Below are 288358 nucleotides of genomic sequence, written 5' to 3' on the forward strand. Positions count from 1 at the left end.
CCCTCCACAACCAGTTATGAAACGCTATTGTCAAAAGGTGTGAACGAGCTTAGATCGAGAAACAGTGCGTGTTTCAGCCTTCCAGCTGAAGTTATGACGTCATAGTTCACGCTGAAGTGCTCACACTGAGGTCGGTCGTTGGTCGAGTCAGAGAAATCAACGTAGTGTAATAGTTTCTTCAAATATATTTCGTAATTGACGCTATTATTCGAGTTTATTTAGTTGTCAGGAACATCTTGAGTGAATATTAGGTTGTGTGTGTCGTTTTTATCCGAGGTATCAAATGATTTGTGACTGGGAACTTCAGGGGCAGTTTTAGAATCGGTCATTGCATTTGTGTTATGACGATGTCGGTAGTTTTGACCTAAATTGTTGACACTTTATCGAATATATAATGATAATTTTTCGAATTATTTTAAAATTGAATAGGATTTTACCAGGTTAATTAATTCAGTTTATTGCATTATAGGACATATATTAAAATTGAAATTGTTTATTTCGCAACTCGTTTGTTTTTTTGTGTGTAAAACAAAATGGCTGCCACTCGGTAGATCGGTTTCATTTTCAAAACGTCGTGATTTCGTAGCTGATTATATACATATATTCATCAATACTTACTGATAGACAGTAATGCTAGTTTTCTGCTCAAATTTATTCTTATTTTGTGTATATTGTTTCCTGAAACGACAGCGATTTTGTATAGTCGCCCGTCATTGCTTCGTCCACTGTTGGCTCGTAATCTAAATTAGACTCTACATCACGGCTTTCCTCCTCTAAATCTGATGGCCAATCAACATTTTCATCGTCAAAATCGACGAAATCATCGTAGGATTTTCACATTACAGTAATATTTTAGAGTGATCACGGAAGTAAAAACTATGTTGACACGAATGAAAACATTGAAAGTACGCATGCGCACTAAAGAAACGCAATGCTTTGTGGGAGAAATTACATCATCGAATATGCTAATTTTATGTTAATGTTGGGGAAACGTCCGTATTTTACCGTTGGCAAAATAAACAACGATTAAGCTGTTAAATAAACAACGGATTAACCGAAACACGCATTGTAACAATAGATATCTGACTGTTTCATAACCGGTTGTGGAGGGACTGTGGTTGAAACTATACCAGTGTCACTTGACTTTTGAGACTGGTTGAAATTATTCTAGTATCATTGACTCCCTAGACTGGTTGAAATTATTCCAGTATCATTGACTACCTAGACTGGTTGAAATTATTCCAGTATCATTGGTGTCCTATTTTTAATGTATCCCCAAAAGTGTTATAATGAGTACATACCACCCTCAGAGTTGGTGACTGTAAGTTCTTCAACACTAACATCTTGTTGACATAACTCGTTATATAATTGACCATCGTAAGATACAAGTACCGATATAGTGTAACTACCAGGTTGATAGTCGTGTGTTATAGATTCTTGTTCGGATAGCAGGTCAGTGACTGAAAACAAACACAAGATAAATGTACATTCAGTAAGTGTAGCGATATTATTCATATCCCGAATACGAGAAGAAGGAATATCTCAATCATACATAGGTAACAAATATTTTGATGCAAGCTTTAAATTAATCAAACAATAAAATTTGTGTGAACTGGAAATCTGTCTTTACCCTGGGTAAACTGGAAACCTGTCTAAACCAAACCCTGTGTAAACTGAAAAACTGCTAAACCAAACCCTGTGTAAACTGAAAAACTGCTAAACCAAACCCTGTGTAAACTGAAAAACTGTCTAAACCAAACCCTGAGTAAACTGAAAAACTGTCTCAACTAAACCCTGAGTAAACTGAAAAACTGTCTAAAGCAAATCCTGAGTAAACTGAAAAACTGTCTAAACCAAACCCTGAGTAAACTGAAAACCTGTCTAAACCAAACCCTGAGTAAACTGAAAAACTGTCTCAACCAAACCCTGTGTAAACTGAAAAACTGTCTAAACCAAACCCTGAGTAAACTGAAAAACTGTCTCAACCAAACCCTGAGTAAACTGAAAAACTGTCTAAACCAAACCCTGAGTAAACTGAAAAACTGTCTCAACCAAACCCTGAGTAAACTGAAAAACTGTCTAAACCAAACCCTGAGTAAACTGAAAACCTGTCTAAACCAAACCCTGAGTAAACTGAAAAACTGTCTAAAGCAAATCCTGTGTAAACTGAAAAACTGTCTAAACCAAACCCTGTGTAAACTGAAACCCTGTGTAAACTGAAAAACTGTCTAAACTAAACCCTGAGTAAACTGAAAACCTGTCTAAACCAAACCCTGTGTAAACTTAAAACCTGTCTAAACCAAACTGTGTAAACTTGATACGTATTGTCAGGATTGCACAACATATAATACCCTGGATAAATTCTGATCTCATTTTTTCAGGCATCTTCAATGTGTTGTGAATGTTCAAATGACATGTGAATAGCTCTACTATGCACAAGAGTAACAATCATTTAAATTGAAACCCATATTGAAAGTAACCACCACCAAGACAACATACTCAGTAGGACTTATTAGAAAGTAACTGCACATTTGTCACTAAATAGAACACATGCACGTTATGTTGTTGCAAATCGTCTCCTGACAATATATATGTACTCACCTTGCTCGTCACCAAAATCTACACGATAATACAGCTCGTCATTATACTGATCAAAAGATACATAAATTTCTGCCATGCCTGGGGGGTATCCAACGACTGGAATGTCACTAATCATACATGGTGTTTCTTCAGTGTCTATTAAAACACAAAACAAATTACATGTATTCTGGTTGAAATTATTCTAGTATCATTGACTCCCTAGACTGGTTGAAATTATTCCAGTATCATTGACTACCTAGACTGGTTGAAATTATTCCAGTATCATTGGTGTCCTATTTTTAATGTATCCCCAAAAGTGTTATAATGAGTACATACCACCCTCAGAGTTGGTGACTGTAAGTTCTTCAACACTAACATCTTGTTGACATAACTCGTTATATAATTGACCATCGTAAGATACAAGTACCGATATAGTGTAACTACCAGGTTGATAGTCGTGTGTTATAGATTCTTGTTCGGATAGCAGGTCAGTGACTGAAAACAAACACAAGATAAATGTACATTCAGTAAGTGTAGCGATATTATTCATATCCCGAATACGAGAAGAAGGAATATCTCAATCATACATGGGTAACAAATATTTTGATGCAAGCTTTAAATTAATCAAACAATAAAATTTGTGTGAACTGGAAATCTGTCTTTACCCTGGGTAAACTGGAAACCTGTCTAAACCAAACCCTGTGTAAACTGAAAAACTGCTAAACCAAACCCTGTGTAAACTGAAAAACTGCTAAACCAAACCCTGTGTAAACTGAAAAACTGTCTAAACCAAACCCTGAGTAAACTGAAAACCTGTCTAAACCAAACCCTGAGTAAACTGAAAAACTGTCTCAACTAAACCCTGTGTAAACTGAAAAACTGCTAAACCAAACCCTGTGTAAACTGAAAAACTGTCTAAACCAAACCCTGAGTAAACTGAAAACCTGTCTAAACCAAACCCTGTGTAAACTGAAAAACTGTCTCAACTAAACCCTGAGTAAACTGAAAAACTGTCTAAAGCAAATCCTGAGTAAACTGAAAAACTGTCTAAACCAAACCCTGAGTAAACTGAAAAACTGTCTAAACCAAACCCTGAGTAAACTGAAAATCTGTCTAAACCAAACCCTGAGTAAACTGAAAAACTGTCTCAACCAAACCCTGTGTAAACTGAAAAACTGTCTAAACCAAACCCTGAGTACCGGTAAACTGAAAAACTGTCTCAACCAAACCCTGAGTAAACTGAAAAACTGTCTAAACCAAACCCTGAGTAAACTGAAAACCTGTCTAAACCAAACCCTGAGTAAACTGAAAAACTGTCTCAACCAAACCCTGAGTAAACTGAAAAACTGTCTAAACCAAACCCTGAGTAAACTGAAAACCTGTCTAAACCAAACCCTGAGTAAACTGAAAAACTGTCTAAAGCAAATCCTGTGTAAACTGAAAAACTGTCTAAACCAAACCCTGTGTAAACTGAAACCCTGTGTAAACTGAAAAACTGTCTAAACTAAACCCTGAGTAAACTGAAAACCTGTCTAAACCAAACCCTGTGTAAACTTAAAACCTGTCTAAACCAAACCCTGTGTAAACTTAAAACCTGTCTAAACCAAACCCTGTGTAAACTGAAAACCTGTCTAAACCAAACCCTGTGTAAACTTAAAACCTGTCTAAACCAAACTGTGTAAACTTGATACGTATTGTCAGGATTGCACAACATATAATACCCTGGATAAATTCTGATCTCATTTTTTCAGGCATCTTCAATGTGTTGTGAATGTTCAAATGACATGTGAATAGCTCTACTATGCACAAGAGTAACAATCATTTAAATTGAAACCCATATTGAAAGTAACCACCACCAAGACAACATACTCAATAGGACTTATTAGAAAGTAACTGCACATTTGTCACTAAATAGAACACATGCACGTTATGTTGTTGCAAATCGTCTCCTGACAATATATATGTACTCACCTTGCTCGTCACCAAAATCTACACGATAATACAGCTCGTCATTATACTGATCAAAAGATACATAAATTTCTGCCGTGCCTGGGGGGTATCCAACGACTGGAATGTCACTAATCATACATGGTGTTTCTTCAGTGTCTATTAAAACACAAAACAAATTACATGTATTTACGGTACTCTCAGCGTTGTTTGAAAACATTCCAATGTTATTCAATCGGACAAAAGAAATCTTGTTTCAATTTGAATTGGGAAAGTTATAAATATTTATAAAGATGAAGAGAATGCCTTTGTTGCAGCAAGAGTAGTAAATAATACAAATTTTGTTTTACTGGTTCAACTGGGTAATGTAATTTGTTTCACAATGGACTTGTCACCCACTGAGTCATTACAGAAGGACATCCTGATGGTTCAGCACTTCATGGCGCACTTGACCAGAACTGGGCCTCCCATTATGGAGGAATTTGTTTGTTAATACTACAGAATCAGTACGTAACAATGCAGTCTGTTACATTTCATGTAGTTCTTTTTAAATGGCCATACCTTCATCACATGTTTTTGTTGAACAGCCTTTATAGGAACCACTTAATTTTTGTTTGGCTTAAAGGGCGGCAGTCGTCATGCCACGTCCTGTTCGATATGGGACTCATAGCGACGTATTAACGCATGTAAAATACATTGTTTATTTACATGAAATTGGAACACACGCTGCGCGAAGACCACCCTGCTTTAATTATAAAATACAAGCACAATCGCTTGTGCCCCGAGGTGTGATGTTGTTTTTTATGTTATGTAATTTCACTGCTATCCCCCAAACTTATTACATGTACACCGTAAAAATAAACATTTTTAAAATACAAAATTAAAATCTTAACGAGTCAACAAACTTTTATTGGTTGTTGCCTGAAAAGAAACATTTTTTAAACTGTTATTTCAAATATTTCATGGCCAGAAAGTTAACATCATAAGAAAATTGATGAGTGAAAGTAACAAACAGACCTGTCATCTGTTATCTTCGTGACAAATATTACAAATAATTACATGGTCGCCTTTTTAAGAGAGCAAAATTTTAGAAAAAGGGAACATGGACTGTGTTGTATTTTGAGTAGAATTACAGACAGATGGCTCCGTGGATATCCATGTCCAAATGATCGATAATCAAGAGTGAAGGCTGAATGGACAAACCTTAGTCTAAGCGCATATGACTACATTACTAGGTAATCGAAAACAGTACGTACAAAATACTGAGGACGTGTGCTGCACCACGACATAATCCATTCATCAGGCACAACTTTTCAAACAGGCGATATAACAGTGCTTATAGAACAATTCTGTCAACAGATTGATTTTTACTCTTTTTACCCTTACCTAGGTTTACCCTTTTGGCCGGGTCATGACTAACAAGAAACATTATAGCGCCATCGTGTGGGTTAGAAAAAAATAATTCATGTCTCCGAAAATACCAGTCATAGCATAATATGTAATTTCATTTAAAAATGGTATAATAGATTATTTATACACGGAAAATCAAATGATACCACACACCGTGTGATATTTACCTGCACCATTTTTAGCTCCGGTGAAACGGAGCTTATGCGGTACCGGTGTCTGTGACTCTGTGACTAAAATTTGTTCCACTGATAACTCAAGATCTACAATTTCAATTCAAATGAAATTTGGCACACAGCTAATATATGATGAGTAGATGCGCTGATTAGATTTTGGTGCAATTCCATGCATATTAATTAGTCAATTATTGCATTAATTAATTTATAACTTAGAGTCTTTAAAGTTTCTTAACAAATATTTGACTAGGGTGAGTAGCCTAATTTGCATATTGCAATAACGTATTCTGTCGCAAAAAAAAAAACTGGTAATATTTCATTGGAAGGTCTGCAAATTTGCGAATTTTAGTATATAATGATTTATTATATCATGATGGATGTTATTTGAGCATGTCATGTTATTTAAAAACATCAAACAAATAGTAAATATGCGAGTTTTTTGTTTTTGCCGAACAAGGACAAGGAAGACAAAATGGCGGTAGTTTTGTGTAGGGTCGATCGCGATCTTCAGTTTGTATCAAAAGCACGTCTCACAAATGAAATTTTTTTTTCAAGCGATAATTTGATAGCAATTAAACAGATTTCAATCGTTGCATGGCGTATGTAAGGGCTGGATCAGTTACTTTCAAGGGCTCAAAGTTCGGACGAACATACGATGTTTTTATTTATCTGTTCTAAGTATGTTGTACAGACTTTTTAGTTGTACTATTTTGATGATTTAATTTCAAGAATCTGTCAAGGAAACAATCTGTTGTTACTTTACATGTTCATGTAGGTTTAATTTAGCAGATTTTACTTGTCAGCGAAAATAGCGAAATTTGCCCATTGCGTCAGGAAGATCTATTCTGATTTGCTGCACTGAGGTTAATTGCGGTTTTTACTACTCCATCACTAATGACACTAATTACCAAGAATTAAAAAAAACAAGTGAAATTAAGTCGCATTGGGAAAAAAGCCCATAAGAAAATCAAAGCAAAAATTATTCAACTGCAGACGAGACAAACCCCGACCTCTAGAAATACCTCATTCATAGAGTGCCTCATTAGTGCCCTTTGTTTACAAGTATAGTGTCCTTGCATGTTTTTCAAAATGCCCATATCAAAATTATGTGTTTCCATATACAGTATGTCATAGATTCTCAGACATCTTGATCAATTCTATTGATGGATTGACCTACATGTACATGCAATTACATTCACTTATTAGGCAAAGCCTATACCTTTATAATACATGCTCTGATCACACGGGAGCTATTTACAGTTTTACTTTGATTCATTCTAAGACTTGTTCTACTACCGGTAGAAGGTTATTTTCTGTCCAGGGCACATGACAACAATTAACACTAAGTCCATGTGTTTTCTTCACATGTGCACATGGGAAACTTTACTCTTCTTTTTCAAACTACCAAATCACTACAATCATTTTGTCGTGACATGATTACCATTTATAGTTGATCAAAAGACAGAGAAATCATTGCATACTTTTGGGGTTAAAAAAACATTGTGATTCAAAGTCTGCTCGACCAAAGACTTCTGTTTGATGTCATGATATTAGCCACGGTTTTGTGTCAATTTGGGTCCAGATTGTTTCTGGTCTGTTAGTATACTAAAAGTACACTGCAGCATCGGACCGGCTTCAGGCTGCACACCAACGCTACTGTGTACACTGACAGAAGAAATCCAATCCGGACCCCAAAACCAGACCTAAAACAAAGCGAAATCACGGGTAGGTTCATGCAGTCGATCGCATGGGTACCAGGAAGAAAAGACCTAGATAAAACACATTTGATCAGTGACCATACTAGTTTTCATGATTACCGGTACCAATATATACAAAATGACGTGAATGGCTCAAAATGTGATATATATTGTGTCATACATAGTTAGAAAAAATTTTAGACATATTTTGGATGTACCGTATTTCTTTTTTTTTTTAAATTGTACTAATTGCAGATGAACGTTGCAATTATAATTGTTATATGTTTAAAATACCAGCAACGTTACAATTGATTCTATATTGCTATAGAGAGTCACACGGGAACGTGGCCTGGAAAGACAAATGTACCATGACATTATGTAATTATATTTAATTCAATGGGGCTGGGCAATAATTGTATTCAAAATTGCTTGTCTTAGATGGCGTACTAGAAATGTTACATTCCATGTACATATTTCATGTAAATGACATGATACACGAATCAACTTTGATTGACAACAAAAGTTGACTCGTGCTTCATGCAATGTTGCAAGTTGCATATTGCAACAAGTTGAAATAGAGACGTACTTTCTTGGTTGTTGATTGACAATAACCAATCAACCTCTTCCATATACTGTATTATACTGTATTATATACTGTACGCTATTTTCGCTAAAGGGATAATTCCGTGAAAAAGTAAAACCCAGCGAATATACTTTTTTTCCTATATTTCACATCAAATTCATCAAAAATCAGTGAAAATAAATTCCATACAAAACACCCAAAAAGCCTTTTCAGCGAATATAATTCCAAGGAAAGTATTAAAGTATTCCACAGTATTAGAAAATATTTATAGAGTGTATTTGATTGATAAGATATAAAGTAAAATTTAATATTTCTATTTGGGCTATACATGTCAATGAATTTTTATGTGAGTATGGTGGTTAACAGGGGAATTTGTAAATATCACGATGGTGTGATTAGAATACTCTGTATTAAAAGTTAATATTTCACACCTATCATTCAATAGTTTCACTTCTTATGTTATTATATATGTCACACTTTATTTCAAATCCTATTACATTTCGATACAATAATCATATAGTTATAGCAAAATAGCAAAGTGTAACAACGAGGATTTCACTAAGAAGTATGGCATTCCTCGTATTTAATAATGGGTGCAAATAATTGAAGTAGCTTTTCAAACGTTGTTGTATTCATTCTGGAACAACTTCTATAGCTGGACTAGAAGGTTAATATAAGCTCTGTTGGTTCTTCCATCAACAAGATCCAACTCTTGTTGTCAGCAAGCTGATTCGCGTATCATGGTCTGTCGCGCCCTCTGATGGTCAAGTATCTTTATTTATTTATTTTATTTTTATTTATTTATTTCACCAGTTACATAAGGAAATTAAATAAATACTAATGTACAGAAATGCATATATAAATAAAATGTTGCTTTGTAGGAATGCAACTGGTGAGGGACACGGAAATAGTTCGATATTGAACTAGTCTAGTCCATGTCCCCGCCTAGCGTTATACACAGAAAGTGTCTGCATGACTGAAAAATATAATTAAATATAATTAAATAAGTGAAATAATGTAAAGTAAAATAAAAAACTGTTGATGAAATATTTTATCAATTATTTGATCAATTAGTAAATAACTGAATGAATAGATAAATAAATAACTGGATAACTGAACAAATAAATAAATAAATAAATAAATAACTAAGTTGATGAATAAATGAATGAATGAGTGAATGAATGTTACTCATTTAGTAGGAGGGATTTTAATGTACTTTTAAACATGTGTCTATGTGTAATATTTTTAAAGTGATTGGGAAGTGCATTCCAGTGCTTTGTAACTGCGTATTTGATATTATGTTTACTTTGAGTTAAATGCACTTTTGGAATGTAAAAATTGTTTTCAAGGGAGAGTCGGTTTGGGTAGTTATGTGGAAGGGGATCTAAGTAGTGATTCACATCATGTGAGAAGCGATTTTTAAGAAGGTCAAAGGTGAACAGGCAAGTATTGAATTTAGAGAGTTTGTGAATGTCAAGAATACCAAGTCGTTTAAATAAAGGGGCAGTATGGGCGCGGTAGTTTGAAAAAGTTATAAGACGAACAATTTTCTTTTGAAGCAAAAGTAATGGCTGCAGGAAGGTAGTATAAGTGTTCCCCCAAATTTCAATTCAATAGGAAAGGTGTGGTAGAATTAAAGAGTTGTAAAATAAAATAAGAGTTGATTTAGGTAAGTAATGTCTGAGCCGAGATATAATTTCCACCTTACAGGCAATGGATTTTACAACTTTTCGAATGTGAGACTTCCAATTGAAATGCTGATCAATGGATACTCCAAGGTAAATGGCCGATGGGACACCCTCTATTTGGTTACCGTCAATACCCAAGCTGCCCTCTACGTTCACTATTTTTTGGGATGTTTTAATAATCATGTAGTTGGTCTTTTCAGCACTGAAAGTGAGCTTGTTAGCATGACACCATTCACAAACATGCTTCAGGTCAGAGTTTATATGGGAAAGATTAATATTATTTTCTTTGATAAATTTGAATAAATTGGTGTCATCAGCAAACAGTCGAAATTGAAAAGAGTTGGTGGAATTTGCAATGTCATTAATGTAGACTAGAAATAGAACGGGGCCTAGAATCGATCCCTGTGGGACACCACATTGTATGTTCACGTATGGCGATGTAATGTTGTTAATGAAAACTGACTGTTGGCGGTGGTAGAGGTAGTTTTGAAACCAGTTTAATGGAAGGCCTCTGATACCATAATGTTTTAATTTATTCAATAAGATATCATGATTAATAGTATCAAAGGCCTTTTTGAGGTCAATGAATACCCCAAAAGTAAGAAACCCATTATCGAGCTGCTCACCTATATCAGACACCTGCAGGTCTGCCAGGGCTAGTTTAGTGCTACAATTTTTCCGAAATCCAAATTGTGTATCTAAAAGTATATGTTTTGTTTCTAGGTAATTTATAAATTGCTTGTTAACAATTGATTCGATAATTTTACTGAAAATGGGAAGAATTGAAATTGGTCTGTAGTTGCTGGGTTCAGTGGTGGCCCCCTTTTTATAAATTGGGATTATTTTGGCTATTTTAAGTGCATCTGGAAATATTCCTTGGCTCAGTGAACAATTGATAATGTGGGTTAACGGGCGAGAGATAACATTTGCAGCTTGTATGACTAATTTGGGGTGGATTTTGTCAACACCAACGGATTTACGTGGGTCTAAATGTTTAATTTCATTCGACACATCTTGCTCACAGACTGGGTGGACAAAGAAAGAATTAGGGTAATTACCATCTAGATACTTTGCATAATTGCTGCCAGATATTATTTTCGAGGCAAGATTGGAGCCAATGTTAGTGAAGAACTTGTTAAATTCTTCCGCAATATCAGAATTATTTGTTAAAGGGGGTTTGTTAGGATTACTTGAATGTAAGATACGGGGTATTAATTTGCTTGGTGTTTTGTTAAGTATATCATTGATCACTTGCCATGTTTTGTTTGTGTTACCTTGAGCCAATCGTACTCTATTTGAATAATGACGTTTTTTTGTTGACTTCGTGAGTTTTAACAGAATATTTCTGTAGGTTTTGTATTTAGTTTTATAATACTCACTGCATGGATTATTTTTCATTATTGAAAACAACTTATGTTTTGTGCAGACTGACTTGGCAAGTCCATAAGACATCCAGGGTTTGCGTATATTTTTAGACTGACGAAATGTTTTTGTACGAAGATGATTGGACGAGATGTTATAAAATATCTCACAGAAAGTTGTGTATGCATCATTCGGGTCCAAACAGTCGTAGACCGGCTGCCATGTTATGGTATGGAAGTCAGATAAGAAGGCGTTGGCATTATAGTTTTTGAAATCATAGCTTTCAACTGTATTTTCTAATTTTAGCTTATGTTTGAGGTGATTAATAACAGAAAAGATTGGATAATGATCAGTGATATCAGATTGAATTGTACCACAATCAATAAAATACTTGGTAATATTTGTAAGACAGTGATCAATGATTGTAGCCGAAATGTCCGAAACTCTAGTGGGAGTGTTAATAATCTGGCTGAAATTATAGGAATTTAGAGTAATTTTGTACTGAAGGGCGGGGGTAGTGTCTATGGACGTAAGGATTATGCAGCTTTTCCTCGTGGCAGACAACTGGTCAAGACACAAATCTAAACTATGGAGGAATTCGGGATGGGGTGTATTGGGTTTTCTATAAATAACACCTATAATGAATGCTTTGTTATTCATGAGGGTCTCCACAAAGATCAATTCGCAGTGCATAATGTGAATGGTGTTAATACGTGTAAATGGTAATGAGTTGTGAACGTAGAGTGCCACGCCCCCTCCTCTTGAATTTTCCCAATTAGAAGTAATGAGATTATATAATGACAAATTATAAAGGGCAGAATATGAACTAGAATTTAACCAAGTTTCCGAAAGCCCTAAGAAATGAAAACGATGCTCTATAGTGTTGAGGAATGATATAAACTCGTCATAATGTTTAACTAGCGATCTGGCATTTAAGTGCAAAAAGGAAAACGAATTTTGACAGAAAATAGTACTTAAATTGAACTGGTCAACAGAGTAGGAGACACAAGTAGTCTTATCTGGTATTGCTGAGTCCGTGTCTATATCCATGATACGTACAGGTGAGATTCACCAGATACGCATGGTAATGTTATTAAACAATCTTGCCAATATCACCAAGTTTAGCTATGCGTATGGCTGGGTGTCCGGCTTCTTTCCTTGTGTAGATCTTGCCGTTGGTGGTCCAAATGAATTTCCATCTTTTTTCGTTTCGGCGTTGGTTTGCCTCAAAGAAAATCTGTTTATTTGTTGGTGTTAAATTTTCATTGATGTAGATTCGGTTGTTGCTTGCAAATTCAATATTGCAGGCAGATCTGTTCTTCAGATGTTTTTTTGACTTATATAACTCATTGCGGATGGTCCGTCTTACAAATTTGACAATAATGGATGTCGGCTGGTGATTACGGCTATTGGATCGACGGGGTAAGCGATGGGATATGTCAATATCGTTAGGTGATATAGTAACACCTGCAGCCGCAGCCACTTTCACAACGATGTCATCTGTGTTTTCGTTTTCTTCTTCAATTATTCCAGCTATTTCTAGATTATTTCTGCGGGTGTATTGTTGGAGTTCGTTAGTTTCGTTGTTTGATTTGGCAAGCTGTTCTCTTAGGTCATCGTTCTCTCTTCTCATATCACATAATTGTTCGTTCAAACCATCAAAAAAGTTACTCACATATTCAACACATTTACGCATGTCTTCTAGCTTGTCTTCCACTCTGTTCAGTTTATCCATCTTTGCCGTTAGTGTAAGTAGTGTTGCCTGTATCTCATCAAGTTTTGAATCACCCGCCTCATTCTTACTGTCAGCCATCTTGGATTGGTTGGGTGGCAGTGGTGGTGGAAAACGAACATTTTTGCAACGCTTGCAGAGCTGAGTATCGCCGTTACAAAGTTTTGTACACGATTGTCCACAGTCCTGGCAATTCATATTTCTAACTTGAAGTAAAGAACACGTCTAACATTTGTAAAATAAACAGGAAATTTGTTGTTTTTCCCGAGCGATGTGTTGATGGTGCAGTCATGCAGTCATGCGCAATAGTAGACATACTAGAGTGACACGAATGCCGTTCAAAGCGTTGATCAATGGAAATTATATTTTTTAAAAACGTTACTACATTGTAGATGATGAACAACTACACAACCAAACATAGTTATCAATTTAATAACATTGGTTTGATCCATTAACCCCATTTTGACGTCACAAAAGCGTTCTGTCACCAGAGGGCGCAAGTTATGGGAATGATGTTTGGTACATCGGTTTAAGGTAGAGATGCAGTTTACCTGACAGGTATTTTAATTAGTTAATTAGGGAACCAAGATGACCTCCATTGTCCACAAAACTATATATTTTCGGAAAGCTTATTGTCTGAATTTTGAAATTTTGTTAGTATTTTTTTTCTATGGACACTGTAGTTTGAAATATGCACAAAAATGTGCTTTTTTGGTCAAAAGTGATTTAAAAAAAATTTGCTTCTAAACCATGCTTCTGTTTCCTGTCCATATTGGTATATGTGTACATCTATTTACTATGAAGAAAGTGCCGTCTTGAAAATTGTCTACCAGTTTTCAATTTTGCAGGGCCGCAGCTCAAATTTCACTACTTCAAGTTTATGCATAAATTAACACCCAGAATAGTTGTCTGTACGATTGTTGTAACACTGTTCAACTAAAAACAATGACCCGGCGGCGTTTTGAAGATAAACACATTGTCAATCATTTGTGAAAATTTCAAAACGAAAGGTCAAAGCGTCTAGGAGCTATTTTTTATTAAAGTTCTGGGATGTGCACTCAAAAGAAGCTGAGATAATTGCTAATTTGCATAACAATTCACTCAGTAAGAAGTTTGCTAATGCTCATAATTAAAATGGCTGTAGCAGTTCCAAATTTAAATGTATTATCGTTTTGTTAAAAGTTAAATATAGTGCATAATATGGAGATCCCGTCATTTCTTTTTTTCACCATGTTTCTTTATTATTATTTATGTACAGCCTTGCTAAGTATTCAAAAGAAAGAATGTTTGCACCTGTTATCTATATTTTAAAATCGTTTTTTGAGTATGTTCCACTATTCACAATTGTACAAAATTGTAACAGTCTATAGCCAAGACTGTTTGGATAATAAAAAGCCAAAAAAAAAAATTTAACTCCCAAGTGCCCACGAACCTGCATCTCTACCTTAAAAACGTAAAATACGCTAGAGAACGCACTACCTGAGTTCGCATACTGGCATATAAACCTGGACTTTGTATTACAGGAAAGGTCATTCCACTTATATTCATCATGTTTCTGTACAAGGACACAGTCCTTATTTTGAGCTCCACGACTATTTGGTTCATTATCTTGGAAATATTCATACACCAGTTCTGAACCATCCAACCAACGAAATACACCTATAATATAAAAAGATGGATGTTGACGTGTTAAGATGATGTTAAGACGTTGACTTTGATTGCTATTTGGTTATTTTTCTCCCAAAATATTTTTGGATTCTAAGGGCTGGACTATTACAAACTCTGGATGGGGTGATGGCAGAAAACAATGGACACAATTTGTTTTCCTTCACTTAGCTTTGTGCAAATTTTTTCCATTTTTTAATTTTCACAATGTGTAACATTTTTTTTTTAGAAAATTTCTTTCTTCAGTTATTGATTGCTGTAGGATCTTTGCGCGATTTTTTTCTGTGCATTTTTTTTTCAATTCTGCCATCGCCCCAGAGTTTCTAACTTAAGGTACAAGAAGCCTACTCATCATTTTTGAGAAAGTTGGTCATAAATCGCATGACAATGTTCATTGGTTTATTAAAGTCACAAAGGTATTGTCCAATGGCACCATAAAATAGCATTCTTTTGTGTGTTACAGTGATGTATTTTGAGTAACTTGTCCTAATATTTTTCAAAAATCGCTTTTTTTAGAACAATTACATAGAGCACAATGTTAAACAAAAACAATATATTATTTTGTCAGCCTATGTCACCAGCCCACAATTTGAGATATGGCATAATATCTCTTCCATAGAAACCTATGGTGAAAGCACTATAATACTACCAGAATGGCCGCTACCCACTAAAATACAACCATGATTTTCTCAAAAACTTAACCTGGTGATCCCCAGCTTTTTTAAGTCAATAGTCTAATATTGCCCGGAAGTACAATTTATCAAAAAATTAATAAATTCTGGGTATTTGAAATCATGAGTAGGCTTCTACCTTAAGATATATCAGTATGATAAAATAGACGAAACAGAGAGGACTGGTGGATTGGCACTTATTGATCATTTAGCTTTGAGCTCTCATTCTTCTGTACATCCGTATATAGATGCTATATGTGAAGGAGTACAGTTATGACTGCCTGAAATTAGCCTTTTATTTATAAAAAGGGTGGTGGTCGTCGCGCCGGGTCCTGTTGATACAAGACTCATAGCGACATATACAACGCATGTAAAATACATTGTTTATTTACATAAAACTGAACACGCGCTGCGCGAAGACCACGGCCCTTTAAATGCCTACCTTCCGTTTCCCTGTCCGTTAGGCCAATCCACCACTCATCAAATTCAGCTTGCACATTTGTCGCAGCGTTAACAACAAACTCCTGTGTCTCTTGGTCGGTGACGAATATAAGATGGCCACCCAGATCGGCGCAATATAACTCTGCATCGCCAAAACGCTTCTCATGAGTGACGAATTCCAAACACGACGATCTAAACTCGACTTTATTCTCATCGCACGAGTTTCCTATTTAAAATAGAAATATAGACATTCTCAAAATAAACTGAAGAGTCAAAATGGGAACAAATACAGAAAGTACGAAATAAAAGTAATCTGTGTTTTTGTATTCAGACATCACGTAATTTACACACAAACACACATATGTCTTAACCATCGTTTTAGGTGAGCATCAGCGGGAATTGAGACGATAACGATGGAATTTCAATTTGATAACATTACACGTAAACAAGAATTAAATACGAATCAGAGCTTACCTGTGGTTGGTGGCGCTATCACTGTCAGTACAACGTTCACAGCCACCCAGACCGATAAGTACTGTGAGCTGGCAATACAAAATGACCGCTTTGACGACTCCATGATCTGTTTATCCTATTCAATATCAACTACGAACCGACCACGTCTAAAGTGCCACAGCTTTCTGTGTTGTTATGAAATATGCGCGAAAAGGCACATGATTTCATCGCGGATAACGAACATCTCGACCGGCGATATTTTGAAAAAGGCGCGTTCTGCACATTATCGAATACTTCGAACTCAGCCTCGTGACATGTACCGTTCGATATGCCCAACCTAAAGAAACCACCAACTTCAAACGTTTTGTTTACAGATGTTTCTCATAGCATTAAACTGAAATACTAGTAACACAAATGAGTATAGTTATAAGGCGACGACGTTCAGCCGTCACGGTTGAGGTTAAAAGGCGACGACTTTCAGCCGTCACGGTTGAGGTTACCCAGACGAGTGTAGCTCAGTTGGCGCGTTCACGTGAGAATACGTTCTATCGTACGCGTCTCACAGAATACGTTCTCGATCAAATGCATTTATTCAGGCTGTGTGTATTTGTAATGTGATGTATTGAATGTGGTAGGTGATAATAGTAGTCATATTTTTCAGCATAACCCGACGTTTTAGGTAATAGCCATCAGTGGAATTTACAAAGGTATTATGCCACGTGATAGACGAGCACGTACACATTGGGTCTCACGCCGCCAACGCTTGGATTTGTTGACTAAAATGGCAAGACGATATTTACATGCGCAGTCTGTCGGACAAAAGCCGCAAATTAAAATGCATATGTAACAGTGACATTAAAAGCAGTAAGTGCCATATACCAAATCAAATCAAAATTTGGTGTGACGCATTCTCTTAGAAACGTTTTGCGATGAACACCCGTATCTTATCATGTTCTTCTATACCTGTACTTGTTCATGTCAAAAATTATTATAAAATTGATATTATATTTAGTAGGTTTTAAATAATGATTTATTATTATTATTTTTGTTTATGGGAATCGCTGCTAAATTGTCATTGTATGTAAGTTGTTTATAAAATGTAATGCTCAAAAAACAAATGAACAGTGACTCAGTCCAGATACGTACGTGTAATTAGGCCAAAGAAAATTGTTTTGTTGCCCTCAGCGACCGACCGAAAAATATGAAATATCGGGTCGCGTTTTTTTCCCATATACCTCGGCTATTTGCGATACCCTTAGTTTTCACGAGTTTAAAAAAAAATCCGACCGACCGACCCAATTTTTCAGTTTTCCGACTTGAGGGCAACATAAGTTTTTTTTTTTTGCCTTATAAAGACGGATAATGACACGAAACATCGTCACTGATATATGCGCTCAAATATGCCAAAAACACACGAGTGGCACCGAGAAAGAATAAAACCCGACCCGTCTTTTTTTTTTCTGGATTAGACCGTCGTGAGACAGGTTAGTTTTACCCTACTGATGAGGGTAGTCATGCGCAATAGTAGACATACTAGAGTGACACGAATGCCGTTCAAAGCGTTGATCAATGGAAATTATATTTTTTAAAAACGTTACTACATCGTAGATGATGAACAACTACGCAACCAAACATAGTTATCGATTTAATAACATTGATTTGATCCATTTACCCCATTTTGACGTCACAAAAGCGTTCTGTCACCAGAGGGCGCAAGTTATGGGAATGATGTTTGGTACATCGGTACAACGTAAAATACGCTAGAGAACGCACTACCTGAGTTCGCATACTGGCATATAAACCTGGACATCCTATTACAGGAAAGGTCATTCCACTTATATTCATCATGTTTCTGTACAAGGACACAGTCCTTATTTTCGGCTTCCCGACTATTTGGTTCGTCATCTTGGAAATATTCATACACCAGTTCTGAACCATCCAACCAACGAAATACACCTATAATATAAAAAGATGGATGTTGACGTGTTAAGATGATGTTAAGACGTTGACTTTGATTGCTATTTGGTTATTTTTCTCCCAAAATATTTTTTGATTCCAAGGGCTGGACTATTACAAACTCTGGATGGGGTGATGGCAGAAAACAATGGACACAATTTGTTTTCCTTCACTTAGCTTTGTGCAAATTATTTCCATTTTTTAATTTTCACAATGTGTAACATTTTTTTTTAGAAAATTTCTTTCTTCAGTTATTGATTGCTGTAGGATCTTTGCGTGATTTTTTTCTGTGCATTTTTTTTTTCAATTCTGCCATCGCCCCAGAGTTTCTAACTTAAGGTAGAAGAAACCTACTCATCATTTTTGAGAAAGTTGGTCATAAATCGCATGACAGTGTTCATTGGTTTATTATGTAAAATCATGAAGCTATTGTCCCATTGCACCATAAAATAGCATTCTTTTGTGTGTTACAGTGATGTATTTTGAGTAACTTGTCCTAATATTTTTCAAAAATCGCTTTTTTTACAACAATTACATAGAGCACAATGTTAAACAAAAACAATATATTATTTTGTCAGCCTATGTCACCAGCCCACAATTTGAGATATGGCATAATATCTCTTCCATAGAAACCTATGGTGAAAGCACTATAATACTACCAGAATGGCCGCTACCCACTAAAATACAACCATGATTTTCTCAAAAACTTAACCTGGTGATCCCCAGCTTTTTTAAGTCAATAGTCTAATATTACCCGGAAGTACAATTTATCAAAAAATTAATAAATTCTGAGTATTTGAAATCATGAGTAGGCTTCTACCTTAAGATATATCGGTATGATAAAATAGACGAAACAGAGAGGATTGGTGGATTGGCACTTATTGATCATTTAGCTTTGAGCTCTCATTCTTCTGTACATCCGTATATAGATGCTATATGTGAAGGAGTACACAGTTATGACTGCCTGAAATTAGCCTTTTATTTAAAGGGTGGTGGTCGTCGCGCCGGGTCCTGTTGATACAAGACTCATAGCGACGTATACAACGCATGTAAAATACATTGTTTATTTACATAAAACTGAACACGCGCTGCGCGAAGACCACGGCCCTTTAAATGCCTACCTTCCGTTTCCCTGTCCGTTAGGCCAATCCACCACTCATCAAATTCAGCTTGTACATTTGTCGCAGCGCTAACAACAAACTCCTGTGTCTCTTGGTCGGTGACGAATATAAGATGGCCACCCAGATCGGCGCAATATAACTCTGCATCGCCAAAACGCTTCTCATGGGTGACGAATTCCAAACACGACGATCTAAACTCGATTTTATTCTCATCGCACGAGTTTCCTATTTAAAGCAGAAATACAGACATTCTCAAACTAAACTGAAGAGTCAAAATGGGAACAAATACAGAAAGTACGAAATAAAAGTAATCTGTGTTTTTGTATTCAGACATCACGTAATTTACACACACAAACACACATATGTCTTAACCATCGTATTAGGTGAGCATCAGCGGGAATTGAGACGATAACAATGGAATTTCAATTTGATAACATTACACGTAAAATAAGAATTAAATACGAATCAGAGCTTACCTGTGGTTGGTGGCGCTATCACTGTTAGTACAACGTTCACAGCCACCCAGACCGGTAAGTACCGTGAGCTGGCAATACAAAATGACCGCTTTGACGACTCCATGATCTGTTTATCCTATTCAATATCAACTACGAACCGACCACGTCTAAAGTGCCACAGCTTTCTGTGTTGTTATGAAATATGCGCGAAAAGGCACATGATTCAATCGCGGATAACGAACATCTCGAAGTTTCAATCGGCGATATTTTGAAAAAGGCGCGTTCTGCACATTATCGAATACTTCGAACCCAGCTTCGTGACATGTTTCGTTCGATATGCCCAACCGCAGTCCCTCAGGTGTTGAGGGACTGTGGTTAGAATCACAAAAAATTCCCCAATAGAACAAATAACGCGCCTTAGTGGACATAATATTACAGATATGTCTATTTCTGGTGTATGTGTTGTCAATGGCAACGAAAATCAGCTCAGGCGTGTCGAGGAGGAAACTATATTCCGCCTTGGAACTAAAGAACCCCATGGTATTAACAAACAGTTCAACTCATTTGTTGAGCTCACTACCTAAGGCGCGTTATTTGTTCTATTGGGGAATTTTTTGTGATTCTAACTTATAGTTCATGCGCGTTCTTACGTTCCTATGTTCTACCTGTACGTTATCACACTTGCTTCTATGCTATCGATAAAGAGCCATTGCTCGAAACGTCTAGCTATTTTTAATAGTTATTTAGGACTACGATTACCAAATATTATCTTCAATATATCATACTTATCAGTCCGAGCAGCGTTTATTTATTTATAACCTTTATTCAGGCTGTGTGTATTTGTAATGTCAGGGGGGGGGGGGGGATTGGCACGAGAGGGCGCCATCCGATCTGAATGGAACGTTTCGACGTCAGTCGCCCGTAGCCCATCGTCAAAGCAACAACGTCCCGTTTTCAAACAGATGAAATAATGTCAGCAATTTCTTTACAGAATAATCCACAACAAAACTTAGAAACATTTCATAGACAAATACAGGCTCCAAAATTATGTCTATTGCAAAACAATTCAACCAACAACCAGTTTGACGCCACAATTTATTGCTGGAGCCCGAGTTCTACGCGTGATTTTATTGCGTTCAAAACTGCTCCATTTCAAACTGCGCATGCACACACACTGTGGTTTCTCGAAATGCATACTAATTAAGTAACTTGTCACTGATAAAAGTCACCGAAAACATTTTGAGCAATTTTGAGCAATAGTACTAGAGTGAAATTTAAACGTGCCTCTGCATTCTCTATGAATATCGCAACTTGCTATGATCAGGGTAAAGAGAAAATCTGTGCGTACTTTCAACAGTTAGCTGGAGTCCGATAGAAAACGTGTCTCAAAAAATACCTTTACATCATTTTTCCGATAATTTTTCCAGCTCGTAACGATATAATCAGTCAATTTAGAACTAACATGTATGCTATCGGAAAGCATTTTGGCACAATTTTACTGAAAAGACGAGTTTTTCATTACTCATGAATATTAATTTATGCAAATTAGACGATTATTTCAACCAATCGTGTCATGCAACTCTCCCTCTGTGTAATGTGATGTATTGAATGTGGTAGGTGATAATAGTAGTCATATTTTTCAGCATAACCCGACGTTTTAGGTAATAGCCGTCAGTAGAATTTACAAAGGTATTATGCCACGTGATAGACGAGCACGTACACATTGGGTCTCACGCCACCAACGCTTGGATTTGTTGACTAAAATGGCAATGACGATATTTACATGCGCAGTCTGTGGGAGAAAAGCCGCAAATTAAAATGCATATGTAACAGTACCATTTAAAGCAGTAAGTGCCATATACCAAATCAAATCAAAATTTGGTGTGACGCATTCTCTTAGAAACGTTTTGCGATGAACAACCGCATCTTATCATGTTCTTCTATACCTGTACTTGTTCATGTCAAAAATTATTATAAAATTGATATTATATATTTAGTAGGTTTTAAATAATGATTTTTTATTATTATTTTTGTTTATGGGAATCGCTGCTAAATTGTCATTGTATGTAAGTTGTTTATAAAATGTAATGCTCAAAAAACAAATGGACAGTGACTCAGTCCAGATACGTACGTGTAATTAGGCCAAAGAAAATTGTTTTGTTGCCCTCAGCGACCGACCGCAAAATATGAAATATCGGGTCGCGTTTTTTCCCATATACCTCGGCTATTTGCGATACCCTTAGTTTTCACGAGTTTTAAAAAAAAAATCCGACCGACGACCCAATTTTTCAGTTTTCCGACTTGAGGGCAACATAAGTTGGTTTTTTTTTGCCTTATAAAGACGGATATTGACACGAAACATCGTCACTGATATATGCGCTCAAATATGCCAAAAACACACGAGTGGCACCGAGAAAGAATAAAACCCGACCCGTCTTTTTTTTTTTAAACTAGAGATAAAAAAAAATGTGTTGGAAACTATATCTAAAAAATAAACAAGGGGGTCACGGACATATTTAAAGTGTGTGACACTGGTATGCTTCATATATTGGAAGTAAAACGTTCACATCGAAGCCATCCCCATTCGTCCACAGACCTTAGAAAACATTCGTCAGACTGCATTGAAATACTTGATGATAATTCATATAATTCATGGAGCTGCATGGCCCCATTGGGGTTGATAATCGCCAAAGTCACCAACTCGTTAAAATGCAGAACATTCGAAGCGCCACAATTTCTCACATGACTTACATTTATTTTGAAAAAACCTAACATTTAAAAGCCTAACAGAAATGTTAATATGATCGTAAACACGTGGTTTACTATTTAAATTACTAGTAGTTAAAACACCCAAATCACGTGTAAATACGACTATGTTAACAACTACCTGTAAAATAGGATTACACTTAATGTTAAAAGATATTTTATTAATTTTATTAAAGTTGCCGTATTGTCGGCAAAACCTAGTTGAAAGCCCTTTCAAGTCGTTTCACCTGAAACATTTCAGTTAGAACAAAACTGTTGCAATAGCATGGCAAGAAAGTTAACATCATAAAAAAATGTGTCAATTAACTGTTGGTAAAATACACACCTTTTATCTGCCAAATAATTACGTGGCTGCCTTCTTACTGTGACCGTAGGCTTGCATACCTCTTGTTTATTTGTTAAGGTAGAAGCCTACTCATAAATTATAAAACCCAGAATTTATTCATTTTGCAATAAATTGTACTCAAAGGTAATATAAGGATATTGACCTAAAATAGTTGGGGGTAACCAGCCTTTTTTTCGAGAAATTGATGGGTGTATTTTAGTGGAAAGTCGCCATTTTGACACTATTATAACATTTTTTACCACAGGTTCCTATGGCAGAGATATTATGAAATATCTCAAAATCTAGCCTGGTGACATAGGCTGAAAAAAATCATATATTGATAATGGTGGAGTACCTTTTGTTGTTCTGAATTATTTCAATAATCTGGGTTTTAAAAAGTGTGAACAAATACAATTTTTCTTTAACATTGTGTTCTATGGAATTGTTCTAAAAATAGCAATTTTCAAGAAATATTAGGACACATTTCTCAAAAAGCATAACTGTAAAACACAAAATATTGCTATTTCATTGTACCATGGGACATTAGCTTCATCATTGAACATAATAAACTAATGAACGTTGTCATGCGAGCCATTTCCCCCTGTGGTAACACTTTGTGTAATATAATGCTTATATTGTTAGCAAAACTGTGTCTCATTCTGCAATATCGTCGTTTCATTCTTTCTTGCGGTCACAGTTTTCACTAAAAAAAATTATGACTTCACAAGGAACACGAACTGTGTATTTTAGGCAGAGTCATGCGGAGATGAGGCCCGGAGTTTCCGGAAAATTCATTCATCAGTCACGTGAGCTTATCAAACGGGCGATATACTGTACTGTACTTCTAGACCGATCACAGTCCGATTTTTTTTTACCGGGTCATGAATAACAAGAAACGTTAGAGCGCCACCGCGCGGGATAGAAAAGAAAAATCTGTCCTCGAAAATACCAGTTGTAGTGTCTTATGTAATTTAATTTTAAAAAATTGAATAATAGATAGTCGAGTGTTACCTGGACGATACCGCGCGCCGTACGGCGTTTACCGGAATCGTATTCCATTTTCATTTGTATGTACTAGAAGGTCATATGCTGTCCAGGACAATGAAGACGAACTGCGACGAAAACACGAAGTCGATGTGTTTTTTTCAGATGTGTTGTCAACAAATGCATCTTGTTGATCGGTGTATCATGTCGGTAGTCGCGCCCTCTATTGATGAAGTACTTCTAAGATATACATGGGGAATATGAAAACCGTTCGAAGCGTTGATCATCCACCAAAGATTATATTTTTGAGAGACGTTACTATATTGTAGACGACGAACGACTACACAACCAAACAGTTATCGATTTGAAGGGCGGTGGTCGTCGCGCCGCGTCAATGTGGGGTCCATAGTGACATACTCAACACGTGTAAACACATTGTTTTACATGACAATCGAACCCATGTTGCGCAGCGACCACCACCATTTAACAAAATTGCTTTCCTCCATTTGCGTTATTTTGACGTCACAGGAGCGTTTCGAATCTACGAAGTGCCGCTTATGGGAATTGATATTGTTTGGCTTTCGCCTCAAATGTCATGGTGCAAGCACACTCACTCTACTAGGAGTATAGTGATTGTGGTGCAAACCAAAAAAGGTAACTATAGGCGGGATTGACACGAGAGGGCGCCGTCCGATCTGGATGGAACGAAGCAACAACGTAACTTTTACGAATAGATGAAATCATTTCAGCGATATCTTTACAGAATAATCCTCAACAAAACTTTACATAGGCTTTACAGACCCTACAATTTTGTCTAATGCAAAACAATTCAACCGACGACCGATTTGGTGTTACTAATTTCTTACAGGAATGACTAAGTTCTACGCGTGGTTTTATGATTGCAATCAGAATTGTTCAAACTGCGCATGAATAAGTGATTTCTCATAATGCATATTAATTAGGCAACTTGTCACTGGTAAAAAATAATGAAAACAGTATGGGCAATTTTGAGCAATATCACTGGAGTAAAATATCAACGTGCCTCTTCAATCTTTTTATGAATTTCGTAACTTGCTACGATCACATTAAAGAATAAATCTGTGTTTACTATGATGAATTTGTTTTTCCAGTATCTGTTGACCGACTTATTTAGTTGATTACTAGCGAATTCCTGTGTTATGTCTGTCATCGTTTAGGCAGGCGAGGTCCTGGACGGAACTCGACTCAGTGATTTGGAACTAATTACGAGATAACCGTCGCTATTCGGACTACTATTTCTGACAGTTAGTATTCGCAATTATTAATGTAGTGAACGATTAATCAAAAGAGCCTTGAGGCAGTCCAGTCTTGGGCTAGTCTTGGGTCAGCCTTGCGATAGTCTTGGGGACTGTTCCCCAGGGCGCTGTGTCTTATAGAGTACTCGAATGTCCGACTAAGACGAGAGTTAGAACGTATTTCGTTGTGTGTGTCTTATTTGACTGTAAAGCTTAAGTGACTTTCCCGATCCCATACCTCAAGGGGACGCGATAGAGAGACGAGACGAGATTCCCCCTGACACGTGTGGAGAACCCCAGAGAAAAGATTTCCCCCCTCATATTACTTTCAAAATTATATTGGAATCTGATCACAACCTTGTCTACACTAGTTTTTTGATTATTTTTTTCAACGATAGAATCAGCGGATTTAAGATTACCATGTTGGCTATCGGAAGGCATTTTGGCACAGTTTTACTGATTAGGTCACATGCTCACGTGCTTTTGGGTCGGAATCCCAGCCCAGTCGAACAATATAGCGATTACTAGTTGCCTGCGTCCTGCCTGCCATTGGCAAGGGACGCCGGAACCAGCGAATGGTGATGTTGTGAGTACTGATTTACAAACGTAAAATACGTTAGAGAATCTTATTACCTGAATTATCGTACTGGCAAATAAAAGCGGATTTCGAACTACAGGAAAGGTCGTCCCACTTATATCCATTAGATTTTCGTACATGGATACAGTCCTGATTTCCATCATCGTTTGGCTCGTTACCCTGGAAATATTCATAGACCTGTTCTGAACCATCCAACCAACGAAATACACCTATAATATTAAAATATCGATCAAGACGTCAACTTTGATTGGTCACGGTGTTTGGTTATTTTTGGTTTTTAAAGAGGTCCGGACCATTAGGGGTGGGCGGTGGCAGAAAAAAAAGCAAAATTGCTGTTTTCCTTCACTAAGCTTTGTTTTCCATGGTTATTTTTTATTTCCACTTTGTAATACATTTTTTCTCAAATAAAAAGGAATATCTGCGCTCTTCATATCTATGAGTCCATAGCTCTCCATGCACTCATTCTCGTCATCTGTTCCCATTTGTCTGAGAGATTTGGGACTTTGTATCAAAAAGTCCCAAATCGCGTGGAAAAGGACGAAAATTGGTACAAAATAGAGCTATAAGTCCATGTCAAGGTTCTTTATGGAATAAGTTTTTTTTAAATGCGTACCTTCCGTTTCCCTGTCCTTGAGGCCAATCCACCACTCATCGAATTCAGCTGGTACATTTGTCGCAGCGCTAACAACAAACTCCTGTGTCTCTTGGTCGGTGACGAATATAAGATGGCCACCCATATCGGCGCAATATAACTCTGCATCGCCAAAACGCTTCTCATGGGTGACGAATTCCAAACACGACGATTTAAACCCTACATTATTCTCATCGCACGAGTTTCCTATTTAAAGCAGAAATACAAACATTCTCAAAATAAACTGAAGAGTCAAAATGGGAACAAATACAGAAAGTACGAAATAAGAGTATCCTGCATTTTTGTATTCAGACATCACGTATACACACAGACACACATGTATCTTAATTATCGTATTTGGTGAGCATCATCGAAAATCGAGACGATAACGATTGAATTTCAATTTGATAACATTACATGTAAACAAGAATTAAAAACGAAGTAGAGCTTATCTGTGGTTGGTGGCGCTACCACTGTTAGTACAACGCTCACAGCCACCCAAGCTGACCAGACTAGGCTGCCAATACAAAACGACCGTTTTGACGACTCCATGTTTTGTTTTATCTAATACAATATCAACCACGAACCGACCACGACTAGAGTGGCGCAACTTTCTGTGTTGTTATGAAATGTGCGCGAAAAGATACATGATTTCATCGCGGATAACGAACATCTCGAAGTTTCAATCGCGATATTTTGAAAAAGGCGCGTTCTGCACATTATCGAATACGTCGAACCCGGCTTCTTGACATGTTCCGTCCGATATGCCCAACCTAAAGAGACCACCCATTAAAGGCCCAGTAGCTGGAATGAAAACGTCTCTAACGGCGTTCTAAATAACTATTTTGGGTTGAAAACTTGTTGCATTTATCTTTGAAATTGCTTATCTCCTATTATAATAAAATTTACATAGATATCTGTGCGGATACGAATGCGGAAAAAATGCTCACAATCGAACTCAACGCCATATTTCTAGGTGGTCTGACTGATCACGAGATGAAGAACTCCAACAATGTTACGTCATAACTACCGCATGAAATGGATGTTATCGCGACATTTCACATTCTAAAATGGATCCCACGGCAACGCACTCTGACATCGACGTAAGTATTGCATATTTATTAGGACGTAAACAAATACACGTGGTTTTTATTGATCGAACGTTTTCCATGTAGTTCTGTCTGTGTTGTTTCGAGAAATTATTTTAGCGAACTTATTCATTGCTGTATTCTTATGTTTTACGTTGTAGCGACAAGAGGTATTTTGTCTTAGGCAGACGACGTGGTGACCACTTCGGCTTTTAGTTTTTACTACTTTTTTGTTTTTTTTATTTTACAAACATTGATTTGCTTTTCGAAAATGTAATTTGGAATATAAACATTGAAATTTGCCTAAAAATTAAGATCGAATCAATGTGGTTTTGACATTGTACAAAAATCAAACACAGTATGTTTTATTTCCGGTGTCATAGTTTCTAAGCCGGGAAAAGTTCGTGTGAATCTCGCCGCAGGTCTGTAGCTCACGATTCCCGGGTCTTCGGGGTTCCTCCATAACCGTTAGAAATCGTTATCGGGAATCGTTAGCTACAGAACTGCGACTAGTGTAAATCATGATAAACTACTAGTAAACGGAAGTCTGCCATGCATGTTACCGTTCTCATGTTATTATTTTTTCTCTTGCTAAATACAGTTTAAAAAAAAATATGCAAAAGTTTTGTTCATGTTGAAAAAAAAAATATTTGTAAAGTAAAACTATAGTTAGGGGTTTACTAAAAAGATGAATTTAGCACATTGGAAAACTTTAGTTATAAATTAGCCATAGTGCTATACTTGTAATTCAAAGTAAATGCAGTAAAATAAATAGTACCCTAATTGTGTCTTTGATACAAGCAAGTTTTTATTTTCAACATTTCTTGTTGAGTTTTTCATTTGTTTAAGGTTACAACTTATTTTTATGTATGGCTATTTGTTTTGTTCAAAATGTTTAAATTGCCTCAGCAGAAAAAGTCATAGGGTTTCTGCTTGTTTGAGCTTGTTTGGGGTACCCTGCTCCATTCATGGCAGAGATGTTTGAATACTTTTTTATTTTCCTTAGACTTCAAGTTCGGATGAAGCTGACAAAATAATTTCTAGAAGGGGAGGGACTGGCAGGGGAAGAGGCAGCAGAGGGAGAACCAGTAACAGCAGCGGGAGGCCCAGTACCTCCAGAGGTACAAGTGGCAGAGGAAGATCTAGTAGAGGTGGAGGTGGCAGAACATTGAATATACTTAAAAAAGGAAAACAAGACTTCGTGTAAGTACAATATATATATTTTTTCATACCTAGTACAGTCATTGTGGACTTCTTGGTATGCAAGACAATAAGCTTGAGCAGATAATTTTTGTTGACAATCTAGGAAATATCCGTATTAGATTAATAATAATTTTCCTTATCTTTTTTTAAATATACATGCAATGAAAGCATACTTTTGGAAAAGCATCACTAGTATAAATAAGTATTCCACATTAATGAAATTACATGTACCAGTGTTCCCACATGTTAGGGAAATTAGTGAAAAATTTTAAAAAAAAACCTGCATGGAAAAATCAGGGAATTTGAAAAGAAATCATAGAATCAGGGAAAATGCAGGGAATTTGAGATAGAGTTGTAAATATTTTTCAAGGCCTGAAAAAGAACCTGCGTAAAAAGCATGTACATGGTTTAGTTTTCATCACTTATTGGCTTCAAAATTGCATAATTTGTTGAATGGAAGTGTAATCAACATATTCATTTTGTTTGCATCAAAATGAAGGCCAACATGTATGTAGAAATGAAAATTGTGTTGTTCGATGCCTATTTGATTGGGGGCTGTACAAGTTAAGGATCAGGGAAATTGTGTACTATATCAGGGAAATGTCATGGAAAAATCAGGAAATCTTGTTTTTCAATTTCTGTGGGAACCATGATGTACATTACATATGTGGTAATCATGTATAATTTTTTAGATGTACAAAATCATAACAGAAATGCCAATAAAATCAAAAGACAAGATTTTGATGCAAATGGTGGATAACCAGCCAAGTTTTGTTTTTAATTTAGTTGAGGAAAGATCAGCCCAGTTGGGAGGCTATCGTCCATCATCATCCACTAACAATCCTGAATGGTGTATCTGCAGGAATTGCCGGCAGATGCCCACACAAGCGGAGAGGAGATGTTGTGGGAGGCAACCAGAAAGCTGCATTTCAGGACTACCAGTAAATGTAGTTGAAAAATCAATCATGTCAATAATATGACACATATGACCACATGTAGGACTGAATTATTGAAACAATGAACTGCTTCATATTTGTAATCTACGTTTGCCTGTTTTTGCGTGTTTTGATGGAAGGGGAGTTACAGGTTTGTGAGGATATCAAACTCTCATCATTTTTATGGGCGATTTATTTTTATTTGCGGGGGGGGGGGCTCATCCCCAAAACAGGTCTACAGGAAACCTTGCATGCTGTAGTGCATACTTTACAGGAAATGCATGGGACAATCAGTGCAAGAACAGTTTGCTGTACCATGTTAATCTAATTCTATTTTTCTCTAGGATTTTCAGCTACTTATCCTTAATGAAGCTGTCCTTGCATTAGCAAGGACATATAGAAGAGATATCCTCGCTGTGGATGATGGGGATAATCTGAACAGGTCCAACCACATTATAAATTGTCTGTATGCAGCATGGACGGTTGAGCGCTGGCGACAGGGGGATCATTCCTAGCTGTTGTGTATGGGGACTAAGAGATAAGTACCCCGACGAATTTGGGCAGTACACTGGATTTCTACCATCACGACTAGCATAAGAGCGGTGCAATAATTTATATTTTTCAAAAAGCCAAACTTCTTTTATATATACCATTGTTTGTTTTTACAAAGAGATGTCAAAAAACAATGTGTTATACTTCCACTGTATTTTTTTACTTGGGTTTTGAATATTCACAAATGTTTATACTGTACTGTTTATTTAAAATAAAATTTATGAAAACATTGTTGTTTCTTTCATGACTTGTCCAATAGCAACCATATATAATGAAGGTGAATTCCTGCTTTTACAGTTTCTGTATATATAAGAGCTCCTCCAAAGCATGTAAATGCAAAATGACATTTTCTATTCCAAAAACAAAATAATATTGTATTTGGACTATATACAAACACTTCATTGTCAAATGAAGAGGAACACGTAATGAGGACATACTATGGTGCTCCTAAATTTAATTTCCATAAAGCACAACATACAAAGTTTTTATATAACAAAATGTACATGTTTTATTTACATTATCTATACACTAACACAAGTAATTGAATAATTTGAGAGTGGTACAGAACTACACCAAATGGACAAATTTGAGAGAGGACTTTCCACGTATATACATCATGAATCTCAAAGCAATCTGGCAGACGATGGTTTGGAGAAAATGTGCATAAAAATTATCACATAAAATAGACACCTGTGTATGGTGGGGGGGGGCAGTTCTAGAACATTCATGACAAATATCAGAGCAATCTGACAAGATGTTGTTGAAAATAGTCATCTTTGACTGTTCCCTCAAAATAGTGATTTACATGCGATATGAAATGCAACAGATGACCATCTCAGGTAACTGTGGTACGAATAGCAAAGCAATCTAGCTCTCGGTTTCTGATAAGTCATTTAAATGAAACAAGTCATTGAAAATGTCACAGTCCCCGTTAATTTTTTGAAAGTTCTCTTTGTGCTCGTCATATTAAAGCGGAGGGGTTGTCGTGAGCGTGTCCTTGAAACTTGAGTTCCAAGTGGCGTATACAACATATTGTTTATATACATCAAAACATGTGTTCCGTGTAGTAGTAAAATAACCAAAAATAAAAACAACCGTTATTCGGCCATCTTTGATCTGATTATGAAACACACTGATATGTATGATGTATGTGCCAAATACGAATGAAAATGGTACATAAATTGTGGAAATATAGTAATAAGGCCAAAAAATCAGATGGCTGTCAATCGGCCATCCTTGACCAGATTTTGAAACAAATTGTCATGGACATGCATCCTAACATGTATAAAGTACATGTATGTGCCAAATTTGAATGAAAACTGATAGAGCACGTCAAAAATACAACATTTTCAAAAAACAAGACGGCTGCCAGCCAACCATGTTGAATCGAATCACTAAACCACTGCATGCGCATATGTCCCACATAAGGTACTAGACACATGCAAAGAATGAACGGAATCGGTCCACAGGATTCTGAAATATGACTCTGGACAGACTGACACACGGACGGACAGACACACGGAGGGACAGACACACGGAGGGACAGTCAGACTCAGGAACTCACGAACGGTCAGGGACATGTATCCTAACATGTATGATCTATGTACTAAATTTGAATGAAAACTGACAAAGCATGTCCAAAATAAGACATTTTCAAAAAAAAGATGTCTGCCAGTCGGCCATCTTTGATCCAATTGTGAAATAAATCGTCATGGACATGTATCCTAACATGTATAATCTATGTATCAAGTTTGAATAAAAACTGACAAAGCATGTCCAAAATACAACCTTTTCAAAAAACAAGATGGCTGCCAGTTTGCCATTTTAAATCGAATCTCTAAACCACTGCATGTGCATATGTACCACATAAAGTATTAGACACATGCAAAAAATGAACGGAATTGGTCCAAGGGATTCTTAGATATTAGTCTGGATGGACGGAGACCGAAATTAACTGACAAATGTACAACAGACAAACATCAACAGGTCTGGTCATCTTTGATGATAGTGGAGCTAATCATGTCCTGCGGAATACATGTTGTTCTACAAGAACACTTGTAGACGGCGGCGAGATTGGGGAGTATTTGACAGCCTTCTTGGGTCACTTGGCTCCAGGTCCTTCTTTCTTTGCATTCCAGTCTTGTCTGATAATCTTGTACTGACAATAAACTTCTTCAAATCTCTTATGTGAGGGTACGTTTTCTCAACTTTCTCTGGTGACACGGACCATCTGTTGCTTTTTTTGTTGAACTTCCTGTGGTATCTACAAAAAATAAAAAATATGCATTATTGGCAATCTGCGTCGCTAGGATTGCCCTTATAATCTCTTTTGTGTGTGTGTGTCTGTGTGATTTCCAGTGTTTTCAGGTATTATGACTTCTGTGACAATATGGAAAAAAACAAATTTGGCCCATCGTTGTCATAGTAACAGCCCCAAAACTGATTTTTGAATACTTTCACCTCAAATTTATTATCTCCTACCAGTCTTGTAATAGCAGTGTTCAAATGATCATGCTTTCTATTTTGGCTGAACTGTAAATTCTGTTTTCAATCTAGAAAATACTATCGCAAAACAGTTGGAAATAATAAATTTAACAACAGAATATGTCCTAACAATAAAATAAAGTAACTTGTAAAGACTGACCGTTTTTTGCGATCTTCATATACAAGACTCGGCTTTAGTTATAAACCGACGTTAGCTTCACGTTCATGTCCTACCGTGACAACAGCAGAAAACATGTTGCTTGCTTCTTGAGCGGAGTGAATTACCAACCAGCCTACCGGCTTGTAATTTTATTAGTTGGTTTGTAGCTACAGATGTTGTGATATACGATATTCAGCCACATCACATTTAGACAATTGATAAACACTATGATTTGAAAAGGTCACAATAATTGTCAGTCTGTGTGCTTCAAGGAAATCCCCACAAATGACAATACTCTGAATGCATGTATTTGTGTGAACAATTAAATTCTTAACAGAACTCACATGATTTCACCTTTCTTGTTTCTTTTCAACTCCCTACTATGATGCATATTGTGATCGAGGGCTGCCAATAAATTTCTCGCTCTGTATACAGGTGGTGAGTATGCAAATCTTTTGCTTGCGTGCATCAGTATTTGCTGCTGAAATGTTTCGAGTTCAGCTGTACTTCTGAAAAGAAATACAGTAAAACATACAATTACTATTTTTAGAACCATTACCATTATCAGAAATTATTTGCTATATTATATTTAAACACGGATTCTGCTGTCATGAATTTTGGTCTATCAAATTGCCTTAATTTCCTCAAATGACAAAGCTGATTAACTGACCAATCCTGCGTCAATATTTTCTCACTTTTAACCAATTAGATCAGCTGTTTGAGAAGGAGTACTTTTGTTTTAACAAGCCGGGGGGGGGGGTCAAAGTAGTTAGTTTTGTTTTGTGGTTAACAATGTTCGCCTTGCACTTGTTTTGAAGTTCATGTTATCATGTTATGTTGTGCCCAGTGGCTACAGGTATCACACATGTATAGTTTGCTTATTAGTGTAATAAAAACATACCATACTCTCGTCGTTTCTGGTATAGTTACAAAACCTTAGTTTATCCTACGAGCAGAGTCAAACTTATCTACTGGAAAATAAATACAATCTGGAAAACTATCAGGTCATGGGAATGTATACTGTGCATTAGATTAAACTACAATGCTAAAGGCATTTTCCTACCTAAAGTTCAAGTAATAATGAATGTTTTTTAAGACACGTTTATCCAGGACAATCTTTCTGAGTGCCACATGTGCTGGATCACCCTCCTTCAGCCATTCAGTGTCCCTAGCATCTGTGAGAGGTCCATGGTCACATTCATTTTTACCCTGAACATACGTCAAGGTCCATTCATGCTCATCGACAACATGATGAAGCACTCCACACTATATTCCCTGTGGAGAAAAACAAGACATTACTATCACAAATTCATGTCACTACAGTTTTGTCATACTTTGCAATATAATATATATTGCAATATATGTTAGAACAAGCATTATATTTTCACGATAAGTTGGATGATTGGTGTTCACCAAATTACTGTATCAACTGATAGCACAGTGATAATAACAGTTAATCTATTTATTTAGAAAATCGTGCTGGAAAAATAACATGCTGAATGCATTTGTACTTTCCACTTGTTTTCAAACACTCAATGCAATTATTGATATTTACTGTGGGGGTGTTTTTGATGTCTCTGATTATTATTGTATTTAGATTACATTTTTTGCTAACAAGTTTATAAGGAAAACAACAACAATGTTACCAAAATTTCTTCATATGTTGGTGCAGTTTTACAGTAGTGCCAACAATGATTAACAATATGCTTGCTCCATTTTAGTAATGGTCTGCACTGTTTAGCCTGCCCTGCCTACAAAAGAAAGAATCAAAACAGTCAGTGGTCTTGTCATACCAACTCTACACTTAACACTAATTCACTTTCAATGTGGATATCCAAGGAAATAAGTACCATTTTTTCTGAACTAACCCTTTCATTGTCAGTCAACTTTTCACCAAACAGATTTGTAGAAAATCCTTCCAATTTACATTTAATTTGGCCCAAAAAGAGAAAGTATAAGAATTTTTGTATGAAAATTTTGGTTTGAAAATAGTGGCAGTAAAATTATAAATATTTTTCTTTAACTTACCTTAATAATTTTCTTTCCTAAATTCTTAGCCGCATGCCATATATCATGTGAATGCTTTATATCTTTAAACGTATTTTCTGTAAAATGTAACAATTTCAAAAATCTATTAATTTCATAAGGAAAACAGAATAAATTCATTTGTTGGTACTTTAACAGCATATGATACATTATGAACTTAAGGGTACACACTTATTGTACAAATCAGCTGACTTGTTGTGCAGGGTTTGTGCTAGCATCTCAACAAGAATTCCAATTCACAAAATTAAAGGAAACACCAGCTTGCCTGAAAACCCTGGGCCATTTTCTCAATAATTGGAGTACTGTGTTGATAATTCCTGGTTTCTAATTTATTTCATGTTTATGCATTAATCACACGTTATTTCACTTACTCATCAGTGCTCCTATTTGCATATGTGCATCTGTTACAATTTCCTCAATCATCATATCTTTTTCTTGTAGGTGCGTGATACTTTTTTTGGAAACAAGCCTTTTCCATATTCATTGACTTTCTTTCCGTCTCCCTCTTGTCCATTGTCTGAAGAGACAAAATATCTTTGGAAATATTTTCCATCAGCGTGTAGGAGCAGAACTGAGCACAGTACACAGGAGAATCATTTCTCCCATCACCTAAAAATACATTTCATTACAAATTAACAATATAAAGATATGTGTGTTCTCCATTGTCTAGATAATTTTATTTTACAGTAAGGGGTGGCTATACATGTAAGACAACAACACGGTCGACACTGACTGTTTAGACATTGTCAAAAGATCAAGGTCCATATTAAAACATTTTTGAAGCATGACAAAGAAAGAGTAAACTGTGTCAAAAGTAGTATCAGCATTAATTAACACGTACAAAGATTCACTGTAGTTACAACAAAGATAAAATGTTAGTTACAAAAGACAGAAAAATATAAATGGGGTGTAGATATCTGCTTACCAAGTAGTACAACTTCATGATCTTTGTGCTTTGTAAGTAGGTCCTCGTGATGCTTCAGCCAAAACTGATCCACACAAGGAACAAGATAGTGTCTTTGTATTTTATGGAAAGTTGATGAAGACACAATTTTCATGTTCATCATTTTTGAGAACAGAGCAATTTTATTATAATTGTTACCAGAAAGTAGGATTGCTGCAGATGTCATAACATCTCCACTGTGAACTCTTCTATTGAGAATAGGCTGGGAGCAACATTTAAAATCAATGTGCCCACTCGGACAAACCTTAAAATAAAAAAAAGTTGATTGTTTTATTTATAAATATGTACTGCCAAGACATGAGTATTTGCATGATATAACTGAAACAACAACATATGAGAATGCAGTCATTTCAAATTGAAGAAGCAACAAAAAACAATAACATTGTGGTAAACAGGAAAAGTAGACCACAAATTAAATCAGTATGTTTCTCCAATGAGATAGAATGTTGCATCAATGAAAAGATAATTAACAACCAGGATGGGCCACAATACCCTTGTAACATTCATAGTATGGATACCATAATTTCTTTATTAGAAACACATTTAAACCTAAAATATTATTTATTGCTGTTGAAACAACAAAATAATTAATATTTCATTTTGATCATACAAACACTTTTGTCAAATTACATAAGTGCATGCGCTGATAATAAAGGAAACGCGATATAGTACTGCTATATAACCAATAGCTGAACATACCCATTTCAGATACACGGCGGATCCTACAAATACAGGAGGAATTTGCTCTACAGGTTTCTTGCACCAACCTACTTGACACACAGCATTAATTGTTGTTTTAGCCGGGACCATTAGCAGACTCAAATATGTTAAATACATATTATCATCTAACAAGGCTGTGACATCTTCCTCAGTTTTCACCCTGTTCATTCCACTACCTATATCATCTGTTTGTTCAATGCCTTCGTCTTCATCTTCTTCGTCACCTTCACTGTCAGACTGACACTCAAATGGAACATCTTCCAAATTCACACAGTCTGGTCTAGGATGAAATTTAAAAGATCAGTCTGAAAGGGCTTATGGAAATAAATAAAATCTTGTGGGTGTAGTTGGCAGGTCAAAGAACTGTTGTAAGGGTTGAATAATTCATCATCTTATAGTTGCTAAAAATATGCATGTTTATATTGGTTAAACAGTCAAGTAAATAAGAAATCTTTATAATATAGATAATAAATACAATTATGAAATATGAGAAGTTACTCACTGAATAGTAATATTGAAACTTGGTTCATAATCAGGATCATCAATATGATTATCTAAATCATCTTCATCAAATGTCACATCTATACTTAAGCTGTAAAAAGAATGTCAAAATGTCTTGATTACAAAATGCTTATACCCAAAATATGAACTATTCATCATTTTACATGTGCATGCAAGCAAGGGAAAAATGAAAATACTTGTCAACTGAAAGAATTTCTAAAAGTCTCAAAAGTGAACCAGTATAAATTTTTCTGGAACTAATTTTAATAGAATCACTTACTCAAATGGGTCAACAAAAGACTGCGACAATGTTTTTTTTTTTACTCTTCTTCTATATTCTTGATTCCTGCAGATTTAAAATACAAGTACAGGAGGTAATCATATGTTATAAGCAGAATGCTTCAATGACTGCACACATTTTAAAAAGCAATGATAACTTCATCTAACTTCATTGTTTTGTATTCTTGTTAGTTTATTAATAGATTCTGCTATAAATTTCTATTTCTAAAGAGGGAATAGAATGAAGTATATTATTATATATTCAAACATTGCTAAGAATTATACGTCTATAAGTCAAATGAGTATGAGCAAGTAAACTGTTTTGCACAATGCTAATTAGGTCTGAGAATGCCTCCATTCAGAGTAGTCCATTGTTATTCCAATAGCTTTTATCACCCCTTTTATATTAATAAATTCTATATATATATATCTGATAATTTTCTATAAGGATGGCCATTTGTCTTCATTATAAAATTAAATCATAAATAAAATGCTAGCATACATTATAAGTACAGAAACAAAAATTTTACACATGTTCACATACCTTTCATTTCCTGTTGCACTACTGTTTGTTGGTTCATCTGCATCTCTTCAATCCCTGACATACCGTCTCTAACATCAAAAATAAAATAGTAGGTGTGTGAAAAAAGTTGTTTTTTGAAAAAAAATTAAAAATGTTCAGCAAGTATTATTCATATGTACATGTATCAGTATGAAAGAAATGGTTTAGTAAAAAAAAAGTGCAATATAAAGTTAATCAAACACTGACCCTGAGTAGAATTTATCTGTAGTTAGCGCTAAGACAATATGATATAGCAACGGAAGTACAACATCGACACTTAACAGATATTGCTGTTGTGAAGTAAACTCGGATTTGACCAAGCAAACATTTTACTATCTTTTCAGTCATTCTTTGAACGATTATGTTCAACTAAGTATTGCTACACTACAGCAAGTTATTATCAACATTGTCGGTAAATGTACAGCAATTGCTTCCAATGTTGTTGAAGTTGTTTTGCTACAATACAGTTTGTTTTGATACATTTGCGACGCACCCAGACTTCAGCTCGCCGCTCTACTTTCCAACCACTACTTGTTGACTGTGACTGTGACTGTGACATTCACAGTCAACATGTTGCGGAGTAAACAAGGATTACCGAATCCAACTGCGATTCGCGAAAAGATAGTTGAGCTGTATTTAGAAGGAATTTCTATTGATGACATAGCGAAATGGGTTGGTGTGACAAAATTTACTACGTATAATATATGCAAAAAAATTATCTCAACTGGTGATATTGAACATAATACTGGCGGTCCACAGCAATGCCCGAAACGTGTTACATCGAATTATACAAGAAGACTAAGCCAAGTATTTATTTGAGGGAGATTAGAAAAAATGTAATTGCCGAAAATGTGTGTACCATCGATACTGTCCCGTGCTTGTCGACTATTCATTGTGCTATTACTAAATATTTGGGGATGAGCCGAAAGAAGTTGACCAGTGTTGCCACAGAGTCTAGGACGGAACGCAACGAAGAGTGGACTCTGGATTTCATAGATAATGTTACCAACTATGATGTCGAACAACTACATTGGTTTGATGAATCATCCGTTATTAAAACTACTGAAAATCGCGTGTATGATCACACTGAAAGTGGAGCGGCGAGCTGAAGTCTGGGTGCGTCGCAAAAGTATCAAAACAAACTTTATTGTAACAAAACAAATTCAACAACATTGGAAGCAATTGCTGTTACATTTACCGACAATGTTGTTAATAACTTGCTGTAGTGTAGCAATATTTAGTTGAACATAATCGTTCAAAGAATGACTCACAATAGTAAACATTTATTATATAATATGAAATGCTGTCAAAAGAAAAACTTCAGGGATGCAGAAAAGAAACCCAGTCACCTCCAGTAAAACTAAAATACAATGACATTGCAATTTCCACTCTTACCTGATAATAAGAAATTCTGCTACCGCTGCATGGGGAGATAAATGCATGTCTTCTTTTATTTTTTTCCATGGCTCAATTTGTTCGAATATATTTACCTTTCCCGCATTCCGCTTGGCTATCGACCGTTTTTTGGCAGAGTCGGTTGCTCTCAGCCGACCTTTAACCCGCTTCGGCGGAGTCGCCATTTTGATCTGAGTACTCGGAATTGCGCACGCACAAACAATCAGTAACGACGTATGATGGTTTAAAAAACGGAGCTTAGGGTACGTACAATAAACACTTCACGATGTTGATTCAGTGCTTTTAGCGAGCTTATAAAGCATACAGAAGGGCCCGGTACCTAATAATTGAACTAGTTTCAGCTAATAGAACGGAAATAATTGCTATTCATGTAGAACACGTTTGCAATACAAAAAACTAGGTCGTTACAGCTAGTGTATCCTTAAATCAAACGTTTTGTTTACAGACGTTTCTCATAGCATTTAATTGAAATAACACAAATGAGTATAGAAAGGCGACGACGTCAAACGTTGCGGTTAATCAGCGTATTGCAGTTGGCGCGTTCACGTGAGAATACGCTCTACCGTATACGTATGTTTTTAAAAGCAGACGTATTACTAGTATCAGATAAGCAGAAGTATTACTAGTATCAGATATATTTGTTTGTATTTTTTTACATTTGAAGCAGTAGGTGCCATAAACCAAATCAAATCAGAATTCGATGTGACACATTTTCATGGAAACGCTTTGCGATGAACACCCACGTCTCATGTTACCCTATACCTGTACTTGTTCATATCTAAAATTATCATAAAATTGGTATTATTTTTTGTAGATCTTTAATGGTGAAATGTGTTTTCATTGTGGTTTATGGAATCCGCCATAAAATTTCCATTGTATGCATGCTTTTTCCATTTTCCCCTCAAAAACAAGGAGATCACGGGTCATTATTGAAGTGATTGACACTGGTAGTTTGTCCTATACTAAATACGCTCACGTCGAACCCTTCTTTGTTTGTCAAACTTTGACATAGAGCTGTATCTGGATCTATGAACTATTATACGTGGGGGATAATCGCCATTGTCACCAAATTGTTTAAATGCAGAACATTTGAAAGCGCCACTAATTCTAGAATTTTTTTCCATCAAATAATCAAAATGAGGAGGACGAACTTATTTCTCTGTCGACAACTTAATAATTCCCCCCATAGCCTTAAACTCGAGCTTTGGCAGCCCAACGAATAGTTTGTGTATCGTAAGTTTTGGTTTTGAACTTTTTGAGCTAGTCAACCAATCACAAGAATTAATTTACCAGTAGCAAAGTTTCAGGCCGAAATTCTTGTACCAGAAATCATTAAAGCTGCAGGTCGGCGTATTTTCAACACCGTCTGTGCTGACACAGCGCTTCCTGTGACGACACAACGACCAGAAGTGTGTCGTTGCTCCGCGCGCGTCGTGTTCGATACGTGGATATGGGTTCCAATTGACGCACATGCACACGATGAGCTTATAATAGGGGCTCTCGAATCCCGAATACGTACATATGAACTTGAATACTAAAGCTGTCACAGTGACTGTTCACGAATAAATATGCAAATTAAACAAACCAGAGACATTCGATCTATAAAATAAATGTTTTTGTTTCTTTTAATCAAATAAGTAGATAAAGTAAAATAGGATTATCATGGTTGAAGCCTACTCATGAATGCAAATAATCAGAATCTATTTATCTCCCAATAAATTGTACTTCAAGGCATTATAAGGATATACGTGATTTGCGTTAGAAAAGTGCAGTCCCTTCAATAATGCCAAAGCATTACATCACACATACCATTTCACTACAGTAACATTACTTTGCTCATTAACCTAGTTCCCGATAAAATTGTTCTTATTTGCGCTTTGGCTAAAATAGCTCTCCGCTGCCTTTTTACACTAGTGTTTATACACGGAACTTCATAAATTTTGTTTACAACTTAAGTTAGTAATATTCATATTTCAGTGAAATATTGTTTAGTAATTGGCATATTAATACAATACATAATTAAATCTTTGAAACAGCAGAAATTAACAAATAAAAAGCCAATAAAATGTGTGTTTGAAGTTCAAAAGTTTCAATTATTTTGAAGTAGATCGTCCTTTAACGCAATACAGCAGTGTAAACTGATTGTCAATTAAACAATTTTACGACCACCTTATTTCTACAAAAGTTTCATCTATCATTCAGTAAAACAATGACTGAATAAGCGAAATGCCTATAAAATGGAAAATAAAACACATTATGCGTGTATTTTTTTAGTCTACATACAAATGAAATTGACTTAGCAACGCGTAGCGACAGTATGGTGTTGTTCGGCCTTACTGACAGGGTTTTCTTCAAATATTTCACGCTGTTATTATGGCTTACTTCATGACAATTATAACTACTCAGTCTAGAGCGGAGGTACCTATGATGATTTTTTTCTCACTATAAACAAACGCTTTGCAGTGCGGAAACAATTGACTGCCGAACCGCCGAATTTATGAACAATTTATCTGTGAAAAAGTAGACCAACAGCACAAAATCAAATCACAGTGTAAAATCTGCTTTTTGTCTTTTTGTGAGAATTGTGACACAGCTCGTGTTTGATTGTTACGAAGTGACGCGTGTTTGGAATGCGGCCTCGTAAAATACTCTAACCCAGCCACAGATTGTTTATAGGAGGTGAGTTGAGCCTACACCTGCCAGACAAATAAATTATCATGTGATTGGTCAAAGTGTTGAATACCTGGGTTGAATACTAGTCCAGCAACCAATGGGAAGGAAGTGCGTAGTTAAACACATTCGACAGACCATATATGGTGTCCCATAAATCCCTCGGGGGGATAATACGTGAATAATTAGTTCCATACAATGACGATTCTTGTCATCGCATGCGGTAAGGTTGTTTCGCTTATTCCTCGGTGAATGAAAGTGTCTCAGTATCGGTGTCCTGCACAGAGAGCTACAGTAGCCTACACAATTAACTACGTATACTTCGTACACTTCGTACAGCAGTATTCTTGCATCCACACACTCTCTATTCCAGCAACCGTTCGTAACGTTCAAACATACGTATTGGATTGCCCCATAAAAAATGTTTGGTAGAATTGCGACTTTTATTTCAACACGTACTGTACAAACTTTTAAGGTGAGTTTTTCTTTAGTCGTTCATATTAATTAAATCTAATCTGGTATTATTCTATAGTTACCCAAGCAGATAATTCTGAAGAAAGCAAACTCCGTATTAACACGCTATATGAATGAAATCACTCCACTCGCTGCGCAGGACTATAATAACAATGTTTCAACCCGTACCAAAAAATATTCCGGTACGACTGAACTTGCATTTTGTATGACCTTGTTGTAATGCATCAATTAATTGTTTAACGTTATTTTATTCAAAATAAAAATGACGGTTTCGAACTGCCTGTATTCTGAGAATTCTGCCGGTATCTGGACACGCCCAGTCAGACGCAGCAAAAATATACCCCTTTTATTATAGTATTAAGGAAAAGTGCGACGCCCATATTTGACAAACAATTGTTTCATTTGTACTTAGACAACCAATTATTAGTTATCTGAGATTTGATCCATTACTACCACCAAATACTTGTACCGAAAACTTGTCTAATAATTCACGTCATTCATTTTTTTTATTCCTTCCTTTCTTCCAGACAAGGCGCAACATGTTCGCTACTATACCCGGAATGTGCTTATTTGGCGTGCCAGTGTGGGTTGCTGTTGGACTGCCATCTTCAGAAGGACATACCAAGAAGCCGGATATTGACAGAGCAACTACAAACGACCAGGACACTTGCTAACAGTAAATGGACTCAAAGGATTTGGCGTGTTCGGCGATTATGAAACATTGACCGAGTCAACATACAAATGTTATTCAATATATTTAAGTCGCACATTAACATCCAATGACAAGCGCAAGTTTACCCACACGACTTCCTTCATTTACACATCGCACTTGATAGCTTGCTTGATATCCGAATTTCAGTTTATATCGACACGTGTCTTAGTGTATCAAAATCAGCGAGTCTGATTCTTAGATTGGCATTATATACGCTTAAACGTTGGCTGGTTTTCCAACGGATTTTAGAAAGTCAAAACTACGCAGGCAGAGTTTTCATTGATGGCATTTTGATAATGTAGAAAGTTGAGAAAAGTTTGCAAAGTGAGCTGAAACTAGTGCTCTCCTTGAGTGAGAAACTCTCTTAATCATAATTGTTCGAATAATTTGAAAATAAATCGATGAATTGAATGTACGCAAATTATGTTGACTGACTAAATACTGCACATTTTGTGATTGTTTTTTTTCTATTAATTTAAATTGCAAGAAATAATAAAAAAAATGTTTCAATTAATAATGTAGTGTCACGTTTTATTTTGTTCGTGAATTGAATAGATAACGCTGATAACTGGTAGAGGACCATGTGCATACCGTGACATAATGCGATATAATACATTGAAATTGTTGGTGACTAGAATCGTCCCGGGGGGGGGGGGTTGCATGACACGATTGGTTGAAATAATAGTCTCATTTGCATACGTTAATATTCGTGAGCAATGAAAAACTCGTTTTTTCAGTAATATTGTGCCAAAATGCTTTCCGATAGCATATATGTTAGTTCTAAATTGACCTGATTCTATCGTTACGAGCAGAAAAAATAATCGGAAAAATGATGTAAATGTATTTTTTGAGTCACGTTTTCGATCAGATTCCAGCTAACTGTTGAAAAAACTCATAGCTTTTCTCTTTACCATGATCAAAGCAAGTTACGAAATTCATGGAGAATGCAAAGGCACGTTTAAATTTCACTCTAGTACAATTGCTCAAAATGTTTTCGGTGACTTTTATCCGTGACAAGTTACCTAATTAGTATGCATTGCGAGAAAACAGTGTGTGCATGCGCAGTTTGAAATGGAACAGTTTTGAACGCAATATAATCACGCGTATAACTCGGGCTCCAGCAAGAAATTGTGGCGTCAAACTGGTTGTCGGTTGACTTGTTTTGCAATAGACAATAATTTTGGAGCCAATTTTTGTCTATGAAATGTTTCTAAGTTTTGTTGAGGATTATTCTGTAAAGAAATTGCTGAAATTATTTCATCTGTTCGTAAACGGGACGTTGTTGCTTTGACGATGGGCTACGGACGACTGACGTCGAAACGTTCCATTCAGATCGGATGGCGCCCTCTCGTGCCAATCCCCCCTCACTCGTCCTAGCTCATTTACAATGCCACAACTACCACTGTGACCGATATTTGAATGTTACTTTGTGCAGTGATAACGTGGTTTACTATTTAAATTACTAGTAGTTAAAACACCCAAATCACGTGTAAATACGACTATGTTAACAACTACCTGTAAGATAGGATTACACTTAATCTTATAAGATATTTACAGATTCAGAAGTTAATTTTATTAAAGTTGCCGCATTGTCGGCAAAACCGAGTTGAAAGCCCTTTCAACTTGATTTTGATGAGTTACGGTGTTCGCGAGTTATACTGATCGAGATTATGTACACTGGGCCGCAAAAATCCCCGGATGTCCCTATTCTAAAGTGTGTTTGATTGGCGGTGGATGAAGGCATGTATTGAATGACGCATTGCCCAGTTTTGGACTCAGTTATTTATTGTCTTCACTGCAATAAATCCCGCCACAAAAACTTCCAAATATTTTTTTAAAACGGTCACGTTTTTAAAACACAAATATTAAATATTGACCAGAGTCAAAAAACGATGGCTGACAACAAGGTACATTAGTTGTTTTCACCTGAAAAATTTCAGTTAAAACCAAACTGTTGTAATATACCATGGCCAGAAAGTTAACATCATAAACAAATTGCGTCAGTGAATTAACTGAAGTAACAAAAACAATTTTCATCTGCCAAATTATTACGTGGCTGCCTTTTTCTGCGACCGTAGACTTGTATACCTCTTGTTTATTTGTTGATGTGTTTTTTTCAATAGATTGTATGAAAGTCTACTGTGACCGCAAAAAAAGAATAGAATGCTCACAATGTAGCCATTTCTCCCCTTATACTTTGTGTAATATAATGCTTATATTGTTAGCAAAACTTGTCTCATTCTGCAATATCGCCGTTTCATTCTTTCTTGAGGTCACAGTAAATAATTTTTGAGTTTTTACTAAAATATTATTATGACTCCACAAGGAACTCGGACTGTGTGTTTTAAGCAGAGTCATACGGAGAGGAGGACCGGAGTTTTGTGATAACCGTGCCGAATGATCGATAATCCTAAAGGTTGAATGGACAAACCTTTGTTTAGACGTAGGGCTACATTGTATCGTGATAGAAACGTACACAATACGGAGGACTTGTACCGCAGCTAGTCGACCACAACAAAATTCATTCCGCAGTCACATCTTATCAAACGGGCGATATACACAGTACTTCTAAACCGATCACAGTCCGATTTCCTATGACCGGGTCATGAGTAACAAGTGACGTTATAGCGCCACCGCGCGGGATAGAAAAGTAAAATCTGTCTCCGAAAATACCAGTTGTAGCGTCTTATGTAATTTAATTTAAAAAAATTGAATAATAGATTGTCGAGTGTTACCTGGACAATACCGCGCGCTGTACGGCGTTTACCGGAATCGTATTCCATTTTCATTTCTATGTACTAGAAGGTCATGCGCTGTGCAGGACAATGAAGACGAACTGCGACGAAAACACGAAGTCGATGTGTTTTTTTCAGATGTGTTGTCAACAAATGCAGCTTGTTGATGGGTGTATCATGTCGGTAGTCGCGCCCTCTATTGATGAAGTACTTCTATTATATACATGGGGAATATGAAAACCGTTCGAAGCGTTGATCATCCACCAAAGATTATATTTTTGAGAGTCGTTACTATATTGTAGACGACGAACGACTACACAACCAAACAATTATCGATTTGAAGGGCGGTGGTCGTCGCGCCGCGTCGATGTGGGGTCCATAGTGACATACACAACACGTGTAAAAACATTGTTTTACATGACAATCGAACACATGTTGCGCGGCGACCACCACCATTTAACAAAATTGCTTTCCTCCATTTGCGTTATTTTGACGTCACAGGAGCGTTTCGAATCTACGAAGTGCCACTTATGGGAATTGATATTGTTTGGCTATCGCCTCAAATGTCATGGTGCAAGCACAGTCACTCTACTTGGAGTAGAGTGACTGTGGTGCAAGTCAAAAAAGGTAACTACAGGCGGGATTGGCACGAGAGGGCGCCGTCTGATCTGGATGGAACGAAGCAACAACGTAACTTTTACGAATAGATGAAATCATTTCAGCGATATCTTTACAGAATAATCCTCAACAAAACTTTACATAGGCTTTACAGGCCCTACAATTTTGTCTAATGCAAAACAATTCAACCGACGACCGATTTGGTGTTACTAATTTCTTACAGGAATGACTAAGTAACGCGTGGTTTTATTGCGATCAGAATTGTTCAAACTGCGCATGGACCTACACAGTGATTTCTCGTAATGCATATTAATTAGGTAACTTGTTACTGATAAAAAGTAATGAAAACAGTATGGGAAATTTTGAGCAATATCACTGGAGTAAAATATCAACGTGCCTCTTCATTCTTTTTATGAATTTCGTAACGTGCTACGATCATATTAAAGAATAAATCTGTGTCTACTTTCAAAATTATATTGGAATCTGATCACAACATTGTCTACACTAGTTTTTTGATTATTTTTTTCAACGATAGAATCAGCGGATTTAAGATTACCATGTTGGCTATCGGAAGGCATTTTGGCACAGTTTTACTGATTAGGTCACATGGTCACGTGCTTTTGGGTCGGAATCCCAGCCCAGTCGAACAATATAGCGATTACTGGTTGCCTGCGTCCTGCCTGCCATTGGCAAGGGACGCCGGAACCAGCGAATGGTGATGTTGTGAGTACTGATTTACAAACGTAAAATACGTTAGAGAATCTTATTACCTGAATTATCGTACTGGCAATTAAAAGCGGATTTCGAACTACAGGAAAGGTCGTCCCACTTATATCCATTAGATTTTCGTACATGGATACAGTCCTGATTTCCATCATCGTTTGGCTCGTTACCCTGGAAATATTCATAGACCAGTTCTGAACCATCCAACCAACGAAATACACCTATAATATTAAAATATCGATCAAGACGTCAACTTTGATTGGTGTTTGGTTATTTTTGGATTTTAAAGAGGTCCGGACCATTAGGGGTGGGCGATGGCTGAACACAAAAGCAAAATGACTGTTTTCCTTAACTAAGCTTTGTTTTCCATGGTTATTTTTTTATTTCCACTTTGTAATACATTTTTTCTCTAATAAAAAGGAATATCTGCGCTCTTTATATCTATGAGTCCATAGCTCTGCATGTACTCATTCTCGTCATCTGTTCCCATTTGTATGAGAGATGTCGGACTTTGTATCAAAGAGTCCCAAATCTCGCGGAAAAGGACGAAAATTGGTACAAAATAGAGCTATAAGTCCATGGCATGGTTCTTTATGGAATAAGATTTTTTTAAATGCGTACCTTCCGTTTCCCTGTCCGTGAGGCCAATCCACCACTCATCGAATTCAGCTGGTACATTTATCGCAGCGCTAACAACAAACTCCTGTGTCTCTTGGTCGGTGACGAATATAAGATGGCCACCCAGATCGGCGCAATATAACTCTGCATCGCCAAAACGCTTCTCATGGGTGACGAATTCAAAACACGACGATCTGAATTCGACTTTATTCTCATCGCACGAGTTTCCTATTTAAAGCAGAAATACAGACATTCTCAAAATAAACGTGAGAATACGCTCTACCGTATACGTATGTTTTTAAAAGAAGACGTATTACTAGTATCAGATAGGCAGACGTATTACTAGTATCAGATATATTAGTTTGGATTTTTTTTTACATTTGAAGCAGTAGGTGCCATAAACCAAATCAAATCAAAATTCGATGTGACACATTTTCATGGAAACGCTTTGCGATGAACACCCACGTCTCATGTTACCCTATACCTGTACTTGTTCATATCTAAAATTATCGTAAAATTGGTATTATTTTTTGTAGATTTTTAATGGTGAAATGTGTTTTCATTGTGGTTTATGGAATCCACCGTAAAATTTCCATTGTATGCATGCTTTTTCTATTTCCCCTCGAAAACAAGGAGATCACGGGTCATTATTGAAGTGATTTACACTGGTAGTTTGTGCTATACTTAATACGCTCACGTCGAACCCTTCTTTGTTTGTCAAACTTTGACATAGAGCTGTATCGGGATCTATGAACTATTATACGTGGGGGGATAATCGCCATTGTCACCAAATTGTTAAAATGCAGAACATTTGAAAGCACCACTAATTCTAGAATTTTTTTTCCCATCAAATAATTAAAATGAGGGTGAACTTATTTCTCTGTCGACAACTTAATAATTCCCCCCATAGCCTTAAACGCAAGCTTTGGCAGCCCAACAAATAGTTTGTGTATCGTAAGTTTTGTTTTTGAACTTTTTGAGCTAGTCAACCAATCACAAGAATTAATTTACCAGTAGCAAAGAAATATTTCAATATCTTTCAATTATTTCAGCATTATTTCAATATCTTTCAATTCTTTTACCATTATTTCATCATCATCATCATCATCAGCATCACGATCATCATGATCATGATCATGATCATGATGATCATCATCATCATCATCATCATCATCATCATAATATCGAAAAAAGGTGACTTGTATTTGTATTTATATATTTACATATTATATGTACAAACATAGAATTAGAAATTAACTTCAAGTTCATTGTTCGTTACTGTGCATAGTGAATTGTTGATATCCCATATATCACAGAAAGTTTGTATATCTTGTTCAAGTTTGTAGTATTCATATTCCAGCTGTATTCTTGATCGCAGTCTGGTTTTAAATATTTCGAGTGGGTCTACAATTGTCTGGTGCTGCATTTTGTTTCTTCTGCTCAGGTGTATTGCCATCTTAACTGTACTGGTGATATAAACGAATTGGTGAAGAGCATGTTTGTTAACAAATGTCCTGCACTTAGGTGGTGGGTTAATAAAGTACCAGGATACTGGAATGATTTTGTCTGGCTTAATTAGGTGTGCCGTCAGTTGTGTCAGGAAAGTGAGTAAGGGTTGGATTGCCTGACATACAAAAAAGATATGTAATAGGGAGTCGTCGTCCCCGCAAAGGGGGCAAGTGTCCGTGGGGTGGAAGCCGTCGTTGTAAAGATAAGTAGCTGTTGTATACGCACCGTGGATAATCCGCCACTGGAGGTCGCCCTCTCGCTTAGTATTTGGGGGGTAGTAGCATGCTCTAAAATTGGGTGTTGTACAGTCCTGCAAGCTGAGCAAGTCTCTCCATACGGTGTCTAATCTTTCGGGTAGGCGATTTGCGTAGTTTACAAGGGTTATGTATCTATATATGGCTCCCTTTTCCAGTTTGTATAAGGGGAGGTTTAAGTCCGTTGAATGGTGTAGTTCGAATGTATACCGTGCACTTGGTGTGTCGATTGGTTGTTCGCCTCTAAAGTGGTTATTAATAATTGTTTTCAAGCCCATGGGTATTGCATTGTGGGTGGTTTTGAGCATAAGGTCGAGAATACGTAGGGATTTAATTCTTATTTTTTCCACGAAGTCCGCAGTACCTAGCCATCTTTTTTCCTCCATGTTGACAAGGTCTCCGATTTTGGTGATACCGGCGTCGGCTAGATGTGTTAGAGTAAAAGGGCAGCCACGTATTGGGTGTAAAATCATGGGGTTTTGGAAGAGCGGTTCATTAAGGGCAGCTACGAGGTTAGTGGGTTTGTCTTTACGTATTTTTTCTAACGCGTTCCAGCATTGTAGTAATTCAAAATAATAGTCAGGTATTTTATTTTTGCAGTAGTCTATTCCTGTTGTAAGCAAGAGTTCTTTCTTGTAGTGTAAGTCTCGGACCAGGCTGAAGTAGTAGTCCGTGAAGTGAAAAATGGGATGATGAGAGTCCAGGTACAGGTATCGTTGAATGAAGCCTAACCGGAGTGACGTAATGCGTGATTGCAGGTGAACTAATCCTTGGCCCCCTTTGTCTAGCGGTAGGTAGAGTGTTTCTGCAGGCGTCCAGTGTCGGCCCTGCCAGACAAAATTGTTAAACAGTGACTGTAGGTGCAGGATGATTGGCTTAGGTGGGGAGAAACATGCAAGACGGTGATAGAGTTTCGAGGCAATCAGTTGATTTATCACAAGAACACGCCCTCTATAGGACATGGATGGAGCAAACGCGGACCAACTTTTTACTTTTTCCTCAATGTTTTGTGATAGTTGTGACCAGTTTTGTTGAGCAAAGGTGTCGTTGTTACCTAGGAAAACCCCTAGAACTTTGAGTCCTTCTGTACTTCACGATATTCCCAGTGGGTTGTCTGTGCGTCTGCACCAGCTACCAGACAACCTTGTGATTTTTCGAGATTGACTTTCGCGTTTGATGCTTTTTCGTATACTTTGAGGCAGTCTTTTAACTTGTCGAAGTTGTCATTTTTTGTCAGTAGAACTTCAACGTCGTCTGCGTACGCGGCTAAACTTGAGTTGGCTTTAGGCGAAGTGGGTATTGTTGGTGCGGAGATTTGTTTTCTTATGTTGTTTAGAAGTGGTTCCAATGCGATGACGTATAGTTGGCCCGAGAGAGAGCATCCCTGGCGTATTCCTCGATGAATGTTAAGCGGCGATGTAAGTGAGCAATTAATGCGGATGAGCGATTCTATATCTGTATATAGTATCTTGATGAAATTAATAAAATTATGTCTGAAGCCAAAAGCTGCGAGGGTATTGAACAGGTAATGGTGCACACGCGATCGAAAGCCTTTCTCTGATCCAAAGCTAGAATTGCGAGGGATGTATTGTTGGTATTGGCGCAGTATATGTTGTCCCGTAGTGTAGTGAAAGGGCTTTTGCCAGTATCTTGTAGTCGCTGCATAATAGACTAATTGGTCGCCAGTTTTTGACTAAAGTGTTGCCTCCTATCTTTGGGTGTAAGCAAATGACTGCTCGTCTGCTAGACAGTGGGAGTTTTCCGTTTTTAATTGACTGGATGAGAACTTTATGTAAGTCCGTGCCTATGATAGGCCAGAAAGTTTGGTAAAATTCACACGGTAAGCCGTCGATGCCGGGGGTGCGGTCTGTTGAGAGTTGGCTAAGGGCTTTGGTAAGTTCGTCATACGTAATTTCGCTTTCGAGATTTTCGCGGTCGGTTTGATCGAGTTGTGGTAATTGGTTCAAGAGTTGTGTTTGGCATGTGTCGTCAACGATATCTGAGGTGTACAAGGATTGATAGAAGTTGTATATTATATTGCGTATTTCATGTGGGTCTTCTGATAGAGTGCCGTCGGATTTTTTTAGGTGAATGATAGGTTTTGATTTTGCTCTTATACATTCGAGGTTGAAGAAAAATTTGTTGGAAATATCACTGTTCTCAAGTAGTTAATGGCGGGCCCGTACGGCCGCTCCTTTGCTTTCTGTTTGGATTATTTGTGTAAGAGTTCTTTTCTTTTCGTTGTATTCGTTAAGTATCTCATTATTCAGGTGAATGTTTTTTTCAAGCTATTGGATCTCTTCTTCAAGTACGTTTTTTTTCTCCTTTAAGTCGGTAAGTCGGTGTGCTTAGATGTGCAGTATTGCTGGGTAAGCAGTTTAATTTTCCACTTTCCGATTTCACACCACGTAATTAAATTATCATGGTTGCCTTCCTCCTTGCGACATTGTGCCCAGAAATGTTTAATAATATCTCTGTATTCTTTGTGTTTCAAGATATGTATATTCATGCACCAGATTGGGCTGCGGGTTTTTATTTGCTTTTGTGACAGTACTAGTTTAACAAGTGAGTGATCGGAGAATGCGAGTGACGAGTTTTTAATTGCCACTGTCTTAATGCGTGTTTTCATCCAGGTGTTTATGTGGATTCTGTCGAGGCGTGCTTTGCTATTGTCCCTATGCCAGGTATAGTTTCTGTTGTTGCCATGGTGATAGCGCCAGCTGTCCGTGAGTTTATGTTTACTTATGAGGTTGGATAAATATCGTGCTGTGCGAGGTGCGGGTTCGGTGCCGTGAATTCTGTCTTGGTCTGATTTAATAGTGCAGTTGAAATCTCCGCCGATAATTATTGGATCTTCGTTCAAGCCGGAGAGGAGTGTAGAAAGTTTAGTGAAGCAAGCAATGCGTTCACCAGGGTCCGTCGGTGCGTATGTGTTGATGATGTTGGTTTGAATATCGTTGATCATTACATTAGCGTGTATTAAGTGTCCGGGGATTGGTTCAGATTTGCTGGTTATTTCTATGTTGGAATTTGGAGCGAATACAATAGCTGCCCCCGCACTGTACGTAGTGGCGTGCGATAGAATGCATTTTCCCCTCCATATCAACGGCCAAGTTGCCTCATCTCTAGGATTCGTGTGAGTTTTTTGTAATAGGTAGACGTCTGCAGTGTTGTTATGTTTTAAAAACTCAAAGATTTGGAAACGTTTGAGTGAGTCCCTACATCCACGCACGTTAAGGGTTAACACGACAGAGCCATGGACGTGACTAAAAGTATGATGTAAACTTTGTGTATTAACATGTTGGTTGTAAAGGTGGCGTGTTGTCCTTGACTGCGGTGGCTCTTCCGGTTGATTTCAGGTGGCTTCTTATTTTAGTGATCATTTTGTAGATTCGAGCTTGTTTTGATTTGATTAGTGACTGTGATGATCGGTATTTCATTAGTTGTTTTGACAGTTCTCTGAGGTTTGGGTTGTATTCCATGTATGAACTTTTTTGAATGTTCGACGTCTTCCAGAAATTCCTTAATCGATGTAATAGATGCTTCGCAAGATTGTGATATTTCTGGCAAATCGGACATTACTGATTCGTTGTCGTCTGTTTCCTGGGTTGTGTTCTCAGATAGAGTTGCGATGTTCTGTGTCGTAAGCGGCGAGTATGGAGTACTGCCGATACTGTCCGGTACAAACCCAGGCTCTACCAGTGGTGGCGTGGCAGGGGGCGGTGGTGATGGAGGCAATGGTGAATCGAAAAGGAAAGGTGTAGAGGGGGTGTTGGAGTAGGGGTTAGTACCCTATCTCTTTTGTCATCATCATCATCATCACGGTGGTTATTTTGGGTATCAGTATCGTTGCTAGTGGGTTGTTGTTTGTAGTCAGTGTTGTCGTTGTTGTTGGTTGCTCTTTCGGTGTCAATACTAGTATCCATTGGTTGTTGATCAGTGTCAGGTTGTTCGTTTTCGGTGTGTACGTCCGGGGTGTTGTTGTGTTCATTTGGCTCGTGTGTTATAATAGCCTGATCGGTTACGTCATTTGGTGTGCTTTCGTTGCTGTTGATTGGCTCGGTGTTTACTTTGTTGGTTATCTCATTGTTGCTCATAGGTTCCGAAGTTAGTACACGGTCATTGGTTGGCTGTTGATCTACGTGGGAAGATGTTTTGTTGTTCGGGTGCTCAGTGGCGTCAATGGTAGTATTGTTGTCAGGTATTTCAATTGACTGTCGTATGTTTGGACAGTTTCGTTGTATGTGACCTGTTTGCTGGCATTTAAAACATCTCATTTGGTCTGCTGACAAATAAACTTTGTAGCTTTTTTCTTGGAATTGTATATCCGTTTGTCCATATAGTTTACCCCGTAAGTCAGAAATCAGTAGTACAAATGCGTATCTCCGGAAAGATTTTACATGTTTTAGGGCCTTGTTCTTACATCCCAGTGGTATAGATCGAATAGTGCTTATAACTTTACCAAATCGTGACAATTCATTATGAATAAGCGCGTCAGGTATAAACGGTAGTACACCGGAGACAACGATCTTTGTTGCAGGGTTTAATTAGTGGTTCTACGTGTATTGAATATTAGCTGTGGGTCCATAGCTCTGCTTGTGTCGATCTGATGTTATAATAAACGTACTTGAAATTTGTATGGTATTGTCGACACAGTAGAGCTATGGCGACAGCCATAGAGTACCATCCATGTTGACGCCGCAATGAAACCATTGCGCAAATAAACGATTAAAAATCATGCAATGTCTTGTGAAAAACGACTCCAAACTAAGGTCGATAGATTGTACATTTATTAAATACTCACCACAGGAGGAATTGAAACTTAATAATTTCAAATAAAGCCCATTCACCAGAGTATTCTTGGACAGTCACGCTAAAACACAGCTTGTTGCCATCTTACACACACTGGACGAGGTCGGTATCACATGATCAATATGACGTCACGTTGTTGTCATTACGTAATGCGGTTAGAGATTCCCCAAGAATGTACACAACATGTCCGGCATTGCGTAAATAACGTGTGTTCATTGCAACCAACCTTTTCAGAAACGAAATAAAGGTTTGAAACGATATGGAATTGGCACAAATGTTTGTGCCAATTTCACTGTTTATGACAATCTAGTTGAATTGTCCAAGGAACCACAAAATGGTGGTTTTGTTTGCCAAACATGTTACAGTCTAATCTGTAGGTTTGGCAAACTAAGAGAAAAGGCTCAATGTGTTAAAGACGAGCTCAGCGAACGATGTTTTTCTCCCTGTGTTGGATTTAAAAGAAAATCCAGCGAAGAAGAGGCTTCAGGGGCAACGTCTGCCAAACAAGTGGTTTTTTAACTTCTACCAAAAGTTACGGCATCAATGCAACCGCTAGTAGAGAAAACAGACGCAGAGGTATGTATTTAGATAATTCTTTATATAGTTCTAATTTACATTTATCAACCTATATTCAAAGCCATGATTATTTTCTCATTCAATTTTTTTCATATTGAAAAATATTGCATACTTGGTTCATCTACTAATTTTAATATTATTTCATCATTTACAGAAGTCTACTTTTATAGATGTTGCTATCAATCACATCAAGAAATATAATTATTGGTCGGGAATTAAACATCTTCTGAAAAACAGTCGTAAATTTAGAGATGTTTATCACCGTCTTCTGGTACATGAATCTCGACAGGAAGTTTCGTTTTATTGGAAAAAAGTCGAATACCGTCCCAAGAAACCACAATTGAAAACATAAAGAAGTTTCAATGGTTTCGCTTTTTAAATGAAACTAGGAAGCACCTGCCAATATTACATGCTGTAATTGAAGGTTCCCTGTCAAACCGATTGTCCGCTGATAAGATTTGTATGTGAGTAATTTAAATAATTATCTAAATATCTTCGAAATCCTGATACAAATATAAAAATGTTCGTATTCACGAAAAACATTTCAAATAATGCCCTTTAAACCCATGAATGTACATACGGTTTTGTAATATTGAATTTATACCTGTTAGGATAAGTGTCAACCTAATGAGCGAATATTATATTATTCTATGTGTAATTTTTTTTCAAAACAATCGAATTTGCATAATCATAATGAATAATCATAAATAGTGAAATATGTATTTGGATTCCTGATATGTTTTAAAATTCAGTTTGACACAATTCAGATGTACGAATATAGTGACTTTTTATTGTTTCTTTTTACCAGTGACGATGATGGGAAGTGTGGCTCCTTAGTTCCCGGCTTAGGTTTTACAATTGGTACCATACTAAACTTGCAAAAACCCAGGAAATTTAATTTTCTACAAAATATTAACGCACTTCAAATGTACCGATGTGGCTGCAATCAAAAGGTTAGTTGCTAAACAAAATAATAGTAGCAAATATTACAGTTTCACATAATATACACTTTCCGTTTTTTGTATTAATATTCAGTCATCAAGTTGAGATGTTCCGAATCATTCAACAGTATACCAACTTTTTATTCGTAATAATACAATATCAATGTTTCTGAGTGTTACGTTGCGAAGTACATATAGTACGCAATACTATTTGAATCAATGAAATTGTGTTCATAACATCTTTTGCGCAGATTTTTAAATGGTTTAACAAGATTGGACTGAGCATTGGGATACATGCCACAAGAAACTCTGTTGACCGTTTACGTAAAAGATTTGATAGTGAAATAATGATCTGGAAACAACATATTCAGGTTTGTGTTTTCGTCTTTTTATAATTATAGTCTTAGTTTCGTATGTTAGTACCGCCTGGTTTTTGTGTTACAGTACGCCCCTCTTATCACCAGTAATATCACTCTTATTATCCATATTTTCTTTAGCATGAACTCTCTGCAAACTGTGACAGCAGTGTGCACACCGACGATAGCGTACATTCTTCCTTGACCTCAGAGTTTGACGTATCGGCAGTGAGCGATCATACCAAATCAACTAACGGATCCGATGGCGACTCTGTTTCAATGAGCCCAGATGGGGCCAATGATATTGAAGATGACGTAGAAACGTGCGCATGCTTGGGTCTCTGCTTCAAAATATCCGCGTAGATGGATTTGTCCTTTTTGCTCTGGGGTTTTGATTTTCACAGGATTTAACCCGTTTTAATTCGATTAAAGGTAATATAAGTCGATCGATAGTTTCTACTGATATCATGCTTGAGTTATGTGAAGCGGATCGAAATATAATTTCGAAAATCGTGTTATTTTTGGGAAATTTCGATGTCATGGTGTCAACGCTTCCCTACCTTGTGTTATTATAAAATAAGATAACTTTATTGACATTATTCTTTCTATAGAAGATGAACATAGTCAAGTGAAATAAAAAAAAGGATAATCAAAAAATTTAAATAACAGATTAATTAAAAGGCAATTACAAGGTAGTACAGAATCAGGTGTTTTATTAATACACACCTGTTTGCATTATAAACACACCAAGCTTAATGTGGCAGTTTGTCATAATGTAAATAAATTTATCGGGATGATCCATTGAAGTAAAATTAGGATTATCCTTACGTAAGTCTGTACAAAGTATCTGCCTCATTTCATTGTGCTGTGTGCAGTCCATAACGTAATGGTACTCATCCTCAACTGAGTTATTGTCACATCTTGTGCAGATCCTGCATGTGTTCCAGTTTTGTTTTTGGTCTAGTCACTAATTCTTAATTTACAAATATATTTTCTATATTTTGAATTATTCACATCCATCAAATACATTTCCATTTTGAAGTTTGTTTTCAACTTCCTGTAGGTGCGAAGTTTGTTGAGCTCTCCAATATGAGTATATGAGTGGTAGGGGAATGTGCCGGCGACTGACTAACTATGCCGATACTACTTTAAGTCATTTTTTATTATCCAAGAAACGTTCCGAGCGCCTGTGATTGAACGTGTTCTTCCATGAACAAACTATATCATTTAATGTTGCCATTACATATAGTTTATCGGGTGTACCGACAAGTCTAACATGAAAGGGCTCCTTTCTTACGCAAGTATTTTTGGGGAATCCTTAACCGCATTACGTAATGACAACAACGTGACGTCATATTGATCATGTGATACCGACCTCGTCCAGTGTGTGTAAGATGGCAACAAGCTGTGTTTTAGCGTGACCGTCCAAGAATACTCGGGTGAATGGGCTTTATTTGAAATTATTAAGTTTCAATCCCTGCTGTGGTAAGTATTTAATAAATGTACAATCTATCGACCTTTGTTTGGAGTCGTTTTTCACAAGACATTGCATGATTTTTAATCGTTTATTTGCGCAATGGTTTCATTGCGGCGTCAACATGGACGGTACTCTATGGCTGTCACCATAGCTCTACTGTGTCGACAATACCATACAAATTTCAAGTACGTTTATTATAACATCAGATCGACACAAGCAGAGCTATGGACCCACAGCTAATTGAATATCCACTCACCTCCAAACCTCTAGTGCAGATGTCATTCACCCAGGTGACCGAGCTAAGAAAAACAATCACGGAACCGTTTACTCTTGATGTCACTACAATATTTTTAGGTCCAGTAATCCCGGCAATAGCTTCTAAGTAAATTTCAATCCTAGTCCCATCAATCGATTCGCACTTAATGGCGTATTTTCTTGTTAAGCCAGCAAGCGACTGGGTTGGTTGCTTTTTGCCAGCACCGAGTTGGGACTCGGTAGCCAAAAAAGTTGATTTTTCTCTTTTGGAAATCAATAAAAATGTCAATGTAGCTCATCTATGCAGAGTAGTTGTATTCACAAGTATACTATCGCTATGTTTTAGCGTGTACGAGTTCTACAAACTTCGGAAAGGCTTGTAAAGCGAGAGCACTGTGACGCCACGTCCTACTCGGGTGACATCATCACCATCATCATCAATATTTCGATATCTTTCAATTATTTTACCATTATTTTAATATCTTTCAATTATTTCGTCATTATTTCAATATCTTTCAATTATTTTATCATTATGTCAATATCTTTCAATTATTTCACCATTATTTTATCATTATTTCAATATCTTTCAATTATTTCGTCATTATTTCAATATCTTTCAATTATTTTACATTATTTCAATATCCTTCAATTATTTCACCATTATTTCATCATTATTTCAATATCTTTCAATTATTTTACCAATATTTCAATATCTTTCAATTATTTCACCATTATTACAATATCTTTCAATTATTTCACCATTATTACACCATTATTTCATCATTATGTCAATATCTTTCAATTATCTCACTATTATTTCAATATCTTTCAATTATTTCACCTATATTTTAACATCTTTCAAATATTTCACAATTATTTTTATTTAAATTTCTTTCCACTCATGTTACGGGGCACATTCCTTGCATGCACTATTTTGGATATTGTGAAGATCATTGTCCTGGGTAATATCGTTCGAGTTAGGAGATTCCTCTCATTTATTGTAGAAAATAGCCATTATACATCGATTCAATCCAGTATCCACAAAAACTTCCAAATATTTGTTTTAAAACGGTCACGTTTTTAAAACACAAATATTAAATATTGACCAGAGTCAAAAAACGATGGCTGATAACATGGTACATTAGTTGTTTTCACCTGAAAAATTTCAGTTAAAACAAAACTGTTGTAATATACCATGGCCATAAACAAATTGCGTAACAGAAACACCCTCATCTGCCAAATTATTACGTGGCTGCCTTTTTACTGTGACCGTAGACTTGTATACCTCTTGTTATTTGTTGATGTGTTTTTTTTTTCAATAGACTGTATGAAAGTCTACTGTGACCGCAAAAAAGAATAGAATATTCACAATGTAGCCATTTCCCCCCTTATACTTTGTGTAATACAATGCTTATATTGTTAGCAAAACTGTGTCTCATTCTGCAATATCGCCGTTTCATTCTTTCTTGCGGTCACAGTAAATAGAGCGAAATTTTTGAGTTTTTACTAAAAAATTATTATGACTCCACAAGGAACTCGGACTGTGTGTTTTAAGCAGAGTCATACGGAGAGGAGGACCGGAGTTTTGTGATAACCGTGCCGAATGATCGATAATCCTAAAGGTTGAACGGACAAACCTTAGTCTAGACGTAGGACTACATTGTATCGTGCTAGAAACGTACACATTACCAGGGACTTGTGCCGCAGCTAGTCGACCACGACAAAATTCATTCCTCAGTCACAACTTATCAAACGGACGATATACACAGTACTTCTAAACCGATCACAGTCCGATTTCCTTTGACCGGGTCATGAATAACAAGAGACGTTATAGCGCCACCGCGCGGGATAGAAAGGAAAAATCTGTCTCCGAAAATACCAGTTGTAGCGTCTTATGTAATTTAATTTTAAAAAATTGAATAATAGATAGTCGAGTGTTACCTGGACGATACCGCGCGCCGTACGGCGTTTACCGGAATCGTATTCCATTTTCATTTGTATGTACTAGAAGGTCATGTGCTGTCCAGGACAATGAAGACGAACTGCGACGAAAACACGAAGTCGATGTGTTTTCTTCAGATGTGTTGTCAACAAATGCAGCTTGTTGATGGGTGTATCATGTCGGTAGTTGCGCCCTCTATTGATGAAGTACTTCTATGATATACATGGGGAATATGAAAACCGTTCGAAGCGTTGATCATCCACCAAAGATTATATTTTTGAGAGACGTTACTATATTGTAGACGACGAACGACTACACAACCAAACAATTATCGATTTGAAGGGCGGTGGTCGTCGCGCCGCGTCGATGTGGGGTCCATAGTGACATACACAACACGTGTAAAAACATTATTTTACATGACAATCGAACCCATGTTGCGCAGCGACCACCGCCATTTAACAAAATTGCTTTCCTCCATTTGCGTTATTTTGACGTCACAGGAGCGTTTCGAATCTACGAAGTGCCGCTTATGGGAGTTGATATTGTTTGGCTTTCGCCTCAAATGTCATGGTGCAAGCACAGTCACTCTACTCGGAGTATAGTGACTGTGGTGCAAACCAAAAAAAGGTAACTACAGACGGGATTGGCACGAGAGGGCGCCGTCCGATCTGGATAGAACGAAGCAACAACGTAACTTTTACGAATAGATGAAATCATTTCAGCGATATCTTTACAGAATAATCCTCAACAAAACTTTACATAGGCTTTACAGGCCCTACAATTTTGTCTAATGCAAAACAATTCAACCGACGACCGATTTGGTGTTACTAATTTCTTACAGGAATGACTAAGTAACGCGTGGTTTTATGATTGCGATCAGAATTGTTCAAACTGCGCGTGGACCTACACAGTGATTTCTCGTAATGCATATTAATTAGGTAACTTGTTACTGATAAAAAGTAATGAAAACAGTATGGGAAATTTTGAGCAATATCACTGGAGTAAAATATCAACGTGCCTCTTCATTCTTTTTATGAATTTCGTAACGTGCTACGATCATATTAAAGAATAAATCTGTGTCTACTTTCAAAATTATATTGGAATCTGATCACAACATTGTCTACACTAGTTTTTTGATTATTTTTTTCAACGATAGAATCAGCGGATTTAAGATTACCATGTTGGCTATCGGAAGGCATTTTGGCACAGTTTTACTGATTAGATCACATGATCACGTGCTTTTGGGTCGGAATCCCAGCCCTGTCGAACAATATAGCGATTACTAGTTGCCTGCGTCCTGCCTGCTGTTGGCAAGAGACGCCGGAACCAGCGAATGGTGATGTTGTGAGTACTGATTTACAAACGTAAAATACGTTAGAGAATCTTATTACCTGAATTGTCGTACTGGCAAATAAAAGCGGATTTCGAACTACAGGAAAGGTCATTCAACTTATATCCATTAGATTTTCGTACATGGATACAGTCCTGATTTCCATCATCGTTTGGCTCGTTATCCTGGAAATATTCATAGACCAGTTCTGAACCATCCAACCAACGAAATACACCTATAATATTAAAATATCGATCAAGACGTCAACTTTGATTGGTGTTTGGTTATTTTTGGATTTTAAAGAGGTCCGGACCATTAGGGGTGGGCGATGGCTGAACAAAAAAGCAAAATGACTGTTTTCCTTAACTAAGCTTTGTTTTCCATGGTTATTTTTTTATTTCCAATTTGTAATACATTTTTTCTCTAATAAAAAGTAATATCTGCGCTCTTTATATATATGAGTCCATAGCTCTGCATGTACTCATTCTCGTCATCTGTTCCCATTTGTCTGAGAGATGTCGGACTTTGTATCAAAGAGTCCCAAATCTCGCGGAAAAGGACGAAAATTGGTACAAAATAGAGCTATAAGTCCATGGCATGGTTCTTTATGGAATAAGATTTTTTTAAATGCGTACCTTCCGTTTCCCTGTCCGTGAGGCCAATCCACCACTCATCGAATTCAGCTGGTACATTTATCGCAGCGTTAACAACAAACTCCTGTGTCTCTTGGTCGGTGACGAATATAAGATGGCCACCCAGATCGGCGCAATATAACTCTGCATCGCCAAAACGCTTCTCATGGGTGACGAATTCAAAACACGACGATCTGAATTCGACTTTATTCTCATCGCACGAGTTTCCTATTTAAAGCAGAAATACAGACATTCTCAAAATAAACGTGAGAATACGCTCTACCGTATACGTATGTTTTTAAAAGAAGACGTATTACTAGTATCAGATAGGCAGACGTATTACTAGTATCAGATATATTAGTTTGGATTTTTTTTTACATTTGAAGCAGTAGGTGCCATAAACCAAATCAAATCAAAATTCGATGTGACACATTTTCATGGAAACGCTTTGCGATGAACACCCACGTCTCATGTTACCCTATACCTGTACTTGTTCATATCTAAAATTATCGTAAAATTGGTATTATTTTTTGTAGATTTTTAATGGTGAAATGTGTTTTCATTGTGGTTTATGGAATCCACCGTAAAATTTCCATTGTATGCATGCTTTTTCTATTTCCCCTCAAAAACAAGGAGATCACGGGTCATTATTGAAGTGATTTACACTGGTAGTTTGTGCTATACTTAATACGCTCACGTCGAACCCTTCTTTGTTTGTCAAACTTTGACATAGAGCTGTATCGGGATCTATGAACTATTATACGTGGGGGGATAATCGCCATTGTCACCAAATTGTTATAATGCAGAACATTTGAAAGCACCACTAATTCTAGAATTTTTTTCCATCAAATAATTAAAATGAGGAGGGTGAACTTATTTCCCTGTCGACAACTTAATAATTCCCCCCATAGCCTTAAACCCGAGCTTTGGCAGCCCAACAAATAGTTTGTGTATCGTAAGTTTTGTTTTTGAACTTTTTGAGCTAGTCAACCAATCACAAGAATTAATTTACCAGTAGCAAAGAAATATTTCAATATCTTTCAATTATTTCAGCATTATTTCAATATCTTTCAATTCTTTTACCATTATTTCATCATCATCATCAGCATCATGATCATCATCATATCGAAAAAAAGGTGACTTGTATTTGTATTTATATATTTACATATTATATGTACAAACATAGAATTAGAAATTAACTTCAAATTCATTGTTCGTTACTGTGCATAGTGAATTGTTGATATCCCATATATCACAGAAAGTTTGTATATCTTGTTCAAGTTTGTAGTATTCATATTCAACTGTATTCTTGATCGCAGTCTGGTTTTAAATATTTCGAGTGGGTCTACAATTGTCTGGTGCTGCATTTTGTTTCTTCTGCTCAGGTGTATTGCCATCTTAACTGTACTGGTGATATAAACGAATTGGTGAAGAGCATGTTTGTTAACAAATGTCCTGCACTTAGGTGGTGGGTTAATAAAGTACCAGGATACTGGAATGATTTTGTCTGGCTTAATTAGGTGTGCCGTCAGTTGTGTCAGGAAAGTGAGTAAGGGTTGGATTGCCTGACATACAAAAAAGATATGTAATAGGGAGTCGTCGTCCCCGCAAAGGGGGCAAGTGTCCGTGGGGTGGAAGCCGTCGTTGTAAAGATAGGTAGCTGTTGTATACGCACCGTGGATAATCCGCCACTGGAGGTCGCCCTCTCGCTTAGTATTTGGGGGGTAGTAGCATGCTCTAAAATTGGGTGTTGTACAGTCCTGCAAGCTGAGCAAGTCTCTCCATACGGTGTCTAATCTTTCGGGTAGGCGATTTGCGTAGTTTACAAGGGTTATGTATTTATATATGGCTCCCTTTTCCAGTTTGTATAAGGGGAGGTTTAAGTCCGTTGAATGGTGTAGTTCGAATGTATACCGTGCACTTGGTGTGTCGATTGGTTGTTCGCCTCTAAAGTGGTTATTAATAATTGTTTTCAAGCCCATGGGTATTGCATTGTGGGTGGTTTTGAGCGTAAGGTCGAGAATACGTAGGGATTTAATTCTTATTTTTTCTACGAAGTCCGCAGTACCTAGCCATCTTTTTTCCTCCATGTTGACAAGGTCTCCGATTTTGGTGATACCGGCGTCGGCTAGATGTGTTAGAGTAAAAGGGCAGCCACGTATTGGGTGTAAAATCATGGGGTTTTGGAAGAGCGGTTCATTAAGGGCAGCTACGAGGTTAGTGGGTTTGTCTTTACGTATTTTTTCTAACGCGTTCCAGCATTGTAGTAATTCAAAATAATAGTCAGGTGTTTTATTTTTGCAGTAGTCTATTCCTGTTGTAAGCAAGAGTTCTTTCTTGTAGTGTAAGTCTCGGACCAGGCTGAAGTAGTAGTCCGTGAAGTGAAAAATGGGATGATGAGAGTCCAGGTACAGGTATCGTTGAATAAAGCCTAACCGGAGTGACGTAATGCGAGATTGCAGGTGAACTAATCCTTGGCCCCCTTTGTCTAGCGGTAGGTAGAGTGTTTCTACAGGCGTCCAGTGTCGGCCCTGCCAGACAAAATTGTTAAACAGTGACTGTAGGTGCAGGATGATTGGCTTAGGTGGGGAGAAACATGCAAGACGGTGATAGAGTTTCGAGGCAATCAGTTGATTTATCACAAGAACACGCCCTCTATAGGACATGGATGGAGCAAACGCGGACCAACTTTTTACTTTTTCCTCAATGTTTTGTGATAGTTGTGACCAGTTTTGTTGAGCAAAGGTGTCGTTGTTACCTAGGAAAACCCCTAGAACTTTGAGTCCTTCTGTACTTCACGATATTCCCAGTGGGTTGTCTGTGCGTCTGCACCAGCTACCAGACCACCTTGTGATTTTTCGAGATTGACTTTCGCGTTTGATGCTTTTTCGTATACTTTGAGGCAGTCTTTTAACTTGTCGAAGTGGTCATTTTTTGTCAGTAGAACTTCAACGTCGTCTGCGTACGCGGCTAAACTTGAGTTGGCTTTAGGCGAAGTGGGTATTGTTGGTGCGGAGATTTGTTTTCTTATGTTGTTTAGAAGTGGTTCCAATGCGATGACGTATAGTTGGCCCGAGAGAGAGCATCCCTGGCGTATTCCTCGATGAATGTTAAGCGGCGATGTAAGTGAGCAATTAATGCGGATGAGCGATTCTATATCTGTATATAGTATCTTGATGAAATTAATAAAATTATGTCTGAAGCCAAAAGCTGCGAGGGTATTGAACAGGTAATGGTGCACACGCGATCGAAAGCCTTTCTCTGATCCAAAGCTAGAATTGCGAGGGATGTATTGTTGGTATTGGCGCAGTATATGTTGTCCCGTAGTGTAGTGAAAGGGCTTTTGCCAGTATCTTGTAGTCGCTGCATAATAGACTAATTGGTCGCCAGTTTTTGACTAAAGTGTTGCCTCCTATCTTTGGGTGTAAGCAAATGACTGCTCGTCTGCTAGACAGTGGGAGTTTTCCGTTTTTAATTGACTGGATGAGAACTTTACGTAAGTCCGTGCCTATGATAGGCCAGAAAGTTTGGTAAAATTCACACGGTAAGCCGTCGATGCCGGGGGTGCGGTCTGTTGAGAGTTGGCTAAGGGCTTTGGTAAGTTCGCCATACGTAATTTCGCTTTCGAGATTTTCGCGGTCGGTTTGATCGAGTTGTGGTAATTGGTTCAAGAGTTGTGTTTGGCATGTGTCGTCAACGATATCTGAGGTGTACAAGGATTGATAGAAGTTGTATATTATATTGCGTATTTCATGTGGGTCTTCTGATAGAGTGCCGTCGGATTTTTTTAGGTGAATGATAGGTTTTGATTTTGCTCTTATACATTCGAGGTTGAAGAAAAAATTGTTGGAAATATCACTGTTCTCAAGTAGTTGATGGCGGGCCCGTACGGCCGCTCCTTTGCTTTCTGTTTGGATTATTTGTGTAAGAGTTCTTTTCTTTTCGTTGTATTCGTTAAGTATCTCATTATTCAGGTGAATGTTTTTTTCAAGCTATTGGATCTCTTCTTCGAGCACGTTTTTTTTCTCCTTTAAGTCGGTGTGCTTAGATGTGCAGTATTGCTGGGTAAGCAGTTTAATTTTCCACTTTCCGATTTCACACCACGTAATTAAATTATCATGGTTGCCTTCCTCCTTGCGCCATTGTGCCCAGAAATGTTTAATAATATCTCTGTATTCTTTGTGTTTCAAGATATGTATATTCATGCACCAGATTGGGCTGCGGGTTTTTATTTGCTTTTGTGACAGTACTAGTTTAACAAGTGAGTGATCGGAGAATGCGAGTGACGAGTTTTTAATTGCCACTGTCTTAATGCGTGTTTTCATCAAGGTGTTTATGTAGATTCTGTCGAGGCGTGCTTTGCTATTGTCCCTATGCCAGGTATAGTTTCTGTTGTTGCCATGGTGATAGCGCCAGCTGTCCGTGAGTTTATGTTTACTTATGAGGTTGGATAAATATCGTGCTGTGCGAGGTGCGGGTTCGGTGCCGTGAATTCTGTCTTGGTCTGATTTAATAGTGCAGTTGAAATCTCCGCCGATAATTATTGGATCTTCGTTCAAGCCGGAGAGGAGTGTAGAAAGTTTAGTGAAGCAAGCAATGCGTTCACCAGGGTCCGTCGGTGCGTATATGTTGATGATGTTGGTTTGAATATCGTTGATCATTACAATAGCGTGTATTAAGTGTCCGGGGATTGGTTCAGATTTGCTGGTTATTTCTATGTTGGAATTTGGAGCGAATACAATAGCTGCCCCCGCACTGTACGTAGTGGCGTGCGATAGAATGCATTTTCCCCTCCATATCAACGGCCAAGTTGCCTCATCTCTAGGATTCGTGTGAGTTTTTTGTAATAGGTAGACGTCTGCAGTGTTGTTATGTTTTAAAAACTCAAAGATTTGGAAACGTTTGAGTGAGTCCCTACATCCACGCACGTTAAGGGTTAACACGACAGAGCCATGGACGTGACTAATTAGTATGATGTAAACTTTGTGTATTAACATGTTGGTTGTAAAGGTGGCGTGTTGTCCTTGACTGCGGTGGCTCTTCCGGTTGATTTCAGGTGGCTTCTTATTTTAGTGATCATTTTGTAGATTCAAGCTTGTTGTGATTTTATTAGTGACTGTGATGATCGGTATTTCATTAGTTGTTTTGACAGTTCTCTGAGGTTTGGGTTGTATTCCATGTATGAACTTTTTTGAATGTTCGACGTCTTCCAGAAATTCCCTAATCGATGTAATAGATGCTTCGCAAGATTGTGATATTTCTGGCAAATCGGACATTACTGATTCGTTGTCGTCTGTTTCCTGGGTTGTGTTCTCAGATAGAGTTGCGATGTTCTGTGTCGTAAGCGGCGAGTATGGAGTACTGCCGATACTGTCCGGTACAAACCCAGGCTCTACCAGTGGTGGCGTGGCAGGGGGCGGTGGTGATGGAGGCAATGGTGAATCGAAAAGGAAAGGTGTAGAGGGGGTGTTGGAGTAGGGGTTAGTACCCTATCTCTTTTGTCATCATCATCATCATCACGGTGGTTATTTTGGGTATCAGTATCGTTGCTAGTGGGTTGTTGTTTGTAGTCAGTGTTGTTGTTGTTGTTGGTTGCTCTTTCGGTGTCAATACTAGTATCCATTGGTTGTTGATCAGTGTCAGGTTGTTCGTTTTCGGTGTGTACGTCCGGGGTGTTGTTGTGTTCATTTGGCTCGTGTGTTATAATAGCCTGATCGGTTACGTCATTTGGTGTGCTTTCGTTGCTGTTGATTGGCTCGGTGTTTACTTTGTTGGTTATCTCATTGTTGCTCATAGGTTCCGAAGTTAGTACACGGTCATTGGTTGGCTGTTGATCTACGTGGGAAGATGTTTTGTTGTTCGGGTGCTCAGTGGCGTCAATGGTAGTATTGTTGTCAGGTATTTCAATTGACTGTCGTATGTTTGGACAGTTTCGTTGTATGTGACCTGTTTGCTGGCATTTAAAACATCTCATTTGGTCTGCTGACAAATAAACTTTGTAGCTTTTTTCTTGGAATTGTATATCCGTTTGTCCATATAGTTTACCCCGTAAGTCAGAAATCAGTAGTACAAATGCGTATCTCCGGAAAGATTTTACATGTTTTAGGGCCTTGTTCTTACATCCCAGTGGTATAGATCGAATAGTGCTTATAACTTTACCAAATCGTGACAATTCATTATGAATAAGCGCGTCAGGTATAAACGGTAGTACACCGGAGACAACGATCTTTGTTGCAGGGTTTAATTAGTGGTTCTACGTGTATTGAATATCCACTCACCTCCAAACCTCTAGTGCAGATGTCATTCATCCAGGTGACCGAGCTAAGAAAAACAATCACGGAACCGTTTACTCTTGATGTCACTACAATATTTTTAGGTCCAGTAATCCCGGCAATAGCTTCTAAGTAAATTTCAATCCTAGTCCCATCAATCGATTCGCACTTAATGGCGTATTTTCTTGTTAAGCCAGCAAGCGACTGGGTTGGTTGCTTTTTGCCAGCACCGAGTTGGCACTCGGTAGCCAAAAAAGTTGATTTTTCTCTTTTGGAAATCAATAAAAATGTCAATGAAGCTCACCTATGCAGAGTAGTTGTATTCACAAGTATACTATCGCTATGTTTTAGCGTGTACGAGTTCTACAAACTTCGGAAAGGCTGGTAAAGCGAGAGCACTGTGACGCCACGTCCTACTCGGGTGACATCATCACCATCATCATCAATATTTCGATATCTTTCAATTATTTTACCATTATTTTAATATCTTTCAATTATTTCGTCATTATTTCAATATCTTTCAATTATTTTATCATTATGTCAATATCTTTCAATTATTTCACCATTATTTTATCATTATTTCAATATCTTTCAATTATTTCGTCATTATTTCAATATCTTTCAATTATTTTACATTATTTCAATATCTTTCAATTATTTCACCATTATTTCATCATTATTTCAATATCTTTCAGTTATTTTACCAATATTTCAATATCTTTCAATTATTTCACCATTATTAAAATATCTTTCAATTATTTCACCATTATTACACCATTATTTCATCATTATGTCAATATCTTTCAATTATCTCACTATTATTTCAATATCTTTCAATTATTTCACCTATATTTTAACATCTTTCAAATATTTCACAATTATTTTTATTTAAATTTCTTTCCACTCATGTTACGGGGCACATTCCTTGCATGCACTATTTTGGATATTGTGAAGATCATTGTCCTGGGTAATATCGTTCGAGTTAGGAGATTCCTCTCATTTATTGTAGAAAATAGCCATTATACATCGATTCAATCCAGTATTCAAGTGTCAATGGACGAAAGTTTTTGGGTCCATGTTCCGGGGCCTAACCCCCACTGTTCTTTGCGCACCAAAGATGAAACACGATGGCGGAAAGGTTACACAGGGAAGAAGTGTGCGCGTAGTGGAAGCCTTCGCGAAGCCGTGGATCCAGCCTCGAGCATTTACGACAGTGTCGCTGGTCATCGTGACCGTGATCGTGGTCCATCGCTGACATCAAGTCCTGCCATCGCGGAGCAATTCAGGCAAACATCAATCGAGATATAATATCAAGTGGGGTAGACGTTTTCCTGTCGCCATACCTAACAACATTAGGGACATTACTTTTAGATTTGATGTGACTCCCACCTACGGTTATTATTTATGCACTCCTCAATATTAGCTTCATATTTCCATGGCTTGGCCGACAGCAATGTGAAAGCTTTTATGTGCATCAGCAAACTTGTCGTAAGATGCACCGTAAACCGATGATAAAATTCATTGTATTTTTCTTCTTCTTCAATGTTACGTTACGCGAGTGATGAATCCGTATTCAATATTACCAAAAATACTCATTGCACACTTAAAACTGTTTGGAAATGATTACTACTATTTATTCCATCAATCCGCAGTTGATGGGAGGAAGAATGTCGATGAAAATATAACGTATCAATTTTATGTTTTGTTAAAAGTGTGAACCTAACTACATGTAATCACTCGAGTACATTCGTACGTATTATTGTAATCACAATGTGTATAATGAAAGTGTTAATTACAAATATGTTATAGCAATTAACAAAAGTCAATTTATGTTTAACAGGTGGAAATTGGATCTAGGTGTTTTTGCACCCCGACGACAACTACAGTGTATTGTCCTGGTAGCTAAATCGTTGTTGATATCTCGATATAGTGCGAACCTAACTACAATAATAATAATAATAATAATAATAATAATAATAATAATAATAATAATAATAATAATAATAATTATAACTTTATTACGCCGTATTGTGAAACTACATTGCAATTTTAACTACATGTAATCACAATGTGTATAATGAAAGTGTTAATTACAAATATGTTATAGCAATTAATAAAAGTCAACCCAACAACCTTTGTCCATAGACACTTGAATTCTGGATTGAATCGATGTATAATGCCTTTTTTTACAATAAATGAGAGGAATCTCCTAACTCGAACGATATTACCCAGGACAATGATCTTCACAAAGCACAATATCCAAAATAGTGTATGCCGGGAATGTGCCCCGTAACATGAGTGGAAAGAAATTGAAATACATTGAAATAATAGCGAGATATTTGAAAGATGTTGAAATAATGGTGAGATAATGGTGAAATAATTGAAAGATATTGAAATAATTGAAAGATATTGAAATAATGGCGAGATATTTGAAAGATGTTGAAATAAAGGTGAGATAATTGAAAGATATTGAAATAATATTAAGATAATTGAAAGATAAATAAAGGTGAAATAATGATGAAATAATTTAAAGATATTGAAATAATGGTGAGATAATGGTGAAATAATTGAAAGATATTGAAATAATGATGAAATAATTGAAAGATATTGAAATAATGGTGAAATAATTGAAATATATTGAAATAATGGTAAAATAAATGAACGATACTGAAATAATGGTAAAATAATTGAAAGATATTGAAATAATGGTGAAATAATTGAAATATATTGAAATAATGGTAAAATAAATGAAAGATATTGAAATAATGGTTAAAATAATTGAAATATATTGAAATAATGGTAAAATAATTGAAATATATTGAAATAATGGTGAAATAATTGAAATATATTGAAATAATGGTAACATAAAAGAAAGATATTGAAATAATGGTAAAATTAATGAAAGATATTGAAATAATGGTGAAATAATTGAAATATATTGAAATAATGGTAAAATAATTGAAAGATATTGAAATAATGGTGAGATAATTGAATGATATTGAAATAATGGTGAGATAATTGAAAGATATTGAAATAATTCTATTTTGGCGGTGATCTCACGCCATAAGTTTCAGGCCGAAAATTTTGTACCAGAAGTCATTAAAGCTGCAGGTCGGCGTTTTTTCAACACCGTCTGTGTTGAGACAGCGCTTCCTGCGACGACACAACGACCAGAAGTGTGTTGTTGCTCCGCGCGGGTCGTGTTCGATACGTGGATATGGGTTCCAATTAACGCACACGCACACGATGAGCGTATAATAGGGGCTCTCGAATCCCGAATACGTACATATGAACTTGAATACTAAAGCTGTCACAGTGACTGTTCACGAATAAATATGCAAATGAAACAAACCAGAGACATTCGATCTATTAAATAAATGTTTTTGTTTCTTTTAATCAAATACAATAGATAAAGTAAAATAGGATTGTCATGGTAGGAGCCTACTCATGAATGCAAATAATCAGAATTTATTTATCTCCCAATAAATTGTACTTCAAGGCATTATAAGGATATACGTGATTTGCGTTAGAAAAGTGCAGTCCCTTCAATAATGCCAAAGCATTACATCACACATACCATTTCACTACAGTAACATTACTTTGCTCATTAACCTAGTTCCCGAAAAAATTGTTCTTATTTGCGCTTTGGCTAAAATAGCGCTCCGTTGCCTTTTTACACTAGTGTATATACACGGAACTTCATATATTTTTTTTTACAACTTAAGTTAGTAATATTCATATTTCAGTGAAATATTGTTCAGTAAATGGCATATTAATAAAATACATAATTAAATATTTGAAACAGCAGAAATTAACAAATAAAAAGCCAATAAAATGTGTGTTTGAAGTTCAAAAGTTTCAACTATTTTGAAGTAGATCGTCCTTTAACGCAATACAGCAGTGTAAACTGATTGTCAATTAAACAATTTTACGACTACCTTATTTCTACAAAAATTTCATCTATCATTCAGTAAAACAATGACCAAATAAGCGAAATGCCTATCAAATGGAAAATAAAACACATTATGCGTGTATTTTTTTTAGTCTACATACAAATGAAATTGCACTTAGCAACGCGTAGCGACAGTATGGTGTTGTTCGGCCTTACTGACAGTGTTTTCTTCAAATATTTCTCGCTGTTATTATGGCTTACTTCATGACAATTATAACTACTCAGTCTAGAGCGGAGGTACCTATGATGATTTTTTTCTCACTAAAAACAAACGCTTAGCAGTGCGGAAACAATTGACTGCCGAACCGCCGTTTTTATGAACAATTTATCTGTGAAAAAGTAGACCAACAGCACAAAATCAAACCACAGTGTAAAATCTGCTTTTTGTCTTTTTGTGAGAATTGTGACACATCTCGTGTTTGATTGTTACGAAGTGACACGTGACTGGAATGCGGCCTCGTAAAATATTCTAACCCAGCCACAGATTGTTTATAGGAGGTGAGTTGAGCCTACACCTGCCAGACAAATAAATTATCCTGTGATTGGTCAAAGTGTTGAATATCTGGGTTGAATACAAGTCCAGCAACCAATGGGAAGGAAGTGCGTAGTTAAACACATTCGACAGACCATATATGGTGTCCCATAAATCCCTCGGGGGATAATACGTGAATAATTAGTTCCATACAATGACGATTCTTGTCATCGCATGCGGTAAGGTTGTTTCGCTTATTCCTCGGTGAATGAAAGTGTCTCAGTATCGGTGTCCTGCACAGAGAGCTACAGTAGCCTACACAATTAACTACGTATACTTCGTACAGCAGTATTCTTGCATCCACAAACTCTCTATTCCAGCAACCGTTCGTAACGTTCAAACATACGTATTGGATTGCCCCATAAAAAATGTTTGGTAGAATTGCGACTTTTATTTCAACACGTACTGTACAAACTTTTAAGGTGAGTTTATCTTTAGTCGTTCATATTAATTAAATCTAATCTGGTATTATTCTATAGTTACCCGAGCGGATAACTCTGAAGAAAGCAAACTCCGTATTAACACGCTATATGAATGAAATCACTCCACTCGCTGCGGAGGACTATAATAACAATGTTTCAACCTGTACCTAAAAATATTCCGGTACGACTGAACTTGCATTTTGTATGACCTTGTTGGAATGCATCAATTAATTATTTAACGTTTTTTTATTCAAAATAAAAATAACTGTTCCGAACTGCCTGTATTCTGAGAATGGAACGTCCGTGGAATTAACTAGCTGTCACCGGTATCTGGACACGCCCAGTCAGACGCAGCAAAAATATACCCCTTTTATTATAGTATTAAGGAAAAGTTGATTCGACGCCCATATTTGACAAACAATTGTTTCATTAGTACTTAGACGACCAATTATTAGTTATCTGAGATTTGATCCATTACTACCACCAAATACTTGTACCGAAAACTTGTCTAATAATTCACGTCATTCATTTTTTTATTCCTTCCTTTCTTCCAGACAAGGCGCAACATGTTCGCTACTATACCCGGAATGTGCTTATTTGGCGTGCCAGTGTGGGTAGCTGTTGGACTGCCATCATCAGAAGGACATACCAAGAAGCCGGATATTGACAGAGCAACTACAAACGACCAGGACACTTGCTAACAGTAAATGGACTCAAAGGATTTGGCGTGTTCGGCGATTTTGAAATATTGACTGAGTCAACATATAAACATTATTGAATATATTTAAGTCACACATTAACATCCAATGACAAGCGGAAGTTTACCCACACGACTTCCTTCATTTACACATCGCACTTGATAGCTTGCTTGATATCCGAATTTCAGTTTATATCGACACTTGTCTTAGTGTATCAAAATCAGCGAGTCTGATTCTTAGATGGGCATTATATACGCTTAAACGTTGGCTGGTTTTCCAACGGATTTTAGAAAGTCAAAACTATGCAGGCAGAGTTTTCATTGATGACATTTTGATAATGTAGAAAGTTGAGAAAAGTTTGCAAAGTGAGCTAAAACTAGTGCTCTCCTTGAGTGAGAAACTCTCTTAATCATAATTTGAAAATAAATCGATGAATTGAATGTAGACAAATTATGTTGACTGACTAAATACTGCACATTTTGTGATTGTTTTTTTTCTATTAATTTAAATTGCATGAAATAATAAAAAAATGTTTTCAATTAATAATGTAGTGTAACGTTTTATTTTGTTTGTGAATTGAATAGATAACGCATGATAACTGGTAGAGGACCATGTGCATACCGTGACATAATGCGATATAATACATTGAAATTGTTCGTGACAAGACTCGTCCCGGGGGGGGGGGGTTGCATGACACGTTTGGTTGAAATAATCATCTAATTTGCATAAATTAATATTCATGAGTAATGAAAAACCTTTTTTCAGTAATATTGTGCCAAAATGCTTTCCGATAGCATACATGTTTGTTCTAAATTGACTTGATTCTATCGTTACGAGCTGAAAAAATAATCGGAAAAATGATGTAAATGTATTTTTTAAGTCGCGTTTCCGATCAGACTCCAGCTAACTGTTGAAAATAAGCATAGGTTTTCTCTTTACCATGATCATAGCAAGTTACGAAATTCATGGAGAATGCAGAGGCACGTTTAAATTTCACTCTAGTACAATTGCTCAAAATATTTTCGGTGACTTTTATCAGTGACAAGTTACCTAATTAGTATGCATTTCGAGAAATCAGTGTGTGCATGCGCAGTTTGAAATGGAGCAGTTTTGAACGGAATAAAATCACGCGTAGTACTCAGGCTCCAGCAAGAAATTGTGGCGTGAAACTGGTTGTCGGTTGAATTGTTTTGCAATAGACAATAATTTTGGAGCCTGTAGTTGTCTATGAAATGTTTCTAAGTTTTGTTGAGGATTATTCTGTAAAGAAATTGCTGAAATTATTTCATCTGTTCGTAAACGGTACGTTGTTGCTTTGACGATGGGCTACCGACGACTGACGTCGAAACGTTCCATTCAGATCGGATGGCGCCCTCTCGTGCCAATCCCCCCGACTCATCCTAGCTCATTTACAATGCCACAACTACCACCGTGACCGATATTTGAATGTTACTTTATGCAGTGATAACGTGGTTTACTATTTAAATTACTAGTAGTTAAAACACCCAAATCACGTGTAAATACGACTATGTTAACAACTACCTGTAAGATAGGATTTAATCTTAAAAGATACTTACAGATTCAGAAGTTAATTTCATTAAAGTTGCCGCATTGTCGGCAAAACCTAGTTGAAAGCCCCTTCAACTTGATTTTGATGAGTTACGGTGTTCGCGAATTATACTGATCGAGATTATGTACACTGGGCCGCAAAAATCCCCGGATGCTCCTATTCTAAAGTGTGTGTTTGATTGGCGGGCGGATGAAGGCATGTATTAAATGACGCATTGTCCAGTTTTCGACTCAGTTATATTTATTGTTTTCACTGCAATAAATCCCGCCACAAAAACTTCCAAATATTTGTTTTTAAACGGTCACGTTTTTAAAACACAAATATTAAATATTAACCAGAGTCAAAAAACGATGGCTGATAACAAGGTACATTAGTTGTTTTCACCTGAAAAATTTCAGTTAAAACAAAACTGTTGTAATATACCATGGCCAGAAAGTTAACATCATAAACAAATTGCGTAACAGAAACACCTTTCATCTGCCAAATTATTACGTGGCTGCCTTTTTACTGTGACCGTAGGCTTGTATACCTCTTGTTTATTTGTTGATGTGTTTTTTTTTTTCAATAGACTGTATGAAAGTCTACTGTGACCGCAAAAAAGAATAGAATATTCACAATGTAGCCATTTCCCCCCTTATACTTTGTGTAATACAATGCTTATATTGTTAGCAAAACTGTGTCTCATTCTGCAATATCGCCGTTTCATTCTTTCTTGCGGTCACAGTAAATAGAGCGAAATTTTTGAGTTTTTACTAAAGAATTATTATGACTCCACAAGGAACTCGGACTGTGTGTTTTAAGCAGAGTCATACGGAGAGGAGGACCGGAGTTTTGTGATAACCGTGCCGAATGATCGATAATCGTAAAGGTTGAACGGACAAACCTTAGTTTAGACGTAGGGCTACATTGTATCGTGATAGAAACGTACACAATACCAGGGACTTGTACCGCAGCTAGTCGACCACGACAAAATTCATTCCTCAGTCACAACTTATCAAACGGGCGATATACACAGTACTTCTAAACCGATCACAGTCCGATTTCCTTTGACCGGGTCATGAATAACAAGTGACGTTATAGCGCCACCGCGCGGGATAGAAAAGAAAAATCTGTCTCCGAAAATACCAGTTTTAGCGTCTTATGTAATTTACTTAAAAAAAATTGAATAATAGATAGTCGAGTGTTACCTGGACGATACCGCGCGCCGTACGGCGTTTACCGGAATCGTATTCCACTTTCATTTGTATGTACTAGAAGGTCATGTGCTGTCCAGGACAATGATGACGAACTGCGACGAAAACACGAAGTCGATGTGTTTTCTTCAGATGTGTTGTCAACAAATGCAGCTTGTTGATGGGTGTATCATGTCGGTAGTTGCGCCCTCTATTGATGAAGTACTTCTATGATATACATGGGGAATATGAAAACCGTTCGAAGCGTTGATCATCCACCAAAGATTATATTTTTGAGAGACGTTACTATATTGTAGATGACGAACGACTACACAACCAAACAGTTATCGATTTGAAGGGCGGTGGTCGTCGCGCCGCGTCAATGTGGGATCCATAGTGACATACACAACGCATGTAAAAACATTGTTTTACATGACAATCGAACACATGTTGCGCGGCGACCACCACCATTTAACAAAATTGCTTTCCTCCATTTACGTTATTTTGACGTCACAGGAGGGTTTCGAATCTACGAAGTGCCGCTTATGGGAGTTGATATTGTTTGGCTATCGCCTCAAATGTCATGGTGCAAGCACAGTCACTCTACTAGGAGTATAGTGACTGTGGTGCAAACCAAAAAAAGGTAACTACAGACGGGATTGGCACGAGAGGGCGCCGTCCGATCTGGATAGAACGAAGCAACAACGTAACTTTTACGAATAGATGAAATCATTTCAGCGATATCTTTACAGAATAATCCTCAACAAAACTTTACATAGGCTTTACAGACCCTACAATTTTGTCTAATGCAAAACAATTCAACCGACGACCGATTTGGTGTTACTAATTTCTTACAGGAATGACTAAGTTCCACGCGTGGTTTTATGATTGCGATCAGAATTGTTCAAACTGTGCATGAATAAGTGATTTCTCGTAATGCATATTAATTAGGTAACTTGTTACTGGTAAAAAATAATGGGCAATTTTGAGCAATATCATTGGAGTAAAATATCAACGTGCCTCTTCATTCTTTTTATGAATTTCGTAACTTGCTACGATCACATTAAAGAATAAATCTGTGTTTACTATGATGAATTTGTTTTTCCCGTATCTGTTGACCAACTTATTTAGTTGATTACTAGCGAATTGCTGTGTTATGTCTGTCATCGTTTAGGCAGGCGAGGTCCTGGACGGAACTCGACTCAGTGATTTGGAACTAATTACAAGATAACCATCGCTATTCGGACTACTATTTCTGACAGTTAGTATTCGCAATTATTAATGTAGTGAACGATTAATCAAAAGATATGACGTATTCAGTACTTAGTATGATTGGCTTTATGATTGAAGGTTACGCCCTAGAGTCTTTTTACTGCTTTGTAATTGGTTAATGTTTTGAAAATTAATAAAGAGAGTTTGAGTTGGTCTTGGCGAGTACAGCACGACAGACGCAGTCCAGTCCTAGAGAGCCTTGAGGCAGTCCAGTCTTGGGCTAGTCTTGGGTCAGCCTTGCGATAGTCTTCGGGACTTTTCCCCAGGGCGCTGTGTCTTATAGAGTACTCGACTGTCCGACTAAGACTAGAGTTGAAACGTATTTCGTTGTGTTTGTCTTATTTGACTGTTAAGCTTAAGTGACTTTCCCGATCCCATACATCAAGGGGACGCGATAGAGAGACGAGACGAGATTCCCCCCTGACACATGTGGAGAACCCCAGAGAAAAGATTTCCCCCCTCATACGTGAGTGGAGATCCCGGGCAGGTGTTTAACACACATTGACATCCTGTGAAGAATAGTGAAATGGCGAAGGTGCGTCTTTCTTGCGAACAGAACTAACAGCTCGACCACAGAGACAAAACCGTGCTTGACGACTAACACCGTTAACAGTATGGCACCGATGTACAACGCTGAAGAGATGAAGACTTCGGAACCCCTTATGAAGGACGAGTATCGAATAGGACAGTATAATCAAGAATTGAGTGACATTAAAGACAAGATGAAGAGAAAGAACGATCTGTACTAACGCGACGAAAAGAGATGAGACGCTTAGACTTCAATTAGAACTTTAGCTATTTGTGTATTGCTTAGAGAATCGCTCGCTGGACACTGTAACGGACACTGTGTAACTCAAGACGTTGAACTCTTTTCCAGAATCCTAACACTATTGTTCAGTAATGTAATGTATTGCTTGCTTTTCCTATCGTTTTTAACGTTTTTTGTGGTATTGACTTGTATGTTATGTAAGCGCCAAGATCTTTGTTTGAACTGATATTTAGTGACGTGCGAGGTCCTTTATAACGATTTAAGCGTGCTTCAGAGGACAAGTATTTGCAACACAGTATTTTGAGTTTTGTGAAGTTTTATTGAGTTTTAAAGAGTTTATGAGTACGGAATATGATGGGAGGAATAATTCCCCCACGTGTTTTTAAGAGTTTTGTAATTTTTCGATGTACAGAGATATCGACGTTTTAAGAGTTGTTTTTGTTTATGTGTTGTTTCCGGAATACTTCTGACGCTTTTTGAGTTGAGAGCACCTTTGTAACGTTTTGTGATGTCTTTTGAAATGAGAAGTGGTGCGCTTATATACGTATTGTTTGATAACGCAAGCTTTTGTTCATGGTTGACAGGATTATATGTGACTTAGTAGATCTATCGTTTTAGCCTGTCCCTGTCTTTATTGCCAGAAGAGTAATGTGTTATGATAGCTTTATCTTTGCATTCCGTTTCCACGCCGTATGACTTTTGTTTAGATTAACGACTTTTGAGTTCAGTTGAAGTTTATAAGCGTATATGACAGGAGTTTGAATAATAGCTTTTTATTCATTGTTTATTAGTTACCGCTTTGCAATGCTTTAACCGAGAGACGCATCCCTGGTAATCATGTGATCGTGCTGTCGACGGCCGCGATTGGCCGATCGCTTGGTTACACCGCCACGCCTTAGATTTTTTTGACCTTTTGATATAGAGTATGTAACCTTAGTAATGGAGACAGTGCAGCGAAGGGTTGCCATCGGCGGACCGTTTGAGAAAAGCGAGTCGATTGGTAGCCTTTCCCTTGTTTTTGATTTATAATCGTTGATATTTGTGACTTTATAACCATTGTATTTAGACTTATAATCAGTTTATTAATCAGTGTGTTTTATTCTTTTTGATTTATACCTTTTATTAGTATTGTATTTAACCTGTATGACGACGAGTAGATGATGGTATATTTGATTTATGAACGTGTTATGCCGGGAGGCATGACTCAGTTTGAGTGAAGGGATGTATGATGAATTTGTTTTTCCCGTATCTGTTGACCGACTTATTTAGTTGATTACTAGCGAATTGCTGTGTTATGTTCGTCATCGTTTAGGCAGGCGAGGACCTGGACGGAACTCGACTCAGTGATTTGGAACTAATTACGAGATAACCGTCGCTATTCGGACTACTATTTCTGACAGTTAGTATTCGCAATTATTAATGTAGTGAACGATTAATCAAAAGATATGACGTATTCAGTACTTAGTATGATTGGCTTTATGATTGAAGGTTACGCCCTAGAGTCTTTTTACTGCTTTGTAGTTGGTTAATGTTTTGAAAATGAATAAAGAGAGTTTGAGTTGGTCTTGGCGAGTACAGCACGACAGACGCAGTCCAGTCCTATAGAGCCTTGAGGCAGTCCAGTCTTGGGCTAGTCTTGGGTCAGCCTTGCGATAGTCTTCGGGACTTATCCCCAGGGCGCTGTGTCTTATAGAGTACTCGACTGTCCGACTAAGACGAGAGTTGAAACGTATTTCGTTGTGTGTGTCTTATTTGACTGTAAAGCTTAAGTGACTTTCCCGATCCCATACCTCAAGGGGACGTGATAGAGAGACGAGACGAGATTCCCCCCTGACACGTGTGGAGAACCCCTGAGAAAAGATTTCCCCCCTCATATTACTTTCAAAATTATATTGGAATCTGATCACAACCTTGTCTACACTAGTTTTTTGATTATTTTTTTCAACGATAGAATCAGCGGATTTAAGCTTACCATGTTGGCTATCGGAAGGCATTTTGGCACAGTTTTACTGATTAGGTCACATGGTCACGTGCTTTTGGGTCGGAATCCCAGCCCAGTCGAACAATATAGCGATTAAGGTTGCCTGCGTCCTGCCTGCCATTGGCAAGAGACGCCGGAACCAGCGAATGGTAATGTTGTGAGTACTGATTTACAAACGTAAAATACGTTAGAGAATCTTATTACCTGAATTGTCGTACTGGCAAATAAAAGCGGATTTCGAACTACAGGAAAGGTCGTCCCACTTATATCCATTAGAGTTTCGTACATGGATACAGTCCTGATTTCCATCATCGTTTGGCTCGTTATCCTGGAAATATTCATAGACCAGTTCTGAACCATCGAACCAACGAAATACACATATAATATTAAAATATCGATCAAGACATCAACTTTGATTGGTGTTATTTTTGGTTTTTAAAGAGGTGTGGACCATTAGGGGTGGGCGATGGCAGACAAAAAAAGCAAAATTACTGTTTTCCTTCACTAAGCTTTGTTTTCCATGGTTATTTTTTTATTTCCACTTTGTAATATATTTTTTCTCCAATAAAAAGGAATATCTGCGCTCTTTATATCTATGAGTCCATAGCTCTGCATGTACTCCTTCTCGTCATCTGTTCCCATTTGTCTGAGAGATTTGGGACTTTGTACCAAAAAGTCCCAATTCTCGTTGAAAAGGACGAAAATTGGTACAAAATAGAGCTATAAGTCCATGGCAAGGTTCTTTATGGAATACGCTTTTTTTAAATGCGTGCCTTCCGTTTCCCTGTCCGTGAGGCCAATCCACCACTCATCGAATTCAGCTGGTACATTTGTTGCAGAGCTAACAACAAACTCCTGTGTCTCTTGGTCGGTGACGAATATAAGATGGCCACCCAGATCGGCGCAATATAACTCTGCATCGCCAAAACGCTTCTCATGGGTGACGAATTCCAAACACGACAATCTAAACTCGACATTATTCTCATCGCACGAGTTTCCTATTTAAAGCAGAAATACAGACATTCTCAAAATAAACTAAAGAGTCAAAATGGGAACAAATACAGAAAGTACGAAATAAGAGTGTCCTGCGTTTTTGTATTCAGACATCACGTATACACACAAACACACATGTATCTTAATTATCGTATTTGGTGAGCATCATCGAAAATTGAGACGATAACGATGTAATTTCAATTTGATAACATTACATGTAAACAAGAATTAAAAACGAAGTAGAGCTTACCTGTGGTTGGTGGCGCTACCACTGTTAGTACAACGCTCACAGCCGACAGGGGGGAATAACATTAATGAACACTTGGGGCGCACTTCTCTGCTACTATTTATTTACACGGGCGGGTTAGTATTTTTGGAAAAAGGATGAAATATGCGTAAAAGGGATTCCTGTAAATTCACATATGTGTTCTTTGAAACTTTTCAACAAATCTTGGCCATGAACCAATGTGATCCAGGTATGAGCCCAACAAGATATCCGTGATTGTTTACATCGACGCGAAATGTGAGCATGTATTGCTTGTATTTCTGGTTTCCAAAATTGAACCTGTGTCATTAAAACATACATGTAATAAAAAACACTTGTCTCTCTTTATTTCAATACAAAAATAAACAAATATCGTTCTTACACTGCCATTACTTCTCGGTATTACTTCAGGTGCACGTTGTATATGCCCCGATAATATGACGCCCTTTTCCGGGTGCAGACTATAAAATAATTGGCGCGAAATTATGAGCAAAATTTATTATATGACAACGACAGTGGTGCCAAGATGGCAGAGTGTATCTTGGATGGTAAAACACGGTCACAGTCTCGTTGTAACGGGTCGTTACGTCTAGTAACCGGTGAAATTGTACGCTGTTGTCAATGTGAAAAAAGTGAAACCCTCTGGATTTGCAAATTTCATTTCCAATCCGTAAGGAAAGCAAACTCTCGGCGATGCTCCTGTCCAGCAACATTGCCTCACAGTATGAAGCTGAGCGACAGACCGATTCCAAGCAGGTTGTATGCAGTGTTTGACGACATTGGTCACAATGACCCGACATATAAACCAAGTACTCGGTGGTGTAATCGTTGCAAGACAACTGCCGATGATGAGTTTTCCTCCATAATTGCTAAACTACACAACACGAACAGGGAGGACGATCGACATCAAACCAACGTGACAGATCACCTCTGGTAAGTATTTACACCAGAGAAAATATAAACACAATGTGCCTCCACTATATATTGTTCTACTTCCGGTTCATAGTAACCCGTAAACGAACGCCACAGTGTTTTTATTGATCAGTGCTATTGTTTTTTTTGTTTTCTTTGAGGGCGCCTACCAATGAGTTTTAGAATTTCAATTCTCACTTCTAATTACATGATCTCGTTTTAAGTCTTGGCATAACTAGTTACTGCATACTTGTTTATACTATGAATTTACAATTTAAGTACATGCATCTTAATTTTGTTTTTGTTGAAACAAATTAGTATAAGGTAAATGTTTTATATACACAGAAAAAAAAGTGCACAACATTTTACCAAGTTGAATCAAAACAATGCGGTACAGTGTTGGTCAATGATGAGGGAAATGTACTGTTGACAAAAGATCAGTGGAACACAATAATCTCAAAACTAAAATGTAGGTTTCTTTATTGTTATTAAATTTGTACTGTGTGATTAACTTTTATATTGAGTTTGAGTCAAGAAATGTAAGTAAAGGATTTCCACTAACAATTGTATAACCAGCCAACATGTCATTAGTAGTTTTGAATTGGTAAACTATTTTCAGAGATGACATTATTTTTTTTTATTATCTGTAAATGATTATCTATCATTATAAAATGTATGCATCATAATAGATAAATACATTTTATATCAGCCATATTTTCTCAATATTGTTATAATTTGTATTCTGTCCCGTCCCTATATTCTCAGATCAAATCAGAAAGCTTCAAGACGTTTCGTATCACAACCAAAAAAGTGAAACATTAAATACTGTGTAAAGTATCCAGAACTTGGCAATGAATGAAGTCCCACAACTTTATGATGAAATTTATGCCTCTATTGTTGACAAACATACAAGTGTAAGAAGACAAATACAGCAGGAAAAGAGGATAGTGGCAGTTTTGATGTTATTAGCCTTTTACAGGTAATGATCACTAGCAAAACTGCAGGTAAAAAAGGGGGGGTGATACAAGTGTGACGTAACAGTTTAATAATACTGTACTGTGTTTACAGTGAAGAGTAGCTTTCTAAGATTTCACAGTTTAAAACTGCAATATGGACAAAAAATGTGTATATTTGTAGACTGATATTGCAATTTAATTACATGCTACATGTTGCTTTAAAGTGACTTTTTTTAAGGATATTGGTTTTACATTTTGTGTATTATGTTATAATAGGTCTCAAAAGACGAACATATTTCAAGAATCTGTGGGCTTGTATATGAACATGCAAGGTCTGTCACAAGAAGCCCAAGATCTATGTAGGCTAATTGGCTTTTCGTTACATTCTAAGACTATACTAAAAAAAAGAAAGAAATAACCGATGGACACTCAATCAGTAAACAGTAAACTTTATTTTTATATATAATCTCACAAGTTGTATGCCCTTTTCATGGATGAAAGATTAATACAAAACAATAATATTATATGTTACTCTATTATATTTGTTACTCTATTATATTTACTATACAACTGTCATCATCAATAAAATGTAATATTTCAGGTCAAAAACAAACCCCTTATAATCGCATTGCATGATGATTTTCATAACATTCATGGCTTTCGCTCAGTGTCATCTGGATATAAAGAACTGAAAACCAGCCAGGTGGTGCACATGACAACATCTTTATTGGACATCTTACTATTGAACCCGCTATCTATACCACAGGATGGCCCAACATCAATACATCGGTAAGGATAAATTGCTACTACAATGGTAACACACCACAGTTCATTAAATTTACCATCAACCAATAACTGTCAGTCTTAACTTATAGTTGATTACAGGCTTCATGTACACACCTGTGGATAACAAATATTGCTAACTGTTATGATATGCAGTGAATAAACTACAATTATTATTATCTTTATGTTAATTATTTTCAGGCCTATATACATCTACAAAAATGGACAACAAACCTTGGTGAGAGGTGGGATTGCTGGACAAATAATGAGTCATATGTTTAGAAAATTTATGAGCAATTACAGTTTAAGTTTTTTAGCAACACTACCATTACCTTTTCACAAATTAGATCAATCACATGCTAATCAATGCCTTAGGAATATGAGGTAAGTACAGTGAGCTTTAATTGTTGTATAATGTCACTCCTAGATTATACATTTAGTACAGTTCATGGGGAATAACCAGACATATGTGTATTGTTGTATTGGTGTACCAAATTGTGTTCAGGCAATCAGTGAAACAAGCAAAGAGAAATAATTTACAAAATATTACTAAAACATAATTTCAAAATGGCTTATAGTAGAAGCACACATAAGCCAACTGTATGCTGTATTATTAAAACATTACTGTTTTTTTTTAAATTAGCATAAAATTATATATATCTAACTACCAAATGTACTCCTTAAATTGAAACATAATATGATTAACACAAATTTTCTTTTAATACTTTGTAGACCATACACAGATGTAGATTCTGAAGAGCTGCACAACCTGGACACAACTATTTTAGTTGATGAAATAGAGCAACCACTCAAGAATACAGAACAGCTGTGGAAATGGTGATAAATATACCATCCATCAAAGAGTATATATTACAGCATGCTATTTTGGCCCCAGGTGATTGGCCAGTTTGGTATTTTGGAAAAAAATAATCGCTTGTTATAATATCACTGATATTACACAAGATGTTTTATCCCCACTGTTGGTCAATTCCACATTACTCTGAATGCATCTAAAGATATAGTTACATCATGGAATTTTTTCTTTCAATTACTTTGCAATGGTGTTTTTGGTAAACATTTTATTTTATCAACAAAACCCAAGCCTTACAAAGTGTCATTGGGCATTTATTTAGCCTACTGTGGATGGATGTACATCAAACCTCATGTAATAGGAAAGATGAATTCATGCAAGTCTGTTGAAGTCAGTTGTTTACTTATTCTTTTAGATGAATTAGTGCCACTTCTTTATTACCATTACCCTGTATTTGTTCAAGGTCATGACCATGATATGTTGCTTGATGTTATAAAGCGCATTGAAATTTATTTCATAATTTCAAATAGGCATCATTATAACAAGTCTCTCCTTAGTTTACTTTCTGTTGACCTTTATCACACACATCACTTGCCTGGATATTCCAATCTTTCACAAAACCATCAAGATCTTATAACTGAGAAGAAAGTTGAGATATTCCATTCATCACTACGACACCACATTAAACCACATGACAATGCAACCACTATACAAATACAAGCACACACATTACATTACACCAAACACAACATGTTAATCAAAGACTTGTTACAACATCACACTCATGGAAAGAATGACTATGAGTGACGCTTCTTGCAGGAAGAAGTGCGCAAACACTGTTGTAATCATAAAACAAGTGATGAAGACAGCACAAAAACAACAACCTACACCATACAAAGATGGATTCTATCATTTACCCACATTCAACACAAACATAACGCCAATATTATTGCCTTTAGGATTCCGATACCCAGATCATCATCCCAATGAAGATCTTGCATGTGATAACCAAAGCTGTGTAATCACATCAGACATAAATATAAGACGTCTCACGTGTGGCCATACTTATCACGTTTGTTGTTTACCAGAGTCTGGATGTACCAGCTGCTCAAAGTTTCTCTCAGCTGAAATTTTAAAACTTGCAGACTCATGGAATGAAGGATTACTAAAGGAAACATTACATCGCACATCACAAACTGACGACACCAGTGATGAGACTGGCACATTGCCACAACCACCAACAGTAATGCAGCAGTATTATAAATCAGAACAGTTTAGGAATGAGATGAGAATTAGTGCTGTATCCATTCCTTCTGTATCAACAACAAGATTTATAAACAGGCAGCAGAAAGAAGAAATGGCATCACAATGTACAGACACAATACATTCAACAACAACCAATAACACGCAGCCAAGTACACCTATTATTTGCAGCACAGTCATCAACTAATCACACACGGCCTAGTACACATATGCTGCATGTTACAAACAGCACAGCTTCAACAGTAGCACTTTCTAAACCCACATCATCAAACAAAACACAATTAAACACAACAATTCACAGACATTCCCATTTACGACATCTAACACATTTAAAACCACTCTCACAGACGCATGAAAATATAAGCTACTGGACCTGCAACTCTGTCCTTTCACAAGCAACACTTCACACAATACCATTAAGATCAGGTAGTAATGCTTGCACATTAATTTGTTTGCTTTTTGTAAACTGGTATTACAATGATTGTGAAGAATCTTTAGTACCATCACCTTACTTACCAGAGGACTGGTTAGTTGGGCTGATCATTTCATGTATTTCTGGTAACACTGTTCATGATATATACCGACTCAATTCTCCATCGGCTTCTCTCAACTTAACACCATTGGAAGCATTCAAACTGCTTGAAACTAAGATCAGCATCAAATCTCATTCCATAGAGATTGGTCCAGTATACACACAGCATCATACGGAGACTGGTAGAGCGTTATTATAATTTTATTTTCAGCACTGTATGGCAAAGCAAAGAATGGCATTATTATTTGTAAGATGTGGAGTGACAGTTGCCATTATATTTGATAATAATCATTTTATCCTTTTTGATTCACACAGTCATTATAATGATACTCAGGGTGCAATAATTGCATAGACAGAATATAATGATTGCAATCAACTACTTCAATGGTATGACATCATAATGATTACAGATGGACAATGTACAGTGGGAGCAGTCACGTTATTTACATTTTAACTCTCTATTGCAATAATTGACAACTCATTATGTTCAGCTTGAATTTTATGACTGAGTAGTCAGTCATGTTGTATCAATGCAATAGATTTATAATCACAAACTTTGTGTATATACTGTATCTGCCAGCATGTTCTCATGGTCCTCATGGTCCGCTTTTTTAAACGTTTAGTAATTGTCATAAAATAATGTTTGTTGGTCACATGAGATAGATGTCAATTATAAATAAAATTATTTATCAAACCAATACAAATTTTATAGTTTCAATTATTTCAGAATTTGAACACTAGTCAATTCAGCATGCATTTTTGTCAACGAATCACATAGAAAATGTAAATACTTTATATGAAAGTCCAGTTATGATATCAAACAAGCACTGGATCGATTTACACAAATCCTAATGTGTACGGGGTATTACTACAGTCGCAATTGACAGTGAAATTGAAAACAAAATGTCACCCTTGATACACGTGAATTTTGTGGTATCACTATCGCGTCAAGTCTCGGATAACAATGCAGTCGCCGTTTCGTCATTTTATTATTATCGACAACTGATTTTTTTCTTGTATTTACTTATCCCAGTACCGTCCTGACGTTCTCTTCATCGTATTTCCCCGATACTTCATGCCTCAAAGTATGAATATGAAAAGACAATAAATATATCCGGTTACATGGAACGATGACCAATGCCGTGAAAAACTCCCAATTTACGCCATATTCAAAAAGATAACGTCATAATTCATCATTTAAAAACAAACAAAATATTTTACCTATAACATAGTATAAGTTGCGTTATCAAAAACTCATACGAACAAGTCCAAGTAATAAAAACGATCTCCAAATCATAGATGCGCCGGGAAGAAACGCAGGAAAATAGTATTCCAGCTGATTACACGCCTACAATACCCGCGCATGCGCACATATTATTCTCCCCTGTCTTCACAGCCACCCAGGCTGACCAGACTAGGCTGCCAATACAAAACGACCGTTTTGACGACTCCATGTTTTTTTTTTATCTAATACAATATCAACCACGAACCGACCACGTCTAGAGTGGCGCAGCTTTCTGTGTTGTTATGAAATGTGCGCGAACATCTCGAAGTTTCAATCGCGATATTTTGAAAAAGGCGCGTTCTGCACATTATCGACTACTTCGAACCCGGCTTCGTGACATGTTCCGTTCGATATGCCCAACCTAAAGAGACCACCCATTAAATCAAACGTTTTGTTTACAGAAGTTTCTCATAGCATTTAATTGAAATAACACATATGAGTACAGAAAAGCGACGACGTCAAACGTTGCGGTTAATCAGCGTATTGCAGTTGGCGCGTTCACGTGACAATACGCTCTACCGTATACGTATGTTTTTAAAAGAAGGCGTATTACTAGTATCAGATAAGCAGACGTATTACTAGTATCAGATATATTTGTTTGGTTTTTTTTTACATTTGAAGCAGTAGGTGCCATAAACCAAATCAAATCAAAATTCGATGTGACACATTTTCATGGAAACGCTTTGCGATGAACACCCACGTCTCATGTTACCCTATACCTGTACTTGTTCATATCTAAAATTATCGTAAAATTGGTATTAATTTTTGTAGATTTTTAATGGTGAAATGTGTTTTCATTGTGGTTTATGGAATCCGCCGTAAAATTTCCATTGTATGCATGCTTTTTCCATTTCCCCCTCAAAAACAAGGAGATCACGGGTCATTATTGAAGTGATTGACACTGGTAGTTTGTCTTATACTAAATACGCTCACGTCGAACCCTTCTTTGTTTGTCAAACATTGACATAGAGCTGTATCGGGATCTATGAACTATTATACGTGGGGCGATAATCGCCATTGTCACCAAATTGTTAAAATGCAGAACATTTGAAAGCGCCACTAATTCTAGATTTTTTTCCATCAAATAATTAAAATGAGGAGGGTGAACTTATTTCCCTGTCGACAACTTAATAATTCCCCCCATAGCCTTAAACCCGAGCTTTGGCAGCCCAACAAATAGTTTGTGTATCGTAAGTTTTGTTTTTGAACTTTTTGAGCTAGTCAACCAATCACAAGAATTAATTTACTAGTAGCAAAGTTTCAGGCCGAAATTCGTGTACCAGAAGTCATTAAAGCTGCATGTCGGCGTTTTTCCAACACCGCCTGTGCTGAGACAGCGCTTCCAGCGACGACACAACGACCAGAAGTGTGTCGTTGCTCCGCGCGCGTCGTGTTTGATACGTGGATATGGGTTCCAATTGACGCACATGCACACGATGAGCGTATAATAGGGGCTCTCGAATCCCGAATACGTATATATGAACTTGAATACTAAAGCTGACACAGTGACTGTTCACGAATAAATATGCAAATTAAACAAACCAGAGACATTCGATCCATTAAATAAATGTTTTTGTTTCTTTTAATCAAATACAATAGATAAAGTAAAATAGGATTGTCATGGTAGGAGCCTACTCATGAATGCAAATAATCAGAATTTATTTATCTCCCAATAAATTGTACTTCAAGGCATTATAAGGATATACGTGATTTGCGTTAGAAAAGTGCAGTCCCTTCAATAATGCCAAAGCATTACATCACACATACCATTTCACTACAGTAACATTACTTTGCTCATTAACCTAGTTCCCGAAAAAATTGTTCTTATTTGCGCTTTGGCTAAAATAGCGCTCCGTTGCCTTTTTACACTAGTGTATATACACGGAACTTCATATATTTTTTTTTACAACTTAAGTTAGTAATATTCATATTTCAGTGAAATATTGTTCAGTAATTGGCATATTAATAAAATACATAATTAAATATTTGAAACAGCAGAAATTAACAAAGAAAAAGCCAATAAAATGTGTGTTCGAAGTTCAAAAGTTTCAACTCTTTTGAAGTAGATCGTCCTTTAAGGCAATACAGCAGTGTAAACTGATTGTCAATTAAACAATTTTATGACCACCTTATTTCTACAAAAATTTCATCTATCATTCAGTAAAACAATGACCGAATAAGCGAAATGCCTATCAAATGGAAAATAAAACACATTATGCGTGTATTTTTTTTAGTCTACATACAAATGAAATTGCACTTAGCAACGCGTAGCGACAGTATGGTGTTGTTCGGCCTTACTGACAGTGTTTTCTTCAAATATTTCTCGCTGTTATTATGGCTTACTTCATGACAATTATAACTACTCAGTCTAGAGCGGAGGTACCTATGATGATTTTTTTCTCACTAAAAACAAACGCTTAGCAGTGCGGAAACAATTGACTGCCGAACCGCCGTTTTTATGAACAATTTATCTGTGAAAAAGTAGACCAACAGCACAAAATCAAACCACAGTGTAAAATCTGCTTTTTGTCTTTTTGTGAGAATTGTGACACATCTCGTGTTTGATTGTTACGAAGTGACACGTGACTGGAATGCGGCCTCGTAAAATATTCTAACCCAGCCACAGATTGTTTATAGGAGGTGAGTTAAGCCTACACCTGCCAGACAAATAAATTATCCTGTGATTGGTCAAAGTGTTGAATACCTGGGTTGAATACAAGTCCAGCAACCAATGGAAAGGAAGTGCGTAGTTAAACACATTCGACAGACCATATATGGTGTCCCATAAATCCCTCGGGGGGATAATACGTGAATAATTAGTTCCATACAATGACGATTCTTGTCATCGCATGCGGTAAGTTTGTTTCGCTTATTCCTCGGTGAATGAAAGTGTCTCAGTATCGGTGTCCTGCACAGAGAGCTACAGTAGCCCACATAATTAACTACGTATACTTCGTACAGCAGTATTCTTGCATCCACAAACTCTCTATTCCAGCAACCGTTCGTAACGTTCAAACGTACGTATTGGATTGCCCCATAAAAAATGTTTGGTAGAATTGCGACTTTTATTTCAACACGTACTGTACAAACTTTTAAGGTGAGTTTATCTTTAGTCGTTCATATTAATTAAATCTAATCTGGTATTATTCTATAGTTACCCGAGCGGATAACTCTGAAGAAAGCAAACTCCGTATTAACACGCTATATGAATGAAATCACTCCACTCGCTGCGGAAGAATATAATAACAATGTTTCAACCTGTACCTAAAAATATTCCGGTACGACTGAACTTGCATTTTGTATGACCTTATTGGAATGCATCAATTAATTATTTAACGTTTTTTATTCAAAATAAAAAAATAACTGTTACGAACTGACTGTATTCTGAGAATTCTGCCGGTATCTGGACACGCCCAGTCAGACGCAGCAAAAAATATACCCCTTTTATTATAGTATTAAGGAAAAGTTGATTCGACGCCCATATTTGACAAATAATTGTTTCATTTGTACTTAGACAACCAATTATTAGTTATCTGAGATTTGATCCATTAATACCACCAAATAGTTGTACCGAAAACTTGTCTAATAATTCACGTCATTCATTTTTTTATTCCTTCCTTTCTTCCAGACAAGGCGCAACATGTTCGCTACTATACACGGAATGTGCTTATTTGGCGTGCCAGTGTGGGTAGCTGTTGGACTGCCATCATCAGAAGGACATACCAAGAAGCCGGATATTGACAGAGCAACTACAAACGACCAGGACACTTGCTAACAGTAAATGGACTCGAAGGATTTGGCGTACGCGTGTTCGGCGATTTTGAAACATTGACTGAGTCAACATACAAACGTTATTCAATATATTTAAGTCGCACATTAACATTCAATGACAAGCGCAAGTTTACCCACACGACTTCCTTCATTTACACATCGCACTTGATAGCTTCCTTGATATCCGAACTTCAGTTTATATCGACACTTGTCTTAGTGTATCAAAATCAGCGAGTCTGATTCTTAGATGGGCATTATATACGCTTAAACGTTGGCTGGTTTTCCAACGGATTTTAGAAAGTCAAAACTACGCAGGCAGAGTTTTCATTGATGACATTTTGATAATATAGAAAGTTGAAAAAAGTTTGCAAAGTGAGCTAAAATTAGTGCTCTCCTTGAGTGAGAAACTCTCTTAATCATGATTGTTCGAATAATTTGAAAATAAATCGATGAATTGAATGTAGACAAATTATGTTGACTGACTAAATACTGCACATTTTGTGATTGTTTTTTTTCTATTAATTTAAAAATTGCATGAAATAATAAAAAAATGTTTTCAATTAATAATGTAGTGTAACGTTTTATTTTGTTTGTGAATTGAATAGATAACGCATAACTGGTAGAGGACCATGTGCATACCGTGACATAATGCGATATAATACATTGAAATTGTTGGTGACTAGACTCGTCCCGGGGGGGGGGGGGGTTGCATGACACGATTGGTTGAAATAATCGTCTAATTTGCATAAATTAATATTCATGAGTAATGAAAAACTCGTTTTTTCAGTAATATGTGCCAAAATGCTTTGCGATAGCATGCATGTTAGTTCTAAATTGACTTGATTCTACCGTTACGAGCTGAAAAAATAATCGGAAAAATGATGTAAATGTATTTTTTGAGTCACGTTTTCGATCAGACTCCAGCTAACTGTTGAAAGTAAGCATAGGTTTTCTCTTTACCATGATCATAGCAAGTTACGAAATTCATGGAGAATGCAGAGGCACGTTTAAATTTCACTCTAGTACAATTGCTCAAAATGTTTTCTGTGACTTTTATCAATGACAAGTTACCTAATTAGTGTGCATCGCGAGAAACCAGTGTGTGTGTGTGCATGCGCAGTTTGAAATGGAGCAGTTTTGAACGCAATAAAATCACGCGTAGAACTCTGGCTCCAGCAAGAAATTTTGGCGTCTAACTGGTCGGTTGAATTGTTTTGCAATAGACAATAATTTTGGAGCCTGTAGTTGTCTATGAAATGTTTCTAAGTTTTGTTGAGGATTATTCTGTAAAGAAATTGCTGAAATTATTTCATCTGTTCGTAAACGGTACGTTGTTGCTTTGACGATGGGCTACGGACGACTGACGTCGAAACGTTCCATTCTCATCGGATGGCGCCCTCTCGTGCCAATCCCCCCTGACTCGTCCTAGCTCATTTACAATGCCACAACTACCACCGTGACCGATATTTGAATGTTATTTTATGCAGTGATAACGTGGTTTACTATTTAAATTACTAGTAGTTAAAACACCCAAATCACGTGTGAATACGACTATGTTAACAACTACCTGTAAGATAGGATTACACTTAATCTTAAAAGATATTTACAAATTCAGAAGTTAATTTTATTAAAGTTGCCGCATTGTCGGAAAAACCTAGTTGAAAACCCTTTCAACTTGATTTTGATGAGTTACGGTGTTCGCGAGTTGTACTGATCGAGATTATGTACACTGGGCCGCAAAAATTCCCGGATGTTCCTATTCTAAAGTGTGTGTTTGATTGGCGGGCGGATGAAGGCATGTATTAAATGACGCATTGCTCAGTTTTCGACTCAGTTATTTATTGTCTTCACTGCAATAAATCCCGCCATAGAGTCAAAAAACGATGGCTGACAACAAAGTACATTAGTTGTTTTCACCTGAAAAATTTCAGTTAAAACAAAACTGTTGTAATATACCAACAAATTGCGTCAGTGAATTAACTGATCAGAAGTAACAAAAACACCTTTCATCTGCCAAATTATTACGTGGCTGCCTTTTTACTGTGACCGTAGACTTGTATACCTCTTGTTTATTTGTTGATGTGTTTTTTTTTCAATAGACTGTATGAAAGTCTACTGTGGCCGCAAAAAAGAATAGAATGCTCACAATGTAGCCATTTCCCCCCTTATACTTTGTGTAATATAATGCTTGTATTGTTAGCAAAACTGTGTCTCATTCTGCATTATCGCCGTTTCATTCTTTCTTGCGGTCACAGTAAATAGAGCGAAATTTTTGAGTTTTTACTTAAAAATTATTATGACTCCACAAGGAACTCGGACTGTGTGTTTTAAGCAGAGTCATACGGAGAGGAGGACCGGAGTTTTGTGATAACCGTGCCGAATGATCGATAATCCTAAAGGTTGAACGGACAAACCTTAGTCTAGACGTAGGACTACATTGTATCGTGCTAGAAACGTACACATTACCAGGGACTTGTACCGCAGCTAGTCGACCACGACAAAATTCATTCCTCAGTCACAACTTATCAAACGGACGATATACACAGTACTTCTAAACCGATCACAGTTCGATTTCCTTTGACCGGGTCATGAATAACAAGAGACGTTATAGCGCCACCGCGCGGGATAGAAAGGAAAAATCTGTCTCCGAAAATACCAGTTGTAGCGTCTTATGTAATTTAATTTTAAAAAATTGAATAATAGATAGTCGAGTGTTACCTGGACGATACCGCGCGCCGTACGGCGTTTACCGGAATCGTATTCCATTTTCATTTGTATGTACTAGAAGGTCATATGCTGTCCAGGACAATGAAGACGAACTGCGACGAAAACACGAAGTCGATGTGTTTTCTTCAGATGTGTTGTCAACAAATGCATCTTGTTGATCGGTGTATCATGTCGGTAGTCGCGCCCTCTATTGATGAAGTACTTCTATGATATACATGGGGAATATGAAAACCGTTCGAAGCGTTGATCATCCACCAAAGATTATATTTTTGAGAGACGTTACTATATTGTAGACGACGAATGACTACACAACCAAACAGTTATCGATTTGAAGGGCGGTGGTCGTCGCGCCGCGTCGATGTAGGGTCCATAGTGACATACACAACACGTGTAAAAACATTGTTTTACATGACAATCGAACCCATGTTGCGCAGCGACCACCGCCATTTAACAAAATTGCTTTCTTCCATTTGCGTTATTTTGACGTCACAGGAGCGTTTCGAATCTACGAAGTGCCGCTTATGGGAGTTGATATTGTTTGGCTTTCGCCTCAAATGTCATGGTGCAAGCACAGTCACTCTACTAGGAGTATAGTGATTGTGGTGCAAGCCAAAAAAGGTAACTACAGGCGGGATTGGCACGAGAGGGCGCCGTCTGATCTGGATAGAACGAAGCAACAACGTAACTTTTACGAATAGATGAAATCATTTCAGCGATATCTTTACAGAATAATCCTCAACAAAACTTTACATAGGCTTTACAGACCCTACAATTTTGTCTAATGCAAAACAATTCAACCGACGACCGATTTGGTGTTACTAATTTCTCACAGGAATGACTAAGTAACGCGTGGTTTTATGATTGCAATCAGAATTGTTCAAACTGCGCACCAAATTGTTAAAATGCAGAACATTTGAAAGCACCACTAATTCTAGAATTTTTTTTCCCATGAAATAATTAAAATGAGGGTGAACTTATTTCTCTGTCGACAACTTAATAATTCCCCCATAGCCTTAAACGCAAGCTTTGGCAGCCCAACAAATAGTTTGTGTATCGTAAGTTTTGTTTTTGAACTTTTTGAGCTAGTCAACCAATCACAAGAATTAATTTACCAGTAGCAAAGAAATATTTCAATATCTTTCAATTATTTCAGCATTATTTCAATATCTTTCAATTCTTTTACCATTATTTCATCATCATCATCATCATCATCAGCATCATGATCATCATCATATCGAAAAAAAGGTGACTTGTATTTGTATTTATATATTTACATATTATATGTACAAACATAGAATTAGAAATTAACTTCAAGTTCATTGTTCGTTACTGTGCATAGTGAATTGTTGATATCCCATATATCACAGAAAGTTTGTATATCTTGTTCAAGTTTGTAGTATTCATATTCAACTGTATTCTTGATCGCAGTCTGGTTTTAAATATTTCGAGTGGGTCTACAATTGTCTGGTGCTGCATTTTGTTTCTTCTGCTCAGGTGTATTGCCATCTTAACTGTACTGGTGATATAAACGAATTGGTGAAGAGCATGTTTGTTAACAAATGTCCTGCACTTAGGTGGTGGGTTAATAAAGTACCAGGATACTGGAATGATTTTGTCTGGCTTAATTAGGTGTGCCGTCAGTTGTGTCAGGAAAGTGAGTAAGGGTTGGATTGCCTGACATACAAAAAAGATATGTAATAGGGAGTCGTCGTCCCCGCAAAGGGGGCAAGTGTCCGTGGGGTGGAAGCCGTCGTTGTAAAGATAAGTAGCTGTTGTATACGCACCGTGGATAATCCGCCACTGGAGGTCGCCCTCTCGCTTAGTATTTGGGGGTAGTAGCATGCTCTAAAATTGGGTGTTGTACAGTCCTGCAAGCTGAGCAAGTCTCTCCATACGGTGTCTAATCTTTCGGGTAGGCGATTTGCGTAGTTTACAAGGGTTATGTATTTATATATGGCTCCCTTTTCCAGTTTGTATAAGGGGAGGTTTAAGTCCGTTGAATGGTGTAGTTCGAATGTATACCGTGCACTTGGTGTGTCGATTGGTTGTTCGCCTCTAAAGTGGTTATTAATAATTGTTTTCAAGCCCATGGGTATTGCATTGTGGGTGGTTTTGAGCGTAAGGTCGAGAATACGTAGGGATTTAATTCTTATTTTTTCTACGAAGTCCGCAGTACCTAGCCATCTTTTTTCCTCCATGTTGACAAGGTCTCCGATTTTGGTGATACCGGCGTCGGCTAGATGTGTTAGAGTAAAAGGGCAGCCACGTATTGGGTGTAAAATCATGGGGTTTTGGAAGAGCGGTTCATTAAGGGCAGCTACGAGGTTAGTGGGTTTGTCTTTACGTATTTTTTCTAACGCGTTCCAGCATTGTAGTAATTCAAAATAATAGTCAGGTATTTTATTTTTGTAGTAGTCTATTCCTGTTGTAAGCAAGAGTTCTTTCTTGTAGTGTAAGTCTCGGACCAGGCTGAAGTAGTAGTCCGTGAAGTGAAAAATGGGATGATGAGAGTCCAGGTACAGGTATCGTTGAATAAAGCCTAACCGGAGTGACGTAATGCGTGATTGCAGGTGAACTAATCCTTGGCCCCCTTTGTCTAGCGGTAGGTAGAGTGTTTCTGCAGGCGTCCAGTGTCGGCCCTGCCAGACAAAATTGTTAAACAGTGACTGTAGGTGCAGGATGATTGGCTTAGGTGGGGAGAAACATGCAAGACGGTGATAGAGTTTCCAGGCAATCAGTTGATTTATCACAAGAACACGCCCTCTATAGGACATGGATGGAGCAAACGCGGACCAACTTTTTACTTTTTCCTCAATGTTTTGTGATAGTTGTGACCAGTTTTGTTGAGCAAAGGTGTCATTGTTACCTAGGAAAACCCCTAGAACTTTGAGTCCTTCTGTACTTCACGATATTCCCAGTGGGTTGTCTGTGCGTCTGCACCAGCTACCAGACCACCTTGTGATTTTTCGAGATTGACTTTCGCGTTTGATGCTTTTTCGTATACTTTGAGGCAGTCTTTTAACTTGTCGAAGTGGTCATTTTTTGTCAGTAGAACTTCAACGTCGTCTGCGTACGCGGCTAAACTTGAGTTGGCTTTAGGCGAAGTGGGTATTGTTGGTGCGGAGATTTGTTTTCTTATGTTGTTTAGAAGTGGTTCCAATGCGATGACGTATAGTTGGCCCGAGAGAGAGCATCCCTGGCGTATTCCTCGATGAATGTTAAGCGGCGATGTAAGTGAGCAATTAATGCGGATGAGCGATTCTATATCTGTATATAGTATCTTGATGAAATTAATAAAATTATGTCTGAAGCCAAAAGCTGCGAGGGTATTGAACAGGTAATGGTGCACACGCGATCGAAAGCCTTTCTCTGATCCAAAGCTAGAATTGCGAGGGATGTATTGTTGGTATTGGCGCAGTATATGTTGTCCCGTAGTGTAGTGAAAGGGCTTTTGCCAGTATCTTGTAGTCGCTGCATAATAGACTAATTGGTCGCCAGTTTTTGACTAAAGTGTTGCCTCCTATCTTTGGGTGTAAGCAAATGACTGCTCGTCTGCTAGACAGTGGGAGTTTTCCGTTTTTAATTGACTGGATGAGAACTTTACGTAAGTCCGTGCCTATGATAGGCCAGAAAGTTTGGTAAAATTCACATGGTAAGCCGTCGATGCCGGGGGTGCGGTCTGTTGAGAGTTGGCTAAGGGCTTTGGTAAGTTCGTCATACGTAATTTCGCTTTCGAGATTTTCGCGGTCGGTTTGATCGAGTTGTGGTAATTGGTTCAAGAGTTGTGTTTGGCATGTGTCGTCAACGATATCTGAGGTGTACAAGGATTGATAGAAGTTGTATATTATATTGCGTATTTCATGTGGGTCTTCTGATAGAGTGCCGTCGGATTTTTTTAGGTGAATGATAGGTTTTGATTTTGCTCTTATACATTCGAGGTTGAAGAAAAATTTGTTGGAAATATCACTGTTCTCAAGTAGTTGATGGCGGGCCCGTACGGCCGCTCCTTTGCTTTCTGTTTGGATTATTTGTGTAAGAGTTCTTTTCTTTTCGTTGTATTCGTTAAGTATCTCATTATTCAGGTGAATGTTTTTTTCAAGCTATTGGATCTCTTCTTCGAGCACGTTTTTTTTCTCCTTTAAGTCGGTGTGCTTAGATGTGCAGTATTGCTGGGTAAGCAGTTTAATTTTCCACTTTCCGATTTCACACCACGTAATTAAATTATCATGGTTGCCTTCCTCCTTGCGACATTGTGCCCAGAAATGTTTAATAATATCTCTGTATTCTTTGTGTTTCAAGATATGTATATTCATGCACCAGATTGGGCTGCGGGTTTTTATTTGCTTTTGTGACAGTACTAGTTTAACAAGTGAGTGATCGGAGAATGCGAGTGACGAGTTTTTAATTGCCACTGTCTTAATGCGTGTTTTCATCCAGGTGTTTATGTGGATTCTGTCGAGGCGTGCTTTGCTATTGTCCCTATGCCAGGTATAGTTTCTGTTGTTGCCATGGTGATAGCGCCAGCTGTCCGTGAGTTTATGTTTACTTATGAGGTTGGATAAATATCGTGCTGTGCGAGGTGCGGGTTCGGTGCCGTGAATTCTGTCTTGGTCTGATTTAATAGTGCAGTTGAAATCTCCGCCGATAATTATTGGATCTTCGTTCAAGCCGGAGAGGAGTGTAGAAAGTTTAGTGAAGCAAGCAATGCGTTCACCAGGGTCCGTCGGTGCGTATGTGTTGATGATGTTGGTTTGAATATCGTTGATCATTACATTAGCGTGTATTAAGTGTCCGGGGATTGGTTCAGATTTGCTGGTTATTTCTATGTTGGAATTTGGAGCGAATACAATAGCTGCCCCCGCACTGTACGTAGTGGCGTGCGATAGAATGCATTTTCCCCTCCATATCAACGGCCAAGTTGCCTCATCTCTAGGATTCGTGTGAGTTTTTTGTAATAGGTAGACGTCTGCAGTGTTGTTATGTTTTAAAAACTCAAAGATTTGGAAACGTTTGAGTGAGTCCCTACATCCACGCACGTTAAGGGTTAACACGACAGAGCCATGGACGTGACTAAAAGTATGATGTAAACTTTGTGTATTAACATGTTGGTTGTAAAGGTGGCGTGTTGTCCTTGACTGCGGTGGCTCTTCCGGTTGATTTCAGGTGGCTTCTTATTTTAGTGATCATTTTGTAGATTCGAGCTTGTTTTGATTTGATTAGTGACTGTGATGATCGGTATTTCATTAGTTGTTTTGACAGTTCTCTGAGGTTTGGGTTGTATTCCATGTATGAACTTTTTTGAATGTTCGACGTCTTCCAGAAATTCCTTAATCGATGTAATAGATGCTTCGCAAGATTGTGATATTTCTGGCAAATCGGACATTACTGATTCGTTGTCGTCTGTTTCCTGGGTTGTGTTCTCAGATAGAGTTGCGATGTTCTGTGTCGTAAGCGGCGAGTATGGAGTACTGCCGATACTGTCCGGTACAAACCCAGGCTCTACCAGTGGTGGCGTGGCAGGGGGCGGTGGTGATGGAGGCAATGGTGAATCGAAAAGGAAAGGTGTAGAGGGGGTGTTGGAGTAGGGGTTAGTACCCTATCTCTTTTGTCATCATCATCATCATCACGGTGGTTATTTTGGGTATCAGTATCGTTGCTAGTGGGTTGTTGTTTGTAGTCAGTGTTGTCGTTGTTGTTGGTTGCTCTTTCGGTGTCAATACTAGTATCCATTGGTTGTTGATCAGTGTCAGGTTGTTCGTTTTCGGTGTGTACGTCCGGGGTGTTGTTGTGTTCATTTGGCTCGTGTGTTATAATAGCCTGATCGGTTACGTCATTTGGTGTGCTTTCGTTGCTGTTGATTGGCTCGGTGTTTACTTTGTTGGTTATCTCATTGTTGCTCATAGGTTCCGAAGTTAGTACACGGTCATTGGTTGGCTGTTGATCTACGTGGGAAGATGTTTTGTTGTTCGGGTGCTCAGTGGCGTCAATGGTAGTATTGTTGTCAGGTATTTCAATTGACTGTCGTATGTTTGGACAGTTTCGTTGTATGTGTCCTGTTTGCTGGCATTTAAAACATCTCATTTGGTCTGCTGACAAATAAACTTTGTAGCTTTTTTCTTGGAATTGTATATCCGTTTGTCCATATAGTTTACCCCGTAAGTCAGAAATCAGTAGTACAAATGCGTATCTCCGGAAAGATTTTACATGTTTTAGGGCCTTGTTCTTACATCCCAGTGGTATAGATCGAATAGTGCTTATAACTTTACCAAATCGTGACAATTCATTATGAATAAGCGCGTCAGGTATAAACGGTAGTACACCGGAGACAACGATCTTTGTTGCAGGGTTTAATTAGTGGTTCTACGTGTATTGAATATCCACTCACCTCCAAACCTCTAGTGCAGATGTCATTCACCCAGGTGACCGAGCTAAGAAAAACAATCACGGAACCGTTTACTCTTGATGTCACTACAATATTTTTAGGTCCAGTAATCCCGGCAATAGCTTCTAAGTAAATTTCAATCCTAGTCCCATCAATCGATTCGCACTTAATGGCGTATTTTCTTGTTAAGCCAGCAAGCGACTGGGTTGGTTGCTTTTTGCCAGCACCGAGTTGGCACTCGGTAGCCAAAAAAGTTGATTTTTCTCTTTTGGAAATCAATAAAAATGTCAATGAAGCTCACCTATGCAGAGTAGTTGTATTCACAAGTATACTATCGCTATGTTTTAGCGTGTACGAGTTCTACAAACTTCGGAAAGGCTGGTAAAGCGAGAGCACTGTGACGCCACGTCCTACTCGGGTGACATCATCACCATCATCATCAATATTTCGATATCTTTCAATTATTTTACCATTATTTTAATATCTTTCAATTATTTCGTCATTATTTCAATATCTTTCAATTATTTTATCATTATGTCAATATCTTTCAATTATTTCACCATTATTTTATCATTATTTCAATATCTTTCAATTATTTCGTCATTATTTCAATATCTTTCAATTATTTTACATTATTTCAATATCTTTCAATTATTTCACCATTATTTCATCATTATTTCAATATCTTTCAATTATTTTACCAATATTTCAATATCTTTCAATTATTTCACCATTATTACAATATCTTTCAATTATTTCACCATTATTACACCATTATTTCATCATTATGTCAATATCTTTCAATTATCTCACTATTATTTCAATATCTTTCAATTATTTCACCTATATTTTAACATCTTTCAAATATTTCACAATTATTTTTAGTTAAATTTCTTTCCACTCATGTTACGGGGCACATTCCTTGCATGCACTATTTTGGATATTGTGAAGATCATTATCCTGGGTAATATCGTTCGAGTTAGGAGATTCCTCTCATTTATTGTAGAAAATAGCCATTATACATCGATTCAATCCTGTATTCAAGTGTCAATGGACGAAAGTGTTTGGGTCCATGTTCCGGGGCCTAACCCCCACTGTTCTTTGCGCACCAAAGATGAAACACGATGGCGGAAAGGTTACACAGGGAAGAAGTGTGCGCGTAGTGGAAGCCTTCGCCAAGCCGTGGATCCAGCCTCGAGCATTTACGACAGTGTCGCTGGTCATCGTGACCGTGATCGTGGTCCATCGCTGACATCAAGTCCTGCCATCGCGGAGCAATTCAGGCAAACATCAATCGAGATATAATATCAAGTGGGGTAGACGTTTTCCTGTCGCCATACCTAACAACATTAGGGACATTACTTTTAGATTTGATGTGACTCCCACCTACGGTTATTATTTATGCACTCCTCAATATTAGCTTCATATTTCCATGGCTTGGCCGACAGCAATGTGAAAGCTTTTATGTGCATCAGCAAACTTGTCGTAAGATGCACCGTAAACCGATGATAAAATTCATTGTATTTTTCTTCTTCTTCAATGTTACGTTACGCGAGTGATGAATCCGTATTTAATATTACCAAAAATACTCATTGCACACTTAAAACTGTTTGGAAATGATTACTACTATTTATTCCATCAATCCGCAGTTGATGGGAGGAAGAATGTCGATGAAAATATAACGTATCAATTTTATGTTTTGTTAAAAGTGTGAACCTAACTACATGTAATCACTCGAGTACATTCGTACGTATTATTGTAATCACAATGTGTATAATGAAAGTGTTAATTACAAATATGTTATAGCAATTAACAAAAGTCAATTTATGTTTAACAGGTGGAAATTGGATCTAGGTGTTTTTGCACCCCGACGACAACTACAGTGTATTGTCCTGGTAGCTAAATCGTTGTTGATATCTCGATATAGTGCGAACCTAACTACAATAATAATAATAATAATAATAATAATAATAATAATAATAATAATAATAATAATAATAATAATAATAATAATAATTATAACTTTATTACGCCGTATTGTGAAACTACATTGCAATTTTAACTACATGTAATCACAATGTGTATAATGAAAGTGTTAATTACAAATATGTTATAGCAATTAATAAAAGTCAACCCAACAACCTTTGTCCATAGACACTTGAATTCTGGATTGAATCGATGTATAATGCCTTTTTTTACAATAAATGAGAGGAATCTCCTAACTCGAACGATATTACCCAGGACAATGATCTTCACAAAGCACAATATCCAAAATAGTGTATGCCGGGAATGTGCCCCGTAACATGAGTGGAAAGAAATTGAAATACATTGAAATAATAGCGAGATATTTGAAAGATGTTGAAATAATGGTGAGATAATGGTGAAATAATTGAAAGATATTGAAATAATTGAAAGATATTGAAATAATGGCGAGATATTTGAAAGATGTTGAAATAAAGGTGAGATAATTGAAAGATATTGAAATAATATTAAGATAATTGAAAGATAAATAAAGGTGAAATAATGATGAAATAATTTAAAGATATTGAAATAATGGTGAGATAATGGTGAAATAATTGAAAGATATTGAAATAATGATGAAATAATTGAAAGATATTGAATTAATGGTGAAATAATTGAAATATATTGAAATAATGGTAAAATAAATGAACGATACTGAAATAATGGTAAAATAATTGAAAGATATTGAAATAATGGTGAAATAATTGAAATATATTGAAATAATGGTAAAATAAATGAAAGATATTGAAATAATGGTTAAAATAATTGAAATATATTGAAATAATGGTAAAATAATTGAAATATATTGAAATAATGGTGAAATAATTGAAATATATTGAAATAATGGTAACATAAAAGAAAGATATTGAAATAATGGTAAAATTAATGAAAGATATTGAAATAATGGTGAAATAATTGAAATATATTGAAATAATGGTAAAATAATTGAAAGATATTGAAATAATGGTGAGATAATTGAATGATATTGAAATAATGGTGAGATAATTGAAAGATATAGAAATAATTCTATTTTGGCGGTGATCTCACGCCATAAGTTTCAGGCCGAAAATCTTGTACCAGAAGTCATTAAAGCTGCAGGTCGGCGTTTTTTCAACACCGTCTGTGTTGAGACAGCGCTTCCTGCGACGACACAACGACCAGAAGTGTGTTGTTGCTCCGCGCGGGTCGTGTTCGATACGTGGATATGGGTTCCAATTAACGCACACGCACACGATGAGCGTATAATAGGGGCTCTCGAATCCCGAATACGTACATATGAACTTGAATACTAAAGCTGTCACAGTGACTGTTCACGAATAAATATGCAAATGAAACAAACCAGAGACATTCGATCTATTAAATAAATGTTTTTGTTTCTTTTAATCAAATACAATAGATAAAGTAAAATAGGATTGTCATGGTAGGAGCCTACTCATGAATGCAAATAATCAGAATTTATTTATCTCCCAATAAATTGTACTTCAAGGCATTATAAGGATATACGTGATTTGCGTTAGAAAAGTGCAGTCCCTTCAATAATGCCAAAGCATTACATCACACATACCATTTCACTACAGTAACATTACTTTGCTCATTAACCTAGTTCCCGAAAAAATTGTTCTTATTTGCGCTTTGGCTAAAATAGCGCTCCGTTGCCTTTTTACACTAGTGTATATACACGGAACTTCATATATTTTTTTTACAACTTAAGTTAGTAATATTCATATTTCAGTGAAATATTGTTCAGTAATTGGCATATTAATAAAATACATAATTAAATATTTGAAACAGCAGAAATTAACAAATAAAAAGCCAATAAAATGTGTGTTTGAAGTTCAAAAGTTTCAACTATTTTGAAGTAGATCGTCCTTTAACGCAATACAGCAGTGTAAACTGATTGTCAATTAAACAATTTTACGACCACCTTATTTCTACAAAAATTTCATCTATCATTCAGTAAAACAATGACCAAATAAGCGAAATGCCTATCAAATGGAAAATAAAACACATTATGCGTGTATTTTTTTTAGTCTACATACAAATGAAATTGCACTTAGCAACGCGTAGCGACAGTATGGTGTTGTTCGGCCTTACTGACAGTGTTTTCTTCAAATATTTCTCGCTGTTATTATGGCTTACTTCATGACAATTATAACTACTCAGTCTAGAGTGGAGGTACCTATGATGATTTTTTTCTCACTAAAAACAAACGCTTAGCAGTGCGGAAACAATTGACTGCCGAACCGCCGTAGACCAACAGCACAAAATCAAAATCAAACCACAGTGTAAAATCTGCTTTTTGTCTTTTTGTGAGAATTGTGACACATCTCGTGTTTGATTGTTACGAAGTGACACGTGACTGGAATGCGGCCTCGTAAAATATTCTAACCCAGCCACAGATTGTTTATAGGAGGTGAGTTGAGCCTACACCTGCCAGACAAATGAATTATCCTGTGATTGGTCAAAGTGTTGAATATCTGGGTTGAATACAAGTCCAGCAACCAATGGGAAGGAAGTGCGTAGTTAAACACATTCGACAGACCATATATGGTGTCCCATAAATCCCTCGGGGGGATAATACGTGAATAATTAGTTCCATACAATGACGATTCTTGTCATCGCATGCGGTAAGGTTGTTTCGCTTATTCCTCGGTGAATGAAAGTGTCTCAGTATCGGTGTCCTGCACAGAGAGCTACAGTAGCCTACACAATTAACTACGTATACTTCGTACAGCAGTATTCTTGCATCCACACACTCTCTATTCCAGCAACCGTTCGTAACGTTCAAACATACGTATTGGATTGCCCCATAAAAAATGTTTGGTAGAATTGCGACTTTTATTTCAACACGTACTGTACAAACTTTTAAGGTGAGTTTATCTTTAGTCGTTCATATTAATTAAATCTAATCTGGTATTATTCTATAGTTACCCGAGCGGATAACTCTGAAGAAAGCAAACTCCGTATTAACACGCTATATGAATGAAATCACTCCACTCGCTGCGGAGGACTATAATAACAATGTTTCAACCTGTACCTAAAAATATTCCGGTACGACTGAACTTGCATTTTGTATGACCTTGTTGGAATGCATCAATTAATTATTTAACGTTTTTTTATTCAAAATAAAAATAACTGTTCCGAACTGCCTGTATTCTGAGAATGGAACGTCCGTGGAATTAACTAGCTGTCACCGGTATCTGGACACGCCCAGTCAGACGCAGCAAAAATATACCCCTTTTATTATAGTATTAAGGAAAAGTTGATTCGACGCCCATATTTGACAAACAATTGTTTCATTTGTACTTAGACAACCAATTATTAGTTATCTGAGATTTGATCCATTACTACCACCAAATACTTGTACCCAAAACTTGTCTAATAATTCACGCCATTCATTTTTTTTTATTCCTTCCTTGCTTCCAGACAAGGCGCAACATGTTCGCTACTATACCCGGAATGTGCTTATTTGGCGTGCCAGTGTGGGTAGCTGTTGGACTGCCATCATCAGAAGGACATACCAAGAAGCCGGATATTGACAGAGCAACTACAAACGACCAGGACACTTGCTAACAGTAAATGGACTCAAAGGATTTGGCGTGTTCGGCGATTTTGAAACATTGACCGAGTCAACATACAAACGTTATTCAATATATTTAAGTCGCACATTAACATCCAATGACAAGCGGAAGTTTACCCACACGACTTCCTTCATTTACACATCGCACTTGATAGCTTGCTTGATATCCGAATTTCAGTTTATATCGACACTTGTCTTAGTGTATCAAAATCAGCGAGTCTGATTCTTAGATGGGCATTATATACGCTTAAACGTTGGCTGGTTTTCCAACGGATTTTAGAAAGTCAAAACTACGCAGGCAGAGTTTTCATTGATGACATTTTGATAATGTAGAAAGTTGAAAAAAGTTTGCAAAGTGAGCTAAAACTAGTGCTCTCCTTGAGTGAGAAACTCTTTTAATCATGATTGTTCGAATAATTTGAAAATAAATCGATGAATTGAATGTAGACAAATTATGTTGACTGACTAAATACTGCACATTTTGTGATTGTTTTTTTCAATTAATTTAAATTGCATGAAATAATAAAAAAATGTTTTCAATTAATAATGTAGTGTAACGTTTTATTTTGTTTGTGAATTGAATAGATAACTCATGATAACTGGTAGAGGACCATGTGCATACTGTGACATAATGCGATATAATACATTGAAATTGTTCGTGACTAGACTCGTCCCGGGGGGGTGCATGACACGTTTGGTTGAAATAATCGTCTAATTTGCATAAATTAATATTCATGAGTAATGAAAAACTTTTTTTCAGTAATATTGTGCCAAAATGCTTTCCGATAGCATACATGTTTGTTCTAAATTGACTTGATTCTATCGTTACGAGCTGAATAAATAATCGGAAAAATGATGTAAATGTATTTTTGAGACACGTTTTCGATCAGACTCCAGCTAACTGTTGAAAATAAGCATAGGTTTTCTCTTTACCATGATCATAGCAAGTTACGAAATTCATGGAGAATGCAGAGGCACGTTTAAATTTCACTCTAGTACAATTGCTCAAAATATTTTCGGTGACTTTTATCAGTGACAAGTTACCTAATTAGTATGCATTTCGAGAAATCAGTGTGTGTGCATGCGCAGTTTGAAATGGAGCAGTTTTGAACGCAATAAAATCACGCGTAGAACTCAGGCTCCAGCAAGAAATTGTAGCGTGAAACTGGTTGTCGGTTGAATTGTTTTGCAATAGACAATAATTTTGGAGCCTGTAGTTGTCTATGAAATGTTTCTAAGTTGTGTTGAGGATTATTCTGTAAAGAAATTGCTGAAATTATTTCATCTGTTCGTAAACGGTACGTTGTTGCTTTGACGATGGGCTACCGACGACTGACGTCGAAACGTTCCATTCAGATCGGATGGCGCCCTCTCGTGCCAATCCCCCCTGACTCATCCTAGCTCATTTACAATGCCACAACTACCACCGTGACCGATATTTGAATGTTACTTTATGCAGTGATAACGTGGTTTACTATTTAAATTACTAGTAGTTAAAATACCCAAATCACGTGTAAATACGACTATGTTAACAACTACCTGTAAGATAGGATTTAATCTTAAAAGATACTTACAGATTCAGAAGTTAATTTCATTAAAGTTGCCGCATTGTCTGCAAAACCTAGTTGAAAGACCCTTCAACTTGATGTTGATGAGTTACGGTGTTCGCGAATTATACTGATCGAGATTATGTACACTGGGCCGCAAAAATCCCCGGATGCTCCTATTCTAAAGTGTGTGTTTGATTGGCGGGCGGATGAAGGCATGTATTAAATGACGCATTGTCCAGTTTTTGACTCAGTTATTTATTGTTTTCACTGCAATAAATCCCGCCACAAAAACTTCCAAATATTTGTTTTAAAACGGTCACGTTTTTAAAATACAAATATTAAATATTGACTAGAGTCAAAAAACGATGGCTGACAACAAGGTACATTAGTTGTTTTCACCTGAAAAATTTCAGTTAAAACAAAACTGTTGTAATATACCATGGCCAGAAAGTTAACATCATAAACAAATTGCGTAACAGAAACACCTTTCATCTGCCAAATTATTACGTGGCTGCCTTTTTACTGTGACCGTAGACTTGTATACCTCTTGTTTATTTGTTGATGTGTTTTTTTTCAATAGACTGTATGAAAGTCTACTGTGACCGCAAAAAAGAATAGAATATTCACAATGTAGCCATTTCCCCCCTTATACTTTGTGTAATACAATGCTTATATTGTTAGCAAAACTGTGTCTCATTCTGCAATATCGCCGTTTCATTCTTTCTTGCGGTCACAGTAAATAGAGCGAAATTTTTGAGTTTTTACTAAAAAATTATTATGACTCCACAAGGAACTCGGACTGTGTGTTTTAAGCAGAGTCATACGGAGAGGAGGACCGGAGTTTTGTGATAACCGTGCCGAATGATCGATAATCCTAAAGGTTGAACGGACAAACCTTAGTCTAGACGTAGGACTACATTGTATCGTGCTAGAAACGTACACATTACCAGGGACTTGTACCGCAGCTAGTCGTCCACGACAAAATTCATTCCTCAGTCACAACGTATCAAACGGGCGATATACACAGTACTTCTAAACCGATCATAGTCCGATTTCCTTTGACCAGGTCATGAATAACAAGTGACGTTATAGCGCCACCGCGCGGGATAGAAAAGAAAAATCTGTCTCCGAAAATACCAGTTTTAGCGTCTTATGTAATTTAATTAAAAAAATTGAATAATAGATAGTCGAGTGTTACCTGGACGATACCGCGCGCCGTACGGCGTTTACCGGAATCGTATTCCATTTTCATTTGTATGTACTAGAAGGTCATGTGCTGTCCAGGACAATGATGACGAACTGCGACGAAAACACGAAGTCGATGTGTTTTCTTCAGATGTGTTGTCAACAAATGCAGCTTGTTGATGGGTGTATCATGTCGGTAGTTGCGCCCTCTATTGATGAAGTACTTCTATGATATACATGGGGAATATGAAAACCGTTCGAAGCGTTGATCATCCACCAAAGATTATATTTTTGAGAGACGTTACTATATTGTAGATGACAAACGACTACACAACCAAACAGTTATTGATTTGAATGGCGGTGGTCGTCGCGCCGCGTCGATGTGGGATCCATAGTGACATACACAACGCGTGTAAAAACATTGTTTTTCATGACAATCGAACACATGTTGCGCGGCGACCACCACCATTTAACAAAATTGCTTTCCTCCATTTACGTTATTTTAATGTCACAGGAGTGTTTCGAATCTACGAAGTGCCGCTTATGGGAATTGATATTGTTTGGCTTTCGCCTCAAATGTCATGGTGCAAGCACAGTCACTCTACTAGGAGTATAGTGATTGTGGTGCAAACCAAAAAAAGGTAACTACAGACGGGATTGGCACGAGAGGGCGCCGTCCGATCTGGATAGAACGAAGCAACAACGTAACTTTTACGAATAGATGAAATCATTTCAGCGATATCTTTACAGAATAATCCTCAACAAAACTTTACATAGGCTTTACAGACCCTACAATTTTGTCTAATGCAAAACAATTCAACCGACGACCGATTTGGTGTTACTAATTTCTTACAGGAATGACTAAGTTCCACGCGTGGTTTTATGATTGCGATCAGAATTGTTCAAACTGCGCATGAATAAGTGATTTCTCGTAATGCATATTAATTAGGCAACTTGTCACTGGTAAAAAATAATGAAAACAGTATGGGCAATTTTGAGCAATATCACTGGAGTAAAATATCAACGTGCCTCTTCAATCTTTTTATGAATTTCGTAACTTGCTACGATCACATTAACGAATAAATCTGTGTTTACTATGATAAATTTGTTTTTCCAGTATCTGTTGACCGACTTATTTAGTTGATTACTAGCGAATTGCTGTGTTATGTCTGTCATTGTTTAGGCAGGCGAGGTCCTGGATGGAACTCGACTCAGTGATTTGGAACTAATTACGAGATAACCGTCGCTATTCGGACTACTATTTCTGACAGTTAGTATTCGCAATTATTAATGTAGTGGACGATTAATCAAAAGATATGACGTATTCAGTACTTAGTATGATTGGCTTTATGATTGAAGGTTACGCCCTAGAGTCTTTTTACAGCTTTGTAATTGGTCAATGTTTTGAAAATGAATAAAGAGAGTTTGAGTTGGTCTTGGCGAGTACAGCACGACAGACGCAGTTCAGTCCTAGAGAGCCTTGAGGCAGTCCAGTCTTGGGCTAGTCTTGGGTCAGCCTTGTGAGAGTCTTGGGGACTTTTCCCCAGGGCGATTTGTCTTATAGAGTACTCGACTGTCCGACTAAGACGAGAGTTGAAACGTATTTCGTTGTGTGTGTCTTATTTGACTGTAAAGTTTAAGTGACTTTCCCGATCCCACACCTCAAGGGGACGCGATAGAGAGACGAGACGAGATTCCCCCCTGACCTGTGTGGAGAACCCCAGAGAAAAGATTTCTCCCCTCATATTACTTTCAAAATTATATTGGAATCTGATCACAACCTTGTCTACACTAGTTTTTTGATTATTTTTTTCAACGATAGAATCAGCAGATTTAAGATTACCATGTTGGCTATCGGAAGGCATTTTGGCACAGATTTACTGATTAGGTCACATGGTCACGTGCTTTTGGGTCGGAATTCCAGCCCAGTCGAACAATATAGCGATTACTGGTTGCCTGCGTCCTGCCTGCCGTTGGCAAGGGACGCCGGAACCAGCGAATGGTGATGTTGTGAGTACTGATTTACAAACGTAAAATACGTTAGTGAATCTTATTACCTGTATTGTAGTACATCGCCAGAAATGAGTGGACAAGATGGCCGACTTCCGCCCTGGCCAGTGTTTCCCAGTCAAATAAACATCACAGGATGTGCCATAGAGAATGCATTGCATAAACATATATTAAAACAAAATTTAATTTTGAGTTTATATTTTTCATTTTTTCACTTTTGTGTGCTTCGTAATAGACAGGTGACGTTCCAAGCTTTCGATATGTTATAGATGTTTCCATTAAATCTCCACCATTAAATGCCCAACTTGCCGTAAAACCTGATGATAAATTCTACACTGGCCCAGTGTATTACCAATGGACGATATGTAATTGTGTGCCAGACTCTATTTTTAAAAATAGGAAAATGCAGTAACGCAGGTGACTGTTCAAGTTTGTTTGCTTCGTTCTGGATACTCTCTGGTTCAATGAACACGGCGACGCAGCTGACGCAGTTGTAGACGCAGTATTCGCTGCCCAAATTAGAGTTAAAATTCATGCATTTTTTACACAGATGTACGATCCAGTTGTTAGCAAATATAACTGTTTTTATCCAATTAACAACAGGAAGTAACCTGAATCAAGATTTATTTTATGTCCGTTATTTCATGTTAAAAATTATCCCACTTTTCGAACGTGAACTACTATCGCCATACTGCTTTTGATGCTGAAGGTCAGACCACAAGATCAATATATTGTATCAGCCGTTTTTCCTCTTTATAAAGAAGGGGTTTCATCACACTGTCTGTCCGTGAGTTGTGTATTATTCCACGACAGTCTCGACTTTTGTATTATAATGCGTCAGACAAACGTAATTTGCATACCAATCGCCATTGACAACCACAATGATATTAACAAGATTAGTCTGTCCACATATTTTTGTATAAAGTATATAACAGGTGACTGTCTTCAATGCCATCTTAAGAGTGTACCTAAGGGTATATTGTCTTCTGGTAACCACAACCATTTATTACATGGCTTCATATGATCAGCTGACAAATACAAGTATGCACTGAACAAATGAAACAAAAGATTACCTCACTTACTATTGTTTCCAACCCCAAGCTGTGAACTACTTAATGTAACAATAGACTCTCAATTAGGCTAAACAATAGACCTTTAAAGTCTATGACATCATCCGTTGTCTTGAATAATTTTGCATGTAATTATAGTCACTGCAATTGGATAGACACAGGGTGGATAGACAGGAAATCTCTACTTGACCAGATTCTATTGTCTATTTCTGGCAATGCTGGCAAATAAAAGCGGATTTCGAACTACAGGAAAGGTCGTCCCACTTATATCCATTAGATTTTCGTACATGGATACAGTCCTGATTTCCATCATCGTTTGGCTTGTTATCCTGGAAATATTCATAGACAAGTTCTGAACCATCGAACCAACGAAATACACCTATAATATTAAAATATCGATCAAGACGTCAACTTTGATTGGTGTTTGGTTATTTTTGGTTTTTAAAGAGGTCCGGACCATTAGAGGTGGGCGATGGCAGAAAAAAAGCAAAATTACTGCTTTCCTTCACTAAGCTTTGTTTTCCATGGTTATTTTTTTATTTCCACTTTGTAATACATTTTTTCTCCAATAAAAAGGAATATCTGCGCTCTTTATATCTATGAGTTCATAGCTCTGCATGTACTCATTCTCGTCATATGTTCCCATTTGTCTGAGAGATTTGGGACTTTGTACCAAAAAGTCCCAAATCTCGTGGAAAAGGACGAAAATAGAGCTATAAGTCCAGGGCAAGGTTCCTTATGGAATACGCTTTTTCTAAATGCGTACCTACCGTTTCCCTGTCCGTGAGGCCAATCCACCACTCATCGAATTCAGCTGGTACATTTGTCGCAGCGCTAACAACAAACTCCTGTGTCTCTTGGTCGTTGACAAAAATAAGATGGCCACCCAGATCGGCGCAATATAACTCTGCATCGCCAAAACGCTTCTCATGGGTGACGAATTCCAAACACGACGATCTAAACTCGATATTATTCTCATCGCACGAGTTTCTTATTTAAAGCAGAAATACAGACATTCTCAAAATAAACTGAAGGGTCAAAATGGGAACAAATACAGAAAGTACGGAATAAGAGTATCCTGCGTTTTTGTATTCAGACATCACGTATACACACAAACACACATGTATCTTAATTATTGTATTTGGTGAGCATCATGGAAAGATGAGACGATAACGATGGAATTTCAATTTGATAACATTACATGTAAACAAGAATTATAAACGAAGTAGAGCTTACCTGTGGTTGGTGGCGCTACCACTGTTGGTACAACGCTCACAGCCACCCAGGCTGACCAGACTAGGCTGCCAATACAAAACGACCGTTTTGACGACTCCATATTTTTTTTTTATCTAATACAATATCAACCACGAACCGACCACGTCTAGAGTGGCGCAGCTTTCTGTGTTGTTATGAAATGTGCGCGAACATCTCGTAGTTTCAATCGCGATATTTTGAAAAAGGCGCGTTCTGCACATTATCGAATACTTCGAACCCGGCTTCGTGACATGTTCCGTTCGATATTCCCAACCTAAAGAGAACACCCATTAAATCAAACTTTTTGTTTACAGAAGTTACTCATAGCATTTAATTGAAATAACACAAATGAGTACAGAAAAGCGACGACGTTAATCGTTGCGGTTAATCAGCGTATTGTAGTTGGCGCGTTCACTTGAGAATACGCTCTACCGTATACGTATGTTTTCGAAAGCAGACGTATTACTAGTATCAGATAAGCAGACGTATTACTAGTATCAGATATATTTGTTTGGTTTGTTTTTACATTTGAAGCAGTAGGTGCCATAAACCAAATCAAATCAAAATTCGATGTGACACATTTTCATGGAAACGCTTTGCGATGAACACCCACGTCTCATGTTACCCTATACCTGTACTTGTTCATATCTAAAATTATCATAAAATTGGTATTATTTTTTGTAGATTTTTAATGGTGAAATGTGTTTTCATTGTGGTTTATGGAATCCGCCGTAAAATTTCCATTGTATGCATGCTTTTTCCATTTCCCCTCAAAAACAAGGAGATCACGGGTCATTATTGAAGTGATTGACACTGGTAGTTTGTCCTATACTAAATACGCTCACGTCGAACCCTTCTTTGTTTGTCAAACTTTGACATATATAGAGCTGTATCGGGCTCTATGAACTATTATACGTGAGGGGATAATCGCCATTGTCACCAAATTGTTAAAATGCAGAACATTTGAAAGCGCCACTAATTCTAGAATTTTTTTTCCCATCAAATAATTAAAATGAGGAGGGCGAAATTATTTCTCTGTCGACAACTTAATAATTCCCCCCCCCCATAGACTTAAACTCGAGCTTCGGCAGCCCAACAAACAGTTTGTGTATCGTAAGTTTTGTTTTTGAACTTTTTGAGCTAGTCACCAATCACAATAATTAATTTACCAGTAGCAAATTTCCATGCCGAAATTCGTGTACCCGAAGTCACTGAAGCTGCAGGTCGGCGTTTTTTTAACACCGTCTGTGCTGGGCCAGCGCTTCCTGCGACGACACAACGACCAGAAGTGTGTCGTTGCTCCGCGCGCGTCGTGTTCGATACGTGTATATGGGTTCCAATTGACGCACACGCACACGATGAGCGTATAATAGGGGCTCTCGAATCCCGAATACGTACATATGAACTTGAATACTAAAGCTGTCACAGTGACTGTTCACGAATAAATATGCAAATTAAACAAACCAGAGACATTCGATCTATAAAATAAATGTTTTTGTTTCTTTTAATCAAATAAGTAGATAAAGTAAAATAGGATTATCATGGTAGAAGCCTACTCATGAATGCAAATAATCAGAATCTATTTATCTCCCAATAAATTGTACTTCAAGGCATTATAAGGATATACGTGATTTGCGTTAGAAAAGTGCAGTCCCTTCAATAATGCCAAAGCATTACATCACACATACCATTTCACTACAGTAACATTACTTTGCTCATTAACCTAGTTCCCGATAAAATTGTTCTTATTTGCGCTTTGGCTAAAATAGCGCTCCGCTGCCTTTTTACACTAGTGTTTATACACAGAACTTCATATATTTTGTTTACAACTTAAGTTAGTAATATTCATATTTCAGTGAAATATTGTTTAGTAATTGGCATATTAATACAATACATAATTAAATCTTTGAAACAGCAGAAATTAACAAATAAAAAGCCAATAAAATGTGTGTTTGAAGTTCAAAAGTTTCAACTTTCTTGAAGTAGATCGTCCTTTAACGCAATACAGCAGTGTAAACTGATTGTCAATTAAACAATTTTACGACCACCTTATTTCTACAAAAGTTTCATCTATCATTCAGTAAAACAATGACTGAATAAGCGAAATGCATATAATTTATTAATGGAAAATAAAACACATTATGCGTGTATTTTTTTTAGTCTACATACAAATGAAATTGCACTTAGCATCGCGTAGCGACAGTATGGTGTTGTTCGGCCTTACTGACAGGGTTTTCTTCAAATATTTCACGCTGTTATTATGGCTTACTTCATGAAAATTATAACTACTCAGTCTAGAGCGGAGGTACATATGATGATTTTTTTCTCACTAAAAACAAACGCTTAGCAGTGCGGAAACAATTGACTGCCGAACCGCCGTTTTTATGAACAATTTATCTGTGAAAAAGTAGACCAACTGCACAAAATCAAACCACAGTGTAAAATCTGCTTTTTGTCTTTTTGTGAGAATTGTGACACAGCTCGTGTTTGATTGTTACGAAGTGACGCGTGACTGGAATGCGGCCTCGTAAAATACTCTAACCCAGCCACAGATTGTTTATTGGAGGTGAGTTGAGCCTACACCTGCCAGACAAATACATTATCCTGTGATTGGTCAAAATGTTGAATACCTGGGTTGAATACTAGTCCAGCAACCAATGGGAGGGAAGTGCGTAGTTAAACACATTCGACAGACCATATATGGTGTCCCATAGTCTCGGGGGGGGGGGATAATACGTGAATAATTAGTTCCATACAATGACGATTCTTGTCATCGCATGCAGTAAGGTTGTTTCGCTTATTCCTCAGTGAATGAAAGTGTCTCAGTATCGGTGTCCTGCACAGAGAGCTACAGTAGCCTACATAATTAACTACGTATACTTCGTACAGCAGTATTCTTGCATCCACGTGCACACACTCTCTATTCCAGCAACCGTTCGTAACGTTCAAACATACGTATTGGATTGCCCCATAACAAATGTTTGGTAGAATTGCGACTTTTATTTCAACACGTACTGTACAAACTTTTAAGGTGAGTTTATCTTTAGTCGTTCATATTAATTAAATCTAATCTGGTATTATTCAATAGTTACTCGAGCGGATAACTCTGAAGAAAGCAAACTCCGTATTAACACCCTATATGAATGAAATCACTCCACTCGCTGCGCAGGACTATAATAACAATGTTTCAACCCGTACCTAAAAATATTCCGGTACGACTGAACTTGCATTTTGTCAATCTCCTTCCCAGAGGCCTTTGCGTTTTACGCAATAGTGTCTGTGCCACAGGCAGCCTTCAATTTTGTGGTCAATCACCTCACTACGCACGGCCATTTTGCTGTAGCTGTTACATTTGAAAACGTACTACAAAAAGTGGAAAAAAACGTATGTGACATCCGAACTATTTATTAATGTCAGACTTCAGTAAAAACGTAAATACGGACCATTTTATCGCGAACTATGTTTTGCGAGGTAATGTTATAGTGGTGAAATGGCGCACGTGGTACACTAAAACTTGGAGGAAAAAACCGTTCTGTTAACGTATATATAGTTGGGAAAGAAACATTGAAGATTAATTTCACTGAAAGGGGTTTCCTAACATTTCCGTTTATCTTGTATTCTGGTGAATATTTCAATACTATTTCTGGCTTGACCGGGTTCAATTTTCCGCGTCTAACAGTCATAGAACACAAAGATTCTAGAAAATGTATGAAGTTATTCATTTATTGTACATTATAATGCTTTGGCATTTAGCAAATGAAAATTTGTGCTTACAACTGGTTTTTAATCCGTGTCGAAAACGTGCACAGAATGGTCGTTTTGTGCACGTTTTCGACACGGCTTATCAGCTACCTCAAGTGCCAAATCCATGAAATAAACAACCAATGTCAATAGAGTACCCTAGGTGTTAAAAATGGATTAAGTACTGGCAAACCAACTTCTGCATAGGTATGTTGCTAAACGCTTGCTTTTTAGCTGATTTAGTCATCATTTTTGAACTCAGAAGCCCGCAAAACCTAATATTACATGTGAGTACGAAACAAATCCGTCGAGATTTCACGTTTTCCCGTAAAAGGGATGCTGGCTGTTCCCTTTCTGGACTCCCTACCCGCGTATACTAGTATTGGTACTACCATGGATTAGTACCTTCCATGGTACTACCAACTCTAACCATGTCCCCATTTGATGACGCATGTCAAGCTATAAATGGGCATCAATACTCATTTCGCCCAATATTTCGCTTTTATAACATTTTATAACATATCACTTAATTTCCGACCGGAAACACGACCATGTTTTTATCCTTTTTTTTCCTCACTCGCTTATTAAAAACACTGACCGCTTGTTCAAACACTGAACACTGAACACTGAACACTGGCACATGAGTTGTCGAAATGGTTGTTTTAGTGCTAAAGTTTGAGGATTCAATGAGTATTAACCATTATTTAATTTCGAACGACACTTCCAAACCATCATACTTTGTTTCGTTCGCGAACGTACAGCGGGACTGTGTTCCGTTTGAATCCAGGGCTGCTATATCGTTTCAACAACATGATTATCGAGACAATTACGTGATACAGGCAATGCTAACTCTTTAGGGCAGAGAGCAGATACACCAGGAACATATTGATGCCACGGCCATGTATTTAAAATGCGAGCATGCAGACGGGCGATATTTCTGGGTTCGCGCGCTCGAAAAAATAAGCGAAAATTATTCAACAGGCGGTTGCAAAAGCGATTAAAAATGATAATCGAAATGCAGAAGCGAGCAGGAGGTTGGGTGAAATTAGTGCTGTACATTCAGGTCCTTTGTAAAAATACGATCGGCCAAGATCTATATCATTATGAGGCACGCTAGAGACAGACAAAATGCAGTTTTAAATATTGACACCGTTCGTATTTTTTAAATGAGTCAAACAATAAATAAATTGTATGCTGCTTAAGCGATGATGGATCGAAACAGGCTCGTTTTGCAAGTTTTAACGGCTACGTTCTGCTAAAGATATAAGACTTCACTTTCGGAGTTATTACCGAAGATAATGTACAACAGCAAAAAACATTTGGTTATGTGAAATAGAGTAACATTCATGTAGGTCCAATCAGTACTGTTGTATCGTCTATTTCGTCAACCGAACGTTACTACCCGGACCTGCTCGTCGATTATTATTGCAAATGTCATTTTTTTCCAGAATCAATTGGGTATAAGTACGTTATTTTAGAATGATTTTCATTTGGTTTCACCAAAGACAATTGTCTTTGGTTTCACGTGATAGTTAATCTGATTTATCATATAGTTCTACAAACAGGAAGTCCTCGGCATGGGTCAGAGTACTAGTATACCCCAGACCACTCGTTTTGGTGAATGGTCTGGGTGTGGCTTGTGGGTAAGAATAGAAAATGAATTTCGGTGAGGTTGTGATTATTTGGATTTTTGAGAACGGATTTTTACTATTGAAATGAAATTATCACGTCTAGGGGTGAATTGTTAATAGATGAAGTGATGTTAAAAACATAAGTAGTTCATCTTCTTGCGTACACCGCAACAACAAAGATTTATTTTCTAACACAGATCTCCAGTCAAGAGGGTGGCGTTTGGACGTAACCCCGGAGTTAAACCATAGACAATATAGTAGGAAGGACAAGCAACTCCAGCGATTCTATTGTAGCAGGGTAGGCTGGAAAAAAGTTAAGCTGATTTAAACTAACCGTTAACATAAACTAAATATTTATTTCGATTTCTCGTTAAGGTAGAGATGCCTGACAGGTATTTAAATTAGTTAATTAGGCAACCAAGATGACCTCCCTTGTCCACAAAACTATATACAGCCAAAACAAAGTCAGCTTGGACATTCAGTTGTGAGACATGACATAATAAACGGTGCCAGTGATAGATTTCGCGAATGAAAGAACAAAATAAACGCAATCAAAGGCGCCGACCACGCGCGTTCGAAATAAATAGAACTGACGAGAAATTTCGCCAGCATCTTTCACTCACGCAAACGCACACACGTGCTATTTCCGTATATTGAATACGTTGGTAACGGAAGGGAAAGTTTAAATCATCTTTGTATTAACACAACTTGAAAGCAACAGTCTCACACTGAATATATGTTTATAAATTATCAAACTAAACAATCAATGAAGCGGACTGCGTAATTTCGTTGATGAGAGTCGCCTACGGTATTCCATGGGTATTCTAAATGGCCGTTGCTGATCACGAGTTCCCGTGTGTAGATGATTTGCTCGATGTTTTTTTTTCGGATTTTGATGACGGTGGAAATGATAGTGAAGATGATCCAAACGCAGTAGACACAGCAATTCATGTTAACAACTATGTGTGTGTGATTCAGAGCCCGGGCATCAACATCGAAAATAGCGAAGATTTGCGTTTTCTTGATCGTCACGTAAAAGAAACCCTTTGAAACGCTAACAAAAAACCGAAAATAGTGAAAATAGAATAATAAAGACAATCGTGCCTCATTTATACACAAGTATTCGAGTTATTTTGTTGAAATTATTAATAAAAACAGGGTATAACGTAGGTAGACGTGCATTCAGGCTGAAAGACTGGACGTGTAGTCAAGATGGCGACAGACGTGAAAACGGGAAAACGGAATGAAAGTCTATTAAAAAATGCGAGACGGACAACAACAAAAAACAAGTGTAGTCAGTGAAAATAACAAAATTTGACGATTCATGCATCATGAAAACAATAATATTCGTGTATTTTGTCGAATACGGGGTACACACTTACACATGCATTCCGTTTGAAAGAGTGTGAATAAGTAGTCAAGATGACGACAGACATGAAAACGGACGGATTGAAAGTTAATTTCAAAATAAGTGCAAGACAGAGAACAACAAAAAACGAGCACAGTCGGTGGAAAATAACATAAGAAGATTCATGCATCATGAAAACTAAAATATTCGAGTATTTTGTTGAAAACGGGGTACAACCTTAGACATGAGTGTGAGCTATTGTCAAGATGGTGACAGACGAGAGAACATACGGATTCAAAGTCTGTTTGAAAAAAAAATGCGTGGCAGAGAAAAATAAAAAACGAGCATAGTCGGTAAACAATAACATAATAAGATTCATGCACCATGAAAACAAATATTCAAATATTTTGTCGAAAACGGGGTACAGACTGAATATAACATGTACGGAAACATTACTGCCGTCTGAAACTAACTTTTAATTTTATTCAATTAAACAGGAACATGTATATTAAAAGTAATATTTTTTACTAGTGAACCACGTTCACGAGAACATAACTGATAACTATTGTGTGTTCGGAAGATGCGCATTGCGGAAAGATACTTGTAGTTTGATACGAAAGTAGTGACATCGCATGGAAGTAAATATGACGTTATTGTTTACTTGCTCATCATAATATTCCAGCCCTGCTTACGTTGGGCATACGGCGTTTGACATTGGTGTTGCTATATTACTATACTGTTTATGGTTAAACAGGGCCCAAATTGATAGGGAGTAAAACACGGAAGTGGAAGAGCTGTCCATGCATTGACCAATCACACAAGAGCTCACAAACACCAACGAAATATTTGTTGTTGTACTTAACAAAGGGGTTTGGCACAAAAAACAATGGAACGTTTATAGGCTTAACGTTGGATTTAGATCGTGTTATAATCCAAATCCCCCACTAAGACTTGTAAGCACCAATTTTCATATGAGGAAATTATTGCAGTTTTCTAAAGCAAGTCTTGTGTATTTTATTCTAATTACTAAACATTTTATTCGGATTCAGGGCGTGAAACGTCTTATTAAAAAGTGATTAAAGTAACCAAGTGACTTTCGCATAACATTGTTAACCGCCAAGGTCTTGTAGTTCGAACATATTCGAGTATGCAAATGAGTTCTATGCAAATCTGCTTTGTGCAGTGATGATAAGTAACGCGTATCGAACTGTGCGGAGTTCGGCATTTTGTATGACCTTGTTGGAATGCATAAATTAATTATTTAACGTTTTTTTATTCAAAATAAAAATAACGGTTTCGAACTGCCCGTGTTCTGAGAATGGAACGTCCGTGGAATTAACTAGCTGTCACCGGTATCTGGACACGCCCAGTCAGACGCAGCAAAAAATATACCCCTTTTATTATAGTATTAAGGAAAAGTTAATTCTTCGGCCATATTTGACAAACAATTGTTTCATTTGTACTCGGACAAACATTTATTAGTTGTCTGAGATTTGATCCATTACTACCACCAAATACTTGTACCCCAAACTTGTCTAATAATTCACGTCATTCATTTTTTTATTCCTTCCTTTCTTCCAGACAAGGCGCAACATGTTCGCCACTATACCCGGAATGTGCTTACTTGGCGTGCCAGTGTGGGTAGCTGTTGGACTGCCATCATCAGAAGGACATACCAAGAAGCCGGATATTGACAGAGCAACTACAAACGACCAGGACACTTGCTAACAGTAAATGGACTCAAGGATTTGGCGTGTTTGGCGATTTTGAAACATTGACTGAGTCAACATACAAACGTTATTCAATATATTTAAGTCACACTGCACCAACGACTCCTATTTGTTATAAAAATACACTCCTAATCGCCATTTACAGTCCCTCACGAGAAGATCTGAAAGGGTGGTGGTCGTCGCCGGGGACTGCATTGTTAGATATGGGTTCTATTCGATGTATACAGCTCACGCTCTTATCAAAGGGGTAGTGTGGGTAACTTAAGCACGTGTTACTTGATGCATGTTGCACGCATTTACACGTATTTTTAATATTCACTCCTTTTAGGTCGCGTACAATATCGCATTGATTAAATAATGAACCACGACAGTGTGCATTTGGGTTGCTTAATAAATCAAAGCGCAGATAATTCACACAATAATTGCGTCGAGTGCTCAAAAGGATGGTGTACATTTCTCTATCAATTGTGCTCATTAACATCCAATGACAATCGCAAAATTACCCACACGACTTCCTTCATTTACACATCGCACTTGATAGCTTGCTTGATATACGAATTTTAGTTTATATCGACACTTGTCTTAGTGTATCAAAATCAGCGAGTCTGATTCTTTGATGGGCATTATATACGCTTAAACGTTGGCTGGTTTTCCAACGGATTTTAGAAAGTCAAAACTACGCAGGCAGTTTTCATTGATGGCATTTTGATAATGTAGAAAGTTGAGAAGTTGGCAAAATGAGCTAAAACTAGTGCTCTCCTCGAGTGAGAAACTCTCTTAATCATGATTGTTCGAATAATTTGAAAATAAATCGATGAATTGAATGTAGACAAATTGTGTTGACTGACTAAATACTGCATATTTTGTGATTGTTTTTTTTTCTATTAATTTAAATTGCATGAAATAATAAAAAAAATGTTTTCAATTAATAATGTAGTGTAACGTTTTATTTTGTTTGTGAATTGAATTGATAACGCATGATAACTGGTAGAGGACCATGTGCATACCGTGACATAATGCGATAAAATACATTGAAATTGTTGGTGACTAGACTCGTCCGGGGGGGGGGGTGCATGTCACGATTGGGTGAAATAATCGTCTCATTTGCAAAAATTTATATTCATGTGTAATGAAAAACTCGTTTTTTCAGTAATATTGTGCCAAAATGCTTTCCGATAGCATACATGTTAGATCTAAATTGACTTGATTCTATCGTTACGAGCTGAAAAAATAATCGGAAAAATGATGTAAATGTATTTTTTGAGTCGCGTTTTCGATCAGACTCCAGCTAACTGTTGAAAATAAGCATAGGTTTTCTCTTTACCATTATCATAGCAAGTTACGAAATTCATGGAGAATGCAGAGGCATGTTTAAATTTCACTCTAGTACAATTGCTCAAAATGTTTTCGGTGACTTTTATCAGTTACAAGTTACCAATTAGTGTGCATTTCGAGAAACCACAGTGTGTGTGCATGCGCAGTTTGAAATGGAGCAGTTTTGTACGCAATAAAATCACGCGTAGAACTCGGGCTCCAGCATGAAATTGTGGCGTCAAACTGGTTGTCGGTTGAATTGTTTTGTAAACAAGAATTAAAAACGAAGTAGAGCTTACCTGTGGTTGGTGGCGCTACCACTGTTAGTACAACGCTCACAGCCACCCAGGCTTACCAGGCTGACCAGACTAGGCTGCCAATACAAAACGACCGTTTTGACGACTCCATGTTTTTTTTTATCTAATACAATATCAACCACAAACCGACCACGTCTAGAGTGGCGCAGCTTTCTTTGTTATGAAATGTGCGCGAACATCTCGAAGTTTCAATCGCGATATTTTGAAAAAGGCGCGTTCTGCACATTATCCGAGTCGAATACTTCGAACCCGGCTTCGCAACATGTTCCGTTCGATATGCCCAAGCTAAAGGGAACACCCATTAAATCAAACGTTTTGTTTACAGAAGTTTCTCATAGCATTTAATTGAAATAACACAAATGAGTACAGAAAAGCGACGACGTCAAACGTTGCGGTTAATCAGCGTATTGCAGTTGGCGCATTCACGTGAGAATACGCTCTACCGCATACGTATGTTTTTAAAAGCAGACGTATTACTAGTATCAGATAAGCAGACGTATTACTAGTATCAGATATATTTGTTTGGTTTTTTTTTTTACATTTGAAGCAGTAGGTGCCATAAACCAAATCAAATCAAGATTCGATGTGACACATTTTTATGGAAACGCTTTGCGATGAACACCCACGTATTATGTTACCCTATACCTGTACTTGTTCATATCTAAAATTATCATAAAATTGATATTATTTTTTGTAGATTTTTAATGGTGAAATGTGTTTTCATTGTGGTTTATGGAATCCGCCGTAAAATTTCCATTGTATGCATGCTTTTTCCATTTCCCCCTCAAAAACAAGGAGATCACGGGTCATTATTGAAGTGATTGACACTGGTAGTTTGTCCTATACTTAATACGCTCACGTCGAACCCTTCTTTGTTTGTCAAACTTTGACATAGAGCTGTATCGGGATCTATGAACTATTATACGTGGGGGGATAATCGCCATTGTCACCAAATCGTTAAAATGCAAAACATTTGAAAGCGCCACTAATTCTAGATTTTTTTTCCATCGAATAATTAAAATGAGGAGGGTGAACATATTTCTTCGTCGACAACTTAATAATTCCCCCTCCATAGCCTTAAACTCGAGCTTTGGCAGCCCAACAAATAGTTTGTGTATCGTAAGTTTTGTTTTTGAACTTTTTGAGCTAGTCATCCAATCACAAGAATTAATTTACCAGTAGCAAAGTTTCAGGCCGAAATTCGTGTACCAGAAGTCATTAAAGCTGCAGGTCGGCGTTTTTTCAACACCGTCTGTGCTGAGACAGCGCTTCCTGCGACGACACAACGACCAGAAGTGTGTCGTTGCTCCGCGCGCGTCGTGTTCGATACGTGGATATGGGTTCCAATTGACGCACACGCACACGATGAGCGTATAATAGGGGCTCTCGAATCCCGAATACGTACATATGAACTTGAATACTAAAGCTGACACAGTGACTGTTCACGAATAAATATGCAAATTAAACAAACCAGAGACATTCGATCTATAAAATAAATGTTTTTGTTACTTTTAATCAAATAAGTAGATAAAGTAAAATAGGATTATCATGGTAGAAGCCTACTCATGAATGCAAATAATCAGAATCTATTTATCTCCCAATAAATTGTACTTCAAGGCATTATAAGGATATACGTGATTTGCGTTAGAAAAGTGCAGTCCCTTCAATAATGCCAAAGCATTACATCACACATACCATTTTACTACAGTAACATTACTTTGCCCATTAAGCTAGTTCCCGATAACATTGTTTTTATTTGCGCTTTGGCTAAAATAGCGCTCCGCTGCCTTTTTACACTAGTGTTTATACACGGAACTTCATATATTTTTTTTACAACTTAAGTTAGTAATATTCATATTTCATTGAAATATTGTTCAGTAATTAGCACAAAATCAAACCACAGTGTAAAATCTGCTTTTTGTCTTTTTGTGAGAATTGTGACACAGCTCGTGTTTAATTGTTTACGAAGTGACACGTGACTGGAATGCGGCCTCGTAAAATACTCTAACCCAGCCCCAGATTGTTTATAGGAGGTGAGTTGAGCCTACACCTGCCAGACAAATAAATTATCCTGTGATTGGTCAAAGTGTTGAATACCTGGGTTGAATACTAGTCCAGCAACCAATGGGAGGGAAGTGCGTAGTTAAACACATTCGACAGACCATATATGGTGTCCCATAGTCTCGGGGGGGGGGATAATACGTGAATAATTAGTTCCATACAATGACGATTCTTGTCATCGCATGCGGTAAGGTTGTTTCGCTTATTCCTCGGTGAATGAAAGTGTCTCAGTATCGGTGTCCTGCACAGAGAGCTACAGTAGCCTACATAATTAACTACGTATACTTCGTACAGCAGTATTCTTGCATCCACAAACTCTCTATTCCTGCAACCGTTCGTAACGTTCAAATATACATATTGGATTGCCCCATAACAAATGTTTGGTAGAATTGCGACTTTCATTTCAACACGTACTGTACAAACTTTTAAGGTGAGTTTATCTTTAGTCGTTCATATTAATTAAATCTAATCTGGTATTATTCTATAGTTACCCGAGCGGATAACTCTGAAGAAAGCAAACTCCGTATTAACACGCTATATGAATGAAATCACTCCACTCGCTGCGCAGGACTATAATAACAATGTTTCAACCCGTACCTAAAAATATTCCTGTACGACTGAACTTGCATTTTGTATGACCTTGTTGGAATGCATCAATTAATTATTTAACGTATTTTTTATTCAAAATAAAAATAACTGTTTCGAACTGCCTGTATTCTGAGAATGGAACGTCCGTGGAATTAACTAGCTGTCACCGGTATATGGACACGCCCAGTCAGACGCAGCAACAAATATACCCTTTTTATTATAGTATTAAGGAAAAGTTGATTCGACGCCCATATTTGACAAACAATTGTTTCATTTGTACTTAGACGACCAATTATTAGTTATCTGAGATTTGATCCATTACTACCACCAAATACTTGTACCGAAAACTTGTCTAATAATTCACGTCATTCATTTTTTTATTCCTTCCTTTCTTCCAGACGAGGCGCAACATGTTCGCTACTATACCCGGAATGTGCTTATTTGGCGTGCCAGTGTGGGTAGCTGTTGGACTGCCATCATCAGAAGGACATACCAAGAAGCCGGATATTGACAGAGCAACTACAAACGACCAGGACACTTGCTAACAGTAAATGGACTCAAAGGATTTGGCGTGTTCGGCGATTTTGAAATATTGACTGAGTCAACATACAAATGTTATTCAATATATTTAGATGGGCATTATATACGCTTAAACGTTGGCTGGTTTTCCAACGGATTTTAGAAAGTCAAAACTATGCAGGCAGAGTTTTCATTGATGACATTTTGATAATGTAGAAAGTTGAGAAAAGTTTGCAAAGTGAGCTAAAACTAGTGCTCTCCTTGAGTGAGAAACTCTCTTAATCATGATTGTTCGAATGATTTGTAAATAAATCGATGAATTGAATGTAAACAAATTATGTTGACTGACTAAATACTGCACATTTTGTGATTGTTTTTTTTCTATTAATTTAAATTGCATGAAATAATAAAAAAAAATGTTTTCAATTAATAATGTAGTGTAACGTTTTATTTTGTTTGTGAATTGAATTGATAACGCATGATAACTGGTAGAGGACCATGTGCATACCGTGACATAATGCGATATAATACATTGAAATTGTTCGTGACTAGACTCGTCCCGGGGGTCGTCCCGGGGGGGGGGGGGTTGCATGACACGTTTGGTTGAAATAATCATCTAATTTGCATAAATTAATATTCATGAGTAATGAAAAACCTTTTTTCAGTAATATTGTGCCAAAATGATTTCCGATAGCATACATGTTTGTTCTAAATTGACTTGATTCTATCGTTACGAGCTGAACAAATAATCGGAAAAATGATGTAAATGTATTTTTTAAGTCACGTTTTCGATCAGACTCCAGCTAACTGTTGAAAATAAGCATAGGTTTTCTCTTTACCATGATCATAGCAAGTTACGAAATTCATGGAGAATGCAGAGGCACGTTTAAATTTCACTCTAGTACAATTGCTCAAAATATTTTCGGTGACTTTTATCAGTGACAAGTTACCTAATTAGTATGCATTTCGAGAAATCAGTGTGTGCATGCGCAGTTTGAAATGGAGCAGTTTTGAACGGAATAAAATCACGCGTAGTACTCAGGCTCCAGCAAGAAATTGTGGCGTGAAACTGGTTGTCGGTTGAATTGTTTTGCAATAGACAATAATTTTGGAGCCTGTAGTTGTCTATGAAATGTTTCTAAGTTTTGTTGAGGATTATTCTGTAAAGAAATTGCTGAAATTATTTCATCTGTTCGTAAACGGTACGTTGTTGCTTTGACGATGGGCTACCGACGACTGACGTCGAAACGTTCCATTCAGATCGGATGGCGCCCTCTCGTGCCAATCCCCCCGACTCATCCTAGCTCATTTACAATGCCACAACTACCACCGTGACCGATATTTGAATGTTACTTTATGCAGTGATAACGTGGTTTACTATTTAAATTACTAGTAGTTAAAACACCCAAATCACGTGTAAATACGACTATGTTAACAACTACCTGTAAGATAGGATTTAATCTTAAAAGATACTTACAGATTCAGAAGTTAATTTCATTAAAGTTGCCGCATTGTCGGCAAAACCTAGTTGAAAGCCCCTTCAACTTGATTTTGATGAGTTACGGTGTTCGCGAATTATACTGATCGAGATTATGTACACTGGGCCGCAAAAATCCCCGGATGCTCCTATTCTAAAGTGTGTGTTTGATTGGCGGGCGGATGAAGGCATGTATTAAATGACGCATTGTCCAGTTTTCGACTCAGTTATATTTATTGTTTTCACTGCAATAAATCCCGCCACCAAAACTTCCAAATATTTGTTTTAAAACGGTCACGTTTTTAAAACACAAATATTAAATATTAACCAGAGTCAAAAAACGATGGCTGATAACAAGGTACATTAGTTGTTTTCACCTGAAAAATTTCAGTTAAAACAAAACTGTTGTAATATACCATGGCCAGAAAGTTAACATCATAAACAAATTGCGTAACAGAAACACCTTTCATCTGCCAAATTATTACGTGGCTGCCTTTTTACTGTGACCGTAGACTTGTATACCTCTTGTTTATTTGTTGATGTGTTTTTTTTTCAATAGACTGTATGAAAGTCTACTGTGACCGCAAAAAAGAATAGAATATTCACAATGTAGCCATTTCCCCCCTTAAACTTTGTGTAATACAATGCTTATATTGTTAGCAAAACTGTGTCTCATTCTGCAATATCGCCGTTTCATTCTTTCTTGCGGTCACAGTAAATAGAGCGAAATTTTTGAGTTTTTACTAAAGAATTATTATGACTCCACAAGGAACTCGGACTGTGTGTTTTAAGCAGAGTCATACGGAGAGGAGGACCGGAGTTTTGTGATAACCGTGCCGAATGATCGATAATCGTAAAGGTTGAACGGACAAACATTAGTTTAGACGTAGGGCTACATTGTATCGTGATAGAAACGTACACAATACCAGGGACTTGTACCGCAGCTAGTCGACCACGACAAAATTCATTCCTCAGTCACAACTTATCAAACGGGCGATATACACAGTACTTCTAAACCGATCACAGTCCGATTTCCTTTGACCGGGTCATGAATAACAAGTGACGTTATAGCGCCACTGCGCGGGATAGAAAAGAAAAATCTGTCTCCGAAAATACCAGTTTTAGCGTCTTATGTAATTTACTTAAAAAAAATTGAATAATAGATAGTCGAGTGTTACCTGGACGATACCGCGCGCCGTACGGCGTTTACCGGAATCGTATTCCACTTTCATTTGTATGTACTAGAAGGTCATGTGCTGTCCAGGACAATGATGACGAACTGCGACGAAAACACGAAGTCGATGTGTTTTCTTCAGATGTGTTGTCAACAAATGCAGCTTGTTGATGGGTGTATCATGTCGGTAGTTGCGCCCTCTATTGATGAAGTACTTCTATGATATACATGGGGAATATGAAAACCGTTCGAAGCGTTGATCATCCACCAAAGATTATATTTTTGAGAGACGTTACTATATTGTAGATGACGGACGACTACACAACCAAACAGTTATCGATTTGAAGGGCGGTGGTCGTCGCGCCGCGTCGATGTGGGATCCATAGTGACATACACAACGCATGTAAAAACATTGTTTTTCATGACAATCGAACACATGTTGCGCGGCGACTACCACCATTTAACAAAATTGCTTTCCTCCATTTACGTTATTTTAATGTCACAGGAGTGTTTCGAATCTACGAAGTGCCACTTATGGGAACTGATATTGTTTGGCTTTCGCCTCAAATGTCATGGTGCAAGCACAGTCACTCTACTAGGAATATAGTGACTGTGGTGCAAGCCAAAAAAAAGGCGGGATTGGCACGAGAGGGCGCCGTCCGATCTGGATGGAACGAAGCAACAACGTAACTTTTACGAATAGATGAAATCATTTCAGCGATATCTTTACAGAATAATCCTCAACAAAACTTTACATAGGCTTTACAGGCCCTACAATTTTGTCTAATGCAAAACAATTCAACCGACGACCGATTTGGTGTTACTAATTTCTTACAGGAATGACTAAGTTCTACGCGTGGTTTTATTGCGATCAGAATTGTTCAAACTGCGCATGAATAAGTGATTTCTCGTAATGCATATTAATTAGGTAACTTGTTACTGGTAAAAAATAATGGGCAATTTTGAGCAATATCACTGGAGTAAAATATCAATGTGCCTCTTCATTCTTTTTATGAATTTCGTAACTTGCTACGATCACATTAAAGAATAAATCTGTGTTTACTATGATGAATTTGTTTTTCCCGTATCTGTTGACCGACTTATTTAGTTGATTACTAGCGAATTGCTGTGTTATGTTTGTCATCGTTTAGGCAGGCGAGGTCCTGGACGGAACTTGACTCAGTGATTTGGAACTAATTACGAGATAACCGTCGCTATTCGGACTACTATTTCTGACAGTTAATATTCGCAATTATTAATGTAGTGAACGATTAATCAAAAGATATGACGTATTCAGTACTTAGTATGATTGGCTTTATGATTGAAGGTTACGCCCTAGAGTCTTTTTACTGCTTTGTAATTGGTTAATGTTTTGAAAATTAATAAAGAGAGTTTGAGTTGGTCTTGGCGAGTACAGCACGACAGACGCAGTCCAGTCCTAGAGAGCCTTGAGGCAGTCCAGTCTTGGGCTAGTCTTGGGTCAGCCTTGCGATAGTCTTCGGGACTTTTCCCCAGGGCGCTGTGTCTTATAGAGTACTCGACTGTCCGACTAAGACGAGAGTTGAAACGTATTTCGTTGTGTTTGTCTTATTTGACTGTAAAGCTTAAGTGACTTTCCCGATCCCATACATCAAGGGGACGCGATAGACAGACGAGACGAGATTCCCCCCTGACACGTGTGGAGAACCCCAAAGAAAAGATTTCCCCCCTCATACGTGAGTGGAGATCCCGGGCAGGTGTTTAACACACATTGACATCCTGTGAAGAATAGTGAAATGGCGAAGGTGCGTCTTTCTTGCGAACCGAACTAACAGCTCGACCACAGAGACAAAACCGTGCTTGACGACTAACACCGTTAACAGTATGGCACCGATGTACAACGCTGAAGAGATGAAGACTTCGGAACCCCTTATGAAGGACGAGTATCGAATAGGACAGTATAATCAAGAATTGAGTGACATTAAAGACAAGATGAAGAGAAAGAACGATCTGTACTAACGCGACGAAAAGAGATGAGACGCTTAGACTTCAATTAGAACTTTAGCTATTTGTGTATTGCTTAGAGAATCGCTCGCTGGACACTGTAACGGACACTGTGTAATTCAAGACGTTGAACTCTTTTCCAGAATCCTAACACTATTGTTCAGTAATGTAATGTATTGCTTGCTTTTCCTATCGTTTTTAACGTTTTTTTGTGGTATTGACTTATATGTTATGTAAGCTCCCAGATCTTTGTTTGAACTGATATTTAGTGACGTGCGAGGTCTTTTATAACGATTTAAGCGTGCTTCAGAGGACAAGTATTTGCAACACAGTATTTTGAGTTTTGTGAAGTTTTATTGAGTTTTAAAGAGTTTATGAGTACGGAATATGATGGGAGGAATAATTCCCCCACGTGTTTTTAAGAGTTTTGTAATTTTTCGATGTACAGAGATATCGACGTTTTAAGAGTTGTTTTTGTTTATGTGTTGTTTCCGGAATACTTCTGACGCTTTTTGAGTTGAGAGCACCTTTGTAACGTTTTGTGATGTCTTTTGAAATGAGAAGTGGTGCGCTTATATACGTATTGTTTGATAACGCAAGCTTTTGTTCATGATTGACAGGATTATATGTGACTTAGTAGATCTATCGTTTTAGCCTGTCCCCGTCTTTATTGCCAGAAGAGTAACGTGTTATGATAGCTTTATCTTTGCATTCCGTTTCCACGCCGTATGACTTTTGTTTAGATTAACGACTTTTGAGTTCAGTTGAAGTTTATAAGCGTATATGACAGGAGTTTGAATAATAGCTTTTTATTCATTGTTTATTAGTTACCGCTTTGCAATGCTTTAACCGAGAGACGCATCCCTGGTAATCACGTGATCGTGCTGTCGACGGCCGCGATTGGCCGATCGCTTGGTTACACCGCCACACCTTAGATTTTTTTGACCTTTTGATATAGAGTTTGTAACCTTAGTAACGGAGACAGTGCAGCGAAGGGTTACCATCGGCGGACCGTTTGAGAAAAGCGAGTCGATTGGTAGCCTTTCCCTTGTTTTTGATTTATAATCGTTGATATTTGTGACTTTATAACCATTGTATTTAGACTTATAATCAGTTTATTAATCAGTGTGTTTTATTCTTTTTGATTTATACCTTTTATTAGTATTGTATTTAACCTGTATGACGACGAGTAGATGATGGTATCTTTGATTTATGAACGTGTTATGCCGGGAGGCATGACTCAGTTTGAGTGAAGGGGTGTATGATGAATTTGTTTTTCCCGTATCTGTTGACCGACTTATTTAGTTGATTACTAGCGAATTGCTGTGTTATGTTTGTCATCGTTTAGGCAGGCGAGGTCCTGGACGGAACTCGACTCAGTGATTTGGAACTAATTACGAGATAACCGTCGCTATTCGGACTACTATTTCTGACAGTTAGTATTCGCAATTATTAATGTAGTGAACGATTAATCAAAAGATATGACGTATTCAGTACTTAGTATGATTGGCTTTATGATTGAAGGTTACGCCCTAGAGTCTTTTTACTGCTTTGTAGTTGGTTAATGTTTTGAAAATGAATAAAGAGAGTTTGAGATGGTCTTGGCGAGTACAGCACGACAGACGCAGTCCAGTCCTATAGAGCCTTGAGGCAGTCCAGTCTTGGGCTAGTCTTGGGTCAGCCTTGCGATAGACTTGGGGACTTATCCCCAGGGCGCTGTGTCTTACAGAGTACTCGACTGTCCGACTAAGACGAGAGTTGAAACGTATTTCGTTGTGTGTGTCTTATTTGACTGTAAAGCTTAAGTGACTTTCCCGATCCCATACCTCAAGGGGACGTGATAGAGAGACAAGACGAGATTCCCCCCTGACACGTGTGGAGAACCCCTGAGAAAAGATTTCCCCCCTCATATGACTTTCAAAATTATATTGGAATCTGATCACAACCTTGTCTACACTAGTTTTTTGATTATTTTTTTCAACGATAGAATCAGCGGATTTAAGCTTACCATGTTGGCTATTGAAAGGCATTTTGGCACAGTTTTACTGATTAGGTCACATGGTCACGTGCTTTTGGGTCGGAATCCCAGCCCAGTCGAACAATATAGCGATTAAGGTTGCCTGCGTCCTGCCTGCCGTTGGCAAGGGACGCCGGAACCAGCGAATGGTAATGTTGTGAGTACTGATTTACAAACGTAAAATACGTTAGAGAATCTTATTACCTGAATTGTCGTACTGGCAAATAAAAGCGGATTTCGAACTACAGGAAAGGTCGTCCCACTTATATCTATTAGAGTTTCGTACATGGATACAGTCCTGATTTCCATCATCGTTTGGCTCGTTATCCTGGAAATATTCATAGACCAGTTCTGAACCATCCAACCAACGAAATACACCTATAATATTAAAATATCGATCAAGACATCAACTTTGATTGGTGTTATTTTTGGTTTTTAAAGAGGTGCGGACCATTAGGGGTGGGCGATGGCAGACAAAAAAAGCAAAATTACTGTTTTCCTTCACTAAGCTTTGTTTTCCATGGTTATTTTTTTATTTCCACTTTGTAATATATTTTTTCTCCAATAAAAAGGAATATCTGCGCTCTTTATATATATGAGTCTATAGCTCTGCATGTACTCATTCTCGTCATCTGTTCCCATTTGTCTGAGAGATTTGGGACTTTGTACTAAAAAGTCCCAAATCTCGTTGAAAAGGACGAAAATTGGTACAAAATAGAGCTATAAGTCCATGGCAAGGTTCTTTATGGAATAAGCTTTTTTTTAAATGCGTACCTTCCGTTTCCCTGTCCGTGAGGCCAATCCACCACTCATCGAATTCAGCTGGTACATTTGTCGCAGCGCTAACAACAAACTCCTGTGTCTCTTGGTCGGTGACGAATATAAGATGGCCACCCAGATCAGCGCAATATAACTCTGCATCGCCAAAACGCTTCTCATGGGTGACGAATTCTAAACACGACAATCTAAACTCGACATTATTCTCATCGCACGAGTTTCCTATTTAAAGCAGAAATACAGACATTCTCAAAATAAACTAAAGAGTCAAAATGGGAACATGTACAAATACAGAAAGTACGAAATAAGAGTATCCTGCGTTTTTGTATTCAGACATCACGTATACACACAAACACACATGTATCTTAATTATCGTATTTGGTGAGCATCATCGAAAATTGAGACGATAACGATGAAATTTCAATTTGATAACATTACATGTAAACAAGAATTAAAAACGAAGTAGAGCTTACCTGTGGTTGGTGGCGCTACCACTGTTAGTACAACGCTCACAGCCGACAGGGGGGAATAACATTTATGAACACTTGGGGCGCACTTCTCTGCTACTATTTATTTACACGGCGCCCAATGGGCGGGTTAGTATTTTTGGAAAAAGGATGAAATATGCGTAAAAGGGATTCCTGTAAATTCACATATGTGTTCTTTGAAACTTTTCAACAAATCTTGGCCATGAACCAATGTGATCCAGGTATGAGCCCAACAAGATATCCGTGATTGTTTACATCGACGCGAAATGTGAGCATGTATTGCTTGTATTTCTGGTTTCCAAAATTGAACCTGTGTCATTAAAACATACATGTAATAAAAAACACTTGTCTCTCTTTATTTCAATACAAAAATAAACAAATATCGTTCTTACACTGCCATTACTTCTCGGTATTACTTCAGGTGCAAGTTGTATATGCCCCGATAATATGCTGCCCTTTTCCGGGTGCAGACTATAAAACAATTGGCGCGAAATTATGAGCAAAATTTATTATATGACAACGACAGTGGTGCCAAGATGGCAGAGTGTATCTTGGTTGGTAAAACACGGTCACAGTCTCGTTGTAACGGGTCGTTGCGTCTAGTAACCGGTGAAAGTGTACGCTGTTGTCAATGTGAAAAAAGTGAAACCCTCTGGATTTGCAAATTTCATTTCCAATACGTAACGAGAGCAAACTCTCGGCGATGCTCCTGTCCAGCAACATGGTCTCACAGTATGAAGCTGAGCGACAGACCGATTCCAAGCAGGTTGTATGCAGTGTTTGACGACATTGGTCACAATGACCCGACATATAAACCAGGTACTCGGTGGTGTAATCGTTGCAAGACAACTGCCGATGATGAGTTTTCCTCCATAATTGCTAAACTACACAACACGAACAGGGAGGACGATCGACATCAAACCGACCAACGTGACAGATCACCTCTGGTAAGTATTTACACCAGAGAAAATATAAACACAATGTGCCTCCACTATATATTGTTCTACTTCCGGTTCATAGTAACCCGTAAACGAACGCCACAGTGTTTTTATCGATCAGTGCTATTGTTTTTTTTTGTTTTCTTTGAGGGCGCCTACCAATGAGTTTTAGAATTTCAATTCTCACTTCTAATTACATGATCTCGTTTTAAGTCTTGGCATAACTAGTTACTGCATACTTGTTTATACTATGAATTTATAATTTAAGTACATGCATCTTAATTTTGTTTTTGTTGAAACAAAATAGAATAAGGTAAATGTTTTATATACACAGAAAAAAAAGTGCACAACATTTTACCAAGTTGAATCAAAACAATGCGGTACAGTGTTGGTCAATGATGAGGGAAATGTACTGTTGACACAAGATCAGTGGAACACAATAACCTCAAAACTAAAAGGTAGGTTTCTTTATTGTTATTAAATTTGTACTGTGTGATTAAGTTAATCACACAGTATATTGAATTTGAGTCAAGAAATGTAAGTAAAGGATTTCCACTAACAATTGTATAACCAGCCAACATGTCATTAGTAGTTTTGAATTGGTAAACTATTTTCAGAGATGACATTATTTTTTTTTATTATCTGTAAATGATTATCTATCATTATAAAATGTATGCATCATAATAGATAAATACATTTTATATCAGCCAGATTTTCTCAATATTGTTATAATTTGTATTCTGTCCAGTCCCTAGATTCTCAGATCAAATCAGAAAGCTTCAAGACGTTTTGTACCACAACTAAAAAAGTGAAACATTAAATACTGTGCAAAGTATCCAGAACTTGGCAATGAATGAAGTCCCACAACTTTATGATGAAATTTATGCCTCTATTGTTGACAAACATACAAGTGTAAGAAGACAAAAACAGCAGGAAAAGAGGATAGTGGCAGTTTTGATGTTATTAGCCTTTTACAGGTAATGATCACTAGCAAAACTGCAGGTAAAAAAGGGGGGGTGATACAAGTGTGACGTAACAGTTTAATAATACTGTACTGTGTTTACAGTGAAGAGTAGCTTTCTAAGATTTCACAGTTTAAAACTGCAATATGGACAAAAAATGTGTATATTTGTAGACTGATATTGCAATTTAATTACATGCTACATGTTGCTTTAAAGTGACTTTTTTTAAGGATATTGGTTTTACATTTGTGTATTATGTTATAATAGGTCTCAAAAGACGAACATATTTCAAGAAGCTGTGGGCTTGTATATGAACATGCAAGGTCTGTCACAAGAAGCCCAAGATCTATGTAGGCTAATTGGCTTTTCGTTACATTCCAAGACTATACTAAAAAAGAAAGAAATAACCGATGAACACTCAAAAGGAATTCAATCAGACATACAGAAAAAATTACAGGTACAGTAAAATTTATTTTTATATATAATCTCACAAGTTGTATGCCCTTTTCATAGATGAAAGATTAATACAAAACACTAATATTATCTGTTACTCTATTATAGTTGTTACTCTATTATATTTACTATACAACTGTCATCATCAATAAAATGTAATATTTCAGGTCAAAAACAAACCCCTGATAATCGCATTGCATGATGATTTTCATAACATTCATGGCTTTTGCTCAATGTCATCTGGATATAAAGAACTGAAAACCAGCCAGGTGGTGCACATGACAACATCTTTATTGGACATCTTACCATTGAGACCGCTATCTATACCACAGGATGGCCCAACATCAATACATCGGTAAGGATAAATTGCTACTACAATGGTAACACACCACAGTTCATTAAATTTACCATCAACCAATAACTGTCAGTCTTAACTTATAGTTGATTACAGGCTTCATGTACACACCTGTGGATAACAAATATTGCTAACTGTTATGATATGCAGTGAATAAACTACAATTATTATTATCTTTATGTTGATTATTTTCAGGCCTATATACATCTACAAAAATGGACAACAATGCTTGGTGAGAGGTGGGATTGCTGGACAAATAATGAGTCATATGTTTAGGAAATTTATGAGCAATTACAGTTTAGGTTTTTTAGCAACACTACCATTACCATTTCACAAATTAGATCAATCACAAGCTAATCAATGCCTTAGGAATATGAGGTAAGTACAGTGAGCTTTAATTGTTGTATAATGTCACTCCTAGATTATACATTTAGTACAGTTCATGGGGAATATCCAGAAATATGTGTATTGTCTCAAAGTATTGGTGTACCAAATTGTGTTCAGGCAATCAGTGAAACAAGCAAAGATAAATAAATTACAAAATATTACTAAAACATAATTTCAAAATGGCTTATAGTAGTAGCACACATAAGCCAACTGTATGCTGTATTATTAAAACATTACTGTTTTTTTTTAAATTAGCATAAAATTATATATATCTAACTACCAAATGTACTCCTTAAATTGAAACATAATATGAGTAACACAAATTTTCTTTTAATACTTTGTAGACCATACACAGATGTAGATTCTGAAGAGCTGCACAACCTGGACACAACTATTTTAGTTGATGAAATAGAGCAACCACTCAAGAATACAGAACAGCTGTACAAGTTGTGGGAAATGGTGATAAATATACCATCCATCAAAGAGTATATATTACAGCATGCTATTTTGGCCCCAGGTGATTGGCCAGTTTGGTATTTTGGAAAAAAAATAATCGCTAGCACTGATATTACACAAGATGTTTTATTTTTTATCCCCACTGTTGGTCAATTCCACATTACTCTGAATGCATCTAAAGATATAGTTACATCATGGAATTTTTTCTTTCAATTACTTTGCAATGGTGTTTTTGGTAAACATTTTATTTTATCAACAAAACCCAAGCCTTACAAAGTGTCATTGTGCATTTATTTAGCCTACAGTGGATGGATGTACATCAGACCTCATGTAATAGGAAAGATGAATTCATGCAAGTCTGTAGAAGTCAGTTGTTTACTTATTCTTTTAGATGAATTAGTGCCACTTCTTTATTACCATTACCCTGTATTTGTTCAAGGTCATGACCATGATATGTTGCTTGATGTTATAAAGCGCATTGAAATTTATTTCATAATTTCAAATAGGCATCATTATAACAAGTCTCTCCTTAGTTTACTTTCTGATGACCTTTATCACACACATCACTTGCCTGGATATTCCAATCTTTCACAAAACCATCAAGATGTTATAACTGAGAAGAAAGTTGAGATATTCCATTCATCACTACAACACCACATTAAATCACATGACAATGCAACCACTATACAAATACAAGCACACACATTACATTACACCAAACACAACATGTTAATCAAAGACTTGTTACAACATCACACTCATGGAAAGAATGACTATGAGTGACGCTTCTTGCAGGAAGAAGTGCGCAAACACTGTTAAAGATCATAAAACAAGTGATGCAGACAGCACAAAAACAACAACCTACACCATAAAAAGATGGATTATATCATTTACCCACATTCAACACAAACATAACGCCAATATTATTGCATTTAGGATTCCGATACCCAGATCATCATCCCAATGAAGATCTTGCATGTGATAACCAAAGCTGTGTAATCACATCAGACATAAATATAAGGCGTCTCACGTGTGGCCATACTTATCACGTTTGTTGTTTACCAGAGTCTGGATGTACCAGCTGCTCAAAGTTTCTCTCAGCTGAAATTTTAAAACTTGCAGACTCATGGAATGAAGGATTACTAAAGGAAACATTACATCGCACATCACAAACTGACGACACCAGTGATGAGACTGGCACATTGCCACAACAACCAACAGTAATGCAGCAGTATTATAAATCAGAACAGTTTAGGGATGAGATGAGAATTAGTGCTGTATCCATTCCTTCTGTATCAACAACAAGATTTATAAACAGGCAGCAGAAAGAAGAAATGGCATCACAATGTACAGACACACACAGATATACCGACTTCTCCATCGGCTTCTCTCAACTTAACACCATTGGAAGCATTCAAACTGCTTGAAACTAAGATCAGCATCAAATCTCATTCCATAGAGATTGGTCCAGTATACACACAGCATCATACGGAGACTGGTAGAGCGTTATTACAATTTTATTTTCAGCACTGTATGGCAAAGCAAAGAATGGCATTATTATTTGTAAGATGTGGAGTGACAGTTGCTTTTATTTTTGATAATAATCATTTTATCCTTTTTGATTCACACAGTCATTATAATGATACTCAGGGTGCAATAATTGCATAGACAGAATATAATGACTGCAATCAACTACTTCAATGGTATGACATCATAATGATTACAGATGGACAATGTACAGTGGGAGCAGTCACGTTATTTACATTTTAACTCTCTATTGCAATAATAGACAATTCATTATGTTCAGCTTGAATTTTATGACTGAGTAGTCAGTCATGTTGTATCAATGCAATAGATTTATAATCACAAACTTTGTGTATATACTGTATCTGCCAGCATGTTCTCATGGTCCTCATGGTCCGCTTTATTAAACGTTTAGTAATTGTCATAAAATAATGTTTGTTGGTCACATGAGATAGATGTCAATTATAAATAAAATTATTTATCGAACCAATACAAATTTTATAGTTTTAATTATTTCAGAATTTGAACACTAGTCAATTCAGCATGCATTTTTGTCAACGAACCACATAGAAAATGTAAATACTTTATATGAAAGTCCAGTTATGATATCAAACAAGCAATGGATCGATTTACACAAATCCGAATGTGTACGGGGTATTACTACAGTCGCAATTGACAGTGAAATTGACAACAAAATGTCACCCTTGATACACTTGAATGTGGTGGTATCACTATCGCGTCAAGCTGACATGATCTCAGTCTCGGATAACAATGCAGTCGCCGTTTCGTCATTTTATTATTATCGACAACTGATTTGTTTCTTGTATTTACTTATCCCAGTACCGTCCTGACGTTCTCTTCATCGTATTTCCCCGATACTTCATGCCCCAAAGTATGAATATGACAAGACAATAAATATATCCGGTTACATGGAACGATGACCAATGTCGTGAAAAACTCCCAATTTACGCCATATTCAAAAAGATAACGTCATAATTCACCATTTAAAAACAAACAAAATATTTTACCTATAACATAATATAAGTTGCGTTATCAAAAACTCATACGAAAAAGTCCAAGTAATAAAATCGATCTCCAAATCATAGATGCGCCGGGAAGAAACGCAGGAAAATAGTATTCCAGCTGATTACACGCCTACAATACCCGCGCATGCGCACATATTATTCTCCCCTGTCCTCACAGCCACCCAGGCTGAACAGACTAGGCTGCCAATACAAAACGACCGTTTTGACGACTCCATGTTTTTTTTATATTTTTTTATATTGTTCATTAATTGGCATATTAATACAATACATAATTAAATCTTTGAAACAGCAGAAATTATCAAATAAAAAGCCAATAAAATGTGTGTTTGAAGTTCAAAAGTTTCAACTATTTTGAAGTAGATCGTCCTTTAACGCAATACAGCAGTGTAAACTGATTGTCAATTAAACAATTTTACGACCACCTTATTTCTACAAAAGTTTCATCTATCATTCAGTAAAACAATGACTGAATAAGCGAAATGCATATCAAATGGAAAATAAAACACATTATGCGTGTATTTTTTTAGTCTACATACAAATGAAATTGACTTAGCAACGCTTAGCGACAGTATGGTGTTGCTCGGCCTTACTGACAGGGTTTTCTTCAAATATTTCACGCTGTTATTATGGCTTACTTCATGACAATTATAACTACTCAGTCTAGAGCGGAGGTACATATGATGATTTTGTTCTCACTAAAAACAAACGCTTAGCAGTGCGGAAACAATTGACTGCCGAACCGCCGTTTTTATGAACAATTTATCTGTGAAAAAGTAGACCAACAGCACAAAATCAAACCACAGTGTAAAATCTGCTTTTTGTCTTTTTGTGAGAATTGTGACACAGCTCGTGTTTGATTGTTACGAAGTGACGCGTGACTGGAATGCGGCCTCGTAAAATACTCTAACCCAGACACAGATTGTTTATAGGAGGTGAGTTGAGCCTACACCTGCCAGACAAATACATTATCCTGTGATTGGTCAAAATGTTGAATACGTGGTTGAATACTAGTCCAGCAACCAATGGGAGGGAAGTGCGTAGTTAAACACATTCGACAGACCATATATGGTGTCCCATAGTCTCGGGGGGGGGATAATACGTGAATAATTAGTTCCATACAATGACGATTCTTGTCATCGCATGCGGTAAGGTTGTTTCGCTTATTCCTCGGTGAATGAAAGTGTCTCAGTATCGGTGTCCTGCACAAAGAGCTACAGTAGCCTACATAATTAACTACGTATACTTCGTACAGCAGTATTCTTGCATCCACACACTCTCAATTCCAGCAACCGTTCGTAACGTTCAAACGTACGTATTGGATTGCCCCATAACAAATGTTTGGTAGAATTGCGACTTTTATTTCAACACGTACTGTACAAACTTTTAAGGTGAGTTTATCTTTAGTCGTTCATATTAATTAAATCTAATCTGGTATTATTCAATAGTTACTCGAGCGGATAACTCTGAAGAAAGCAAACTCCGTATTAACACGCTATATGAATGAAATCACTCCACTCGCTGCGCAGGACTATAATAACAATGTTTCAACCCGTACCTAAAAATATTCCGGTACGACTGAACTTGCATTTTGTCAATCTCCTTCCCAGACACCTTTGCGTTTTACGCAATAGTGTCTGTGCCACAGGCAGCCTTCAATTTTGTGGTCAATCACCTCACTACGCACGGCCATTTTCCTGTAGCTGTTACATTTGTTACTACAACAAGTGGAAAAAACGTATGTGACATCCGAACTATTTATTAATGTCAGACTTCAGTAAAAACGTAAATACGGACCATTTTATCGCGAACTAGGTTTTGCGAGGTAATGTTATAGTGGTGAAATGGCGCACGTGGTACACTAAAACTTGGAGGAAAAAACGTTCTGTTAACGTATATAGTTGGGAAAGAAACATTGAAGATTAATTTCACTGAAAGGGGTTTCCTAACATTTCCGTTTATCTTGTATTCTGGTGAATATTTCAATACTATTTCTGGCTTGACCGGGTTCAATTTCCGCGTCTAACAGTCATAGAACACAAAGATTCTAGAAAATTTATGAAGTTATTCATTTATTGTACATTATAATGCTTTGGCATCTAGGAAATTATTGCAGTTTTCTAAAGCAAGTCTTGTATATTTTATTCTAATTACTAAACATTTTATTCTGATTCAGGGCGTGAAACGTCTTATTAAAAAGTGATTAAAGTAACCAAGTGACTTTCGCATAACTTTGTTAACCGCCAAGGTCTTGTAGTTCGAACATATTCGAGTATGCAAATGAGTTCTATGCAAATCTGCTTCGTGCAGTGATGATAAATAACGCGTATCGAACTGTGCGGAGTTCGGCATTTTGTATGACCTTGTTGGAATGCATAAATTAATTATTTAACGTTTTTTATTCAAAATAAAAATAACGGTTTCGAACTGCCTGTGTTCTCAGAATAGAACGTCCGTGGAATTAACTAGCTGTCACCGGTATCTGCACACACCCAGTCGGACGCAGCAAAAAATATACCCCTTTTATTATAGTATTAAGGAAAAGTTGATTCATCGGCCATATTTGACAAACAATTGTTTCATTTGTACTCGGACAAACATTTATTAGTTGTCTGAGATTTGATCCATTACTACCACCAAATACTTGTACCCCAAACTTGTCTAATAATTCACGTCATTCATTTTTTTATTACTTCCCTTCTTCCAGACAAGGCGCAACATGTTCGCCACTATACCCGGAATGTGCTTACTTGGCGTGCCAGTGTGGGTAGCTGTTGGACTGCCATCATCAGAAGGACATACCAAGAAGCCGGATATTGACAGAGCAACTACAAACGACCAGGACACTTGCTAACAGTAAATGGACTCGAAGGATTTGGCGTGTTCGGCGATTTTGAAACATTGACTGAGTCAACATACAAACGTTATTCAATATATTTAAGTCATACTGCACCAACGACTCCTATTTGTTATATAAATACACTCCAAATCGCCATTTACAGTCCCTCACGAGAAGATCTGAAAGGGTGGTCGCCGGGGACTGCATTGTTAGATATGGGTTCTATTCGATGTATACAGCTCACGCTCTTATCAAAGGGGTAGTGTGGGTAACTTAAGCACGTGTTACATGATGCATGTTGCTCGTATTTACACGTATTTTTAATATTCACTCTTTTTAGGTCGCGTACAATATCGCATTGATTAAATAATGAACCACGACAGTGCATTTGGGTTGCTTAATAAATCAAAGCGCAGATAATTCACACAATAATTGCGTCCAGTGCTCAAAAGGATGGTGTACATTTCTCTATCAATTGTGCTCATTAACATCCAATGACAATCGCAAGTTTACCCACACGACTTTCTTAATTTACACATCGCACTTGATAGCTTGCTTGATATCTGAATTTCAGTTTATATATCGACACTTGTCTTAGTGTTTCAAAATCAGCGAGTCTGATTCTTAGATGGGCATTATATACTCTTAAACGTTGGCTGGTTTTCCAACGGATTTTAGAATATCAAAACTACGCAGGCAGAGTTTTCATTGATGACATTTTGATAATGTAGAATGTTGAGAAAAGTTTGCAAAGTGAGCTAAAACTAGTGCTCTCCTTGAGTGAGAAACTCTTAATCATGATTGTTCGAATAATTTGAAAATAAATCGATGAATTGAATGTAGACAAATTATGTTGACTGACTAAATACTGCACATTTTGTGATTGTTTTTTTTCTATTAATTTAAATTGCATGAAATAATAAACAAATGTTTTCAATTAATAATGTAGTGTAACGTTTTATTTTGTTTGTGAATTGAATAGATAACGCATGATAACTGGTAGAGGACCATGTGCATACCGTGACATAATGCGACATAATGCGATATAATACATTGAAATTGTTGTTGACTAGACTCGTCCCGGAGGGGTGCATGACACGATTGGTTGAAATAATCGTCTCATTTGCAAAAAATTATATTCATGAGTAATGAAAAACTCGTTTTTTCAGTAATATTGGCCAAAATGCTTTCCGATAGCATGCATGTTAGTTCTAAATTGACTTGATTCTATCGTTAAGAGCTGAAAAAATATTTGGAAAAATGATGTAAATGTATTTTTTGAGTCGCGTTTTCGATCAGACTCCAGCTAACTGTTGAAAATAAGCATAGGTTTTCTCTTTACCATGATCATAGCAAGTTACGAAATTCATGGAGAATGCAGAGGCACGTTTAAATTTCACTCTAGTACAATTGCTCAAAATGTTTTCGGTGACTTTTATCAGTGACAAGTTACCAATTGGTATGCATTTCGAGAAACCAGTGTGTGTGCATGCGCAGTTTGAAATTGAGCAGTTTTGAACGCAATAAAATCACGCGTAGAACTCGGGCTCCAGCAAGAAATTGTGACGTCAAACTGGTTGTCGGTTGAATTGTTTTGCAATAGACAATAATTTTGGAGCCTGTAGTTGTCTATGAAATGTTTCTAAGTTTTGTTGAGGATTATTCTGTAAAGAAATTGCTGAAATTATTTCATCTTTCGTAAACGGGACGTTGTTGCTTTGACGATGGGCTACGGACGACTGACGTCGAAACGTTCCATTCAGATCGGATGGCGCCCTCTCGTGCCAATCCCCCTGACTCGTCCTCGCTCATTTACAATGCCACAACTACCACCGTGACCGATATTTGAATGTTACTTTATGCATTGATATGTAACGGCGAACTCATTTGCATATTTGAATGTGTTCGAAATTCAAGACCCTGACTGTTAACAAAGTTATGCGGAAGTCCCTTGGATGTTTTAATAAGGCGTTTCACGTCCCGACTCAGAATAAAATATTCAGTTAGATTAAAATGTACATGATTTGCGTTAGAAAAATGTAGTCCTTTCTTAGATGCCAAAGCATTAGATTGTACAATGAATGACTAACTAACTTCATAAAATTACTAGAACATGTGTGTTCGATGGCCGTTAGACGCGCAAAATCGAACCCGTTCAAGCCAGAAATAGTATTGAAATATTCACCAGAATACAAGATGAAAGGAAATGTTAGGAAACCTTTCAGTGAAATTAGTGTTTGTTTCTTTCGAAACTATATGCCTTAATAAGGTAGAAGCCTAGTCATATTTTTTGACAAAAATTGTCATAAATCGCATGTTCATTAGTTTATTATTTACAATCATGAAGCCAATGTCCCATGGTACAATGAAATAGCATTATTTTGTGTGTTACAGTTAAGCTTTTTGAGAAACGTGTCCTAATTATTTTTTGAAAATTCCTATTTTTAGAACAATTCCATCCAGCACAATGTTAAAGAAAAATTGCATTTTTTGACACTTTTTTTAAGACCCAGATTTTTTAAATAATTCAGAACACAAAAAGTACTCCATCATTAACAATATATGATTTTTTCAGCCTATGTCACCAGGCTAGATTTTGAGATATTGCATAATATCTCTGCCATAGGAACCTATGGTAAAAGCATTATGAAAGTGCCAAAATGGCGACTTTCCACTAAAATAAAACCATCAATATCTCGAAAATAAGGCTGGTGACCCCCAACTTTTTTTAGGTCAATATCCTTATATTGCCTTGCAGTACAGTTTGTTGCAAAATGAATAAATTCTGTTTTTTTTTAATTTATGAGTAGGCTTCTCCCTGAACAGAACGTTTTTGCTCCCGGTTTTAGTGTATCACGTGCGCCATTTCACTACTATAACATTACCTTCCAAAACTTAGTCCGCGATAAAATGGTTCGTATTTACGTCTTTACTCAAGTCTGACATTAATAAATAGTTCGGATGTCACACAAGTTTTTTCCCACTTTTTGTAATGCGTTTTTAGATGTAACAACTGCAGGAAAATGGCCGTGCGTAGTGAGGTGATTGCCCATAAAATTGAAGGCTGCCTGTGGCAGAGGTACTATTGCGTAAAGCGCAAAGACATATGGGAAGGAGATTGATGTAACGCGTATCGAACTGATCGAATTAGCACGAGAGGGCGCCATCCGATCTGAACGTTTCGAAGTTAGTCGTACGTAGCCCATCGTCAACGCAACAATCTCCCTTTTATGAACATATTAAATAATTTCAGCGATTTCTTTACAGAATAATCCTCAATAAAACTTGAAAAATGCAGGCTCTAAAATTATGTCTATTGCTATATTCAATTCAATTGCAATTCAACCAACAGCCAGATTGACGCAACGAGAGTTCTACGCGTGATTTTATTGCGTTCAAACTTGTTCCATTTCAAACTGTGCATGCACACACACTGTGGTTTCTCGATATATTTTATCGACTCGTAACGATAGAATCAGTCAACTTAGAACTATCAAGTATGCTATCGGAAAGCATTTTGGCACAATTTTACTGAAAAGACGAGTTTTTTCATTGCTCATGAAAATTAATTTATGCAAATAAGGTGATTATTTCGACCAATCGTGTCATGCAACTCCCCCCCCCCTAATGGGCGAGCTGGGTAGACACCAAATACATACAGTTATTAACACTGAAATAATTCGTTTTTGGTTGAAATGTATAAAAGTAGACTAATACTAGTATACTCGGGCATACCCAATTGCTTTAAATTGAGTTAGCTTTCCGGGCACTGCATGTCAAAAACTTGTTAAGGTAGAAGCCTACTCATAAATTAAAATACCCAGAATTTTTTCATTTTGCAATAACCTGTACCCCAAGGCAATATAGGGATTTTGACCGAAAAAAGTTGGGGGTCACCACAACTTGATAGTTGTATTTTAGTGGAAAGTCGCTATTTTGACACGATTATAACACTTTTACCACAGGTTCCTATGGCAGAGATATTGTGCATTATCTCAAAATCTAGCCTGGTAATAGAGGTTGAAAACAACATACAATGTTAATAATGGAGTACTTTTTGCATTTTTTCTTTAACAATGTATTCTATTGAAATGTTCTAAAAATAGCAATTTTCGAGAAATATTAGGACACGTTTCTCAAAAAGGTTAACTGTAACACACCAAATAAATCTATTTCATTGTACCATGTCATGCGATTTATGACTAACTTTGTCAATAATTATGACTAGGCTTAAATAAATATGATTTTGGCGAAGAATGGCTAAAACAACAGGTGGCTAACTACGACCTCTTTCAATATGAATTTAAACAGCGAAGTTTTGATATTTATGTGCAAGAATGGTTTACTGGGGTTGCAGGATATCCCAAAATGCGTACATACTGTAAATTTAAATGTAATATGACTTGTAAAAAGTATATAGAATGTATTTCAAATGTTACTTATAGAAGGAAACTGTCTTGTTTTAGCATTTCTACACATGACCTAAATATTGAGACTGGGAGAGCGATGGGGGTTCTACTTAAACTGAGGTTTTGTCAATTTTGTTGTAATCAAATTAAAGATGAATATCACATGCTTCTAATTTGCCCACAATATGCCAATCTTAGGCTAAAATTTATTCTACACATTTATTTTTCTCCAGCAACAGCATGGAAATTTATTTCGTTAATTATTTCAAGTAATTCAAATACATTAGTACATCTAGACAAGTTTATTTTCGTTTCATTACAGAAACGCCGAAAACTTATGGAATGACTTGGGTAGGGTTTATTTATTTTCAAGAATATTTAATATTGTACATGTAAGGCCTAACGTACTGAATAAAGATATATATATTACCCCCTCCCCCTGGTGACAACTATGGAGGACGCGTCAGAAAAGATCATTCTTGGTAATTTCGCGTCAAGTGGAAGACTTTACGAACTCGTTTTAAAGAAGATATCATAAAAACAAAAAACAAAACAATACAACTGCCACGACTGGGCCAGCCTGTATACCTTCGTCCCTTCAGATCACGCGACAATTCTTAAATGACTAAATATGCCTGGTCCAGTAAATCTTGAGCAATAGTAAGCAAATGTACCTCAGCCGGGTTATGAACTGTATGTCACGTGGAGTCGAAGCGACTTTTAAGATTTGTTCGATTGGTTACTTCAACGCGTAACGGTTAAGCCAATCTTGCTGACATTATTGTTAGGCAATGTCACACGAAAGGTGCTTTATAAAACATTCTGAGTTAATTATGTACTCAGTGTCACCCGATTAGGGTGTGATGTACGCACGATAAACGTACACATACTCGCCCGATGACAGTATCAGGTTTATAATAAAAGGGCGTATTTTCCCATTGTAAGAAACTGTCCCGGACGATCCTGCTGGTCGTTTGTTTTTTGGATGTGCACACCTATCCAATAACATAAGGCGATATCCTCTCCATATACAATATACGAAGGAGTATGCGGGTTCACTTTTCTTGTATAAAATTAGGGGCACAAAGATGTCAATGTAGTACGGCATCATTTTCTTAACAGACCTACTAACATAAAGAAGAAATTACTAGAATGCATGTGCGCATATTTTATAACGTTTAAAGCAGTAACGATATTCCGTGTGAAGAACTGCTTATCCTTGCTATAGGAAATAATAACAATGATAATCACACATTCACGTAACATGCGGATAACACCCACGAAATGTGGGGAGGGGGTATGCTATTTTCCTCGTTACGGTGGCCACTCAATGCGTGTTCACTTTTCCTACGAGTGACTCCCTCTAGTGACGAAACAGAAATATTGCGAGGGGCGACGTTCAAAGCTGGGCCATAAGACGTCGTTATTGTTTTTAGGTTTTCCGACAATAACAAAAATGTTTTTTTTTTTGTTTGTTTTTTTCAAAACGGTATCAAAGTAGGTCTCACTGACTGTTCGGTGGTTAGAGTTGGGAACTGATTCAAAAGTATGTGAACGACAATCTCTGATGCTGGTTAGTGCAGGCTAACCATGACGTCACACATTAAGATGCAGAAATGCAAAACATTACACTTACCATTGTATAATACTTTTATTACAATTATTTCGCTTTACCCCCGACAAATAAGAAAATGGAAACAAAATTCATCTGATGAACGTCAGAGAAAATGATGTATAAAATCGAGAAACTGACATTTTTCCCAATGCTAAATACCATTTGTAGTATATATGATACATCTCAATATCTAGAAAATTCAAAAGGCCTTCGACCTAATGAATATACAGAAAACAACTCGGTAACTAGGGTACATCCAGTCTCAAAGTAACCTTACTTTAAAAATGCTTCACATCGAATATAGTTTTGTAATCTAATAGTCAATCTACGATCATCAAACAATAAATCACGCGTACGTTAAGGTGGCTTGATGACACCCTAAGATGCTGAAAACTAGCAATCGAATCTGCTCACGAAACTGCTCGACGATGTTCGTCTAAACTTCCGATGAGGGCATCGTAGTCGTTGCGGTATGGGACTCTCAATTTGTGTGTTGTTTTGCACAAACTATCAATGTTTGACCTGAAAATGTGATGAGTCAGGCCAAACAAACACGTGACGTGTTATAGAAACATTGCAAAATGTGCTACACCAGTCAAATTGAGCCAAAGCATAGAAATAAGGCAGAATTTGTTTTGTTAAAAAGAAAAACTACCAACAAATAAGCTGGTCTCTGATTAGTCCAACTGTTAGGTGTTGGGTTTGGTTAGCCAATCAGGCACAGTCTTTTAAGTAGCATCGCATTGACTCCAGTCGTCTGCAAGCACAGGTTCAAATTGCGCTTGTCGCATTCTTTCAATATGGGACTCGTATGACGCAGTGTGACGTCAGTGATGACATCTGATGGCATAATAACCATAACTCTTAATAAGCCATAAGATGTACAGGGAAGCGTTAAACAATCAACGATTTGGGTTACAACAATGAAAACGTTATTTCTTGAGGACTGTGTTATAGTTGAAACAATCTGTGTAAACGAGAAACTCTCCATCCACTTTCTTAGTCAGGAAGACTCCTTTGCCTGGGTACAATGGTTCGCCATCGGCGTTGTAACACGTGATTCCAGCGGAAAAGTAGTACATTTCATTCTCGATAATGGTTCCAACCCGATCAGGTTCGTGTGGATGATACGAAGCAACAAATTTACGCATGCGCACGAGTCCTTCCATAATCTCTGAAAAAAAGTATATTAATGAGTTCAGAAAGACGATGCATTTCTCTTGGTCCGATTGACCGAGGTTCAATTAGTGATGGTTACAGAAAATGTAATTAGCAAAATATTAATTTATATCCGTTTTGGTAATTTCATTTGAACTGGTCCCTGTATTTATTCAACGTTACCACTATTTTTAGTCAGTCTGTTCTATATTTTTCATAAAGTACGACCAATATTGATACAAAACTACATAAATTATAGGTAACGGCAATATTCACGATGCAGCTTACCTTCCCTTCCATATCTAGTTACATCACCGGGTGCCATTAGTTTTGCATCTGGTGCATAGAAGTCAACTAGCAGTCTTAAGTTACCAACATTATACATGGATGTCCATTTACGCATTATACCTACTGCTATAGCCTTGATTTCCTCGTCAGTAACGTGTTTGGGGTTATCCGCCATGTTTCCAGGTAGACCGACGTTGATGCCTATAAAATAGAAATCAAACCGACACCGTACTCTGGTATTTCAAGTGTAACTACCAGAAGAATGGCGATGGAATAAAATATATCTATTTTACAACAATTCACTCAGTGTGACAACATCAGTAAACCACCATACAGATGCATTAAGGCAAACACAGACAATGTCCCAAATATCGACGTCATTAAAGATGTAATCAATGATGCGAGACTGGTGTGTTGCAATTAAGGTATATATTGTGATTTTAAACCAGTATTTCTACACACCTATAACCACAATTAGTATTCAACAGCCCCATTTAAATGATTAAAATGACGATATTCAATATATATATAATGGTAAAGATATATTAGTACTAATGTACTGTATGGCGTGTTTTATATACATCGCTGAACACTACGCATTAGTCGATACGATCACTATAACATCTTCGTGCGTACTTTGTATTGCAGCTATTCCCTTATGAAAGTTCAGTGTAGCTAAACAGTGGTAGTATGTAACCAAAGGTCTAGGGTAACAAGTAATCTAGTGAGATGTTGTGAAATGTGTGTTTTGCTTAGACCGAGAAAAACAAATTTCTTGTTTTCTAAAATCGTCACGCGTGGGCAGCTTTTCATACGTGCATGTATACCCCCGTATACTCTCAAAATTCTATTTACGTATTACATTTGAACAGCTCGGGCAAATATTTCCTATGTTGCTTCGCAACAGTTTTGAACTGAATGAATCCAATACCTGAATTATGGTTGCACGAAGCTTGACAATGTTGCGTTGAGCTTGACTGGTATAACCAAGTATGCAATGTATTTGAACTGCATTCAATTAAACAAGATGGCAACCAGTCAGCAATCGTAATTTTAATAGTAAAAAAATGAGGTGCGATGTATGTATGAAGCTGGAACTTGATAAATCAGGCATGTTAGAGATATAGATCCGGAACTGCATTCTTTAAAAAAATATGGCCGCCACAGGCGTGGTTTTCATGCATTTTTGGCCTTAAAATAGCTACAGTTCAGCCATCTTTAATCGGATCATAAAATAAATGCAAGTGTAATAAAAGTGCAATACAATGTCTGATGTAATGTATGTTTGAACTTGATCAGTGCAAGTTCATGTGAGATGCAGGTGGGTATGGATACATGAATAGACGAACGCAAACACGGAGACTTCGTCCGAACGGAGACTAAAATTCTATGAAGAACCTGTACTTAACAGAAACGCTTGATGACCAGAAACATGAATATTTTTCCAGGGCCATTGTAAATAAATTTAGAAAATGAAATAAGTGATTAATAGGTCTAAATTTTACTGTAAGTAAAACTGACATGCACGGTGCCTATGAGTGTGACATGGTTCTTTGTTATACACTTGTCTAAACGCTTTTTATGCATGCACCATTACATACCCATTGAAAAACAACAAACCACGAATTGTACTGGCAAGTCCCATGCTGCCGAAGAGTTCAACTGGTATGGTCCCCAACTGTAGGGTTATCCATTGGGGGTGTTGAATTCCGAAAAAGGAAATGTATTGGGAGAGCAGGAACAATGCACTGGCAGATGAGCTGAATATATGAAATAATATTTTCAACTGGACAACCCTTAATAACTCTCCGGGGGGGGGGGCATGCAGGGCGGCATTACATAAGCGTAACATTCGTAGATTTGTCAGAGCCTCTCGAGCATAGGCGACGTCTACGCTGCACCAGCGCAGTGCATTCGATCGTTGACTGCCCGCTCAAGTCAATGTCCTAAAGAAGCGGCTTGAATTACATTTTGGTTTAGACTTTCCAACTTCCTGCAAAGATACCACCATTATTTCTACCGAGTAAATAAATCATGAAGTAGACATACATACAAAGAACTCACCGATAACTCGTGGATTAGATTAACTTGAGTGTAGTATAAGCTATTCGTCTAAAGCGTACCTTGAAAGTGAGAAGCCTTGTTTACTGTCTGTGTTCCAACTACTTGTGTCAAAGGTCAATAAATCATCCAGGGGTCAGCGCGCAGCTGTACTAAAGTACGGTTGTTGTTTTCTTTTAGTGACCGTGTCGAAAGTAATGTAACCCAGATTAACAATAACTACGTATACGGTACCCATTTGTTCATAATTACTAAAGACTGAATCGTAGTTTAAGTTGGGAGTTTGATTTGCATAGGAAGCCCGGGATAGGAAGTTTCAGCTCGGGTGACACGTCAATGTCACAGCGTCCTCTAGTGACATTGTAATTTTCATTTTCTCAATTGTTTTTAAAATCGAATGAATGTCACTTCTGGATTATTATTCAAAAAATAGCGACATATCTATTATTGATGATGAGACATTCGCATACTTTTATCGTTTTTATTATTATTCTAATAATGTCACTGATTTACCCGAGGGAAATCATTTCAATTCGATATGTACGGGGAAAAACAAACTTTTACACAACTTTTTAATACTTTAACTCTGAACTCGTTTTTGGCGTACTTCACCCAATTTAGTCACTGTTTATTGTGTTCCGATAGCTTCTAAAACAGCACCGATTGTAATTGACCGTCCAATCGCAACACTCTACGCATGGATACCAATGAAATATTAGCAAAGCAATCACTAAATCTATGCCAGTCGAATCTTTGCTTAGGACACAGTCCATCAACAACCGACGGAAAATACCTGTTTCGCTTCCGTCAAATTGCTCATTCGTTATTTATTTGTGAATCCGATGTCCGGACCATGTGAGCATACGCTTACTTTCCTATTCAAATTGTTTGACCGAGACTGTGCTTGGGAATAGTCAAGGCCAATTGCTTGGGTGTTTGTCCCCCAGTGTAAATTATACTGATTCATCCATATTTCATTGGTTCCTTTGACCTGACAATGACGAACTGAACGAATATAATCAGTCAGGCTCATGCAGAGGGTCGTTATTATTTGCCTCTATGCAACGAAAATCAAATTTCTTTAGCTTTTCGTCCATGTTCAGTTAATATGTAAACACGTATATTTCCTTTTTCGGTAACCGTCAACAAAAGCACTGTAAAACAGTATTAGCTTACTAGTACGCCATTAGAGGGCGCTACCGAAGAATTAAAAAAATTATGTTGTGTATAATCATAGATCCTACAATAAATATTGTAGCGTTCAAGGTAAACATTATAATTGAAGCGTGTTATGTTACTTGTGGTTCGAAATAAACATGAACAAAATATTCTCGGGGGAAACCACCGCCTGGAAACCACCGTGAAAACAAAGACCGAAAACTATCAGAAAATGGTACTTTACCCCTGCATGTGTAACTTATATAAATTTGGTTGTTCAGGGTTACTTAAAAGTTGAGTTCCTGTTGTTTTTTTCGAATTTAGCTGTTTTCACCGGCTCCTCGACCGGCGTTCAACAGCAGCTTTCGCAGAGCCCATAGAAATGCATGATACATTGGTGCGCGTCCTAGCAACGCGGAACGTTTTGTGACGTAGCTCCGTCCCCAAGGGTATTCTAGTTACATGTACCCATACAATATCATCTAACTAATTTTGTTCATGGCAAAATTAGCTATGACAGTTTGAAATATCAATAAACATTGTATTTTTTCACTTGCAAATAGGTGTCCGTCACGGCATAGACCCTCCTGTACTGTAAGGTCTATGGTCACGGTAGTAAAACTATTTACGTTGTCATAGAGGAGTTGAACGTTGAGGGCGTCAATCAAAGGCAGTTACATTTGTAAAGTGCATTCAATTTATTCAAACAAATCAATCAACCAATCATAATAGTCATATATAAGATTAAAATAAGTTTAAATTAATTATAATAGTCTATCGCCCCCGTGTACACTAGTATAGAAAAATAAGCTCGTTGTCGCCGCTAGATGGCGCCAAATATGGAAAAGAAGTACACGTACAACCTTCTACCATGCTGATTTCAAATTTAAGGTTTTTGCTTCTAATCTGACCCTGGAGAGAACATAGTTGAACTCTGGTGACCTTGCCCTTTGTTATATACATGTAATATAATTCCCTTTATCATAGTTTGTTTCAATATAAACATGCATTTTCATAATTAATTTTGAATACAAACAAGTTTTGGGGTTGACCCAACAGAGGGAAATCAGTCTACCGAATGTCCTTTAAAGATGTAAATATCTTACAAAAACATTGGTGCCTTATTTGTTTAATTATTTTAAAGGACATAATTTCCAGCTTTATTCAAAGTAATTCAGATATTTTAGTATAAAAACAAATGCCTCATCGCAAAAAAAAAAGCTGCATTCAGACGTGAATAGATTCATAAGACATGCAAGATAACAGAAAATCTTAGCTGGCTTTTGTCCAAGTATTTTGTACAGGTGTCTGTCAAATATTAATGATTCACTGAGACAAATATGAACTGCATCATTATGTGACTACTGTATTATATGAAAAGTAAAAAAAAACACCCTTTATGAATAGCTATCATGTTGCAAGCACTGCTTTGTATGCAAATCAACTTAAATAGTTAGTTGGTGTCCAGTGGAGGGAGAAGTCAACAGTACTGTTGCCTCCTGAGAATCTACATCAACACTGCAATCTTTGAAGTGCGTTTTTAAACCAGTATTATAAAAACTCTGTCATTCTGTTCTAATAGCTGAAACATATATTTTCATTTTGTCGAATGAACTGTTTGTCAAATACAGAATACATATATTTTAGAACAATTTTCTTTTTAAAATGTGGAAGAATTGTTTTGCTTTTTATGTATTTTTATGTATTGTTTTTGATTTGGTAACTTTGAACTAAACAGATTTTCTATTAGCTTCAGATCTTGATCAAAGTTTGGCATCCAGTTCATAGGAGTGCTTATAATGATTTTCTGACATCTTGTTTTCTGTAAAGATTTTATTGGTAGGTTTGCAAATGTGTATCAGACTATGCAAAAAATCTCTCCATGAGTTGGTTTTGAAACCCAGTATGGGATTCTGAGATACATTACCAAGGATATTATTACAAGATAAATCATTTGCTTCATTGAGCACATACAACAATGCATATTTCCACTGAGATCAGTGACCTTTGATGTGTATCACCAGTGATCAGTCAGAAACAGTCAAAATATTTTATCAGATTTTCTCAGTTTGTGCATGATATTTTCATACAGGACATCTGTTGTTCAAACTCAGGGAAGACTTCATACTGATGAATAAGGTGACCAAGTTTGGTAAAGTTTGGAATAGAATTAGTAAAGTTATTATGAACACAATAACAATTATTAACGACGACGACAACGACAACGCCGGACAAAAATTTTCCCTTAATATACCTTTCCCTTCCATCTTTGATGGTACGGGCAAGGTAAAAAAAATGACGGTGCAGTGATGAGGTTAAAATTGTCCTTTTTTATTACGATTATTTAACACCAACATATATTTCAAAAGTTTAACAATTATTAATATTAAGCAATGCTTTCGAAAAACTTAAGGACATCACAGGTAGATTTGGATCGATCTGAAACAGAAAGAAAACGTTTCGCCGGTACATGTGATTGCGTAACAAAATGTGTAAGGCGAAGGTTTCAAGTTTACGCACGCGACGATGAGAAATTTAAATAACACTCTCGCCAATACGATTGACATCAATCGTCGTGCAAAGGAGTAGTGCACATGCAGATATGTTAAAGCCACATGAACAATTATAAACAATCAAATTATAGTATATTATTTAGTGTAAAAGAATGATTGATAAAAGTTTTTGAGTGGTTATGACGTCATTTTTACTTTTCATTGATAGGTACAATATATTTGACAAACTAATGTTATAATAATAAAGATAAACTAGATTTTGACGTTAAAATTCCAGACATCCATATGTATACGATACATCCCATCTGCAGACTTCTTCCATATGTAGACACCTTTCCCGTGCAGTTCTTCACCGTCTTCCTTGATAAGGGTAAAATGCATTCCATTATATATGGTGTCTTCAGAACCGACCGTACCAATTTCATCACTGAATATTTTCACACGAGTGTATCCCATGGCAACCATAGTATCCTTCATAATTTTCACGCCTGTAGAAAGAGAATTTGCATATAGGTATATCATTGTGTAATCAGTAATGATACAAGTAAGGTTACTGTGTGCGATACGCCAATATATGATACAAGTATTGTTACTATGTGTGATAGGCGTTTATATGATACAAGTAATATTACTATGTGTGATAGGCGACTATATGATACAAGTAATGTTACTATGTGTGATACGCGAATATATGATACAAGTATTGTTACTATGTGTGATAGGCGACAATATGATACAAGTAATGTTACTATGTGTGATACGCGAATATATGATACAAGTAATGTTACTATGTGCAATAGGCGAATATATGATACAAGTAATGTTACTATGTGTGATAGGCGAATATATGATACAAGTAATGTTACTATGTGCGATAGGCGAATATATGATACAAGTAATGTTACTATGTGCGATAGGCGAATATATGATACAAGTAATGTTACTATGTGCGATAGGCGAATATATGATACAAGTAATGTTATTATGTGTGATAGGCGAATATATGATACAAGTAATTTTACTATGTGTAATAGGCGAATATACGATACAAGTAATGTTACTATGTGTGATAGGCGAATATATGATACAAGTAATTTTACTATGTGCGATAGGCGAATATATGATACAAGTAATGTTACTATGTGTGATACGCGAATATATGATACAAGTAATGTTACTATGTGCGATAGGCGAATATATGATACAAGTAATACTACTATGTGTGATACGCGAATATATGATACAAGTAATGGTACTATGTGCGATAGGCAAATATATGATACAAGTAATGTTACTATGTGTGATAGGCGAATATATGATACAAGTAATATTACTATGTGCGACAGACAAATATATAATTCAAGTAATGTTACTATGTGTGATACGCGAATATATGATACAAGTAATATTACTTTGTGCGATAGGCGAATATATGATACAAGTAATATTACTATGTGTGATACGCGAATATATGATACAAGTAATGTTACTATGTGCGATACGCGAATATATGATACAAGTAATGCTACTATGTGCGATAGGCACATATATGATACAAGTAATACTACTATGTGTGATACGCGAATATATGATGCAAGTAATGTTACTATGTGTGATACGCGAATATATAATACAAGTAATATTACTTTGTGCGATAGACGAATATATGATACAAGTAATGTTACTATGTGCGATAGGCGAATATATGATACAAGTAATGTTACTATGTGCCATAGGCGAATATATGATACAAGTAATGTTACTATGTGCGATAGGCGAATATGTGATACAAGTAATGTTACTATGTGTGATACGCGAATATAGGATACAAGTAATGTTACTATGTGTGATACTCGAATATGAGATACAAGTAATGTTACTATGTGCGATAGGCGACTATATGATACAAGTAATATTACTATGTGTGATACGCGAATATATGATACATGTAATGCTACTATGTGCGATAGGCACATATATGATACAATTAATACTACTATGTGTGATACGCGAATATATGATGCAAGTAATGTTACTATGTGTGATACGCGAATATATGATACAAGTAATATTACTTTGTGCGATAGACGAATATATGATACAAGTAATGTTACTATGTGCGATAAGCGAATATATGATACAAGTAATGTTACTATGTGCGATAGGCGAATATGTGATACAAGTAATGTTACTATGTGTGATACGCGAATATATGATACAAGTAATGTTACTATGTGCAATAGGCGAATATATGATACAAGTAATGTTACTATGTGTGATAGGCGAATATATGATACAAGTAATGTTACTATGTGCGATAGGCGAATATATGATACAAGTAATGTTACTATGTGCGATAGGCGAATATATGATACAAGTAATGTTACTATGTGCGATAGGCGAATATATGATACAAGTAATGTTACTATGTGTGATAGGCGAATATATGATACAAGTAATTTTACTATGTGTAATAGGCGAATATATGATACAAGTAATGTTACTATGTGTGATAGGCGAATATATGATACAAGTAATTTTACTATGTGCGATAGGCGAATATATGATACAAGTAATGTTACTATGTGTGATACGCGAATATATGATACAAGTAATGTTACTATGTGTGATACGCGAATATATGATGCAAGTAATGTTACTATGTGCCATAGGCGAATATATGATACAAGTAATGTTACTATGTGCGATAGGCGAATATGTGATACAAGTAATGTTACTATGTGTGATACCCGAATATAGGATACAAGTAATGTTACTATGTGTGATACTCGAATATGAGATACAAGTAATGTTACTATGTGCGATAGGCGACTATATGATACAAGTAATATTACTATGTGTGATACGCGAATATATGATACATGTAATGCTACTATGTGCGATAGGCACATATATGATACAATTAATACTACTATGTGTGATACGCGAATATATGATGCAAGTAATGTTACTATGTGTGATACGCGAATATATGATACAAGTAATATTACTTTGTGCGATAGACGAATATATGATACAAGTAATGTTACTATGTGCGATAAGCGAATATATGATACAAGTAATGTTACTATGTGCGATAGGCGAATATGTGATACAAGTAATGTTACTATGTGCAATAGGCGAATATATGATACAAGTAATGTTACTATGTGTGATAGGCGAATATATGATACAAGTAATGTTACTATGTGCGATAGGCGAATATATGATACAAGTAATGTTACTATGTGCGATAGGCGAATATATGATACAAGTAATGTTACTATGTGCGATAGGCGAATATATGATACAAGTAATGTTACTATGTGTGATAGGCGAATATATGATACAAGTAATTTTACTATGTGTAATAGGCGAATATATGATACAAGTAATGTTACTATGTGTGATAGGCGAATATATGATACAAGTAATTTTACTATGTGCGATAGGCGAATATATGATACAAGTAATGTTACTATGTGTGATACGCGAATATATGATACAAGTAATGTTACTATGTGTGATACGCGAATATATGATGCAAGTAATGTTACTATGTGCAATAGGCGAATATATGATACAAGTAATGTTACTATGTGTGATAGGCGAATATATGATACAAGTAATGTTACTATGTGCGATAGGCGAATATATGATACAAGTAATGTTACTATGTGCGATAGGCGAATATATGATACAAGTAATGTTACTATGTGCGATAGGCGAATATATGATACAAGTAATGTTACTATGTGTGATAGGCGAATATATGATACAAGTAATTTTACTATGTGTAATAGGCGAATATATGATACAAGTAATGTTACTATGTGTGATAGGCGAATATATGATACAAGTAATTTTACTATGTGCGATAGGCGAATATATGATACAAGTAATGTTACTATGTGTGATACGCGAATATATGATACAAGTAATGTTACTATGTGTGATACGCGAATATATGATGCAAGTAATGTTACTATGTGTGATACGCGAATATATGATACAAGTAATACTACTATGTGTGATACGCGAATATATGATACAAGTAATATTACTTTGTGCGATAGACGAATATATGATACAAGTAATGTTACTATGTGCGATAAGCGAATATATGATACAAGTAATGTTACTATGTGCCATAGGCGAATATATGATACAAGTAATGTTACTATGTGCGATAGGCGAATATGTGATACAAGTAATGTTACTATGTGTGATACGCGAATATAGGATACAAGTAATGTTACTATGTGTGATACGCGAATATATGATACAAGTAATGTTACTATGTGCGATAGGCGAATATATGATACAAGTAATGTTACTGAATGTGTGATACGCAAATATATGATACAAGTGATGTTACTATGTGATACGCGAATATATGATACAAGTAATATTACTATGTGCGATAGACGAATATATGATACAAGTAATGTTACTATGTGCGATACGCGAATGTATAATTCAAGTAATGTTACTATGTGTGATACGCGAATATATGATACAAGTAATGTTACTATGTGTGATACGCGAATGTTAGATGCAAGTAATGTTACTATGTGTGATACGCGAATATATGATACAAGTAATGTTACTATGTGTGATACGCGAATATATGATACAAGTAATGTTACTATGTGCGATAGGCGAATATATGATACAAGTAATACTACTATGTGTGATAGGCGAATATATGATACAAGTAATGGTACTATGTGCGATAGGCAAATATATGATACAAGTAATGTTACTATGTGTGATAGGCGAATATATGATACAAGTAATATTACTATGTGCGACAGACAAATATATGATACAAGTAATGTTACTATGTGTGATACGCAAATACAGGATACAAGTAATGTTACTATGTGCGATAGGCGAATATATGATACAAGTAATGTTACTATGTGCGATACGCGAATGTATAATTCAAGTAATGTTACTATGTGTGATACGCGAATATATGATACAAGTAATATTACTTTGTGCGATAGGCGAATATATGATACAAGTAATATTACTATGTGTGATACGCGAATATATGATACAAGTAATGTTACTATGTGCGATACGCGAATATATGATACAAGTAATGTTACTTTGTGTGATAGGCGAATATATGATACAAGTAATGTTACTATGTGTGATACTAGAATATGAGATACAAGTAATGTTACTATGTGCGATAGGCGACTATATGATACAAGTAATATTACTATGTGTGATACGCGAATACATGATACAAGTAATGCTACTTTGTGCGATAGGCACATATATGATACAAGTAATACTACTATGTGTGATACGCGAATATATGATGCAAGTAATGTTACTATGTGTGATACGCGAATATATGATACAAGTAATATTACTTTGTGCGATAGACGAATATATGATACAAGTAATGTTACTATGTGCGATAGGCGAATATATGATACAAGTAATGTTACTATGTGCCATAGGCGAATATATGATACAAGTAATGTTACTATGTGCGATAGGCGAATATGTGATACAAGTAATGTTACTATATGTGATACGCGAATATAGGATACAAGTAATGTTACTATGTGTGATACGCGAATATATGATACAAGTAATGTTACTATGTGCGATAGGCGAATATATGATACAAGTAATGTTACTATATGTGTGATACGCAAATATATGATACAAGTGATGTTACTATGTGATACGCGAATATATGATACAAGTAATATTACTATGTGCGATAGACGAATATATGATACAAGTAATGTTACTATGTGCGATACGCGAATGTATAATTCAAGTAATGTTACTATGTGTGATACGCGAATATATGATACAAGTAATGTTACTATGTGTGATACGCGAATGTTAGATACAAGTAATGTTACTATGTGTGATACGCGAATATATGATACAAGTAATGTTACTATGTGCGATAGGCGAATATATGATACAAGTAATGTTACTGTGTGCCATAGGCGAATATATGATACAAGTAATGTTACTATGTGCGATAGGCGAATATATGATACAAGTAATGTTACTATGTGCGATAAGCGAATATATGATACAAGTAATGTTACTATGTGTGATACGCGAATATGAGATACAAGTAATGTTACTATGAGCGATAGGCGAATATATGATACAAGTAATGTTACTATGTGCGATAGGCGAATATATGATACAAGTAATGTTACTATGTGGGATAGGCGAATATATGATACAAGTAATGTTACTATGTGTGATACGCGAATATATGATACAAGTAATGTTACTATGTGCGATACGCGAATGTATAATTCAAGTAATGTTACTATGTGTGATACGCGAATATATGATACAAGTAATGTTACTATGTGTGATACGCGAATGTTAGATACAAGTAATGTTACTATGTGTGATACGCGAATATATGATACAAGTAATGTTACTATGTGCGATAGGCGAATATATGATACAAGTAATGTTACTGTGTGCCATAGGCGAATATATGATACAAGTAATGTTACTATGTGCGATAGGCGAATATATGATACAAGTAATGTTACTATGTGCGATAAGCGAATATATGATACAAGTAATGTTACTATGTGTGATACGCGAATATGAGATACAAGTAATGTTACTATGTGCGATAGGCGAATATAGGATACAAGTAATGTTACTATGTGCGATAGGCGAATATATGATACAAGTAATGTTACTATGTGGGATAGGCGAATATATGATACAAGTAATGTTACTATGTGTGATACGCGAATATATGATACAAGTAATGTTACTATGTGCGATAGGCGAATATATGATACAAGTAATGTTACTATGTGCGATAGGCGAATATATGATACAAGTAATGTTACTATGTGTGATACGCGAGTATATTATACAAGTAATGTTACTATGTGCGATACGCGAATATATGATACAAGTAATGTTAATATGTGCGATACGTGAATGTATAATTCAAGTAATGTTACTGTGTAAATCGCGTGATTCTTTAATATGTGTGAATTGATTATTGAACGACTGCCTCTATTTTGAAGGAGACATACTATGACAATCGAAATACAATACCCATTGTAAAAGCCGCCATAGGTGCGATCATTTTTGCTTTCATTTCACGTAAAATACATGCATTTAAATGGGAGAGTGCATTGTATGTTTGTAAGACCGAATGCCCCGGTCATCATTGTCAAGATATATGGTCAGCAAAAATCACACATCATAACTGTCATTACCATCCCGTCAACACAACATGTACATGTTTCTGAATTTGAATCGACCTTGAAACGTCCTTTACTAGGATATTTGTATTCGCCGACACCAATTGTATCGATTATTATAATACCATTCTTACAGAAACCATGCTTTGCTCGATGAATGGATTAAATCAAACACGTGTTTATCTACGTACATGTCCTCGATTGCTATAATTGCCTCTAGGTACAAATATCGAGGGTTAGTTCACGGAGAAAGCATTGCATTTACTCTTCCGACAATACATGATGTTTATATTAGCAGGTTTGTTGATAAAGCGTTCGCGTGTATTGTTTTCATCACACCTCGACACGATTGTGCCACAGAAATAATATTTATGGTTGAGATTATCGAGCTCACCAGCTAATCAAACGACGCATACATTAATGCATATGTGCATAGCTTGATGGCGCATAATAATTATAATATATCACATACACATTCCAAAACATGTTATGTGTCAGATCAAGCCAATAAACATAATTGCTTATTCAGTGCTGTATTCGGTTTTGGCTAGTGTTGGGAAAACCCAGTCATTTTATTTAAAAAATGTAATAATAATAATAATCATCATCATTGCATCCTTAGAAATATAATCTTTCTGTCAGTCTACATCAATAAAAAGTAATTTTGTATAGTTAGTTAATAATAAGGAAAAAGTAATAGGAAATGAAAGTACTTAGTAAGAAGTTTATAAGAAATTTTCATTTCTGATTTTAAAAGCATTTATAAAAAGCACAGCCTGGGGAAATGAATCGCGACGAGAGTGATTTTTAATTACGCTCATGCTGAATTTAATTTTTTTGAAAAAAAAATTAAACGATATTTTAAGTTTTCGAAGTTGAAAATATTCTTTTCTTAATATATGACGCGAAGCAAAAAGTACATCGTCCGATTTGCACGGTCATCCAAGGTCGTCGTTAATGTTGAGGCAGCGGCAGAATATACGAGGCATGGCTGGCAAAGATGCAGAAAGAGATAATTGACGTATCCCACACTTCAAATATATCTATGCGTTGTTTAATGTATTGAACCCGAAGTGTGCAAATTGATTTACCTTCATGTCCAGTCAGCTCGTTGCTTCCCGGGGCCAGTAGTCTGCAGTCCTGGGTGAACAATTGTTGCAATTTTTTGCAATCATCAGAATTGTACGAATCCTCGAATACCAGGATTCCAGCATCTACAATAGCTTTCTGTTCTGCTAACATTATCTCCGAGAATGTAGCCCTATCGATGTGTGTTGTCACATGGTCCGATCCCACAGGTGTCACTTATACACTATTTTGGACGATTCCATTTTATTGCCCGGGTGGATGCATACAATAACCGACGGGTAGATGTAGTACTAGTAATATAAGGTAAGGGGACTGTTAACACAAAAACATCAGACAAAATCTTGGATAATACGGTCACGCATTATATTTTCAACCGGACTATAATACTTAATTAGAAATAATACCATTGTTAGCTAGTGATACTGGTTATACTGGTTACTTCAGTAATAACCAAACAATTAGATGTGAACGAGGGTGAACATTTAGACGAAGTAATGACGTACTTGGATAAACATGACACGTGACACCAAAGCCAGCCAGGCAACCATGTATTCACATTACTTAATAAATAATATGATTCTTATTACGTTCTTGGACGGGACAAATTAGCAAGATATTCAAGCTGCAGGGTTCAAAGTAGGGTATGCAAACATTGAACTACATTAGCACAAGAATATCATGGCCATGAACATAATAAACAATACATGATGAACATAGTTAAATCAGTCATTCTGCACGGTACGACTGAGGAACTTTTAATATCTGCTGGTCTTGACACATTTGCTCAATAATGAAGTATAAATTATAATATGCACGCTTGTAAAGTGTATTTGTTTGAAGAACGGATAATGTATGTTGGTTCAAGAATCCTGACAATTGTTTTCCTTTGCTATAGGCAATGTGTCATTGAATTTTAGAAAAGTGATAGCCGTACCTGAATTGGACGCGCTCCCAACGGTTACGGAAAATAACGTTTTCAGTGAGGTTGGTTGTCAGTGGACAAGGTTATCTCAGAATGCCCGAAACATTTAAAATTGGCAGATTTCGACAAATTCTATAACCTTATCTGACCGGATCTTACCAGGCTTTAGTGAATGAATGCAGCGTCTAACCAGGAGTCAGTTATGGACATTCCATTTGCCGAATATTATGTCGATCTGGCGCTATGCCGTAAGTTGCAAACGCCCAATATGAATACCTTAGGCGATATGGTCCTGAGGTATTTGAATTGTGCACTTCGAACTAACATGCAAATCACAAGAATGCCATCCGTCAATCTAACAATCATCTACGAAAACGTTATACGTCGAATGCGGCGAGCCTGATCACGTAACAGACCCTGTGTGTTAGTAGCACCATGCAGATAATTTTACACTACCGGTAGTACCGTTTCGTATATTTGCCGACAGTCAACGCAAAAACAAAAGAATGCAGTCATCCTCCCACCGGCGGCGCCACACTGCTCCCAAATCCGTTGCTGTTTAGAACATGTATGTCCCCGTTCAATGCTTGTTACGCCTGCATCCGTTTGCAACGTGTTGTCAATCTTGCGTCATCTCCCGCCATACAAGTATCTGATTGGACCACTGACATACGCACTGCCCCGCGTTTCAGATTACTGAGCATGTTGATTTATCGCATGACTAAAGAACCGACCAATTTATATAAATCGGTACCTGCACAATGCAAGGATGCAGCAGCTGTCGGGCAAGTATATATATTTTTTTCCGTGTAACGAGTGCCAGATTTGTTAAAAATCCACCTCTAAACATAATTTTTGAAGAAAACCTCAACAATTTTCTAATAATTACTCACACGTTTCGTTTCGGGCATAGCAGTATCCCCGAAGAATTGACCAATCACGCCACGAAATGAAAACTGAAGTGCAATTCAGTCATTAGCTAACATTTAGCAGAGGGCGGTGGTAGAAAAACAGGTGGAAAGATTATTTATTTATTTATTTATTTATTTATTTATTTATTTATTTATTTATTTATTTATTTATTTATTTATTTATTTATTTATTTATTTATTTATTTATTTATTTATTTATTTGTTTGTTTAGGTTATTGTGTTGGCAATAAATAAACGTGGCGAGACGCGGTTCTGTGGTTATTAGAAAGCTGAACAATTGTTTTGTAAGTATTATTTATAGTGAAGATGTAAATGAGTAGTTGGAGATGGTGATGGGTAGACAGCAGAAGACTAGAGTAATACCGGATCACACAGCGTCAAAAAAATGAAGTGAAAATTCTTGACAAAGAAGACACAACGCTAGCCATTAGAAAGTCACCAACAAGGCGGGAGTTTCCTAGATGCTATTATTTAGAGAGCGTTGCCAAGGTAGCAGTGTATTGCAAACATTATATAATATGTAAATAATACTGTTATTATAAATGTGATACATCTATTCATATATATATTAAGTATACCTCAAATATTTAAAAATAAACTTAAAGTTGCCATCTTCGATGGTTTACTTGGACCTCAAACATGAACAGGCTGCTGACTACCGTTAGTGACAGAGTTGGTCTTAGGTGGGCGGGTTTTCTTCAATATTATTCTCTAGTATTAACATAATTTAGAATGAAAATTAAGAAACGCTTCACAAAGATATAAAAACGTCAACACATTTTTAAACGTTTTACAACAGCATGATTATAATTTGGTCAATCTTGTTAAATCTTGGCACGTGTTGATCGATGTGCAAACCTTTCGTTTGTTGAGTGAGGGCGCTGCAGAAATATATGCAGTACTGTCAGTTGGGACTGTCAAGTGTTATTTAACATTAGCTCTGTCAATAGTAAACGATGGCGAATAACAGAACCCGCACTATCTGTTAATGCTCAATAACATTTCTAGTAACATAATTTCGTTTATGTCTATGTCTATACATTATATGCATCCTCGACACAATAATAATATTTCACTTCATTTGTATGTGTATTTATAACTCGGTAAATTTGCTTTGAAATTAGACTTTACTTAAAGCGGAGGGGTCGTCACCTGCGTACGCGCGGGAATTGAGTCCTCGTCGACGATAACGACGCGTATTTCATGGGTGGACGCTTGTTTGTAAACAATTACACGCTTTGGTCATCTGACGCATGCGCAAGTGACGATATTCCCCGCTATTAAGAGATGCCCTTTCCTTTAAGGACAACATCAAAAGTTCAATGTAGGATAAAAAACTTAATTCCTTTAGCCCCCTCCCCCACTGAAATTTAATTGATAAATATTGATCATGACGTCAGACTACATTCACCATTAAATACAAATTGATAATCGGATAGTAGTATGGAATAGCAGTTGGTTTTAGGTCCATGCATTGAAATTGACCTCATTTGACGTACATATTTATTTACACTCGTCAAAACCATTTTCTCGTCTTGAATGTTTGTTGTTGTTTTTTTCATTTTCTGTCATTTTTGTCCGTGAAAAAAACGAACTACAAACTTCTCCAAGATTGTTTTGACTTCATTAAAAAATAAAATCGTATTTGTAGGATGGAAACTGTTTGAGGTCAAGACCCCCACCCCCAAACTAAAGCAAATAAGTTTTTTTTATCCGACATCGATCTTTTGACGTCGTCCTTTAGGACACACATAAAGGCATGCTACTAACTTATTAGTGGTAATCACATTACAATGTTCACGGCAGCAGACGATAATATTGACATTTTTCACAGTGCATCCTGCGGTGAATGTACTTGATATTCAAGGTCAATGTGTTCCCAGATAACACAAGTACTTAGGTCATACCATTCCATCGACGAGAGTCACGACCAGGTACATCAGTCAATCGGTCACTTTATTAACCTAACTGTATACATAACATTGTACATGTAACATATTACGTAATAGATCATGAAATAAACGAGACAGGAAGGACATAGAAACACATCATTCACGCTGGGCAAAATTTCCAATTAAAATCATAAAAGATGATATTTGTTTTAAATATTCAGGTCCTCAGCTGATTCCACAATCTAGGAGTCTGATATGCAAATCATATTATCTTGTTTTTGAGGTACCCTAGTTAGCTTTATTATTCAGTGTCTTATACGTCATCTTACATTTATTTTTTTTTGTTTAGCTATATATCTTATATATCTAGACATCTTTGATATTTGATTATGTTAATCAAAATACATTCAGCTCTCGACATCTTAGAGTAATTAGAGATGTGAGTTTACTGAAACCTGAGTTAAGTAAGCGGTCTAATGTTCTTCCGTTATCGTCGTATTCAATTTCATTTCAAAAGCCTCTTGTATAAACGCATTCAATTAACGTTGCATGGGTCATGATATATTCAAATTATTATCATCTTAATATATACATATCAGTCATCTTATGTACATTATATTATACACGGAAGTAGTTCAATTAGCGAGATGAACATTTTAGATTATCGTGAATAGAAACTACAGTGTATATCATCCCCACAAATAATAGAATGGTCCACATATATATATATACCCGGATTGACGTTGTACAGCTACATACTGCGAACAGACAGTGAACGACTACAAGCTTTATCAACATGGCTAGTGACCTGAAAGCTGCAATTACTGCGAGGTATCGGGAAATCGAGAGACTCTACAATGCTGGTGATTACCAGGTCATGGCGAAAGAATGTTACACTGAGGACTGTAAATCAGTCTTCAGTGGGCATGCCATCCAGTCTGGCCATGAAAGTGAGTGTCTTTAATTTCATAATTTTCCCCGTTGTTGCAGGAATTATTATCATCTTAATATCTATATATAGATATATATTTTTCAAAACCAACTCATTGAGAGAATTTTTGCACAGTCTGATACACATTTGCAAACCTACCAAACCTACAATAAGATGTCAGAAAATCAATATAAGCACTCCTATGAACTGGGTGGCAAACTTTTATCAAGATCTGGAGCTAATAGAAAATCTGTTTAGTGCTAAGTTATCAAATCAAAACAATACATAAAAAATACACAAAAAGCAAAATGTTGCATCCACATTTTGAAAAATTGTACTCAAAAATAGGTATTCTGTATTTGACAAGTAGTTCATTCGACAAATAAAAAATCACAGAAATTTGTTTCAGCTATTAGAACAAAATGATAGAGCTTTTATGTTTAAAGGCAACCTCTCAGGAGGCAACAGTACTCTTGACTTCTCTCTCCACTGGACACCTACTAAATTATTATGATTTGCATACAAAGCAGAGCTTGCAACATGATAGCTATTCATAAGTCGTTTTTTGTTTGTTTACTTTTCAAATAATACAGTAGTCACACAATGAATATAATAAGGCAGTTCATATTTCAGTGAATCAATCATTAATGTTTGACATACACCTGTACAAAATACTTGGACAAAAGCCAGCTAAGATTTTCTGGTCTTTTGAATGATTTATGAATCCATTCACGTCTAAATGCAACATTTTATTCTGAGATGAGGCAATGTTTTTGTAAGATATTTACATCTATCAAGGAAATTCGGTAAACTGCTTTCCCACTGTTGTATTCAAAATTAATTATGACAATGCATATTCATATTGAAATAAACTATGATGAAAGGAATAATATTATATAACAAAGGGCAAGGTCACCAGAGTTCAACTATGTTTTTTACTGGGTGTGATTAATTGTGTGCGTTATTCCAGTTTACATTGGTATGCACTCGCGCGCGCGTGCTTGTGTGCGTGCGCGTATTGGGGGGGGGGAGTAGGATTAGGAAAATGTACATCATAATGTTTATTTATGTTAGTGCGTTCAACTTAATTCCTTCGACGATTTTAGAGCATTATGTTACTTGATACATCTCCCCGGTCAGAAGCCACGTCGAATATTGTTCTTCCATCTGGTTGATCCCATCAAACATATATTTTCCAGAATCTAGAGCGAGGCCAGATACAATTTGTATAATATCTCAGTGCTGCAATATAATAACCTGTTGTAGAGATTCCGTCTATCACCCTATCACCCATTTTCTTTTAGGGACGACGTCAAAAGATCGATGTCGGATAAAAACTTAATTCTTTTAGTTTTTTTTCAAACCCACCCCGCTGAAACTTAATTGATAAATATTGGTCATGGCGTCAGACTACATTCATCATTAAATTCAAATTGATAATCGGACAGTAGTATGGCATAGCAGTTGGTTGTCGGGTGGGTGTAAAAAGACTTTACAAATGCACCTCATTTGACGCACATATTTACACTCGGACCAAACCATTTTCTCGTCTTTGGTGTGTTTTTTTTTTTTCATTTTCTGTTATTTCTGTCCATGATTGGATAGAAAAAAAAAACGAGCTACAAATACTCCAAGATTTTTTTGACTTCATTAAAAAATAAAATCGTTTTTGTAAGATGGAAACTTTTTGAGGTCACCCCCCACCCCCAAACTAAAGCAATTAAGTGTTTTATCCGACATCGATCTTTTGGCGTCATCCCTTATATTATACCAGACGTGCTGGTACCATGACAAATCAAGATTAACTTACTGAAACAACCAAAACTGTTCTATGCACGTACAATGCATTAGTGGGGATTGATCACTAATATTTTACATTTAAAATAGTATTATTACTGTGTTCATAATAAAGAAAATAGCGAATGTAAATTGAAGCAGAGAGTATTTTCTAGTTAACTGCTTACGAAATCCAAAATCATTTCGAAAACAAGGTCGGAGTGTCCTAGCTGTTTAAAACCCAACTCCCTTGAAAGAACTGCTTTGGTAACCCTGAAATCAAATCATTATGGCTAGCATTTTCAGACATAGTTTTCAATTCCAGTGATACAATTTGTGACAATTTCGTCAGTAATCACATATAACTTACGAGGGGTGTCTAGTCTGTTGAAACGACCCATTGCATCGCGTAGGACCCGAGGAGCTATTAAGTTGTCGACCGCGCTTCTCTCGCTATTTTATTTACCCAGTGAACTGAACTGAACGCTCTTGTGTGTTTTCATCCTGACGACCAGGCATCACTCGCGAATGAAAGCATGGCTAGTACGCCCCTCGGTATCATAGTTGCAAGCAGGGAACAATAGCAGCCATTAGTCCCGTCGTTAAAATAAATTGTCCCTAATGTCCCTTCAGTTAAAGCGGCATTGTTCAATTAGTCTGAGCCTCGTCGCACTGGATATTCGCTACTTTTGTCTGGAAAGACTGCTAAGATTGTTCACATTAACCATTACATTTACTACAACGGTCCTACTTTTGTCGCTATGGCAACTATTCAGATTAGTATCGGGATATATTTATCAGTTAAAAAACGGCTCGGTCACTGACGGACGGCAGAGACGGAAACTTAGTTGCCTTCCCATGCGGAATTATGGTTGGGTATCCAGGATATTCAATTGTATATATTTGCATACATCTAGGGTCTGTATTTAACAAAAATACGAGATTGGTCTGTGCGTTAATCGAAGGCACATTCCGACGAGGGTACTGCTCTGTCGATGATAAACGCAGGTGCAATAGCAGTTTACAATAACAATGAAGGCAAAGATGAAAATGTTTAAAACACAGTTGATATGTTAGCTTAACTTCCTTTTCCTCTAATGCTAGTCTCTTTTTTTCATTTTCATGAACGACGTGAATATCACGATGTTTACCGTACCGTATCAGCAGTCAATATTTCACACACAACGTCACAATACCATTATTTTCCTTGTATTCTTTTTCTTGGCAGATATTGTAAAGGCGTGCGAAACATTCAAACAGGAGGGTGTGGTGACTATAAGCAGCGAGGTCGTTGACTTTTCTGCGAGTCCCGACGGTGAATTGGCTTATTGTATCGTGAATTTGAAATCGAAGAAAGCTGATGGAAGTGAGGCAAAGTCATTCAGCAACCTCCTTATCTGGAAGAAAGTAAACGGTGTTTACCTTGCCCACGTTGATATGTCTAACTAGGCCAGCGATGAGCATTGCTTCGAATGCGTATTATCCAATACTGTGTTACCTCAGTATATTATTAATGGATAACATGCTAATATGAAAATCAATAAAAAGATATTATGCTGATATAAAACTACACATGTCCCGTGTACTTTTATGAAAATTTCGCGTAATATTTAAATATACGTAAGTCGGTCAAATTACGTATCCGTGGCGGTATCTGCCAGTGTAGTCACGTGACACATCCCCAGGGTATGTTTATATACACGTATTCCTCACTGGCGATTACACTTTATTGTGTGAAATATGAAAAGCTATATAAATAAATCCCGTAAATGCCATGGACGGCATGCACACAAATAACTTACATAGTAACAACGTTGTCATATTAAAAACAACCCTGGAAAACCCAGTAAAGATATGATCTATGATTTCCAATCATGTGATACACTCAGAAACTTAATTTCGTAGATAATTGTTTTAGTTGCAATTAAGTTGTAATTGTAAATTTGTAATTGCTATGCACGACGACTGGTCACTGTTGTTGATATATAATTGTCACAACAACGAAAGCAGCATGGAATTACCAGTTCCCTTGTTCGCTAGCACAAATGTGTGATTTTGTATCACAAGACTGGAAATATAACCATAGTTATTATACATACAATTAGAGCTGTAATAATAATACAGATTTCACATTCTATTATAGTGTTACAAATACCAGACGTATGCGCGCGAAGGACTCCGAATCAGGGTGTTTTTCGATTCGCTTGAATCGCCGCCTGTACGTTACGTCACTGTCAGGTGACACTATAAAATCAAGCGTTCTTTCAGTCATATGTCGTTTACCTATATGATGTTATATTTTGCAAGCTGTTACAAAAGTAATACAAATATTTTATATATATAATCTCCACTTTATTCCTACAGTCCTGGGAAGTTGCGTCCTATAACCTTCGGCTTTATATAGGTTATCTTTTTTTGTGCCACGCAACAGTTTTTTTTTTTGTATGTGCAAATTGCAAGTGCTAGTGCTGACACATAGTGCATTTTTGCCACAGAAGTCATATTCATGTTTGGGACTACATGACAGGGCTGTGCGGCCATCTTCTCGGCCAGTGGAATTGGCCTTCCCATTGAATCTGTGGCACTCTCTCCCGGGGTAAGGGTTGATGTTCAGCCTAAGGTAGGATTTGAACTTGGGTCTACCGATCACGAGTCTGATGCGACATCCACTATGCTAGCAGTGATTAAGTGAGTGGTTCAATCCATCACGCGCGATCAATGCATGTTTAGTGTCTAACATGTCTCCGATTTGCATCTCTCATCCAGGGTTGCAAACGTTTACAATGCACCCTGTCGTTAATATAGGGCAATGTCACCCAACGTCGGAACACGTATACAAACAATATGTTATTGATAAGTTGGAGGACAAACAAACGAAGACGTACACCGACTAAGTTTTTTTGGGGTATATACATATTGTAACAGACACATGACATGATATAATTATCTGAATTATCTAAACGCGTGACTCTTTTTACATTGACAATTATGGAATACATATCAATCCGAATCTGAAAACAAACGAGCCAAGATGCACGAGCTTCACTTGTATTTAGTACAGTACACGTCGATAGCTGTTTTCACTCCCAGACAAGTTTCGTCAAATTCACCATTTTATAACACCCGAAAATCAATATTGATACAAATCTAAGTGTACGCAAACACTATACTAAACGGTTGAAATACTATTGAGACATGTTGTTCTTCGTGCAAAACGTGTAGAAAACACTACGGGGAAGAGGGGTGGTGTGAGGACGTAGCCCGAGACAGCTTTCCGTGAAGTTAGAGCTTTTAATTTGAAGCTTCAGGCAATATAATTTACCATTCATTCTTATATTTCTACCATATGTTGACCAATCAGAAGTCAGGACTACACCTGCTTTACGTTTTCTCTGCGTAATATAACGTTTATGTCAACTGCTTCACATTTACAGTGGGTAAAATATGGCGAGTAAAACCATGGTGTGTCTCTCGTTAATCTGAGAAATTAAGGATATTCTCGGGGAATGTATTGTAATATAACTCTTTCGGACATTAGACAATGCAATTGTTGTGTCGTGGTTAGCAAAACTTATTTTAAGATGTCGCGCTTAATAACTATTTATAAATTAATGACAATTTTCTCTCGTCGTCACGTCCTCTGTTTGAATAGAATTGTTACATATATCAAGGGGAACAGTGCACGTGATGACAAGAGAAAACAGGAATATATTTTACGGACAAAACCAAGTCCCGCGGTTCTCGCGTTCTCAACGAGATCTCGGCGGACACTAGCCTCTGAGGATCAAAGGTCACATGATTTGGAAGACACTTTATATTTCTGTATGATTTTTCCATTTTAAATTGACCGGGGAACAAAATATTTATCATCATATATCTGTTAAAAACCAGAAGTTTGTAATTATAATGAAAATAAATTATACACAATAACTTGATTTTGTTTGGTAAATAGCGCCAGCTAGTGTTGACAATTACAACATTCATATTTAAAAAAAAATTTTTAGTGACCCTCAATTTTCGGTATCTAGACATTGACATTAACCCGTTGACATTAACCTGTTTCATGTGGTTTATCACAGAGATCTGTCCGTGGCCCCACATTTTTTATACTTTACATTAACAATTTTCCAAATTTACCAACTTTGCTGATGGTCTCCCATGCAAGTACTTGCCACTCTCGGTGACGGAAGGTTAACATTCTACCCTCGCCAATCACAACATTTTTCTGCTGTGTGGGTCTGATGCATTTGTTGCTGATTTCAACATTTCAATGTTTGGGTATATTTCAAAATTTATGTTGATTGCTCTTGTATGTTTTCGATTTGACATTCTTTCACTCGTAATTTCATATCGAACGTTTAACTGCGGTGTTCGATATGAAATTACTTAGGGAACATTTGCAATTGAATTTACCAACTTTGCAATCGTTGTTCGCAACTTAGTATGCTATTTCCAAACGGTGTACTTTGGGCCGTATGATAGTCTGTTTAAACATAACAGGCTTTCACTCGAATTTTGATTATTTTTTCCAACATTTAACTGCGGGATTTGGTAAAACAACCACTCAGGTCAAAGATACAAACAAATTTACCAACTTTTCAATCCCTTTTTACAACTTTGTACGACCTTCTTAAATGACTAGCACCACAACTGCCAGGTACAATCAACAATAATTAATTGAAATTGCGTGTAAAATTTCAAATTTGTATGAACATTAATAACAATAATTAATTACAATATTCTATAAAAAATGTTCGACACCTCAGCCACATATTAAATTGAGATATGTAATATAATACAAAAACTTCAAGTTTCCAAGAAAATCTAGAAACTTTGCAATCGCTTTACACAACTTCTATGACCGTCTGTTTGTGTATTTTGGGCATTCTTGCACTCGAATGATGCTTATCATTTGCAACCATTTAACTACGTGTTCGATATGAAATTACTTAGGAAACATTTGCAATCAAATTTACCAACTTTTCAATTATTGTTCGCAACTCCGTATGCTATTTCCTAACGGTATACGTTAAGGTCGTTTGATAGTCTCCTAAAACATAACGGGCTTAAACTCAGTTTCACTCGACGTTTGATTATTTTTTTCTAATTTTTAACCGCGTGACAGATGATCAAATCCAGTTGATTAGGGTGATACAGCAGCATTTATATCAATTTAGCCCGACAAACAACTATCCTGACAATGTCATGCTCAACAACTGTTAATTACTGAAACGTCTCTGACTTTACTGCATTGTTCTCGACGTTTTTCATTGTTTTTCATCAACTCTTCTACTTGATGGAAGATGATTTTATTTATTAGTTTGATTTAGTATTGATAAATTATTTCTTATATTATGTATATAATATTGTTAAATTAAGAAGGTGGCATATTTATGTCAGAACAGGTGTTATCAGCTATTTCATATTCCGGTTACCATTTTTTATAAAATTAGATTACATCTAATAGTTATTTATTTTATATGGTCTTCAAACTTCAATTATATATCTTAGTACAGTAAAACCTGTCAAAACCGACCCCTGGATAAACCGACCTACTGTCAGAACCGACCGATTTATGTAGCCCCGAAATTTCTCCATAGACGCCTATGTTAAAACAACCTGTGAAATCCGACCACTGTTTACTCCGAACACCGACCGCATTGATCGGTCCCAAGTCCAATATTCACACTGAATACATCGACCATCCGACCAGTTGCACCACATCCGCTGTCTAGTAATTCGGTCTGCCCGACCTAAAAAGTATGCATTGTGTCCAAATTCCGCAAACGTCACAGAAACAATACCAAATCTCACACTACAAGTAACGTCCCGTGTAAAACAATGGCAACTGATTACATTTTTCACACCACACGCCCACGCATCGCGTGGTGTCTGGACAGTATAATGACCCCGGATATAAACAAATGATCACCTTCAATTGCGGTGAAGCACACTGCATTATCACTTTTTCAACGCTCAAAAGACATTGAGTTTTCTTCTTTCCATAACGATTCTGATCGACAATTTTGTGCTTTCGAATGTTTCCGTAAAGGGGGCTTCAAGATTGAAATTTATGATGACGAAGAAGCAGACGACAACAAAGAATTCGGAAACCTTATTTAGCAAGTTGCAGACCCGCAAACACAGTGTAGCGTTGTAGAATACCTCCACTTTGATGAACGTATACTGACTGAAGCAATGTATGATGGCGAGTGGGAGCAACAGATTGTTGAGAATTTTATTGCAGACAAAGAAAACCATGAATCTATAGACAACAATGACATAAATTGCAACGACAGTCAAATTATTGACCCCCACAACGACAGTGACTTGACGCATGGCGATGTGCTAGACATGTTGACAAGATTACAGAACAAAGACTCCAGTTACTTGACAGATATCCAAAATTTCATAATTCGAACGGAAAACAAAATCGTTGAAAAAAAGATGTTCTTTAAAGTAGTCAAAACTTGATGATTTTTTACATCATAATTTGATTCATTGACTCACAGTTGAGGGACTGTGATTGACTTAACAGCAAAATCGACTGTCTGCATAAATTATGATAATTACATGTAGCTCACGTGAACTTACGTAGTGATGTCATCCAAAATGGACGCCTTCAGTTACGATACGCAATACTTACCCGGTCTGTTCGAATAGTTATTTTAATGTTAATTGATGTCATGTACATACCATAATATTTTTGTCTTGTTTGGTAAATTATTTTATTGAAACAATACAATAAATGCACATTGTAAATACATGTAGAATCACCGGAGGCAAACTCCGATGTCTTTCATTTGTCCCGTGTTTACAGCACATGTAATTGTTGTTTCAATCAAAGTCACGCCCACCCTGAATAAACCGACTCCCTCTGAAAACCGACCATAGATCCCAGTCCCAGTCATGGTCGGTTTTGACAGGTTTTACTGTATATGTGTTGCTTCTTAATATATTGATAATATCTGATGCGAACGCTTAATTTGACGCCCAGTTGTTGGTCTAAACACAATCCCTGACTGTGGTCTAAATAACACTTGAAGCAACACTAGTTTACGCAATGTGCGAATATTCTCTAGCAGTCTAATGAATATTCAACATTCATCCAATGCTTAACAAGTCTAGGTTTGAATATCTCTATGACAGGCGACGATATAACGTACTCCGGTATATAGTTTCACTTGTTAACAATTCTGAAGATGAAGCAATGCCGTCTCAGTTCGAATTCCTTGCCATACGACCTTTTCTTCAACTTTGAACTACGTTCTCTACCTCCAGCTGCGTGCAACCAACAATGCTCAGTCTGGTGCCTTTGGTATGTGTGTTTGTACACCTCAATCATTCATATTACGTCTACACCCTTGCAAAAGTCACGGTTCAACTTGAGGTGATATTGCCATCAGCATTAAGAAAATGATGCATTGTGAAAATATGAATAACTTCCTTTGGTTGTTTGTTGCCTGGATGAGACGCTTAAACTTTAGTCATACCCCGCGTCTGACAAGCATTCACCGACTATGATTGATAGATTCATTCAGAGCCAACGAATGTGTAAAAGCACAGCAAGGTGTTCGTTCTAGAGCCTAAATGCATATTAATACTATATTATAATAGTGTAAAAGCTTGTAACGAATAAAATAATAATCCAAATGAACATGATTATACAACACTTGACATCCCTCTATCACGTGATTTGTCTCGTAGAACAAGTTAGAGGAAATTAACACGACTGATCTATTCTGCTGCGCCCTCTAGTGGTAGTACCGCTGCAGACCAATAAAAAGGCAGCTTTATGAATACGCTGCAAAACATTTCGTCGTGTTTTCACGTCGGAACAAGAAATAAACACAAATAAACTCCCCAATGACTTTTCCCAACATTAACTCGATAATTCGAATATTAGATCGAGGACAAAATAAGACCCTGGGAAGCCGCCACACGGGCGCGGGACAGGGTACGTCGAATCGACATTTGATTCTACCTCAGTCGTCAAATTCATGTTGAATTTCCAGCACTGAAAGTCACAAGCATACAATCTGTATCGAGTTTTTTTTTCAGAAATATTCATTCAGCCAAGAGGAAACTGGCAAAACTGTTCATAAATAACACGAGAGTCGTACACAAGAATTTCAAACCCAATGAAACCGCTCCGTGAGTCCGATTTTGCTGTAAAACAAATACCAGTAGTTATATGCCATTTTAAAGAATTTGTGTCAAAACATGAATTAACAGAATCTTAATTTGGCTAAAGTGCCAAACATCTCATTGTGGGAACATGCGTTATTTTAAATTAGCGCCATCTCGAATTGATAGAATTGCGGGATTAGCTAAAATAACGCGCTAGCTAACTTGAAAACGACATGTTTTTTCACATGTTTGCGTCTCCGTCTTCTGTTTTGTAAATTCCACAGAATCAAATTTGTTTTATCATGGTTTGGTAAAATTATAGATTTGATTGTTTGACTATTTTCTGCTAGATGACGGATATTGTTTTTGCTTTACGTTGCAAACCCATTTGCCTATGCGTGAAACAAGACTTCCAGAACAAGCATAAACATAACATAAACATAACATGTTAGCCAGATAGATATTCTATCATACATACACATATACACAAACTGTTCATGATAAATTCATTATTATTATTTCAAATAATCATTCCGAAGTAATAATATTACATGTCACGTGACAACATTAGTAATCATAATATGCAATGGAAACATCACTTAGTTAGACATTTCAGCGTGGACACGGTAAACTCCGCCAACTTTCTTCCAGATGATGAGGTTGTTGTAATGCTTTCCATCGGTCCCATCACTTTTTCTTGTTTCCAATCTGGCGATACAATAGGCCATCTCACCATCGGGACTTGCGGAAACGTCAAGGATCTCGCTCTTATGAACCACAGTGCCCTCTTTTTCGTATTCTTCGCACAGCTCCACTAGTTCTGAAAATAAAATTGAACAAGCAAGATGTGATGTTTGGTGTGGAATATTACTGTGATACGGTGCGATAAACATCGTGATATTCGTGTCTTCATTATCCACGCCGGTGCGAGGGAACGATTGTTACCACAGCGATACGAACGTCATTTCAGACTGGATAATTATTTTCACTAATATCCAGGGTAATATCCCACCGCCACGGCCATGTTCACCAACCATCGTTGCCAGCAAAAGTCCGTTTAATCGAACAACTCTACACCACTGACTAAACTCAGGGGCGGACATCCGGGCATTTTCACCGCCTGGCAACCATCACGGTAAAAAACAAAGGCCGAAAACTCTCAGAAAACGGAATTTTGGGATGGTTGTTGAGACTCCCCTGAACAGTGTAACAAGATTAGCGCTGCGTGTGCAACATATATAAATTTGGTTGTTCAGAATTAATTCAAAGCTGTGTTTGTGATGTTTTCACTGGCTCTTCGACCGGCGTTTGACGCCAGCTCAGCCCATAGAAACACATGGTACAGTGATGCGCGCCTTAGCAACATAGAACGTTCTGTGATGTAGCTCCGCCTCCGGGGATATCTTTGCAGATTCAGCAAGAGTGTATTTAGTAAGTGCGCCCTCTTTGGCAATTTGGCATCCCGACATTCTGTGTTATTTTGTCATTGCCATAATAAACAACAATGAAGGCGTTTCCAAGCACATACTTGACATCATGATGTATACCGAATCACGCGTAAGTCACGTATAAGCACTTTCACGATGTTGTTAGTTATCTACATTAGGTGTTTCTTGCCAAAAGCCGAACATCACCGAGTAGTGATGTAGCTTCGGTTGTGATCGAGTTTTCAGCATTATAGGATGTCGCCAAGTCACGTGGGGTTCCGTGTTCGACGTCGGAAGATGAACTACTAATCACGGTATATTAATGAATGAATATTCGATGTGATCCGGACTCCTGGGTTGTTTCATGTATATGCATTAGGTGCCTCCATTTCGAATGTTTGGCCAAGTTGGTGACTCAAAAATTGCAATGCATCAAGTAGCAGTATTTGTTCTGAAAATCTATAACGCGTACGTACCAGTAATTGAGAACTAGTATTTTTAGTATCTTTCGTCATTTCGCTAAAATGCGACTATGCCATTAAGCTATAATTCATATTGCCAATACCAAACTTACCTAAACGTCGCCGAAAAAGAGTCAATTTCTGATATTAAATGAGTGAACTTACTGTCACGACCAGTCTGGATATCACCATAAACTAATTTACAGTCTTCAGTGTAATTTTCCTTCGCTAGAGTCTGGTAGTCACCAGACTTCCAGAGTCTCTCGATATCTTTATATCTCGCAGTTAATGTTGCTTTCAGGTCAGCGGCCATGTTCATTCAGCGTGCAGTCTGTACACAGTAGTTGCACAACGTCAATCCGGGGATGACATTAAAATACTAGTATACCGGTACCTTTCCATTATTTGTACGGGCACATGGACCTCTTCATTATTTATAAAGGGGTGTTGCAATGTTTGTGAATCCACAATCATTTCATGAATTTATTATATAAAAGTATGAAATTAATATAAATGAGTACCTACATAACATGGCGTCACGTCCTCCATATGTTCAATTTACTTCATCATTATAATCCTGCGCGTCATCCTATTACCGCCCCCCCTTCATCGATGAAATGGTATGGCTTTGGTAAAGGTCATAAGAACGTACGTTGACTTATCATACAAAGGGTATTTCAATCCTAGGGGTGCGTTGTGTCAATAATGTTGTCTGCTACCCTAAGTTAGAAATTTTAAAATGACATGTAAATGCAATATGATCTGGGATCTGAAAAGCATTGTACTTGGTAAATGTAACCAAAGTATTGCCTATCTTAAAAACAAATTATTTCATGGCTGTCCAAGTCCGAAAACGACACAATTTAGATGCCATCTGTTTGTATACTTCGGGCATTCTTTCACTCGACTTTTGCTTTTTATTTTCAAAAGTTTAACTGCGGTGTTCGATATGAAATTACTCATAGAACATTTGCAATAAAATTTACGGACTTTGCATTGTCCGTAACATTGTATGTTATTTCCTAACAGTAGTACGTTGAGGCCGTGTGATAATTTATTAAAACATAACGGGCTTTCATTCGACTTTTGATTATTTTTTTTTATCTTTTAACTGCGGAATTTGGTAGAACAGCTACTCGCGTCAAATATACAAACAAATTTACCAACTTTCCAATCGCTTTCAGTTTCACAACTTTGTACGATCTTAAATGACGAGCGCCACCACTGTCGGCTACAATCGACAAGAATATATCGAAATTGCGTTCACAATTTCAAATTTCTTTGAATTATATCGGCAGTTATTTGATATTTATGAGATATCTAATTTCAATTTGTGTCACTAAATAAAAAAAAATAGTTTTGCTCATTCATATGCTCTGGTGGTCTCCCTTGAAAATACTTGCCACTCCCGATGGAGCTTAACATTCTATCCTGGCCAATCACATACTCACTCTGTTGGGGATTCTGATGAATTTGTTTCTGATTTTCGGTAATTTAATTCTGGATACATTTCATAATTTATATTGATTGCTCTGGTATGTTTCCAATTTGACCTATGGCCTTTACATGCTTCTGACGGCAATTCGACGATTTGAAGCCCATTTATGTGAATTTTCGTCACTTTTTAGAACTTTGCACGACGCGTTTCGAAAATACAAAAACTTAGTTCAAGTTTCCAAACAAATCTAGAAACTTTGCAATCATTTACACAAATTTGTACGCCATTTATTAACACTATACGTTAAGTTTGTATGGCCATCTGTTTTGTGTATTTTGGGCATCCTCTCATTCAAATTTTGCTTATTATTTTCAAAGGTTTAACTGCGGGATTCGATATGAAATCGCCGACTTTGCAATCATTGTTCGCAACTTCACATGCTATTTCCTAACAGTATACGAGGCCGAGGCCGCATGATAGTCTGCTAAAACATAACCGGCTTTTACTCGAATTTTGATTATTTTTCTAATTTTAAACTGCATGACAGATGATCAAATCCAGTGGATTAGGGTGATACAGCATATAAATTCAGATCAACAAATAACTAACCTGACAATGTCACGCTCAACAACTGTTAATTACTGAAACTTCTGACTTTACTGCATTGTTCCCGACGTTTTTCACTGTGTACATTCATGTACCTCAGCTCTTCTAGTTGATGAAAGATGATTTTATTTACGAGTCTGATTTATTATTGATAACGACGTTTAAACATTAGACATACCCCGCGTCTGACAAGCATTCACCGACTATGATTGATAGATTCATTCAGAGCCAACGAATGTGTGAAAGCACAGCAAGGTGTTCGTTCTAGAGCTAAAATGCATATTAATACTATATTATAATAGTGTAAAAGCTTGTAACGAATAACATAATAATCCAAAAGAACATGATTGTAAAACACTTGACATCCCTTTATCACGTGATTTGTCTTGTAAAACAAGTTAGAGGGAAATTAACACGACTGATCTATTCTGCTGCGCCCTCTAGTGGTAGTACCGCTGCTGACCAATACTTGATAAAGGCAGCTTTATGAATACGCTGCAAAACAGACTATTCGTCGTGTTTTCACGTCGGAACAAGAAATAAACACAAATAAACTCCCCAATGACTTTTTCCAACATATCCAGGAGATGTTTTTTTTTTTGGGGGGGGGGGGCTAACTTGATATTTCGAATATTAGATAGAGGACTAAATTAGACCCTGGGAAGCCGGCACACGGGCCGGCCCGGGGACAGGGTACGTCGCATCAACATTTGGTTCCACCTCAGTCGTCAAATTCATGTCAAATTTCCAGCACTGAAAGTCAAAAGCATAGAATCTGTAGCCAGATTTTGTTTCAGAAATATTCATTCAGGTAAGAGAAAACTGGCAAAAGCCGGGCACAAGTTTCAAACTCAATGAGACCGTAAACCAATCCTGATTGTCCTAATAAACGTGCTGTGAAAATAAAATAAAATACTAGTTTAATGCTATTTTAGCGAATTTGCGTCAACACATGAAATAAAAGAATCTTAATTTAGCTGAAGTACCAAACATCTCACTAAGAACATGCTCTTCTTGAAATTAGCGACATCTTGAATTGGTAGAATTACCGTGACGGATTAGCTAACTTGAAAACGACATGTTTGCGTCCTAGTCTTCTGTTTTGCAAACTCCACAGAACCATTTTTTTTTTATCATGGTTTGGTCAAATCATGGAACTATAATAGTTCCATGGTCAAATTATAGATTTGATTGAATAAGCTAAAACATAAAAAATAGCATTTTGGCCTGATAGATATTTTGTCATACTTGCACATATACACAAACCGTTCAAAATAAATTTATTATTTAAAATAATCATTCTAATGTAATAATATTACATGTGTCACATGATAATATTAGTGTTTCAGATCAGAGGATTGGCTGCGCACGCGGGAGCACACAATGAATCGTGATGAGAATGTGCAGCGATTAGCTATAATTTGCATTCTATTTTATACATAGAAATAACGAGACTTGTGCACAAGAATTATAACTAATACTCACTTTGATGCACATATAAAGAAATCAACGACTTCAGTCTATTATCCATTTATGTGAAATACAAGTATTCTCTTATTACGTAGTTACATAAAACTGAGATGTCCTATTGTAGTCCTGCTGTGTTATGTTACGCTCCTCAAATCTTGGCATCGAAGATACTACAGCTACCATCCACATCAAGTCCATAGAGCTTCTAACACTGCCTATGTCACCAGTAACCGATCCGGGTAGATATGATAGAGACCATTCACCACCAATTTGCCAATTTTCAAGAACGTCCCCACAAACTTGACACGCCAGTTGTCACCATACTTACAAAGCCAAAGTGGGTATACAGTCATTCCTTTCTGTTCCATTCAGAAAAGGATAGAACCACTGAAACCAACAAACTCGTCCTGTCTGTACATAGTTATCATTGAGATAAAGCTGGTTGTACTATCAGTCTTGTTCTGCAGCATAAGCGAGGTGACGAAGAGCCTGGAATGCTCTTACAAACTGCTTCGACGGTTCGTGGTGTACTGACTTGCCACGTTCACCAAACAACTCACATGAATTTGCATAACAAGGCAACAACTCACGTGAATTTGCATAACATGGCCTCATGCACCACACATGCAACTTCATATTCTCATGGTCATTCATTAGCAAATACCCACACCACAATCCTGACAAGTTGGCGTAGGTGGCGCCCTGGGCTCAGTGGGTCAGTGGGTGGGGTTCGCAGCAGTCAAGAGCGCCACCTATGCCAACTTGTCAGGCTACCACACCACGCGCTGTACATATCAAATACAACACTTGACTTGGTCTTGGCATGGAAGGAACGTTGGTCTAGGCTTGACCCGGGGGGTCAGGGCAGTTTTATTTCTAAAATTATTTTACATTTACATAGTAGAAAACTAGACTGATTTCTCTACAACAATTAGCAATCATATGCAATTGGAGCATCACTTTTCAAGGTGGACACGGTAAACTCCGCCAACTTTCTTCCAGATGATGAGGTTGGTGTAAGGCGGTGCATCGGTACCATCACGTTTCCTTGATTCCAATCTGACGACACAATAGGCCATCTCACCATCGGGGCTTGCGGAAACGTCAAGGATCTCGCTCTTATGAACCACAGTGCCCTCTTTTTCGTATTCTTTGCACATCTCCACTAGTTCTGAAAATAAAAATGAAACAAGCAAGATACAACATGATGTTGTGACGTTTGGTGTGTAATATTACTGTGATACGGTGCGATAAACATCGTGATATTCGTGTCGTTATCTTATCTTATGCATGTTTAGTAAATACCGGGAGGGGGGCAATACATTTAAACATATCTTACAATCAAAAGATAAAAAATACTATTATAGCCTTCTATGTGTACTAGAGTAACAGTAAATGAATAAACAAAAGAATACACTCAGTCACACTTATTTAACTTTTTATTTACTCAACTTTCGCCTACTTACTTTTTTTAGTCATTCATTATTAACTTTATTACATTTTAAACACCAAATTAGAAATGTAAAATTTTCTAAACGGTTGTAATAAAGCTGTTATCTTATCTTATCTTATCTAATGGGGACGTGCCTTTGAAATGGGTCTCGTTCTTTGGATTTTAGGTATCGGTCTTATTTCTGGTCAAGATGGACAGTGACATATATATATATATCGGTAATATTTTTCCGATTTGGTATACTTATGTAAGTGACAGAGGTGTTTCTATGGTCAAAATACATATTTTAATAAATCAATATACAATGCAACTGTTGGCTTACATGTGCTTCTATTGGAGATGCTCTTCTAATAGAGCAAATACGGTAACTGTTTTATTTGGAATAAACAGTGACAGAAATGGTACTTTGGTATAAATATGGGTATAGATTTTGCCACTATCCAGGTATAAAAATGGTCACACTTTTGAGCACACAGGGGCACCTCCCTGTCCAGCTATGTATCAACTAACCAACACCCCCCACCCCCGGGACGGCGCGCAGGTGCGAGAGTACGTTTGCTACCACGGCGATACGAACACCATTTTCACTATAAGCAAGACCGACTGAAAGTTGATTATATGTAGTAAAACAGGGTAATATATCCCTGCCACGGCCATATCCACCAACCATCGTTGCCAACAAAGGTCCGTCGGTTTATTCGGACATGATCACTACACCACTATATCTTTGCAGTTCTATTCAGCTAGTGTACATTTAGTAAGTACGCACTCTTTGACAATTTTGCGATTGATCGCTATGTGACGTCACAACTGGGGCTTGCAGAGCCGGGGAAGTTTGGGAAAAGGATAGGGAATGACGAAATCGATAGGTAAAAAGGTGTTCAGCTTACTTTCGCAAATATAAAATGCAACTGAGCGTGCGTTTCGCTCGCATAGCTTGGGGCAATCTCCTTCCCATAGGTCTTTATGATAAGTAAGTTCGCGCTTGGGGCACCCACAGGTAGCGCCGCGAACGCATGGCAAAGCAAAAAGTAGACCCGGGCATTAATACTGATTTAAATTAAATATTGGGCACGCAGGGGTAATCTTGTTACACTGTTCTTGGGAGTCTCAACAACCATCTCAAAATACCGTTTTCTGACAGTTTTCGATTTTTGTTTTTCACCGTGATGGTTGCCAGGCAGTGAAAATGACCGGATTTGCGCCCGAGAATAGCATTAGGTGCCTCGAATGTTTGGCCAAGTTGGTGAAAATTGATTAGAAATGGCTTTTAAATAGTATTTTCAGTATCTTTCGTCATTTAGCTAAAATATGACTATGCCACTAAGCTGTAGTACATATTGCCAATACCAATAATAATAATGGTAATGGTTACACAAGTTTAAGAAGGAATAAAAGGTTACATGATCAAACAGAGAGAGAGTAAACTTACTGTCGCGACCAGTCTGGATATCACCATAAACTAATTTACAGTCTTCTGTGTAATTTTCCTTCGCTAGAGTCTGGTAGTCACCAGACTTCCAGAGTCTCTCAACTTCTTTATATCTCGCAGTTAATGTTGCTTTCAGGTCAGCGGCCATGTTGATTCAGCGTGCAGTCTATACACAGTAGTCCCACAGCGTCAATCTGACATTGTATCGGAATAGAGGGACTGTGATTGTATATACCGGTACCACGGTTACTAAAAAAAAGCGTTACCAGTACCTTTTCAATACTTGTACAGGCACATGGACTTGTCAATTATTTATGAAGGGGTGTTGAAAAGTTTGTGAAACAACAATCATTTCTTGAATTTATTATATAAGTGTATGAGATTAATATAAATGAATATCCACAAAATATAGCGCCACGTCCTCCATAATTTCAGTGTATAGCATCATTATGTGCCCGCGCATCCTCCCATAGATAAAATGGCATGGCTTTGGTAAATGTCATAAGTCATTGTGTCAACACAGGTGGCGCTATTCAGCACGGTTGGTTTGCGGCGATCTGCGTGTCAATGGTCATAAGTAAGTACGTTGACCTATCCAGGGACTGTGACCTATCGTATAAAGGACATCTTAGCCGTTGTGTCAATATTCACGCGAGTGATGTGTAAGCATGACTTAGCACTTTATTTGCCATTGTTGACAAACCCCGTGTAACTAACTCCTGTTATATATTGTATTTTAGGCTAGCAGCGCCATCATGTAAATTTATAAAGTAATTACGTGCACTTTGACGATGTTATTAGATATCCACATTAGGTGTTTCTTGCCAAAAGCTGACATTACAGAGTAGTGACGTAGTTTCGGTTGTGAACGAGTTTTCAGCAATCTACGAATATATCTCTGCCACCACGCGATCTTATGCCTGCTGTCGTTGATTGGTCCACAGTCCCTCTATCTCTCTATCTATAGAGGGACTGTGATTGGTCGATGCAACACAGTGGCACTACTTTCAAAGACGCCTCCAAAACATTGCTATGCATGTGCTGATTTTCGAACCCAACAAAAGCGTACTCATTGTTTATAGATTCTGGTTGTTTTCAAAGAGAAAGGCTAATTTATTTACTTTCCGTGGCAATAGGAAGAGTTAGCTGTAAATACCACGAGTGCTTTTGTTTGTTTATATTTCGTCGCTTGGCAATTGACAGGGCGTTCAACTTTATGAACTGAATAGCACTTTAGTAACCGCTATTTCGCGATGACTATTTCACCATTTTTAGTGCATACGAAAAAATCATTTTCAGCTATCGATAACATATTTTAAGAAACTTTCGGTGATCTAACCGCAAGGAACTTTTGGAAGGAGAATGCTCTGTAACCACAACTTACACAGTTACTGAAATGTCAACAAACGGAGGCACGACCAATAATCACTGTTTTATTTAGTTGTATAAAGCGGGAGGGTCGTCACCTGCGCACGTGCGGAAATTGAGTCCCAAAGGCTCATGGGTAGACGCTTGTTTGTAAACAATGACACGCCATGGCCATCTGACGCATGCGCAGATGACGACTCCTCGCTTTAACTTCGTCAAGCTCGGAAGCCGTAAAGCCGAGGAAGATAACATATCAGGCGTCTTAGAATAGTATTTAGGTAAGATTTATTTTTACCAAAAACGTATTTTGTATGAAATCGATGAGACAATCGACTACAAAAAACGGAGTATAAGATATATCATGGACGTACTAACACGTCAATAATCATGTACCTAAAATTAATATGTAAATTATGGTTATTTATTTATTTATTTATTTATTTTTATTTTGTTTATTGTGACACCTATATTTAACTGTGTGAATTTTTATCTAAGAAAATTACATGGTAAGACTGTATATTTGGGTGGTATGCATTTGCTAGGACATTATACAAATGGTCATGTTTTCTGGCATTTGGGCGTTTAATTTCATTAAAATCCAAGAGGAAAATCAAAATAGAATTGATTATTCGTGGTATACTTTAAGTCCAACGAACCGGAAGTAAGACTTTGTCACTATATACTCTAAATATACAAACATATTTTTGTATAACCTAGTAAAAACTGTTATCATGAAATTCACAGTATATTCTAATAATTTATTTTCATTTCATTGTCACAGGTATTTGAAACACTCAATCGACTTTTTTATTGTCGTTACATCCAAAATCAGAATGCAAGATGCTGCTTGTGAATCTGGTAAAAATATGATAATGGAAAAATAAAATCAATTGGTGAAAATCACAGGAGGCGAGTTTTATTGCAACAACCTACTGTACGTCAGAATGTTCAAATATAACCACATAAAGATTACCAAATCTTACCAAAATAATGTTTCAGACACAATTGCATGGACCAAGTCTGATGTCACACAAAATGCAATTAAAATCTAAGGGTTGAGTACCTGTAGTCACAATTTCCTTGAAATCGGTCATGTGATGGGGACTGTAGAATATTAAGACACACTATGATCACTATTATGGAAAGTGACGCATAAAATCATTAGTGGGCCAAACGGACATCCATTTGAAGTTAGTGCAATTAGTTGATTTTGTAGACTTAATGACTCAAAATCCTGTTTTAGTTTCTGTATCATAGAAACCTGCAACGATAAATTATAGACTTCTACTCAACATCATCAATTCACTTCTGACAACTTCAACAAAATAATTTCACAATATAATTAAATCCAGGGATTTGAAAAATGTTTGATATTAATTTACCTCATAGTCGTCAGTTTTGAGCATTTAGTGGTCAATATTATCAACGCTTGTTTGGGACACTGGGGGATTATATATAATTGCATGTTTTATTTAATTCACATGTGACAATTTGGACATAAATATATACATACTGGAAAACAAGGCCAAGGACATATCAATAAAGATCTCCACGAGTTTGCATCCAACTTAATATTTGCCAAAACAGCGTCAGTAAATATGGACAGAAAACCTCCAGTGACTGCAAATTTAGATTACTCTATAGATCCTGGACACTTGTTGCCACAAGACACAGACATCAACAAGTTGAAAGAATCTTATTGGTAGGATTTTGAAGGTAATTATGGCTACCCATTTACCATATAAAATTGGAAAATATTCGATCATTTCTTTTATACATGTACATGTTTATTGATGTGACATCCACAAAACCAGAAATAAGTGTGAAGAAAGAAAGTGTATAGAAGCGTGAGATCCTTGCTTTTTGGAGAATACTTGACACATTTGACCACTTTGTTCATATTAGACACAGAAGTGTGTGTTATGGAAAGAAATGAAACATGTCACAAACGCTAGCATTTGCACAACCATAACTTTTTTGTTGTTGTGCATATCATCAAATCATGCAGGACCAGTTACATGTGACTTTAATACATTTTTGCTCAATAATACAGGAGGTTATTGTTACTATTGTTACTATATTTGCATAGATGGGCCCTTATATACCCTTATAACATATTCACCATTCTCATTCCAACAGTGCATCAGAAAAAAACAGAGGTTTATTCTCTACCGATCATTAAAGCGGGAGGGTCGTCCCCTGCGCACGCGCGGGAATTGAGTCCCAATCGACGATAAAAACACACGCTAAAACGCAAAGGCTCATGCGTAGACGCTTGTTTGTAAACAATTACACGCTATGGCCAACTGACGCATGCGTAGATGACGACTCCCCGCTTTAACAAAAATGAATCAAAATATGAAGAATGTGTGTCCATCATGGACTATACGTAAAATGTCTTACAGATTTGTACACTGCTGCTCATGATATTATATCTAATCAATTCCACCCAAGAACATTTGTATTACTTTATAATTTAAACATTTCCATGATTCATAGTTGTCATCCATTCATCAGACAGACCCTGATTCAATTCCAGGTAAACCTAAAATCAATGAGCTGAGCAGTATCTAATTCTTCGTAGTCTACTTAAAAGTGTCCAGTTATACTAATCACTTGTGTTTGCTGCATCACTTTAATTTCAATCTCATTCATAAATCTTCACATACTTCTTATTAGGCAATGCATGTTAATACTATTATATTCAGTAACCTTCAACTCAGTACAAATTATTCAAGCTTTATAGCTCAGAAGTTAGAGCGTCAAGTCGGATAGTTGGAAGACTTGAAGAGCCCTGGTTCATTTCCAGGTGAAGCTATATTCTTGTAGATGAGTAGTGCCTAATTCTTCGTAGTCTACTTAAAAGTGTCAAGCTACACTAAACACTTGTGTTTGCTGCATCACTTTAAGAATTTCTGTTCTACTCTCTCCTTCACCATATAACTCTTAATTTGATAGTATTTAATGCTTCTACATTCATACTTCAAGTAGTTCAACTTTAGTTGGAGCTAAGATGACATTCATAATTAGCTACAGGAAGATCAGCACATTTTCCTTCCCTACTATTCATATTTCAATTTCTTCCGATGCTTCGTGTTATGTGAGCTGAGTACATGCTGAATAATTTTATGTTTGCAGAAGGATTACGGCTTTCATGTTACTTGGTACCCATATTGAGACTGCAATGGTGCCCTCATACTCCAGTTGTTTGTTCCTTGTTGTGCTGTCAAAAGTGAAACCAAATGTCTTCCGTTTTATATATACTAATAAATGCTTTTACTTTGGCTTGCCATCATATTTTTTTTCGACAAGCTGGCTGAACTTCCCTGCATTTCTACTTCAAACAATACATTAATGTTCTCTTAAGTTGAGGTTAGGTATCCAAACTTGGTCCGACTCTCTTCACAGGCCGAGATCCGTAATATGAAAGCCACCTTTATATACAGGTCAAAATCATCAGTAAGTTTGGATAATAATAGTAATTAACATCTTTTGTTGTTATCGAGTTACCCTGTTTTTTGTAAAATAAATATATTTTGAGGAACTAAATCATTGTTTCGCTCTTTACAAGAAATGTGTCTCGTCTTTGAAAATGTGGTTATTGTTTAATGGGCGTGAATTATCCATATCTGCTTTCATAGCGATAATGCCATTTTTTAAATTTAATTTAACTATGGAGAATTAATCTTTAGTGATATATGTGAAATGGATTACACTCTTACAACTGATGTGGTCGTGGTAAATGTGTGAAATCTGAGCATGGAGTGTGTAATGCCGAGAATCTAATCCACAATTAAATAAATTTACACAAGCCATGGGTCGTGAAACAGGGGCAGCAGATGCAGTATGTCGTTCTGTGTTTAATTTAAATGAAGTACTCTCCATCCCCTGTAAATCCACTTGACACACGTATGCAGTTCCGAGGTAGACAAGTGATTTTTAATTAGCAGTTTGACTATGAGAGTTAAGGCCATTCATAACAACCTCTGGACGATCATGTAATGGCTTCAAAGGAAATAATTCATCGCCTTTTCAGAACTTCAACAAATGTTACTTTCTAAAGAGAGTTGCATTACTAGTGTCAAGATTGAACACTAGGATTGCTAGCTCAAATAATAGTGATTCAGATAATGTATTTAATGCGTAAATTCTATTATGGCAGTCGTCAACTCATAAACCAATGATTTGAAATACTTACTGTTGTCCAAGTGTAAACCTTGAGCCCTCACAACATTTAAATCAATACAATACTTGTACTTGTGATTGGTCATGTGACCCTCTTCTGGTTGTAACCACACTTGATGTGCAAAGTGTAATTAATAGATAAAACTATACATAACATGTAAACCACTTTTGAAATTCATTGAACTACATTTACTGTATTAGTTATTAGTTTAAAACACAACTCCGATAAAATTGCATATAGACAAAAAATGAGTATATTTGTATGCTAGTTTATTGAAATAAACACTTACTTACATATAAGTATGCGTTTCTAATAGAGCAAATATGGCATTGGATTTGTTCTATTAAGTGCATGAAAATTTATCAGGATATTCTCACAGTGCATGAGGTGTTAACATTTTAACATAAATGTGATTCTATTGAAGGTGCTCTTATAGCAGTTGACATATAGACAATTAGTGCAGCACATCCCTGGGGAGTACTGCTCTTTTGTGAATCCAAACACATACAACATATATTTTCCTAGGTATTCATTGGCTGTGCAATACTTTATAATATCCCTTGCATGCCAGGAACATTCTCAGCTATACCTCTTTTGCTACAATACAGAAGAGCATTTTAAGCCTGTCCCTCGCGATCAGCACGCCCTATCTCTAAAAATTGTAAATAGTGAGACATACTGCGTGGTGATTTAGCATGTATAACTCAACTTCCATGTTGTGGATCATAATCCATACAATATAAAACATGGGACATTTATTAAACAGAAATACTTGAGAATTTAAACACAAGCAACAACTAGAACTGTGAATTGACTATGGTTTGAATGACATATATTCAGCTAAAGATAGACTGCACAAAGTTTGAATCTGACATGTTAGCCATTCAAAGCAATGATATCAACTTCAAATGTAGCCGCGCATCAATGAATATTACACAACCATGTACATAATTTTGACATCAAAAAAGCACTATTATATTGTGTTAGAGAATTATCAAAGAAAGCTTGGAAAGAATTCTTGCCATCTATGAGTTTGCTGCTTGGGATTCACCTAATTATCTTCGATGCAGTGCAGTTTATCTAGAGGATGCAATAAGCCTACCACAAACAGCCCCAGCTGTCACTTTTCTGATGGACATTCACTCTCAATTAAGAACAAGCGTGGACGTTTCTCGACAGTTGGAAGTGATCAGAAGCTTGAGCAGACCATCAACCCTTCGTCAAAGTGCTGTGATGGTGTCATTGGACTTGCCAAGCAGAAGCAACACATTGATGGCTGTGAAAAACGTGCAACGAGAATACGCTGGCATCAATGAGAGCACATCTGACACATGACAGCTTCATGAATCATCCCATGCAACTACAAATAAACATTGGAGACATGTCCAAAAAATGATGAAGTTCATTGGGAAAGAGGATCATCATTCTCAGCAGACTGTCCCACAAAGCTTCACAACTGTGTCACAAAGCAAGTTATGTCAGAAGAAATCAGAAAGGATGTCCTGAATGCATCTGAAAAGGGCAAAAAGAAATACCAAGCTTTCCACAAGGAACGTATCATTAACAAAACTGTTCAACTCAGAGACACTATTCACAGATTAAATCTCAAAATCATGATCTCCATCAAAGATGAGCCCAAGAAAACAGCCAAGAAAGTTATCAGAGCCATGAACATCACTGACGAATCAGTTGAAGTATCTAGAGAGAGGGGTATCAGTGCAGATGACCTTCTGACACATGATGTTGTACCTTCCCCCATACAGTTTGGTAATAATGTATTAATGACCAAACCAGAGAATTGTCAACTTTCTCATGAATTAGAAGAACATCACAAAACTGCTTCATCTTTCCTTATTGATATTATGGCAGTAGTCCACAGAGAATCTGGACTTTCAAATTTCTCTGATATGCTTTCAAAGTTTGCAGAGATAATGATATGTATCATAACTATGACAGATGTGACTACATCTTTGACATATACAATAACAATCCATGAGTGAAAGATAGAGAGATTGCAGAGAAGCAGTAAAAATCCAATGGTCCTTAGTTCAGTTAACCTCTCAACATAAATTCCCAAAGACATAACAACATTCTGGCCATCAAGCCAAAATAAAGTGTTACTGGAAAAACTAATGTATGGTTTCTTGCATAGAAGATCTTCGGAAATGCGTGAAGAGCCGACCAATCTCAGCCAGCTTTGCATGGAAAATAGTGAATGGCAGAGGATAAAGATTTTCCATGATGCTGTACACATCATGCAGCAACTCCAGTAACCGGGTGAAGAAGTAGATCTTCATAAACTGATGCATGTGTTGTGTTGTGTTGTTATATCCAATGATACTGACATAGTAGTTGGTCTGTTGTTATATATACCCATCTTTATCCAAGAGGGTGTTCAGGAACTTTGGGTAAGGTCAGGAAGATGCAGCACTACACGTTTTGTCCCTCTTCAAATTGTGTATGCACGATTGGATCACCTTATGTGCACAGTACTTCCAGATCAACATAGTCTCACAGGATGTGAAATATGTAAAAAACACTTGTAAAATATGCACAAAGAAAGCAGCTATGACGGCAAATTTGGTGCAACAGCTCCAATTGTTCTTTCAATGATCCAGCAGGTAGAACAGTACTTGGTGCATGTCGTAGATGCTGGAAACAAGTCTAGAATATTTTTGGAACTTTGAGCGCAGCAGTTTCACTTCTCAAAAGCAGCTTCACATTAAAATCTGCCACCAATATCTCAGGGATTGACACCTCGTATCTACCGTGCATTCTTCATCTTAATGCATATACCACATGCAGATTCATGACAGGCAGCTCAACATTAGAACAGCACCTTCAAAACCATTAATGGTTTGGCTCTTGAGAATCATGGACATCATGGAAATCGTTGGAACCTTGTTGGAATGTGGTGTGCAATTGTGGCAAATGTGCTCCATAATGTGTCCTTGCTGTGCAAGGCTGGTAAAATGCTGTTTGTTCTGCGAGTGCAAGAAAACAGATGACTACAAAACTCAGCCAATGAACACTGAAATACATGATGAGTATTGACATCATAACTCATCAATGATCTGTTATCGTCACTTTATATTCATGTTTGTGCTATCAGTTGCTATTTTGACACTGACTTGGAATTAAGGTTTACATACTTTATAACCAAATAGAAATAATGTACTTTCAATACTCTCAAAATACCTGGTATCTGAAAACACTGGTGTAATTGACAAAATAATAATTCTGTGTGGTTTATACATGTATATAAGGAATAGCTGAATTATATATGAAAATATATCAATTTCATGGCGGCCATTTTGAAATTCGAGATGGCTGCCCCTCCCCTAGCTCCCCTCCTACTGCATGATGGTCTAGAACAGTGGTATTTTCGGGGTTCTTTGACCTGAAAACATAGGTATACATGTAGACACTAGAATCACTTCCCCATGAGCTTGAAAAACCAAGGTATTGGCAATGCGAAAAGGAGGCAATTTGCTTGCCATATTGAAAAGTACCCTCTGTAGAAAAAGTTTTTTCTGAACGCCCTTGACCTGTACAACAATGAAATCAAGGTCGATTGAGTAAGACAAACATGTCCATGAACTCCCCCACAGAGCCTAGAGTATAATCTGAAATGCACCTTGTTCTATAAATCTGAGAAACATACATGTGTAAATTAAATTTAATAGCAAGCATTCCATATCCACACAGCAGTGATCAGCATAACAACGGTGACGATTAGTTTACTATAGAAAACAACCTAGCAAACAATGACAAAGACGACGATTAGTTTACTATAGAAAAACAACCTAGCAACCGATGACAATGGTGAATGTTAGTTTACTATGGAAAAAAAACTTAGCAACTGGTGAAAAAGATGACGATTAGTATACTATGGAAAAACAACTTAGCAACCGTGAAAATAATGACGATTAGTTTACTATAGAAAAACAACCTAGCAACCGATGACAACAGTGACGATTAGTTTACTATAGAAAGACAACCCAGCAACCGATGACAACAGTGACGATTAGTTTACTATAGAAAAACTACCTAGCAACCGATGAAAACCATGATGATTAATTTACTATAGAAAAACTACCTAGCAACCGATGACAATGGCGATGATCAGTTTACTATAGAAAAACAACTTAGCAACAGATGACAACAGTGACGATTAGTTTACTATAGAAAAACAACCCAGCAACCGATGACAACAGTGACGATTAGTTTACTATAGAAAAACAACCCAGCAACCGATGACAACAGTGACGATTAGTTTACTATAGAAAAACAACCCAGCAACCGATGACAACAGTGACGATTAGTTTACCATAGAAAAACTACCTAGCAACCGATGAAAACCATGATGATTAATTTACTATAGAAAAACTACCTAGCAACCGATGACAATGGCGATGATCAGTTTACTATAGAAAAACAACTTAGCAACAGATGACAACAGTGACGATTAGTTTACTATAGAAAAACAACCCAGCAACCGATGACAACAGTGATGATTAGTTTACTATTGAAAAACAACCTAGCAGCCGATGACAACACTGACGATTGCTTTACTGTAGAAAAACAACCAAGCAACCGATGACAATGGTGACGATTAGTTTACTATAGAAAAACAACTTAGCAACCGATGAAAACTATGATGATTGGTTTAGTATAGAAAAAACAACATAGCAACCGATGACAATAGTGACGATTGCTTTACTATAGAAAAACAACCAAGCAACCGATGACAATGGTGACGAATAGTTTACTATAGAAAAACAACTTAGCAACTGATGACAATGGTGATGATTAGTTTACTATAGAAAAACAGCCTAGCAACAGATGACAACATTGACGATTAGTTTACTATAGTAAAACAACCTCGCAACCGATGACAATGGTGACGATTAGTTTACTATAGAAAAACAACCTAGCAACCGATGAAAACAGTGACGAATAGTTTACTATAGAAAAACAACCAAGCAACCGATGACAATGGTGACGATTAGTTTACTATAGAAAAACTACCTAGTAACCGATGACAATGGTTAGGATTAGTTTATTATAGAAAAACAACCTCGCAACCGATGACAATGGTGACGATTAGTTTACTATAGAAAAACAACCTAGCAACTGATGACAATGGTTACGATTAGTTTACTATAGAAAAATAACCTAGCAATCGATGACAATGGTGACGATTAGTTTACTATAGAAAAACAACCTCGCAACCGATGACAATGGTGACGATTAGTTTACTATAGAAAAACTACCTAGTAACCGATGACAATGGTGCGATTAGTTTACTATAGAAAAACCACCTAGCAACTGATGACAATGGTGACGATTAGTTTACTATAGAAAAACAACCTAGCAATCGATGACAATGGTGACGATTAGTTTACTATAGATAAACAACCTCGCAACCGATGACAATGGTGACGATTAGTTTACTATAGAAAAACAACTTAGCAACTGATGGCAATGGTGATGATTAGTTTACTATAGAAAAACTACCTAGTAACTGATGACAATGGTGACGATTAGTTTACTATAGAAAAACAACCTAGCAACCGATGACAATGGTAACGATTAGTTTACTATAGAAAAACTACCTAGTAACCGAAGACAATGGTGACGATTAGTTTACTATAGTAAAACAACCTCGCAACCGATTACAATGGTGACGATTAGTTTACTATAGAAAAACAACCTAGCAACCGATGACAATGGTGACGATTAGTTTACTATAGAAAAACTACCTAGTAACCGATGACAATGGTGACGATTACTTTACTATAGAAAAACAACCTAGCAACCGATGACAATGGTGACGATTAGTTTACTATAGAAAAACTACCTAGTAACCGATGACAATGGTGACGATTAGTTTACTATAGAAAAACAACCTAGCAACCGATGATAATGGTGACGATTAATTTACTATAAAAAACAACTTAGCAACAGATGACAACAGTGACGATTAGTTTACTATAGAAAAACAACCTAGCAACCGATTACAACAGTGACGATTGCTTTACTATAGAAAAACAACCAAGCAACCGATGACAATGGTGACGATTAGTTTACTATAGAAAAACAACTTAGCAACTGATGACAATGGTGATGATTAGTTTACTATAGAAAACAACCTAGCAAACAATGACAAAGACGACGATTAGTTTACTATAGAAAAACAACCTAGCAACCGATGACAATGGTGAATGTTAGTTTACTATGGAAAAAAAACTTAGCAACTGGTGAAAAAGATGACGATTAGTATACTATGGAAAAACAACTTAGCAACCGTGAAAATAATGACGATTAGTTTACTATAGAAAAACAACCTAGCAACCGATGACAACAGTGACGATTAGTTTACTATAGAAAGACAACCCAGCAACCGATGACAACAGTGACGATTAGTTTACTATAGAAAAACTACCTAGCAACCGATGAAAACCATGATGATTAATTTACTATAGAAAAACTACCTAGCAACCGATGACAATGGCGATGATCAGTTTACTATAGAAAAACAACTTAGCAACAGATGACAACAGTGACGATTAGTTTACTATAGAAAAACAACCCAGCAACCGATGACAACAGTGACGATTAGTTCACTATAGAAAAACAACCCAGCAACCGATGACAACAGTGACGATTAGTTTACTATAGAAAAACAACCCAGCAACCGATGACAACAGTGACGATTAGTTTACCATAGAAAAACTACCTAGCAACCGATGAAAACCATGATGATTAATTTACTATAGAAAAACTACCTAGCAACCGATGACAATGGCGATGATCAGTTTACTATAGAAAAACAACTTAGCAACAGATGACAACAGTGACGATTAGTTTACTATAGAAAAACAACCCAGCAACCGATGACAACAGTGATGATTAGTTTACTATTGAAAAACAACCTAGCAGCCGATGACAACACTGACGATTGCTTTACTGTAGAAAAACAACCAAGCAACCGATGACAATGGTGACGATTAGTTTACTATAGAAAAACAACTTAGCAACCGATGAAAACCATGATGATTGGTTTAGTATAGAAAAAACAACATAGCAACCGATGACAATAGTGACGATTGCTTTACTATAGAAAAACAACCAAGCAACCGATGACAATGGTGACGAATAGTTTACTATAGAAAAACAACTTAGCAACTGATGACAATGGTGATGATTAGTTTACTATAGAAAAACAGCCTAGCAACAGATGACAACATTGACGATTAGTTTACTATAGTAAAACAACCTCGCAACCGATGACAATGGTGACGATTAGTTTACTATAGAAAAACAACCTAGCAACCGATGAAAACAGTGACGAATAGTTTACTATAGAAAAACAACCAAGCAACCGATGACAATGGTGACGATTAGTTTACTATAGAAAAACTACCTAGTAACCGATGACAATGGTTAGGATTAGTTTACTATAGAAAAACAACCTCGCAACCGATGACAATGGTGACGATTAGTTTACTATAGAAAAACAACCTAGCAACTGATGACAATGGTGACGATTAGTTTACTATAGAAAAATAACCTAGCAATCGATGACAATGGTGACGATTAGTTTACTATAGAAAAACAACCTCGCAACCGATGACAATGGTGACGATTAGTTTACTATAGAAAAACTACCTAGTAACCGATGACAATGGTGCGATTAGTTTACTATAGAAAAACCACCTAGCAACTGATGACAATGGTGACGATTAGTTTACTATAGAAAAACAACCTAGCAATCGATGACAATGGTGACGATTAGTTTACTATAGAAAAACAACCTCGCAACCGATGACAATGGTGACGATTAGTTTACTATAGAAAAACAACTTAGCAACTGATGGCAATGGTGATGATTAGTTTACTATAGAAAAACTACCTAGTAACTGATGACAATGGTGACGATTAGTTTATTATAGAAAAACAACCTAGCAACCGATGACAATGGTAACGATTAGTTTACTATAGAAAAACTACCTAGTAACCGAAGACAATGGTGACGATTAGTTTACTATAGTAAAACAACCTCGCAACCGATTACAATGGTGACGATTAGTTTACTATAGAAAAACAACCTAGCAACCGATGACAATGGTGACGATTAGTTTACTATAGAAAAACTACCTAGTAACCGATGACAATGGTGACGATTACTTTACTATAGAAAAACAACCTAGCAACCGATGACAATGGTGACGATTAGTTTACTATAGAAAAACTACCTAGTAACCGATGACAATGGTGACGATTATTTTACTATAGAAAAACAACCTAGCAACCGATGATAATGGTGACGATTAATTTACTATAAAAAACAACTTAGCAACAGATGACAACAGTGACGATTAGTTTACTATAGAAAAACAACCTAGCAACCGATTACAACAGTGACGATTGCTTTACTATAGAAAAACAACCAAGCAACCGATGACAATGGTGACGATTAGTTTACTATAGAAAAACAACTTAGCAACTGATGACAATGGTGATGATTAGTTTACTATAGAAAAACAACCTAGCAACCGGTGAAAATGATGACGATCAGTTTACTATAGAAAACAACCTAGTATCAGATGACGACGATTAGTTTACTATAGAAAAACAACCTAGCAACCGATGACAATTGTGAATGTTAGTTTACTATGGAAAAACAACTTAGCAACCGTTGAAAATGATGACGATTAGTTTACTACAGAAAAACAACTCAGCAACCGGTGACGATTAGTTTACTATAGAAAACAACTTAGCAACCGGTGAAAATGATGACGATTAGTGTACTATAGAAAAACAACTTAGCAGCCGATGACGATTAGTTTACTAAAGAAAAACAACTTAGCAACCGATGACAACAGTGACGATTAGTTTACTATAGAAAAACAACTTAGAAACCGATGACAACAGTGACGATTAGTTTACTATAGAAAAACAATGTAGCAACCGGTGAAAATGATGACGATTAGTTTACTATAGAAAAACAACTTAGCAACTGATGACAATGGTGATGATTAGTTTACTATAGAAAAACAACCTAGCAACCGGTGAAAATGATGACGATCAGTTTACTATAGAAAACAACCTAGTATCAGATGACGACGATAAGTTTACTATAGAAAAACAACCTAGCAACCGATGACAATTGTGAATGTTAGTTTACTATGGAAAAACAACTTAGCAACCGTTGAAAATGATGACGATTAGTTTACTACAGAAAAACAACTCAGCAACCGGTGACGATTAGTTTACTATAGAAAACAACTTAGCAACCGGTGAAAATGGTGACGATTAATTTACTATAGAAAAACAACTTAGCAACTGATGACAATTGTGATGATTAGTTTACTATAGAAAAACAACTTAGCAGCCGGTGAAAATGATGACAATTAGTTTACTATAGAAAAACAACCTAGCAACCAGTGAAAATGATGACGATCAGTTTACTATAGAAAACAACCTAGTATCAGATGACGACGATTAGTTTACTATAGAAAAACATCCTAGCAACCAATGACAATTGTGAATGTTAGTTTACTACAGAAAAACAACTCAGCAACCGGTGACGATTAGTTTACGATAGAAAACAACCTAGCAACTAATGACAAAGACGACGATGAGTTTACTATAGAAAAACAACCTAGCAGCCGATGACAATTGTGAATGTTAGTTTACTATGGAAAAACAACTTAGCAACCGGTGAAAATGATGACGATTAGTTTACTACAGAAAAACAACTCAGCAACCGGTGACGATTAGTTTACTATAGAAAACAACTTAGCAACCGGTGAAAATGGTGACGATTAATTTACTATAGAAAAACAACTTAGCAACTGATGACAATTGTGATGATTAGTTTACTATAGAAAAACAACTTAGCAGCCGGTGAAAATGATGACAATTAGTTTACTATAGAAAAACAACCTAGCAACCAGTGAAAATGATGACGATCAGTTTACTATAGAAAACAACCTAGTATCAGATGACGACGATTAGTTTACTATAGAAAAACAACCTAGCAACCGATGACAATTGTGAATGTTAGTTTACTACAGAAAAACAACTCAGCAACCGGTGACAATTAGTTTACGATAGAAAACAACCTAGCAACTAATGACAAAGACGACGATGAGTTTACTATAGAAAAACAACCTAGCAACCGATGACAATGGTGAATGTTAGTTTACTATGGAAAAACAACTTAGCAACCGGTGAAAATGATGACGATTAGTTTACTACAGAAAAACAACTCAGCAACCGGTGACGATTAGTTTACTATAGAAAACAACTTAGCAACCGGTGAAAATGGTGACGATTAATTTATATAGAAAAACAACTTAGCAACTGATGACAATTGTGATGATTAGTTTACTATAGAAAAACAACTTAGCAGCCGGTGAAAATGATGACAATTAGTTTACTATAGAAAAACAACCTAGCAACCAGTGAAAATGATGACGATCAGTTTACTATAGAAAACAACCTAGTATCAGATGACGACGATTAGTTTACTATAGAAAAACAACCTAGCAACCGATGACAATTGTGAATGTTAGTTTACTACAGAAAAACAACTCAGCAACCGGTGACGATTAGTTTACGATAGAAAACAACCTAGCAACTAATGACAAAGACGACGATGAGTTTACTATAGAAAAACAACCTAGCAACCGATGACAATGGTGAATGTTAGTTTACTATGGAAAAACAACTTAGCAACCGGTGAAAATGATGACGATTAGTTTACTATAGAAAAACAACTCAGCAACCGGTGACGATTAGTTCACTATAGAAAACAACTTAGCAACCGCTGAAAATGATGACGATTAGTGTACTATAGAAAAACAACTTAGCAGCCGATGACGATTAGTTTACTAAAAAAAAAACAACCTAGCAACCGATGACAACAGTGACGATTAGTTTACTATAGAACAACAATGTAGCAACCGGTGAAAATGATGACAATTAGTTTACTATAGAAAAAAAACCTAGCAATAGATGACGACGGCGAGATTAGTTTAGTATAGAAAAGCAACCTGGGAACCGATGACAACGGTGACGATTGCTTTACTATAGAAAAACAACCTAGCAACTGATGACAATGGTGACGATTAGCTTACTATAGAAAAACAACCAAACAACCGATGATAATGGTGACGATTAGTTTGCTATAGAAAAACAACCTAGCAACCGGTGAAAATGATGACGATCAGTTTACTATAGAAAACAACCTAGTATCAGATGACGACGATTAGTTTACTATGGAAAAACAACTTAGCAACCGGTGAAAATGATGACGATTAGTTTACTATAGAAAAACAACTCAGCAACCGGTGACGATTAGTTTACGATAGAAAACAACCTAGCAACTAATGACAAAGACGACGATTAGTTTACTGTAGAAAAACAACTTAGCAACCGATGACGATTAGTTTACTAAAGAAAAACAACTTAGCAACCGATGACAACAGTGACAATTAGTTTACTATAGAAAAATGCTGAACAGGCCACGCCTCAAACTGTGCCGTGCGTTCGGGCAAACCGTTAGGAATTTCTAAATGGAGTCAATTTGTGTATTTTTCTTGATTTATTCTGCAGATATAGGTAAAATGTAGGTAAGGCTTAGGCGAAATTTGAAGGAGCAACTAATATTTTTCAACCTGGTATTTTTTATAGATTTTATTTTTCATTCTTTTCGTCTGTTTTTTCGAGTTTAAAAAATATGAGCTGGCTGGAGCCTTCATCCCTTGTCTATTTCTTACGCTAGATACCAGCCGATACCCCCCCCCCCCGCCGCTCATAGAGGCTGCGTACTACAGTTGATTATAGTTCCTGGGCCCCCTGTGGTATATCCATTGCGTTATCTGTAAAACATTGGCTTTTGGGATATATGATGTTTCGTGTTAAATCATCAATATTCATGAAAGTTGAATATCGTGCTGCTCTTGAGTAAATGTTCCACAAATTCAGCATGTACATTGTTCTGAGGCAATTGACTAGAAATTCCGATGACTACATCGTCCACTTCACTACATGACTACAACGCCCACGTGTACTCACATTGAGTGATGACTGTTCTATGACTTATACCAGATATTTTCATTTGAAAACAGGGCTACTTCCCTATTACAAATTTATGTACTAGGGCTTTATCCTGTACTTTTTTGGTGTGGTTGAACTAAGTCCTGTTATGGGCTTGATTTTGGGACTAAATATAGATATATAGAGTACTCAAATTACAAAGCTTATGATAATTTACATACTATTATACACAATCAGTAAACCAACAGAAAAAACAATTATATAATTACCCACGAATAAGATATAGTCTTTAGTTGAATGCATCAAGTATTTATTTGTCTTGCACCTTTCAGCACAGCATTTTTCTCTTCAAATAATTGGTGCAATATTTCGATTTTTTAAGTAAGAAACGAAACTCGTCTTTAATATCACTATATAGTTACCAATGTTTGATCAGATTTGCTACGAATTCTTGAGTAGCTATTTATCTCTGGGTGTCGTAGTTGAATTTTGTTAACGTCTCTGTTAAAATTCAGATACAATCTCACGTCCATTCACAGCACACCCGCTAGTAAGTCGTAATGCAATTTACCAAATGACAAAAACATGAGTGAGAAATGAAATCACACGAAATAAGCAAAAACTATGTGATCAGAAAATATGTTTGCATGTCACTGGCTTAAGTTTAAACCATTTTGAAGGCCGTTCGCTCTTTGCCAGTATTATGGCCACCATCTTTAATCACGATAATTACGGTCAAGAACGTAATTGTATTTGAGCAAAATCGAACACGGAATCATGATCGTGATTATGTAATCATACAAAACACCCGACCTCAGTAGCGCTTCGTATGCAACCATATCGCCCTCAGCGGTAGTTATTGAAATGAATTAGTAACAGCTGATTGGGGGCGTCATCTGAGTGCTCAACAAACAAGGCCAGGAAATAAATTCACGTGTGATGTTTACGACGATGCCATTTAAGTGAATGATTCCTGTGTCGGAAATCAGAATTAAATATTCAACAAAGAAACACACAGATGAACAATGATTCTATTCTATTGACTTTATTAAGAGTAACGTAATACTGAAACTAACCAGACAACCAATCAGATAACTTTCTAAAATCTAATTTTAAACAAAATTTCAAATAAAAGCAGCCATACTCCCCAATCTCAATCTATTATATTCCAGTCAAGATGGAGAGGGTGTTTACCTAGCCATGTGCAAGAGCTACTTATTAATTTTAAATAATTGTAGCTATTTGTCACGTTGGAAATGATTTTGCCACTAAGTGAAACACTATTTGAGAGAGAAGAAACGAGTCTCGTGGTTCTCTCCCTCTCAACGAGAACTCGGCAGCCATTTACGTCTAGGGTACATTCATGGCAAAATGAGCTACTATCTAAGTTGGATTTAATCAGATTCATTTGCATAGTGACAGAAATCATATATTGTCAAATAAATGACTCGCTGGCACTGGCACTAGTTGTTTTAATTGTGGTTCAATAAGTTGAAAACCAAAGTTATTACAACTTTTATATTGAAACAGTTCTTAAAATGACAATGTAAGCTTAAGATTTACCCCCAGGATACAATGTGGGATATAGTATACTTTATTTAGATACATTAAATTGTCATGCATTTTCTTTATTTTCACATTTCCGGCCACACAGTATCTAATTACTATGTTCTTCACTTTAATCTTTAATCCTTTAAGCGCCATTGTTTCAATCAACTTTTTATTGCATCATTTTTTTCTCATTTTTAGGTATTTTTCTATAATATTTTCGATAATTTTGGGCCAAAATAACATAATTTTCTATTAGATGCAGGTCTAAATTATGGAAAATTGTATTTTATTTTGCCAATGGTGAGGAAAATTCATCGACTTTGACGCTCAAAGGTTTAAATTGTGTTACAATGACTTTAAATATACGTATAACCACTGACCACACATCACGAAATCATATCACTGACAAATGTATTTATTATTTCTTTAGGAATTCCAGATGTCAACATGGGCGTAGTAGGCGCCGTCTATTTTCTTCCATATGATAGCTTCGTTGTAAAACAGACCTTCAGTGCCGTCGTCCTTGAACGTTTGGTTGCGAGCTATGGAGTAGACCATTCCGCCATCTGGGCTCCCCTCAATATCTAACGACTGCACTTTGTACGACTTCAGCCCAGTCTTCACTAGGCTTTCACACGCACTGATTAACACTAAAAAAAATAAAAAAAAAATATTTTTAAAAAGTTTTCTAACACATTGACGGTTGCATAAAATGCAGTTTTTCGTATTCCACAAAGCTCGATCAGTTTCCGGCGAGGCACGTATATCAGCTTAGAAAGATATATAACAAAGACAACTGTGTGTGGGGCCGTACACTACGAGGGGCAAACTTTCATTTTCATTTTCTTTTACTGTGTATTTGATTGTTTTTGTTTTTTTAATTTTTATTATTTTCGAATTTATTATTTATTTGTTAGAAGTTTTTTTTGTGTGTTTGTAATCGCGAAAACCATAAACCATAAACCGGCGACCGCATAACTTAAACGACCAAAACTTCTGCATCTTTCATCAGATTGGCTTGCTCTGTACATTTGATAACGTGTTCAATATGAATGTTTAAAAAAATTATGTGTTCGTGAAAATTGCGACCATTCGAAAACTGACACTGAGAAATTTACAATTGTTTTATTTTATTGGCATGCATCGAGTCGTATGATTCCGGACCGCTTTTATGATGAATACTTTAATGAATCCAAGTACCGTAAATGTTGGCTACAGATAAATGTTTCACGTCCATTAAATTTTTCCGTGTCCAAGATACGTGCACAATCGTTTTAATTGCACGACAACCCTGGGGTGCATGCTCAATTTTACCAGAAAAATTGTGTGTGGATATCCTTGCGTAATCACGTGACAGAGAGATGTATTGTTGACTTCTCGATGCGTTATTGTATAATTCTAAAGAAAAGAGGACGCCTTAGGCCGACTTAAATAATGAGGTTCATAACTGCGACAAAGCTAACCAAATGTTAATCTTGTTTATTCAACAAACAAAAAATATGAGAAGACCTTAGGCAAGCTAAATGTGAAACAGGCTATTCTCGGGCGGACATCCAGGGACTTTCACCCCTGGCAACCATCATGATGAAAACAAAGGCAAAATGTTTAGAAGTGAGTATGGTTTACGAGAGGTGGGCTGCACACCCCTACCCACTTAAAGTGGAAGTAGTGACCCCCCCCCCCCGCCCGGGCGTTCCACGGCAGCTCGCGCAGAGCCCATAGAAATACATGGCACAGTGGTGCGCGTCTTAGCAACGTCGAACAACTTGTGAAAGATACTTCCTCCACTCGCCGACTCCTTAGTGGTAACTTAGCAACACACCACAACGACACGTTTCATATTAATCATTGTATTCAACTGTAAATATTCGAAGCAGAGCAGACAAGGCGCGGCTTATAGAATACTTCAAATAATATTTACGTGTTCAATTCATGACGCAACGAGCACTGGGATTTCATCCAATTTTTGTAGATTGCAAACAATTCGTTCTACTGTAATCTATTGACTTTTTTATATCAATCATAACGCATTGCCGTATTTTATATTTCCGTATTTTAAATATAATTATATAATATTTTATATAATATTGATATCGACAGAATACACAGGAAAACTGGAGAACAAAGTGTAGATGTAAGCAGTGCCTAGACAGATTTGATTCGTTATTGAAGTCAGATTTAGTGCTTTCATATAAATCACGTAAGTATCTTTCTTCAGCTGAATATAGAATGAAATGGTTCGAACATTTCATTAGCCATAATTTGATCGTTTCGACGATATGTTCATGGTGATATTATACTACGTTTTTAGGGTTGGTGCAACGATTTCAAATCTAGCTATTTATTCACCAATATAAATAACATCATTGTCGCGCAATACCAGGACTCGAGTCCCCAAATAAATGAAATCAGGTAGCAAGATGGGCACATTCAAGTTGTTGATCCAGATAATGACAGTTGTCATACCGCCATCCCTATGTCACGTCACATGTGCCGCTATAACCTACGTGATTTTGGTACTTTGTCATCAACCCCAAAACTTTGCGAGTTTCTTAACAGTCGTAATATTTTGAAATCTAAACATCTTTTGCAATCTTACATATCGCGTATAGAACTGTAGAATACTTACGTTGATGTCCAATTTCCACCTCTTTTCCCGGAGACAGTGTTTTACAGTCAGGAGTGTAGCACTTGGTTACCATAGTAGTGAAATCACCGGCGTTATACAAAGTGACAAGTTCTTGGAATCTTTTTTCAATCGCTGCTTTCATATCGCTAGACATCTTACAGTGTAGGTTTGAATGGAACGTAGATTGAAAAAAAAGAGACTATTCTGTTCTAGACAAATACTGCAGTGTGGTTCCGAGCTTACCTGGCGGGGTTTTATACAAGGACGATTCCATTCAATCTAGCTTGGGTCCAATAGTATCCATCGTGAGTGTTTTTACTGTATTTATTAGAATAACCAGTGTCTTATTTATCGTATGTATCGTTCATTTTGATTTGTTTCGTGTTTTTGATGAATTTTACAATCCTAATTTGGACTAAGATATATGTTCCGATCAGTGCTTGTGTACATTTCACGCCAACGCATTTGCATATATCAACTTATTAATGGTGCATTAATGCGGAACTATGGAGATAGGCCAATGAATATATCAATACATTACGAAGCTTATACAATGAAAGGCCAAATTATTTAGTGTATTAAATAGTATTTGTTGTTACAATCGTTGATTACATAGAATCAATTATAATGATGGTGTTGGTAGATCGGTTGATGGTTGATGTAGACACAACAACAGACATTATAGTATTTATATTATTGGTGGGCGTCGAGCGGAAAGTCACTCAAGAGCGGTGACGCGCAGTGATTATTAAAAGAACAGCTATAATGCTGATAACAGTGTATAAAAACACTGTGATAAGCGTTGATAATATGTATGCGCCTCACTAAAGGAATTGTTAAGTTATTATTTGACATTATTTTTATGAATTTATTTTCAGGTGTCAGATTTATGAAGTCAGGAATAACTTTTCAGCTTCATTGTATGAAACGACCCTCTCTTTACTATATACCGGGCATATTATAAGGAAGTGATGTTCATCTTCAGTATCCTTTTCATTACACAATTTGCAGAATCTATCGATACTTTTGACTCCTCTTCCAATTTCTAAACTGTAATTGCTCAGTCTGAATTTACAGCAGAGAGCAGCATAGCGTGTACTCTGTATGTACGCCGCAATACTGCAGAATATGGTAATATACGAGTTATAAATACTGCATCGCCATTTAGCGTGCGTGTATATCCATGCGTTACTGCGTATGTTACAAGATACGGTCACGCTGTCTGTACTGCACGATAAATAATTGCCCGCCAACGTCGATTGCACTGCGCAGAACTCCACTTATGTGTTCCTATCGACTTCTGTCATCTTAATGTTAGTAAACTTTACATACAAGTCGCCACTAAACACACATATAAATCACAAACCCTCACATTAACCATCTGAATGCTTTGTAGATAATTTAATTTAAAACTACGGAAATTACTACGTCATGCACTCCTGGAAACTGCTAAGATTAAACCGTGACCAATTCAACATGCGTCATTGTTCATTACAACCAAACTAAATAGTAAATCAAGAAGAGGTTTAGAACTTAAATGTTACCAAGGCAACAGGTAGTCGCTGTAGGAGCAGGATCACATTTCCAGCCTGTCTACCTATTGTCCTGTCAATTTATGGTAATTAGTTTGTAATTCTTTTCAAATCGCAAGGCATTGACTGCGAGTTGAATGGAAGAAGCTACAGTGATGGATAAAATAAAATAACTTCTCAAATATATGTGTTAGATTGTCCATTTTATAATTATGATGATTTTATAAGACCCTTTTCGCCCCTGTGTCCACGATATTATGTTAAATTAGTGGCTGGTGCTTTTAATTCTGAGATACGGGAATAGTATTGAAGCATTGTCGTCCACTTCACTAACGCCCCATTAATTTTGTTTCAATGTAACACTCACGTCAACCATTTTATTTCGGTACAGCTTCACTAAGGCGTTTTGCATACGAAATGCTCGTATTCACAGTCTAATATTCTCACCTGACGTAACTGCAAATTGTTAGTCCTGTAGACCAGGCTCTCAGGCTGAGGTCACTATAAATATGGGTCATATTTATTGAGCATGGGGCATTTAACGATCAAAAATATGAAATAATTGTTTTCCTTTTTGTTTCTGTAGTCAGTTGACATCTGGAGCTTTCGTATATTGAACATCATACACTTTATTTAGTATAAACTGTGTTATACGTACGAGATGCACAATTTGTACTTTGGTATAAACGTGAGTATATATTTTGCAAAAATTTAGATATTAGCCTGGAATCCAGTCATATCCAGAGTGCCATTCCCAGGGCACTCAAGAATGGCCTGTTGAATTTCTACGTAAATACGTAGACGGCACAGAATTCCGTGTCAGCACTGATAGGTTGTCTCCATGACTTCAGTGCATTACCATGGGAACTCACATGCGCAGACTGATTCGTCAGTAAAACTTCAATCGACGGCATCACGTCTACCTAGATATCAATTGTCAGGTCGTCCAAATTCGTATTTTATCGATCCGTTTTTATATTCACACTATCTGCCAATCTTGCTGTTGTACACCAACTGCGCACAGTACTTGCTTATATATATATATAGGAACGATTTACGAAACACACAGTTTTATGACGTCATACTTTTGTCCTGTAGAATCCCATCTTGATTGACCAAATTTCAGTCCCACAATGCACTTGCGTGAAGTAAAAAAAATGTATACGAGGAATATATTTCACAGATGTTCATATATCACGGCGTTGAATCATTGTGAATATGGTCAAAAGATATTTCGGACAGATGACAGTATGCCAGCAACCAATCATAACTCTTGTTACAAGCAGATTTCTTGTAAGCCATCCTGCAATTGGTCGGCAAATCCTGGTATAACTACATCGGATTTTAATCTGACTATACATTTCTGTGAGTGTTTATATGGGCAATAAACAAAATAAAAGCATGGCGTAGCTGTAAACATGCAGATAACCACATTGGCACGTACGATTGGAGTCAGCGAAATCGGACAAATCCATTTCAAGTTCTCAACCAAACGCCACCTTCAAGTTTAGAACAACAGCCTACGCGATCGACAGACCGTAAGGGGCGCTGGTCACTTTCGACGAGTGCAAGTGGAGTTCAGTGTTGATCTAATACTGGAAATTATCGCAGTTATATAATCACTATATCCCAGAAAAGCAGGGAGTGATCTTTAGGGTTCATGCTTCAGGCTACCTCGAAGGAGGATATATCACAAGATATTGCACGATTCACGTCCACGAGCCGCAGCTATATATTATATTAGCATTATTTTTCCATGATGGAAACAACACAAAAACTTAGAAATTTAGGACACAATAGCTCGTTCTGAACGCGCCTGGGTTAAAATACAAACACCGGTTAACAACAGTTTCCACGCATCTAATAATGCTCGATCTCTTGCCGCAGCTACTTCCGGAAAATCAATACCATACGTCACCATCCATCTAAATACATTCTGATTAGTTTAAGAACAATTTATTTAGTTACTAATAAATGTTTAAGTGGTTAATATACGTCGCCTTTAGAGCATGTGATTTTAACGGTACGCGTCGTCGGCTTTGTTTACATATTGTTGCTTATGAAAGACGTATATATGACGTGTCGTACGTTACGGAGTATACACAGGAACGGTCTTGCCGGTCCATAAAGAGCGCGCCCGTCATACCTCGGTGGAACGTTACGTTCTCGTATGTGCCAGTCTACGCGTTGGGGGATGCTTGACGTGAGCAAGTACATCAGTTAATTAAAAAAAGTGATTTGGAGTTTTATTTGTACACACTAAATGTTTCGAAGTGGTAAGTTTATGTCGAGGGAGCGCTAACATTTTCTCCACGTTCAACGCCTGTATGTACCTTACCTCCAAATATCTCACGTTAAACGCCTGCTGACACTACCCCACGGTCAACCCCAGACGACTGTATATTGGACGCACGGCAACTATGCCTCGTGTTCTGTAGCGGATGGGGGTGCATAAATGTTTTTTTTTTTTTTTTTTTGTTTCATCTCCCAAATAAGCCGACTTAATCATTAATATTTCCAAAATACAATTTCACATTTGTGATCTTGGATACTGTAAGACGCAAAGAGACGCCCTCTATGGCAGGGCACGGAATTTCGCTACCAGGCAAAAAGTATCGGTGTCGGGGAATTCACATGACGCTACGAGTGCTGATAAATACTGTAACAGTCGGGGTACAAACAATTCCGGGCATGTGATGGTGTATTCCTCTTAAAAGTCGGCGATACAGATAAAACTAAGTAATGGTTCATATACTGATATATCAACTACCAAGTAATTTCCTATTACCCTTATACTACTAGTACTCAAAGATATCGGGGTGGGTGGATGGTTACATGTCAAACAATGACATACCTACAAAACCGCAGTCCGGTAGGAACTAATTGCGATAAATATTTTGACGATCTCATGGTTGCTAATGCTCGATCTTCTATTACTGTCACGTAACATCGATCTTCCAATGCATTCGAATAACAGTATTGTAGGCGTGTATACTGATCACTAATCACTGTTTGTTTTCTGGAAAAAATAATAATATCAAATTAGACGGTGAATTATCTTCTTTTTTTATTTGACAGAGGGAATATGACGGCCATATAACGAGAAAAACATCTTATATTGACGATTATCCTTCTCAACATTAAACAAATACAAGAAGTTAACGAACCATACATATTAAAGGATTGATTAATCGGTTTAAAACACCTTTTCAGAACGCTCAATGTCGGAGTTTATCAAAAGGTGGTTAATGTTGGTGATTCAAGAAATGGGCTTGAATTTTTCGCTCAAATTATGGAAGATAAAGTTAGCACTTTTTAAGCGACTTTGTGCTAACTTGTGTCATTCAAAACATTTAGATAAAAACGGTGTCGGAGATAGTTTAAAATTCACCGATACAACAATCAATCCAAAAACAAACAAACATATAATAGATATTTCAAAGCAATTCGAACAAGGGGTGTTGAAGCTATTTCAAATTTAATTTCTTGTTGAGTGTCCTGAAATAAACCAGGATATTTGCTAATTTGCATAATCACTCTCTTTGTTCCAGAATTACCGTAGCATTTCAGGCAGCCCTAACAATTATTAAATTTATGATTTTGTCTTAAGTTTGTCAATCGTTATGTACAGTAAATTATATGCAGACATTCCTAATATTTATTAATTTGCAGTCCTTATTAATTATGCAAATCACACATTTTCTAATAAAAAAAGTATGCCAGACCCGTTTCTTTATTCAAATTTAAAAATGTTTACAATGTCAACATCCCAGGTACATATCATTGCAGAGGTCATGATCCAAAACGTCTCGATACAATTATAAAATGCTTCTTTTTCTCATTATTTGACTATTATTTTTAGTAATCTGGAAAATACACCGAAAATCAACTCGTCAGGCTCTGTATAAACGCACCTTTAACTTTAAAAAGAGGACTGGGGCGGAAAGTCATTCTTGACGTGATGTATCCAACCACGCCGTTCATTGTTGTGTTTAGATGTTTGAGTCGGCCGCCAGCCAGAGTCCATTCCCGATTTTTGCTGTTATGATTTTCAAAATTTTGAACAATCTTGCCCGCTACACCCGGTATTGAGGGACGTTATTTTGAACAAGTTTGCTCGCTACATATATACCTGTGTTGTTTCACCTCTTTTGTGTATCACTTGTTTTGTTGATGACCATCCATTAATTGACTAAAACTATTTGATCTTAGTTAACAAGTATTTCAAGCGTCCGTTTTTAACAAAAATGCTACTGAAAAGAGCCCAAAGTTCAACTTGAAGACAGCTGTCCCTCTCGACGTAAAAAATACATATTCCACACGCACCGCTGCCATTGAAACCATCAATAACGCGAAATTCTGCATCCATCCTAATGGTTGTCGCTGTAGATTGAAAACATGGTATACATGTTGCTGTGAACCGAAAAACAAAACGCATAATATGATAGTAAACCGTTCTCAACTCCTCTATTACGTTGATTTCAAATGTATGGGATTGGTTTTGCAGTCCGTATCCCGCTTCGGCCGTACAATACATTGTAGTTTAGTTTATGTGTGCTCTGTTCAGCAATTATTGCTTTCAATGTATGCGGGCTGTTCCCTAGGCGCCCTTCGGTGAAATGACAGTAGCGCCCCGGCGAGGGCTGGAATCAAGTCTACAAACGTCTGTACAGTCACCTGTCATTATTAACTCGTGCATCTGACAAACTGTTGAAATTGTGGTTTTAGCACCCAGCGTTCCCCAACTAAAATAAATCTCTTGTTACTACTTTATTTACTTATTGACTCTTACACAATCCCCGGAGGGAAAGAAAATGGTCACAAAGTACAAGGAGAAATATATATATAAAAAAACAAAACAAAAACACAATATACTAAATAACAAATACAATCACTAAATTACTAAATAATACAAAATCTCTAAAATACAATCTAATATAAAATTACAAAATTGATAGCAGGCATTAAGATGTCAAGTAAGACCCTGCTTCCTGACTTCAAAGCTTTTATTTATGAACTGTGCTACTGGTATAATAATGTTTTCATTCTGTAACAATTCCATGATTTTTTTCTCTGCAGGTTTATTTTCAAATGCTGGGATCATATCCTTAGCTTTATTGAACAGTTTGGCACGCAACTCATTATATTTGTTGCATTCCAGCAGAAAATGCATATACAATGTATACTATACTATACGTATATCCCATAATACAATCGACAATGACGTCATTGAAAAGGTGCGCTCCTAACAAGAAATCTGTCCCTGTGTTGAATTAATTAGATACTAGTATTCTTTGTCATATAAATATTAATTCAAATTTTTTGATTAAAACGAGCATGAAAAATGAAATGCTTAACTACTCGCTAGTTTCACGTGGCGGCGTACTTTTCAAGAAGACAAGAAAGGACATACATCACTGGCGTCTCATGGGTGGTACCAGGTGTCCGGTCGGGAATGAGGTAGCGTTCACTGTTGACTCGAGACAATTGTCGTAATTGATCTGCACAACACGCCAGAAATAGAGGTCAGAGGTCAGTCGTGTTAGATGATATAATGAGTCATAGCTGGGAAAACTGTCTCGCATTATTTGGATCACGTGACAGGTGGTCACAATTAATATTTGGTTATCTCGTGTTTTAAGTCATTTTATTTATCTTGCTTCGATGCTACAGAACTATCGCGTATGTTACGAACATAACCGATATATCATACATTTTCTATAATATTAGATTAAGTGCAAAGTTACTTGATTAATAACGATAATTAATAACTTCTTTTACAATTAAATATTAGCTAATCCATTAAGTTTAGTTTGAATTAACACAACCAGATTTGAGTTCAATGTATCCGTAAATCGATTGCAGTGCCATAACGGATCTCCAGATATCTATAATAGATGGTATCTTATGGATGTTGATGCATACCACCGTTTGCCATTCTTGTAAAAAGAATGCGAGCTTGAGTATGGTCAGTGGCAATCGCTGTGATCTAACTAGTAGGGAGATATTGTAGGTTTGCCAAGGCTTTTTATACCGCGCTCGAACCGAATTTCCCGATATTGGCCATAATTCATTGAGGAGTTGATCGTGAGAACGACGCTAAAATATCGGTGGCTCGACCCGGACGTTTAATTCAGAGATCCGTGACTTTGTGTCTTTAACATGCAATCGATGATGTGGGCTAGTTATCCACGACTCATTTGGAGCCACAACCTCTTATGCAAATATACTTATACACGGAGTTTTAAGCGCCTTTCGTGTATTTCAAATTGACTCCGGGTTAACGACTCGGACGGAACCCGCTTTGTGACCCGGATCCGTGAGAACGGAGATGTCGGCTTAGAGTACGACCCAGTTGTACTGCAGGAAGTTGTAACAACTTGAAGCGTACATATTTTACTATGGGGTTTGTCGTTTATCTAAACTAAGCTAAATTTGCCAGATTTGCCATGAAAAAAGCAGTATAATTTAAAGTGACAAATGCTATCTTTTATAAGGAAGCTGACCTTTTTTTCGGGCCAAATAATTAATTCCCGACTTTTTCTCTCAATTAGTTCCGACATCGTTTGCTTATTTTGGGGATTACAAATAGTGTATTGTGGTACTCAGCCTAGCATACAAGAACAAAATCACCTTAAAGCAGGATATAATCGTCCAATTGTGTGTGTAAATATGTGTAATGCTATAAAGTATATGTACTATTAGTAATATGAAAGAAATTACGTTTGGTGACTTTTGTCGAAGTACATCAAGCAATATGCAGCCAAAATTGCAGTCAGTCGTGCACCAAAACCGTCCTCCGAATACTATCAAGCCATTGCATGACAGGTAAATGTTTAATTTGAAATTCCGCAAAATCCTGAAATAAAAATATTTTTCTTTTTGCTCATATGAGACAGTAACGACCATGTGTATTATATGAACTCACTTCCAATGAGGCTTAAAATTGCCCACGTAATCAGATCAGAGGCGGCGACACGAAATTCTGCATGGGGAAGCGAGATCTGCTCATCAACCTTGCGCCGACGGAAGACGCGACCTTACATGAAATCTATACCCTCTGAAACGCCATTTCCTGTATTTTGAGGGGCAAATTTTGCTGACACAAAGGGTTTCAGCTTGAATTTGGAGGGGGCAACATTTTTTCGAGGGGTGGACCGCTCCTTCTGCCCCGATTCCGCCACCACTGCAGATGTAATATTACACGCACCAGGTACATAACGGATATTGCGAGTTTTATTCACGTAGACTGGCCACTCAACATAGCAATGAAAAAAAGTGTATTTTCTGGCTCGCTTCGAAGGACGCACTCTGTCGACACCGTTCTTTGTTCCTTTCATCCGTGCACGTAATACTCACGCCATCTTAGCCGTGACGGGGTATCCGATTTCCGGGAGGTGAATGAACTCTCTCTAACTGTTCTACCGGAAACCTGACGAACACTGGTGTGCTTTACCTGCTTTATTCTACTTAGCAAAGCCATCTAATTACCGGAGCTGCTGTTCAAATGTTACAATTCGTTGTACAACTATTACTGTGTTTAATAAAAAAAGATGTTCTGACGGTACTCAAAGTCTTCTAGTATCAGGTGCATTGGTGCATAACTGAAATCTCATCCTAAAAAAATGAACTACATTATTTTCTCTTGGGACATCTACAATATTTCAAATTTTTAATATCATGTATAATTTATTAATCAATCATAACGCATTAGTGTAATATTCCTAATTACCGGTATGTCACCACGCTTGCTCTATCTAACAGTATATAAATATTTTAACTTGAATAAAAATCAACTTTTGATCAGACTTGTTTTGAGAAGTGTGTTGTTGCTATACCCTGTAATATGACCGTGCGAACTTTCGCATAATGTGGCAGGCAAGAAAGGGTGTGGTTAGAAATGTCAATATTTTGTGAATTAAACCAAGTGTTATATAACACAAAAATCGAGACACGCATCGTCACTCTTCACGCTCACAAATCGACTTGCACGTTCCTGAGTTTCCACACACCATCAATATTGTGACTCACCCTGAGACCTTGTAAGATCCATACAACAACCTTGGTCGGTGTACACTTGGATATAATTGTTCGTTAAACACATCCTACTTGACAATCTCCTTGTATGATGAATCACTACATCGCGAGATGTGTGCATCTGTCTCTATTTCTGATTGTCTATCTATGTGACATTGCAGAATGCTGTTTAACACTATGTGAGCAACGCTGCCCCCCCCCCCCCGTAATTTGCAGGAAACATTCCTACCTGCGCATGCGCCCAGCGTTGTCCTACCTTAAAATGAACACACACAAATATCCACCCGCACTGGCCATGAGCGAATTTGGGATGTGGGTGTTTCGCAGAATAAATAAAAGACCAAGGGAACTGGTCTAGATTCATGAATAACCGGCCATGACTTCGTGGGAACCTCGGCCAAGCCGCGCACTGGTAAGGAAAGTTTGGTCGGGCTTGGTTTGGTGACAACTGCCTGTCGCATTTAATCGGCACACTACTTTAGATTGACTGGTTCCCGACTCAATTGTCATGGCATATATACCAAGCCATAAGATGCCGGTAACTAGTAACGAATTCGGCATTCTGATTGGTCCATCACTTTTTTGTTGCTTGTTCTATTTCCCTTGGTTACCTGACGGCAGCGTTTACGCCCGTGGCTGTTCAGGGGTTTCCTTTTACTTTCCAAAGTTGGGTGAATAAAAAACTGTTTCTTTTGCATAGAAACAGCAAAAAATGCCAGAAACATCTCAAATATGTAAGTATAAGCATGCACGAGCGGAACTTTGAATGTTTTCAAATTACGTCGGAATCCCGGCCCAATGGAACGACTTACTAGTTACCTGCATCCTACTTGCCATTCGCAAGGGACGCCGAGAACCAGCGATTACTTTTAAAAAGTGGACACATAGTCCCAATTATGAAATGTACATATCGTTAATTCTGTCAGATCCACAAACAAGAAGAATAGTCCCACCATACTCCTAACCATTGTTGCCACATCCCCGTCGTAGAGGGCTTGGTTATATACAATATGACGTTTATAGTATGCCTGCTTCAGATTTCGTAACCGAGCAGTTTCTTTTCGGGTGTTCATCATTTTCATTCCCACTGGACACCCTACTGACTGTTGGATTTCCATTTTTGCGGCTAGTTCTTTTACTGCACACTGGACATATATATCACCTAGCAATACAGACTCGGAACAAATCGGCACTATCGATATTACCAAGTAATAAAAATGTCGACTAAATATCAGTATCAATATTACCCAGCATTCTACATCTTTATTATGCAGCAACTAAATACCTATATAAATATTATTTATAAATATTATATATAAAATAATATTTTTACCCAGCAGTGCATTTTATAAACTAAATATCAATATCCACTAATGCGCTTTTATTATCAAATGACAGTGACTGACAGAAAAAAGGTCAGAGACGCGTGTTGAATGAAAGAATAATGCACTTGTACGTGGCGTGCGATGCGTTCGTCGCATGGGACCCTACATGGGACACATAGAAACATGATGTGACACGACGACTGCCCTTTAAACACTACGTAGTTAATCGTGTGCGGCACATGTGCCTGGCTGGCACCATGGTCGCCATTATCTACAACTGAATGTAAGCACACGTGTTCCGCTGAGCGACGTAATACTTATTGCAATGTACATAACCAGTTCAACCTAAAGTGTCACGTGTTACCAGATGGCATACCATTGAGTATTCAATTAGAATTCTTATATATAGCACCCGATTAAAACAATCACGTATTCTAATATTGCATTACACTGTGCAGTCTATGTCACGCGTCGTTTGATGTTTAGAAAAAAAAAAATCTCCCCTTTCCGATAATGGTTTGTCCCAATAGATATTGACTCAAGAATAACTGTATTAATCATGCTTCAATTGCACGGCGTGCTTAGTCTGGCCTGGAAACAAGAAGACTCGACATCCTAGACGACAGAAACCAAGACGATATCCTAACACCATGTCTAACGCCAATATCAAGTCGGCTCTCGGGGAGCAGATGAAGAAATTCACAGAATATTACGACTCTGGCGATTTCGAGAATTTAAAAGAATTGTTCACTGAAGATTGCAAAATGATGGCACCGGGTAAAGAGGTACAATATGGTAGAGAAGGTGAGTTGTCTCCATCTATTTTTAAATTTCGCTCCAAATAAAGCAGTGTCCTTGTTAGATTTCGGAATAAATTGGATGTGTGGGTGAATCACAGTTAAATTTTCCCGGGAATTGATTTCTCTTTAAATCCCCGAAGTCTAAAGCGGCCAGCGCAAATAACGAGTTTAAAGACGTATACTGCACACATCACTGCACATTGCCAATCACGTTTCCGTCTAGAAAAGCCAATATGAAACAGTGTGCACGTTGCCATCTGTTATTGTAAGTTCCAGACACCAATATACAGACCCATTCAACCGTCCATTCTATACTGATATTTGTTTTCAGTTTTCAAACCATCACATATTACGGGTGTTAAAAAAACGCACATATGACAATGCTTCAAAATAAAACTCGTGGTTATAAAATAAACGCCAGACGCCCCAAGCGCAGTTCTGTATATTTTTTACTGTGGCATAATATTGATATCGATATACCAGTGTGAACGTGACGCGTGAGAGTGGTGGTAATCTGTATCCAAAGCAGCACCGGACACTCTTTGTTCTTGCAATAGGAAGTCCTACTGTGTCCTAGACAGATAGAATCGCTAATCAGCAGGCCTGGTATGCCTACATATGCCACCATGACAGTGCGTCTAAACCAATGTCAAATCGAAAAATAAAAAAACAAACAAAAAAAACAGTCCGAATCATAATGATTACGTACATAAAAAAAACACCTTAGGAACCCCACTTGGACTGGGCTCTACTTGAATCTAATTTGCCTTGTGGCGTTTGATTAAAAGAAGAGGGAGCCTCGTCTGTCATTCATCGGTTTTGCTTAGCAATGACTGATGAATAATTCGTGATGCTATGCGTGTTCACAATCATCATCGATCACGCTAATGTAACGCTAATGGACGTAGCTAGGATGTCAGCGTATTGGGTTGTGTACGTACTGACTCATCTGCTGTGTAATCTTCTGAAGAGCACGTTGCAATTAACTTTTCCTGAACTGCAAATCTGTCGTGAGAATACACAACTTTGAGTGTTATTCTCCAAGGTATCACTACGGCATGTGCGCGTATATCGATTACAAGCCACGCGTTCGTTGAAAGGTCGTCGAACTCGTAATCAACTTTTATACTAAAATTACCGGCGTTTGGTAACACGGTTGTATTCCTGTTATGTCATTCTACACTCGCCGTGGCTGGGATACGTCGCTCTTTATGCGCCCACCCATTGGCACTACTTGAGATTGCATACGTGCTTTAGCGAACAAGGATCATTCGCGACGTTGAGTGGTCCCGACCGATATCTGAAATTCCGTAATAGATATTGCAATATACATCGCGGTTACTAGTACGATGTTCCGTTTCCTAGAACGTGTTTGCTTTATTTACCTATAACTGACTGAAACATCTGGATATTCCATCGATTCATAAAATGATAACTAAGAACATAGAAACTAGGATCTCGTGCACGTATCAACTATCGGGGTTGTTACGGAATTGCTATTTTACTAGCGGTTCGCCACATTATTCCTAGAAGCTGCAGATTTCTGAAACTGCAGTAGGACGTCGTACGCTTCACTGAATTGTTGATGGACACATTCCCGGCGCCGGTATGCTAATATGTTCATCCGCCGGCGTAGCTGCCTGAGAGGCGTATCTAATGTCTCCGAATCGAATATATTTGCCTCTGAAATTATTTTACTCAGTGATTTATCAATAAACAGCGAAGGACTCTTCCAAATTGTAACTATGAAACTTCTTTTCATGTGACGTAGTGCTCAGTGGTTTATGCTCAGATAACAAAACGAACGGGTATTTTTTTTTCAGATACCATAGCTGTACTGCAGGGAATGAAGTCCGATGGTGTAGAAACAATGACATTCGAATTTGAAGAAGTTGGCAACATTAGCGGCGATGAATTCGTGTTTGATCGCAGTAAATACACCATGTTCAAATCGGACGGCTCGGTCATTGTAGTCGGCAAGTATTTAGCCATCTGGAAGAAGGTAGCGGACAAATACTGCTTGTACACTCCGTGTTTTAACATGAACGTGAAATAAGAGGTGTGTTCGTGGAATCGCGACGCTTATATTGTCATCGAGGCGGCGGCGTCTACACCTCCCGGTGCCGTCGAACGATATGTCCGGCACCTGTTTAAGATTGAGTAGAATCATGGCATAGTACTATTATATGTGTATGCATTGCTTTTTAGCTGAAACGTGTCATTATCGTGAATGAGGGGAACGTAATGAAATAAAAATTCTGCTGCTATTTGACAGATCGTTTATATTTGTTAAATGCTTCGTCTATAAAGGTAAACACTCCCGGGAGTATTTACCTGAAAAATGGCATGGACATGCCGCTAGCATATTTCAGGCAGCCAAAATTAGATAAACGACAATTTTCTTTAACATGTACACCCGTTCTCAGACTAAAGGTTCTTTTTTCACATTAGTGATGAACTACATTTTTTATACCGTAATTAACGAATTTTATGTCTTGAATGGAGCTTTTTTTTTATAATTTCAAAGATGACACACTTGCTGGAGAGGACTCCGGGCCAAAGTGGGCTAACTTTTAGGCAAAACAAACATGCACTTATAATATAAACTTATAGGGAATGAATTACACCAAGAAATAATACTCGAAGAAATATAAAGGGCAAATTATCTACAGATCTTGAACCAGGATAATACTACTATTAATACTAATACTATACCATTCACCATGGCATGCCACAATACCATATGACTTATTATTTGGAAATAAATTTTGACTCGATTATATTTTCTGGATACTATCACCTAACTACATACGCTAAAACATTGCATCATAATATATATATATATATACAGTAAGGTAATGTAGTGTGGTGTATGTTGTGTGCAGTGGTGTTGTGTGGCGTGACGTGGTGTGGCGTGGCGCGGTGTGGCGTAAGCGTTGTGTGGTATGGCGTGGCGCGGTGTATTGTGGCGTGGCATACCACGGTGGCGTTGTGTGGTGTGACGTGACGTGGCCTGGTGTGGTGTGGTGTGGCGTGGTGTTGTGTTGTGTTGTGTGGCGCGGCTCAGCGTGGCGTGGCGGCGTATGCACATTAAAAACGTGTGCAGCTACGTGTCGAAACTGCATATCGTAATACAGACATGAATCCTTTTCTGCATGCATCTGCACAGGAAGCATGTTTTTCTTGGGTTTATCTTGGGTTATCGTCGTTTTTCAAAATAAGTGGCGTTTTTAGCGTTTAAAGTGTCACGATGCGAAATATACACGTGGTATGTAAATTGCAATGTGAAATGCAAACACGCGCCACAAGAATACGAGGTGATTGTACATTACGTACACGCGATGATCCACGATGATCTACTGAATGATTATACACGACTCCATGTGACAAAAGGACTTATCAACTGCAATAGCAGGGCTGATATATTCGCAACTTTTTTACGAGGGGATAAATAATCGAAAGTACGCACCCGCATTTACATATCAAATCGCATACATCAAAGCGCATAATTTGCATATTTGCACGTGACTAATGATGAGCAGGCAATAATATCATCGAAATAAAGCTCAGTTATATTTAGTTTTTAATGTGTGTGTTCTAGTTACTAGGACGCGCCGAATGCGCTTTTTCAAACACGTCATATTTGGTCTGATAAAACTGAATTAATGTATAAAAAAAAGATACATAATTTGCAGATACATTATTCAGCTGGATTTTAATTATCATGTCAGGAAATAAATTGAATTTCCGATTATTACTCGCACATATTGTCATAATGAATTTTCAAAAATGGCCTCATTATATTAGTATATTGGTTACACACAGATGTATGGACTCGCTTTTGCTGTTACACGTCGGTTTAGACTTTTTTTTTTAGAAATGTTTTTGTTTGTTTTGTTTTTTACTGTAAATCTCAGTGTTACTGAACTCCTTCGATCGACATGAAGGTTGCGCAATAAACCTCCGAAACAATGTTATTGAAACAGACAACTCTGTTTCGTTGTGTTGTTATTGTCATTTTGAATATACAAACACAGATCAAAACTTTACCTACACCCATTGACGTCACAATGATTTTGTCACCAGAGGGCGCGGCCTATATAAATATTTTATTGTCCAAATGCATTGTATTGACCCCCATCGCTAATGACTCCTTGTTTCTATTTCTGTATGTTAACGACTCGTGTAATTTGACACTGCAGTGACCCATAACAATTACTGGCATTCTCCGACGCTCTTGGAGGGTAGTATAAAGGCAACGCGTACTGTTTGTTAGTTTAGCCGCAGTTTGGCATGCTAAACTTTTTCAGCTATCCGTTCAGAAAGGCCGTCATCACGTGACAACAAGACAGCCATAGTGTGTGTTCGAAATACGTGGAATATCGGGTATTATTTTAATTAAATAGTTTTCCCTCCGGTCATTTTTCTCCATTTTTGCGTTGATTCTTCAGATACGAGAACAGCTATCAACAATAAGAACACGCACTGACTCGGAACACGCACCACAGTGTTGATTCTCAGTAGACCTCGTACAGAATTGAGGTCGCCGCTAACCATATTAGACCAATTACCTTATCAAGTTGCGTTTAATGACCCCCTCCCTATCGAGCCTATATGTTAACCAATTCGAGTGCGAATTGAATTTGACAGAGACATGTAACACGGTGTGTTGTCATTGGTTGCTCTTTCCGTGGGGTCTCAACGCTTCGGTGGGCTACAGCACAAATACTAGTTTCCCTTTTAGTTTTGAGCTAGTGCATTTTATTTCACAATGATCGATGTTACTGTAATCGTTCTTTTTTCTTTCAACATATGTGTATGTGTGGATTTTTTTAAAAATTTCTTTATTTATTTTCTTACAATTTTCTCTTTTCAGAATATTTGTTTTCACATCTCCCCATCGTCCCCAAGACTTTCTAATGGCCAACCCCTAATTAAGTAGTTAGAAGTACAAGTTAGAGGCGAAGTACGCCCACAGCGGCTGGAATTAACGGCAATGATACAATGTTACCCACCAGAGTCTACCACCGGTTCAATTGTAAAGATAATACTCATTATGAACAGCAACATTTTATGAAATATGCAGTCAATTCTCAGTCTTTTGAATACAAATGTGTGAGTCATTAGACGCATTGCATCACGGGAAAGGGTCGACATATTAAACAATTGCATAACACATGCAGAACTAATATCAATTTGTTAGAGGTTGTCCAAAATATGTTGAAACATTTGAGTAAGTGCAAATGTTAATTTTATTCCTCAGCTCCTGAGAGCGAGGTTAATTGTAGATATGTTGGCGATCGCCGCTGTGTCTGCGGAAGTACTATGGGAGATTGCATGATGGAAGTGAAAAGTATTTTGATCAGTAAAATAATTTTAGAAAAGTGAAAACTAAAGTGACTGTGAAATAAAGGTTGGTTTTAAATATTAAATATCATGACATTTGGATGTAATAATGAAAGGAAATTGAACTGGTATGAAAGGGCAGTAAATGTAGCCGGAACGCAAGGTCAGAATCCGGGGTGAAAATACGTCACAATACATCCATCAAGGCGGCTGCAAAGTGTCAACAACCATGGATGAGGTAAAAGACTTTGTTTGCAGTTTGCGTGAATGGCCAGGGAGAAAAATTCTTGCAAATTCTGTGCTTCAGTAACAGTATTTGCTTCTTCTTTTTTTTTGTGCAATGGAAATTAATACAAGAAATGCTGCCAATAAACATGTCCTTCTAGTACACAAAACAACCCTGGGACGTTTATCTTGTGAAATTGGGAAGACGAACATCCCCTGGGACAGTCGTTGTTAAACAATAGACATGCTTCGCCAGGGTATCATGTTTATTTTGATTATTTGAAGATGGAAACTGCTGTTTTATGGAAGAGCAAAGTTCAATGTCATTGGCACAGTAATGACGTTTTTAGAGGGGTGACGAGTATTCGCCGTGACTCCAGACTTCTCATTTGGGTTCTGTCACCAAACTGTACGTTTTGACGACTCGTATGCACTTCTGGGACTTGTAATAATTTTCTGGAAACTACATACTTTTTTAGCAAATCACATATTTTCCTTATTAACTGTTCATAGTTTTTATTTTCAGTTTTATTGTTCATAATTATTTACAGTAATAACATATTTTTCCGATTGTGTGCATGACAGCTTTGCCCACACACAATAAGACAGGATGATATGTCCGGATATGTGTGAGTATGTTTCATGGATTAATACTTAGGTGACTCCTTTGCTTCAATTCCAACTACATCTCTGGAATATCACTTGCTGTTTATCATCCATATTTTGATATCTCACAATGTGTCGATTGCGTATCTGGAAATTCTAACTACTATTTTGCAGAATTTGACCAGCCTTGCTTTTACCAGTCATTTAAGTCAACTCCCATATTGTCCTTCACAGTGAAGGGTAATGCAGATATATTGTAAATTACACAGAGGTAACACTACAGTACATTTCCCTTCACATTCCCTTGTATTACATAACAATCTTTGAGCTGAGGCAGTTCTACAACCATCACCAGTTCTCTTGTTATATCTTAAATATACTGCCACTTGATATAGCTTTCTAAAAACGTGAGGCAAAGATCGGCTCACCGTAGTATTAAAGCGGGAGGATCGTCACCTGCGCACGCGCGGGAATTGAGTCCCAAGCGACGATAACAACACACGCTAAAAACGCAAAAGCTCATGGGTAGACGCTTGTTTGTGAACAATGACACGTTATGGCCATCTGCTGACGCATGCGCAGGTGACGACTCCCCAGCTTTAAGACATAAATAAGACATAATATATAACTTGGTGATTACATTTTCTTTACCATTCTGCGCAAAACATCGTTCACTGTGCGTGTTTGTACTGTAGAACACAAAATGTGTCGACACCGGAAGCTCGAGAATTAAGTTAGAAGGATAATTACAGTTATTACAAAAGTAATAAAATAATACGTGATCTTGTAGTAGACGTGCCATTTGTTGAGTGAGTCACGTGGGACAAACGGGTTAAGTTGTATGTTCGATATATGACCCTGCTTCATTTTTTTTACATATCAACACAATCCCATGTCACATATATTTAATTTTGCTTACGTAATGCAACGTAGAATTTCCATGGTTACTGTCCTATCCGAGAAAAAGACGAATTTAAACTTTTTTTGCAGCAGACCATACTTAAACAGTTATCGCCGTAGGGGGCGCACCAGTACAAACTGTGGCGATTGGACGATTGAGACACGGAAACGACAATCATTAAAAATGTAAGAGTGGTTACCATGATTGAATAATCATACCTAGTGAACGATCTTTGACAGGATAAAATATCTGTTCTGAAAATGTGATGCCCGGCAAAATGTCTATATCACATCTTTTGCCAAATTGCATCCTCCTAAAATGCAAATATCTGTGTTTCCGTTTATTATGTAAATTTTCTTTCGATGAGATGGCAAATTCAGTAAATCTTGTTCGTTGTGTAGAAATTGTTGCGAGAGGTCGACAGCATCAGAAGGGAACGTGAAAAATGTCTGAGATTCCATCCCTTTCGGATTCGAACCCTCGCCCCACTGTACTGGTAACTTGCAAGTGGGAAGAGTATTACCTCGGCTATTACATTTCCAGATGCTGACCGGAATTGTTTCCCACGTACAAACTGCACACAATTTAAACTAATTCGCTGAGCTACGGAGCGTCTGAATCGATGTCAAGAACTTGAATCAATTGGACCGATTCACAGAAGCACACTAGAGGGCGCATAACGTGTAACGACTGAAACAGGTGTTTTCAGCATATATGCTACAGGAAGATCCTTGCATTTAGTGCTTCTCGCGTGCATTCGAGGCGCAAAGTGTTGGCTCATCTCAAAACTCCGACCAACTACATTCCTGTGTTGTTCATAGTCGACAGTAAATATTCACAACGAGTACAGAAAACAGTATGTTAACCAGCGCATATTAGTTCCCACTAATAACATTAGCACATCATGACAGCCAGGGTACGTCAGGCGGAATGTGCCTAATTGTTCGTATATTGAGCGCATCGAAGCTCAGTCCCTTCAAAGCCTCCCATCTATAGCTGGGGCCCTTATCATCAAGTGTATGAACACAGTACATAAAGCGCTATTTTTTTTTTCAACACAGCGTAGGAGCAAACTAAAGTATGTCGAGACAATTGGTCAGCTGATCATGAAATTCGAGCGTATTGAGCATTTGATAATGCAAGTACTATGAAAGTTGATTAACTCACAAATAAATATACATTGAGGGCAAACACTGTGAGTTGCGTCATGGCGCAGCAAGCCAAAAGAGGACGATAACTAGTAATTCATTGTTCTATTTCCCATGGTTAAAGGGTGCTCAAGAATGTAAAAATTGGGTTCAAATAATGCAAGATAGATAAAAACATGTGATTTCTAATATTAGTTGATATAGTACATTTCATTATATATTACCATGAACTAAAAGTGCTAGATTTAATAATAAACAGTTTTTTTTTTCAGTTTTTCAACAAAAGACTACTGAACAGTGTGGCGCAAACACATATTTAGTTTACGGTGAATCAAAATCTTATCAAAATCTAATCAAAATCACCGGCATGCAGTATCATACTGTAACAATATTTAAAACAAACTGTATTTTCGTCATTTTTTTCATCAGATTAACTCGATGTGAACCCGGATCAGAGTATCGTTTCGGTTACTATGCTATCTCTACTTTCGTATGAAATTACCGCTTACATGTCAAATTATTTCATCAACATAGAAATGTGAGGTCGTACCCCCGCCGCGTTTGCTATTGCATGTCGAGAAAACGTATAGTAACCACCGGGAAAATTAAGCGACTGCAAATCATATACTAGCCTGGGAGATGACCACAACATCACGTGGTTTTCAGCTAATAAACATAAACAGCAATCCCGGACGTCAATTAAGAAAGCATAGCGTACAAAGGAAATATCTAGATATACAATAACCTGTTGGTATTTTGGCGTTTTGTCATTGCTCCCTGTGTCAAAAAAACATATCTCAATATACATTTCAGCATTTTTGCCCCGTCACAGGGTGAAATGAAATGATACATTAGTCGGTGATCGATGCTTACTGTGATGATCAAGATAACATCTGCGCAATGATGAGTTGATGACACTGTTTGACGCATGCGCTGTCACAAGATTCTATCGAGAGCCAGTGTTGACCCCAGACGTACTAGTACTCGTACTTGATTGGTCAGCACAGTACTAAGAGTAGCTGCTCAGTTCGTGGAGATATTTGAACCTCAGAAATATCACAGATTTAGAGTGAGCGAGAAGTTTGAAGGTTATATCTCGATACCAAGATCATAGATCTTTCAGAATGACGACCACAATGGCGACACAACGTGCTAATAATAATGTGTCTGTGATTGGTTCAAAGCTGAAAATATGAGTCATTTCCTTGCGATTGGATAGTGCAACTTTAGAGGATGGATGTTATGTCAGAATCTTTTAAATTTATTGTTTTTATTTAATTTAGAAACAATCATAGTTTTTTAACATAACTACGTAGCTCTCCAAGTTAAGATTCAAGTTGTATTAAACTTCCTATATGTTAAGAGTTTGTTTTTCTGAGTGAAAACGGCGTGCCATTAACGTTGTCTATTTCTTGTTGCCATTGGATTGGTTCTCCCAATTAATTAGCTGTTTATGATTGTAACTTTCAAATAGCTACAGGGAAGATTTTTTTAAGTACAAGGTACTTTTTCATATTTTACGGGGAATGCTTCTTTTAATAGTCTGTTGAGTTTTGATTAGTTTTGATATAATGTTATATGGTTTTGCTGGGAATTGAATAAAACGGTTGGGGGTGCGTTTGTTGGATAGTGGCCACTGCCGCTGTTCTGCTTGTAGACTACTTTATACTTAACCTATAGTGTTGCCATGGACCCAGGAGTTTGGAGGTTCGTGGTGTTAATGAGCTTCATCCCGAGAAATAATACCCGGGGTAAAGACAATAAAGAATATTCATTACTAGGAGACGCATACACATTCAGAAACCCGGTATCATAGATTACATTCTTGCAAATTAACTAACAGCGGACCACTCCTAAATAACGGAAAGTGATAAATCGACAATTCTATAACGATAAAAAGGTTTCAAAGCTTCGTCGGAGCTTCTGTATTACAATATTGTGAGTAAATATTAATTACACAATCGTATTCTTCCATATCTGAACTTTCTAAAATATTGCCATAGTTACATTTATATTTGGAGGAGAATTCCCAAATTTAACTACTACTCTCCCTTAACATTTTCACCACCAGACTTTTTTCTTACATTCTTCAATATTTCTGAAAATAAACTCTAATTCGAGTTGATTTTCAGTTTTTATTAAATAAATTTTTGTCCCAATCTTCTGAAGGAAAGTGTAGACTTTAAACGGGACAATTTTGCGATTTTTTGACGAAAGGAGAGAACTGGTGGTGAAAAGGTTGATAAAATTCAAGCTGATCGACTGCCTGTGACGAATGCATCAAACGAACCCTTGAAAGAATCAAATGCAAAACTGTTAATACACAACTCAACACAAAATCGTATTGCACATTAGAAACTAAGACATAGGCAAAGTCATACACATTTTCACATTCTAAAAACAATAATAAATTTGCATTGGATAAAATAAATATTCAAATATTAGTTCTTTGTGAATGAAAATGAAGACATATGACCAAACATTCCTGAAGATTAAGATATGTGAGTCCGTTCTAGGAATGAATTGGGGACGAAGAACATTTAATAATGCCATGTTCGGTACATAGTTTACACGGGAAACAACTTACTAAAAGCATGTACCCGTTAATCTCTACTAGAAGCTATATGTAAAATAATTTCATGTACTTAAAAAACTATGGCAATTTGTGATCAGGTAATACTGTCAACATGTTTCGTTGTCATGGTTTTTGTCTTGATTGATTGTTCACTTGAGTTCTATATTTTTGTAATCCGATTGTGTATTTTTACGATGTTGTGTAACCATTGTGATTTCTTCTGAGGAGTTTTAAATACTTTTAATAAAGTTAAATTAAAATGGACTTTAATATCGGCTGACAATATCATAAAATCAAAAACAATGCTTTTATTTATCTATTATAGATGCGTTGTTGACGAAAACACTTTTTAAGATTCTTGTTCGAAACTCCATTCTGTAGACTAACTTGAACTATGATTCATCATGAACTAAACATGTTGCATTTGCATAACAAGCAGTATTTGTTATATGAAAATTCAACACTACTGATACGCATGCGCTAAAAGAACAGCGTTTTCAATGATTCACGATAAATCACGGTCTATTTCTCTATCAATGCACAGAACTACTAATCAAAGGTAAGAAACAACTCTCATTCGCTAAGATTATCAGAGGTATGTAAGTACAAATATAGAAATTTCAAACTTAATTTACAATATTGGAAGCACGTCTCCAATACGCACATATGCAAATATCATCAAATCATTAAGATATGTCTTTTTTGACAATCAATACATACATTTAAACATAATAGAGCAAATTGGCATTCACAAATATAACATCTGCCATAATTGTATAAATGCGACCAAAATAGTAGTATGTAATACTAGGTTCGAAGCAGCTGTTAGTATTTGGCATAAGAATGATATCAAAATAGTAGCATGTATAATTCAGTTATCGGGAGTTGTTAATATTCAATATACTAGAATTGGTACCAGAAAAGTAACAAAAAAGGTCATGTATAATTTTGTTCGAGAAAGCTTATAATATTCGATATAGGAATGATACCCAAATAGTAGAATATATTATTTTGTTCGAGAGAGCTATTAATATTCGATATAGGAATGGTACCAAAATAGTAGAATATATTATTTTGCTTGAAGGAGCTATTAATATTCGATATAGGAATGGTACCGAAATAGTAGAATATATTATTTTGCTCGAGGGAACTATTAATACTCGATATAGGAATGGTACCAATTGAAAATAGTAGAATATATTATTTTGTTCGAGGGAGCTATTAATATTCGATATAGGAATGGTACCAAAATAGTAGAACATATTATTTTGCTCGAGGGAGCTATTAATATGCGATATAGGAATGGTACCAAAATATTAGTATGTATTATTTAGTTCGAAGAAGCTGTTATTATTCGATTCGTATTTTCCCATGGTGCAATGCAGGACATTAACTCAAACAATCTTGATACAAACAATGCACGTACGTAACGTGCTTCATAGCGATAGCTGCGCAAGTCTCTGACTGTACACAACAGTAATTCCTCCTAGTGCTCAATGCCAACAATCCGCACTGACTGAAACTCAACTGGCCGCATAGCATTGGAATTACATGGGGAAATAACTCACGGGATAATATAAATAATGCTATACAAGAGAACCGGTGATGGATGTGAACCATCACTGCCTCAGCACAAATATTGTTGTGCAATGCAAGGGAATGTAAAGGGAAATGTACTGTAGTGTTACCTCTGTGTAATTTACAATATATCTGAATTAACCTTCCCTGTAAAGGACAATATTGGAGTTGACTTAAATGACTGGTAGAAGCAAGGCTGGTAAGATTTTGCGAAATAGTAGTTAGTTAGAATTACCAGACACGCAATCGACACATTGTGGGATATCGAAATATGGATGATAAACAGCAAGTGATGTTTCAAGAAATATAGTTGGAATTGAAACAAAGGAGTGTCCTATTAATCCATGAAACGTAATCACACATATCAGTGACAAATCCGTACATATCATCCTGTCTTATTGTGTGTGGGGCAAAGCTGTCATGCACACAATCATAATAACTGGAAATGGTTTCAGAACGGAAACATGTTTTATTGCTGTAAATAATTATGAACAATAAAAACTGAAATTTAGAAAAAACTATGAACAATTAATAATGAAAATATGTGATTTGCTGTACAGTTTTCAGAAAATTATTACAAGTCCCAGAAGTATTGGGGCAGCCAATTTGCAAACTCGCTAGCGAATTGGTTAACTGTTTGGGTTTTGACTCGATGTTACCACAACGAATCGTTTGGATGTGAACATTTAATTTTATCCCTGATTTGTAGGAAACTGTTTCTCAACTTGTCTCTATATTTGGTTTCAATCAGTGTTCAAGATGGCTTCCCCCATATAAATTATTCGTACTACTTTTACATTATCACGCCTCGCATGACAAAGCAAATCGTCCAGATGACTCCAGACACGTACCAGGCCAAGTAAAAACATTCCATGTCACCCAAAGCAATATAGACTCGCCCAGAGTCGGCGCCATCGAGATTCGAAAGCCAACTGTTTAGTCAAAACTCAAGCAGTTAACCAAGTCCCTAGCGATTTTGCAAATATGCTGCCCCAATACTTCTGAGAACTTCCTTGTAACAAAACCATGGCATTTATAAAAGGCACAGTGCTGATATTCACTTCGAGTATATCTGAAATATATTCTTACAGTTGCATACGACTCGTCAAAACGTACAGTTTGGTGACAGTTGGGAATGATACCAAGATTTAACAATTTCTTGAGAACATCGCTATGTTCTTTTAACACATGAAACGGATGTGCATAGGTCGAATTTTGTATAGTTTCAAGCACCCTTATATATTTTGATAATAAACCCCTCATTCACATTGTGCAAATACAAACAAGACATTAAACTTCCCTGGCAGTAACATGTAAGTCTTGTATAAACCCAATGAAAAGTCCGGAGTCAGGGCGAATACTACTAGCGAGCCACCCCTCTAAAAACGTCATTACTGTGGCCAATGACAGTGAACTTTGCTCTTCCATAAAGCAGCAGTTTCCATCTTCCAATAATCAAAATGTCCTGGGAAATCATGTCTACAAGGACACGTCTTTTGGCAGCATTTCTTGTATTATTTTCTATTGCACAAAAAAGCAGCAAATACGGTTACTGAGCACAGAATTTGCATGAATTTTTCTCTCCGGCCTTTCACGCAAACTGCAAATCAAGTCTCTCACCGCATCCATAGTTATTGACACTTTAATTTGCAACCGCCTTGATGGATATATTGTGACGTATTTTGATCCCCGAAATCTGACCTTGCATTGTGGCTACATTTACTGCCGTTTCATGACACCAGTTCAATTTCCCTTCATTATTACATCCCGATTCCACGATATTTAATATTTAAAACCAACCTTTATTTCACAGTAACTCTAGTTTTCACTTTTCTAAAATTATTTTACTAATCAAAAGACCTTTCATTGCCATCATGCAATCTCCCATAGTACTTCCTTAGGCGATCGCCAACCTCGCTCTCAGTGGCTGCGAAATAACATTTATAAAGAAAGTACGACATGTGTGATTAGCTGGCACAAATGATTCGGGCGGAAATGATTCAAAGTGTCAATGACCTCGAATATCATTATACTTTCATACGCTCATGAAAAATGCAACAGAAAATTTCATAATAAGCGTTTCGCGACAAGTTTCACCATGAACCAACTTATTTTTAATCTGTGGTTTATGACGACCAATCGAGTTTGAAAACTTCACATTTGGATTTACTGTTTGGTAGGAGTATTTAATGTCAATCTATATTATCCGCCATGACACTGGATCACTGGTGCATATATTTCATAATTCCTTCTACGTAAATCACAGTATACTGGAGATTAATACCGAACTATAAATTTACTTGGTAATAGATATTCAAAACAAATATTTGGGTATGTACAAGTCCCCTGCGCGCCAGATATACAGGTTATCAACGTCCAAGAAAACCTCGCGTCAGCATCCTAGTCGTAAACATTTGAGTAACTGAGAAAAATTGAAGTAAACTACGATAAAATCGTTAAATAACTGAAGAAAATCTGCCAACTAGGCTTAACTTAATGACACGGTATCCGCCGATAGAGGGCGCGAATAAAAATTATCGACGAGTCTGCGTTGTACTCTTGAAATTTTCTCAAAAACTGCTCGAACGAAAACGATTTTTTTGCATGAATCGAGTGAAATTAACCAATTGAAATACTTTTCTGGGAACTTTCGCCGTTTATTTATTTTAAGAGTGACTCACATGTAAACTAAAACAAACACATATCATGTTTATTTGCTGTTTTTTCACAGGGAGCCCAGGAACTATAATCAACTTTACGCACTCCCTATGAGCGGGGGGGGGGTATCGGCTGGTATCTAGTGTAAGAAATAGACAAGGGATGAAGGCTCCAGCGAGCTCATATTTTTTAAACTGGAAAACACAAACGAACAGAACGAAAAATAAAATCTCTAAAAAATACCAGGTTGAAGAATATTAGTTGCTCTTTCAAATTTCGCCAAAGCTTCACGTATATTTTACCTATATCTGCAGAATAAATCAAGAAAACTACACAAATTGACTCCATTTATTAAGAACTAACGCACATTTTTATTTTAAAAAGTCACATTTTGGTAATTATTTCAAATTTGGGACGGTGAAAGTAGCTGTAATTTATTTACATGTTTGGAAAGAGTCGTAAATGTAAGTACGACAAAAAAACATCAAAATTGAATGGTATTTATGGAATACCATAAACTTAAAACAGGAGGGTCCTCATCTGCGCACGCGCGGGAATTGAGTCCCAAGTGACGATAACAATACACGCTAAAAACGCAAAGGCTCATGGGTAGACGCTTGTTTGTAAGTAAGTAATAAGTAATAACTTTATTGATTTCGTATCCTTATTGGGATCTTGAAAATAATACAATAAAGAATGTTGTTTAAATAAACAACAGCTAGCTAAAAAAGTAACAAAATAGAGTAAACAATTAGAAAATTACATCAATAAGTAAAACAGAACAAAGGTAAAAGAAAAAATACAAGAAATGTAAAATTGAGCGATTATTTTGGGGCAGCTGGTGGTTTTTTCAGTGTAATATCTCTGCGGTTAAAGCAGTTAAAAATGTATTTTGCATAGTCAGTGATTTCTTTGTTGTCGGTAAAGGTGAGCAATGACACACTATGACCATCTGACGCATGCGCAGGTGACGACTCTTCCGTATTAATACACTGCCAAATCATGGTTATCTGCTGCTAAATATTACAAAATTGAACTGAACACACAAATAATTGAGATTATTGTGTGACACGAACTTGGTTATCGTTAAAGGGCGTGTTCGAATTTCACGTAAAAAAACAACGTATTTTACATGCCGTGTCTACGTCGCTACACCGCCGTTTACGATATACTCAACCGGGTGCCAATAGGCCAGCAAATCTAAAAATATTTAAATATCGGAAAAATTATTAAAATACGAACGTGTTAGCATATTAAACCACGAATCACACGATATTAGGCACTCGCTTGGCTGTTATTTACCACAGATTAGTCTACAACAATTACATGTTGTAGAGTTGAATTGAATAGAATAACTAGTTTTCATATTTGCATAAAACACACATTGTATTTCATATTCAATTCGTCGAAATGAGGTAGTAGTTTTACATATTACACGTAACCACTCCTTGGAATTCTGAGAAAAGAGTTTCCTTTCGGCGGGTTTAAAAGTCACAACAGAACGTACCATTTATTACAGCTAAACAGGGTTGGTACGTATGCTTTAAGGGGAAAAGGGCTTGGTGGCCTTGTGTGCGGTTCAAGTTGATCAACACGAGAACCTCTTCGAAACTTTATGATCAATTGTGACGAATAAAACCCAACCGGTGCCCATTTTTTTCAAAAAAATCCCCTATAAAAAAAAAACATTATATGAGTGTTAATCCCAGAGTTGACTTCGACCTTGGAATCGTCCAATTCGTCCATTCACAGTCCGGGATAAAGGGACTGTGGTCCATTATATATACTCTCATTCAGCTGGCTAGCGAAGCTCGAGTCAGGAGTAAGCGAAAGCTGCCTGGTGTTCTGTTTCTTGAACAGTGAACATTCTCCAAGTATGGCTGAAGCTACTGTGCAAGCAATTTTTCAAGTTGCTAGCGAAATCTATGATATTGTTCAAGAAGTGAAGGCAAACAAGGAGCGCTGTCAACGATTCGCGACTCGTGTACGATGCCTAGTCGAGCCCCTCAGGGGTGTGAGGAGGTTGAATAACGCTGATAACGCGATTTATGAACGGGCTCTAACCCAGCTTGAAAAATGCTTGAGAGAGGGTAAGATTTTCCTTGTCAAATTTAGGGATGCAGGAATTATCAAGAAAATCTGGAAACGAGAAGACTATAAGAGCGATTTTGATAACTTCAATGTGAGACTGGACGGCCTTGTATCGGCGCTATCGTTGGGATTGGAGGCAGCTACGAAGGCCAGAATTGATAAGATGTTTGAACAACAGCGAAAGCTCAACGAAGACCGAATGGATGAAGAAATAGATTTTAATAAATTATTAGAGGACTTGAAAGAAGGTAATTTAGGGAGTAATTTATTGTATATCCGATTATGAACAGAGGAAGGCGGATGGATGGATATGTAACGCATGTGCGTGTGACGTCATGATTGAGGTCAAACGTTTCGAGGTAATAACTCCACATATGGTTAGGTGAAGGTCAGTGTTTGAACGCAGTACCACGACCTGTGGGTTGATTATTTCCCGAAACTTGAACAACCCTGATGGTTACTTTCCGCGATGACCGAAAATCCAAATAATTAAATAAGATCAGTACTATTCATACTCTCAGCGCAACAAAGGTATTTCCTTCATCTTTATAACTATTTATAAATTTCAATGGTATTTGAATCCAACCAGCCAATTAACGAGCGCAGTGTCCAATGTTATTCAATTGGCAAATATAAACCTCTCCATTCATTTTGAATTGTAAAATTTATATTTATTTACTTATTTATTTATTTGACATATAAGTATTTGACTTACTTTAATCAATTTTGCAATTATTGTTCACAAAATGCTGCTGGGTTTGATGTTCCAAACTTTTTTCAAATGAAATTATAATAAATGATAATTATTATATATTAGGTAATATTTTCCATAAGAATTACAGATAATGCAAATTGTTCTAGCGTACAGCTGCAAACAGGAAGTAAAAAAAACTCCAGTGGACACCTAATCGTTTTTGTCATGTGTTGGCTTGGCAAAACAAATTAAAAAGAGACCCCGAAAATAGTCATAATAATTGCATCCTATAAATCTAATTACATTCCTTTTCATTTTGTGCAAATGGTACTATTTGGTATTTTTGTTGCTTTTTTAGCACACAAGGGTTTGGTGTGTCTGTGTGACTATGCAAAATCTCAAAAAACTCTTTTGCGAATTTTGATAAAATTTGATGTGCAAGTACTGCTAATTTGCATCTTATTTTATTTTCACTGAATCACTACTTCAGTGAAAAAAGCAAAAATAAATTCCAAGCGAAATTAAAGTATTTTACAGTAGTTCCAAACTGCAATATGGTTTCTAAGGCAATGCACTATACATACATGTCGGGACTCGCACATTTAAAAAAAAATAATTTCAGGAAAGACATCAGTGACATTCAAGGTCCAGAAAAGTTTTGTTCGAACCAACGCGTAGCAGAAGTCAATGCATTCCTGTACTGCCTGAGTGCTTACTTTGTGGTATTCTCGTAATAACATTTTTACATTATACATATTTTTCCTTGCTTGTAATAGTAATTTAATGAGAGATGACATAACACTTAACAGCCTGAAGTAGCAGTGAAAAGTGTTATGAACGTTGGGTTGACGGGATTCTATTTCTGTAACAATTTGTAACAAACAGATGAATTCTAGTGTGTTTGGTGTAAAATATATAATATTATAAGGTTATTACGAGAATACTTCAAAGTATGCACGAAGACAGTACAGCTGGAGTATCGACCGACACGCAGTGTACTGTCTGAGTGCATACTTTGAGGTATTATCGTAATAACCTTATTATTATACATCTTTTCCTTCCAAGGATACATCATGGGAATATCAAAATTCAAAAAGTTTAGAACAGAATCAGCGAACTTCTTTGTGTGGAGTCCGGTCAAACCCCAATGGCAGCCATGTTTGTTTGTGTTTTTAGGACGCTTACACACGTAATCATTCCATATTTTGAATTTGCATATCCTAATATATGGTAGGAAGAAAATACCCTGTAAAATGCCGCAAAATTACGACACGTTGTAACTTATGCCGTTCGGTTACAGATGTGTAATAATGTGTATTATGTATTTGTTATTGTTATTAATACAGGTCAACAGAAGATGAGTGTTGACATGGATTCCAGATTTGATGAGGTAGATGTCTCTCTTGAAGAAATTACAGAGAAACTGGATGATCTTCGGATGAGTAAAGAAACAAGTGGTAAGTCTTGGTATTTGTTACCTTTTTTGTTATTTTGTTAATTAGGCTCTAATTAAAGTTATAATTGCAAATCAATTGCCTGTGGACCACCAGACTGAATGTCTCAGTCTGTCCACATTACTTGACTGTGTAAATAATGAAATGAATTTTGAAACCCAGTATTTTAAAACGTATTGAACATTCACTCACACACATTCATATTCTCCACTGATGGTCAAGATAAATGCGGTGCAGATAACATTTTATGCATCTCCATTGATATCACCAAAATGTTCATGTCAGCATTTTCTCGGCAAACTCTCATGCATTGTTGAGTTGGAAATAACAAGGTTTATTTCCAAAACAATAAACATAGGCCATACAAAATGTTGAGGAATTTCTATACTTAAGGTTCAGGTTAAGGTTTATGATCAAGTGGCATTTGTTCTCATTTGTAACCTTGAAATTTTACAACTGTTTGCCAAAGCATTACACACTCTGTCTTCAAAATTAAATATAGAATGGAAACCGCTTCAGGTTAGTTTTAGCTCTAAGTAGCATAGAAACACAGACGAGAAATAAACATAGAGGCAGAGCTGATATTGGTCAGGTTTCTATCTTAGGTGATCTTTTGGATGAAGGGCATATTATTTTTGGCTCAAAACCTTGCCCTGAGTAAACTTTTTGGGGAATTTTAGTTATCATTATTTCAATCTCTTTAAAAGCTTAGATACAATAGTCGTGATAGAAAAAAAGGTTTGTATTTACAAATTGCAAGATTCTAATTTAAGGCCTCACATGATTTTTAGGTGTATGTCAAAGGCCTTCATTTTGTTCCAAACTTAAAATAGGCATGTATTACTTACTGTGAAACGATATCCTCCCATGCACGAGTTGACCAATGAAATGCCAAATTGTTATCAAGATCTGTAGTCATTAAAAATCTATTTCGCCCAAAATTACCAAAAAATATGAAGAAAAAGTAGAAAATTCAAAAATAGGCAAAATGTTGCTGCAATTTGTTGGCAGGTAAATAGTCACTGGATGCTTTTACAGTATACCATTGTGATTTGTTGACTCAGGAACACACAAAACATCCCAGAAACCAGAGAGCTTTCAAGTTTAACTTCTTGTTTATTCCACCATTTTCAGTTACACCAATTACATATTGAGTGATCAGGTGACATACAACACCATTACAAAAGTATGTATTCTGACGCATGCAATAAAGACGTCACAACCATCTATATCTCAATCATGATGTAATTAACAAAAGTACATGTTTATTATTATTTATTCACAATTGCTTCAGAGCACGATAAAAAAATCAGTCAACCAAGTGATGAGCTGAAGATCATAGAAAGTGAAGAATTGAAAATTAAAGAACTGATAGGAGAAGGTCGAATCGGTAAAGTCTACAAAGCTGTTTATAACAAGCACACTGTTGCTGTTAAACGATTCACAGAAAAGTAAGTGAAGATATTTACATAGAAATTCAAATACTTGTTTCACACGTGTCCAGGGATTGCGTTAACCCCATATTTTGCTTCCCGGACTCGAATTATTGAAGAGGGAACCAGTTTTTCAGGCAAGCTGGGGTCCAATCGCTAATTAAGTTATCCAGGGTCAAATTTCAATTTCTTAAAATTTTGTAAGTGGGACTAGCGCAAACCCTGCACGTGTCCATGTCTCTCCATGTTGGTCTGTCAATTGGTGCAAAATTTGTATATAAATGGTTATTTAAATTATTTTATTATTGCGTCATAATAAGTTTTTGTCAGATGATAATCTGAAACACTGTGTCTGAAACAAGAACTTTTCAATTCTGTTTGTGTGTGCATATGTTTGTGCATTCGATGTCATTTTTTGTACATAGGCCACACTGATTTAATTTTATGGATGACATCCTCTGAAGACCCCAAAACTAATGCGAGAGGGCGAAAAAAAAAAAAATGCTGCTAAAACCACAGGACTACGGAGCTATTATTACGAATTTAACCACAGTGTATCAAAAAAACAACAAGTCTTTATTTGTAGGAGGCACATGCTGATGTACACATTTCGTACTGTATTACTGTCACAGGTATCATCACCTTTGATTTTGAAAAGGCAATATGGTAAGGCAGATGTTAGCTTTGCCAAAGGCATATACATCAACTCAATAATAAAGAAAAACTTACTGTGTTGTATTGAAAAAAAAATAATTAAAAATGAACAATAAGTTTGTCAACAGCAACCTGGAAATTAACTTCTTTGACATTCAAACTACAGCTTTTAAAGTGACACTTCAGATAGACTAAGTGTAGACACAAATGCTCAAGAACTACTTCGACTCTGTAACAAATTATAAGAGGCTCGATATTGAAAAAAAAAATACCAACAGAGAGTCAACAAAAATTTGGATGCAGAAAATTATGTACATGTATCTTGATGAAAATGCGTCATATGATCAAAATATTACTGAATGTGTGTGCAAGCAAATTATCCGAATCAGAAAATGAAAAAAAAATAAGAAGAAAATTTTCTTCACCCCGTAAGGGGACTTCGGCCAAGGAGCTTCCGCTGCTTTCGTTGCAGTTTTGTCGACTTCAATGCGAACAAAGCAACCGAACTGATTTGTCGCCTGACCGACTTTTAGGCCACCATACACCTCCACTCCTCTCCCATTTTTCTCGACATTGCAGAAGAAACTCGGGACAGCCAATCTGGACAATATGTTCTCAAACTTGTCTGGGCGAAACTCGCTTGCCGCTACCGACCTCTCGAATAGCTGTAAAAACGTCTCCCTGGCCAATGTCAATTGCGTACCAGTCTACAACAATCCCTCCGTTTCACCTCTGAACTTTTATGCTCATGTATTTTGGTGGTGTGGTCGCCATGTTGGATCGATTATGGCAAAATGCATGTTTTGAGGCAATCTCTTTCCCATAGGTCTTTGCGCTTTACGTAACGCGCATCTAACTGTGCAGAGTTTGGTTTTGAGGTTGGCTGGTTCCCGCCTCAAGTGTTATGGCGTACCTAGCCACAAGAGGCCGGTAACTAGTAATGAATCCGGCATTCTGATTGGTCCGACACTTTCTCGTTGCTTGTTCTATTTCCCTTGGTTACCTGTCGGCAGCGCTTACGCTCGTGGCCGTTCAGGAGTTTCCTTTTACTTTCGAAAGTTGGGTGAATAAAAAACTGTTTCTTTTGTTATAAATTTTCACAGAAACAGCGAGGAATGTCAGAAACATCTCAAATGTGTAAATCTAAGCAGGCAGTATGTTTGAGCATGGCTTTATTGTAGTATTATAGACATGTTTACGCAGAACGGAACTTGGAATGTTTTCAAATTACGTCACTCAGTCATGTGCCGGAAAACCGACCCAAATGGAACAATATGGCGATTACTAGTTACCTGCGTCCTACCTACCATTCGCAAAGGACGTCGGAAACCAGCGAAGTTTTGAGGTAGTCCAAAACGAGTTTTACGACAAGTTGGCGCTTTGCGACAATACGAGTCAGCAAGTTCCGGACAGAAAACCGATCTGTGGAGACTTGTTGTAGGAGATTTTTTTTTTTTTTTTTTTTTGAGAACAGGCGAAAACTAATGCGCGCGCGGATGTCATCAATAAAATTAAATCGGTGTAGCCATATCTGCACCAAAAACACTATAAATGATAATGTGTTGCACATGCTTGTTGGTTTGTGTTTAGTGCTGCACTTTTGAGCATGGATCAGAAAATTATTAAGGATTATTTGAGTGTTGTTCCTTCCTGAATATTTTTGTGAGTTGGGGTACAAATCTGAACATTTTTTTCTGTCAGCTATTTTTGTATAATATATAAAACAAGAAAATTAACAATTTGAGAACATCAGTGCTTCCTCAGTTTCTTGAAATCAAGGAACAAACAAATCCTGGCTGCAGCCAGGACAACCTGCAAGTACATATAAGCTTTATGTTTTCAGTTAGTCCAATTATAAATTTACCTGTTTGCAGGCAAGAATGCACAAAGATTTATCAAACAGTTATTTCCTTCAAAGTTTGCTGGAAGTACACTTACTATTTCTTTCAATGACTGATTTGCCTTTTTTTTCGGAAACGGCGTATTGAAGAAATTGAACCTGTAGTAACAGCTCATGTACTCGCATAGACATCAGTGACTGTAAAAAATAAAGTTTACTTTAATAGGTGATAGGAAAGATTAAAACATTTTAAAAATGATGCTTTTAATAGAATATTTATTGTAAAAGAAAATATTAATATCAGTAACTTGGCCACAGGCCTTTTTTGTACAAACAATGTAAAAAAAAACACAAAGTACAACACATGGAAATCAGAAATAATAACAATTTGTAATTAATAATGTTTTAATATTATGTTTATGGTGAAATATACAGCAAAGGAGCTTCAATCCTAGTTTGTTGATTACATCTAGGTATTGATGGTGTATTTGCCAGTGTTCTTAAAGTCACACACATTCACTTCATTAATCTTTTGAGCGCCATTGTCAACTTTAGGTACCATCTTACAAAAAAGAATTTGTAGTCTGCTTCTCCCCACATTGATAAAAATTGACAAAACTTTTGATGAAAAACTAAAAGCAATATCTGAAACTGTTCATATGATAACAAATAATGATAACTTTTTATAAAAATTTTTACAAAATGTAAAAATATTTGCACTGGATTTTCAGTGGGAAGAAATATCTGGCACTCAAAGGGTTCATCTGGATTGAACTTGAAGGTATTTGAGATTATTTTACTAAAATTTTACAGAATTTTAAATTTACTAAGATTTACTAAAAATATTAAGATGGATTATTTTGAATCACATGGAAATTATTTGCCATTTCTTTTTTATCTCTTTTCAATATTTTAAGTTTACTACTACCAGTACTCAGAAAACAAAGTAACACTCGTAGAACTTTACTGAAAAATTAACACCTTTACATTTTTAATCCTGCAGGTCAACTGGGACAATGTTAGCTAAGAACCTTAGAGATGAAGCGGAGAAAATGAAGAAATTTGATGCTGAGAATGTAGTGAGATTGTACGGAATTTGTACAGAGATTGGTAAGTGTAATTCAAGCTGATCATAAAGATACAGCGAAATGTGCGCAAGAGCAGTGATGGTATCGTCCAATGCAATGTGATCCAAAAAAATACTATATGGTCATGTGACTAATTTGCATAGTTATTTCCTGATACTTTGTTGTTTGTGCAAGATTGCCACATTAGACATGATATTATTAGATTACACAAACATATAACATTCAACAATAATTCCCTGGTAGTTATAATACTTATTTTCACTGAAGCGGCGAATCAGTGATAATATAAACCAGCGCACATACTGTAAAATACTTTATTTTAGCTGGAAGTAATTTTCGCTGGAAAGACTTTTTTGGCTGTTTTGTATGGAAAAAGATTATGTTCACTAGATTTTATTTTCACTGATTCATTCCTTCAGCGAAAATAGCAAAAATTAATTCCAAGCGAAAATAAAGTATTCTACAGTACCTTTTTTTCCATATTTTTCATTCAACTCATCAAAAATCAGTGATAATAAATTCAATACAAAACACCAAAAAAGTCTTTTTAGTATCAGTTTTAAATAATACCAATGTTATCACTTTGTAATCTGCAGTTCTAATAATAAATATGTAATAATACATTTTAGCTATACCCCATGTATTTGCTCTTTTAATAAAAACACGTCTCTAATTGTAGTGCATATAAACCAAAAATGTCTTTGTAGGTTCTAATCTCCTTCTAAAAATGTCTTTGTAGGTTCTCATCTTCTTCTAAAAATGTCTCTGTAGGTTCTCATCTCCTTGTAAAAATGTCTTTGTAGGTTCTCATCTCCTTGTAAAAAATGTCTTTGTAGGTTCTCATCTCCTTGTAAAAATGTCTTTGTGGGCTCATCTCCTTGTAAAAATGTCTTTGTAGGTTCTCATCTCCTTGTCAAAATGTCTTTGTGGGCTCATCTCCTTGTAAAAATGTCTTTGTGGGCTCATCTCCTTGTAAAAATGTCTTTGTAGGTTCTCATCTCGATCCTTGTAAAAATGTCTTTGTAGGTTCTCATCTCGATCCTTGTAAAAATGTCTTTGTAAGTTCTCATCTCCTTGTAAAAATGTCTTTGTAGGTTCTCATCTCCTTGTAAAAATGTCTTTGTAGGTTCTCATCTCGATCCTTGTAAAAATGTCTTTGTAGGTTCTCATCTCTTTGTAAAAATGTCTTTGTAGGTTTCATCTCCTTGTAAAAATGTCTTTGTAGGTTCTAATCTCCTTGTAAAAATGTCTTTGTAGGTTTCATCTCGATCCTTGTAAAAATGTCTTTGTAGGTTCTCATCTCTTTGTAAAAATGTCTTTGTAGGTTTCATCTCCTTGTAAAAATGTCTTTGTAGGTTCTAATCTCCTTGTAAAAATGTCTTTGTAGGTTTCATCTCGATCCTTGTAAAATTGTTTTTGTATGTTCTCATCTCCTTGTAAAAATGTCTTTGTAGGTTCTCATCTCCTTGTAAAAATGTCTTTGTAGGTTCTCATCTCCTTGTAAAAATGTCTTTGTAGGTTCTCATCTCCTTGTAAAAATGTCTTTGTAGGTTCTCATCTCCTTGTAAAAATGTCTTTGTAGGTTTCATCTCCTTGTAAAAATGTCTTTGTAGGTTTCATCTTCTTGTAAAAATGTCTTTGTAGGTTCTCATCTCCTTGTAAAAATGTCTTTGTAGGTTCTCATCTCCTTGTAAAAATGTCTTTGTAGGTTCTCATCTCCTTGTAAAAATGTCTTTGTAGGTTCTCATCTCCTTGTAAAAATGTCTTTGTAGGTTTCATCTCCTTGTAAAAATGTCTTTGTAGGTTCTCATCTCCTTGTAAAAATGTCTTTGTAGGTTTCATCTCCTTGTAAAAATGTCTTTGTAGGTTTCATCTTCTTGTAAAAATGTCTTTGTAGGTTCTCATCTCCTTGTAAAAATGTCTTTGTGGGCTCACCTCCTTGTAAAATTGTCTTTGTAGGTTCTCATCTCCTTGTAAAAATGTCTTTGTGGGCTCATCTCCTTGTAAAAATGTCTTTGTAGGTTCTCATCTCGATCCTTGTAAAAATGTCTTTGTAGGTTTCATCTCCTTGTAAAAATGTCTTTGTAGGTTCTCATCTCCTTGTAAAAATGTCTTTGTAGGTTTCATCTCCTTGTAAAAATGTCTTTGTAGGTTTCATCTTCTTGTAAAAATGTCTTTGTAGGTTCTCATCTCCTTGTAAAAATGTCTTTGTAGGTTCTCATCTCCTTGTAAAAATGTCTTTGTGGGCTCATCTCCTTGTAAAAATGTCTTTGTAGGTTCTCATCTTCTTGTAAAAATGTCTTTGTAGGTTCTCATCTCCTTGTAAAAATGTCTTTGTGGGCTCATCTCCTTGTAAAAATGTCTTTGTAGGTTCTCATCTCGATCCTTGTAAAAATGTCTTTGTAGGTTTCATCTCCTTGTAAAAATGTCTTTGTAGGTTCTCATCTCCTTGTAAAAATGTCTTTGTAGGTTCTCATCTCCTTGTAAAAATGTCTTTGTGGGCTCCTCTTCTTGTAAAAATGTCTTTGTAGGTTCTCATCTCCTTGTAAAAATGTCTTTGTAGGTTCTCATCTCCTTGTAAAAATGTCTTTGTGGGCTCATCTCCTTGTAAAAATGTCTTTGTAGGTTCTCATCTCCTTGTAAAAATGTCTTTGTAGGCTCATCTCCTTGTAAAAATGTCTTTGTAAATTCTCATCTCCTTGTAAAAATGTCTTTGTAGGTTCACATCTACTTGTTATGGAATATATGTCAGAAAAAGATCTGCGAAGTGTTTTAGATAATCCTTCTAAGTACAATTTAACCTGGAGACGCCGACTGCGCATGGCCCTTGAAGGTGCTTGTGGTATATATCGAATCCACAATGCAAAACCACCAATGTTACATCGGTCAATTTCTAGCAGTAAGTTCCTTGTTAATGAAGATCTACACATCAAAGTAAGTAACTCAATTACTTCAAGCTGATTTATTTTTAGTTTAAAATCTTTGAAATGTGCCCAGAAAGTAGACAAGTTAGGGCAGTTTGAGTCAAATTCCAATTTTGCACTACTGAGTACTTTACTTCACATATATGCAATGCATTATGGGAGATAACCTCTCATTGTATATAATGACAAAATAGTATCACCCTGGAAACTCAGTAAATTATATGTAATTTTTTGAACAGATTTCAAAATGTTAGACTTCATATCAATAATAATATACATAGTTTTTCATCTTGTGTCACTGAGCAAAATTTTGAAATATGAATAAATAATCTCACCATAGAAACAAGTTTAAAAATGACAATTTTGACCATTTTCCATGATATTTTGGATTATTGTTGCTCAAAAAATCATTTTTGACCCCAGTTCTTTCTTTTGTTGTGTTTGCATGGTATGAACTCGTAAAAATGAAACTAATAGAAACGTGACAAATAATCTCCAATTCAGTGCAAACCTTCTTAAGATCAACATTATGATCCCTCTTAAAAAATGAATTTTGACTATAGACATTATACATACCTGGAGGTGCAATTGAAAAATAAAATTTTTCATTCAGATTTCAGACTGTGGATTTTCTCTAACAAAGGCTTCTGCACGTAGACATGAAAGCAGCAGTACAAAGACCACATTAAAATACATTGCACCAGAACATTTACAAGACGTCCATACATCCTATACAGTGAAAAGTGAAGTATATAGGTAAATACACAACTCAGTTATCAGGCATTCCAGCTCTAATAATTAAAAATGTCTGTTTGAAACCAAGGCTCAGTTCAAAGCGCGCATTCAAACATTGGTATTATCAGGGTTTTTTCTTGAAAAAAACTGCAAGAGGGAGCACTGCAATTCAGCGGCGCCACCAAGTAAGGAAGATAGGGTTCCTCCTACCAGGATGTGGAGTTTTTGATAATTCTATGGTAAAATGGAGCCATCTATGACTTCCTTAGGGCCAAAATTACTATCAGACAGGTCACAGTTGAAGACTGTGGCCACATGTGATCCCTGGTCAATCAGAATTTTATGGTTGCAGTGTTCTCCACAAGGGGTTTTAGGTGGGCGGCCCGCCCATCAAGTTGTACGGCCGCCTAGTAACTCTCAACACCCGCCCACCAACGTACATCCAGCTGAAATTATTTGTAAAAAGCTTGCATTGTTCTTCCCAAGCCTAAACAAAAGAGTAGTTGCCCAACCCTTTATTTTGCTATTGTTTCATGAGTCCAAACATAAACAATGACCACTGGAAGTCTGCAAGCAGTTATTGAGTGTATTCATGGCAATGTGTCAATCGCCTGAATTCATTGTCGCCCGACGTTGTTGCCACTTATTGCTCACGATACGCAACTACAGTGGTTTCAATTTACAGCTGTATTTTTAATAATCGTCTTCCGATCACGAAAGAAAGAAGTAAATACGAACGAAATGTATATGCACTGAAAATAAACAAATGTATTAGCAGATTGCATGTAAACTCGAACAAAAATTAAAATTCTAGCCGTATTTACAACGTTCGCTCGATTTTCATCATGAAAACAGCTTGGAGAAGGCAAACTGGTGACCTTTTGGCCTACTCCATTCAACGACCGTCGGCCACCCACCGCTGTTGGCGCTGTAACGATTTAGTATCTAAGTTGCATAGGGGAACAACGCATTCTGGGTGTTCGTGTACTGAATTCGGAAAGCGGTAATAAACATCAAACATGGCTGCCGGATTAGTTTACCGCGAGTATTTGTAATTGAATAATATTTTAGTTATCTTTTCCACGTACTTTTTTTCAATTTATCCATTTTTTATGTCTAATCTTTCGAGAACATAGCAGATTCTTTTATTTTGCCGATTGCTAGCATTTTTTCTTGAATTCCAAAAAACAACGTGTGAAAACGCAACGCATCGTGACCGTACATGCGTAAATGCCGCCTGTCGGCAGGGTGAGTACTGATACCACAAATAAAAAATGTTATGAGTTTTATTTTGACAAATCGTTCGTTTGGGCGTTGGGGACAAATCACCTTGTATATTTTCTACATTAATGTTTTGTACTTGCTCTTGGTTACTCGAATTGCATTTCATGAACGCAGAATAATTTGCGAACGTATAAATCACGATTTCAAACTTTTTGCATTTCGTAAATATTAATAGTGACCAATCTGTTTGTATTTTAAAAAATTGTAACATGTTTCAATTAAATTAAAAAGAGAATAGTAAATAACTTAGTGTGTATTCCAGTTCATGACGTAAATGCTAGAATGCTGTATGTAAATGATATGCAAATTAATATGCAAATTTATGCTAATTAGGCCGCCCACCAGCTATTTTAGATTGTGGAGAACACTGGGTTGCCAGTGGATCTGCTCCCCAGCGTAAGGGAGCGTATGGCCATGGCATGAGGGCGCTGTGCCCCCTGTTCCCTTGTTTAAAAAAATCCCTGGTATTAAGATGTAATCCACTATTCTGGAAATCTTCTTTGTTATTTAAAGTGGAAGTGTCAGTACCTGTGTACATGCGAGAATAGGGGCCCAAGCAATGATAATAATGTATGCTTAAAATCGCAAAGGCTCATGGGTAGATGCTTGTTTAAAAACAATGACAGGCTATAGCTATCTGCCGCATTCACAGGTGACGAAACCTCCGCTTTAATTTATTGTCTGTTGTTTGTTCTACTGGGTAAACAGCGCCCTCAGGTACCTGCTATTAGCCAGTGTGCGTCTACCAATAGATACACCACTCAGATCTGATTTTCCTGCAACCAGACTTATATAATGTGTATAAAATAGTTTGTTGAATATAAGTTATTACAATATTGTTTATTACTCGTTAAGAGATTTCTTATGTAAGAGTGCATGCAACTTGCTTATCCACACACATATCCTCCCATTTCATGTTGGTTACATGCCTCAATTGAATGTAATTTTAATCCTAATTATTACACCATCACATTGAATGCAGTGTATACTTGGAAAGGGTTTATTGACTATTTTCATATTCAAAGTGGCAAAATATACACATTTACAAATACACATGGACACCAAGAAACAATCTGAGATGAACACCAACCATGCAGTTCCCTCATAGACTTCTCACCTGCATTAGTATTTCTAGAAATGTCCATTTTGCATATTATTTTGGAATCTTTATCACAACTTGCCTGAGTTGTATTCTCTTATAATACCAATTCCAAAACGGAGACTTATGAATTGACCTCTGTGTATTTGTGTGTGTGTGTGTGCGTGTGCATGCATGCACATATGTGTGTAAGTATCTAGCCATATCTTCCACTTGGTCAAACTTCTGACATACATCAGACATAATATCATGATCAGATTCAAGATGGCTGAATGGCAGCCATTTTAACGGCAAAAATGCATTAAAATCACACATTTTCTCATTCCCTGAACCATATCTCAGTCGTGTGTAGGCAAATTCTATTCATATTTGCTACATACGTTGAACATTATGGGCCCTTGATGCACTTCTTTTTATTTTTCTGATTGGGCTCAAAATTGCTGACTGACAGCCATTTTGTTTTAAAGAATGCAGTTCTGGATCCATATATCCAACATGCCTGGCCAAATAAAGTTGAAATTTCATACATACATTATATCAAAAATATGAACATGTATTTGCTTCACGATCTGATTCAAAATGGACATTTTAACACTAAAAGTCAAAATCACACTTTTAAAAGTTTTTTTAGAACCTGATCTCAGTTGTGCATGGATTCTGTTCAAACTTCGTACTTAATGTGGTCTACATGTAGTTCCACTCCAATTTATTTTTTTGGATTAGGTTCAATATGGCCGACTAATAGCTATTTTGTTTTAAAGAATGTACTTCCAGTTCCATATATTCCACATACCTGGGCCAATCAAGTTCAAACTTCATATGTATATCAGACAAAAACACATGTATTTTTGTCACGATTCAATCCAAAATGACTGACTGGCGGTCATCTTGTCATAATTGATACATAATATATCACCATGTGTTTACTCATTTGTACTGAAGAATATGAAAAAAAATTGTGAAAAACACAGCGTATGCCCTTTAAAGTACATGGTTTTCATGTAACCATCCTTTGTGACAAAATGAATAATTTACCAAATATTCAAATATTGAATATTTCTAGTGATGATAATTTAATACTATTTACTATTTTCATTATATTCATTGATGTGATCTGTGTGTTTATTAGTCCCCGTTCGGACGAAGTCCGAAAAACGGGGACTTATAATTCGGTCTCCGTCCGTCTGTGCGTCCGTGCGTCCGTCCGGAGTCATATCTCGGAGTCCCTTGGACCGATTCCGTTCATTCTTTGCATGTGCCTAGTACTTTATGTGGGACATATGCACATGCAGTGGTTTAGCGATTCGATTCAAAATGGCCGACTGGCAGCCATCTTGTTTTTTGAAAATGTTGTATTTTGGACGTGCTTTGTCAGTTGTCATTCAAACTTTGGTACATAGATTATACATGTTAGGATACATGTCCATGATGGATCAAAGATGGTCGACTGGCAGGCATCTTGTTTTTGTTTTTTTATGCGGTATCTTGGATGTGCTCTGTCAGTTTTCATTTGGCACATACATGTACTTTATACATGTTAGGATGCATATCCATGACAATTTGTTTCAAAATCTGGTCAAGGATGGCCGATTGACAGCCATCTGACTTTTTGGCCTTACTACTATATTTCCACAATTTATGTACCATTTTCATTCGTATTTGGCACATACATCATACATATCAGTGTGTTTCATAATCAGATCAAAGATGGCTGAATAACGGCTGTTTTTATTTTGGCCATATTACTATGACACGAAACACGTGTTTTGATGTAAATAAACAATCTGTTGTATACGCCACTTGGAACTCAAGTTTCAAGGACACGCTCGCGACAACCCCTCCGCTTTAATATGACGAGCACAAAGAGAACTTAACAAGGACTGTGTCATTTTCAATGACTTGTTCTATTTTTAACTTTCAACTTCCATTCCAATCTCATCTGTTTCCTTTATCATAACAACCGGTATATCAAAGTTACTCATCTTTCGAATTATATATTGGGAAAACCTTGTCATGTCTACTATATTATTGGCTAAATTTATTAAGATTGTATCACTTTCAGCTGAAAACCAATATATGACAAATAAGAGTGTTTTATTAAAGAATCTTTTTTCTCTTCTTCAGCTATGGAATTGTGATGTGGGAAATTGCCACATTGAAGGAACCATTTGAAGGTAAGAACAAATCTCTTGGTGCAGTCATCATTGTTGTTTTGTGCCTATGGCTAGAAGTGTGCGAGTATCATACCTGGGAATGGCTCTTAATTTAATTTAAATTATAATTAAAACCTAGCACTAAATTTTATTTAATTTCAATTTGGATTCAACATAGCAGTGTGAATAAACCAAAAATGGTATTTATGTTATTACTGGTCATTAATTTGACCATAGATACACCTCTGTCATTTGCATATTAAAGAACATGTGCTAGTGGCATAGCATATATAGCATTGGGAGAGGGAAATGATTGCGAATCTCACTCTAATGATACAGTCACCCTGGAGTGTGTGTGTGCCACTGACTCCTTGAGAAGTGTGTGTATTAGATAGATACAAACAATTCTCACAATGCCTATAAAGATATTTTTATCTTCAGTTAAAAACTCTGCATCTTGTCGACTAGATAGTATCGGCTGTAGGATATATACATTGGCTTACTTCAAATTTGTAATTTAAATCATATAGATATTTGGAGGGTAATTATAATTATTCTATTTTTGAACTATGTTGTATACATGGTACATTAGTTGAGAATAATTGGGAAAAAAATATATCGTGTAATACTGAAATAGTAAATCATCTAGTGATGTATTCATGGAAATATGTAAACTACATGTCTTTATGATAGCATGGTTGTCTAGGTGAAATATTTGGATGTCGAGTTTAGTCGGAATTGTGGTCCAATTACTCTGAAAGACATAGGTCTAATATAATCATAAACATTCAGAATCATCTAGAATTAATAATCACAAATAATGTATACAAGTTCATGATACCAAAAACAATCATAGCTGAACCAATACCACAGCAACTATAACAATAATACTGCTTTATTTTCAGGGAAGACAGATTCTGGTGTGCAGAAATATGTCTGTGAAGAAAAGAAAAAAGAAGGAATTGAAGATCCAAAGTGCCCAGTTGAATTTGCTGATCTGATTGATAAATGCAGATCATACGATGCATTTGTAAGACCAACTTTTGACGGTATGTTTGTTAATTGGTTGCTCAAGCAGTTTTAAAAAGAACACCAGTCACTTGCACCCAAATTGAATGCTCAATTGGCCAAGATATGTTATTCATTTGGCCAAATATGAATCATCATTGGCAAGTTTAAATTTAAACATAAATCACTTGTACCAAGTTATCTTATCCTTTTAACCAAACATGAAATTTAAACAATGCACAAAACATCCAATCAGCCGAATCATGGTGTGTGGGGCTATCCATGAATCTCCAAACAAGGGACACGCATAAATCAATTGACCAATGTAATCTATTTGGCAACAATAGGAGTGTAAACAATGCAAAGAATCTCTTGCATCTACAATTATTTTTTTTATTCTCCATAGTATAGATGAGAAGGCATTAAATGTACTAAGGTGTTAAATGTGTAACATTTTCGTTTGTTTTCAGTAATTGTGGACGAGTTGACAAAGATACTGACAACGTACAACTAAGAATCTTGCAAGTGTTGAAATTATTTCAGAAGATATTATGGTGTGAAGATAAAAGAGGCTGTGAAGACATTTTTTTATTTTTTTTATTTATGCTATAATAGAAACTACCTCCTTGACAGCTTTATGTTGAATGACAAGACATTATGGTGTGAATGTTACTTGATAAGTAAGCTGTTAAGATATTTTTGTTTATCTGACAATCAGTGTTTAACAACATAAGATTAACTAACAACAGCGAGTGGTGATAGAGATTTTGTGAAGAATGCATAAATTAAGCAAATATTACCACTCAATATCTGACCATTAAGTCTGTGCTGTTGAATCACTATCTTGATTTCCCATCAGCCTTTACTGCTATTGTAGCAATTTTATTCGTCATCACATTCCTGATACTACTATTTAAGTAGTACAGAAGTCAATTGTTGCTAGGGTAAACAAATATAATGTGAGTGAAATTGTATGGTTTCAAATATTGAATTTAGCACACTGCCAGAATAACAAGTGTACAAAAATGAATAAGCACGACTCGTTCATCATCAGTGGAATTGTGAAGATAATTTTACATAAATTCAATTCAATTCTAACATATTAGTTTTGAAAGAGTGGAACATATAGTTAAAGTAAATAATGTATAATTCAATTTAAGTTAGGAAGCCATTAGATTTCGTCTAGGCATATTCACTAAGTTTAAAATTGACTGGATTGTGATAGGAGCAATACATTAAGTATTTCATGCATCTAATTTTAGCTTATCTCATTCAGTAAAATATGAAATTGCAAATAATTATCTATCATGTAAATGATTATAAAAATTAAGCAAGTTAATATTGATGGATGTGATACAAATGTACCAAAGTGCCCTCAGATTCTATTAGAAGTACTCTTTCAAAAATTTTCATTAGCTAATAACCCTTCATTCATTTTTCTTAAAATAACATTTTTTAGCTCCGCTGTCGACTTTGTCGAGCGGAGCTTATCATATGAGTGATTATCCGTCGTCGTCCGTGTCAATGTTTTACTTTTTCGACTTCTTGAAAACTACAAGCCTGAATGCTTTGATACTTGGTGTATATGTACCTTGGGTAGACCTCTCTCAGATTTGTTCATTTCATGATGATATCTTCAATTCTCTAATTTGGGTGAATATTTTTGTCATTTTTGGTAAAAAGTGATATTTTCAACTTCTTGTTAAAAAACTGCAAGTCCAATTGCTTTGATATTACATATATAGGTACTACATGTGGACCTCTCTCAGATTTGTTCATTTTGTAATGATATATTTAATTCTCTAATTTTGGTGAATGTTTTTGTCATTTTTGGTAAAAAGTGATATTTTCAACTTCTTGTTAAAAACCGCTAGTCCAATTGCTTTGATATTACATATATAGGTACTACATGTGGACCTCTCTCAGATTTGTTCATTTTGTAATGATATCTTCAATTCTCTAATTTGGGTGAATATTTTTGTTATTTTTGGTAAAAAGTGATATTTTCAACTTCTTGTTAAAAACCGCAAGTCCAATTCCTTTGAGACTACATATTTGGTACTACATGTGGACCACTCTCAGATTTGTTCATTTTGTAATGATATCGTCAATTCTCTTATTTTGGTGAATGTTTTTGTCATTTTTGGTAAAAAATGATATTTTCAACTTCTTGTTAAAAACCGCTAGTCCAATTGCTTTGATATTACATATATAGGTACTACATGTGGACCTCTCTCAGATTTGTTCATTTTGTAATGATATCGTCAATTCTCTAATTTTGGTGAATATTTTTGTCATTTTTAGTAAAAACTGATATTTTTTTCTTGTTAAAAACCACAATCATTTATGGTGAAAAATGATATTTTTGAATTCTTGTGGAAAACAGCAAGTCCCATTGCATTGATACTATCCATATTGTTCATTTTCTAATGATATCTTCTGCTCTTTAATTGAAATGTGCATCACTAACAGCGGAGCTATCTCAGCCGAGAGGCTGCTTGTTTAAATCTCTGGTCACAAGGTAAAAAAACAAGAAATACTTCTATGCTAATCAAGAATTTTTAGAGAATTAAATACTTTCTGTATTATGAATTTTTCTATTGTACATATTGATGAAATAAACGTTCAGAGGAATTAGTACATACCACATAAATATTGAATTTCATCTGAATTTAGTGATTAACAGCAATGTCATTGTGAAATCTTGTACAAATTTTGTATGCAATTGAGCAGGAAAATGTATAAGGGATGACGTCAAAAAATTGATTTTGGATAAAGAATGTATTTGCTTTAGTCTTGGAGTATTTGTAGTTCGTTTTTTTCTATCCAATCATGGACAAAAACAACAGAAAATGAAAAAAAACAAACATCCAAGACGAGAAAATGGTTTTGTCAGAGTGTAAATATGTGTGTCAAATGAGGTCAATTTCAGGGCATGGACCTAGGACCAACTGCTATGCCATACTACTGTCCGATTATCAATATGTATTTAATGGTGAATGTAGTAGTGGGGGGTTTGGTAAAAAGGAATTCATTTTTTTATCCTACATTGAACTTTTGATATTGTCCCTAAGGAATATACACGATTTTTTAAAAAAAAGTTTCTATTTCTATTCAAATAACAAAATTAGTTATTTATAAATATTTCTTAGAAAATTCTCTGAAGTAAACTACCCACACGTATCCAGAGTGTCAAAAACCTGTTTCTAGTCAACATGATAAAGTTGTATATTCCATCCATTCCTAATCAATGAATCCTGGGGCGAGTTGACAAGACCAACTGTTTAGGTTACTTTTTGTGTGGTTACAACCCCCCCCCCCCCCCACCATCCCCCACCATACTTGAAATTAGGAATGGTAGTTCACCTACCTCATGGGCATGCTTTTATATACTGCTCACTAAGTTTGTTTGATACTCATCTATCAAATGTTGGTAAGGTATGTATGACTGAATATAGTAAAATACACCCCTCCCCCTTGAGATAATTTGAAATTTGACATAGAAAAATCGTACATTCGCCTCCCATCACTACAATATACCATAGATTCCAGTGGCAAAACAATTGGAACTTTGAAATGCTAGTCGGGGGGACATTGTAGATTTTATCGGTTCCCTGGCATGCTCATTTCAAAACCAGGGACGAACTCGGACGCTCAGCCCTTTGAGTTTATTCACAACTCCAATATTAGTAATGCAAGTATTACAGAGTGTAATAAAATTATTCCCAAGGGGAATTCGTGTATTTTCAGGACCCCAGACTTGAGTAATATATTTGTGCACGAGTTTTCGCCCTAACAATTCATCCATACTCCAGATTTATATTTTTCGAACAAACTGGTTTACAACTTATACCTTCAATACTAAACATTACAAAATGTCTCACAAGGTGGAGTGCCCTCTATGGTGGATCGGACATTTGCTAGGGGAAGTAAAAATAGAACTCAGACATTTTTTAGTGTGATATAACAAACAATGTAAAATTTTGTTTTCAACCTACTAACCCAAACCTGTCGGAGATTGCTTCAATACTATATTCTGCTTCCAGAATCCCTACATGAAGAGGTTCCATTTGTGATATTACACAGAATATATTGTCAAATTCTCTCCGCTTTCTCGTCAGAGCTTAAAAATCGTAATGCAATCTATGTCTATTATTGCAGTCACCAGTTACTTATATACCAAACGAATTATAGGAAACGTGGGCTTTTCATTTGGTGCAATTTTACTAAATACCTAATATTTTGGTCTTGTATAATGTGTATGTACATGTGCAGCAAGACAGATCATAGACAGATAAATCACTTGACGTGCAATGTGGAGTTTCAAGTCGCAAATTATTGACTCTTAAAAATCACCATTTCACAAGAATTGTTATAAACCATCTGTTAATACAGGTAATTGACATTTTAAAACTTGTCTGCACAAAGATTATTTGGTTACAATCACTGTGGAAACACTGTACGTGATGAATATTTATGCTCTAACAGTCTGCTAAGCTTTACTGCAGACATTTGTTGTTAAACATTCGAGAATGCATGGTCTGAGGGTGTCGGAAAATGTTATGGGAAGATGGCTATTTCAGTACTTCGAATAGCCATTTCATCTTCCCATAGAATTTTCCGACACCCTCAGACCATGCATTCTCGCATTCTTGTCATGAGTTCAACTATGACAAGATAATGGCTTCAAGGACTTATCTAGAAAGTAAATCCATGATGTCAATACGGACTCCTCTCCTCTCCCTTTATTTTGTTATTTTTATGTTTATTCTTTAAAATCACGAATCTAAAGAAACGTACGTTTTGATTTTACTGATTTATTGTTGCTTACCTCTTGATTATTTTAGTCTGTTTGGCGCATCATGTACTACCTCATTTAAAGACGATAATAGTTCATTTCAAATATGACGTAAAGTAATTTTACATTTTTAGCTGTGATAGAAGGACTTGAATCAATGAAGAAAACAGGTGTAGCGAAAGTAAAGATCACTTCGGAGTAAATTGATGGGTTCGAGACTGACACAGATTACGATCGCGAAAATTACATTCTTTCTAAAGATGATGGTTCCAAGATGGATATCTGGTGATCTGGAAGAAAGCGAATGGAAAATATCGTGTCTATATCGATATTTTGAACAGTAACAATTGACGTATTTTGATATTTTTGTTTTCCATGTACAAAGCACATAATTGCAGTTTAATGTAATTCCCTGTCTGTGTGTTTTGGTTCACGCCCTAAGCTAGATCGGTCCTTATTATTCCTGTTTTGTTTGTGTATCTGTCTCAACCACTTTTCCCCTATCACAAACTGATCTCAAAAAGATATATTTACGTTGTATAGTGTGGCGCACAGCATGGTTGCTAAGCGACCAATGACTACCTGACATAGCCAACAAAACCAAACTCTCCTTCAACATTATTTGTAGAATCTAATTTTTTGTCTCCAGGTTGTACATATTAATTACATAATTTGCGTATATTGAATTTATTTACCAACCACATACCTCTTTATTCAAACTTGGTGTATATGTGCATTGAGATAAACTACAGACTGAAAAGCACAGATATAATGCATTTGTTAGTGAATGATTCCCGGACAGTGGAATTGAACTTCCCATTGAGTCTGTAGCACACTCACCCAGAATAGGAGGTCGATCCTTTTGGTGTTCAGTCTAACGTAGGATTTGACATTGGTCTGCCGATCATGAGTCCAATGCAACAACCCCTATGCTAGCAGTGACCAATCTCAGATATAATTTACCTTAATGTTTTGCACATGGTTTTAGACATAATTTTTAACGGGAGGAAGGCTATAGAAGTATGTATTTTTCAGCCTGGTGACTTGTATGTTTTCTTCGTAATTCATCGGGCATGCACTAAGGCGAATCCATCCTCAGCTTGTTCAACATAAAATCAGCCCCCACATAAATCCAACAAATCTAATAAGAACTGATAACGGTGATAAGGAGGATGAAGTTGACAGGTCTATGCGAACAGCCCTTTAGAATCAAGAGTGTATCATTATTCTTAATGTACTACTCGTCCAGTGTAAAAAAACATGCAGCTCTCTGGCACAATTTGTCATTCAATTTATATACAAAAAGTGTAAATTAAAGTGCAAATCAGGATGACGTTGACTATTCTCCAACCAGAACCTAATGTTCCTTGGGATGGATTTGAGCATCCAACCAGGCCTAGTAAGAATGTCAAGGGCATTAATCGTCGCCAATTTGTGACTTATATAACTATTTATATTTATTGAGAGATAGTTCCCGGTATTGATGGGTTACCAATTTCTGTTCTATTCGAGATGGTTTCCTACCCCCTTCCTGCACAAATCTGTTGTAACTTTACTCCCTTTACTTTCTGTTAGTCTTTTGTGTCCTGATGTATAAGATCTTCACTAAAACTCTTTCGCTCTGGCGCCCTCTGTAGTTTCATTTCTAAGATTACCACGAGTTAAAAACAGAACAAGCTTGAGTACATTTTGTTCGCGAATTACGCTCTCTTTTTTTTTAGAAAAATGAAACATTGCAAATCAATTTGTTGATGTCCATTGGATGTTTTTCATATTCTCTCAATTCAACTTTTTTGTTGCGTTCAGTTTTGCCATTCTCTGTACGCTTAATCCTTCTCAATCACTGTATAATGTTTGTATCTTATTTTATTTAGCCTTAGAAGTTGGCAGGGAGAATTTAATTATCTTACAGCGACGGGGTCGTAAAGACTATTTTTATTAAGTTAAATTTTCAACAAATGTTAGGCTTTTCGTTTTATTTTTTCTCTTCATTACTATACCACATTATAGCACTTGCACATAAAATATGTTGTAATATGTTTAATTTTACAATAAAATAATCATAAAAACAGTTTATACCAAGCCGTTATTGAGAATTTGATCGAGCCGATATTACGTCACTGTGAAATCGTTGGAGATTAGAAGAAATGCAATGTAAAATTCTACTGAAGTTTGTGCAATGAGTGCAATACGTAAGCAGTCCCGACAACTGAAGTGCCGACTTCACTAAGTTTTCTTTTCACTATGCTGCATAATGTTTGTCCCGGCTTGAGCTCTAGGTAATTATAGATACCCTAATAATTTAAATGGTTTGATGACGTGTTGGGTCACATGATCTACATTGCTGAATGTATGTAGCCGTTCTCTATGGAGTGTTGACCAGTAGGTAAATGATATCTTTGTGGCTCTTTATTCCCCGCCAGACTAACGACATCAGTGCACGCCAGATTTACAGCAACACACTTCTACGATGTCTGTAAAATCGGTCATTGAAGCCAATCATGCAAGGGGTGCTGAGTTGTACAATGCTGGTGACATACAAGCTATGGTGACGGAGATGTACCATGAAGATTGTAAATTCATGCCGAGTGGCGTTGAGACGAAGTTTGGTCAGAAAGGTTAGTGCCTGTTCTATTAACAAACTCTAAATCTCAGTAAATAGCACGCAACATATATGGTTTACCAAGAATAATTGTACTCGTGAACGAATGCACGTCTATACAATATATATTGCAAAGCTAGGTTAAAGTACGTGAGTTATAAAGGTCGTTCCACTCTTTGTCGTCGCCGTTGAATGTGTGTCGTGTTTACAATACCGAGGTGACTACTTTAGCAATAGACGTTACGGCAGTGGTGTGCCACCAGTTCTCTCAGATTCAGACAAACACGCACGATAAGAAACATCATTTTCATAAATGCAGCTTGATGTTCCAACCACCACACACATTTACATATATTATAGCTTGAAATTGTAACACTGTGAATCTCACCCCCAATAATTTGGACAAAAAACTTCCCAATTTTTAAAATACTAACTAAAAATAGTGTTGCATTAAAATACTGCAGGGATTCAGTATATGGGGAAGTGTCAAAGATTGGTTTTAAATACGCCATTCGAATATGAGAGAATGGTTTGAGTATTTTTATTATAAAGAAAGTGAAATTAACATAGGTTGCACTAATAGTATGGTGTCTATCATAGCTATATTTTTCTTTACAACAGTGCGTCATTCCTTTTAAAAACATGGTGAGTTTGGGGTTGGGCTCGGCCTCGGCCTTAGCTGACTACTTGAATTTAACACTATGGGGGATCTAATCGAATAAATACACAATGTCACAGACAATTTGTTGAGAAACAACAGTATGATGTATCTGGCATAAAAAGCTGCAAGTCATTTTAATAACCTCGATTATTAAGTCTGTTGATTTCTTACCATCCGTTTTTTTGTTAAAATAAAATTTAATAATAAAATTGCGATTGTGTATCAATAGTATTCCTGAAATATCAGTGGCAGAAAATATAACCTATTCATGACCCTTAATATGATAGTTTGGAAAGTGACACAGTGATTATATATAAGTCTCTGATAGTACCCATAGTTACTGGATGACGACCTGAAGAGCCTAAAAATAGAGAGGTATAAGAAAGTCACGTGATACATCTTCCGAGCATGCGTAGTGCATTGAAATGATATACCTTATATAGAGGTATTTTGAAGAGAAAACGCTTCTCGGTATTTCACCCCAAACATATACATACCAAGCACATTTATTCGTGACAAATCTTATCTGAATATTACAAAAAACAATAATTACTGAATATCTGCAGTTTATTTACTAAGAAAAGATTCCCATATATATTAGCAGGTAAAATGCGGGCAATATCGCTTTCAACCGTTCGTACAGTATATATTATTTTGAGCTACATCCATTCTTTCAATTCAAATAGATGTTATTAAATAACGAATTCTGTAGTGGACAGTACACTTTGAGTTAACACACTTCCGCGTTTCAGCAAACTATTGCCATATCAAGATGTAAGTGGCTGGTGAAGGGTAATTAGAGGTTAATATGAAGAACAACACTAGCCTTCCATATGCATACAAGTAATAGGAACGTCCCTGGTAAACAGCTAGTTCTTTAAGTGGCAGTGTTGTTAACCCTCCTCCTTTTTTGATGTCTGTCAATCAGTAATATACGCAAATACATGATGTCAAAGTTGAATTCTCTTTGAATTTTGTTGTTAATTTATATGTTTTCTTTTTTTGAAGTCATGATTCTTGTGGAAATCGTTTATATTTGTCCTTATTGTGTTAATTTATATATTGCTTGGTCCAATTTGTCTCTTTGTTTTGTTTTGAAGGGGGGGGGGTGCAGCATGTGCCACTTCATTTAAAGACAAAAAATTGCTTATTCATGTCGTAATGTATTTGTTTACATTTCTAGGTGTGTTAGAAATACTAGAATCATTGAAGAAAACAGGTGTGGCGGAAATAAAAGTCACTTCAGAAGAAATCGATGGGATCGAGACTGACACAGCTTACGAACGTGGTAGTTACATTTTTTATAAAGATGATGGCTCTGAGGTGGGCGTCGGCAAATATCTGGTGATCTGGAAGAAGGTGAATGGAAAATATCGTGCATATGTCGATATTCTGAACAGTAACAGTTGAATACAAATGACGTCTTTTGAACTCGTAGTTGTAAAATAAACCACGTGTACAATGAAACAAACTCTTCTGTCTTGGTGTCAGTTTTTGTTTTTACCCTTTGGCAGTCTTTGTATAGATTACCTTTTATAGATTAACTCGCAAATCACTTACTAGATTTTATTTAAACTTGGTGTATTTTTGCCTTGAGATAAACCACTGACTATAAAGCACAGATTTATAGCTGCTTCAGAGTTTGTCCATGGACTGAGGTGGCTTATATGGTAGAAAATATCGCCATCGCAATTAGGATATCCTGGAATTCTTACTTTACGGTCAGGGTACAACACTTTTCAACTCGTCGTCGTTGTCTGAACTGTTGGTGTCACCGTGACAATCACTCAGGGCATTTTTTTGCGCAGAACTTGTGTTGTTACTGTCGATAGGCTCGTCTTCAAACCACTCTGAGGGCTGACTATAATATGAGCCCAGGTCACTTTCATTTAGATGTCTTTCAACGGCGTCAGACATTTTTTTTCATTTTTAGAACTCCTTCCCATGATTATATTATATTAATAAAAACACAGAGAAAAGCTTAGAATTCTATAGCGTAATGTTTGTTTGTGCTTCGAACGCGATTGCGTAACGGACACTATTTATAGATTACATAGGATATAATAAATCCGGATGGTCAACAAATCAATATGCAAATTAAATCCTTTGTCTTAAGTCTGCCACTCAACATGATATGTAAATGTATGGAGGACATGTTTATCCACAACTAGATTTTATGCAATAAACTGAAATTACGCACCAAATGCATCGCGCACAGTAAAATTTGGACCAAAGATAAAGAAAGCACACAATATTGTGTTTCATAAATCTAGTTTTTTCGCTCTCGCTACCTTAAAGAAACAGATGAGAAATATTATACACTCTGCAACGAGAGGATGTGGGCCCATGCTGAAATAACCTCGTGGAATAAAAAAGCAAGATCAAGAAACGTGGAGAAAATGTGGAACAGCAGTACGTGTGTCGCTCAAGTCAAAACTACATATTCACAAAGTGGAAAATGATGGTTACACAAAAAGCATGAAACGTTTTGGCGAACAATTCTACAATAAGTGTCAGTGATGACCTCCCTATATTCGAGATTAATGAATGGGGTTGTCAGTGCTTGTTATAGTAATTAGTCCCCGTTCGGACGTAGTCTGAAAACGGGGACTTATGTTTTGACCTCCGTGTGTCCGTGCGTGCGTGCGTCCGGACCTGTATCTTAGAAATGCCTGGACCAATCACAATCAAACTTCACACATACACCGTACATGATATTATACATATGCACGTCAATTTCTTTCACGATCTGATTCAAGATGGCCGAATGGCGGCCATTTTTGTGCTAAAAATCAACAAAATCAAGCATTTTTTCGGCTGTTTACCGATGGATTTTGTTCAAAATTGGTATACACATTAAAGATTAAAGGACCTTGATGCACATCATTTTGTTTTACAATCTGATTCAAGATAGCCGAATGGCGGCCATTTTTGTGCTAAAAAATCATAAAAATCAAGCATTTCTCAGCTGTTTACGGATGGATTTTGATCAAACTTGTTGTATACATTAGACATTATGGGACCTTGATGCAAATAATTTTGTTTTTCAGATCAGAGTCAAAATGGCTGTCTGACGGCCATTTTGTTTTAATGAAGGGGCTTCTAGATCCATATCTCCGACTTGTTTTGACCGATTATATTCAAATTTTAAATATTCATTATACATCATGTCATAGTTAGACAGATATATTGGTTTGACGATCCTATTCAAAATGGCCGAATGGTGGTAATTTTTGTGCTAAAAATTCATCAAATATCAAGCATTTCTGGATGGATTTCGTTCAAACTTGGTGCATACATTAGACATTACGGGTTCCTGATGCACATCATTTTATTTGTCAGATCAGATTCAAAATGGCTGTCTGGCGGCCATTTTGTTTTAATGAATGGGCTTCTAGAGCCATATCTTCGACTTGTTTTGACCGATTATGTTCAAATTTTAAATATTCATTATACATCATGTCATAGATATACGATTATATTGGTTTGACGATCCTATTCAAAGTGGCCAAATGGTAGCTATTTTTGTGCTAAAAAATCCTCAAATATCAAGCATTTCTTGCATTTATTAATGGATTTTGTTCAAACGTATAACATACATTAGATATTACATGTTCCTGTTCCTGATGCATGCCATTTTATTTTTCAGATTGGATTCAAAATATCTGACTGGCGGCCATTTTGTTTTAAGGATTGGGCTTCTAGAGCCATATCTCTTAAATGCTTTGACTGATTATATTCAAATTTTATATATTCGTTATACATCATGTTATATATATATGTATTCAAAATGGCTGATTTTGAATGCTGTTCCAGAGCAATATCTCTCAATGTGGACAAGTATTTGCTTGACGATCAGATACAAATGTCAATCATTTTAATGTCATATTCCTGACATGGTTATATTCCAGCTATATTACTATAAACAAAACTATATATCTTAAATTTGATAATTAACGGGGACTGTGCCTTGCCATGCATGGCTTGTTATTTATGATACGAACAGGACAAATACTTCTTTGTGTCTATATGGTACTGGGCGCCAGTATTTCTCCGACAAATTCAGCTATATGCTGATCAGTTTAGTACAGTGGCTAACTCCAATGCCTTGTCTGAAATAGAAACTGGCAGCTATTGGTCAGATAAGCGTTGACATTTTTTTTCTCAGACTGAAAAAGTAATTATAAGAACAGGACATTTTAATTATTTACACAGTTGATGATTTGCAAATGCCACCAATCAGCCTAAGATGGACAAACTTCACAGATAGAGGGCCGTAGTGATGTCTAACTGAAATATTTTATGACGACAGACTTTCTTAATTACGACAGACTTCCTTAATTATGATGTCCTGTCCCCCGGGGATCATGGTGACAAGGTAAATGATTTGTATATTCCAATGACTGAAACAGAAAACAAGGTTATTGTCATCTTGAATTTTCAAGGTGAATGTTCCGGCAAAACATTCCGCTATTACCTTGAAGTATTTCATTAGAACTGTGTGTATGTATATGACAGTGAACTCGCAGTTTAGAATCAGTTTACCAACAGCCAATCAGATTGCTTCTTTTATCAAAACGCTTGGCCAAGCTACCAAAACAAATATGGCTAGGCACAGTAAACGCTGTTTTGGCTTGGATTTTGAGGCAGTACAGCGACGATATTGAGACATCATATAACTCATAGATATTCAAGCTATACTTAATTCGGGGTCTTAGTGGTAAATCATTATGTTATTATGTTTATAACGGCTGTGCGTTCATCGAGCGTGGTAATAGTGTTGTTAGACAACAGAAAGGCAAAATTACAAGTGCTTTTTGGCAGTCATTTTGTAAGAAAGCTTTCTTTTGGACATTACATTTTCTATCGCGCAACCACGTGACATACACATGTGAAAGAGAAGTATGTGAATTTCTATATAAATAGCTCCACTTACTTTTCTATGAATCGTTTAACAGCAACAATGTGCTTGTTTTTAAACAGCTTTTTAGACTTTACCGATTCGACCTTCTTCTATCAGTTCTTTAATTTTCAATTCTTCACTTCCTATGATCTTGAGCTCATCACTTGGTTAATCGATTTTTCTATTGTGCTCTGAAGCAATCGTGAATAAATGACATGCATATATGTTAATTACATTGTAAGTTTGTATTCACTATCCCAGTGTATCTATCTAGTGGTTAGATACTGATCAATATTATTTGATACTGATCAAGGTTATTATTTCTGGGAATCACAATATTCAACAAGATCACGAACACTGAATATGCTGAACACAAATAAGGGCATTTCAATTTTGCATGTATTACTCACCATTAAGGATGGGTGTAGCGAACATACATTTGACTAAACGTTTGGAAACTACTTCCTGTTTTTATTTATGACAGAATAAAAAATTGAAACATACTGTAGATTATTTATTTTAGCTGGAAATCATTTTTTGTCTGCATAAGTAACACATATTCACTGAATAAGATGGCATCTCAGATGGCACCATGAACCCCTGTATGGAGTATACCTGAGAGACTAGATAGCTCCACTGTTAACATGCACATCTCAGTTGAAACATTGACAATAAATCTGAGAGAGGTCCACCTGTAGTAATTATAGGTATAATATCAAAGCAATCGGATTTTTTTACAAAATAATTCTACCAAAATTAGAGAATTAAAGATCATCAAGAAATGAACAAATCTAAGAGAAGTCTATCCAAGGTACATGAACACCAAGATCAAATCAATCAGGCTTGCAGTTAAACAAACAAGCTCCGCTTGACAAAGTCGACAGCGCAGCTAAAATTCCGAATAATTTATGACTGATGACACATGTAGCGTAACATTAACTCACTTATTTTGAAATATCTAAACTCTGAGTATCATTCTCTTTCTGATGTGTTTTTGTTCATTTGTTTGTTTTTCGTTCGTTTGGTCGTTTTAAAGGAATGCAATGTACTTGTAGATTGACGATTTGTCAGTCCGTTTTACTCCGTTTTCATGAATTAGTTAAATAACTGTAAATTTTCAGATCGTTTGGGTATGTTTTTGACCTACTCAACATGCAAATTTGCGGGTAGAATAGTAAAATAATATTTTCAAGCTCAAATAATGTAAAAATTAGGATTCAACCAAAGGTTTGAATGTATCAAGTAAAACTAGGAAATTGGAATTTCATGATTAGTCAATTATTTTGAACACCAATCAATGAATTAAATAAAATAACGTAACCGGTAATAAATAATAAGATATAACCGTTTTCTCATTCTTCTGGAAATCATCTAGTTTATCCCTAAACTTCTAAATCCAGAATCTAATCCATCTCCTCCTTTTCAGACCTGTATTTATAACTTTATAACACAATTAAATTAATTGAGTTAATCATAGAGGGTCTATGAGTTGATATGCGATTACAATATCTCTGATGGCATGAATACCACTTGTCTGTTGAGAACTATTTGATATTGACTGAGAATGATATATGGTGGATGTCAAGTGTAATACGCTCATACAATTCATATACAATTCACCTACTGATTTCCTGATGTTTATTTATGATATTTTGTTTGTTGTTGTTTGAATTGTATTGATTGTCTGTCATTTGTTTTCTCAGACTTGCAACTTGCATAAATGATTTGAATTTTTATTTCAGTGATTTTCTTCAGTAATATTAAAACTATTGTACAACATTTTTTACCAGTAAAAACTTCAGACAAATTTAGTGTGAAAGCCTTTTACATGCAATTAAAAAAGTTGGAATTCAACCGAACCTCCTACAATATTACTGTTTTTCATTCGGTATAAATCTACTAAACTGTTTGTTGGTGGTGTAACTATACGTGGCATGGTTTAAATATAACACAATAATTCTGTTCGAATCTAGTATTTTTCATTTAATTGGATATTGTTATGTATTTATTGTCATAGATTGCATATTTAACATGTAGCAATGACTTTCGTATTATTATGGTTTTATTTCAGACATAGTACTGTAGCAGAGATTTCTGGCTTCCAAACTAGATGGTTGAGATATGGATTAGCTATTACTCAATTTGTGAATGTTGTTGTATGATTGGGATATTGCTTTTGTGTGCACTATCCCCACTCAATCATTTTTTCTCGCCATGGGGTGAGGGGTGGCATGTTTTTTCTCGTTTGTTTCTGTGTTTTTTTCTACACAGGCATAGTTTTGTAAGTTTGACATTTTTGTTTTGAATTGTCCTTCAATCGACTGGAGCGTCACTTGGTGTCATTATGGCTATTACAAAGGGAAAATATACATGTAAAATATATATACGAATATAATTGGTTAATAATAAATACATTAACATACATACATACTATTTGACACGTGAACAAATATTATGTATATTAATAAATATATAAAAATTCAATAAGTTAAATAAGTTAAAAATGTGACATAATTTACGGGTTGCATAAAAGTGAGCCTATTAGTAGGTAGGTTTTAGTAGGTTAATAAGAGGTATAATTTATTTATAGACATTGACACAGCAATTGCTAGAAGATTTAGCTTGAATTATTAATGAAAATTAAATTAAAATAAATTAGTTATTATTATTAGCTTGACTAGTGTGAAATTAATAACAAATAACATTTCAAAGTTTGATCATCACCCGATGGTTGGTATGATAACTCCTACAAATTACAACATGCAAAAAGCTTACTCATTTACTGATATTAATGAATAAGAAATGAAGATCCCTTTACATTGATGTTGGTCTACAGATCGCGAAATACAGTTACAGACAACAGTGTATTTCACTCATGAGGCAAATGAACATATCACATATCGTAATAAAAATAAAGCTGGTACTCCCTAAACGTAGCAGTTCACCATATTAAAGGAACTTGGGTTTTTCAAAAATTTCTTTTTTTCATAAATCTAAGACTTGAAACACAATAAAACCATTTCTTGTAAAATGTTCTATTCACAATGGATTACGTTGATGCATAATGATTGTTTGAAATCTATATGAGCCGACAGGTTGCTTGAGCTTTAGTCAAACTTTAGTTAAACTTCATATTGAAATATCTTGGTACGGAATCTCGTTACCTCAATACACGCTCTTATATAACAAATTATATAACCACAGTTTTTCTTTTAAATTTGATCGTCTATTGTGATTGTGGCCTTCTGTAGTTGAGATCAGTTTCTTTATTTCTGCTTCGATTTTGTCGCAGAGGGCGCTATTACAAAAGTCATGGTTACTAATTGGGCTGTCCGTATGTATTCAAATTAGTCTATTGACAGCTGCCTGATGTATTATGCAGCATCAAAATATGTTGTGACTTGTCTTTAAAACCCACTCACTGTGTGGCTCTTACTATGATATTTTTGGTGGGACAGCCACTGTATGGTTTTTGGTTACATTGTTCCTAGGTTTGAATATGCGAATTGGTTACTTTTCTCTGTTCACTGTTGTATGGTCAAAATGGTTCCTGACAAATGCATAATACTAATAGTAATTCGGTAACAGTTGTTACATATGTGATTTTATTGTTAACTTCTGGTTATAAATTATTAAATAATTTTGTAATTGATTTTAGGTGTTTTTAACTGTTTATTATGTATACAATGCACCGAAGAGCCACTGTCATACTGACCGAGGGTTAAATGGAATGACATGGATTTCACTTTCAATAAAGAGAATGTTTTGAAATATGGTAGGCCTTTTGCAATATATGGTGCTATCTGCATTGAACACCATTTTCCATGTCTAACAGATCTGATATATGGCACATGTCACATATTTATCATATTATGAAGTCATATATTTTAATAAACATTAACAAATACATATTTATTTTTTTTAAATAAAGAGTTAACATATTAACCTGCGAAGACACGAAATTTACCGAATAGACCCCGTGTAACAATTTCATGCTTTTTGGCATATCAAAATATAAAAAAATGGGGTTAAATGAGGGAAGCGGGTTATTTCAAAAATGCATGTTATATAGGCGTTTGCTAAATTATTGCAAAACACCTTCCATAAATAGAAAGCATCTTTTTTAAGCCATCGCAACAATTAAACCATAACATAACAAATTTCAAAATAATATGACAATTCAAAATATACATGCTTAATACAATAAATAACCCCCTAAATTACTTTCGCTTAGGTCCTCTAATACAACCATTATTTGTTCCCAATCTTTTTCTTTGTCCTTATGGTCTTCTTGGAGCTTTTGTTGTTGTTCAAACATCTCATCAATTCTGGCCTTCGTAGCTGCTTCCAATCCCAAAGACAGCGCCGAAGCAAGGCCGTCCAGTTGCTCATTGAAGTTATCGAACTCGTCCTTATAGTCTCCTCGTTTCCAAAGCTTCATGATGGCATGCTTTCCTGAAGAAACTCATGTGGCGTGACCATCAGACCATCTTCAAGTTGCAGATTCTGTGTCATTCAAATCCCGAATACGTTTGAGAGGATCAACCAGACATTGTACACGAATCATCGAGAAGCGTAAACTACGTTTGTTTGCCTTCACTTCTTAGGCAATAGCGCAGATATCAAGAGCAACTTGAAAAACTTGCAGCGCAGTGTCCGCCATATTATTGTTGTTACACGCCTAAATGACTATAGTTACACCACAACAAGCAGACACAGACTAATGTTCCATTAACGAAGATCCATGGGTGTGCCAGGTTCACACTCAGTTGTTTTATCATGGAATTTGTTCGAAACGAAGTTTAAAACGACTTGGATTTCTTTTGCCTAGCATAGTTGCCTGACCTTCTTAGAAAGCTTTTCATGGCAATCAACGGCACATTCCCTTCCTCTTAAGTCATTGCTTCCCGTCCCATTAGATGTGGTCCGTTCCTTTACTGAGAACAATGTTTCCAGGAAATAATGCTTCACACAATGTATTTCAAATCTATGTCTAAAGGTCGTCAAACATTGGCTTTAGTAACTTGTTAGGCTAACTAGCTTTCTAAGAGTCCATTGTCCCCTGATACATTTGTGATTGATGTGATGTTACCCAGTAAAAATGTCTTGGCAGACAGACAGGTGATTGAATGTCATTAAAGAACAGTCGGCGTCACAATTTTCCGTGTTCAATTGCTGGATCAAAGGTCTAAATTTTGTCAAGTATTGCTGGGGCATTATAAATGTATTGTGAAATGTAAGAGCTTTACTGCATTCTATCATAGTCAAGTCCTAACGGTGGGCTGTAAAGTATTATTTTTACGAGCAAACGCAAAGTACAGCTTAAAATAGTGGGCATTGTTTTAGTGTAGAGAATACAGGTTATCAGTATAATCGATAGCAAAGGCATTCAAAAAAACTTAAATAGTCAGACCCGTCTGCATAGTGGTTGTTGCATCAGACTCGTGATCGGTAGACCTAGGTTCAAATCGTACCTCAGGCTGAACACCAAAAAGGGTCGACCCCTACCCTGGGTGAGTGGGTGAGTGTGCCACAGATGGAAAGGCCAATTCCACTGGCCGAGATTCATTCACTAATGAATGAGACTTTGGGGAAACCCTGGTTAAGGTCCACAGGGGCTTGTATTCGACCGAGCCAGGAAAGCGCATTAAATTGCCATATGATAGAAAGATGGCCGCTCAGTCCGAAACATGAATATGGCTTTTACGGCAAAATGCACTATTAAATCAAAGCACACGTTAGCATTCCAATTAAAGAATAAATTGAACCAAGTTGAATGGTGTTATACTTTTCGGTAACATACTAATCCACAAAGGTAGTTTGAACAATGTAAAGAACATCAATCATTTGCACTAACAATTAATCATTTTTTCCCTAATCACACTATGCTATGTGTATTTGTTTGTTTTACAGACATTGTGGACACGCTGTAAAATATATTAAAGAAATACAACTAGGAACCTTGCAAACTTTGTTATTAACTGATGATCCATGTCCTGGTATAAATTGTACTCAATAAGAACAGTTATTCTTTTGAGATCTATGAATTTATTATTTGTTTTGGTATTGCCTTAATACTGCCGTTGTTAATGCTCTATTGCTATTCTCTGATATATCTTCTGTGCTTACACATTAACATACGTGTTAAAATATATATATATTATTTCTAGTCGGGTATTTGATTGAAATACACGAGTAGGGTCAGACATCAACATATGTCGGACCCAACGTATGGGTCATAATATTTGATATATTGAAATTGTACCCCCCCCCAACACGTTACCTTTTGAACTAATGATAAAAAAACGGAAAACATTTGTTTGCCAATACATGCTACGCAATAATTATCGCAATGTACATGGAAAGTTGTTTTAAATTACCCACAATCCCTTGCTGAAATGAAAACACATTCAGCACGATAGATTATTAACACGGTTTTATAACTGGCAGTTCACACATGGAATAAGTAATATAGCAAATAAACATGTAACTTAATTGTACTACATTTATATTCGTGCATTTTTTTAAAATTTGCGTAGTATTATACTTTCACTAATACAAAAGAAATGTTATATTTAATTTAGATGCCATTATATAACATGATAATGCAATAGGTATGGTATCTTTATTCTCTTTATACTCTGCAAGTCGTGTTCATATTTTATGAAAAATAAGCGGACACATTATGGACTGTATTTTATGCATAAGACATAATGGTGAAAACAGGGTGTATGTCGTACATCATTTACTTATTGAGTTGTGTTGGATTTGAGTGAGATAGCAATTCTGAAAAATAAGTGGGATGAGAATACACTATAGTTTTCAGTGAGTGTGCTCTACATATCCTCATTGAAAGAGTATTGACGGAGTGAATTATCACTCATTACATAACAAAATGTCGCTCTTTTGATATCTATTATTAATAATAAATTATTGGACCAATTCAAAATGAATTCCAATATTTTGTTTTTGACATTTCAATTATAACACATATCCATGTTTGATTTCTGAATGAGTTTTGCGATCTGGGCAGCATTAATGGTATCTACGAATACTTTCCTATGGCCACCATGTGTGACAGATTTTGTTCTATTTTGTTGCAATGACAGCCACTTAATGTCCCTGTATTAATATCATGGGTTGTAGTCCTACCATATTTGTGACATGTTTCGGGTCGTAATACAAATTGTGAAAAGTGTGTACTGTAGCGCAATAACGTTCCAGTTTCATCTGCGTAGAAAGCTGATTTTGCCACATAAAAGTTCGATAGCTCATCAGAGCGAAGGGAAACAAGGAAACCACCCTCCCCAATTTCTCCCATGGCAGAGAAGAACATACCCAAGAGGCTCTCAATTAACAAATTTCGAAGAAGAACAAAAGTTGAAGAATGGGGTTGAAACCATACTTAAAAGAATAATAGAAATAGTTAAAATATAAGTCTGCCACAATAGGCAAATTACAGGCGATGACTGATCATCTTGTCTTGCCCTGGATTTGTTAATTAAGAACAAATGGGGTCAATACACAATTAGGGGTTCTAATACTCGTACTCCTGGTAAAATTAAAATTTCTAAATAACAGACTGCACACCTAAAATACAGCCATTTTTTTATATCTCTTGAGTGGACTGTTAACAGACTCACTGGATAGCGACCAGCAGACCTAGTCGTTTTCCTGTATTTCCCTGTGTTCTTTTAATGTGATAGGCGAAAGGTCTTTTGTGTATCAAACGAGATACAACGGAAACAAATGGTTCCAATGGATTCGCCTGCTGCTAATTACACAGAACCATACATAAGTTATGGTTTCATGGCTAGAAAATGCCAGCGCTGTTTCTAGTCGCTACAGAGCCTCCAGGGGTGCAATTAGACTAGTACTCATCATCTCATGTGGAGACAGCTATATTTTTGAATCATTGGTAACTGTCTGGTTTTCCTCCTAACAATGACATTAGTAGTGAAAATCACAGTCTTGCTAGCCTATTCTGGATGATTATTATCATTATGGCATTCTATACTGCCAGTATTTGCTCAAGTACAACAAGAATCATCAAGAATGGTAGAAACACGAATATGCTCATGATATTGCCATGCTCATATGCGGAATGATCCTGATGAAATGATACATACCTCTTGAGTTTTTGGCAGAGCCAAAGAGGTCTGGCAGGGGCATTCTCCACAAAGCAACCCATCCGCAGAATGAATGATAAATGTTTGTTTTTACACTAGACGAGTTGATACATCAAGAATTTCAGTTCCAGTGTCAGTGACAAGCATAAAGAACAGCGACCATAATGGTTCGTGGCGGAAGGTGTTGTACCCTGACCGTAATGTGAGTATTCCAGGATATCCTAATTGTGATGGCGATATACCATAGCAGCAACCTTTGAAATAGCATGAGGTGTATTCACTGATACACTCTTGGTAAAAATTCAATGTCACCTCAGTCCATGGAAAAACTATGAAGGGCTGTTAAATCTGTGCTTTGTAGTCAGTGGTTTATCTCAAGGCAAAAATACACCAAGCAAGTTTAAATAAAATCTAGTAAGTGATTTTCGAGTTAATCTACAAAACTAAATACAAAGACTGCCAAAGGGTAAAGACAACAACTGGCACCAAGACTGAAGAGTTTGTTTCATTGTACACGTGGTTTATTTTACAACTATGAATTCAAAATACGTCATCTGAATTCAATTGTTACTGTTCAAAATATCGAGATAGGCACGATATTTTCCATTCACCTTCTTCCAGATCACCAGATATTTGCCGACGTCCACCTCGGAACCATCATCTTTATAAATAATGTAACTACCACGGTCGTAAGCTGTGTCAGTCTCGATCCCATCGATTTCTTCTGAAGTGACTTTTACTTTCGCCAAACTTGTTTTCTTCATTGATTCTAGTCCTTCTAACACACCTATAAATTTAAAAAAATACATTACGACAACTTGCATTTTTGAATAAGCTATTTTTGTCTTTAAATGAGGTGGCACATGCTGCCCCCCCCCAAACAAAAACAAAGAGGCAAATTGGACTAACCAATTAATAAATTAACACAGGAATATATAAACGATTTCCACAAAAATCATGACTTTAAAAAAAAACAGCATATAAAATAACAACAAAACTAAAATAGAGAATTCAACTTTGGCATAATGTATTTATGTATATTACTGATCGACAACCATCATAAAAAGGAGGAGGGTGTATACGGAAGGCTAGTGTCTTGGAACGGTGTTCATATTAACCTCTAATTACCCCCACCTGCCACTTAAACCTTGAAATGGCAATAGTTTGCTGAAACTTAGAGGAAATGTGTTATCTCAAAGTGTACCGTCGTCGTTATATCAATAAAATCTATTTGAATTGAAAGAATGGCTGTATCTATTCCAAAACAATATATACTGTACGAACGGCTGAAAGTGATATTGCCTGGATTCTATCTACTAATATATATGGAAATCTTTTCTTAGTAAATAAACTGCAGACATCTGGACATGTCTGAGATTAAGTAAACTGGAATTCAGTAATTATTGTTTTTGTGATATTCAGAGAAGATTTGCCACGAATAAATGTGCATGGTATGACTAACATACAATAAAGATTAAAAGATACAGAAAATATATATTTAAAATACAAAAAATACAAAAAAATAAATAAAAGTATAACGGAAAAGAAAAAATAATTGTCAAAAAAGTCTTTTACAAAGTAGTAAATAAATATATATATGAAAGGTCTATCATTTGAATTTACTACGCATGCTCGGAAAATATATCACGTGACTTTCTTATAGCTTTCTATTTTTAGGTTCCCGGTGAAAGCTCTATTTGATCAGTCAATGGCATGGGCGGGGGGGGGGGTCGTCGCAGCGTAACTCGTATCACGCTGAATTGTTCTCTCGTCTGTGTTCAAAACCTTTCTAACGCAGAGCCATTGTTTGTGCAGCCAGGTCGTCATCCAGTAACTATGGGTACTCTCCGAGACTTCTATAAAAATTATATCATAATCGCTGTGTAACTTTCCAAACTATCATATTAAGGGTCAGAAATACTATTGATACACAATCGCAACTTTATAATTCAAAACTAGCATTTCGCAACATATTTGTGTTTATTTTAACCAAAAAAATAACGGATGGTTATGAAATAAACAAGTGTTAAATTCAAATAGTCAGCTAAACCCGAGCCCAACCCCAAAATCACCACGTTCGTAAAAGAAATGGCGCACTATTAAGTTTGGAAGTTAAGAAAAATATAGCTATGATAGACACCATACTATTAGAAAAACTTATGTTAATACTCAAACCATTCTCTCTTATTGGAATGGCGTATTTCAGTCCAATCTTTTACATTTCCCCATATACTGAATCCCTACAGTATTTCAATTGAAAATTTATTTTAGTCAGTATATAAAAATTGATATTGCAAGTTTCTATAACAAATGTTAATGTGTGTATGTGTGGTGGTTGGGGGCATCAATCTGAATTTATGAAAATGATTTTTCTTATCTTGTGTGTTTGTTAAAATCTGGAAGAACTGGTGGCACACCACTGCCATAATGTATATTCACCTTGGTATTGTAAACACAACACACATTCAACGGCGACGACGAAGAGTGGATCAACCTTTTTACCCCATGTACTTTAACCTAGCTTCTAGGTGTAAACACCGAAACGATTTGCAATATATTCTGTATAGACATGCATTCGTTCGCGAATACAATTATTCTTGATAAACCATATATGTTGCGTGCTATCTACTGATATTTAGAGTTAGTTAATGGAACAGGCACCAACCTTTCTGACCAAACTTCGTCCCAGAGCCACTCGTCATGAATTTACAATCTTCGTGGTACATTTCCGTCACTAAAGCCTGTATGTCACCAGCATTGTACATCTCAGCACACCTTGCGTGGCTGGCTTCAATGACCGATTTTATAGACATCGTAGAAGTGTGTTGCTGTAAATCTTTCGTGCAATGATGTCGTTAGTCTGGCGGTGAATAAAATGCTGTCAACAAAGATATCATTGACCTACTGGTCAACACTCGATAGAGGACGGCTACATACATTCAGCACTGTAGATCATGTGACTCAGTCACGTCATCAGACCAAGGGAACAGTTAAACTATTAGGGTGTTTATAGAGCTCTAGCCGAGACAAACATTATGCAGCATAGTGAAAAGACAAATAACTGAAGTCGGCACCTCAATTGTCGGGGCTGCTTATGCTTATTCTCAATAACGGCTTGGTATTAATTGTTTTTATGATTATTTTATTGTAAAATGAACGAATTAAACATATTACAACATATTGTATGTGCAAGTGTTATAACGTAGTCGAGTAATTTTTTATTCAAGGGTAAAATAAAACAACAAGCCTAGTAACTTAATAAATATTGTCTTTACGTTTCCCGTCGCTACATGAGGATTAAATTCTCCCTGACAAATTCTAAGGCTAACTAAAACAAGATACAAACACTATGCAGTGAATGAGAAAGATTAAGCGTACAGAGAATTGCAAAACTGAACGCAACAAAAAAGTTGAATTGAAGGAACATACAAAAACATCCAATGAACAATAACAGTGTGAATTCGAGTTAACACATGGATTTGTAATGTTTCATTTTTCAAAAGAAACAGAGAGCGTCATTTGCGACCAAAATGTACTCAAGCTTGTTCTCATGTTTAACTAGTGGAAATCTTAGAAATGGAACGACAGAATCGTGAATGAGTTTTAGTGAAGATCTTATACATCAACACACAATAGACTAACATGGAGTAAAGGGAGTAAAGTTACAACAGATTTGTGCAGGAAACCATCTCGAATAGAACAGAAAATGGTAACCCATCAATACCGGGAACTATTTCTCAAAAAATCGCATCAAGTTATATATTTTAATATATTTTTAGAAAGCTTATTTTTCAAAAAATATGAAATAAATATTCCAGCAACAAAATGGTACCATGTAATCACGTGATCACTGTGCGTGCAAATAGAGAGGTGTTATTTTCGAAGAAACAGAAATAAGGCCACAGAAATGATTTTCGCGGAATTCAAATATACTATAAAAGATGCGAATTCAATTTCCCAGATTTTTGACCTAGATTTTTACCTCATAACGCTTTTTAAAAACATCGTCATTGTTGTTTTGAAATATGTTACCCCGTGTCAGAGTTCACAAAGGGGAGAGTTGTGTCGTATTTTCTAAAGTCAAAGTGGTAAACAAACTATCTTTGCCAGATTTCATTAGCAGCTATCAGAGAATGCATATGCCAACAATAGCCATCGTGGAGCAGCTGGGAGTCGAGATCAACTCTCTAGACTAACCCCAAATACAGTTGTTTACTTAAGCGTGACAAATCACAAAAAACAACAACATAAAACACACTTATACTCAGATTTACTCAAAATGTATTACCCTCTTAAACCATGGATACAATTGTTTTTTTTTAGTTGAATGCATGCTTTATATATTCATATGGGAGAATATAGAAAAAAGTAAATTTAATATTTTTGAAAAAAACCTCCACTACATCCTTGAGGGCCTCCGACTCATTCAGATATTTTTGACGGGCTCGAACGTACTAATCAGGGTATGACAAGGTAGCTTCTTTTCCAGATGAGCACAAGGTGGAGAAACGATGTTAACATTGTATTGATTTCATCTTCTTATGACACTTTCATTTAATGGTTATCTGTTCAAGGCAGGATAAAAGTTAAAGCGTCCATGTCCAACCATGTTTACAAATTGTTGAATGCATCAAATTTACTCTGCCACTGAGCCCACAATTCAGTAAGACATTCACGTAATCTGCGTCTTCAAGAACATCAATATTCAAATAACATGTTACCCTGATTCAGTTTGTTGTACAGTAGAGGCTGATCTTATTAAGTAGATTGTTTGTTAATATTCAATTGAATAGCATTCAAAAAATGCGCTTACAGGTGTAAAATATGTCAAGGCGTACGAGGGTAATGCCACGCCCCCATGTGAAGTTTGTGTTATTGCCGTGATGATGATTCCATGCATTGATCAATTTAAACGTTTCAAGCACAGCCTAGTGTGAGGAACGTGTGTATGTCAGGCTCCCTACCGCCATTACGATCAATGCAAGGTTAAAATGTGCTAATAAAATCAACAACAATAACAGAATCATCATTCAAATTTTCGAGATAGTACTTTAGTTCGAAAACATTGGACACACTCATGTTCAAATATTTTTTTCTTAAAAATTAAAGAGGTTAACAACGTTATTATTAACATGTACAATTATTTTTCCCTTTTTCTTGATGGTAATGATTTTCGTTTTACTGATATTCACATTAAGCATGCACTTTTCATTACATTTGTGCAATTTTCATTTCATTTCAGCTACTTCATTAATAAATACATTAAATAAAAGTGTTCTCACGCATTTATATGCACATATATTAAATTAATTGGTTTCATATATATGCACGAATCGACAACTTTACACACATTTGTGTTATTTTTTAATTCGGTGTTGATTGCTGTAAGATGTATTCGTTCCCTTATTTACAAATCCTCCCTGGTTCTTGTATGCTCAATAATTTTCGGCCCGAGATCCGAACATCATCGTCTTGTCACGATACTTATCCGAATGATTTCCAATACCTCCATGGCCTATATACAATTATTTTTTTTTTAACAAATTTCAGTTTAACATCTGTCATCATAACGCCATAAGTTACACCGTGCCGTATTTTTGCGGTATTTCATGAATTATTTTCATCCTACCATATAAGGAAATGCGAATTTCAAATATGGAATGATTATGCACGTATGCGTTCTCTAATAATAAAAACAAACATGGCTGCCACCAGGGTTTGACCGGACTCCACTCAAAGAAGTACCGCAAGGTATGCACTCGGACAGTTTGCCGTCGCATCCATCCCCACTGCGCATCGGTTGATACCTCCGCTGTACTCATATTACTATTCAACTGCCGGGATTTTTTCTTTGACTCTAAAATGCCGTTAGGCTTGCACACGGCTTCGATTGCCTGTCAAACACGGTGATGTATAAGTTTTTTCAAGTGGGGCGTGGGTGAATTGACTTAACGTCTTTGGCAGTGTTGCTGATAAGGAAACTTCTAGTCATTTCATAAATTTGGAAGTATTTCTAAATGATGTACCGAGATGATTGTTTCTGCTCATTTATATAGACTATTACCCATAACCGCGTGATGTTTGTCTCAATCTGTTAATTAATCTTCGTCGTGTCCTGGTTGGGTGAGTTTTCCCAGGTGCGTTTTTTTTTCCTCCGAAATGGCAGGTTTGTCGTACCCATTGATACAAATTGAATAGCTATTACAGAGCGTGTCCAAATATGTGCAGTCTAACAAAGCAGCTAGGTCATGTTAGGGTAAACTCATGAACCAGGAAGAAGGAAAGTAATATACGTATTTCGATTTTGATAATAAATAAATAACCCCCAAATTTGAATACTCTAGTACAATTATTAACAGCCAAATCGTTAGCTCTATTTATTTATGTGTTAACAGTGTTTTTAATCAAAGATCAAATGAGAATAACCTAATAAGTGTGTATGTATATAAATATTAATATCCCCATCACATTATTATATAGTGGTTATATTATGAGGTTATTACGAAGATACCTCAAAGTATGCACGAATGCGACAGCGTACTGTCTGAGTGCATACTTTGAGGTATCTTCGTAATAACCTTATTATTATACATCTTTTCCTACCAAGGATACATCATGGGAATGCCAAAATCTAAAAAGTTTAGAACAGAATCAGCTAACTTCTTTGTATGGAGTCCGGTTAAATTCTGGTGGCAGCCATGTTTGTTTTTATTATTAGAGGACGCTTACGCGCATAATAATTCGATATTTGGAATTCGCATTTCCTAATATGGTAGTATGAAAATACCCCGTAAAATACCGCAAAATTACTGCACGCTGTAACCTATGGCGTTACGGTGACAGATGTATAATAATATCTATTGACACCCTCTTCATCTATATTTTCATATATATTTTGTAATATAAATTTATTTCTTGTCAATAAATAGTTTGTATGATTGTAATGGGCCGGAGGCCATTATATAATTAATAAAATAAAATAAATAAAATAAAATAAAGAAGTAAATGGTTACTCATTGTGTTACTCAAAACGAAATTAGATGACGCATTTGTTGCATCGAAATCCGCAGTTCATGCGCACATTGGAACATTTTGGCATCTCGACCTGAATTGATATATAACATCGTTTAGTGTCATGTTCCAAATTTACTTCTAACCTGGATGTTTCCACATTCTTACGTGCAGGCAATGGTCTCACGAAACATTTGTTTTTTTTTGGCGTGATTACCTTCAGTCACTGTGAGTAAAAAAACACACACAAAGTCTTTCAAAACTTTAAGTTAATCCAAAGCATATAGGGCAGTGAAACTAACTAAATATTTATTCAAATTTGTTTTTGTATTACTGTTTATGCTTCATGAAATAAAAGTGTGTAGCAATGACTGATACAACTGATCTCTCCAGTACATACAAGAAGGCTGATGTGCACTGGCTGGTTGCAATTGCAGCTTGTTTAAAGTTGGGAAGCGCACAGCATAGGCTAAACTTGTGGGTCTAGCATTCATATGGCGCTCGTTAATATCCAAATTTTGATCCAAATTAAATTATGAAAATACTAACAATTAGCGAGAGAAAAAATACATACCCCTATTCTAGAGCAATATATACGCGAATCCATTTGATTATCGGTGTTCGGAAAGGTCAAACAATACTCAATAATCAGGTTTTCAAATCAAATTTGGAGTGCTTTGAAAGGGTTAATTAAACCCGAAAATAGAAATGTCCCAAAAGTGGAGCGGGGTGGGGGCTTATTCGAACATGAGGGCTCGGCAAAATTGTAGTAAGTATTCACTGTATCGTAATAAGCGTAATCTAGCCCTTAATTTTGTAATAATTAAGATGAAATCGTAATGGTTGGCATCTGTGGATCATGTGGCCATTGTCCTGGCCATGTTTTATTTATGTTACTCCACACTAAGTCTCTTGTCTCAATGTAGATTAGTAATACTTGCTACTCTATCATTGTTTTCTATTTTCTTTTTTTTAAAAATGATATTGTCTACTCCATTATTATTTATCTATTTTATTGTGTTTTATATTTCTACTGTATTATATTCTACGCTTTTCAGGTTAATTATCTTGTCAATTATTTGTCAGATTTCATTTTATTCCGTTCTATTCAATTATATTCTATGTTGTGTTCTATCCCATTTCGTTCAATTAACTACTCTATTTAATTCTTTCCAATTTATGTTTTTTAGTCAAGTTTATTCTAATCTATTATCTACTATATTGTATTTTGGGCAAAGTGTAGTACCTGTTATCCTTGGGTGCCAACTTCCCATATAACAAATTTGGTTGACGTCAGTGCACCAACTCAACCTCAAAAAAAAACTTTTACATTTAATCAAATATGTATATATTGTCCTGGATAAGATGTTAAACTACACTCGGTTGTGGGGTCTTTGGACTTGAAAGAATGGGGTTATCCTTTGCCTCAACAACATCCAGGTTAAAGGCAAGGTGTAGTATATTTAAGCCTTGTGTGCCAACTTCCCACATAAGTGAGGGCATGCGGTCGTAAAACTCCTGCACCAACAGATCTCCATAGCTGGAGAATGTTTCATGTAAATATATATATATATATATATATATATATATATATATATATATATATATATATATATATATATATATATATATATATATATATATATATATATATATATATATATATATATATATATATTCCTCCAGTAGTGCGAACCAGTGTGACTGGCTTTTCATTAGTAAATGGCGCCCTCACCCACCAATAATTAGGATGAGTGGTTGGTCAAAAGTTTGATGCATCTATTTGCTAAGTTTGTTGTACAAACATGTAAATGAGTATGGGGACTATTAGTGTTGTAGGGTGTATTGAGAGGGGTGGAGGATTTCATTAATATGTAATTAATATGTACAGATTTCAACCTGGAGACAACAATTTAGAACCAATTCTACACATAATGTTGAAGAAGAGTTTGGTTTTGTTGGCCATGTCAGGTCGTCATTGGTCGCTTAGCAATCATGTTGTGCGCCGCACTACAACGTAAATATATTGTGTCACGGTAAACAAGTTTTATTGATATCAGTTTGTGATAGGGGAAAAGTGGTTGAAACAAAGAGGTACACAAACCAAACAGGAATAATAATGGCCGATGTGAACCAAAACACACAGACAGGGTAACAAGGACTGCAATTATGTGCTTTGTACATATCAAAATACGTCAAATGTTACTGTTCAAAATATCGATATGGACACGATATTTTCCATTCACTTTCTTCCAGATCACTAGATATTTGCCGACATCCATCTCGGAACCATCATCTTTAGAAAGAATGTAATTTCCACGATCGTAATCTGTGTCAGTCTCGAACCCATCAATTCCTTCCGAAGTGATCTTTACTTTCGCTACACCTGTTTTCTTCATTGATTCAAATCCTTCTATCACACATAAAAAGGTAAAAATTACGACAACTTGTATTTTTGAATAAGCTATTTGTTGTCTCGAATGAAGTTGCACATCCTTTTTGAATATTATATTACCCGGACACTACCTGCTAATTTATATCGGGGTCTTTGCTTAGGAAATAAACTGCAGGAACGTGGCATTATGTAAACTTGAATTCAATCATTTGTGTCTGTGTAATATTCAGAGAATATTTATCACATTTATCGTATTTATTTATATATGTATGTTCTGAGTGTAATGTCGAGAAGCGTTTTCATTTGCAACTACCGTTATGAATGACTACGCATGCTCAGGAGAGATATCACTTGACTTTTCTAAGCTCTCTATTTTGAGATTCCCGGTGAACGCGAGTATTTGATAGGTCGAGAATGTGGGGAATGGTCGTTCTATCGTAAATCGCATCACGCTGAATTGTTATCTATTCTATTGCCAGTAATGATTCTGGTTGTATGTATTGAAACTAGCTGTTGAGAATTAATTGCTCTATTTCACGTTATGCTAAAAATTTGCATGTAACCGCTCAGCTCAGTTGAGTTGACATTTTCTATAACAATTACACATATATAATATTTTTCCTAAATTGTGTATTATTATTGCAATAATTTCTTTTAACATATAGTGGAAGCGCACTTGTATTGGGGTAATGAGCCATAATAAATAAGTTCATATACTATATCATGATATATTAGCGATTTGCCATGGTTATTGTTATGAGCATTTTCTTAGTCACAGCCATGGTAGTTTACTGAGGGAACTACAATTCTTATCAACATACAAATTATCATAGCAATATATGCATATCCCTAATATCTCAGACACTATTGCATGTACAAACATGGAACTAACACTATATTGAAGACATTGGACAAGAGAAATAACATATTAACATATCTATAATATCTAGAGCACCATTGAAGTTGGAGACATGGAAATAACGCTACATTGAAGGCATTGGATAAGACCATCGTGTAAGCTACATGTATATAGTTTGCACAAATGAAATATTTTTTTCAAATTCTATGGTATTATGGCTCTTTACGTGATTTGAAAGCCGGATAGACTGGTCCCAATATAGTGAACTGGTCATGGTTCACATATACTGTCACCAATTTATCATAACAGCACATTTCCCCACATTATATACTAAACTGATCACAGTACATGTCTCCATTATCCTCGATATAGTGTAATATCATAACTATGTTGCATAAATGCAATTGTGTGCTAACTCAGGCATTACATCGAAAGCCGTTAATCGCTGCTTGCAGCTATATTTCGTATTTGTGTTTGCAAAATCAGACCACCCACAGTGGTGAAAGCTGTGTTATCTGATATGTAATAATTATCAATGGCCGTGATTATTTGCATATTTAATTTAAACAAATAATAATTTAGTTTAGTTTAGACTGTCTGGCTAAGGGTAGCGGTATGGAAGAACTGGTGGCACACTGTTGCTTTGTTGCCTAGCACTAGTCACTTTGGCAGTGTAACAACAACACCACACATTTAACAGCGAGGACGACGAGGAGTCGGTCAACCTTTATACCTCATGTACTTTAACCTAGCTTGTAGATGCAATAGATACTGTATAGACAAGCATCCATTCACGAATACATTTATATTTGACGAACACTATATGTTGCATGCTATCTTGCCAATACTGCTAATATGTGGCCCATAAGGAAGGTAGTGACCCCGGTATTGTAAACAGAACACACATTTAACGACGAGGACGACGAAGACTCTGTTGCCCTTTTTACCCCATGTGCATTAATCCACGCTAGTACGGGTAAAACACGGAACCAAGCTGCAATAGGAACGGCAAAATCATACATACGTTCACGGGGACAATTTTATTTGATGAACAAGCTGCATATTGCATGCTATCATGACCAAACCTCGTCTCAGAGCCACTCGGCATAAATTTACAATCTTCGTGGTACATCTCCGTCACTAAAGCTTGCATGTCACCAGCATTGTACAACTCAGCACACCTTGCATGACTGGCTTCAATGACCGATTTCGTAGACATGGTAGAAGTGTCTTGCTGTAAATCTGGCTTGCAATGGTGTCGTTAATTGTTGAAACACTGTCCACAAAGATATCTTTGACCCACGAGTCAACACTCAATAGAGAACGGATACGTATATTCAGCAATGTAAATCATGTGACCCGGTAACATCATCAGATCAAGGGAACAGTTGAGTAGTTCGACGTTTATAAATACATAAAGCTCTAGCGGCGACAAACATTA

At 36.6% G+C, this 288358-nt stretch overlaps 11 protein-coding genes, 7 long non-coding RNA genes and 4 pseudogenes across 20 annotated transcripts; 14 read left to right on the plus strand and 8 right to left on the minus strand.

The window, feature by feature from the left end:
• Positions 1 to 29516: 29516 nt before the first annotated feature.
• LOC144350088 (P2X purinoceptor 7-like) lies at positions 29517 to 30335 on the plus strand (annotated as a pseudogene).
• A 1972-nt stretch (positions 30336 to 32307) lies between these two features.
• Positions 32308 to 39586, minus strand: LOC144354897 (uncharacterized; annotated as a pseudogene).
• A 2676-nt stretch (positions 39587 to 42262) lies between these two features.
• On the plus strand, positions 42263 to 43795 carry LOC102805429 (uncharacterized). The gene is made up of 2 exons (XR_014929785.1): positions 42263 to 42567; positions 43094 to 43795. It is a non-coding gene; the product is annotated as an uncharacterized LOC102805429 (long non-coding RNA).
• Positions 43796 to 72944: 29149 nt separating this feature from the next.
• LOC146741817 (uncharacterized) lies at positions 72945 to 74478 on the plus strand. The gene is made up of 2 exons (XR_014929786.1): positions 72945 to 73234; positions 73789 to 74478. It is a non-coding gene; the product is annotated as an uncharacterized LOC146741817 (long non-coding RNA).
• An 8002-nt stretch (positions 74479 to 82480) lies between these two features.
• On the plus strand, positions 82481 to 86866 carry LOC144348681 (uncharacterized; annotated as a pseudogene).
• Positions 86867 to 91336: 4470 nt separating this feature from the next.
• LOC102801484 (uncharacterized) lies at positions 91337 to 92834 on the plus strand. 2 transcript variants are annotated; one of them, XR_014929788.1, is made up of 2 exons: positions 91337 to 91593; positions 92125 to 92834. It is a non-coding gene; the product is annotated as an uncharacterized LOC102801484 (long non-coding RNA). The 2 variants fall into 2 exon arrangements; XR_014929787.1 differs by lacking the exon at positions 91337 to 91593 and adding an exon at positions 91730 to 91774.
• Positions 92835 to 105975: 13141 nt separating this feature from the next.
• LOC146741818 (uncharacterized) lies at positions 105976 to 107525 on the plus strand. Of its 2 annotated transcripts, XR_014929790.1 has the most exons (3): positions 106003 to 106025; positions 106167 to 106268; positions 106825 to 107525. It is a non-coding gene; the product is annotated as an uncharacterized LOC146741818 (long non-coding RNA). The 2 variants fall into 2 exon arrangements; XR_014929789.1 differs by having other exon boundaries at positions 105976 to 106268.
• Positions 107526 to 116790: 9265 nt separating this feature from the next.
• LOC146741819 (uncharacterized) lies at positions 116791 to 123429 on the plus strand. Its single transcript, XR_014929686.1, has 2 exons — positions 116791 to 117078; positions 122349 to 123429. It is a non-coding gene; the product is annotated as an uncharacterized LOC146741819 (long non-coding RNA).
• A 2897-nt stretch (positions 123430 to 126326) lies between these two features.
• Positions 126327 to 127729, plus strand: LOC146741820 (uncharacterized). Its single transcript, XR_014929685.1, has 2 exons — positions 126327 to 126619; positions 127176 to 127729. It is a non-coding gene; the product is annotated as an uncharacterized LOC146741820 (long non-coding RNA).
• An 8019-nt stretch (positions 127730 to 135748) lies between these two features.
• Positions 135749 to 140190, plus strand: LOC144359641 (uncharacterized; annotated as a pseudogene).
• Positions 140191 to 142464: 2274 nt separating this feature from the next.
• On the plus strand, positions 142465 to 144282 carry LOC146741821 (uncharacterized). Its single transcript, XR_014929687.1, has 2 exons — positions 142465 to 142721; positions 144038 to 144282. It is a non-coding gene; the product is annotated as an uncharacterized LOC146741821 (long non-coding RNA).
• A 5928-nt stretch (positions 144283 to 150210) lies between these two features.
• On the minus strand, positions 150211 to 153709 carry LOC100368638 (uncharacterized). Its single transcript, XM_085500755.1, has 4 exons — positions 153704 to 153709; positions 152571 to 152647; positions 151640 to 151840; positions 150211 to 151367 (listed from the first exon to the last, which is right to left on the minus strand). Exons 3-4 carry the CDS (start codon positions 151812 to 151814, stop codon positions 151126 to 151128), a joined length of 417 nt encoding a protein of 138 aa, XP_085356881.1. The 5' UTR covers positions 151815 to 151840; positions 152571 to 152647; positions 153704 to 153709; the 3' UTR covers positions 150211 to 151125.
• A 3459-nt stretch (positions 153710 to 157168) lies between these two features.
• On the minus strand, positions 157169 to 165879 carry LOC146741822 (uncharacterized). The gene is made up of 2 exons (XM_085500757.1): positions 165698 to 165879; positions 157169 to 157859 (listed from the first exon to the last, which is right to left on the minus strand). Exons 1-2 carry the CDS (start codon positions 165846 to 165848, stop codon positions 157624 to 157626), a joined length of 387 nt encoding a protein of 128 aa, XP_085356883.1. The 5' UTR covers positions 165849 to 165879; the 3' UTR covers positions 157169 to 157623.
• A 4280-nt stretch (positions 165880 to 170159) lies between these two features.
• Positions 170160 to 173715, plus strand: LOC100367130 (uncharacterized). Its single transcript, XM_002737367.3, has 2 exons — positions 170160 to 170391; positions 173377 to 173715. Exons 1-2 carry the CDS (start codon positions 170238 to 170240, stop codon positions 173595 to 173597), a joined length of 375 nt encoding a protein of 124 aa, XP_002737413.1. The 5' UTR covers positions 170160 to 170237; the 3' UTR covers positions 173598 to 173715.
• Positions 173716 to 180772: 7057 nt separating this feature from the next.
• Positions 180773 to 182537, minus strand: LOC100366974 (uncharacterized). Its single transcript, XM_002737366.3, has 2 exons — positions 182332 to 182537; positions 180773 to 181098 (listed from the first exon to the last, which is right to left on the minus strand). The coding sequence occupies exons 1-2, from the start codon at positions 182483 to 182485 to the stop codon at positions 180878 to 180880; spliced, it is 375 nt and encodes a 124-aa protein (XP_002737412.1). The 5' UTR covers positions 182486 to 182537; the 3' UTR covers positions 180773 to 180877.
• A 3984-nt stretch (positions 182538 to 186521) lies between these two features.
• On the minus strand, positions 186522 to 188805 carry LOC100366821 (uncharacterized). Its single transcript, XM_006819728.3, has 2 exons — positions 188566 to 188805; positions 186522 to 186851 (listed from the first exon to the last, which is right to left on the minus strand). Exons 1-2 carry the CDS (start codon positions 188711 to 188713, stop codon positions 186637 to 186639), a joined length of 363 nt encoding a protein of 120 aa, XP_006819791.1. The 5' UTR covers positions 188714 to 188805; the 3' UTR covers positions 186522 to 186636.
• Positions 188806 to 207212: 18407 nt separating this feature from the next.
• LOC100368946 (uncharacterized) lies at positions 207213 to 210592 on the minus strand. Its single transcript, XM_002737379.4, has 2 exons — positions 210372 to 210592; positions 207213 to 208392 (listed from the first exon to the last, which is right to left on the minus strand). The coding sequence occupies exons 1-2, from the start codon at positions 210523 to 210525 to the stop codon at positions 208169 to 208171; spliced, it is 378 nt and encodes a 125-aa protein (XP_002737425.1). The 5' UTR covers positions 210526 to 210592; the 3' UTR covers positions 207213 to 208168.
• Positions 210593 to 221821: 11229 nt separating this feature from the next.
• Positions 221822 to 224346, plus strand: LOC100368484 (uncharacterized). The gene is made up of 2 exons (XM_002737376.4): positions 221822 to 222069; positions 223889 to 224346. Exons 1-2 carry the CDS (start codon positions 221916 to 221918, stop codon positions 224119 to 224121), a joined length of 387 nt encoding a protein of 128 aa, XP_002737422.1. The 5' UTR covers positions 221822 to 221915; the 3' UTR covers positions 224122 to 224346.
• A 14507-nt stretch (positions 224347 to 238853) lies between these two features.
• Positions 238854 to 258212, plus strand: LOC100368192 (mixed lineage kinase domain-like protein). The gene is made up of 9 exons (XM_002737374.4): positions 238854 to 239441; positions 241234 to 241344; positions 242636 to 242792; positions 246272 to 246378; positions 249076 to 249290; positions 249894 to 250036; positions 254523 to 254572; positions 255457 to 255600; positions 256030 to 258212. Exons 1-9 carry the CDS (start codon positions 238979 to 238981, stop codon positions 256071 to 256073), a joined length of 1434 nt encoding a protein of 477 aa, XP_002737420.2. The 5' UTR covers positions 238854 to 238978; the 3' UTR covers positions 256074 to 258212.
• Positions 258213 to 262693: 4481 nt separating this feature from the next.
• On the plus strand, positions 262694 to 265091 carry LOC100368793 (uncharacterized). Its single transcript, XM_002737378.3, has 2 exons — positions 262694 to 262975; positions 264804 to 265091. Exons 1-2 carry the CDS (start codon positions 262828 to 262830, stop codon positions 265028 to 265030), a joined length of 375 nt encoding a protein of 124 aa, XP_002737424.1. The 5' UTR covers positions 262694 to 262827; the 3' UTR covers positions 265031 to 265091.
• A 12060-nt stretch (positions 265092 to 277151) lies between these two features.
• LOC102801984 (uncharacterized) lies at positions 277152 to 279602 on the minus strand. The gene is made up of 2 exons (XM_006819727.3): positions 279318 to 279602; positions 277152 to 277439 (listed from the first exon to the last, which is right to left on the minus strand). The coding sequence occupies exons 1-2, from the start codon at positions 279463 to 279465 to the stop codon at positions 277213 to 277215; spliced, it is 375 nt and encodes a 124-aa protein (XP_006819790.1). The 5' UTR covers positions 279466 to 279602; the 3' UTR covers positions 277152 to 277212.
• A 6256-nt stretch (positions 279603 to 285858) lies between these two features.
• LOC146741823 (uncharacterized) lies at positions 285859 to 288136 on the minus strand. The gene is made up of 2 exons (XM_085500584.1): positions 287998 to 288136; positions 285859 to 286076 (listed from the first exon to the last, which is right to left on the minus strand). The coding sequence occupies exons 1-2, from the start codon at positions 288134 to 288136 to the stop codon at positions 285859 to 285861; spliced, it is 357 nt and encodes a 118-aa protein (XP_085356710.1).
• Positions 288137 to 288358: the final 222 nt, after the last annotated feature.

The sequence above is a fragment of the Saccoglossus kowalevskii genome, chromosome 6 (assembly GCF_978046115.1).
Source record: "Saccoglossus kowalevskii chromosome 6, keSacKowa6.1, whole genome shotgun sequence".
Taxonomy (NCBI): Eukaryota; Metazoa; Hemichordata; class Enteropneusta; family Harrimaniidae; genus Saccoglossus; species Saccoglossus kowalevskii.

Coding starts and splice junctions, on each gene's coding strand:
- LOC100368638 (XM_085500755.1), bottom strand. CDS start 151,814: ATGGCGGATAACCCCAAACACGTTACTGACGAGGAAATCAAGGCTATA. Junction 151,368..151,639: donor AACTAGATATGGAAGGGAAG/GTAAGCTGCATC, acceptor ACTTTTTTTCAG/AGATTATGGAAGGACTCGTG.
- LOC146741822 (XM_085500757.1), bottom strand. CDS start 165,848: ATGTTAGCAGAACAGAAAGCTATTGTAGATGCTGGAATCCTGGTATTC. Junction 157,860..165,697: donor CGAGCTGACTGGACATGAAG/GTAAATCAATTT, acceptor CTCTTTCTACAG/GCGTGAAAATTATGAAGGAT.
- LOC100367130 (XM_002737367.3), top strand. CDS start 170,238: ATGGCTAGTGACCTGAAAGCTGCAATTACTGCGAGGTATCGGGAAATC. Junction 170,392..173,376: donor CATCCAGTCTGGCCATGAAA/GTGAGTGTCTTT, acceptor TTTTCTTGGCAG/ATATTGTAAAGGCGTGCGAA.
- LOC100366974 (XM_002737366.3), bottom strand. CDS start 182,485: ATGAACATGGCCGCTGACCTGAAAGCAACATTAACTGCGAGATATAAA. Junction 181,099..182,331: donor TATCCAGACTGGTCGTGACA/GTAAGTTCACTC, acceptor TTTTATTTTCAG/AACTAGTGGAGCTGTGCGAA.
- LOC100366821 (XM_006819728.3), bottom strand. CDS start 188,713: ATGGCCGCTGACCTGAAAGCAACATTAACTGCGAGATATAAAGAAGTT. Junction 186,852..188,565: donor TATCCAGACTGGTCGCGACA/GTAAGTTTACTC, acceptor TTTTATTTTCAG/AACTAGTGGAGATGTGCAAA.
- LOC100368946 (XM_002737379.4), bottom strand. CDS start 210,525: ATGTCTAGCGATATGAAAGCAGCGATTGAAAAAAGATTCCAAGAACTT. Junction 208,393..210,371: donor GGTGGAAATTGGACATCAAC/GTAAGTATTCTA, acceptor TATTTTTTTTAG/TGTTAATCAGTGCGTGTGAA.
- LOC100368484 (XM_002737376.4), top strand. CDS start 221,916: ATGTCTAACGCCAATATCAAGTCGGCTCTCGGGGAGCAGATGAAGAAA. Junction 222,070..223,888: donor GGTACAATATGGTAGAGAAG/GTGAGTTGTCTC, acceptor TTTTTTTTTCAG/ATACCATAGCTGTACTGCAG.
- LOC100368192 (XM_002737374.4), top strand. CDS start 238,979: ATGGCTGAAGCTACTGTGCAAGCAATTTTTCAAGTTGCTAGCGAAATC. Junction 242,793..246,271: donor GTTAAACGATTCACAGAAAA/GTAAGTGAAGAT, acceptor TTAATCCTGCAG/GTCAACTGGGACAATGTTAG. Junction 246,379..249,075: donor CGGAATTTGTACAGAGATTG/GTAAGTGTAATT, acceptor ATGTCTTTGTAG/GTTCACATCTACTTGTTATG.
- LOC100368793 (XM_002737378.3), top strand. CDS start 262,828: ATGTCTGTAAAATCGGTCATTGAAGCCAATCATGCAAGGGGTGCTGAG. Junction 262,976..264,803: donor GACGAAGTTTGGTCAGAAAG/GTTAGTGCCTGT, acceptor TTACATTTCTAG/GTGTGTTAGAAATACTAGAA.
- LOC102801984 (XM_006819727.3), bottom strand. CDS start 279,465: ATGTCTATAAAATCGGTCATTGAAGCCAGCCACGCAAGGTGTGCTGAG. Junction 277,440..279,317: donor GACGAAGTTTGGTCAGAAAG/GTTGGTGCCTGT, acceptor TTAAATTTATAG/GTGTGTTAGAAGGACTAGAA.
- LOC146741823 (XM_085500584.1), bottom strand. CDS start 288,136: ATGTCTACGAAATCGGTCATTGAAGCCAGTCATGCAAGGTGTGCTGAG. Junction 286,077..287,997: donor TGGCTCTGAGACGAGGTTTG/GTCATGATAGCA, acceptor TATGTGTGATAG/AAGGATTTGAATCAATGAAG.